At 36.2% G+C, this 288358-nt stretch overlaps 14 protein-coding genes, 3 long non-coding RNA genes, 2 other non-coding genes and 1 pseudogene across 44 annotated transcripts in view; 9 read left to right on the forward strand and 11 right to left on the reverse strand.

The window, feature by feature from the left end:
* Nucleotides 1–3775: 3775 nt before the first annotated feature.
* Nucleotides 3776–7244, forward strand: LOC132096038 (CMRF35-like molecule 1). The gene is made up of 8 exons (XM_059501157.1): nucleotides 3776–3934; nucleotides 4315–4635; nucleotides 4760–5077; nucleotides 5235–5262; nucleotides 5430–5599; nucleotides 5815–5858; nucleotides 6349–6429; nucleotides 6606–7244. Exons 1-8 carry the CDS (start codon nucleotides 3889–3891, stop codon nucleotides 6657–6659), a joined length of 1062 nt encoding a protein of 353 aa, XP_059357140.1. The 5' UTR covers nucleotides 3776–3888; the 3' UTR covers nucleotides 6660–7244.
* Nucleotides 7245–9354: 2110 nt separating this feature from the next.
* Nucleotides 9355–16056, reverse strand: LOC132096048 (leucine-rich repeat-containing protein 24-like). The gene is made up of 4 exons (XM_059501162.1): nucleotides 15608–16056; nucleotides 12497–12775; nucleotides 11335–11503; nucleotides 9355–10975 (listed from the first exon to the last, which is right to left on the reverse strand). Exons 1-4 carry the CDS (start codon nucleotides 15764–15766, stop codon nucleotides 9810–9812), a joined length of 1773 nt encoding a protein of 590 aa, XP_059357145.1. The 5' UTR covers nucleotides 15767–16056; the 3' UTR covers nucleotides 9355–9809.
* A 15146-nt stretch (nucleotides 16057–31202) lies between these two features.
* Nucleotides 31203–34404, forward strand: LOC132096053 (protein THEM6-like). 3 transcript variants are annotated; one of them, XM_059501172.1, is made up of 4 exons: nucleotides 31319–31392; nucleotides 32747–33251; nucleotides 34172–34326; nucleotides 34371–34404. In XM_059501172.1, the coding sequence occupies exons 1-3, from the start codon at nucleotides 31346–31348 to the stop codon at nucleotides 34280–34282; spliced, it is 663 nt and encodes a 220-aa protein (XP_059357155.1). In that variant the 5' UTR covers nucleotides 31319–31345; the 3' UTR covers nucleotides 34283–34326; nucleotides 34371–34404. The 3 variants fall into 3 exon arrangements, with proteins under 3 accessions (XP_059357156.1, XP_059357155.1, XP_059357154.1); XM_059501173.1 differs by lacking the exon at nucleotides 31319–31392 and adding an exon at nucleotides 31203–31286 and having other exon boundaries at nucleotides 34172–34404; XM_059501171.1 differs by having other exon boundaries at nucleotides 31320–31392; nucleotides 34172–34404.
* A 144-nt stretch (nucleotides 34405–34548) lies between these two features.
* LOC132096052 (protein THEM6-like) lies at nucleotides 34549–38153 on the forward strand. Its single transcript, XM_059501170.1, has 3 exons — nucleotides 34549–35211; nucleotides 35604–36108; nucleotides 37338–38153. Exons 1-3 carry the CDS (start codon nucleotides 35126–35128, stop codon nucleotides 37443–37445), a joined length of 699 nt encoding a protein of 232 aa, XP_059357153.1. The 5' UTR covers nucleotides 34549–35125; the 3' UTR covers nucleotides 37446–38153.
* A 2066-nt stretch (nucleotides 38154–40219) lies between these two features.
* LOC132096050 (E3 ubiquitin/ISG15 ligase TRIM25-like) lies at nucleotides 40220–46869 on the forward strand. The gene is made up of 7 exons (XM_059501165.1): nucleotides 40220–40880; nucleotides 40972–41067; nucleotides 42319–42552; nucleotides 44656–44809; nucleotides 44895–44954; nucleotides 45870–45956; nucleotides 46281–46869. Exons 1-7 carry the CDS (start codon nucleotides 40284–40286, stop codon nucleotides 46334–46336), a joined length of 1284 nt encoding a protein of 427 aa, XP_059357148.1. The 5' UTR covers nucleotides 40220–40283; the 3' UTR covers nucleotides 46337–46869.
* A 2298-nt stretch (nucleotides 46870–49167) lies between these two features.
* LOC132096049 (tripartite motif-containing protein 16-like) lies at nucleotides 49168–53425 on the forward strand. Its single transcript, XM_059501164.1, has 7 exons — nucleotides 49168–49743; nucleotides 49828–49914; nucleotides 50509–50742; nucleotides 50953–51112; nucleotides 52226–52288; nucleotides 52404–52457; nucleotides 52679–53425. The coding sequence occupies exons 1-7, from the start codon at nucleotides 49168–49170 to the stop codon at nucleotides 53215–53217; spliced, it is 1713 nt and encodes a 570-aa protein (XP_059357147.1). The 3' UTR covers nucleotides 53218–53425.
* An 82-nt stretch (nucleotides 53426–53507) lies between these two features.
* LOC132096051 (elongation factor 1-delta-like) lies at nucleotides 53508–65300 on the reverse strand. 4 transcript variants are annotated; one of them, XM_059501166.1, is made up of 9 exons: nucleotides 65170–65300; nucleotides 60598–60718; nucleotides 60191–60262; nucleotides 56146–56211; nucleotides 55662–55749; nucleotides 55181–55281; nucleotides 54897–55097; nucleotides 54624–54818; nucleotides 53508–53636 (listed from the first exon to the last, which is right to left on the reverse strand). In XM_059501166.1, exons 2-9 carry the CDS (start codon nucleotides 60709–60711, stop codon nucleotides 53598–53600), a joined length of 876 nt encoding a protein of 291 aa, XP_059357149.1. In that variant the 5' UTR covers nucleotides 60712–60718; nucleotides 65170–65300; the 3' UTR covers nucleotides 53508–53597. The 4 variants fall into 4 exon arrangements, with proteins under 4 accessions (XP_059357149.1, XP_059357151.1, XP_059357150.1 ...); XM_059501168.1 differs by lacking the exon at nucleotides 60191–60262; XM_059501167.1 differs by lacking the exon at nucleotides 56146–56211.
* Nucleotides 65301–68977: 3677 nt separating this feature from the next.
* trnal-uaa (transfer RNA leucine (anticodon UAA)) lies at nucleotides 68978–69060 on the reverse strand. Its single transcript has one exon. It is a non-coding gene; the product is annotated as a tRNA-Leu (tRNA).
* Nucleotides 69061–71281: 2221 nt separating this feature from the next.
* Nucleotides 71282–71364, reverse strand: trnal-uaa (transfer RNA leucine (anticodon UAA)). The gene has a single exon. It is a non-coding gene; the product is annotated as a tRNA-Leu (tRNA).
* Nucleotides 71365–72514: 1150 nt separating this feature from the next.
* On the forward strand, nucleotides 72515–86310 carry LOC132096055 (pituitary adenylate cyclase-activating polypeptide type I receptor-like). Its single transcript, XM_059501174.1, has 13 exons — nucleotides 72515–72843; nucleotides 73482–73590; nucleotides 77005–77112; nucleotides 79693–79793; nucleotides 80262–80359; nucleotides 80993–81125; nucleotides 81974–82127; nucleotides 82360–82420; nucleotides 83179–83248; nucleotides 83394–83485; nucleotides 84282–84411; nucleotides 84506–84547; nucleotides 85793–86310. Exons 1-13 carry the CDS (start codon nucleotides 72799–72801, stop codon nucleotides 85940–85942), a joined length of 1293 nt encoding a protein of 430 aa, XP_059357157.1. The 5' UTR covers nucleotides 72515–72798; the 3' UTR covers nucleotides 85943–86310.
* Nucleotides 86311–89511: 3201 nt separating this feature from the next.
* Nucleotides 89512–116094, reverse strand: LOC132096056 (pituitary adenylate cyclase-activating polypeptide type I receptor-like). 4 transcript variants are annotated; one of them, XM_059501177.1, is made up of 15 exons: nucleotides 115885–116094; nucleotides 113541–113644; nucleotides 110679–110784; nucleotides 103349–103456; nucleotides 102742–102842; nucleotides 101989–102086; nucleotides 101308–101440; nucleotides 99591–99744; nucleotides 99299–99359; nucleotides 97928–97997; nucleotides 97697–97788; nucleotides 96337–96420; nucleotides 95197–95326; nucleotides 92404–92445; nucleotides 89512–91908 (listed from the first exon to the last, which is right to left on the reverse strand). In XM_059501177.1, the coding sequence occupies exons 2-15, from the start codon at nucleotides 113637–113639 to the stop codon at nucleotides 91705–91707; spliced, it is 1482 nt and encodes a 493-aa protein (XP_059357160.1). In that variant the 5' UTR covers nucleotides 113640–113644; nucleotides 115885–116094; the 3' UTR covers nucleotides 89512–91704. The 4 variants fall into 4 exon arrangements, with proteins under 4 accessions (XP_059357160.1, XP_059357159.1, XP_059357162.1 ...); XM_059501176.1 differs by having other exon boundaries at nucleotides 89512–91921; XM_059501179.1 differs by lacking the exon at nucleotides 96337–96420 and having other exon boundaries at nucleotides 115885–116093.
* Nucleotides 116095–127628: 11534 nt separating this feature from the next.
* On the reverse strand, nucleotides 127629–141828 carry LOC132095724 (uncharacterized). Its single transcript, XR_009422487.1, has 3 exons — nucleotides 141671–141828; nucleotides 135635–135783; nucleotides 127629–127748 (listed from the first exon to the last, which is right to left on the reverse strand). It is a non-coding gene; the product is annotated as an uncharacterized LOC132095724 (long non-coding RNA).
* Nucleotides 130492–135219, reverse strand: LOC132096057 (uncharacterized). 11 transcript variants are annotated; one of them, XR_009422550.1, is made up of 7 exons: nucleotides 135047–135219; nucleotides 134362–134461; nucleotides 133872–134004; nucleotides 133620–133713; nucleotides 133429–133541; nucleotides 132393–133275; nucleotides 130492–132299 (listed from the first exon to the last, which is right to left on the reverse strand). It is a non-coding gene; the product is annotated as an uncharacterized LOC132096057 (long non-coding RNA). The 11 variants fall into 11 exon arrangements; XR_009422546.1 differs by having other exon boundaries at nucleotides 133620–133740; XR_009422551.1 differs by having other exon boundaries at nucleotides 133620–133743.
* Nucleotides 141829–145313: 3485 nt separating the features above from the next.
* LOC132096060 (FYVE and coiled-coil domain-containing protein 1-like) lies at nucleotides 145314–158666 on the reverse strand. 3 transcript variants are annotated; one of them, XM_059501181.1, is made up of 19 exons: nucleotides 158543–158630; nucleotides 158406–158466; nucleotides 157938–158034; nucleotides 157292–157398; nucleotides 156576–156701; nucleotides 155096–155202; nucleotides 154198–154341; nucleotides 153950–154043; nucleotides 151078–153198; nucleotides 150908–151000; nucleotides 150353–150471; nucleotides 150045–150212; nucleotides 149745–149888; nucleotides 148779–148963; nucleotides 148466–148592; nucleotides 148036–148131; nucleotides 147623–147833; nucleotides 146984–147093; nucleotides 145314–146893 (listed from the first exon to the last, which is right to left on the reverse strand). In XM_059501181.1, the coding sequence occupies exons 3-19, from the start codon at nucleotides 157987–157989 to the stop codon at nucleotides 146815–146817; spliced, it is 4083 nt and encodes a 1360-aa protein (XP_059357164.1). In that variant the 5' UTR covers nucleotides 157990–158034; nucleotides 158406–158466; nucleotides 158543–158630; the 3' UTR covers nucleotides 145314–146814. The 3 variants fall into 3 exon arrangements, with proteins under 3 accessions (XP_059357164.1, XP_059357165.1, XP_059357163.1); XM_059501182.1 differs by lacking the exon at nucleotides 158406–158466 and having other exon boundaries at nucleotides 153968–154043; nucleotides 158543–158666; XM_059501180.1 differs by lacking the exon at nucleotides 158406–158466 and having other exon boundaries at nucleotides 158543–158666.
* A 946-nt stretch (nucleotides 158667–159612) lies between these two features.
* On the forward strand, nucleotides 159613–160869 carry xcr1b.1 (chemokine (C motif) receptor 1b, duplicate 1). The gene has a single exon (XM_059502631.1). It carries the CDS (start codon nucleotides 159613–159615, stop codon nucleotides 160681–160683), a length of 1071 nt encoding a protein of 356 aa, XP_059358614.1. The 3' UTR covers nucleotides 160684–160869.
* An 11288-nt stretch (nucleotides 160870–172157) lies between these two features.
* Nucleotides 172158–176689, forward strand: LOC132095725 (chemokine XC receptor 1-like). 3 transcript variants are annotated; one of them, XR_009422488.1, is made up of 5 exons: nucleotides 172158–172287; nucleotides 172933–172980; nucleotides 173154–174176; nucleotides 175540–176238; nucleotides 176284–176689. XR_009422488.1 is itself a non-coding variant. In XM_059500835.1 (4 exons), the coding sequence occupies exons 3-4, from the start codon at nucleotides 173154–173156 to the stop codon at nucleotides 175546–175548; spliced, it is 1032 nt and encodes a 343-aa protein (XP_059356818.1). In that variant the 5' UTR covers nucleotides 172158–172287; nucleotides 172933–172980; the 3' UTR covers nucleotides 175549–176689. The 3 variants fall into 3 exon arrangements, 2 of the variants coding, with proteins under 2 accessions (XP_059356818.1, XP_059356817.1); XM_059500835.1 differs by having other exon boundaries at nucleotides 175540–176689; XM_059500834.1 differs by lacking the exons at nucleotides 175540–176238; nucleotides 176284–176689 and having other exon boundaries at nucleotides 173154–174285.
* Nucleotides 176690–187291: 10602 nt separating this feature from the next.
* On the forward strand, nucleotides 187292–188885 carry LOC132095726 (chemokine XC receptor 1-like; annotated as a pseudogene).
* A 16341-nt stretch (nucleotides 188886–205226) lies between these two features.
* On the reverse strand, nucleotides 205227–208653 carry LOC132096061 (neurogenic differentiation factor 6-B-like). 2 transcript variants are annotated; one of them, XM_059501185.1, is made up of 2 exons: nucleotides 207989–208653; nucleotides 205227–206852 (listed from the first exon to the last, which is right to left on the reverse strand). In XM_059501185.1, the coding sequence occupies exon 2, from the start codon at nucleotides 206845–206847 to the stop codon at nucleotides 205903–205905; it is 945 nt and encodes a 314-aa protein (XP_059357168.1). In that variant the 5' UTR covers nucleotides 206848–206852; nucleotides 207989–208653; the 3' UTR covers nucleotides 205227–205902. The 2 variants fall into 2 exon arrangements, with proteins under 2 accessions (XP_059357168.1, XP_059357166.1); XM_059501183.1 differs by having other exon boundaries at nucleotides 205227–206855; nucleotides 207989–208643.
* Nucleotides 208654–243555: 34902 nt separating this feature from the next.
* Nucleotides 243556–244400, reverse strand: LOC132096062 (uncharacterized). The gene is made up of 2 exons (XR_009422552.1): nucleotides 243832–244400; nucleotides 243556–243771 (listed from the first exon to the last, which is right to left on the reverse strand). It is a non-coding gene; the product is annotated as an uncharacterized LOC132096062 (long non-coding RNA).
* Nucleotides 244401–244966: 566 nt separating this feature from the next.
* The window catches only part of LOC132096063 (dual specificity calcium/calmodulin-dependent 3',5'-cyclic nucleotide phosphodiesterase 1C-like), a 70974-nt gene continuing 27582 nt past the window's right edge, over nucleotides 244967–288358 (reverse strand). For 2 of the 3 annotated variants that reach the window (XM_059501186.1, XM_059501187.1), the window contains exons 4-18: nucleotides 262385–262498; nucleotides 260805–260987; nucleotides 259583–259649; nucleotides 258351–258467; nucleotides 258130–258270; nucleotides 255918–256018; nucleotides 254820–254948; nucleotides 254165–254266; nucleotides 253046–253166; nucleotides 250026–250107; nucleotides 248893–249007; nucleotides 248086–248252; nucleotides 247194–247403; nucleotides 246561–246617; nucleotides 244967–246164 (exon numbers count right to left, since the gene is read on the reverse strand). In XM_059501186.1, the coding sequence (XP_059357169.1) occupies nucleotides 246148–246164; nucleotides 246561–246617; nucleotides 247194–247403; nucleotides 248086–248252; nucleotides 248893–249007; nucleotides 250026–250107; nucleotides 253046–253166; nucleotides 254165–254266; nucleotides 254820–254948; nucleotides 255918–256018; nucleotides 258130–258270; nucleotides 258351–258467; nucleotides 259583–259649; nucleotides 260805–260987; nucleotides 262385–262498 (1723 nt within the window). In that variant the 3' untranslated portion in view covers nucleotides 244967–246147. Of the gene's footprint in view, nucleotides 246165–246560; nucleotides 246618–247193; nucleotides 247404–248085; nucleotides 248253–248892; nucleotides 249008–250025; nucleotides 250108–253045; nucleotides 253167–254164; nucleotides 254267–254819; nucleotides 254949–255917; nucleotides 256019–258129; nucleotides 258271–258350; nucleotides 258468–259582; nucleotides 259650–260804; nucleotides 260988–262384; nucleotides 262499–276059; nucleotides 276087–279493; nucleotides 279769–288358 lie in introns of those variants that run through there. The other variant, XM_059501188.1, reaches the window with a different exon arrangement.

The following is a 288358-nucleotide window of genomic DNA, read 5'->3' on the forward strand; positions in this document are numbered from 1 at the left end:
ATTTGAATGTTCAAGTGTTGCTTCTGTTCTTGTGTGTTTTTATGGATGTGGTTCAACTGTGAAGATTCTTTTATTATTAGCTCAGAAGTTTCTCACAATCTTTACAGGAAACTGTGCAGCCACAGCGCTATCAAACTAATTGTGTATGTATGTTTTTATGTACTTGAATAAATATAAGAGAACATTTTTGAGAAAATATAAGAGATATGTTATAAATATATAAATATATGGGTATTTTTATTGGATATATATTGGATATAATGTTTTGATATTTCACTGCTATTAATTAATTGTTTTATGAAATCCTTTCATATTTGAAAAAACATGGACAGTTTAAATTGTCTGATCATCAGTTATTTTATTAATCACCCCCATGAACCCCTTACCTGGGTTGGAAAAATGATTGAATACAACAAAAAAACTAACTTTTACAGTTACGTATAACATAGTTTGTGTGTGTTGATCATTTTCACTCTTCTAGAATGTAACATTCTGTTCAGTGTTTGTGGCTTCACTCTTCTGGAAAAAAGGGGCTAAAACCATGTAGTGTGAGGTTGCTCACTGCAAACTGGCTACTTTGCTCACTTGATAATGTTTTTGTGGTTTAACGTGATAATTCTGCTCTTCCTGTGAAAGAGGAAACACAGAAACTTCAAGAAGTGACCAGCTCCTCTCATGCACATGCACTCAGCTATAGACATGTTTTATAGACAATGAAGATTTATATGTCATTTTCTTAAAGTTGTTTTACCTGTACAGAAGCCTACCAATAGTGGCTAAGTCTCAAAATAAGGTGGACAATCTTAATTCTGCTCTCAAGAATTATTTGGATGTTTCATGTTCTGTGAGCCTCCTGAAAAGTTGATGAATACAGTTAAAGATGCTCTGAATCCAGTAAAAGCTGTTAATGTTTGTATAGTTTAATAAAGGAAAACATACACGCTAAATAAGAAAAGTTATTTTAGTATAAAATGTGATTTTAATCTATAGTCGGTTGTTCATTAGACTGAATAAGTCCCATAAATTATGTTGCAAATGAAAAAACTGAGTGCCAGGCATAGAGTTAACAAAGCTTTGGCAGTTTGAAACTTTATTAAATTGTGATGGCAAATATGCTTTCCAACTAATGAAAAAAGTATATCTCTCACACACGTGTCCTGTAACAGAGCAATAATCCTGGTGGTCAGTTTCCACATTTTCCCATTCAGGAATGTTTTTTTTTATTGCTTTAATTTGTCAAAAACTTTAAGCAGCCTGGCTGATGTTGTCACAAATCCGGTCTACGAACTTCAGTTCACTCACCACCAGAGGTCAGCCGCTCACCACATGGACTCTCACACTACACAGACTCTTACACTATACCCTCTTAAGTCACAGAGTATTGTTGTTCTCCTAGTGTTAACTGCTTTACTGAGCCATTCTGTGTTTCTGTTTAGTCATATTTCCCCATTGCCTGATTCAGTTTCGCCCTGTTACTGATATAGGCTACTGATACATGATACAGAAAAATCTTATCAACCACAAGCAAGGAATTCTACTATTAAACGGGATCAAATTACTCTTTTTTTAAAGGAAATTCTGTACCTCTTGCATGCCTTTATAACATTACAATTCAATTTTAAAACAACTATATGTGAGTAAACGGTCTTATCATGGACATTTTAGTTCAGGACTACAAAACAGTGACTGATATGGAATCTGTACACGAGCCCTGTGTGCTACTCAAATACACCTCCAACACGATGGAGGAGCATCCTCCTCAGCGGCTTGATGAGACACCTGTTGGGGCCGCTTATGCTGAGATTAATGGAGGGAGAAAAGAGCCAGAGAAAGATGAAGAAGAGTTTCTGGAAGAGGTCTGCTCTTCGTTTGTGTGTGCAAAATATAACCTGCAGCTCAGGCTGAGAAGAACCAGAGTGAGACGGGATCATGTTGCAGATTTACCGATGGTACATCACACAATCACAGATGTTATGATGAAGTATTGACTAATGGTTGGATGTTTTCAGGAGTAATAAGCAATTTCATATAATAGATGTTTACATATACTCCACAAGACAACAAATTAACTGAACTTGATTTGATGACCCCATTCAAAAATGCCCCATTCAAAAGTTTACATACCCTTGAATCTTAATATGTGTCATTTCCTGGATGATGCACAACTGTTTTTATATTTTGTGATGGTTGTTCATGAGTCCCTTGTTTGTCCTTTTTTTGTCCTTGTTTGTCCTGTTTGTTTTTCTTTAGGAAAGATCTTCAGCTCCTGCACATGTTTTGGTTTTCCAGCATCTTCTGCATATTCAAACCATCAATTGATCATTCAGGTAACAACAAAATACTAAGAATCAAATTGAATTTTTTTTTTTACTCTTTTACAAATTCAACTATTACTTTCTCTTGTGGACTAATATGTAAGTGTCTTTTTTTGTGAAATATCTTTTTCAGGTCAGTACGAAATAAACATGCATTTCGTATGATTATTTTGGTAAAATAATTAACATTTTGCATATTAGGCTGCTGCAGAAGTCATTTCCATCTCTTCTGAACCTGCTATGGCTCTATGCTCAGGTCAAACATCTCCTGCCATCTCTTCAAAATGATTACAATTTTAAAACAGAGATGAGATATTTAAAAACTATATATTAAACAAAGGCCAAAGCCCGCTGAGCAGCAGAAACTCATCAGATATGGCATGGGTTTTTTTTTTCAGTCTTGTTGTACATGTGTATACCATGTTTTGTGAAGATCAGGCTTTGCATTTGCAAGATTAGTCATTATGGGTCACACTCAAAATACTCTGGTGCAATGGATTTCTGCAGAATTCAGTCTCTGTAGAGTCTCTGTCTCCATCATCTGGTGATGTTTGGGACCTACAGCTCTCTACTGGGCTGATGATGTAGGTTGAGCTAATAAGTTGGAGCAGGTGTTTCAGGTTAATTAGAAACTATAAAAAGCCTCTGATTCCTGTGAGGGAATCACAAGGGTGTGAAGAGTTGTTGTTGGTTTGTGCTGTGTGTGGTGCTTTTGAAGGAATGAACATAGCTTTGTTGAGAAAGTAGGATAATGTTTCTGTAAAACAAAAGTTGTAGGAAATGCTTCCCTTTGTTCTTTTGGGTTATATCATTTCATTCTCTTTCGAGAGTTCAAAGAGCCAATTTCTTGAGTTGTGTGTATTTTGGCTTTTCTTAAGCCTGAAAACTTAGATTTTGATGGGTCCCAAATTTCAGTATTTCATGATAAACTACCCTTTAAGAGTCAGTGTAATGACTGAACAAGCACATGCCCCCTATATGAACCGGAATAGTTAAAGGGTACTTTCTTTTGTGAATGTAGTCTGTTATGCTAATAACTGCTATTTGCATTTATTTTGCTTGTTGAATTGCTTTGGATTGGAACCTTGGACATTTTTTTATAGAGTTAATACAATAACAATACCTGTTAATACAATGCTCTGATAAATAAAATTATTCCTCATTTGGACACACTGAATGTTTTTTATTTGTAGCTCAAAACGTGTGTACAGTATATTCTGTCTAGTTCAGATTTGATGCATAAAACACATGAACATGGCATACAATATGACAATAACTGTCTTTTTTTATTATGAATGCTCACTAAGCTAATCAATCAGTTATGCCATTGTTTTGACATTTATGATACTTTGTATATTTTTGTGTATATTTAGACGCTCTTGTGTCAAACCATTACTGCAATAAGGATGTGATCTAGCAATGTGTGTGTGTGCGCAATATTTGTCTGTGAGGTCTCTGCTTACTTCATTTTTTATTACATTAGTGAATGCAGTAAAAGGAACTGCTTATTTCTCTCTGACAGGAAGAGAAATGTTCATTTCAGGTTCTGCCTTTTACTCACTCTGACGGTCACATGGCTTGTTCTCCATTTCTCTTTGGTGTTTTACTTTGCACCGCAGGTAAGATGCCCATTCTACACTCAAAACATGGCTTTAGCTTTGTTTATGTAAACTATCCTTTTTTGTTGTCATGGTTTCGTTGTGTGTGTAGTTTTTTAGGCTACACTGTGGGGGATAAAGTCCCCACAAGGATAGCAAAACCTGACATTTTTTACATTGTTGGGATCGGTTTTCGGTCCCCACAAGGGAAAGAAAATTAGAAAAATCTTAAGTGATGTTTATCTGAAAGTGTGACAATGCAAACAGGTTTTCTGTAAAGAGTAGGTTTAGGGTTAGGGTTGGTTTAGGGGGTCAAAAATATATTTTGGTCAGAATAAAAATAGAAGTCTATATGGAAAATCCCTGCAATTCATAGAAACAAATGTGTGTGTTACCTACAGGAACTTTGAGCATGAAGACATTAGATCATGTAACTCTGAAAGAAAATGGAAGCATTACAATCCCCTGTCTGTATGAAAATCAGTATAAACCAAACTTAAAATACTGGTGTAAAGGGTATTTTTGGAGTTCTTGCCAAGTTAAAGCTCATGCAAATGCTACAGGGAAATGGACAATAACCGATTATCCAGCCTACAATATTTTTACTGTGAAACTCAACAATCCAACGGCATCAGACTCTGGATCTTACTGGTGTGCTGTGGAGATCGGCACTCGTGCAAACCCAGATTACAGAAAATATTTGTATGTAACCGTTAAATCAGGTAAATAAGTTATTGTGGTGCATTAACATTATTTTCACATAGGTTTTAATTAACATTTAATTTCACTATATTGTTCTGTTTAATATAGAATATTTAACTCATGGTTTTTGCTGTCTGTGTTCAGCTCCTGATGTGTCTGTGGTGAGCAGCAGTGTATGTGGACATGAAGGTGGTAATATCAGTGTTCAGTGTCTCTACAGTTCTGGATATCAGAATAAAGTCAAACAGTGGTGCAGATATAAAGATCAGAGATGTTATACAGTGGGGAGGACTGACACATCCCAGAATTCATCAGTGCAGATCAGAGATGATGATGGGAGAAGATCTTTCACTGTGTTGATGACTGGACTGAGACGGACTGATTCTGGCTGGTACTTCTGCTCTGTAGGAAAACTGCAGGTTCCTGTTCAACTCCTTGTTCAGAGAGACAATGAAAATAAAAGTATGTGTAAGTCTTACTTACTTACTTCCAGTCTTACTTTGACAAATCATTCCATTTACATGAGACTTAACGCAACTTAACGTGATCTTTATAATATTTATTATTATTATTTAAAAAAATTATATCATCTTTTACTTTTTTTGTCTTCTGATCTCAGCTGAAAGTGACGATGCTGGTCTATTTCCGTAAGTAAATCTTGAATTTATCAAGTCAGATAACCACGGGTATAAGTAGACATAATTTCATATTCAGTTAGGGGTGAAAATATTTTGCCGCATTAAAAAGCAACTTTTCTTAATTAGGTATATCTTCACATTTGAAACCCATTAAACTATTCCATTTTTAATAACAGCTCCATATGCAGGAACCAAACAGCAGGCAAAAATATGGAGGACAGCAACTTCTCCCCTGACGGCTCATCTGACCAGATGCACTGGACTTTTCTCCTCCTCATTACTGCTGTGCCTCTGCTTCTGTTACTCATGCTGGTTTTAGTAATCTGGAGGCTTGTACAAAAACACAGTCAGTTCTTACACATATATATTAAATTCAAAGCATTATTCCACAACTGATGCTTAAAATCCAATTTCACAGGAGTTATTGCACTGTCGCATTACATTACCTCGGTGAAAACTCCCAATGAATATCACTTATTTTTCTCATTGGTATATTATTTTGAATAGAGGAACTTTTTTAGATTTCTTGTGGTTTTGTAATATGATTCTTCCTGTTTTAAGAAGGGGCTTTGATCCGAAAACGAGGACCAGACGTCTATTCTGTGGTATGTGTTTAGGCCTTAAAATGTCAACGTCAGACTAAAGATCATTCTCACCATGGAAGATCACGTTTTAGTTCAATGAGAATACAGACATTCACAATTATAAAGATAACAACACAGAGGAATCATTTTCAGAATGATAAAAATGTTAAAAACTAAACAGAATCTATTGGACTTTAAAGAGTGCTCACAATGTTGCCAAGTTGGCAGTTTTAGTGTGTAATTAAGGTTAATTTTAGACTGTTGCCGCAGGCTAAAGCTATCTCAAGGACAAATTTGTCGGAGGGAAAAAAATGTATTAAGCTAACTTTGGCCTAGTTTTGATTATCAATTGGGTGAAATTTTCCCCCGCAGACCTTGAGATTTTTAACGTTATTTTCCTTTGGTGTGGACGTTAGTTATCGTTCTTGGTGTTAATGGCCCTGTGCACTGTATAACACTCATTCCATCTAAATAATCTTTTGAAGTGTTTTTTTTTTCTCACCTTTAACAGGCAAAAAGTCCAATGACTGTCGCGTATGACACTGTGGTCTTCAAGAAAGCAGAAGATGGTGAACAAAACCAGGTCTCCATTGTAAGTATACTATTACATGGCTGATAATACACATAACGTATAGCATATATTTTCTTTTGCAAGAATATGATGTAATCTATTTAATGAAATTATCTTTGGAAATACATGATGTAGTGGCCCACTGATTTATTTAAATTAATCTCACTCTGTCTTGTGTTTTATTAAATCATTCTCAGAGCCATCCTCCTGAACGATATGAAGTGACCTACAGCACTCTGACTCTTCAATAACAGATGATCTCTGGTCATTCACATTATGAATATTACAATGTTAAGTAATGGCATCTTCTGTTAGGAAATTAAGTGTTGCATGCATGAAAGGTCAAGATTAAATCAGATTATTATAGGCAATCTGTAAAAGTTTCACTGTTGGTAGAGGTACATTTACTTCTGCTATTCTGCTTTTATTCTTAGTTGATGTAAGAAGCAAAACTGAAACATCTTTAACACGTCAGAAACTGACACAATGAGTTCTGGTCAGTTTATGATTAGTTACACAACTTCAGAGAACCCAGAAAACAATATGCTGATTTACTGGATTAGGCCTACTCAATATTTGTCTAAGCATAAAAAGCATTTTTTTTTTTATTGAGCTGCTATATATTTTAGCATTTTTATTGTTGTTTGTGTAAGGTTTAGTTGTAAAAAGTACTTCAAATGAATATTTTTAATGGATATACGATTAAAATGTAATAAATGTTAATACATAAAATGTCTACATGGATCTCATTCAAGGTGATATTACTGTGTGTGTGTGTGTGTGTGTGTTTCCAACTCAAAATGTCTACACTAAAATAACTAAAACAGAAATAAAAATGATACAGACATTTTAAACTTATGACACAAACAAACAAAATGGAAAAAAATTTAACTAAAATTAAAATGAAAACAAAAAAAAATGTACTCTCTCTGTCTCTCTCTCTCACTATCTATCTATCTATCTATCTATCTATCTATCTATCTATCTATCTATCTATCTATATTTTTTTTCTTTTTTTTTGTTGGACGGAAAATTTCAAATAAAGGCATAATTTATTCGGATAAAATAGGTTGATATTTGATAGACATTTCACAGAAATACACAAACTATTGTAATGTTCAGCAGAAGCTTAACACCTTGAGATGTTCTCACAAGCTGAAATGAATGCTTTATAATTATACAGTTTACCCTGATGTGTTCACTACTCAATAGTCCATGTAATGCTGGGGAAGAGAAAAAATACTCACTCGAAACAATTGTTATATGTGTTATATGAAAGAAACTGGTATACCTAATAACTTACAAAAGCTAGCTGTGAATGTAGAGTCCTGTTTGTTTATTCACAGTGTTATTCCACCAGAGGTCAAGAGGAGAGCAAACGAGCTTCAGATGGGAAATAGATGCGACTGCTTCAGTTGTATCCAGGCTAGTGAACAAACCTCCCACCCGCTTTTGGTTCTTGTTTACAGCAGATTTCATTTTCTTCTGCAGCCTGCCGTTCACAAATAAATCAGGACATCAGGAATGCATCAGAAAAGAAAGAATACTTGAAATATGTAGACAACATTTGCAAGAAGAAAGACATTAAGCTATTCACACTGCCTGACACATAACGCCGGACACAGGGACATCCCGACAAATGTACTTTGCTGTTGTCCTCAGTCTCTGTCCAAGAGGTCAAACCCTCAGCCTGGATCACGTCATTTCACAGTCACAAGACAAAAAAATATATCCGTTTTTGGTAATTTCATGTAACCTCTTCTATTAAAGGTAGGTAACTGCTCTCATTCCATAACCTTTGCTGCTAATGAAGGAATAGTTCATGCAAAAATGAAAAATGTATTCATTTATTCATCTTGTTTTTTAAAGAAAGTCTCATAGGGATCATCATGGCTGTATTTATTTTGTAAACAATACAGTAAAGACATAATATTGTGAATAAATATGCTATTTAAATATAATTTTAAATGTAATTTATTCATGTGATGCAAAGCTGAATTTTCAGCATCATTCTCCAGACTCCAGTGCCATATGATTCTTTAGAAATCATTCTAGTATGCTTATTTTCTGTCAATGAATTATTTAATTATTTATATAAATGATTAGTATTGAGAACAGCTGTGAAGTTTCATACTTTTGGGAAAAATGTGATAATTGTTTTTTTTTTCAGGATAGAAAATTTAATAGAACAGCATTTATCTGAAATGGAAATCTGTTGTAATATTATAAATGTCTTCACTGACCTCAATCTTTTCAATGCTAACCTACATCCAATGAATTATTTCACTGCACTACTCTTGGAAACACTTTTTTTTACTCTCCGTATCCTCACTTGCATTTTCTTCCTGATCTATTTTTGCAAGTTTTACTTTACAACTATCTTTTCTCTCTCTTCCCTTGCTCCCCTATCACTGTTGAAAATTGCAATTTAAAAAAGAAAATATATAAATTTCTTTAATTTTCCAAACCCATATGCTTTTACTTTTTCCTATGTGGAACACAAATGAAATCTAGTTAAATATGCAGAATGGAAAATGGAATATGTTTTTGAAAATAACCTTAAAATGTATCATAGTGCTTTCAAAGAAATCTCCATTTGTGATTCTACAGAACAAAACAATCATGCTAATAATGCAAATGGTAACAACTTTTGGATGAACTATTCCCTAAAAGCTGCTGTGTGCAATCCAAGAGTTGATTATAACTAGCCATTTATTGGTTAATTTCACCAAAGAGAGTAAACACTGATGTTTTCTCTGCTTGTTTGAGCCACACAATATACACGTTTAGAAATGAAGGTTCCCAAAGGTGTTTTTTGTTTCAATGCAACTGAAGAACCAGTTCTGGGTTCCCAGAATCAACCTTTCTGTGATTAGTTCTTAAAATAACAATTTTCTCTTTATGTGAAGAACATTTACTCTAAAGAACCTTTTTTATTTTATTTTTATTTTTGCTATAAATAACTTTTTGTGGAATGAAAATGTTCCATGATTGTTAAAGGTTCTTAATGGAACAATAGATGCCAATAAAGAACCTTTAATTTTTGCATTGCTCAAAAGGTTCTTTAGATAATTAAAATAATCTTCACACTAAGAACAAAAATATATTTTATAAAACTGTTCACTGACAGGTTCTTTAGGGCAACCAAAAATGGTTCTTCTTTAGTATCACTTTTATTTTAAAGAGTGTAGCAACACTGACTCAACCACTTCCTTCACCTTCAGACTTTTTGCAAAAATATTTTCGGTAGCACTGAAACTACACACCCTAGCTTTCAGATCTATTATTCCTTCAATGCTTTTCACACAAAAAAATAATACATTTGTGCTCTCAGAATGAAAGGAAATTCAGCAGGATAAGATCCGATGGCAAGAATCTTGAAGTCTGTCCAAGGATCCAGTTCAGCAGTGGATCTCATAAGCGATCTGCGTGTCAAACAGCAAGCTCTGGTTCATGAACAACCCTTCAGGATCAAGCGGAGGTCCTTCGCCTCCTTCTGCAGGAGCCCTGCGGGGTCCGATCCCTGCGGCCAGGCCAGGGGTCAGCATGCACTCACTGGCTTTTAGTGTTGACCCCTGTTGGCTGCAGGACGGCGGGGGAGGCAGCACCGGTCTCGCACGGTTTAACACATACATCTCGTGGCCACGTTCATCCCGGTACTCTTCAAGTTGAGCAAACGTGGTGGGACCGTCGGAGTAGTCGTTGACGTAGAGGATGCTTTCCTCTTTGCTGGCACCATATCCATCTTCCTCTTTCTGCCGTTGGCGGTGGCGACTGTAAATCATGCAGAGAAGCAACAACGCTGTCAATGCCAAAAGAGAGATTCCCACCGCGATGGCCGTCTGGGTCGCGGTTCCCAGTGCGTTGAAGTCCATGCTTTCAAGCTCATAAATCGGTTCCTGACTCACGTCCACCGAAGAAGGATGATAGTAAGACGAGGAATGCAGTCGAGGCCAGATTTCCGAGCGGGACAACGACGAAGACATATTCACCGACAGGTGAAAAGTCACCCGAGCCACTCCGCCGGGATTCCAGGCCTCGCATTCATAGCGTCCGGCATGCGCCACTGTGACGTTGCTGAGAAACAGCATTCCACTTCCCGTGTCGGGATCAAAGCTTTCCCGGTCACCTCCGTCGTCGGTTCCTCCTCGGACCGGCCCTCGACTCGCCGACCCTTCTTTTCCACCAGGCCTGGCCGTCACCAACCTCCCTACGGTCTTGGCATCTCCGTCCATCCCGACCTCCTGCACCAGACCTCTGGGAGACAGCTGGGCTTTTCCGTGGGACGCTTTCCTCCAGGTGACTTGTGGCTGCGGGTATCCGGATGCCTGGCAGGACACACGGAGACTCTCCCCCAAACGCACTGTCAGGTGGCTAGGCTCCAGTTGCACTATGGGTGGGATGCAAATGAGGCTGTTTGCAGGAACCTCGACCAGACTGAGATGGGAGAGACGCGGAGGTTCGGCGCACAGCATCCGACGCTCAGCTGAGCTTAATAGCCTCTGACCCTCTTCATTTATCCAGCCACGCAGCCAGTGCAGAGCGCAGTCACAACGCCACGGGTTATCTGTAAGAGCAAATGCAATATAAGCCTCTCAAAATACAGCATTATTAAATATTTATTCAAACAGAATCTCTGTGCAAAAATATTTAAGAAAAAGTAAAGCTGGTCTGACATCTAAATGCCATGCGGTACGTTTGCAGGCCATGAAACTCATTTAACACTGGACTGTTTTATAATGAAAGTTTGGATCTTGAATATTAATTATTTTACTTAACCTGGCAGAGCTACCAATGGAAGCATTTCTTAATTAATGTTTATGACAATCTCACATGTGCTTTTTTAAAATCTTACTGACCCCAAACTTGTGAATGGTAGTGTAATTTCCGATTTGTTTCTTGCATTGGCTAACGTGAACCTCTTACCTGTGACCCTCAGCACCTGCAGGCTGACGAGGGGTTTGAGTGAAGCAGGGCTCAGGGTTCTCAGGTTGTTCCTGCTCAGGTCCAGAAGAGCCAGAGATGACAGACCCACCAGAGCTTGATCTCCCAGCACCTCCACCACATTCTCCTGCAGATGCAGCTCCTGCAACCGCTGCAATCAGCAGTTTATCACAATGATCTCCCATTGTTTGAATGAAACGTTCTAGTTTACTTTGAACTCCACAGATCTTTGATAGTGTCAATTAGGGAAAAAAAGTATTATTTCTGTTAACAAATCGCATTTACCCCAAACGCAAAATAAAAATCCATGATAGAGTTTTGATGACTTTACAAAAGATTAAAAAATATCTAGAAATTGTTTATGTACGTTGGTCAGAAGAGAGAAAGAGTTTGCGAATTTGCAGTCACTCCCTTTAACTAACATAAAAAAATTATATATATATATATATATATATATATATATATATATATATATATATATATATATATATATATATATATATATATATATATATATATAATCAGATTCCAAGCCAAAACAAATATTTACCAAAATACACAGACATTATGTTAAAAAGGTTTGACTCCTAACCCTAGGGTTGTGTGTTCGAGTCTTGGGCTGGCAATCCCACGACTGAGGTGCCCTTGAGAAAGGTACCAAACCTCCATCTGCTCCCTGGGTGCTGCAGCATCAATTTCTTTCCACTACTGTGTGTGTGCTTTGGATGGGTTAAATGCAGAGCACGAATTCTGAGTATGGGTCACCATACTTGGCTGTATGTCACGTCACTTTCAAGTGTTTGACGTTAGAAATGGGCATTTGAAAATATGCTTTATCTTCGTTTTTCTGGTAGGTGGCACTAGTAGCACAGAAACTCCCTAGCCTACCTTAAAAAAAAATAGTAATTTTAGTCAATTACACGTCTTTCCCATGCAAAAATCACTTATTTCTCTTTACAGTTGCATTTTGGAAGTAACCTCTTTTATGTAACAAGCCAATAAATTTACAGTCTGACTCCTAGTTGAACCTTTATTGCCTATTTTAACTACTATTTTAGTCACATTAATGCCATATTAAATGTTACATTTAAAAAAAATCTTTTGAAATGTTAAGACATTTGAATGTCACAGAGTGTCACTCCACCTGCAGTCCCCTGAAGGTGTAGTCCTGGAGTCTGGTGATCTGGTTTCCTGCGAGGTAGAGGATGCGCAGGTGGTTCAGACCGCCGAACACGTCAGCTGTGATCAGGTGGATGCGGTTTCCATTAAGTGCCAGCTCCAGAAGCAGACCCAGGTTTCTGAAGGCCCCGGCCTCCAGCGTGGAGATGCTGTTGTTCTGCAGATAGAGGTAGTGCAGCTGGCCGAGGTCAGATAGATCCCACTGACGGATCTGTCCAATGGCATTGTCCTGCAGAAAGATGGTCTGGACAGGACAAAACATTAGTACATTAACACAGGTTTGTGACATGGTTCATTTTATGAACTAACATTAAAGAATTGTAATCAGAAAGAACTAGAGATAATCAGTTTAACCTGTATTTCTTACCGATAGTCACACTTTTCAGCTTTAAAATAGCTAGTCTAAATAAATAACACAATTCAGTTCACTGAGAACAAAATAATAATAATAGTAATTCAATATTATTATTGAATGTATACAATATATAATAAATCGATATAATTGGTAATTTATTTAATATTTACTAAATATATTGATATTTATATTTGTTGTGATCATTTAAATAACATTAATTATTGAATTAGTATTATTGTTGTTTAATTATTGTTGTACATAGTATAAATATTGTTAAAGGTGTTGTCCTTAATAATAATATAAATTATTAAGTACATAAATAATACATGGCACATAATACAGTGACAATTGAATTAATAATAATATTAAAACAACCAAAACAACAACAATAATAATAATAATAAAATAATTATTGTAAATATGATTAGTATTATTATTATTAATGCTGTTTTCATTAATAATCTAATTAATAATAAATTATATTAATAGTGGAATTATAATTATCATGCTTATTTATTAATGTTGTAGTCCAATGATCATTTAAATTACATTAACAATGGAATTAATTATAATGATAATGATTATTTTATTATTATTATTTTATTAGTAATAATAATAATATTCATACTCAAATTATTATTATATCAATAGTAAGATTATCAATATTGTACATATTATTATTATTATTATTATTATTAATGCTGTTGTCATTAATAGTAATATTAATACTAAATTATATTAATAGTAGAATCATTATAGTTATGTTTAACTGTATTCTAATAATAATTTAAATTATATTTATACTGGAATTATTATTATGTTTTATTGTTGTATTCTGATGATCATTTACTTCAAAATAAAACAATGAGTTGCTTAAAAAAAACTTTATGAGAATCTGCATCACTCTCATTTTATAGAAAGCTTCAGTGATTATAATGGCGGTCTGGTTTTGACGTGCCAAGTATAAAAGCAGCATCCGTCTCATTCATGTCAGCTTGTGTTTCTGTCCTAATCAGTGACAGCAGCGAGAGACTGCAGACAAAAAAAAAACGAACCCTTTTAGGCTGAAACAAAAAGAAAATGTTTCTTTCTTTATCCGTTCCTCTTCACTGTGTTCCAGATGAATGCAGAGTGAAAGAAGGTTTTCTTTAACATGAAACAGATCGATACAAAGCTTCGGAAGTGTTGCACAATTCTGAATTGACTATCCTTGAGCCTTAAACATGCAAACAAATCAATTAGCAGCATCAGAAGGGCATTCATTAATAGGCTTTTACAAGAGCAGAACAACTGAGTGGCCTGTCTTCACTCTTTTAACTGTATTAATGATGCAACATAATACACTGATTAATTTTCTAATTGATTTCTATCAAGCTATTGTCTGTGATCAAACACAGGCTGAGCCGAAGCAAATTTCTTGTGAAGCATAGGTTACACAGGTCAACTGAGCAATTTATGCGCGCCGGCTCATGAATATTCATGAGCTGCAGTAATGTTAGTGATGTGACTGGAGCAGATACAGAAACATGCAAATAGGGTCCAGAGAGTGATGCTGGCCACGATTTAGTGAATGATTCTGGAGTTATGATTCATGGTTTCAATGTCAGGTTTGCTGTATTGTGGGTCAAGGTGTAGATGCAAACAAAAGAAGATATAATATTTTATGATTTAGGGTGATCGGATGACCAGAATAAAAAATTGGAACAGGTTGGAAAGTATAGCGCAAGTGTTCCTTTCTCATAGTTATATAATTTTTTTCCCATATTGTTTTTAACATTTAGACAAATAAACAGTATGCAACAAAAGCACAGTAATAATCATTCAAAAAAAAAAAAACAATCATTCATGTAATTTAAAGATTGTTATTTTTTTCTGTTTTCAATTAGTTATTTTGATTGAAATTATTAAATTATGCTTTAGTTATTTTGATTCAAAATGAATAAATAATTTTACATGTCACCGGAAGTATAACGCTGACACAGAAGTATTTTTGAAAGTCTATGACGTTGGATGTACAAAGTTTTATTTAACATTTATAACAACAATAATCACCAAAAACACTAACAATAAATAAATAAATAAATCAATCAATTCTTATGATCTGAATATTTATCATTTATACTAAAATACTTATTTCAATTAAAATAACTGAAAATTATTAGTTATAAATTAACAATCACCATAGGAACTATTTCTGATGTTCTTTTGCATATTTTTCCATAATGTTTTGGACATTTATTATAACATTAAAACCAAAAACACAAAAATTATTCTTATTATTTGCATATAATTACTCATATACTTACATTAATGACTTATGATTAAAAATTTTAATTTAATTTTAATTTTATAAATGTGCATTGCAAAATATATTTAATAAATGGTTAGGTTATAAATTGATGCCTTTCACTCTTTAAAATAAAATTTTCCAAAAATGGGTTTTGCAACGATGCAAAGAAGAACCATTTTTTGCTTCCCCAGAGACTTAGTGCAAGATTCAGAAAGTTTTCATTTCAGTTTAATTTCTTCTTAAGAATGTTTTTTTTTTTTTGGCACCATAAAAAATCTTTTTATGGGATGAAGAGATTGGCATGAATGTTGAAGGTTCTTTTGGAACCACCAAAGCTAATGTAGAACCATTTCAAAGGACATGCTTGTCCCCAATACTGTATTTTGAGAACGACCCACCTATGAACATCCACATGCATTTGTGCGACTGACCTGTGTCCCGTGTGCAATGCCTTGTGGGAACTCTTTGAGCCCAGTGGATCCACATTCAACGGTCAAACTATAGCAGCGGCACCCAGATGGACAACCGCCCGAAGACATGCACAGCTGGGCCAACATGAGCAACACCACAGAGAGCTGAGGAGGATTCATCTCAGAAAGAACTGCGAAAACAGGAAAGAGGGAATGATAGAAAAGAGGCGGCAGAACTAGGGCAAAAGAGAGGAAAGAGAAAAGAAGAAAGAGAGAGACGGGTTGCAGTTAAATCAGTGGAATAATTGTCCAAAAGGGAAAGAGAGAGAGAGACAAAAAGACAGGGCTTGTTAAAGAGCGCATGCACGTGTGAGTTAATCGGATCCGTAACGCATGAGAATCCTGCTTAAGTGGATCGGAAAATTGAATCCTGCCGAGCAGAAAGGGAAGTAAGCGTAGAGTCAACATAAGGAGGGGGAAAAAAAGTCTGAAAGATGGATAGCACTCTCTCCTGCCTGCGGTTCCCTACAGAACAGTCTCTTAGGAAGAATCTGTGGTGGGCTTTGGTTAATTAAACATGAGGCTTGAGGTGCACATGCTCATGCCTCCAGGATCTCTCTTCTGTTTTGAGAGAATATGAAATACAACACCAAACACTGCCCGGCGAGCTCTACACGCTTCTCCTGGGAGAGCAGATCAAACCCTCAGCCTGCTCCACTCGCCTCATCCATCTCAAATCCCCAGCTCTTCATTAAGACATGGATTATAAGAGTTATGAACACAGACATGTGCATTTTGGCCCCCTGGTCCCAGAATTACAGCATACTGGATATACTTCAGGGCTGGACCGTATGATTGTATGAAGTGCTGGAAATGCGTTAGAAAGTCTACCTTGGTGTATATATTAATACATATTCATATTCTGTACCCAACACCTAAGATTTATTTAAAAATAATCTTATCTGTTAGTTTGTGTTTATAAAATTGCATTGCATGTTAAAACCTGGTTATTTAATAGTCTGTACACATGTACAGTTTATTTGTTGTGTTTATTTGATCAAAGTTAAAATTCTAAAATAGTGAAATATTATTTCTATTTAAAATAGCTATTTTTCTAGTTGAATATATTTTATGTTATATAAAGCAACAATTAATCATTAAATGAATAAAAACAATAAATAAATCAAATGCATAATAAAAAACTGCTTACAATGACATCTGAACATCAATTATACCCTGACTGACTGTGATTTTGTTGTTGTGTCACATTTTCACTGTGGACAGTTAAATTACTTGTTGCTAGAAACTTGTGGTGCCTGCTTAGAACTCAGTGAAACGTGTTTCAAACCTAATTTGTGTTTTATTAAACAGAACAACATGGAAAAACAAGACACAAAAATACTAAACCTCTCTGCACCTGCCAGCAATAGCATCATTTGTGCTTTTTCAGAAAAACAGCTCTTTCTTTCTTTGGCTGCTCTGTTCTAGATAAATTCAGAATGAAAGAGAGTTTGCCGAGAGCCAGAGCTTCATCCACACCTCAAGAAGGCTCACAAAATGGATCAATATAGAGTTCTGTGTGCGTTTAGCAGTTCTAGGTCATCTGTCTCACAGCTTAGAGCCTCACAGATGCCTCTGAAACATGGAAGTTACTGAAAAAGATCAGCACTGAAAGATTTAGAGGTCCAAAGCATGGGGATCAAAAGTGACATGAGGCGGATTTGAGATAAGAGTGCATCTAGAGCTCCTAAATAATGTTCAAAACATTAAATATGAAACGACATCTCATTTTTCAAAAAAAGACATAATAATGCACAAAGAAAGAAAGATTGTCTCTGCGGGGACAGATAACAATGAATTGTTTCGTTTGGCTTCGATGTTGATGTGATACATTTGGGCTGTTCTTCGCTTAAATGTGTCATTGAGTGATGAACCATGAGCAAATGTGAATATTTTATGCCTGTTGCTTAATTTAGAGAGTATTTGAGAGGACAGCGAGCTCGATTATTGCAACATGACCCACATAAGCTTTTTATCTGCTCAAAGCAGAAAGACATGATAAACATCAGTGGAGAAATGGCAGTCTATTCGAGTCCACTGTCCTGCACTCAAATGCTGTTCTCCTGACGCTGGGGAAAAGAGAAAAGAAATCACAATGGATAGAATAAAGGGGGGAAATGGGAAATTCTGAATGAGTTTTGGTTTCAGTGCCTTTCTTTTACTACGTGTTACGCCTCACAAACATCTGCAAGCCAAAGAAAGCAGTCGTGAAGTGTTGAAAAGGCGATGTTCTGTGAGATATGGCGCTCTCTTACATGTGCGTCTGGGTTCTGAAGTGATTCTGCCAGATGAGATCCCTTAAAAGCACCGGGAACGTCTACAGAATTTAATATTTAGAGGCTCCACTGTGCTTTATCATGAGACCGCGTGTTTGGAATTCACTGCATTTCACTCCAACAACTGCAGAGTGTGTTGAGAATGGAAAACGGAGGAATGATGAAAGAACTGAAGTTTCAGCAGATGTCATATCTCAGACGGATGGATAGACAGACTGACTTAGTGAAAAAAGATATTTAATGAGAATAAAATGTAGCCAGAGACTGCCTAGTCCACCTGAAATTGAATGAATCATTAAAAGTGGCAATTGTATACCACAGGTGGTTAGAGTATGAAAACATAACCAATTTGTGACATTGAAGAGGTCAAGGTTGGACTGTTGGGCCACAACATGTGGGAAAAAAGTGACTTTTCTCCAATGATGGACTGTTAATTTGGCTGTTATTTATTTATTTTTATTTATTTACCTTTTTTGGAATGCAACATAAATTATACTTTTAGTTGAGGATAAAATTTTTTAATAAAATAAGAAAGTAATCTAATAGAAAATAATATGTTTAGATGAATAAATAACCATTTATGTTGCTTGCCAATAAAAAATATTGGCAAGCAACATAAATCTTGCTTCTAGCTGAGGATTTCAAAATAAAGTGCAACAGAATAAAGAAAAATAAAATAATAAAATAAAATGTATGAATGAATGAATAAATAATTGATTTAATAAATACATAAAAATAAATACATACCTAAAATACAATTTTAATAAATAAAAAATAAAATTCACGAATGAATTAGTTGTTTATTATTATTATATTTACATAATTGCTTACACAAAAAGAAATACATAAGATAATAATTTAATAATAAATAAAATAAAATAAAAAACAAGACTTCTGACATTACTTGTGCTCATGTCATTGCAAACTTTATTTCTTCTGTGGAACACAAATGGAGAAATGTTGTCTTTCAAGCTTCAAAAAAGACAAAAAGCACCACAAAAGTATCATAAAAGTGGTCCAGATGACTTGTAATATTTCAAATGTAATATTTTGCAATATTTTACATTTACATTTAGTGATTTTGCAGAAGCTTTTATCCAAATCGACTTAAAAAGTCTTGGAAGAGGCCGCCTGCAGCCTCTGAGGCCACATGATTCATGATGCTTTGAGAAATGGACTAGAACTTATATCATTATTCATTGATAATCCTTCCCTCCAGTGAACTGTTAAACACAGCGAGCGGACCGTTGAGAACCCTGTCAGTCAGGCTGATGAGAAGGCCGACAGACAAAGAAATAGAGGCTAAACAGATGGTGCATCCACACATTCCCTTAAAAAACTATTCTAGAGAAAAAACATTTCTATAAAATCCATACTGTTTTGCAGCAAATTCAGTACATCAGTTTCTCAAACACCTACAAATAAAGAAAAAAAAAGAGCTTCATTCATCAGCGGACAGCTTGTGTCTTGATGATATACAGTACAAATGTCAGTTTGCTCCAGAGATATTTCTACTTTCATGAGCCTGGTTATAATTCTGTTCGCTCTGGATGAGCTATAAGGCCTGTACAGATCTGACAAGTTAATATTCTCTGGTTTATAGTTTGTAGTGATGCTGAATGGAGTAATGGCTGATTCTGTGAGCAGGCAGTGCTTTGTTTGCTCTTGTCTGAGAGCAGCGTGGAGGTTTTCATATCTACAGTGCTGTATGTAAGCGGCTGATTCGTGAAATGGCACTTCATTGAGGACTCTGGCCCTGAGCAAGAGCGTGTAGACAGACGACTGTCCTTGTGCTGGGAAAGCTGTACTTTAGATGTACTACAGTATGTGTTGCTCTGAATAGGAAAATGTGAGCTCAGTGAAGGACAACTGAATGTTAACTGTGGAGCTGTTATTTGTCTGTCCTACCTTTTCTAGAAAATCTAAGAATTAACGACAAAACCATGGTCAAATCATATTTTTGCCACAAAATCTAAAGGGGGGAAAAATTATAATAGAATATAGCAAATATAAAAATCAAGTATCATGGTTTATCAATACTATTTTATATACACTCATGTTCATAATTTCTATTTCAAAGAAATTATGTTCTTTTGTTCATCAAATAAACCCTGAAAAAATATGGTTTTCACAAAAACATGAAGCAGACCAACTGTTTTAAGAATTGACAGTAATATTTTAATATGTTTTTGAGCAGCAAATCAGTATATTAGAATGATTTCTGAAGGATCTTGTGACACTGAAGACTGGAGGAATGATGCTGAAAATACAGCTGTGCATCACAGGAATAAATTAGATTTTAACATAACTCAAAATAGAAAAAAATATATTTTTAAATTGTAAGAAAATTTCACACTATTACTGTTGTTTAAATTCTTTTGTACTTTCAAAAACATAAAAAATGTATTATTAAATTAAAAAGAAATTGCAGGAGAAAATTCTTCAGAATGTTCTAAATGAAACAATTGTAATGTTCCTAAAGTACCCATGAATATCTTCAAAAAGACATGGGTTAAACTCTTAGACACTACACTTTATCCCCATGAACACACAGCATGCTCTTGGGTTTTCAGTCACATATACAGTCTTGGTAATAAAATCTGACGACACGTCTAGATCTGAATGAGTTGTGATTGCAATGAATGAACTCCATACGCTTCACCTGTCAGCCTCGTATAACATCATATTCAGATGTAATGTGCTCCCAGGAGTGCTCTCTTTAATGGGCCAAGCTGGAGAGTTACGACTGACCCATATCATCTATACGAATCACAGCTATCGCGTCACCTGACACCAGCATTCATCAACTCTAATGTAAGAGCAGAACGCTGAGTCTAAATGAGAAGAGCTGAAGTGATCAGATTCAGCATGTCAAGAAGAGATAAGAGAGAGAAGGTGTGAGAGAGAGAGAGAGAGAGAGAAAGAGAGAACACACAGCGATGCCCTCCGGCCATGCCTCCCATGTTGTCATGGAAACAATAGCACAGGGTTTGGATTCTGAAGGCAAGGCCTGCAGGCAATATCACAACCGAGAGCAGCGTTAGGCACTCAGGAACAAGACTAATAAACAAAGGACGAGCCAGATCAACAGAGGGGAAAAAGTGAACAGGGAGAAAGTGAACAGGGAGAAAGAAAGAAAGAAAGAAAGAAAGAAAGAAAGAAATTCAGTGCTTGCCGTGGATTACCTTTCATCTGCCTAAAGTCAAATGTGCCATTAGCATCACTATATTGATATGATGATTTACATGATGTGGAAGATGCAAACATAATGAAAAAATATATATATCCAGAATAAACTGCCAAAATCAATATTTGGTTTTACTTAAAGAAATGACAGAATATATTACTGGGTAAATAGAATTTAGATAAAGTTGATTAGTATATTGTACTCCTCAAAGTAATAATTATAGTAATAATAAGTATTTAAATTAATGTGACTTACAAAAGAGGAACAAAAGCAATTATTAAAAAAGCCAACATATTCATAATACAATGGTAGGTTTATTAGACCAGATAATAATAATAATAATAATAATAATAATAATAATAATAATAATAATAATAATAATACAAACTAATAAAAATAATATAATATAAATAATATAAATTTGTTTTTTTTATCAATATATCAATATTTATTAGATTTCATCCAGGTTTTAATTTAACAAGTAAACCTTGGTGCAAAATTAAAATATAACTTTTTCATTTGATTATATTTAAAAAGACTAATAAAATTGTCTAATAAAATATATTCATCTAATTACCACCATTCTTGGTAATATATTTTTTTACTCGTATAACACATGAATCCTGAATAATGAAAACAACAAAAATTGCCATAGGCCACTGAAAAATATTAACATTTTATTATTATTTTATATTTTATTAAATATTTTTCTTTTTTAATTAATTGTTAGACTAATCAAATTGTTTTAATTTGAATAATTAGTCATGCTTTTTGATAAAATATTGTTAAAATTAAATTAAACCCATTTCAATTCAATTTCCATTTCAACCAGAAGATAAAAAGTCTTAGAAGGATGGATGTTAGCCATATCTACAGACCAACATATGTATGACCAGAAACCTTTTAAGACTTTTTTTGTGCCTTTCATCTTCTGCTAGGTTTGTAAGTGAAGTGCAAGAAAGAAAAAATAAATGTTTTCTAAAGAGAGAGAGAGTGTGTGTGTTGAAATGAGACGCTAAAGCATGTAAATTGTTATGCTCTGCGATGTCACTCGAGTGTTTTTCCTCTGTGATTGTGTGTTTTGGCAATCACAGCACACGAGGGCAGTAATCAGAGACTCAAACACACTTCCACCCCGTAGTCTTCTATCATTTCAATCAGAAGTGAACTAACACAGTCCCAGCAAGCCTCTAAACCTAACCTCATACTGTCTCCGAATCAATTCCAGGCCTATATGTATTTCTGGCGTGTCACCAATTTAGCTAGAGACTCTGAATTTTGTATGGTCCAAAGAATAGACACATCTGCTTGTTATTTAATCACAGTAGCGTGTCCAGATGCGGTTTGCTCAGATCGATAATTCTGGTCTCTAAGCACAGATCAATACGTGTGTGTGCGTGTTTGTCAGAGGAGTAACACTGTCCACTGATTTGAAAACTTTTTAAGATGCAAATCAATATGGGAACCTGAGAACGAATCTCATGAAAACAGGTCCAATTTTGCATTTCACCCCAAAGCCATGAGATTATTATTTTTTTTTTTTCAAAAGAGAAATAAGGCCCAATTTGGCATCGTGGCATTATTTTTATGAATATAAAACTAAGCACATTTTCTCTGAAATTCTCATTTCCATAATGCATCCAGATTTAGTTTTTTTGTGTATAATTACTATTATTCTTTATAATGATTCTCATTATATTCTCAAAACTGTAATACTGTATTTTTGTGCAGTACAAAACAAAACAGCTTTTTATAAAAGCATTAAATAAAAGACAGTGGAAAAATAACTGCATTATATTATTTTATCACTTTTTTGAATTACAGTTATTTGCATTACAGTATGTAAGAAAATAGAGTAATAACACTGTAATAGTACTTAAATTAGCTTTAATTTGTTGCTAAATATATCTAATATCTTCGAGCATGATGTGTCCAATTTAAATTCCCACACAAAGCTCATTGTTCTTTACACATGCTGGGAGTTGTAACATTACAGAATCCACACGTGTGCAGTGTCTCGCTGGATGATTTTATCGATCGCTGCTCGGTTATTCACTGCACGCTCATGCGAGTGTGACACTGTGCTCTTGTGCTTCTACGCTGGACTTTCAGCTTTCAGTCAGTACAGTCAGATAAGCCTAAAAAGAGTCCAGTGTCATCACCTGTAGCTCAAATTCCAGCTCTGTGAGCTCAATGCCATTCGCAGAGGTCGGAAGAATAAGGAAGAAGCTGCGTCTAAAATCCACATCCAATATGACTTTTAACCAATATTGCCTATATTCACAGCATCTTTTCAAAGCACCTGCTCAAAATACATTCATTGTTAAACTGGGGTCAACAAAAAAAGCTGATGCTGATACTGATCTATATACATTTTATAAAGTTTATATAACAGATAACAGATAGATAGATAGATAGATAGATAGATAGATAGATAGATAGATAGATAGATAGATAGATAGATAGATAGATAGATAGATAGATAGATAGATAGATAGATAGATAGATAGATAGATAGATAGATAGAACAAGTTGTATCTATCTAGACAAAGATTCCTGGCCAGGCAGATCAATCAGTCAATCTCTAATTGACACAGTTTATAATAATTTCACGTTTCCAGTTCCATGCCAGATTTCTGCCACATGGATTTCTTGTATGCTTGCCATATTCAGAGTCTGACAGTGGCGTCTGTTGTAAAACAACAGACATATTGCATTACATGCACTCAAACTGTTGTTGTCTCTGTGCTAGTGAGTTTTAAGTTTGCATCCATTGGCACTGTTATAAATCAACCAGCCTTCATTGAAACTGTTAGGCAGGAACATAAACTAAGAAAGTATGCATAGTTTAAAGGAATATGTTGCTCTTTGCTTCCTTATATCTTTGTGAAAATAGTAAAAAAAATATTCTTGCATGTGACATCAAATAAACAAGAGTTAGATCTTAAGAAATCAGATTGCATTTACCTCAGTACCAGATTACATATCAAACAAATGCTCTCTTTGTCTCCTTCTCCATGTGGATGGATATGCACTGCACTGAATGGCCTTAATGATGCTGATTTTACAGTATTGGCGTCAGAGTACAATGCTCAATATGAGAGACATATTAAAAGTCATGCATCAAAACAATAGGTGCACAAGTGCATTTCTCCTTCAGTTTGCTGCAGGTAGAAAGACACTGTTGTGTAAGCATGAGGGGAAACAGCAGTGCAAGTGTCGTGAATTCAATTAGACAAAGTGTTTTTAAAAGTCACAGGATGCATGAGTATATCTATGAGAATATAGATGCAGAGGGTCTTACCTCGGTGCGGTGCTGCGTGCGGTGCTGAAGACCTGCGCTCGTGGTCTTTATACGGACTGAATTCAGATGCACAGGAATGAAGTATCAATCCACGTCTGGACGGGGAACAAAGCGGCATTTGAGCTGCGATCCGACAGGCCACCGCTCCGTCCAGCCATCCTCACAAAGCAGCGATGCTGGAATATTCCTCTGTCACATCACATTCAAATCAATATCAAAAATACCAAATCAATATCAGCCGAGCGCGAAGCTCTTACCGATACGAATCTAACCAACCAAAATCACGCGTTGTATCCCTCTGAGATAGGTTAAGAAGCTTTCTCCAAATCTCTTCCTCCCTATGAGCTCAGCTGAGTCAACTCTCTCTCTCTCTCTCTCTCTCTCTCTCTCTCTCTCTCTCTCCCTCCCTCTCTATTGTTCACTCTGATTTGTAACGTAAGACTCGCATCTACTTAAAGCGTTAATTCAGCGTGTTTTCTTTCAACTAAGATCAGTGGCCTTGCACGCCATGAACTTGTAAACGTAATTGAAATATAAAAAAATAATAAAATGATGTTCTTTATTATGACTGCTGTAGAATATTTATATATCATACAGGCCAATATATTCATTAGTGGCAGTAGTATTAGATTCCGCTAAGAAAAACGAACTAACACTCGACCTACGTTACAACAGTAACAACAACAACAACAATAATAATGAACTACTGTTATTAATCTGCAGAACATTTTCAGTTTTAGTATACAGTTACGTTCTCTCAAAGTGCTTTGTGTTCTTTCGATGTTTTTTTTCTGTAAGACTTTAAACGTATTTAGTTCAACAGTCATTACTCACTGACACTTTTCCGGTCACATGATTTCAGCACCATGGACAGCGACAAACGATCCAAATACAGTCATCTACACCACATGAAAACATAAAATGCACTATATTACACTGGGGATAAATATATATAATACAAATAATAATTATTATTATATGAAAAATAATAATAAAAATAAATGAATAATATTATTAGCTGCGTTCACAATTTTACATTTAATTAAAATGATACTTGCTGTTTCTTTGTAACTATACAATTTATTAGCAATTTTCTTTCAGTGTAATAGGCCTATATCTAAGCAATATCACACAACAAATACATATTTAATTCTGATTAAGGTTCATATCACTGATCTATAATATAGAACATATATATAATATAGTCATATATAGATCAGTGGTTCATATATGTTTTATAAGTATTAATACACATTAATATGCATACTAGTTAACAAACAGTGAGTATATTATGATATATATATATTAAAAGGTATTTCAAAAGTACATGCCCAAGAACATAGTAATACCATGGTAAAATGCACTGGGAATACATCTGCTCTTCAGAGTTAGAGAGAAAATCTGAAATTGCATTAATACAACAGTTCAGGAAACATGAAGTTAATGAGTAGCTTACATTTTAGACATGGTATTGTATTTTTCTCCTTTATTCCTATTTTTGCTCTGCTAACAAAAACTAAAAAGCAGAATGACTGACAGCTTTAATGGCTCACTCATAAAGGCCTTCACTTAACAACTATAAAATATATAGTTCAATCAAAACAAATAACTTGGAATAGCTCTGTTTTTTGCCATTTTTTATTTACTCTATATGTTATAACAAATCCATTACTGCAAAAACCCTCAAAGAGAGGCTTCATTCTACATTAAAGCACTTCATGTAGGAAGCAGAGAGGAGCGGTACAGCATAATAACACAAACACACCATCCATTACTGTATTTACATGAAGAAAAAAAACACACTTAAATGTAGTAAGAAGCGGGGTGATCCGTTTGTTTTAACTGTCATTTTAGTGTATTGATGTGTGTGTTTATTCCATAGAGATAAAAACAGTGGATTGTGTCGAATAACTGATTTGTTCTTTGCTCCTGGGGTGACTCTCATCCCATAGCAGAGACGAATCGTGTGTCACCCTACTTTAATAATGCATCTCTCCCCGACTGATAATAACACAATTTATTTCAGGACCAAGCCTTGCTGTTAATGAACGTTTCAACAGAAACTGCATAACCCAACATCTCAATAATGCGTCCTCAGCTGCTGTACATCATCATAAAAATAAAGGCTTGGTGATGTCATTTCCCCTTTGTCTGAAATCCATAAAACTATGGCTCACAATGGAAGGCTGAGTTTCAGCAAACAGGAATGGCACTGTCGCCATGGAGATGTGATCCTGGGACGACATTAATATTGGTTTTCGAGAAAGAAGAGAAACTCTGCCTTTTCCTGTTTGTTTGTTTCCCTGCGTTGAGAATGTAGCTGGAGTCTCGCTTATCTGTGCACGTAATCCCAGTTGGGGCTCTTTTGATGGCTGTGTTATTGTTTATATATGGGTCGTATTAACCTCGGATGGAGCGGGGAGAGGGGGATCAAAGCGAGCTGACCCACATTCACATACGTTCAGATCCGTGTGCATTCGGGATGAAGATGCATGTATTGTAGTGTTTGTTTGCATTTACTGTGCGTGTAAATACCCTCAGGGCTGTGCTGGTCCATGTCGACCCAGATCAGAGTAATTACACATCAGAGACTCACGTCTGGAGTAGATGAGAGATTTGCTTCACCACGTACAAAATAAACACACATCGGTTTATAGCTTCATTTTTCTAGACAGATTGTACCAACCGCTGCTCCAAAACCAAGACGGCTGCTTATCTGAATTTTTTATTTTAAGACAACAAACACACACTCCCAAGACGAAATACTGCATTCCATACTAAATTGGACTTTTCAGTTGATTTATTTGACCTCTGACATCTGACAACAAAGGCATAATGTGAGTGGAAGATGAGTTTTGGAAATTGGAAATGCTAGAATTACCAAGGTAAAGAGAATGCAGCATAAGGCATGTATATTTAAGTTTGTTTTCGCTTTCATGTACTCAAACAGGATTCTCTTATGTTTACCAAGGCTGCATTTATTTATTAATGGTACAGTTTAAACCATAATATTCTGAAATATTATTACAAATTGAAATAAAACCTGTCTGTCTTGTGAAATGAGTGCTGTCAAACAATTAATCGTGATTAATTGTATCCAAAACAAAAGTTTTTGTGTATACTGTATATATTTATCATGTAAATATAAATACAAACACATGCATGTAAGTATTTAAGAAAAATATGTTTTGTTTATATATGAAATATGTAATAATATAAATATATAAATGTATGTAAATATTTTCAAAATATATACTGAATGTGTTTGTATTATATATATATAAATAATAAATGAAAACAGTACACACAAATATGTTATGTAAACAAAAACATTTATTTTAAATGTGAATCATGCTATATTAATCGTTTGACAGCACTATTTAAAATATAATGTATTCCTGTGATGCATCATTCCTCCAGTCTTCAGTGTCACATGATCCTTTAGAAATCATTCCAGTATACTGATTTTCTGCTTAAGAGATATTTCTTATTGTGCTTATTTTGCCCATTTTTTTTGTGTTGAAACTTTTTTTTTCTGTGATTACCATATTAAAAATATATTTTTTAAAGAAAGTAATGCTTTTATTCAGTTAGAAATAGACTTAAGGCATTTATAATGTTACAAAAGGTACCATATTTCTATGCATCAAGAAAATCTTGATGCTCAAGATGAATTTCTTACTGTTATTAATTTAGCAAATAGTTGTGTTGCTTTATTTTTGTGGAATCTGGTTTTGAGATTTTTTTTATAAATAGAAAGTTTAAAATAACAGAATTATTTTTGTTAAATAGAAAATATTTTGTAACATTATAAAAGTCATTACTGTCATTTTTATCAATGTTATGCATCCTTGCTGAATAAAGTATTCTTTAAAAAATTTATTGTTCTGACCTTTTGAATGGTAGTATAGATATACTCATATTTAATGCATATTTAATTCATATTTAATTTAGTACAATTTATCAATCCATTAAACGTAACTAAAAATGGACATTTTCATCCAATATTTGTGTCTGTGTTCCAAAGCAATTACTTATTAGGACTTTAGGATTTAGCATTCTGCCTTTTGTAAACAGCAAGGATTGGTCCGCTAGGCTTTAGAACAGAGCAGCTGTCTGTGAACTACAAAACACTCACTACACGAGCTGTGAGTGTGTAAGTGTGCATTTGAGATTGTGCATATGGTTTGTGTCCATAGGCAGAGTGGTTTGTAGGGATTATTTTAACACTGAATTGAGAAAGCGAACACGCTTTTACCCTGGAGAAAGAGGTGGGCCATGACTAAAACAGCTTTGAAGGATTACAGTATTGAAAAAGTGCTATTGTAGAAAGGAAACATGAGCAATGGTGTATAGACAGATGTTTTCTTTAACACTCATCTTTGGGGTTTTGGGGAGGAATTAAAACAAGGGCTTTAGAACAAACAGCAGAACAGCAATCACACATACACACACACACACACACACATTCAGACATCTGTCTCTGTTTTACTGTCTGTTCAAGGTTAACAGGTTAGACTGATTAAAGGAATAGTTTACCCAAAAACAAAAATTTGCAGAAATTGTATTCCCTCTCAGGCCATCCAAGATGTTAATGAGCTTGTTTCTTAATGGAAATCGGATTTGAAAAGATTTAACATTACATCACTTGCTCACCAATAGATCCTCTGCAGTGAATGGGTGCCATCAGAATGAGAGTCCAAACAGCTGATAAAAACATCACAATAATCTACAAGTAATCCACACCACTCCAGGCCATCAGTTAATGTCTTATAAAGTAAAAAGCTGCTTGTTTGTAAGACAACAAATCCACCATTAAGACGTTTTAACTTTAAACCATTGTTTTGAGTTAAAATATGACTTCATAATCCATAATATTCCTCCCTCCAGTCATCTGCATCAGGAAGAAACGAGATCAGCACAGATCAAGCACTGTTTACAAGAGAAAACAAATATGTTTGTGGATTTTGCTGTGATAGAGAATGGGGGATTTAATGGACAGATTGCTCTTGGATTCACTTTTTCACTGGAGGAAGCGTTATTATGGATTATGGACTCGTATTATGGCTATAAATGATGGTTTAAAGTTAAAACACCTTAATGATGGGTTTGTTTCTGACAAACATGCAGCTTTTCACTTCACAAGATGTGAACTGATGAGTCGGAGTGGTGTGGATTACTGTGATGTTTTTATCAGCTGTTTGGACTCTCATTTTGACGGCACCCATTCACAAATGATCACATTGGTGAGCAAGCAAAGTAATTCTACATTTCTCCAAATCTGTTCTGATGAAGAAACAAACACATCTTCAACTTGGATAACCCGAGGCTAAGTACATGTCACAAACATTTTCATTTTCATGTGGACCATTCATTTAATGTTGGGAGCTTTCATCTGCATGTCTTTGTGTAACTGTACAGTATTTCATCTATTTGTAATCAAATGAATGTCCTTCACCACTCACTCAACACACACACTCACAACCCATCAACACAGTCATCTGTAAATACTCCTTATTGCCTTTCAGCAGTGATCCCTCAATAGACTCATTACTATTTCAGAAACACATCTCACCACAATCGATACATTTCCATTAGTGTGATAGACGACTGTTTTTCAAATGTTCTCCTGTCTTAACAGAATCACAGGATGGCGTTTATGAGACGCAGAAGTGTCATGACTAATGCTTTACTCTTGATACGACGTCTGTCTTCCTGGAATTTCAGACCATTTAACTTCAGCTGATTATTCACATTCAGACACACTGTGGGGCTATTATTTTCACGTTAAAGCCTTGATGAATTCATGTGGTAATGCCGCATTTGAAAGGAGAACGGGGGAAGATGGCTACAGTGATTTTCCATCTCTTTCAGACGTTCTAAAAGCCTGTTCATCCCTCTCCGTCACTGGCTCAATCTCCTATAATTCATCATTCATATTGACTTACAGGACTTCTCAGAGGACACAAACTGCAGCCAAAGCCAGAGGCAATCCAGCAGATATAAATACCTGAATGAATAAAAAGACAGGGGAAGTTTAAACCATGCTAATTTTATGCATCCCACATGCTCCATTAATTAAATATGAATACACACAAACATCCTGCTACAGTTTGTGTATCAACATTCATTCACAACATGAATCCTGTGAGAATCTTCTCAAACAAATGCGAAACTGCTCATGCTAGCATTTCTAGATAGTGTAGATGTATCCACATTTAAGAAGCTCCTAATTATTGTCAGCATCAAAACAATATGGCTATATTAGCAACATCATAGACCTAAAGCTATAATAACAATATTATGCAGTATAAACACTTAGTACACACAGATATTTCTTTCTTTTAGAAGAATATAATATATGGAATTCTATATTTGCTAGAATGTACAGTATAAATAGCACAGGGAGAGGAATACTGCTTTCCACAACATAGAACTAACAATTGCTTATCTCTTTGATTCATTATATGCAAAGATTTCACACAAAATTATAATTAAACAATTCTTTCTGAGAATGAAAATGATTTATTATCTATTAATGATTATTAAAAATGACAATATATTATCTAAAATTATTTAAAATGTAAATTTTTTTAAATAATATATATGCAAAAAAATACAATATATACAATATAAATAAAATATATATTTCACTATACATATTATATATGTATATATATATATATATATATATATATATATATATATATATATATATATATATATATATATATATATATATATTACACAAATTATAATAAATGTATTAACGAATCGCATTGCATGACGTCATATTTAGGGGGCGTGTCATTGTGCGTTCAGCCGGACGTAAAGACGTGAAACAGCAACTGGTAGGTAACCCAGCGTGGACATGTAAGTACTGTTTGACACTTTCACGACTCTTAATTTAGTTCCGACGAGTAACTTAGTTCATGTACATTTTATCGTTCGTTGTAAATGCGAAACAGATTTCGCAAAGGTTTGCTTAGCTGTCACAACAGTTACTTTAAAAACAACAACAACAAGAACAACACCAACACCTGTAATAGAGACTGCTGTGAAGAAGTAGAAGTTCATTAAAACAAAATCAAACATCGTTTCAGTAATCGCTAAATATTTATCTTAACAGACCAACTATGTTTAATTGTTGAAGATTACATTTAAATTTGTTAACTAGATCAATCGTAAACTAAATGTAGGCTTGAATGAGTTATCTTCTTATTATTGTGGTTGTAGCTTATTTGTCATTTTACCAAAAATACATTACATAGTCTGGTTTCTGGTTCCGGAAACACGTTTAATTACGTTCATATATTTTAAAAAGAAGACAAAAATCACTGAGGTTACAACGTGTTCACAAACCAGCCTAACTAGTTCTACTTGAACGAGGCTTGTAGCAAAACCCTGAAAATCTCAGAACCTCAGAAATGACATCTGAGAGCAAATACTCTTACATGCAGTAACAATAAATATGCAGTTTATAATACTTTATAATTTCATTGTTCACTGTTGCTGATGTGGCATGTCATGTCAGTTGACCATGCATGTGTTTAATACACTGTTCCTGGCTCCTGCAGGTTTTAAGAAGGTAAATGTAAGACTTTTTACGACCAATTAAAGAATATTTAAGAAATAAATTGAAGGCTACACAGTGTGATCTCTAAATGTAGATGTCTCGTATTAGTAGTGGTTCACCCACAGTTTGAAAATATAGCTTCCAAACTGATCTGCAATACTTTAATGGTAGACTTTAGACTTGAATAGCTTTGCATCAAATCACTAAAATATGGAAATACTGTGATATATATATATATATATATATATATATATATATATATATATATATATATATATATATATATATATAAGATATATATAAGATTCTTATATACATTAACTCGAAGAGCAAAATGACATGTCGTGTTTCATGAGAAATTGATCAAAGGTGAGTTTGTGATTAAAACAAGAACAATCTGTTTATTTCAAAGGGAAGACAAGTTTTCAAACTGACAAATATTTGTTCTTGTTTAAAGCATGAACCCACATAAATTTGCTCAGAAAACAAGACTACATATGTTCAGTTTGCATCTCAAGTAAATGTATCTTGATTTAAGGATGTTTAGATATTTTTATTCGAAACCAAGACAAAAATACTGGTGATGGTATTAATTTTTTTGCAGAGCATGCAACATTTAGCCTAATGCCATGACTTTATGAATTTAATACTTTCTGCTGTGATTTTAAGAGCTTTTTAGGCATTTATTTGTGCAAGGGTGAATTAAGAACGTATATATCTATTATTCTGGCCACAATTTGACTTCTGTATATTGCAGGGAGGACGTGCTGCTGTGGATTGTGGGTGTGTTGTTACTCCTGTTCTGCAGTCTGGATGTGTGGTATTATTTACGGGTAGTGGTTGTGCTGGTCAGGGCCTGGTTCCTCTCACCCGTATTTGATATCACAGCTGAGCAGACTGCTAGTGGACGAGTGGTTCTCCATGACGTTGACCTTTGCCACATGAATAATGCCCGCTACCTGCGCGAGTGTGACTTTGCCCGTTTCTCTCTGTACTCCCGCAATGGGGTGTTCAAGGCTTTAAGAGCTCTAGGGGCCACTGTGGTCGTTGGGGCAACTACCATCCGCTATAGACGGCCGTTGTGTGTCGGTGAGGCGTTTGAGATTCACAGTCGAATCATTACCTGGGACGAGAAGTCATTTTACCTGGAGCAGAGGTTTGTGTCTTGTAAAGATGGGATGGTGTCGGCTGTCATGTTCTGCAAACAGAATGTCCTGTGCAGCAGTCCGGACAAGATCCTGCAACATTTGTGCAAGAGAAAGGTGAGCAGATAAGACTTTTACCTCTCTGGTGGTCTTCTGTGATTTTAGACTGATTTGTTTTTTTTTACTTCATTGGAATTATACAATCTTTTGACAGTTGTGGCAGTAGATATATAAACGCATGAAAAATTTGTCTGGACATGATTCAAAAAGGCTATAAAAGTCTGTTTTTAGTAATGCAGAATTGCATGATCGAAATTCACAATTCAGATCAAATTCAGAATTAAAATAATGTTCAGAACAGAATTTCAGAAAAAAAATGTATGACAACCTTTTTACTTTTTTTTTTTTTTTTTTCATTTGCAGCTGTTCACAATTCAGTTTTTTTTCTTCTCAGAATTGTGATAAAATGTCAGAATTGTGAGTTAAAAAGTTGCAATTACTTTTTTGTAGCCAAGAAGAGCTTCCATAAAAGTCTACGTCATCTTAAAAAAAAAAGGGAAAATACAGAGCAATTTTTTAGTGTTCAATCTACAAGTTAGACTCAGTGTAGTCTTTGATAATGACTAAATGTATATCCAAATGCTACTTTATAAAAGCAATTTATAATGTCTGAAAATATTTTATAAGCAAATATAAGCAAATAAAGAACACACCACCCTGTATAAACACTGTATTAGGAATGTTTTTCTAATATTTGTATTAAATACAAATAAATTATACATAGTTTGGAGGTGAATATAGTGTGTAGTACCATGAAATCCCCTACAAAAGCAAAGTATTAAAGAATAAATGATTCAGTAATAAAATTACTGATAGTACATTTATTTGGAAAAAGTTAAGCTTGTTGTCACTTTGGGAACAAGGAAAACCAGATGGTTGAAGAAAAAATGTTATAAATGTATATATTGTTCCAGTTGAATGTTAATTCACTTTTTCCCAAAACACTGAAGCCTGATGTTTATGAACTGATTTTGTAGGTTGAAGTGCCAGAATTTCCTGAAGACCTGCAACACTGGATCAGTTTCATCTCAGCCAGCAGTAAAGCCCTCCGGGGGGAATGTCAGCTTGATGATAAAAAGAGCAAATGACGGCTCACTGCCTTAAATTAACTCTCAAACACTAGTTTACACAAACACAAGAACATTATGATGCACATACATTAATGTCTCAGGTTTGACACTGCAATGCAAAATAAAACCGTGATCTAAAAGTCTGATTGAGGATGCATTATGTATTGTGCATACTGTAAGATTGAGAATATGTAGAAACAATTTCTCAAAGAGATTTGTATTATTGTGTATTACTGCCACCCACTGGACTGGAGTGTGAAGCATTAATAGAAAGGAAACAAAACAATAACAATGAAACAAATAACTATGTCACTTATGCAGTATGCATAATTTAAGTTTTGTTTTCTAATCCTATTATTCTGAGATAACTATTTCTCTTTATATTTTTGGCTGTCCTAATGCACAAATCAGAAGATTTTGGTTGATTGAAATGGATTAAATTATATATCTCAATTTCTGTAATAACTTCTACACAAAATAATATATTACTGCTTAAATGACATACTAAAAATGCCTTGGTGTACATTGAACTGGGAATTATTCCAACACATCCAAGTGGCAGCAAAAAGTACCTGTTAAAAAAATATATAACTAATTTATTGAATGCTTTAAAATCAATTAAAACAGTCACATAAAACCATAACAATGCATGGCAGTCCAGGGTCATTCAGTTCAGAGGAAGTGCCAAGTTCTTTAGCAAAGCCATTGTTCTTATTGCTTTTAAGTTTGAAGAGAATTCAAGAGATTCAAAAGACATTTTCATTTCAGGTTTGAATCTCAAAAAGGTTTGCATTTGGAAAATGTTTATAAATAAAATATAGTGTGATTGTGTTCACGCGTCACAGTCTGTCCGACTGACGTATGTCACGTGGCCTCGTCCAACCAATCAGAGCGCAGTTTCTGTGTCCGGAAGCGCGTGAAGCCGGTGTCGTGCGGATGTCAATCGAGTAAGTAACTATAATATCGTATTTGACAATATTATGATTATGAACACTGATAAACACACGTTTTTCATCAATTTGCACCTATTAAAACTCAAACCATTCTACTTAGGATAGGTTTCGTTGCACGACCTTGTCTATAAACTACATGTGCATCTGATATTTAATGAGTACGTTGATTTTTGATTCATTTCTGATATGAATGAATGATGTGAGGTACTTCTATAAGTTAGCTGTTTTTAAATATACGTAAAATTTAATATTTATTCTAAAAGATCCAATGATGTCTTGCGTGCAGTTTTTAGCAAGCTTGATACTTCCTTAGAAACCCATTTCTGCACGTGATCTGTATGAATTATCCATGATGTGAATAATTAATAATCTCCACTGTGCGACAGAATCATGCTGCTGTGGATTGTGTCCGGCTCTCTGCTCCTCTTCAGCAGTTTTGACGTCTGGTACTTCCTGAGAGCGACGTGGATGGTGATCAAGTCCTGGTTCCAAGGGCCGGTTCGAGACGTTCTGGAGGAGCAGGTGGTCCACGGACGGGTTTTCCTCCACGACCTGGACTTTATGTGTCACATGAATAACGCGCGCTATCTGCGCGAGTGTGACTTCGCGCGCTACGCGTACTGCACGCGGAACGGGCTCTTCCTGGCTGCGCGCGCTCTCGACGCCTCCATGCTGATCGGAGCCACGACCATTCGGTACCGACGCTCGCTGGGGTTCGGCGAGGCCTTCGAGCTGCGCACGCGGATCGTGGCGTGGGACGAGAAGTCCTTCTACCTGGAGCAGAGGTTCGTGTCCAAGACAGACGGGTTCGTGTCTGCTGTCATGCTGTGCAGGCAGAATGTCATTCGCGGAAATCCACAGAGGATCCTGGAGCACCTTTGCAAGAGGAAGGTATGGATTATATCGAGTGCATCATGTGGATGAAACTATTTTTTTTTTACTACTTTTAAAAGCCCCAAATGTGCTCATCCCTGTGCAAGAAAACCCCATCCAAAAATATAATAATGTAATGTTAAATATTTGTGCTTGTATATTTACTTATTTATTTGAAATGTGTGTTATTTTTATTTTAGATAAATGTTATTGCAATCTTATTTATTTATTATTATTTTTCACTTGTTACTTTTTGCATTTTTTGGACCGCCAAATATGCTCATTTTCATGCTTGGGGCCCCCATTCTAAAATTTAAAAGGCAGTTGTATATTTTCATGTGAAAGACCCAATATTATTTTGTTAAATTTGTGTAAAATATTACTTTAAAAATACTTAGCTGTAGTGCACAAGATTATGTTTTTTTTCTACTCTGTACTGTACTATTTATATATATATATATATATATATATATATATATATATTATTAAAGTCCTTTTTTTGGATCCTCAAATATATTTATCCTAAAATTGAAAAGACATTCATGTATAAAGACAAAATTTATACAGTGGAAATTTATATTATAAATATATGTAAAAATATAATTTTGACAGTATAATTTTTTTAATTATTATTATACATTATTACATTCATCTAATTAAAGTATGTATTATTATTGTTGATGTGCTATTAAATTAATTACTTAATTACTTTTACAACAGTTTTTTTGGACCCTCTGAAGACCCAATTAATACAATGAGAAATGTATGTGTGTAAAATATTATTTAAAAAAATAATTATATTACTATTTTTTTCTACTCAGTAGGTATTTTTACATTTTGAAAATATCTGTTAAGTATTTCTTTTTTAAATTTTAATTTAAAAAAATTGTCAATTTAATTTCTTTATAAAAATAATAATAAAAGTAGTAGTTGTTATTGTTAATAGTTATTCATTTTGAATTTTTTTTACATTGTTTTTCTCTAAACATTCAGGGAATGACCTAGTTTGAAAACCCCTGCATTCGAGCCCTAACAAACAGTAGCATGGTAATAATACTTTGCTTTTTGGATATATATCATGGTAATACCATGACACTCCTTGGTTTACCATGAACATGGTAATAATTTCAAGACACTTTTTTGATAATACCAAATTGTTAGATGTGTAATATGGTAATACCTTGTGTTTTTATATAGGGTATGTTTCTGTTGATCTTACATACAGTATGTGTGTCTCTGATCTGAAGGTGGACTGCCCTGAGATTTCAGAGGATCTTCAGCACTGGATCAGGTTCATCTCTGCCAGCAGTCAGGCTCTGAGAGCAGAGAGTGGACTGGACGACAAGACCAAATGATCATTTCAAAGACTCTTACCGTAAGCCTTGCTTCTGCATGTAAGTTTCCTGTGATGCTAACCTTGAAACCATAACTCTCTAATGTCCGTTTTAAAGTTTCAAAAAGGTTTTCTGGTCCAGAACCTGCGGCTGTTGGCAGCTCCAGTGTTTAGTCCACCACACCAGCCCTCCGCGTAGTTTATTTGTTTAAAAGTATTACAACGTCAGTATGGTACTTACAAAATCCATTCCAGAAGCTGTAAGAAATATGACTGACAAACCACTGAGCATGAATCTCTGTTGAGAAACAGAGCGCATGAACGAATGTTGAAAACTTAACTCCATTGACTTGAACGCTGGGGGCTTTTGAACGCTCCTATTACCAAATACACACATGAACGTAAGAAAAATCATGTACAAAAGATTTGCACTGAGTATTTTAATAGTATAAATGGTAGATGAGTTCTGAGAAATGTATTGTTTAATCATATCACATCATGGATTTGTTGTGCTGCTCAGATATGTTAATCTAGTTATTTATTCCAATTTAAAACTGAAACGGTTTATTACTGTTGTTATTTATGAAAAGGGAACATGTATTTATTAAAATATTTTTTTCTGAGATTTGCATAATTTCTTTGAGAAGAGTCTGTATGTAAAGTAATTTAAGCACCTGTAAGGAAATTTTGAAGACTTGCTTTATGAAATAAAGTCCTGCATTATAAATAATGTTTGTATGTTTCTGATTTATTAGAAGCATTTGTTTATAAACTGTGTTTATGTATCTGGATCATGTAAGAGCAGCACTACTGCCATCTAGTGTCAAAACACTGTCATGTCACGCTCTCAGACTGGACAGTTTAATAAAAAATGTACATGTATTGCCCAATGGAATTATGTTTGGTTTGTTTGTTTGTTTGTTTGTTTTTTTTAATCAATAAAAAAAATCAAACACTGAGGTCAAAAGAACGGCCTGCAGAGCTCAAAAACAGGTTTGCATCAAGCCATACATCTGGAGAAAAGTTCAGAAAAAGATTCTGCTTCACTGAAGGGTCAGAGAAGCATGCAATCTCTGTTGCCCTTAATGGAGGAAGTTTGAAACAACCAGGACTCTTCCTAGAGCTGGCCTCCTGGCCAAACGATTGCTGGAGAAGAGCTTTGGTGAGTGTGGTGACCAAGCTGATGGTCATTCTAGTTGAGCTCCGTGATCATATATGCAGATGGGAGAAATCTACAGAAGGACTTCCATCTCTGCAGCACCCCACCGATGTGTGCTTTATGGCAGTGTGGCCAGACTCAGTCCTCTCCTCAATGTAGAAACATGAAAACACACTTAGAATTTGCAAAAAAGCACCTAAAGGACCCTAAGACTATGAGAAACAAGACTCTCTGATCTGACCTCATTTCCAAACATCATATTTGAAGGAAACCAGCTCTGGCCATCACCTGCAGAGTACCATCCCGAAAGTAAAGTGTGCTGGTAGCAGCCTCTTGCTGTTGGGATGTTTTTCAGCAGCAAGGACTGACTGAGGGACTCGTGAGAGTAGAAGAAAATCTATATGGAATAAAATATATATAAACATTTATATTTAAATTAAATAATAAATGTTTATACTAAATTATTTTTATTTATATATATATATTTTTTTTTATTTATAAATGTATAAATATGTTATGTATAATTACATTTATATTAATATATAATTACATGAATATATATATATATATATAATTATTAATACATATAAAATATTTTTTATACGCAGTTATAAAAATTATATATAAATATAAATATTTATATATATATATTTAACATATATAATGCTAACTTATATATTCCATATTCAAATATATTAACGTGTATATATATATATATATATATATATATATATATATATATATATACAGTACAGACTAAAAGTTTGGACACACCTTCTCATTCAAAGAGTTTTCTTTATTTTCATGACTATGAAAATTGTAGATTCACACTGAAGGCATCAAAACTATGAATTACCACATGTGGAATTATAAATGGAATTATATACATAACAAAAAAGTGTGAAACAACTGAAAATATGTCATATTCTAGGTTCTTCAAAGTAGCCACCTTTTGCTTTGATTACTGCTTTGCACACTCTTGGCATTCTCTTGATGAGCTTCAAGAGGTAGTCACCTGAAATGGTCTTCCAACAGTCTTGAAGGAGTTCCCCGAGAGATGCTTAGCACTTGTTGGCCCTTTTGCCTTCTGTCTGCGTTCCAGCTCACCCCTAAACCATCTGGATTGGGTTCAGGTCCGGTGACTGTGGAGGCCAGGTCATCTGGCGCAGCAACCCATCACTCTCCTTCTTGGTCAAATAGCCCTTGATGCCTTCAGTGTGACTCTACAATTTTCATAGTCATGAAAATAAAGAAAACTCTTTGAATGAGAAGGTGTGTCCAAACTTTTGGTCTGTACTGTATGTATATATATATATAAATATATAAATTTTAATTGATTTGAAGTTACTTAGATAAAAATAGAAACTTATGTTTTTAAAATGTTTTTAAAATCTAAAATTATTTTTTTAATTTAAAATAAAAGTAATACATTATATAAAATTATTGATTTAATATTTATTTATGTGCTGATTTTGTGGTGACATATGACCTAGACTCATTTTCTGAACTGCACTAATTATTAACTGCACCGAGTGTAACTGCAGGCGGCAGCTCGGTGTTTTCTGACATGCTCAGTTGTTGCGCGCAGCAGCTGTTCAGCCCCTCCCCCTCCTGTCAGACTCACGTGACTCGCTTCCTGCATAAACAACGCTTGCCTGGTTTCATTCTGCCACTGGGTTGGACGGCAAGAATCCTTTTAAAATGGCGCAAGCTGGGGTTTTCCTGGAGCACGACCAGTTCAACTGTTCCATTTGTCTGGATGTCTTAAAGGACCCTGTGACTATCCCATGTGGACACAGTTATTGTAAAGGCTGCATTAAAGGCTACTGGGACCAGGACGACTATCTGGGGATCTATGGCTGTCCTCAGTGCAGGCAGAGCTTCGCTCCCAGACCCATGCTGGGCAGGAACACAATGCTGGCAGATGTGGTGGAGAAACTGAAGAAGACAGGGCTCAACCCTGGACTGACAGAGTCTGATCTGACCCAAGCCGAACCCGGGGAGGTGGAGTGTGATGTGTGCTCTGGGACAAAAAACAAAGCCTTTAAATCCTGCCTGGTGTGTCTGGCGTCTTACTGTGAGACCCACCTTCAGCCCCACTACGAGTCTCCTGCCTTTCAGAAACACAAGCTGGTTTCTCCTTCAAAGATGATTCAAGATCAGCTCTGCTCTCGCCATGAGAAGCTCCTGGAGGTGTTCTGCCGCACTGATCAGCAGTGCATTTGTTATCTTTGTTTAACTGATGAACACAAAGGACACGACACTGTTCTAGCTACAGCAGAGATGAATGAGAAAAAGGTGATGTGGTGGAGCATTTCTAGAGTGTGAGTGTTGTTTTGTGAGTCAGTAGAAATATGACATGTTATGTAACCTGTGTTTTTCTTCCCAGAATGCTCTGGCGGAGATGCAGAGGATTTCCCAGCAGAGGATTCAGGAGAGAGAGAAGGAGCTGGCCGACCTGAGAGAGGCGACACAGATGCTCACTGTGAGTCTCTGTGTGTGTGTGTGTGTGTGTGTGTGTGTGTGTGCGTGTGGGTGTGGGTGAGTCTCTCTGTGAGTCTGTGTGTGTGTGTTTCTCCTAACAGACTTCACTGAAGTTTTAAGGTCAATCAATATCAGATCTTGTAAAACTTTTATTCAATAATAGTTTATTTATCGGAGCAAAACCCACAGCTGCCTAGTTCCTTTTGTATATTAACATGCAATTTATTTATAATTTCTTTCTTATTTTTTTAACAAATTAAGACTTTTTTTTATCAAGGATGCATTAAATTGATCAGAAGTGACAGCAAAGAAATGTATGATGTTACAATAGATTTCTATTTCAAATAAACGCTGTTCTATTTAACTTTTAATTTATTAAAGATTCCTAAACAGAACTGCATCCTGGTTTCCACAAAAATGTAAATAATATATATATTTTTAATTTATTTGACTTTTTTTTTTTTTGAGCTGCAATTCAACATGTTAGAATTATTTCTGAAAATGAATGTGACAATGAAGACTGGAGGATAAAATATAATATAATAATAATAATAAAATAACAAAATAAAGAAAATACATTACATTTCAAAATGAAAGAAAAGTAATTTAAAATGGTAATAATATTTAATATATGTGTGTGTGTGTGTGTGTGTGTGTGTATATAAGTCTCTGTAGATAGGTAGTTTTTTATGTTAAATCTGTAAAAAAAAGCAATCAATCAAAAAGTGTAACAATTATATTTTTGATACAGATTTTTTTTTTTTTTTTTTACAGATTGTCAATAATTGAAATCATAGTATCTCAAATTAAATTGGGCTGTCTTCAAAAAGCCTTTAAAAATGCTGAATGTATTGCAATATTCATTTAAAACAATTTATATATATATTATATCATTTTTTTAATTTTTTTTTTTTCATACAAGTTGACCCTATCCAATTACAAATCTAGTAATATGTTTGAAATCCTGTGCAAGTATCATACAGATTAGTTCCAGCTTTGACCGTGACCCTGAGCAGCTCTCAGTTTTACAGCATGGTCTCAAGGCTGAGGCTGTGAAAAGGTTTCTTAATAACTTTTTTTGCACTTTAGTCTCAGTGAATGTTCCGCTTGGATTGAGTTCTGAAACTTTGAGCACGTCTACATTGTACATCAAACTCCTACTTCAAAAGAGCAATAAAAATCCTGTTTTCCACCACATGACCTCCTTAGAGCCGAAGTCACGCTTTATCATTCTGCTTTTGTCTCCTGTCAGCTCTCCGCACAGACGGCCCTCGAGGAGAGCGAGCGCATCTTCACAGAGCTGGTGTGCTCCATAGAGCGCCGGCGAGCTGAAGTGACGGAGCTGATCCGGGGTCAGGAGAGGGCGGCAGTGAGCCAAGCTGAAGCACTCCTTCAACAACTGGAGCAGGAGATAACAGAGCTGAAGAAAAGACACGCTGAACTAGGAGAGCTCTCGCAAACAGAGGACCATATCTCCTTCCTTCAGGTAACGCTGCTGTTTGTTCACAGATTGCTTTCTTATCCAAAGTCTCCGGGGTATCCTGAGGTTAAGTGCCTTGATCAAGGACACAGTGGTGATTAGTTTATGAAACACATTTTCTGTGGCTTGAACTTAATCAGTGTTTTGGTGAGCAGCCCAGATCTTTATCCCCTTTTTTATAGTTAGTTTTATAGTTAGTCTGCTCGGTTTCAATGTTAGAAGAATAGATCACCAAAAGTTGAAAACTGTCATTAATTCCTCACCTTCATGTTGTTTCAAACCTTATGACTCTATTTTTTTGATGAAACTCAAAAGTAGATCTTTGACCGAATTTCTGAACTGCCTTTTCCATATCTAGAAAACATATGGGCTTGTGAAATTCAAACAGGACAGTAAGGCACAATTTTTTGGTAACAGTTGAATTAAAAGTGAAAAGTGTCTAAATTGCAAGATGTAGCTCAAAATTGCGAAATATAAACTTATAAACAGTCAGAATTTATGTAAATGTATAATTCTGAATAAAGGCTAAGAATAAGAAATAATGTGAAAAACTGAATGCGAGAAATAAACTAGTAATTGTGAGAAATTGTCAGAATTTATGAATTTAAAAAGTTATAAATGTAACCCTATATTGTGAGATATAAACGATGAAGTCACAATTGTGTGAAAAAATATCTAAATTGCAAAATATTAACTTGTATTTGTGGGAAATAAAGACAGAAGTTTGTGTTATGAGAGAATTCCGAGATATTGCGAGGAATACATTGTAAAAATGAAAAACTGCAAGATGTTACCTCAAAATTGCATGTTATAAACTCAAAAAATAAATAAAAGTCTAAATTGTGTTTTTAACTCAAAATTGTAAGATATGAAATGAAAAAAATGAAATGAAAAATATGAAAAAAAAGGATTTTTCTTTCGTGCTGTCAAGCGATTAATCATGATTAACTGCATTAAAAAAATATTTGTTTACATAATATATGTGTGTATTTATTATGTATATATAAAGACACGTACATATTTAAGAAAATTGTTACGTATATCTTAAATATATTTATACATGATATCATTTATATTATATATAAATATATACATGTAAATAGTATGTAAATATTTTCAAAATAAATGCTGTATGTGTGTGTCTTTATTTATATATATATTTATATATATATATATATATATATATATATATATATATATAAATAAAGACACACACAGACAGCATTTTATATATATATACACAGTACACACACATATGTGACCCTGGAGCACAAAACCAGTCTGAAGATCATATCAATCATATCAAATATCAAAACTTAATTAGTAATAATCAAAAATTGTAACATATGAATTCATTTGGAAAACTTCAGAGGGGGAATTGTTTTTGCAACCTCAGATTCCAGATTTTTAAACTGTTGTGTATCGCCCGAATATTGTCTTATCATAATCCATACGTCAATGGGAAGCTTATTTATTCATGTGATGTATACATCTCAATATGTAAAAATGTAACCCTCATGACTGGTTTTGTGGTCCAGGGTCACAAATATTATATAAACAAAAAAAAATTATTTTGAAAAAAATATTGTAATCGTTTGACAGCACATTTGTTGATGGTGGAAACAATCTCTTTTGCACTTATACTTTCAAACTTCCAAATATTTGTTGAGTATTAAAAATTTTCCCTTTTGGGTGACCAGTTCCTTCAGATGTGACTCAAAATTGTGAGATATAACCTTGTAAATATAAGACATAAAGTTAGAATTGTGAATTATGAACTCGCAATTGTGAGAGCAGTCTGAATTGCAAGATTCAGCCACAAAAATTACTACATTTATACAAGGTATTAAATTTTTTCCTTCAGATGTGAGCGTATGCTAAAGAAAGGCTCTTAGCAGAACTTTCAATCTCCTGCTATGTTTTTTTTTTTTTCAAAACATCAAAGGACTCAAAGAGAGACATGGAATTGAGATTGCATCAGTGTCTGCTTTTGAGCTGAAACCAGTCTCAGGAATTGTATTTGGATTGTATTCCATTTTTGATTCATGTAAGTTTGAAGTCAGACCACTGCCCAAAGCTAACAGTTTTCATTCGATAACTCTGGTTCAGAACTGCAGGTCTCTGTGTGCTCAGCCTGTGCTTGCTGACTTGCCAAACATCACCTCTGACCCAAATTTTGGATCCATGATGGCGGCGCTGACAGAGTTCCAGGCTCTCCTCGACGACGTCTGCCAGGGAGGATTTGTCAATATCTCAGAGAAAGGTGAACAGACTTGCATTCTGAGACATTTCATTATTTTGTGAAATTACTTTGAGTACTTGATCTAACCCTCTGTTCTGGTCTGCAGTGAATCATGTTACTATTATTGAGAGCACCAAACCAAAGACAGATTCAGAGTCCATTACAGGTAAGAGTCGATAGAAATAAAAATGCATTAAATTATGACTTGCATATACAATATTTTCTAAAACCTAGTGAACTTCATTTTTGGGTTACCTGAAGAACCTTTTATTGATCAGTTCTTAAAAGAACCATTATTTTCTTAAAAATACAAAGATCCTTTTGGAATGTAAAGTTTCCATGGATGTTAAAGATTCTTAATGGAACCAAAAATGACAATAAAGCCGCTTTATTCTTAAGAGTGTAGGAAACAGAACTCACCCTTGATTTCAGTAGAATCTCACATTATCTTGTTGATAAGCTACTAATACATTTTTGAGACATTTAATGTTGAGAGCGCACTTACTGTACACTACCGGTCAAACATTTGGGGTCCGTTATTAGTTTATTTTTGGAAAAAAGTATTTTTTGCTCTCCAAGGCTGCATTTAGTTGATCAAAAATACAGTAAAAACTGCAGTTTTGTGAAATATTATTGTGATTTAAAAAAAAATTATATATTATTTTTTTAATAATTTTGTAACAATGTGGCTTTGCTCATTTATCAATTTAATGTATTATTTGTCGGATGAAATTATGAATTTACATTTTAAGTGCTTAAAAATATTTAATCAAAGTTGTCCTAAGACAAGAACACGTTTTAGGTTTTAGGACAACTTTGACTTAAAGGTTTTGACCCACTTCAAATGTAGACTAGTGTGTGCTTGTGTTTGTGTGTGTGTGTGTTTGTATATATATATATATATATATATATATATATATACTGTACATCTACAAAATTTTTTTTATAGTTTTGTAACTTATTTCAAAAAGTGAAAGTTCCATATATTCTGGATTCATTACAGGTAAAGTAAAACATTTCATGTTTTTACTACATGTGAGGAAGCTTGCAGTATTAACAGGCTGAATTGTTTGTTTCGTAGCTTCATCACCGCTCTTTGGTCAGCCTGTACAGAGCCCGTTTACCATGAGCGTCCCGACAATTACTGTGTTTCCATTCTCATCATTCGGTGAGTGTCAGGAAAAGCTTTTATTTCACACTTAACTAAAAGTTTGACTAAAAGTCAGGAAAAATATGGGTCAGTGTTCTGTGATATTTTTTTAATTTATTTTTGTTTTCAGTATTGATTTTTTTGCCAGATGTTTTACCTGTATTTTGAAATGCATTGTGTAGTGTAGTAATTGGAAAGAAATGTCTGTAAATATACAATAACATACTTGTAATTACTTGTAATATGTTGACAGGACATTTTTCTCTTACAGTGTAGAATGTTGACCATCTCTTTTTTTGCATACAGTAAATAATAGTTTTCTCTTGTTCTTTTTCTCTTTAGGATCCAGACCACAAGGTTCTCGTCAGAGACTGCAGTCACGTAGGAGGCGAAGGTAGCTTTAAGATCGTCCTGAGAAATGCCTGATTAGAATTCAGTCAAAAGGCCAAAGTCGGTTTGTGGTAGTGTTTTGGAACATGTACATTTTCATGGTTGAAAAAAAAAAAAGTAAAGCTACAGTATATTAAACGCTAACTCTTATTACTAAATAAGACAGAAATGTAAATGCAGATGCGTTTCAGTGTCTACCATCCAAGTCTCAATGGTATAAACTTTAAATTTATGTTAATCTGTATATCTTACAATTACAGATGTGTTTGGAGTGAAAGTTGCAATATTATGTGATCAAAACTTTTAAAATATTTGCCTGTTGATTAAGCTATGATTATAGTATTTTCTCAAGTATTAGTTAAACACATTATAGTGTTATACTTGTGTAAATGATTAGTGTTTTATTCACTGACGCTGTCTCTCTATTAACAGATGTTCATTTAATCTTTATACTGTATGTTTGAGATGTATTTGTGTGTATTAAACATTGTTTAATTGCAAGAATTTTTAAAATAAGGTTGTTCAATACTTATTTCTCATATCACGTGTCAATTCTCAAGCTTCTTTTAAACCATTTGATGGCTCTGGAATTTGACCGTGTTGCCAAACAAAAAAGAAAAAAGTCTAAATGACGTGTGCATTATTCAATGCACTTGACTTGAGTTTTCTTTTTTAATGTGTAATGACAAATGAACCCAGGACAATATCAATCATGGTTTTTAACATCTCTTTATTTTGAAAAATAATATTGGTAAACATAATTGTAAATAGGAGTTATGATTACAATATAAAAGATGAAATATGATTAAAAACTTATCCCATAATTATGACTCAATATCCTATATTTAGAGTTGCCATAATTATCATTTGTCATGATTTTGTATCATAATTTAGACTTTCTGATTTAAAGTGTAATTATGATTGAATATTTACAAAGGTCTTCATATAGACTTTATAATTATATATTTTTACATCTCGAAGCCTCTTTTTATTTCATGCCTTCTCGTAATTATGACTTAGTGGCTCATATTTTTGGCAAGTCATAATTATAACTTTTTATGTAATCATTTCAGCTTTTCTTCATAATGATCATTTAATAAAGCATCTTTGTATCAGAATTGGGTGCCTATACATTCTTAATTCTTTAAGGAAGTATAAAGAAGTGTTCCTGTAGCTCAAGTGGTAGAGCATTGTGCTATGAAGCGCAAGGTTGGGGGTTCAATTCCTTGGGAACGCATGATAGGTTAAAATTTATAGCCTGAATGCACTGTAAGTCACTTTGGATAAAAGCGTCTGCTAAATGCATTAATTTAATTGTAATTTTTTAATTTAATTTTTTTTATTTAATTTTAATTTTAAAGAAGAACTTCTTCAGAAACAGTTATCTAAACATCTGGAATTGCACAGATTTACGTATAATCCTCATGAAAGGCCAAATCAATCTGCACGAGAAAAAAAAAATGTTCTGCCTGTAATTCTGACTGGATTGTATAATCAGTCATGTGATATTTACAGTTGCTTTAGAATAAACAAAACCGCTTTGGTGTAAATACACCAGTGTAAAACATGATGACCATCTCTGTATAGATGTAAAATGTCCAAAACTCTCATTAACTTATAAATACGTAAAGCTTGAAGTTTGGGGGACAAATATATAATAATGAATATGGCCTTGATGCTTGAAATCTAGTTTTTTTTTTCACTCACTAATTTAAAGGTGGAAATTATAAAATCATTTATTTTTGCAATTAATTTTCTTACTAACACTTGCAATGCAAGTCAGTTGTGTATGTTTGGCTGAAGGCCTTCTTTCATAGACCAGCTCAGGTTAGCAATGAGAAATGATTACACAATTTCAAAAACGTTGTGTTTTGATGTGTAGAAGAAAAAACTAAGCGCTGTGAAGAAAACGACACGGAGTACAAGTTTATTAGAATCACTACACACAGAAAAGACAATTTAGAGCACCTTATATAGAGACCAAATAAATGCTTATGAGTTATGTCATATTTTTGACTTTCTACTGAATTATGACTCAACTTTTATTTGATCATTTAGCATCTCATAATCCTGAATAAGCTCACTGAATCCATCAGATCAGCTACTGAATCAACATGACTTACCAACTAATGCATCTTTTAATATAGAAATTTGTTTTTATTTGCTTTACAACCAAAAAGGAAAATATATTTCCTTCTATCTGTAGGTAAGATCTCACTTTAATGTAATTTTTCATGTTTAACCTTCATTTTTTTATAGCTTACACAAAGCCTCATGGCAGCGCAATAATATTGGTAAATGTAGCCAGTTTAATATAATGATAAGTAAAATAGCAAATAATAACTATAAAAGAAAACAAAGTAAGAAGTTTGAAAATTATAAAAAGAATACAATGTAACTGCATGGCACTTGCTTTGTGAACATGGGCAAAAATGGACACTTTTGCATTGTTTGCAGTCTAAAATGCCACATAAACTGACACATATGATTTTTTTTTTTCATAAAGTCTTATTAATATATAATTTGAAAGCACAGGCTTTCTTCATTCTTTCAGTGATTAATACTCACAATATGTTTCTCAGTATGATGGAGCAGATCATATATAATATAATTTAAAGCATGTAAAGCAAACTCATGCACCTGCAACATTATATTTGCATAAAAACAGAAGTGACCTCCTGTACTTGTTGGTTATTGGCTGCTCTGGGCGTTTCAGCATGAAACCTGATAAGCTTCTACTGTACCTGCATGTTCCCGCCCAGCTCATACACAAACACTTCTGTTTCGTTCTCTCTGTCCTGCCTTGGTGACCACCTTTTTTCTTAACACGAAGGAGAAAATGGCAGGAATGAATATCTCTGTGGATAAGGAGCAGTTTTGTTGCTCGGTGTGCTTGGAAGTGCTGTGGGAGCCGGTCACCATTCCCTGTGGACACAGTTATTGTATGGAGTGCATTAAAGGTTACTGGAGAAAATGCGAGTTGAAAGAGGAATACAGCTGCCCTCAGTGCAGACGCACCTTTAGTCCTAAACCTGTGCTCTGTAGAAACACCATGCTGGCTGATATTGTGGAGAAACTGAAGAGAACCGGCATTCAAGATGCTGGTAGGAGAGCAGCGGATATCGAATGTGATGTTTGCACCGGGAAGAAACATCAAGCTGTTAGGTTTTGTGTGAAATGTCAGACGTTTTACTGCGAGATGCACCTGAAACCTCACAATGAAAGGAATCGTGGCAGGATGCATCCACTTACTGAAGTTACAAAAGTACCGCAGAAGAGAATCTGTTCACGGCACAATAAATTGCGGGATGTGTACTGTCACACAGACCAACAATGCATTTGTAGTTTGTGCTTCAAAGACGGACACAAGGGGCACAGCGTGGTGACGGTGATGGAGGAGAGGAGGGAAATACAGGTAACAAAAATAGTAGAGAAATCAGTGAACTGCACGAAGTAGAGTTCAAAGATGGCAGAATTCTCACATGTGGTTTTCAAACAGAAACATCTTGAGGAAGTGTGGAAAAAGTCAAAACAGAGGTGTAAGGAACGAGAGAAAGAACTCCGAGATATTGTTAAATATGTCAAGGTAGGTCTACTGTCATTGTGTAAAAAATATCACAAAATAACAGGTCTCTTATTTTTGGGTGGGTGGAACACATCTATCTATGAGCTTTGCTTACTTTTTAGTCATAGACCCCAAAATTTAGCATTTTAATGTCTAGTTCAGAATGATACAAAATGTTGCTTTGTGAGAAAAAATAAATAAAATATGGTAATTGTATGTGGAAGAAATTTAACATTATGAAATATATTTTACTTACATTATACAGTATTTTACGTATAAGCTTATTTCCACATCCTAAAAAATGATGGACTGCCTTCATTCGTTGGATTGTAAATACATTTGTTCAGTTTTTTATCTAAATAATGCACTAATGTTTAAACATTTCTGAAAATGATCATGAAAAATTTAGCAATTTAGTTGGGCAACTTTGGGAAATGTCTCCTTCAACAGGCATCCAGGTGAGACACAGGGCCCAAGACCGATTTAAAGTATCCAGATTAAGTGCCCAAGCAAAATTGCTCAAAAAGTTGCCCCGTGCATCATCAGCCTAATAGTGTGACCCATAACTGAACAATGGCAGAAGGTTAAACAGTATCCTTTTCATCATTGCTTTAGCGCTCAGCACAAGCGGTTGAAGATAGCAGCGAAAAGATCTTCACCAGACTGCTGCGCTCCGTCGAAAGAAAGCATCTGGAGGTGAAAGAGCTGATCAGAAGTGAGGAGAGGATAGCTCTCGGTCAGACAGAGAAGCTTCTGGAACGACTGAATCAACAGATAGTTAAACACCGGAGAGGAGAGGCCGAGCTAGAAGCGCTCTCAAACACTGAGGATCATATCCATTTCCTGCAGGTGAAGTCCTGGGTCTGAAACATGAACTGAATGTTTATTTGTGCTGGAGGTTATGAAACTAAACCACAATGGGAACCAAAAGGCCATGGTATAGCATTCTCTTTGTTTAGGCTCTATAGGGGAATTTGGCCCAGCAAATATAAAGGTATGGGTTTGCTTACTTGCTGTTTGCTATCACGCTAGCTTTACCTGTCTGACTCACCTGTGCAGAACTATAAGACGCTCTGCACTCCTCCTGACCCTGGGGGGCGGCCCAGCATCGACGTCCATCCGTACTTCTCCTTGATGATCCTGAGAAAAGCTCTCGCAGAGCTGAGCGATAAAGTCAACGAGGTCTGTGACAGAGAATCGACAAAGATCACAGAATTAGGTGAGCATTGAAACTCAGATAGACAATGCAGCTGACTATGGCGGACTTAGTAGACTCTTAAATGATTAAAAGATATTGGCCTGGTTTCATAGACAGGGTTTAGCCTAAACCAGGATTAGGCCATAGTTCAATTAGGACATTTAAGTAATTTTTATAAACATGCCTTAGAAAAAAACATTACTGGTGTGCATCTTGAGACAAAACAAAGGCACTGATATATTTTAAGATCAATCAGTACAAGTTTCTTTCATTTGAAACAACTCAGACTTGCATTTTAGTCTAGGACTAGGCTTAAGCCTTGTCTGTGAAACCGGGGGCTAATGAACTGATATGAAAATTAGACATTCAAAATAGTTTTATAAATAATCCAAATTAACATTTTATAATTAAATCATTATTAATTAAATGTTCAAATGAATTAAAATCATAAAAACATCTAAATATATATATATATATATATATATATATATATATATATATATAATTTAATTTTGAAAAATAAAAATGAAGTTCATATTTTATTCTTTTTTTAATCAAAAAACATAGTTAAATATAACTAGATATAATAAATTACTTCCAATAATAAATACCATTCAAAACTGAAAGATAAATTAATTAGTAAATATAAAAAATAATAATAAAAATAATAACTTGAAGTCTGCTTATGGTGGTCTTGGTGTATCACAAAATCAAGGTAATTACATTTACAAAATTACACTAAATCGTTTCCTTCATTTTTATTTGACCTTGAATGTGATTTCACCAAGTACAACATGGAACAACATTCCAATCAACTAATCAGAAGTGAGGGATAACTTTTCAGGAAATCTCAGTTTTAGGCTTAAGATCAGGGTTAGGTGTTTCTATACCCTTGTTAATCAGCTATCATTTCACACTGGATAAATTATGGGTAGGATTATGTTTAGGGATAGGGATTGGGTTAAATGTATGTTTTTGGACAGTAATGTTGATCCAGGATCAAGAAAAGATGTTGATCCAGGAACATGTCTTACTTGGCAAAATCCTTCCTCAACACCTGCTTACTTAGAATGATATAAATATCAGAAGTTGATGCACAAACGGCTCTTGACAGCACATACCCTTTATTTGCAGTTGATGAAGGACACAATCAGTCAACTGAAATCTCCCTGAGCTGTCCGCTGAACACTGATACAGGTACGGACACTCACATCCCCCCCAGCAAGTGAGTCATCAGACCACATCAACTCAGCCATGTTTACCACAGTACATCAAAACTCTTCTGACATAGTTCACCACTGACCTCTTCCAGCCCATAGACATTTACACCAGACTGAGCCGAGGACCAGAGGAGATTTCTTACAATGTGAGTTCACAGGTCATTCTTGGATGAGACCAAGACTCTTATCATTTATGAATAGGAGTAAGTGTAATGTAATACATTAAAATAATAAGGTAAAACACACCAGATTGAAATATCACTCTGCAAAATGAGCCATTTTGTACAGCTAAAAATAAGTTGGAAGTGGATGACAGGGGAAGCTTGCCTTAAAGGGACTTCTTAGTAATGCATCCACTCTCTTTCAGACTGCTGTGATTTGAAATTAGACTCAAACACAGCCAACTGTTTCCTCCGCCTTTCTGGAGACCGTACAGAGGTCACGACTGACCACCAGCCACAGCCATACCCCGATCACCCAGAGCGCTTCATCAGCTGGGCTCAAGTCTTGTGCAAAGAAGGTCTTTCTGGACGTGGATATTGGGAGGTGGAGTGGAGAGGCGGTGGAGGAGTTTCTATTGGTGTTTCCTACAGAACTGGAGGAAATATGGACCAAAAACTGGGATGCAACTCAAAATCGTGGAGCTTGGATTTCTCAGATTCTCTTTGTTTGTACCAGCACAATAAGTTTAGTGTAGAAATACACACTCCAATGCCTCACAGAGTTGGCGTGTATCTCGATCACAGAGCTGGAACGCTGGCATTTTATTGCATTTCTCTGGCAGATGATACCATGATTTTGCTGCATCGAGAGCAAACTACATTCACTCAGCCTCTCTATCCTGGTTTCTGGGTCGGACTTGGATCTACTTTGAAACTCTGTCAAACTTTCAGCTTTTCAGCATAGTTATGCATTATGTGCTCTCATTTTGTTTCAATGGACAGTTCACCCAAAAATCAAAAGCATGTCATTCGCTCACCTTTTGTGTTTTTCTCTCATCACTTGTTAACGTAGAGGCTACACTGCCCATGCAACATCATGAAAAGTAGCACTCTGACCTCGATATATCTTTTTGTTGGAATGACCATTTTCATTTTTGGGTGAACTTACCATAAAAAAAGGGTGAATATAAAGAAAATTTGTAAAACCAGGACATGAATAAAGAGCATATAAACAAAGACAATCAATACAGCAAGTTGGTTCACGTGGCTGAACAGTTTATTGGTAACCGTGTGATATAAAAGCAGCAGTAACCCAGTGTGAGGTGGTTGTTTTAGCCGAGAGGTTCAGATCTTGTTGAAGGCAGCGATGTCGACACTCTGGACCTACAAAAAGAGGAATTCATGTAATATTGGTCAATAACATATTTAAATATTTTTCCTAACAGTTTATAATGTAATCAAAATTTCAATCAAAAAAAAAAAAAAGTCAAGACCTTGAACCGAACCATAAATAAAATTTAAATGTAAAAGTATATTGTGAATAAATGTAGACCAATGTTTTTTTTTTTTTTTGGTCATTGTGATCATTTCCATTATAATTCATTTAATATGAATTTACATAAGTTTTATTTTCATGACAATTAACTTAATTCCCCCACAATGTGTCCTCAATTATTTATTAAAGTTACTGTAGTACCGCAATGCAACAAATAAATACACACACTTGCATATTAATACACAATTAAAAAAAAAATCAGTATTTTACTGCAGCATAAAAACTATAATAAGAAACTATAAAATTAACTTTTATTTAAAAAATGCTATCCAATTGAATATTTATTAATATTAAAATTTGTATATTTGTTTAATTTATTTTCATGGCAACTGATCATTTGTCCTAATAATTTGTCCTCCGTTTTATAAAAATTTATGTTATGCAATAAATACATCTGTCAAGTGTTTATGGACTATAAAATAATTGTAGAATATATTTTACTGCAGTATATACAATAACTATATAAAAAAACAGTTTTTGCTTTTAAAATGAACCATATACCATATAATGCATAAATTTAGCCTATATTTAAGACCAATATTTTTTTTTCATGGTATATTATTTCTTTATTTTCTTGACAAATTTTATTTTTCCCCTCACACATTTAAGTTTAATTTAAGTTACTTTAATGTAATAACACATTTGCAAAGCAAACCATTATAAAATGATCAGTATTTTACTGCAATATATAAAACAATTAATGGATTAAAGTACCGTAAATTGCAAAAACAACTTATATTTCATTTTCTTTATACAACATACAGCTTTTCTTTTGATTTTGAGGTGAAACATTCTCCAATTCATCCTGCACTTACATAATCCTCAAATTTGGTGATCTCCTCTTCCAGAATGTCTGTTCCCACTTTATCATCTTCTACCACACAGCTGATCTGCAGCTTTTTGATGCCATAGCCGACAGGAACCAGCTTAGAGGCTCCCCACAGGAGGCCGTCCATCTGTATGGAGCGCACGCACTCCTCCAGCTTCGACATATCGGTCTCGTCGTCCCACTGATCAATGAAAAACCATATATTTGAAACTGATGAATTATACTTGACACTTTAAAGATTGTGTGTGCTGTCTCATACAGGTTTGACGTCCAGCAGGATGGAGGATTTGGCGATGAGGGCGGGTTTTTTGGCTTTCCTCTGGGCGTATTCCTTCACCCTCTCTGCTTTGATGCGCTCTGCCTCCTCATCTTCCTCATCACTGCCAAAGAGGTCAATGTCGTCATCGTCGTCGTCAGCACCATTGTGTTTCTCAACCTTGGGCTTCTGGACAGGAGCAGCCTTCAGATGAAACGATTATGAATGATAGCTGAATTTGTTCAGTGCACAAATATGAGTTCAAGAAGGCAGGATCTCACATCTACCTTTGTAACAGTAACAGTCTTTGAAGCAGGTGCTTGGCTCTTTTCCAGTACAGCCATTCTGGACTCCAGTTTGGACAGCACTGCTCTCAGATCATCCACCACTGGTAAAGCAACAGCTCTGTTAATCTCACAATGGTCACAAGCCGCTTCAACACAATCACTAACACAAATTGAAAATTCAGAAGATTAGTAGTTGCTGCATCAGTCCTCATTTGCATAAAGCTGAACGTTTCTCAGCTGTGCTGCATTTATGGACATGCCCACATTCTCTGTGGCTTTCATCGCTGACAACTGTCAACACACATTGAGAACGAATGACCTCCATCATCTCTTTGTCACTGCAAATCACTGTTGTTTGTGAACACCCCTAATGCAGCATCCAACAGACTTCACATCAGGAACTGGGAAATTGCTGTCTAGGTAGGCAAATCATTTGATTGTGGAACAGCCATCATGTCTGTCTGTGTCTTCTAATGCGTACCTTTGTGCAGATTCTTGTTGTCCAGTTCCAGACTCTTTAGACGAGAGACCAGCTCACTCTGATCCTCAGACTTGCTGGCATTCTGACTCTGCAAATCAGATGGAGGAGAACTGAACGTTAGTGAATTACATCTCAGGGAGCTGACTGCAAACACACCATGCAGGGCTGCGACTGCAGACATGCAAACATTTGTCAACCTCAAAAACCACAGAAAATCATAAGGAAGCATGATAGTATGATATTTTGAATAATGTGGTTTCCGTTTGAAACACTGAATTTGCATGCAGTTTACTTTGGTGAAGGCTAAAACTTTAAACCAATGCATGAAAACAGTCATGCATGATGTCCTTAAAACACCAGTCTCACAGAAAACAGGCAGTTTTGAAAGTGTCAGGCTGTAATGGCTGTCTGATCCACGCTGCTCCAGGCTCCATTCACATGCTTTTCACACAGACGTCAGGCTGAATCGCAGCACTGCACTTACGGTCTTCCTCTCCCGTGGTTTTTGTGTGCGAGTGTGCCCTTTACTACCATGTAGAGCGGTCTTCACCTGAAAGTTTTACATTTAACCACCACAACCAGAAAACAAATCAGAGAAAGACACAGAGATAAACTACTATGACATCAACAGAGTTTTGCTCTATTAAAATGCAAAGAAAGAAAGCGATCAGAGAGGAGATGCATGCATGCATTAAATGTTTTTATTGGCCCTCAGTTTTTTGCTTCACTTTAAATCGGTCCTTTAATGACCTTCATGTTAAAACAGCTCATTTAAAAGGACAAGATCACCCAAAAACGAAAATCTGCTTAAAATATACTCATCCTCAGGCCATGCAAGATGTAGAGGAGTTCGTTTCAACATCAGAACAGATTTGAAGAAATTTTGCATTACATCACTTTAACTGTAACATGTTGCTTCTGGTCTGTAATCCATAATAATGCTTCCTCCAGTGATAAAGTCCATCTCCTGTTGTCCTCTCACATAAAATCCACCCACGTGTTTTTAGGACTGTTTTAACTTGTAAACAGCGCTCGATTTGTGCATATATCTTTCCTGATTTAGACGAGATGATTATCACTGGAGAAAGCAATGTTATGGACTTTTATTTTAGCCAGAAGCAATAGTTTAAAGTTTAAAAATGTCTTGATATCCAACCCCAATTCAAGAGAAGTCGGGACATTTTGTAAAAATGCAATAAAATCAAAAATCTGTTATTTGTTCATTCTCTTTAACCTTTATTTGATTGACAAAGTACAACGTTTTCACTGACAAACATAAATGTGTTTTGTAAATATGAACAAACTTTGATTTTGATGGCTGCAACACATTCCAAAAAAGTTGGGACAGAGGCAAACTAAGTGAAAAGGTTATAGAATATACACTTTAAACTGTTTTGAAACCGTTTACAGTAAGCAGGTGAATTGGTAATAGGTCAGGGTATCATGTTTGGCTATACAAGGACAATCTCATTCTTTGCAAGCAAAACATCACTTTGTGCTAAATTTCATATGAGAATTGTCAAACAAATCAAAAATCCAATTATTTGCAATGCAAAATTGCAAATAATTTAGGTCTTTCACCAACTACCTCACGTAATATTGTGAAAAGATTTAGGAAATCCAGAGAAATCACAGTGCATGTAGAGCAAGGAAAGCTCAGTTGAATGTGCTTGACCTTTGAGCCCTCATATGGCATCGCATAAGAAATCATCATGCTGCAGTGTTAAATATAACCAAATGGGCTTAGGAGTACTTCAGAAAAGCAGTCTGGTGCTGCATCAAGAAATGCAACTTACTCTAGGAGAGAACTATACATCAATTCTATGCAGTGATGTTGCTGGGTTCTCTGGGCAAGAGCTCATCTCAGACAGCCAAAAAGTGTGCTGTGCTCAGATGAGTCCACATTTCTACTTGTTTCTGGGAAAAATGGATTTTGAGTTCTCCGTCTCAAAGACCAAAAGGACCATCCAGACTTTCATCAGTGATAGATGCAAAAGCAAACATCTGTCATGGCATATGAGTGCATCAGCACAAACAGCGTAGGTGACTTGCAAATGTATGAAGGTACCATAGACATGGAGGCATATATTGGAGAGCTACAGAGAAATATACTGCGGTCAAGATGAGGTCTTTCATGGGAAGTCCATGGTTATTAGATCAAGACAATGCCAGCTCTCATTCTGCTTGTGCTACAACAGCCTGGTTTCGTAGTCTCAGAGGGAATGTTTTAGACTGGCCTGCCTGCAGTCCAGATCTGACTTCTATTGAAAATGTATGACCAGTCTTGAAAGGGAGAATCAAACAATGACAATCACAGACTGCTGAGCATCTGAAGCCTTGTTTCAAGAGAGACTGGACAAAAATGTTGCTTGCAAAAACTTTAAATGGTGGTAATGTTGCAGCAATCAAAATTAAAATTTGTTCATATATAAAATAAAAAACATTTATGGTAGTCAGTGAAAACTTTGGAAATGTTTTCTTTGTACCTTTGTCAATTAAACAAAAGTTAAAGAGAATGAACAAAATCACAGATTCTTGATTTTATTGCATTTTTACAAAATGTCCTAACGAACAGGGGTTGTATTTTTTTCTTACAAACAGAGCTTTTGGCTTCACAAGATATTAATTGATGGTGGACTGGAGTGCATTACTTATGGATTATTGTGATGTTTTTATCAGCTGTTTGGACTCTCATTCTGACGGCACCCATTCACTGCAGAGAGATGTAATGCTAAATTTCTCCAAATCTGTTCCGATGAAGAAACTAATTCATCTACATCTTAGCAAATTGTCATTTTAGGGTGAGCTATTTCTTTAATAAAATGATACTCCCAAATATATTTTACAGTTTATCAAACTGTAAATATAAATTTGCAAGCACGCTTGCGGTGTGTAGACGTGAGCTCGGTTTGCTTGAACAGAACACAAAAGCGTTAACCACAAACACACACTAACATCCTGCACATGCACAGGCACAAACACAACCAAAGATGTCATGCTGGGAAGGAGATCTTTCTAGACCTACTTGCACGACAAGACAGTTTGCTACAGCCAAGTGCTTTTAGGTGCACACAATTGGACCATTTAAAATATTTGAGGTGAACTCTGATTCTTAATCAATGCATTTGAGTTTTCTGAAGTGTCTAGTAATCATATGCTTTGAAAAGAAAGGTGTCAAGTAACTTCTGACAGAAGAACCAAATACTGCAGCATCAGTGAGAAAAGACTGTGGTAGCTTCTCTCTGTTTTGGGAAATTTATGGAGCCTTTTTTTAAAAAAAAAAATCGGTGCACGTGATTTTACAAATTTTCTTCAAAAATGAACATGCCAAGTGGATAAACCTTAAAACAAATATAGATCTGGTGACAAGAAGTGTGTGCAAAATGAGTGCAGCAAATCAGAAGTTCTAATTAATCGGTCCGATGTCCCAAATTCTGAGCACAAAATAGTTAAAAAATTTAATAAATTCAGCAAAAAGCGAAACCTTTCAAATTCAATATTACACTTCTCAAATGTAAAGGTCCATTCAAAACTATTTTGCATCCAATCTGATTCAAACTTTTATCTTTCTGGCAAGTAAATTTTGATATTTAGGTGTTTTCATGAAAATAAAAACCAATCCACAAAATGAATTTGCTTACTAAATACAGCCCACTAACATTTATCGCAATTTCTTTGTTGAAACTATAAAATTAGAGAATATAGTGTATATTGCGATAATGATGAAAGGCAGTAAGAAAATGTTTAGTTTTGTTAAAAGACTGGACTTACTATAATTTTCTTTTTTTTTTATATTTTATAATTGTATTTATTTTTTTTATTCGCACAATGTCTTAACTGACATTGCTTGACTAGCTATATCGATAAATCAATATTTGAAATGATCAGAATCGACATCTAATGTAACTGTGAATTAAAAAATTAGTAAGACTGAAACAGTACTTGCTTGTAAAACTCAATCTTTGTTTTATTTGAAACTAAAAAAAAAAAACATTTTATCTAAGGGATCAATCTTTTTTTCTTTCTTTTTTTTTTTTAGAATAATTAAAAAAAATTAAATAATGTCATGTTTACATTTAAATTCAGAACTAAACAAACATTAATCTGCCAAATCAGCCACCACTCCAAATCCTTATACAGTTCATAAAGTGTGTACAAGGGTTAGTAATCTCCATGCACAGTTTATTAATCCAGAACTCCAGCTGATTTTTTTTCTCTCCCTGCCAGGGGCTGAGTGAGGGTTCTGTAAACATACTAAAATAGCACTGGGACATTTAGGGAGGGCGAGTGTTTGTACTGTAGCTTCAGTCTTGTGTGTGAGATCGGCAGCTGAACTAAAAACTGTTCTGTTAATTTCACCTCCAACTTGGTTAGAGCTTCATAAAGTGGAATCAAATCAGCCCTTCAAACTGGTCCCATGCAGGACGACAGTTATCGAGTAGTTAAATGCGCTTCACAAGAAGATTACAGTACCAATTCAGTATGCTCCAATAATGAGATTTCTTTCATATTTTGGGGGCAGTACTCACTCCGGCTAGGGATTGCTGGATATTCTGTCGGGCTTTAGCAATGTCCTGCAGGATGGAACTAGCATCTCTCTCCTGGAAGGGTATACCGGGGTAAAAAGGCCCATGTCAAACAAACCAGCAAGAGGCAGAGAGTAAGCAAGCAAGCAAGCAAACAAAAATACACAGGTGTGTACAGAAGCGCTGTCAGTGCAGACTATTCAGCATAGGAGCTTAAAGTAAAACCTGGAAAAGCAGATGATAGATGGACGTACAGCAGCTGAGTAAACAGGAATTCATGCCTCTCCATGAGAATTCTGTCACCCTCATTCATTGAGACAATTACCAGTTTGTGTGAAAACCCAAATGAAGAAATTTTAAACCCTCAAATTGTGCTTTGCTCTGACATCCGGGTCTGTAGAGGGCAGTACCTGAGATGTTTGCGGGATGCCGTTCTCGCCCTCGTAGAAGCGTTTCTCAGCCTCATCGTATCTGGACTTGTCGAACCAGATATTCTCCTGGGCGAGTCCCTGAAGTCCACTCATTGTGATGCTAAAAAAGAAAAATGAGACGTGAGAGTTTGTGTCAAAGAGCAAGCATTGAGCTTTAGAAAAATGCAGGGGGGGGGGGGTGGAATTTAAATGCCTTTCATTCATTTGTCATGTAATTCATTCAGAAGTGTGCATAAGCCTTACACAAACAAATATAAATCAAGCCAAACAAGCCAAGCACCATCCATATATATGAATGCATATGTCCTCCACTATATTGCCACACATTATGGTCATATAGTGGTTACAGAATTTTTTATTTTATATTAGTTCTCTTAATTTTGGATCCTTACAATTATAATTTCAGTACAGAAATCATTATTAGAGATGTTCCCACATTCAAGCTCTTTTTTTTTTGTACTCAAATATTGTTTTAGTTTACACAGGGTTCGATTTTTGGCACGGGACTGTGCATAATTGTACTGATTCCCACAGTTTCCACGCTTGTAACATGGGAAATTATTATGCTTGCAACAGATGATGGAATTTATCATTTGCACCTTACAATTTTAAACATTCAAGTGCTCAGTTCAGTACTCGTGCTCAGAGACGGATCTGAGAGCATGTGCCTTATTGTGCATAAACAGTTAAATACATACAAAAATGTCAAAATGCATGTCTTCGGTATTCATGTAAACAGTCAATTAATACTTAACACTCTCGGTATACAAGCTATTAAGTTAATGTAAACAGTTGAGAAACAAAACTTATGTGTAACATTATAGCCATGATGGCGGCTTGTATCACAGCAGATCAACATTGTTTGTTGCAGACAACTACTGATGTATAATGCTATGTAGTATAATAATTGACAAGACGCTTGTTCTTTGCTTAGTTTTATTTTATATAAGGTGTAACATTAAAATATTTTAAAGTGCACATAAAAACACAAAACTCAAGTACATACAGAGGAAGGGGCTCTAGCAGACCAATCACAGCGCTTGCAGTCTGCCTAGAATTAACATAGCACAAGTTTATACAAACATCTTATTCATTATACCGTACATTTCCATACATTCAGTCACTTCTTTAAGCAAGTGAAAGTAGTATTATCAGATGGCTAGTATTTTTACATCAGTGAGTAAAATCTATTGTGAGATGCACTGCATCTTGTATTCAAGCAAGTCAAAGACCTCTTGTTGTGAACAAACCCTTCATTACTTACTCGTTCTGATCTAACCATTTCATTCTTGCGGTGAACAGGCCTTCACTGTCAAGAGTCAGAAACAGTTATTCAGAACGATAAATTGAAAACTGCAGATGATCAATAGTAAACTCATATTCCCCATAAAAAAAAAACTACATGATGCAGGAAAAACTTAATTATTTTATGTTATATTATATTAGGTCTTGCATTCACATAGATTTTGTAGAACGGTTATTTGGATTGATTGTTAAAGTTCACTCAACCACTAAAACTCCTTTCATTTCTTTTTTGCTGACACGGTTTGGAGACAATGGGACAGATTTTGCGTGTTAAAGCCCTCGGATTAGATTTACACTGATCAGCATTCACCCAGCAGCCAAAGGTGACACAAACCAGGTTGAAGCTTTTGAAAGTTGAAAGATCTTTAATAAAAATCCACAAACAACTCAAAAAACACAACGTTCAATAAATGAGAATGTAGTTCCATAAAAAGTCAACTGTCCCATGTCCCTAAACTAGCTATACTTGTCCCTTTCCTGAGGGGTGTGTTCGGTCTAAGAGAAGACTTTTTGGGAGCTGCCGATCGGGTTCAGACGAGGAGCGCTGATGGGTTGAACCCCGCTGCTGTTGATGTGATGCATAGGAATGGGTGTATGTTTGGTTCTCCTCCTCCTGCAGTTCTCGTGCACCGTTGCATTTAGCCCTGAAGACCATGGTACAGTGAATTCAATCTTTTGAGGATGACAAAACCTGAGGTGTCCCAGTCCCTGCGCTCAACAAGGATTGATAAGAATCGTCGGCCTGCTCATATATGCCACGGTTGAACCAAACCTTCTCTAAACTAATGCCCTGAGAGATCAGACCGTGATGGAAACGACCTTCTTTTTCCGAACCCTGATTTTCAGAATGGAATGAACGAGTGCGTTTTCTCTTTCCGTCGTTTGAATTCAGCAGACTCCTTGTCTGTTTGTGTTTAGTTTCTTCTTTGCCCTGAGCCGCCGTCTGGCTCTCCATCCTCTAGCTCATTTACAGCATATAAGGGAAAACAAGCAAGCAGATGCTAAAGAATTAGTCTGAGCTGACGTTAGATGTCAGGTGGAAACAACCAAGCGCATCCAGAGGCCTTGCAGAACAGCCAGTCCATATCAGCAGAAAACAAAGAGTTTATGTGGGAGACAGTCTAACAGGAATTCATCAAGGGAACCAATAAAATTAGTGGAAGTATCAAATTTAGACTTTTGTATGTACAGTATTGTTAAAGATGAAAATTAGGGATGTAATGATGCCCTCTGAGCTGGTTGAAAATCAATGAAAATTTGACGATTCAAGTCGGTTGAGGTGTCAAATTAATTGCGATACAACTGGGTGTGCGGGTTTGTATGTATGTATCTCTGAGGGGAACTGACAGTCTTTAAAAATGTTCAGATGGTATTTTCATTCCATCTCTTCTCTGTATAATGCATATAAAAGTAGTGTTTATAAGCGCAGCGCTGCTTTGTTTACACTGGTAATAAGTACAACCTGCTGTCAGAGAGAGTGAGTGAATCTGCACTCTTTTTCAGCCTGTTTGCTGTTTTTGGTCATTCATATTAGTTTTAGGTTGTAAATGCTGCATGATGAGCATCTTTGTTTGAATCATGATTAGAATGCAGTGGTTGCTTCTAAAACCAGTATCATGAATCTTATTGCATTGTGAGTAATGCGAATTGTTACATTCCTACTAACAATTACAACATGAATGGTTAACCCTTTAATAAATCAAAAAATAAATAAAACCTTAAAAATCAGCCATGCAAGCAAGCAAACAGAATTAACTAACAATTCTCTTTCTGCCCATATCCAAGTAAACTAATCCTTTAAGGCTAAAAGTGATACAGCTGTGGCTACTGGGCATGCACATTTACGCATTTTCCGCAGATGTTGGGCAAGATGGCGTATAGCAGAAGTGTCACATAATATCCACATTCTGACTGGTCAGATCGCCTGTCAATAAAGCTCCCTGCGAACGGTCAATTCAAACTCAAACTAAATCCAAACTCCTAAACTACCACTAAGTATTCTTTAGTCTGAGATTCAATCACAAACACACCAAGAATTGCATTTCCAAACTCACCTGCTGAGTTTTTCAGAGAAAACAAGTGCTTATAGTGCTTTTCACCTTCCTTTTAACAATGAGCATTTAACTATTACTAGGAGGGCTGAGAAATGATAAAGTACTACAGTAACTTGTCTGACACCAGTGGCCCACAAAAGACAGCCAGATTGATTAAACATTGCAAATTAGCATGAGACCACAATCCTGTTGCACTGTTATTAAGTGGAAGATTTTGTATGTAATCTACTGCCAATTCACAAATTAAAGAACATAAAATGATCTATAAAATCTAACAAGACCAGCGCAAATTAGCAGGTATCGCAGCCCAGTCAGATGCAAAATGTGTAAAGACAGTTTTTGTTCTCAAATTCACATAAATTTAATACGAGTAGTGAACGACATTATTTAAATACTTCCCTCCATGACCAAATAATTTGCCAATAATAAGGTTGTTATGAAAATTAAGTGTACTTGGTTACACAGTGTCCAGTGCTGGCGACAAAAATGGTGTTTAAAACACCATTAAGTAATTAAAAAGTTTAACATTTCATTGTTTGCCATCCCCATCAAGTGGTCTTTAAATGCAAAGAATGAAACTAAATATTATTTAACTTTATTTTATATTCATGCAATGTCATTAAATATACACTGGTCTTTAAAACGTAGTGAAATTCATATCACCAAGAGAAGTAGATGCCCGTTTTATATATGCATATTAAAAAAGGGGAGGCACTGAGACTGAAACTGGTTTGTAGGAAACGAAGAGCAAATAAACCAGAGTTACACGTCTAATAACCCAGATTTAAACCAGCAGAGACCTGTAGGTCAGGATTAGATGACACATACAGATCCGTTACAAATGCATTATGTGATCCAACCTGTTTATACGCATGAAACAAACACTGAAACTTCATGCATGCTGTCACTGTCAACTCCACACGCTAAAGTTTTATAAACACATGAGACTCGTGAAACATTAGTTTTTATTCACGTCTAATTAACTGTATACGTGTGTGGTGTGTGTATGAAGTCTGATAAAGTACGTTAAATTAACGTTAGGTTAAAATTCTGCAGCGGATTCAACTCGGATGAGTTTCATATGCAGCCACGTGGCGCGACACTCAAAGCGGAACACTTCAACTTTAACTATAAAGGTGAAATATATTTACCACTAAGTTATAGTGTTAGTGAAAACTAAAGTTTCACTTACTTTTGAAGAGTTTGTTAAGTGAAAAGCGGTTCGCCGTACTCCCTAATACAGAAAGAGATTGAGGAAACCTGGTGACTCGCCCTAATAGCTGACGGAGGGGTTCTCCTTAAATGTCACTCTTCATATGACACGACGCGATGTAGGATATACAGGTTTAGCATTATAATATGTGTATACGTCACTAAAGTGTTGATTTTAATCTTATACAACAAGTACGAGTTGGTAAGTGGTATTAAAATGCAGGCTTTTGAATGTACGTCACCCCTCAGAACAGAGATGGTACATTCATATACTACGTTGCAAGGAAACATTCTGTCCTCGTGCCCGAGCTAACAGCTGCACATTAATGCGATTAATACAGATAGACTATTATAACCAACATTTTTTTTAGCATTATATTTTCTTTTCAGTCACCTTTATGTATTAAGTCTAATAAAGTACTTCAAAATTAAAATTATTTTCTCATTTTAAATGTCTTATACATATAGGCTACTTTTATATCAGAATCTCATTATTATTATTAGGCTATAGAAGGTTTCAACCGCAACAACATAAACAAACGTTACTTTGCATGCGCGCTTTTGTGGACCTAACTTAACTTCCGGTAGACTTCCAAATAGTAACAACTCAATAACAACAGCCCCTCTAGAGTAGATATTTTTTGATAAACAAACAAAATATGTTTGCCGCGTGGATCAGACTTAATGAAAATGCAAATTCATTCTTTGCCAGCAGGAGATGTTTTAAAGCATAGACATACATAAAGGGCGAGAAATAGAGGTTTCCCCAGTAACAGCTGTAAACAAAGCAGAGCTTGTACGCTCACACGCTGCTTTATCAGGCATATAACATGCAAGTCTTCCTTCAGAAATACAGCGATATAAAACACATGTGCTTTGTTTTGATATTTAAACATATAAATGTAAGGAATTATTATTATTAAACGTGCAGTACATTACTCATGTTTATTCAACGAAGCCTTTTTGAAAATCGATCAGTTTTAAAATTGTGGCGAGCCTCCAAAAATAAATAAATGTATGGGAAACACATCCCGCAGCACAACCACATGACCCCAACTTCAGTCTACTCATCACATTGACTTCGTTTGTAGAAGGCACCGCAGCCAGACCGATATACACAACACAGACCGGAAGTTAACTTAGGTCCAGGCGCGTGCGCCCGATGAAACCGTCTATAGTATTTTTGATGACTTGACAGAACTCAAGACTATATAATACAATACAGTCACGTTTTGCCAATCTGAAAACAGGATTCCAGATCAATAATATCTAATGATCTGTTGCGCAGTTTGTCCAAAAACAGATCTGCTGATAAATAATAATCTGCAGCGGCCGATAGGTATCTCACAATGACACAGAAACACTGTATTATTTGTCGTTAGGACACATATGCATTTAAAGTGATGTAAATACAAATGCAAGGGCCTATTAATTATGTACGGTGCCCGGGAGGTCACATGGTCGGTTCACCTAGTTTTTTTTTACAACATATTATCACGTTCCTATGAGTTATTATGTCGTGTCCACAAGATATTAATTAATGGGAATGTCATATTAACTTGTGGAAATATGATATTATTTCATGGCCACAATATCATTTTGAAGGGAACGACATCCTTAACAAATTCTTATGTTGAAGGAACTACATATTTTTCTTGTGGCCACGAGTTTAATGCGTAAACAAACCTGTGTGACAATAGCAACCCAGGATTATCAAAAATGGATAAAATATTTAAGGTTTAACATTTAAACATTTAAGGTTTAACATTAAAGGTGCCATAGAATGCATTTATACAATATTTCCAATTGTTCTCTGATGTCCCCAGAGTGTGTATGTGAAGTTTTATATCAAAATCCCCCACAAATAATTTTTTCATAGCTCGGTAAAATTGCAACTTTTAGGATATGAGCCAAAATGCGCAGTATTTGTCCCCCTAAGGTGAAAATGAGCTTGTGCTCCCACCTCCCTTTACAGAAGAGTGCGGAGCTTCAAGAGCTCATGCTCGTGGGCATACCGGTGTTACGGTTTAACTGGTGGTGACCGCGTTACTGACCTCACACATTGCTTCCAAATGCAAATGTTTTAACTACCACATTCCTATTCACAATCATTCTGGTAGCATTTGAAGGCAGCATTACAGAGAGCCAAGATGCTCTTTTGGAAAACAAAATATGATATGTGATGCTTTCTTTGTCAGGAGTCTGTACGTTTGCGCACAAAGCATTGATATCAATCCCTCTTTCAATAGCAATCTTTGCACAACTCCAAGTGCTGAACTGACCCTCGTTTGTGAGGCAGTCTGGCGTTAAATGTTAGCACAAATGCATAGGACTTTTCTGTTTTTTTGTTGTTGTTGTTTTCTTTTTTGGGGGGGATATTTCCTTCAAAAATTACATTTAACCACCGTGTCCTCAGCGGCCTATGGAGACTCCTGTGTTCATTGGTGCATCCCAAAACACAACACTTTTAATTGCTCTTTGGCGCTAACATTGTACCTCCAGCAGCTACAGCAAGAGAACAGTAATGGCGGACTGCTGCTTTACACTCAGGGCTGTGTATATGCTAATAGGGCAGAGACCGTCATGGGCTGGTTTTTCTCCGATTATAACGTCATAGTAGTGAAAAAATCTGGAACCACTAGTGTGGAGAGACTGTTTATGATGTATTGGGATTATAAAACAATGAGTGGGTGGATTTATTTTGTGAATTTTGTGCAAATCTGCATTGTATTTTATATTGTAATTTATTGTCTTGTAACCTATGATTGCACGTTCTATACAGGACTCCCTTGTAAAAGAGACTGTGTCTCAATGGGACTTTTCCTGTTTAAATAAAGGTTATATATATATATATATATATATATATATATATATATATATATTAACCATTATAGGCTAGTTGTGTTCACACATTGCGGCCACACAACTATGTTCAAACATCAAAACATTCTGTGGCACCTTAAAACATTTAATTTAATATTTGTATATTATTATTATTATCATTACATTAACTTATTTATGATATATTTTTGTATATATATATATATATATATATATATATATATATATATATATATATATATATGCTTATTTCCCCTTTCAATTTGTGTATCCCTTTACCTAGTTAACGTTTTATGTCAATAAAGCTTTGACTTTACGATTGTATTTATGCTCATGTGTGATGATAAATGAGCTTGTTGTGTTTTCATTTACAAATTAAACTATGAGAATGATTAATTCCTCAATTAAACATCATACTATTATAATTATAGTCTATTAATTAGCCAAAATAAAATAAATATATGTTAAATTTAAACTGCATTCCAGCAAAAATTCCAGGCAGTATAATCAAAGCTTTATTGGCATGTCGAGCATTTTCAGTAGGCTATTATTTACAAAAGTATTCAGAACGTTAAGTAAAGAGATTGAAAATTAAGGGACCAAATTAATATAAACAAATTTTAAAATATAACCAATAATATAGGCTAATAATAATAATAACAATATACAAATATTACGGGAAAAAGACACTTAATGGACTTTCAAGATTGTAGGTTTGTTTAAGCATTAAACTGATGGCCATGAGATAAATATGTCCTTCCATCAACATAAGAAGTCGTGAGAGAAATGAAGCCACAACATAAGGATGTTGCTATAACAAAGTTATCTCCTGGCCACAACATATTATGTTCCCAAGAATTATTATGTCGTGGCCATGACATAATTATGTGTACCAGACATGTCACCTCATGGGCACCATATTTATGGGTTTCGTAAAGATTTGTGTTTACCAGGAGTGGGGTTCGAACCCACGAGGACATGTGTCCATTGGAGCTTAAGTCCAACGCCTTAACCACTCGGCCATCCTGGTCTCCTGTTTGCAGCACTGCACCCAGGAGGGTGGTTCTTGCTCAACGAGTCCGTGGTCAGTAGATTAAAATTTACTAACAATTTCAAATCCTTTTTATCCAAAAATATATTAGCAGTAATATTGTCTGATTAAAGTAGTGGACATTTTTCCCCTGTCCTCAGTATCCCTGTTTATACTTTAGTTGTGCAAATGTAAAAGCTAATTAGACTTATAAACTTTAAAAATTGAGTGTTATCATAAACAGTCAGACACATTAGAATCATGTTACTGATACATACATACAGTCTACATGGAATAAGCTTCCACTTCCACAAAAAAAGTTGTTTTAATAATTAGAAATGCATCTCGGTTTAAATGTTCTCTCATAAGCTACTTTGTTGTTGATTTGTTGTTTATCTACTTTGTTGTGTGTGTTGTGAGAGAAATCCATTGGTTTGCTCACTGGAGTTGTGGTTCTGTTTTGGAACAATTTAATGTTAAAATGGCTATAGAATTTTGGCTATAGAAAAATCTGAATGTATAGGCATTTCTTTGACAAATTAATAAATTTATAAATAGTCACTAAATACAGGAATAGTCCTTCTGGACAAATGTTGGGTCAAGTGTCTTGCTGAATGCAACAGTAGGTAAAGTACCACCATTATACACAAATATTGATATACCATAATTCTACCAGTTGTATTTTGAGATTTCTTTTAATCCCACATTATGAAGTATTTAGTTTGGTTATTAATTTTCAATGACGTCTCATCTTTGAATTTACTCAAACATTTTTAGATCTTTTTCAATCTCTCAGATTAGAGCACAATAAACCTTCTTCCAGGAGTGGAGTTTGAAACCACATTGACATTTTGTCTATTGAATTTTAAAAAACAAACCATTAACCACTGAAAACAAAATGGAAACGGCAAAATGACCTGAGGAAAAAATGACACTCAAATCTTCCTCTTATTACTTCCTAATGATCTGACGATAGCTGCTCGCATCTCAGCTTGTCTAGCAGACAATGGATGAAGGACCATCACCTTCAACTCAACCTTGCCAAGACAGAACTGCAGAACTGCATCGTTTCATCACAATTTAACGATCCAGTTTATCACATCAACCATTACTCCTTCAAAAACAGCCAGAAACCTTGGAGTTATGATTGATGATCAGCTGACTTTCTCAGACCACATTGCTAAAACTGTCCAGTCCTGCAGATTTGCTTTATTCAACATCAAGAAGACCAGGCCCTTTCTTTCAGAACATGCTGCACAACTCCTTTTCAAGCTCTTGTTCTGTCCAGACATCCTGCCATCCCTAGGAAGCACAAAATAAATTTTACAGACTTTTAAATTAACCGTTCCCTCGTGATGGAATTACCTGTCTTAGCCATCTTCAAGGATCCGCTAAAAACACATCTCTTTATCTTTATTTGACCCTCTAACTCTAGCACTCACTATTCTAATTATTTTTTCTTTATATAAATAATAATAATAAAAACATCTTGCCCCTCTTATAATTGCACTCTATTTATTTACCAACTGCTTGTTTTCTTAAGAAAAAAAAAACAACAAAACTAGCTTCTTTAATCTTCTTTGGTTTTCTTTTTATTCATTATACAATTAACAAAAGCAAAAAAGTCCTCTAATACTAGCTTGGTCAATTATTTTTCTATTCTGTCTGTTTTCTTTTTATTTATTATATTATTTAAAAAACCTTGCTATGTGTACTCCATTAAGCTAACTAAGACTTGTTATAGCACTTACATAGCATTTCTCTTTTGGTTGCTTCCATTGTCCTCCTTTGTAAGTGACTTTGGATAAAAGAGTCTGCTAAATGGCTAAATGTAAATGTAGAACAGTGTTGCTGTTTGGAGTGGAGTCGTGTGCTTCTTTAAGCACATCTTCACCTTGTAAAACATACTGTTCACATTCTGGATCAAAAGTCTGAGGCTAAATCTCACATTAACCCTGTTTTAAAATGCCTGAATCTTGTACTAGGAGTGGGGATCAAACCCACAAGGACATTTGTCCATTATATCTTAAGTCCAGTGCCTTAATCACTCAGTCAGCCTGGTTTGAATGGTGAGAAAATCAGAGTGTCATGACACAAGGGTTCTTCTAGTGGTCCTTTAATAACATCTTCACTTTGTGGAACTTGTTGATTACATTCTGTTTCAACTCGAATCTCAAGCTAAACCTCACACTAACCCGTGTCTTAAAATGGCCAAAGCTTCTACCAGGAGTGGGGCTTGAACCCACGAGGACATTTGTCCATTGGATCTTAAGTCCAACGCCTTAACCACTCGGCCATCCTGGTCTGTAACAGAAGGTTATATGGTCCTTATCCTGGCTCCATAGGGATGCTGATATAGCCATCTTTCAATTGGAAAAACAATTCACCATAAAGTTTCATGAACTGTGCCACAAACTAGCTTATTGATGTGAGCATATCAGAGTGGAGTTAGACAAGGGTTCTAGTGCTCCTTTAACACCATCTTCACCTTGTTGAACCTGTTGATTACATTCTGGATCAATTAACTCCTGTTTTAAATGGCCTAAAGCTTCTACTAGGAGTGGGGTTTAAAGCCATGAGGACATTTGTCCAGTGGATCTTAAGTCCAGCGCCTTAGAGAGCGTTAGAGAGCATGTTTCCAAAGTGTTAAAGTCAGCATCTTGAGGTATTCTATCACCAAAGGGTAAAAACTAATCAAGATAATGACAATTTATAAAGTTTTCTATATACGATAAAATGAACCACTTCATCTAAAATGTCAGAAATTGAGATAATTTTTTTTGACAAAGCCTACCATAGTGAATGAAAACAATTTTAAATGAAAGTAGGAAATATTAAAATCAGTGTAATATCATACATTAAACAAAAAAATTATTATACAGTATATGACAAATGTGGGTTAAAAGTTTTTATTTTTAATTTTTATATATATTCATTTATTCATTCATTCATTTCTTTGCTCGTTTGTTCATTCATTCATTCATTCATTCATTCATTTATTCATTTAAAGGATTAAGTTTTCTATTAGCTGATTCTCTTTAAGCACTGTTCTTTAACCTTTACCATGGATTCCTACTGGGGATGGGTGGAAACATTACACAACATATCATTATATCATTGCTATCATTATACAAATTCAGGTAACATTTATAAGTCTTTTTATGAACCTTTGCTTTCATTTGAACCCAGTTGTGTAATCTTACTGTCTGCTCCACCACCAGAGATCTTCAACAAGGAATGAAAACTGTGCCAACCAATCCTCATCTTCCATACAAAATCCCTAGAAATGGCTCAGTGTTTCTACCAATGCTATGTTCAATTATTCACATTTACCAGGCGACATTTCATCTCCCATGAAACATCTGCCTCTTTTTAACAACCCTAAAAAGAGGTTTTATGTTAAATAATGTGCATCAAGGTTTTGTCTATAAAATCAAAAGTAACTTACCTCGACAGAAATCCACACATCTCTGAAATGAGCATTCAGCATTTCTCCAGATGCATTTCACAAGCAGCTGCTCATATGTTCAGCTGTGAAATTGGGTTACATGTTAAAGTCAATCCGACTGCGCGCGCTTCACGACCCTGTGCTGATGACGCGCATCATCGAAGAGAGAGCAATATAGCGAATGTGACTTCAGTCTGTCGAGTGTGAATTCAAGAAGGGCAGATCACTCTGATTGAGGAGTTACAGGGATATTCTGTGTTCTTGGGTCTTTACACGCTCTTGGCTTTAATATGACTGTTCTACACCTGTGTTTATTCGCGACTGTTTGGAGAGCCGTAAGTAGGCTTTTAATGTTAAACATTTTCTACGTATTTAATTTGTACAAGTGACCATTATGTAAAAGTAATTATAATTGATTTCTGACATAACAAACAGATATTGTACCGTAGTTTTTAATGTCTTGCTCAGTTTTCTGCAAACGGTTTCTGAGTTGAGCGCATCTGTAAGAACATATTTTAGACACTTGGGGTAATATATTCGTGAATGCGTTTCTTTAAAAAATTCTAAAGGAATTATGTTGATTTTTTTATATTTTTTTTATCATGAAGTTAAACGTAGAAATTTAGAATTTAGAATTTAGAATTTATTTTCCACTAGAGATACATTTAAAAAAGAAAACTGTAACAACCGTTTGATTCCTATTTTAGCCCAATACACTTAATTTGAACTGACTTATTTCATATTATAATAGAACATTCTTTTAGTTTTTTTTCTGCCTAAAATTGTAGACAAGTGTGGCTTTATTTTAAGTCATATTGGGCAATAAATAGTAGCATGACTTGTTTAAAATCACTCTACAATTGTAGATTACTTTAAAAATATCAGTGTCACCTGCGAATGTAAACAACTTTTAATCTAGTCTGTACATTATGCTGATTAATGTGCATATGGATTAATATTTTTCCTTCATCAGGTGCAAGCTATCCATCCGGACTGTGATATTATCTCCCAGTTTATACAAGACCAAGAGATCTGCATCCAGACTAGGAAGAGAGAGATCAAGAATCAGTCCCAACAAACAGGTTGTGACAATATTATTACATTATTACACACACACACACACACACACACACACACACACACACACACACACACACACACACACACACACACACACACACACACACACACACACACACACACACATATGGTTCTCATGGCTGGACAGGTGGGGAGTTGAATGTGTTCATGCTCAGCCTGGCCTTAACTAAAGATGATTATGTGTGTTTGCCATGCGGAAATCTTAACCATGTTACTTTAATTAAATATAGTCAAGGACAGGAAGGAAATGGTCTTTTGAGCAGACCAGCATTTACCCACATTAAAGCTGTGGTTCTCAAATGGTTTTGTTAGAAACAGATTTATAAGTGAATTCTTCTCCATTTTCCTAGCCATGAGGTTAGTTCCATTATATTATTTAAAAATTTATTTTCACCCCAGAATGAAAATTAGCTTAAAATGTACTAACCCTCAGGCTATCCAAGATGTAGATGAGTTTGTTTCTTCATGGAAACAGATTTTAGAGAAATGTAGCATTACATAACCTCCTCACCAATGGATCCTCTGCAGTGAATGGGTGCCGTCAGAATGAGAGTCCAAACAGAGTCCATCAATTAATGTCCTGTGATGTGGAAAGCTGCATATTTGTAAGAAATAAATCCATCATTAAGGCATTTTAACTTTAAACCGTCTCTTCTGGTCAAAATATGAGTCCATAATCCATAATAACAATTCCTCCAGTGTAAACGTCTTTACCCCATTGTCTTCTCACGTCAAACCTCACCCACATATTTGTTTAGAACATTTTGGAACTGTCTTCATTGTAAACAGTAGCCAGAAGAGGGTGAGAAAATTGTAAGCAAATTTACACTGTTCCTCTTATAGAGAGCAATTCTTTCATGTCATGTTACTAGATTATTACTACTTATAAAGTATTTTCCTTTATAATGTATAACTGTTGAATAACTGCCAGTCTGGGAATAGCTAAGCACTGTGGGAAATATCACTGCAAACGCTCTCTAGGGCAATCAAGCATACTTTCTGACTTGCACAGTTATTATTAATCTGAAATGACTTTTGATTGCGGTTCTGATTGCATTCCTCTCTGAGACTTGTTTAAGTTCCATGAATAGAATTGTGCTGAATGAGATTTGTACAGCCAGACGGTTCAACGGGACAGATGATAATAATGTTACGTGGCAGCTTGAACCTTCGGAGGTCTGTGTTCCTACAACTTGACAATGTGTGAGTGGGAAAGGAGGTTGTGTGAAATGGTGTGCTTGCCTTTTTTTGCAGTATGTGTTCAAATATGCTTTATTTGAGCTTTCCTATTAAGTCTTTTCCTATTTAAGATCAAATTTTGCAGTATTGTTATGCAAGTTAAGGATTCCATGCTGGTTTATAGGATATTTTCTCTGTTTGAATTCAAGCAAAAATCAGGAGAACAGGAAAGCTTCACTGCAGGATGTATAATAAAAAATAAAACAGTGATTTGAAAAATTACAACTTAATCAAATTTATTACATAATTTGCCAATTAGTTAATCAATCACATATGTACATGTTGTACATTAACATTAGCAGGAAAATCACCAAATAAATGTTTAGGGGCTATTCACACGCAACAATTTCTTGTATTCGGTCTGAAGCATTATTAAATAACTGATCCATGTACACAGACTGTCTGTCTGACCGACTGTGACCTGCAGAATTTGAAAGGACATGTTTTCCTCTCAGCAGTGACATACAGGAACAAAGCTGTCTAGGTCTAAAAGGTAATATGCAGTTCTTTCTTAAAACATAAAGCTTACAAACAGGGTTTTCCAGCCAGATGAGTCACAATAGAACATTTATAAGATTTTATAATGATATTGTCACGATCATTAGCTGGAGTGCCCACAAACTTCAGTAGAGGGCACTCCACTCAGTACCATTCCACCCATCACCACCTGATGTCACCATATCATCACTTGGACACTAGCACCTCTCAAACTGTTGTACCACACCCGAACTACATCTCCCATGAGTCTCTGCATCACAATCATCTTGCCATACCTGCACCTCATTCAGCAGCCAGTTTCCTTGCCACACCTGCACCTCATTTACACACACATATAAGCACCACAATCACTCTCACTCACTGCGAAGTCTTGTTTAGCCAGTCTGACATTTCCGAGCGTTTTTTTTTCTTGTGTTTGTTCCTTCTGTACCTGACCTTTGGATTGTTTATATCGACTCTGATTCTCTGTTGCCTGCCCCGACATCTGCTTGTTTCTGTTATCGATTCTGGTTATCCCTAACATACCTGACGCCGTTACTGATCATTGCCTCTCTGACCATTCTCATAATTAAAGTTCTGCATATGGATCCGAACGTCTCTGACTCGTTGTTACAGATATAGCCACTAGGGATTCATTTAATCTATTTTAACAAATAGCAGTGACCAAATAAATCAATCAATACGAAGTATAACAAAAAATGTTTAATAAATAAAAATAATAAAATTGTATTATAATAATAATAAATCAAATTGTGTTTACAATTTTAAAGCAAGCAAACAAACAAATAAATATATTAGGCTTTAAGGTTTGGCTGTTTAGCATGAGCCCAGTTGCACCTGCTGGTAGAATATGTAATCACATTGTGGATTTAAAGAGCATCCTTACTGACTTTTTAAAAGTAAACTTTTTTTGGAGGGTCTAAAAATGTGAAATAGACATACATGAGGATTCACACTGAACCTCAGATAAAAATGGCCTCATTAATTTCAGAAAAGATCTTCTAAATACTATACATCACCATTCATATCTGCATTTTTTTTTTAATCTGCTCGGAACGTGCAACTGCACAAACCGTATTCATGAGTAAATTTGCAACTCAGGCATGCCCTGAATTTCTTTTTTTACCTTATTTCCCCCTCAAAGTATTGTCATACTCCCAAACTGAGTATACAAAATTAATGATGCTATAAATAACTGGAGACATCTAGGTCATTCTGCAGCAGAGGTCTTGAGTGTCTTAAAGACGCTGTTATAGTATAACCTTTCCTTGCTTGTCTTTATTGTTCCAGATTCACATAATTTTAATAGACTGGAATTTGTATTACATTAATGCATGTACATATTGACTAATATTGCTTCGTGACATTTCAAAAGTAGTTGCATGACTAGCTCTTGAATATTTAGTGACATCATAAGGGCAAAGATAGTTGTAGATTAGATTTTGTAGATAGATTTTGTGCTGGAGACTATATGTGCTGGGATTAATGTGTTACATGGACAAGCAGTGGAATGCTAACGATTTTCTGCACAGCATGACAAAAGACACTTGGATAAACTGTAAATGACCCCCTGTCCAGTAGATAATATCCATATGAACCAGTGCAGAGCATATATTGTTGACAGTTTCATGACGGCTCATCTGTGGTTCCTGTCTCAGGATGTTGGACAGATTGGGACGGGATCCGCTGCTGGGGAACAGCCAAAACTGGACAACTCATTAATGTGTCCTGTTCAGATGTCTTTCAGCACATCTCCAACACTCAAGGTCAGACCTATCTATCTATCTATCTATCTATCTATCTATCTATCTATCTATCTATCTATCTATCTATCTATCTATCTATCTATCTATCTATCTATCTATCTATCTATCTATCTATCTATCTGTCTATCTGTCTGTCTGTCTGTCTGTCCGTCCGTCCGGCCGTCCGTCCGTCCGTCCGTCCGTCCGTCCGTCCGTCCGTCCGTCTGTCTGTCTGACTAACTGTCTGTCGGTCTGTCAGTCTGTCTGTCTGTCTGTCTGTCTGACTAACTGTCTGTTTATCTGTCTGTCTATATCTAACCATATATCCATCCACCCATTCATCACTATATCCACCTGTACTTGCATCAATCCATATATCCATCATCATTCATCCATCCATCCATCTACATATAGCCACCCATTCATCCTTCCACGTATCCATCCATCCATCATCCACTTATACATCCTTATATTCATCCATCCATATATTCTGCACCCCCCCCCCCTCCCTGATTTTTTTAAAGCCTCATTATCATTGCTGTCATTCTTTAGTACATGGCTGCTGTGATGGAGCTTCAGGCTCATGTCTGGTGAAAGGTTTTCTCAAACAGCAGCAGATAAGTTGTTTCTGGAGGGCTGGTGCGCAGTAACCGTGGCTGAAAGCTGTCACACTTCTAGTTTATAGGGGTTGTAATATTGTGTGGGTCAGTAGTCTTTACAGTCACAGAGCTGTGATAGTGACGTTCTGCTGAATGTTTGAATATGCAGACAGAAAGTCACAGAGCCTTGGAGACATTTGGGATTCAGCTTGCACTGAGATGACCTGTGCATATGTATGCATTCAAGAATGGATTTTTGCAGTAGGCAAAATTTTGTTAATTAAATTTGCTAATGCATCACAATTTTGAGCTTTTTCCACAGCTTAATTTCATGGCATGCAACCAATTTAAATTCATGAAGTGTAAATTTATTTAATCCATTTCCATTGGGAATACATGAATAATTGTCAGTGACCATAACTGCATATATGGAAATACAAAGCACAGAGATTTAGTGCTTTACTAAATTAAAAGTTAACTTTTTCTTTTTGCATGTCAGAAAAAAGCAAATGTTTGTAAAAAAAAAAAAAAGCCAAAAATCTGAAATGACCAGAGTTTGAACCCAGCACGGTCTATTACATTTTCATTCTGTGTTGAAGGCATAAAATGAAATATAACGGTATAGATTCAGTAGCGGTGTTGCGGAGGCACTGAGAAGCCATGAAGGAAATAAGACCAATCTTTGGATTTGAAAATCAATTTAGAAATCAAGTTAAGATTGCAGTTAATGTTAAAATATCTACGCAGTACCTTAGACTGACTTTTCATTTGTTTCTTTCCTGCTTCTCATTCCTGCTTCCTTTAATGGCACTCTCTGTTACATTAAAAACATCTTTGTGTTTTGTGTTTTTAGAAATATGATTGTCTCCCCGGAAACAAAAAGGGAAAGTGTTTTTATAATCCATACAGTTTCATCAAAATTGTCTTACAAAAATAAATTGAAACACCTGTGACTGCCTCTAAAAACTAAACACCAGACAGTAACCTAAAATGTTGGATTAATCTAAACTCACTGGTTTAAAATGTTAAATCCTGATTTTAAATCCTTTGAAAGTGCTTACAGGTCACAATGCTCAGATGTCAGCAGACGCTTACTGCTCCAATAGAGTATATGCATTGATGTCACTTTCCCGCCAGAACAGGCCTCCAAATGACATATTTAATTTTGATGAGGGATGCACACATACAATATATAACAATTGTCCAAATCAAAATTAACACATTGTGAAAAGCTTGATTGATTTATGAATTGATATTTAATTCACTATGAAAATCTATATTAAATCTATAATGTTTATAAGAGCATTCCAAAATGCATACATATGTATCTTGTATATATAATATAAAAGATATATATGTATGCACTGTGTGTGTATTTGACATATTTATAGACATTTCAAAAAATAAGAATGGCAAAAACAAAATGACTGAAAATTCAATTAAAAGTAATTTTAAATAAATCTATATATGAGCCTTATAAGCTGACCCATATGACCCATAAGCTTTATTTACTTTATTTGTTGAAAGTCATTTAGTCAGAGTTGTAGCTGTTGGTCAGACTCTCTCACACTGCTGCTGAGGTTAAAGCAGGTGACTTCCGCACTTATGAAGGCTGAAGAGGGACACCTGTTCTGTTCTGCCACAGGAAATGCATCCAGAAGCAGGTTTTGTCCCAGCTCTAGTGCTCATGTTTTCCCTTAAGCATTCTCCAGGCGACTGTGGGTATTTTTGGAAGTGTTATGAAGTGGGAATTGTGCTTACTTCTCTCTGAAATTAGGACTGATCAGCAGGAGTCTGCAACAACTGACAAACTTGAGACATATTTGGCACTCAAGCGTATGAGAGATTTTAATGACTGCTCATTATGTGATCAGGACAAATGCCCTTTTTTTTATTGATTTTTAAATGCAGTAGGGTTTGGTGAAATTTTTGAAAACTCTTCAGGGACAAATGTTGAAGTTTTGTCATCTTAAAACCATATACTTTGCTGTTTATTCTGCAGGTTTTATATACAGAAACTGCTCGTCTAAAGGCTGGAGTGACCCATATCCACCGTACGAGGAAGCATGTGCATTCGAAGATGACTCAGAATCTGGGACTGTGGTACAGTAAATCATTTCCCATAATACATACATATTGGACATATGAATGCCCATATTATAATAAATATTACTTGTGCAGAAAGGCTCAGTTTGATGAATGGCTTCCAGTGTATGTAGTGTAGTGTGTACTTGGGCCTCCCGTGATGTCCACTAGTGGTCACTGTTTTGTTTCTGCGTCATGCTTTGCCTTTAAACTGTTCTTCTTTCTGATTAAATCAAGAAACGCTGTTCAGGATTAAAAATCTAAGCAGGTCTGAAATAAAAAAGAAGAATCAAATAATATATTTTTAAGTTTTTTTTTTTTTTTGGCTTTTAAGAACTGGAAGAGTTTTACTAAAGTCAGTTTTAATCCAAAGATATTAGATATTGATATATAAAGAAATATAAATCTGTTGAAACGGTTAAGCTTGAAATACTGTTTGTTAGGGATGTTAACTACTTTTCTCTCAGACTTTTTTTTGTTTTTCAGTCAACTTACTTGTCAACCTTGAAACAGCTGTACACTGCTGGATATGCAACATCACTTATATCACTTATCACTGCCGTTATCATATTCACATGCTTCAGGTAAAGCTCTGTCACACTTATATATTACACTGGCCTGCATCATATTCGCTGAATTAAATCCATATGATTTTATAGCATTTTTGTATTCGACAACCATTTTTAAGATCTTGTATTATCCCTTAATCAGTAGAAAAACTGCCAAAACATGATTCCTCTTGCTTTGAGCCAGTTGGCACTATTCGTTTAATTCTCAGCTGATTTTAGCTTGTGTGATATTATTTTATGCCTAAACCTGATGTCAAATGTTAATGCCAAATGTTTGTGTTATTATATGTGAAAATGTATTTGAACATATTTTTCTGATCCTCTGCAGATTGTAAGTTAAATTATATTTTTTTGAATACTTTTTTTTGTTGTTTTGTCATTTTGACATTTGGTCTCTTTTGATATTTTATTAAGGGCATTAAAGCTGATACATATTTATAATTTGAAAAATCCGAATTCTTATTTTTCTTATAATAGTCCAAAATGCACAGCTGTGTGATAATGATTTTAAAATGCAATTATGATACACAAAATGCACAACAAAGAGCATCAGAAAGGGTGAATGAAAATATCTGCATATTCAGTAGGCAATCTACAGTATAAGAATATATTATGTTTATAAATACTCATGATGCTCTGTCATTACAGGAAGTTCCACTGCACCAGAAACTACATACACATCAATCTTTTTGTTTCCTTCATCTTGCGGGCAAGCGCAGTCTTCATCAAAGATGCCGTTCTGTTCTCAGATGAAACTCAGGATCACTGTTTAATGTCCACGGTGAGTGAGAGCGTCTGTATACAGAATTTACAGAATTTGTAAGTTGTCTTGGATAAAAGCATCTGCTAAATAATTGCATATGTAAGTGTCTTTACACTGTGAAGGACGAAACTAATTATCCAGAAAAGAAACCTACCAAAAGGGTTAGTTCACCCAAAAAAGAAAATTCTGTCATAAATTACTCACCCTCATGTCGTTCCAAACCCGTAAGACCTTCGTTCATCTTCAGAACACAAATGAAGATATTTTTGATGAAATCTGAGAGCTTTCTGACCCTCCATAGACAGCAATACAACTGCAATGTTCCCAGCTCCATAAAAGCATATCAAGGACATCTGTGGCTAAACTTAAATTTTGCGAAGCTACAAGAAATTCTTTTTGTGTTCAAAGAAAACAAAAATAACATAATTTATTTAACAATTATTCTCCCCAAATTATGGAGAGTATCACGACACTTGTGCATGCTTTCCCCAGAAAGAAATGAACATAATCAGCGTAGTTTACGTTCCGCATTCGCTCGTTTTCTCCTGAACATAAACAACACTGAATATGTTCTGGGAAAAGCATGCACATGCATCGTGGTACTCTCCGAAAATGGCGGAATTATTTTATAAGAGTCAATTAAAAAATAGAAAAAGTAATAAAATAGAAAAAAAATAAAATAAAAAATAAAAAATAATAATAATAATTACTAAAACATTAACCAAAAATGATTGAAAACACAAAATATAGAAATTCAAAGAAATTCTAAATGTATATAAAAAAACACAAAAATAACTGCTTCTGATGCAGGTTATGGATGAGCTCTTATTCTGTATCTGTATCAGTGTGTGTTTTGTTTTGCACAGGTGGCGTGCAAAACTGCTGTAACGTTCTTCCAGTTCTGCATCCTCACTAATTACTTCTGGCTGCTGGTGGAAGGCTTGTACCTGCAGACGATCCTCGCTCTCACCTTCGTCTCGCAGAGGAAGTACTTCTGGTGGTACATTCTAATAGGATGGGGTTGGTACATCCTGAAAAACTGATTTCAAGAGAAAGGCTGTGTGTCAACAGATTAAAAGATGAACATTGGCAGTCTGCCAAGATTTGAGTACAAGAGCAGCTCAGCATACAGATATCAGCATTTGTGTCACATTATTAAAATCTCTTCTAAAAAATGTATTACATATCTAAGGGTTGGTTTTCTGTGCATTTAGAGAAAGTGAGCATGCATTGTCTTTTTTTTTTTTTGTAGGTGTCCCATCAGTCGTGCTGATCGTGTGGGTGTTGACCAGACAATTCTATGATAACAGAGGGTATGTCACATCTTCAACATTAAAATGATCTTGAAACCGAACAAAACTGATCCTATTTCCTTTCTCAATGCATATTCTTTTTGTATGTATTGTAAATGGATCACATGACATTTTATTTTATTTATTTTCCAGTATATAGTCTGGCTTGACATATCAGCATTATTTAATCATCTACAAATTATTATAGTTTTTATGAATATTTGATATAATTGATATTTTTTATTCTAATTTTGTGTTTTTGTCATGACTCAGGTCTGTTTGTTTTTTATGCCTTTATAGTTTTTATAATTGTTTGTTTTAGTTATTTTAGTACATAAAGTCGAACTAAATGAAAATGAGATATGTTGATTTTATTTCTTTAATGGTTTTATTTTTTTTTAATAGTTCATTTATTTATTTTTAATTTCAGTGTTAGTTTTAGTTATTTTAGTACATCAAGATTTGTTTTAGTAAAAGAATTGTTTTAGTATTGTTTTAGTAAATCTTTGTTGTGTTTTTGTCATTTTTGTTAGTTTTTTTTAATATAGTTTTAATTTTTTTTATTTCAGGTTTAGCCTGTTATTTCAGTTGAATGAACATAAAAAGTAGCTAAATAAAAATAAATGTAAGTTATATTTTAGTTAAAGTTTATTTTATTTCAAGTACTACATTTCTATATGGTTTAAGTTGTCTGGCAAATGCAATTTAATGTTATTACAATCAATAATTTTATTTATTTATTTATTTATTTATTTTACATAATTGTCTCAAATTTGCAGATGTTGGGATGACACAGATAATATGAACATCTGGTGGATCATTAAAGGGCCGATCACAGTATCCCTGCTTGTGAGTTATGATGCTATTGCATGTCATATTTTGAGATGATAAAGTTTAATTACATTTATCAGCAGAAGTTCATCAGAAAACTTACATGAGACTTCCCCTGCTCTTCTGTTAGTAAACAGTCTCTATCTGTCTGTCTGTCTGTCAGGCTAATATCATCATCTTCCTAAATGTGATTCGGATCTTGGTTCAGAAATTAAAAAGTCCTGGAGTTGGAGGCAATGACACAGGTCACTTCATGTGAGTCTAATATTAATGTGAAAGAAGTGCTGAAAATGAACCTTTGCCAGCTCTGTTAATGCTGCAAAAAACTGTCACTACAGAAAGTGCTGAAGTTATGACAGTCAAAGATAAAACCCATATTTTGGGGTTGTAAGGTGATTTCCTGGCCCAAGTTAAAAGAATTGTAGTGCAAATGTAATCGTTATTTGCTACATATTGAAAGCTTATTCCAAACGCTACATACAACACAGGGCAGTTTTGACGAACAGTTTATGTAAGTTATGATAGTTCCAGATGAAACGTGGTTAGTGTAGAATCAGACAGATGGCATGTGTTAATGTTAGTGAAATTCATATATCTTCTGTTCATTAGGATACAGCTATATGTGCTGCCAGGTCGCACTTCATGCATGCATAATATTTATTTTGACAGTTCACGCTAAGGTGCGTTTCTATTTTAGGTTCTGTTGTGTCTTAATACCTGTATCTCCTTATAATGTGAGGTATATGCAAAGACGAAGAGAAATTGCATTTAGCCCATTATCCAGAGGCTTATTCGTTTCTGAAAGCACAGATCTGTCTTGCAAATTTGATTCTGTGCCATTTAACTTTATATTGGCTCCGGGCTTGACCTTGAAATTTGAGGGATTTTTGCATTAAAATGAAATAATCTTTTTTTATGCATGTTACAAATTACATACTCATCTGAAATCCATGAAATAAATCACTAGGATGATACAGATCTAGCCGTGCTCTGAATTGTTTGTGTGAAGGCATGAATTCTGATTCATGAACAATTTTTGATAATCACACAGGAGACTGGCCAAATCCACCTTGTTTCTGATTCCTCTGTTTGGGATGCACTACACTCTGTTTGTGTTCCTGCCAGAAAACACAGGGGAAATAGTCCGGTTTTACATTGAACTCGGTCTGGGCTCTTTCCAGGTACACATGATTTCATTTCTTTATGTAGAAATGATCTGCTTAGTGTCAGTTTACAGATTCTGTAATGAGGAAATTTCTTTTTTTTTTTCTCCAGGGCTTTGTGGTGGCACTCCTATACTGTTTTCTCAATGGAGATGTAAGTATTCTCACAATAAAAACATTCAACATGATATTGACAGTTACAACTAAAGTTTAACAGTTTTTCCTAAAGAAAATGTGCAAAACTACAAACACCATGATACTGGATGGATGCAAGGGCAAGTGTTTTACTATTTGTGGTTGCATACTATGGGTCAAATAAAGCACTCTTGAGCAAATCAAAAGCAATTGTAAAAAAAAACACTAGGCATCATCTAAAGGAAAAAATGCATTGTTGTTAGCTAGATGATGTTATAAATTATATGCTAAGCAACAGAAAGCCAATCACGTAGCCTACCTCATATTCACCATAGATAAGTATAATACATACATATATGATATTCACGAGTTTTAAATAGTGAGCTATGGAAACGCAATAAACAGTATTTCTAGCATTTGAGCAGAAAAATGTCAGATGATGGTAAAAAACATGCAAAGAAAAGACTTTAATTCTTACCTTTATATATTTAGTTTGAAAAGTCAAGTCAGGAAAAAACTTGAACAATGCTACAGCTGTTAGCTAAACAGTCCACGTGCTGCATTCGTCCAATCTTTGGCACTGACACCACAAATAAACAAACAAGAACGTTAACCCGGAGTTTAGGAATGTTTGGCATCAAATGTCACTTTATAAATATCCAGGATTAGTTTTTTTAAAGGGTTACTCCAGCCCAAAATGAATACTTTGTCATTAATAACTCACCCTCAGGTCGTTCCAAACCCGTGAGACCTCATCTTCAAAACACAAATTAAGATATTTTTGATGCATTCTGAGAGCTCTCTGACCCTCACATAGACAGCAATGTAAGTAACATGAACATCCAGAAATGTAAGGACATCAGATAAGGCAGGGTTTTTACCAAGAAAATTGTTTAGCATTAATTATTTCAAGTGTGTAAAGCCCTTGTGTGTTCTAAAATCAGCTCAAAAACATGTTTGATGTCTTCTGACTAGATGAATATAGTCTGAAGCTAAAAAAATCACAGTCTGTGTCAATCATAGCCTACACTACACTATTTCTTGTGAAACTGGTTACCGCTGTCTCCTCTAACTTTAATTGGGGAAATCTGGGGAAAAGGTTGTGTAATCAGGCATAAGAATGAGCAAAACTTTCACTGTGGCTCTTTCAAACAGTTGCATCTTTTGACTTTTCTACCTTAGGGATACTGTGCATGTTTTTCTGAGAGTATCATAGTCAGTATAACCATTTGTTATGAATGTATTGTCACTCTTTCTCTTTCAGGTACAGGCAGAGTTGAAGCACAGGTTATGGACGTGGCAGACCCAGACTCATCTGAGCCCCAGTAAAAAGCGTCAGGTCACTGTTACTCAGATCATGATGCATGACTCCAGTCATTCACAGACTGCTGTCTGCAACGGCACGTCTGTGTAAACACACCTGGATGATGCAGAAAACTTGCAGAAGATTTCAGGAACTTCACATCCGGCTCTGGAGTGTGGAAGACGATCAGAAAAAAGGAAAAGGGCCATTGTACGGCATTATCAAGGTCATGTCACAAATACCTCAGAGTTATGGATGTGGCAGATGTCATTTGAGTTCAGTTAGCATGTGCAGATTTGCAGGTTGCAGAACTACAAGCAGATTGTGACACAGCCAGTGTAAGCGAGTGGAGGTTTGATTAAAGGACAGATTTGATTAAGGCCCATGCAGTAGTAAATGCTTCATTAACAGTCTGGTTGTATATTAGATTTGTGGTATGCAAAAGATATGAAATATTAAAACCTTTTTTTACATCCTCATTCCATCCAAGTGCTGAGTTATTTGCCGTAAACTGCAAAGTAACATGATTGATGTTCATCAGTTTGAAGACTTTTAATTTGAAAGTGATTAATTTGTTATTGCTGATGGTGCTGAGGATGCATCATAAATACACAGGATACAGCTTTGAATTTTCTTATGCCTTTGCTTTTTATAGCTGCTTTTAACTTTTACATTTTTGAACGACTTTGAACATTGATAGAAACTGATTAATATTGCTTCTCAGCAGCATGTCGATGTATTTAAGTGGTACTATGGGATATGAGCTCATTCATTAGATTGAGTTTCATGGTACAGTATGTACACTGTATGGGGTCACTTTGGGATAGTAAGATTCTTCATGTTTTTAAAGGAAGCTTCATATTCTAACCAAGGTTGCATTTATTAAATATAAAGTGCAGTGTAAACCATAAATATTACAGTTTAAAATAAGCATTTTTATGTGGATATATTTTAAAATGTAATAAATCCTGTGATGCAAAGCTTTCAGCATTATTATTCAGATTTCATTCAGATATATGCTGATTTGCTGCTCAAGAGACATTAATTATTATCAGTTGAAAATGTTTCAGGATCGATGAATAGAAAGTTCAAAAGAAAAGCATTTGTTTGAAATAGAAATATTTTGTAACATTACAAATGTCACATTTGATCAGTTTAAGGCAGTGGTCTCCAACATGGTGCCCGCGGGCACCTGGTAGCCCCCGTGGAGTCTCTGAGTCGCCCGCAGAGCACGTTCTATAAATAGCCTGAATTGTAATATTTCTTTTTTTTATGATAATGGCATAAAATGAGAAAATAACTATTGGTGACATTTCATATACCATTAAAACATAATAAAATAATTCAATAATTTAAAATATTTAGAATCTGCACGTCTCTCTATCTCTCTCTCTCTTTCTGCGTCTCGTGCGCGCACCTCTCTCTCTCTCTCTGCGCGCGCGCACCTCTCTGTCTCTCTCTCTCGCTCTGCGTCTCGTGCGCGCACCTCTCTTGTTCTCTCTGCGTATCGCGCGGCAGAGGACTCAGCGTTTTAATTTAGTTAAACAGATATTATGTTGCTTTTCTAATTTTACATGCAAGTATGTAAACTATATCATTCAGTCTCTATTTCATATTTATGCCGTTGTTCTTTCTCCCTTTCCCCCCGTCATTTTGTCTATATCGCGAATATAAGACGACCCCCTATTTTTTAGGACAAAAAAGCCTATTTTTAGGACAAAAAAACGTGTCTTATATTCGGGTATATACGGTAATTATATATTCAATAGTCATAATATTTAACAATATTACTGTTTGTTGTTGTATTTTTCAAAACTTGAAACTTTGTGTGTGTATGTGCCTATATCAAACAAATAGCCCTCAAGACTATTATATCCCTTCAGGGAGCCCTCACTCACAAAAAGGTTGGAGACCCCTGGTTTAAGGCATCCTTGCTGAATAAACGTATTCATTTTTTTCAAAAAATAAAAAAATTAAAAAAATATTACTGACTCAAAACTTTTGAATAATAGAGTATGTATGCAGATATTACAGCTGAATACAAATAACTGGAGCAATCAGACTGTAAAATGTATGTACAATAAAATGCACTGACTTTTCAACTGTTGTACCAGTTATGTTGTAATGTTACACTAAGAACATGTATATCTGCTGTACTAATTAAATTATTTTAACTTTGCACTTTTTAGAGATGCCGATAGTTCATTGTTATGTCTCTCTTGACACAGTTGTTTGTTATTAAATATTTATTAGATCAAATTACAGCTACTTTTAATATGTAATATTAAACCTCTCTCACTCAAAGACGACACACACACACATAGAAAGAACTACATAAAACAGAAACGTGTTTTGTTTGTCAAGAAATGGAATTCAGACACGTACAAAAATGTTCACAGGTCAAACATGGACATCATTTCTATACATCAAAGCAGAAGAAACAGCAGGCAGCTTTACAGAGCAGCTGAATGTACGATACAGGTGTTGTCTGGGTGTTACATTCAGACTGAAATGAGTTAGTCCACAAGATCAAGACATCTCAAAGACACAATGAAACATGTCAGACCTACACGAGAGACACATCAAATCTCCCACTTATCTCCTCGTTCCTCAAATATACAGTGCTCAAATAGGCTATACAATCAAATAAAAAGCATTACCTATGGGCAGGCAGATGTGTTACAAGCACAAGAAAACACGTCTGTAACAGCTTTGAGACATGGTCGTTACCTTCTGAGCTCACTCAGAATGACGGCTGGTGTCAAGAACATAGAAAGCAGCAAAAACTGTCTCCTTTTTGTCTTTTTTTCATGCAGATATATCTAGAAAGAGCCACAGAGGGAGCTCGGCCCCTCATATACCCAAACACATATGAAGCTGTAAAGTCACATGATCCAAGCAACATCTGGAGCTCTCTGTTAGGATTTCACAATTTATTTCTACAGACAAGTTCACTATCACTGAGAGCTTGTTCAAGATCATAAATATTTACAGGTTGAAAAATAAAGACGATAAGAAAAAAGAGAAAGCTCAAACAAAAAACACAATTTTTTTTGTCATCAATGGTGAGAATTTAAGTGTTAAATTCCCGCCCCACCTAGCAGATTCACAAAAATAATGACTCTCCTGGTTTGCCATTGGCCAAAAAAACTAAACCAAAAAAAAAAAAACACTCCAAACTCACGCAATTGTTTGAGCTAATGTTGCAGTTCACGATGCTCAAAGCAAAAAAAGCTTTTAGCATAAAAGAGCCACAGTGTTTATATATATATATATATATATATATTTTTAGAAATATCCAGCTACAAATTATTTTATAGTTTTGCTGTCAATGATTAATCGCGATTAATTGCATCCAAAATATAAGTTTTCATTTGTATAATGTGTGTGTTCTGTGTATAATAATTATGTATATATATTATAAATACACACATACAGTATATATTTTGAAAACATCTCTTTATGTCTATATTTATAAATAAATAATATAACATATTTTTCTGAAATATATACATGCATGAGTATATATATATATACACAAAATAAATATACACAGCACACACATATATTACACAAGCAAAAACTTTTATTTCGGATGCAATTTATTGTTTGACAGCACTATTTTATAGTCATCTCTGCATATTAAGCACAGAACCAGTATTTCACATCAGAAATATCTGTTAAAGAAAAACGCACTGCATCTCAACTAATTGCGTGAGGGGGCAGGGCTATGTTTAATCCGGCCAATGAAAGATGAGGAGCATTCGAAACCTTCTGTCATTATTTTTGCATTTTCATTTGCTGATGACGATAGTGGCACACAAATTACACACTTCAACTTCAAAACAACAACCAAAGGAAAAACGTATACATCTTCCCCACATTTTTTTAAAAGATCTGTGCGATCTACACAACCATCACTTTACTGTACATTTCAATAATCACCTCGACTCTGCCATGTGATTCACCAACAACTATGAGCTGCAACAAAAGCATGTTGCATTTCAAAATAAAGAGAGAGTGCTGGTACATCCATCATTTACTGGCACATGTGCATCTTTAACTTATATAAACACTCATGGCAGAGAATAATACTGTATAAACAACACTTTTAGCAGAGACTCTTGCCACTTTGCACACTGATGTAAAATGTGAGTGATGATAACTAATTATGATTGTCATTCAGTGGTGATGCAGTAAATTTGGTTGGATTCATAGATTGACATCAGATATTGTACTTGTAAAGGGTTGGGGGTTACCTGTCTCTCAAGTATTAAAAGCATTCTCTCAAAAATGAATCAAAACCTGTCATCATTTACTCTTCTTCATGCCATTTCAAAACTAGCATACTTTACTTGTTACCATGCAACATATATTGATCACCAGCTGTCAAGCTCTTAATGTGAATACAACAACATAAAAGTCATTCATATGATATTTTATGGTACTAAAATGATGCTTTTAGTCATTTTGGGGCTTACCATTCTTTACTTTATCAGTCTAAGAGTACAAACATAAAAAAAAAAAAAAAATCAGGTTTGGAATGACATGAAGGCGAGTACATTACGACAGAATCAACCTTTTTGGTTGAAATATCTTTTAACACTTTCACATCTCACTCAAATGTCTCATTTCTCTCACAGTTCAAATGTCAGCCCTAAAAGCATTTATAATGCACCTGACAGAAACGTAATGACATTGATCTACGCATCTCAAAGCTCTAGAAATGTCTATACTGTATGCACTCTAATACGGCGTAAAAAATTATATATTCCTACTATGAAGAAATTTAAGATTTTAAAAGCAAACCTGAACACTGAATCTGTTAATCTGCACTTTTAAATGACTAATAATTAAATCAACACTGCTTGGCACTAGTTGCTTAGAGTAGATTCATCAAAGCTATTTTTGTGACCATCAGGCACTTCAGAACAGGGAATTGTTTGCAGAACTATTTTTTGACAATCCTTGATTTGCTGATATTGGCTCTGTAGTTACAAACCATTCGCATGACAATAAGATAACACTGGCCAAAAGCTAAATCACAAAACCATAACAACATTTACATATAATCTAAATTCATGAGTCATTCATAAGTCGTTAAATTGTTGACATACTCTGTACTTACGGCTGATTGTAAAAAAATATGTTTTACAATCTCTCGGTGGAGAACATTTAATTAATAAATACACAGCATCTGAACGAGCAACACCAAGTCTGTACATTTCTTTTATAGTGTACTTCTGATAAACACAGTAGCTTGCAGATAAACCAATACTGAAATATTCATGTTTTGGCACTTTATATTATTATATTTGATCATAACACTGAAATGTAACCCGTCTCTCTCTCTGATATCTGATTTACAGTTAAACTAGAAAGCAATGTGCTGTTGGATGGATTGATGTTTCTCTGACTACATTCTAACCACAAATGTTCACATTCTCTATGGCTCAAAATGCGATATGAAAATTCACCCTAATTTCCGCCGCAATCGTATTTTGGCATTGCGGTGTGAATCATACAGCCCCTGTTCTGCATTATGATTGATTAAAAATAACATTATTTTATGCTTGTATTGTTATGTACTTATTAGATTAATTTGAAAGCCTTCAAAAAGTTGCGTTATGGTCAAAGAACTTCCTAACCTGAATTAAAACTTTTAAGCTTTAAATAGTTTTGGCACTTTAAATATTTCCCTGGACGAATTGTTGGGTGACACATTCCGGAACTTGTTTGGAATCTTTAAATTCTATCCAGCGATTTAATGAATTATTACTTGTTCTTAACTAATTGTGATTGGTCGGCCCTACTGCAGGTGAAGAGGGTGAGTTGGAGGGCGGGGCTTATGGACGGACTGGCCAATCAGGCGCTCAGGTGGGCAGGTTGAGGTTGACCGTCTCGGCCAGAGGGCTGGACATGCGTATCTGTGAGCTGCTCTTGCTGAGGATGGACAGCTGCGTCCCCCCGTTCACCCCACTGCTCGCTAGCGAAGGGTGACGCTGCTGCTTCAGGTCCACAGCAAAGTACCTGTTCACCGTCCAACTCCTCCATTTCCTCTTTATCTCCGACTGCACCTTTAGGGAGAAACTTGAAAAGGTCATTTTTTAATGTACTCAGCTGTAAAGGTGCACGCGTTCTCCACAAGTCCATCGTCTCTAACATGCTTTGCACCATGTCCAAGCCAGACGTGAAATGATTGTGGACTGCACAATATAATAGCCAATCATAACATATATTTAATGTTTGGACCAATGAGATTTCATGGTCAACGGGGCTACTTATAGCAATGCAACACAAAATATGTTTTGTTGCAATGTGCGGTTGCCTCATTTCTGTGTGAATTTTTGTTGTAATGTGGAAGAAACTGACTGTTTATCACTTAATCACATCACATCTGGTCAGGACATGGTAGTGTCTTGGCAGTAACTAAAAATTTAGATTTTTTTTATGTAGCACATTGGATAAATTATTGCGGTAACGTAATGTTTTTAGAGCAAACCCACACATATATGAAATTAATATCAAAGCTGACTGCATGCTTTTGAGAATATCAAAACAAAAGCTCCTACCTCTCCATTCAGAAAGCAGTACAACACGGCAACCACAAAGCCCTGTGAAGAGTTAAAGTGAGTATGTGGTGAAGAGCATATCATTTAAAGTACTTTACACTTCAAATGAAATCAATACTGTAACTCAGCAAGGATGCATTCATTAGAATCAGTAAAGTCATTTATAAAGATACAATTGATTTCTTTAGATTCCTCAAAGAATCCTAAAAATGTATAATAGTTTCCACATAAATAGCTGTTTTTAACACTGATAATAATAAGAAATTTTAATAAACAGCATATTTTGAAGTATCATGTGACCCTGAATATTGGAGTAATGGTCGCTGAAAATTCAGCTTTGCATTACAGGAATAAGTTGAATTTTAAAATATATTCAAATACGAACTAGCTATTTTAAAACCTCAATAATATTACTGTTTTACTGTATTTTTTTTTTTTTTTGAGCAGAAGAGATCTATTAATTTAATCTAGCTCCAAAACCTAGTGAACTGAAAAAAATAATAATAATTTAACATCCATCCCATCCATCCATCTTCTACCGCTTATCCGGGGCCGGGTCGCGGGGGCAGCAGTCTAAGCAGAGAACCCCAGACTTCCCTCTCCCTAGACACTTCCTCCAGCTCTTCTGGGGGGACACCGAGGCGTTCCCAGGCCAGCCGGGAGACATAGTCTCTCCAGCGTGTCCTAGGTCTCCCCCGGGGTCTCCTCCCAGTGGGATGTGCCCGGAACACCTTCCCGGGAAGGCGTCCAGGACGCATCCGGAACAGATGCCCGAGCCACCTCAGCTGACCCCTCTCGATGTGGAGGAGCAGCGGCTCTACTCTGAGCTCCTCCCGGGTGACTGAGCTTCTCACCCTATCTCTAAGGGATCGCCCAGCCACCCTGCGGAGAAAGCACATTTCGCCCGCCTGTATCCGGGATCTTGTCCTTTCGGTCATGACCCAAAGCTCATGACCATAGGTGAGGGTAGGAACGTAGATTGACCGGTAAATCGAGAGCTTCGCCTTGCGGCTCAGCTCTTTCTTCACCACGACAGACCGGTACATCGACCGCATTACTGCAGAAGCTGCACCGATCCGTCTGTCAATCTCCCGTTCCATCCTTCCCTCACTCGTGAACAAGACCCCAAGATACTTAAACTCCTCCACTTGAGGCAGGAACTCTCCACCAACCTGAAGTGGGCAAGCCACCCTTTTCCGACTGAGGACCATGGCCTCGGATTTGGAGGTGCTGATTCTCATCCCAGCCGCTTCACACTCGGCTGCAAACCGTCCCAGTGCATGCTGAAGGTCCTGGCTTGATGAGGCCAACACGACAACATCATCCGCAAAGAGCAGAGACGAAATCGTGTTGTCACCAAACCTGACCCCCTCCGGCCCCTGGCTGCGCCTAGAAATTCTGTCCATAAAAATCATGAACAGAACCGGCGACAAAGGGCAGCCCTGCCGGAGTCCAACACGCACCGGGAACAAGTCTGACTTACAGCTGGCAATACGAACCAAGCTCCTGCTCCGTTCGTACAGGGACCGGATAGCCCTTAGCAAAGGGCCCCGGACCCCATACTCCCGGAGAACCCTCCACAGGCCGCCGCGAGGGACACAGTCGAATGCCTTCTCCAAATCCACAAAGCACATGTGGACTGGTTGGGCATACTCCCATGAACCCTCCAGCACCCTGTAGAGGGTATAGAGCTGGTCCAGTGTTCCACGGCCTGGACGAAAACCACACTGTTCCTCCTGAATCCGAGGTTCTACTATCGGCCGGATTCTCCTCTCCAGTACCCTGGCATAGACTTTACCAGGGAGGCTGAGAAGTGTGATCCCCCTGTAGTTGGAACACACCCTCCGGTCCCCCTTCTTAAAAAGAGGGACCACCACCCCGGTCTGCCATCCCAGAGGCACCGTCCCCGACTGCCACGCGATGCTGCAGAGGCGTGTCAGCCAAGACAGCCCCACAACATCCAGAGACTTGAGGTACTCAGGGCGGATCTCATCCACCCCCGGTGCCTTGCCACCGAGGAGTTTCTTGACTACCTCGGTGACTTCAGCTTGGGTTATGGACGAGTCCACATCTGAGCCCTCAGCCTCTGCTTCCTCAATGGAAGACGTGACACCGGGATTGAGGAGATCCTCGAAGTATTCCTTCCACCGTCCAACGACAAAATAATTTAACAAAATTATTTTAATATGAAGCAATTGTTTTGTATGAATATTTTACAGGTGTTTTACCTGTATTTTGACATACTTATTGCATTGCATAATGTTTTATGGGTTGAAAGTAAATTTAACAGTAAATATACTGGTCATTTTTCTTTTTCTTACAGTGTGCCTCGCTGTCTACATAGACTACCATCCAAGGCAGCATATTACAAAAAATATAACACTGTAAGTAAAAACTGAATGAGCAGCAATTCACAAAAGTTGAGTGAAACTAGAGTTGACATAAACATAAATATGTCATACACATACTGATACTAATACTGGTTGTATATTTTAATACAAAACTGGATACTGGATCTTAAGTACCGAATAAAATATGCTTTCTTTTGATTCTATCTGCCATTTTTAACTTTACACTAAGATTTCTGCAAGTTGTCTAATCCACAAAAGCTTATATTCTGGCAGCATTTAATATTGATGCCCTATGTTTGGAACAGCCCTTGTGTTGGGATCGCACCTACTGTATGATGCCATTTCTGGCAGCTCACTGGTTAGGAACAGAGAAATAGTGTTCACGGAGGAGTTTTTATAATACAGTGCTAAAGTTGCTACTAAAAAAGCTGATGCTCAGCACCTGGAAGGAGCCCAGGCCCAGCTCAAAGACCAGTCGCTCCCGCTTGCTGAAATCCTCTGGGGAGAAGGCAAAAACAGTGTAGTGGATTCCGAACAGAGGGATGAGGAGCAGGGTGGAGCGCGCCAGACGCCTGTCAACACAAAGCACACAGAGCAGCGCTTCAGACGGCTGATTACATCTCTCAACATGTTACTGTAATGCACTGCAGATCAGAGCCCTCCACAACAATCCTGCTCCACAGGAAAGAAGACCTCTTTGATTCATCCATTATTTCTTCTAGACAGCAGAAGAGCAAATAGAGACCTCAGATGCTTCTCCTGAGCTAAACATCACAATAATCGCACATGTTTCTCTTCTCTAGTCTTCAGAAGAGATTTCAACGATGTCTGGTTGTGCATTACCGAAATAACAAAGTCTACAATTAAAGTCTAGCCTAAGATATGAAATAATAGTCAGAGATATCTATTTTTTAAATGGAACAGTTTATTAAAACTGTAAAGATAATACAAAAAAAAAAAATCATGATTACCGGTCATGTGATAGTTCACCACGTTTTGATTCCAAAATCTGGCTCCAAAGAAATTAAAAAATCTGGATCCAAAACAATTTCTAAAATGTATTATTATTATTATTATTTATTATTATTTTTTTAGGTTTTGTAAAATATTCTAGTAAATAGTGAAAAGTTTTGTGAAATAAAAAAAATATTAAATTAAATGTTATCATCCTTTGAAAACCTAGATCGTTCAACTAATACTGCCAAGCCCTGTTTTGGTCTCAGCAGGGCCCTTGGCCAAGACCAAGACTAACTGCCCGGCCACCTAAACCAGATTGGACCAGCCTGAACAACCATTTCCAAAACAAAGAGGTAACTGTAAACTGGATTTTCCAGCAGTTAAAACGTATTATATTCAGTTCCCAGAGAATGCAACTGATAGAAATAAGAATATGAAATGAGTTCTGTAAATCACTTTGGATGAACGTGTGTGCACGTAATAACACTACAAACCACAGGCAAGACCACAAAAACTGTGCAATGAATATTCACAGCCTTTTTTTCTCAATGGACAAATAAAAATGAAAAATGCACATTTGTTGGCCAACAGACGCAGATGCACACACACACACACACACACTTACAGCGTGATGGTAGAAAGCTCTGAAATCCTGCACGAATGCTGGGCGGCCTGTGCGGGCTCACTGAAGCATTTCTGTGCACAGCTGCTAAACACGACAAAGACAACAAACACTCTTTAGGACAGAACACACACACACACACACACCCACACCGATTCACTCACGAAACTAACCACAAACAACAAACCCCAACACTGAGAGACCTCAAGGACCACTAATAGCTCAAGCACATTCTTTGCATGATACTGTTTTACATGCAAACACATTAAATAAGAACTGAAGCCTTCAAGCTTAAAAAAGGATGCAAAAACTGTCCATATACGTCTTGTGCTCTCGATTATTTATGCTATTTAGACTGCTTGTCCAGAAAAATGAAAAAAAAAAAAAACTTTTTTTTTTTGTATGGCCACAGGAACAAACATGTTGCCTTGATCAACACAGCAATGATTCCATCACTCCTGGAATCTGCACACAACAGATTTACTGATCACAACCACTCTAACAACAATTACAAATACAAAGATCTGTATTAATAACACATTCCATTGTTAGATCCCAATAATAGTGTTACAAATGTTGATGGAAATTCCAAAACGATTCCTGTATGCATACAAAACGAATGCTTCCATTTATCCCAGTTAACAGATTTTTAGTTACCAGGAACAGAAAACCTTATGGTTAAATAATAAAACAAAACCTAAAAACAACCATTAGAGAACAATCTAGATAGTCACAAAAATCCTCCCAGCAACATTAGATTTTGATTACACTTACAGAGAATGTTTCTATGTTGTTACTCTTTAGTTCTCCAAAATAATAGACCTCAGATGATGCTAACCCTGAAATAACATACAGAACTAGCGAATATTGCCACAAGTGTAATTGCATCATATAATAATTGCTGTTAATAGTGTTCATTGTGGTTGACTACATCTTGTATTCATTTTTTCAGAACATTTCTGTCATATGCACATAAGCTGACAGTCACCACTGATAAGATGCATAACTACTAAGTATTGTAGAAACATAATTTTCTATAAAGTTGCTTTGCAATGATTTGTATCGTAAAAAGCGCTATACAAATAAACTTGAATTGAATGTTTCATATAGGTTATATGTAGGTTGTCAGTATTGAACTGGCAGTATTGAACTTGATATAAAACCTATAGGTTCCTTATTTGGTTCCTAAAAATAACCAAACGGGAACCATAAGCTAAAGTTAGGTGAACATTCTGTTTGCTTGGATACTATCTAGACTTTCATTTTATTTCAGCCACCATCATGTGATGCATCGTATCGACTAATCAGACACAAGACAACAGCAGCACTCTGTTTCCATGGTGACTGAGACTAGCACACTCACAGGTAGATGCTGGACTCGTTCCCGCCGATGTCTGGAGACTGCAGCTTCTGCACCAAGATTATGATGATTCCAATGAAGAGGACAAAATTAATCTGAAAGGAAATCCATGCGTTTATTATAGTATGGAATATTCCTGTGCTCAATTCACATACAGTACATAAATACAGTAATTTATATGTTTCATTCATCAACCTTTTAGCTCTAAAAAAATAATAAAATATATTATCTTACCATGATTGATGCCACAACGGGTCCCTTTATCACCCACCAGAGGGCAGTATTATCATTCATGTCCCAGCAACTGCAGAAAAACAATTGATTAACTGTAAGAATCTGTATTGCTCTTGGTAGGCAAGGTCACGTGATTTAGCAGCTACGAGTACAGAATGATAAACTGCATGCTTTTGAAAGAAATTAGCATTCAGTGTGTGCCAGATGCCCTACTTCATTTCCCTTAATGCCTGATTTATCAAATATAATGCAATATAATGCAATATATTATATAATATATTATATATATATATATTTGTGCTTTATTTGATACATTAGGCTTGTATGGCACATGCAATATAATATGGTGAGAATATAGAGCTCATATTCAAGGAGGAAAAACACCTCTGTTTTATTCAGAGGCTCAAAATGGGCAAAGATATGTAATTTGGTGCAGGTGCTGATATTTATTTAGCCAAATAGTAAAAGTAAGATGAAATTCTGATAGCTACTTACATAAAATGCATGTAAATATTAGTTGTCTCTATATTTCCCAATAATATGTCTTAGTAATATTATATTTAAATATTTATTTGTATGATTAAAACTCTGTCGTTTTTATTGTGGGGCAAAATATATAATGCAATACAATACAATGATGATTGAGAGATCATATTTGATACTCACATTTTATCAAAAAAAATTTTTAATATGATGCATGGAAAATCAAGTTAAAGTTACTCTTGTTCATCTTGAAAAATAACTGACAATATAAAATGTCTACGTTTACCTAAATATTTCACAGCAAAAATACATGTGAACCACAGCATGAAAGTGGACGTTTTTACAATGATACTAAAAGGCCTTTTATAAAAAAAATTAAAAAACAAATTCTAAATGATCAATCAGATGGCAGAAAGCATGTAGTAGTTTGTGTACATTAAGTTTTTTTTATAACAAAGTTTGATCACGTTGCTAATTTAGAAGCTTTAGATATGTGCATATGAAATATGCTATAGTTTAATAGATGCATTTGGTTTTATTGTGCGTATCACAATAGTGATTAAATTTAATTAGATATGTATGAGTTCATGTTGACCACATTTAACTTGTTACTATTTATGTAAACTCCAAAAAGATATTTTGACACAAAACTGGATTAAACCATAATGTATTTCTGAGATGATAACCAGATGGCAAACGAAATGAATGTAGTGAGGTTATGTAACAAAGCAGTGTTTTCTTATTTAAAAAAAATAAAAAATAAAAATAGCATGTAGTGCTTTCCAAACATAGTCTCATTCTAGTGACACTAAAGTTCAGTGCCAGCATTTGCGTATCAAAGCAACAAATACAGTGTATCAGTTTTTGTTCATGCAGCATTGCACGTACCCAGAATCATCAAAATGAAGGCGCAGAACGGCCCATATGGTCACACAAATGGTGGGCGTTCCTGAAAGCACGAGAGGAAGAGGAAATTTGTCAAACCACAAAGCTGTTCTCCAATGCATTTAGACCATCAATATGAATACATTACATATGCCAGCACAACAAATCACATCATAAAGAGCCAGCGGCCAGTTAATACACAAACACCACACTCCATTTCCCTCCATATCTGTAACTGAGACACATAATCAATCATAAACAATGAAATTTTCTGTGATGCATCACTGTGACATACCCCAGCCGATGATGGTGTACCAGTAGAAGTAGCGTCTTTCAGGAAAGAAGGTTTCCACCAGAAGCGTGAAGAGATAAAGACCTTCGATGAAGAGCCAGAAGTAGTTTGACATCACACAGTAATGGAAGAAGACCATCACTGCCTTACAGCCCACCTGAACACAGAGAAACACATTCAGATTTACTTAAAATCCAGTGGATCCCATTAGAAATCCATTTTACTTTCACTCTTTAAAAAAAACCTAACATCCTTGGTACCTTTCTATTCCACAAAAGGTTCTTTGCAGTAAAAAAAAAAAAAAAAATCTCTCTCTCTCTCTATATATATATATATATATTTTTTTTTTATTTAATTTTTTTTTTTAATTATTAAAATGTTCTTCACACTAAGAAAAAAATGCTTTCGCTGTTCACTGAAGGGTTCTTAGAGAATCAAAAACGGTTCTTCTTATCACTTATTTTGGAACCTTTATTTTTAAATTTACATTTACATAAAATGTTTTTGTCATTTAGCAGACGTTTCATCTAAAGCCACGTACAAATGAGGACATTGGAAGCAATCAAAATCAACTAAAGAGCAATGCTATGCAATGCTGTAACAAGTCTCAGTTAGCTGTTTTTTTATTCATTTCCATTCATAATTTCTTGCCCGCCGTGTGTCAGAACACCCTAAAGTCTTTAACCATGTTCATCAATTATCCTCTGATCCAATTCAGTGCTAAGTGATGTCATTAACATGGCCTCTGATTGGCTAGGGGAAAGAGCTCAGAGCCCTCATCCAGGTGTATAATGAGAGTGTGCATGCTTTTATAAGCTATTCATATGCTAATACGGAAATAATGGAATATTTCCAGAGCAGCTTCATGATAATTACAGCTGTTTGTCAGGCACAGACGGGGGAAACAGAACGTGTTGCTGTTGAACGTGGGCCGAAGGCTTGAACATAAATGGATGGAGTTATTATTAGTCTTTGGATTTCACATGCAAATAGCATCCAGCCAAACTCCAACCCTACTGACAGTTTCCGTTTATCTGTGATTCACTGTGAAAGCAAAGCTTACAGAAAATCTTTAAACCACACACACAAAAAACTATTAACAGTTTAAAACCAAATAGTTTTATATGCTGATGGCACCATAAAATGTAAAACTGTTATAAATTATTAGAAATAATTAATTTGTATTTATTTATTTTTTTGTATATTTAGTATCTAGTGGTACAATGTATATATATATATATATATATATATATATATATATATATATATATATATATATATATATATGAAGCTTTAATCCAAAACTAAATATGTGCATTAAATTTAAATTAAAAATTAAAAATTAAAATTAAAATTTTTAAATTAAATTTAATTAAATTTAATTAAAATTAAAATTAAAATTAAAATGTATGCATTTAGCAGATGCTTTTATCCAAAGCGACTTACAGTGCATTCAAGCTATCAATTTTTACCTATCATGCATTCCCGGGGAACTGAACCCCCAACATTGCGCTTGACAGTGCTCTACCAATTGAGCTACAGGAACACACACACATATATATATATATATATATATATCAGTATGTAATATGTAGTAATACTCACCCATAACTAATCATTTTATAAATATAGTATAATAATAATAATATCAATATTTCTAATTTACAATCTAACAAATTATATATATATATATATATATATATTGTATTGCATTACTCACAGTATGAACGAAGCAGTGGTCGCTGTCCTCCTCAGCATACAGGACCCCGTCTTTAATGAACACAGAGATGGCTCTCAGTATGAAGGACACAAACAGGTTCATGTGGATGAAGTTCCTGGTGCAGTGAAGCTTCCTGTTGACAGACGGTCAAAGGCAGGATTACAGTGTTGTTAGGGGATTGAAATTCTAAAGTGTTTGGGTGGGCAGCTGAGGGTCTGTATCAATGTGCAAACACTCATCATTGCTTCTTTGAAGCCCTCTGCATCTTATCATAATGTACATCATACAAAGGTTCTTCAGAACACTCTATTTGCTTTTTAGGTACTGTAAAGCACCACTACACGGATGCTTTTCTAAAGAACTAAAGAAAACAAAGTACTCTAAAGCTTTTCCATTTGCATCAGGCTGTAAGATCCTTTTTCACTGTGATCAGGAAACTGTACTTTAAAAAGTTAAGAGGCCAAACTCACATCTGGGTGATAACACACACCAAAAAAAAAAAAAAGAAGAAACAAAATCAATTATATTTTGCATGAAATGAAGTCGCAGTTTTGTACAACAGTTAATATTTCTAGTAAAATACTCTTTCCTAACATAATCAAATCACTACCAATAAGGTAGCAAAAATAACACGGTAATATATCATGTTCTTCGAGTTTCATCAGTATATGTTAAACTGACCGGAAGCGGCAGAGAATGACCATAGCTGTGGTCAGAGACACCAGAGACGTGCTGTAGCCCACCGTATAGAGAGCTTTCACAGACGCATAGTACATGTCCTTGGGAAGGGAAGAGAAAACTGCATTAGTCATGGTTAGCAGCAGTTTAGCAGTTTTTTTTTTTTTTGTTTTTGTTTTTTTTGTTTGTGCAATAATTTAAATATTTTTTTCAGAGAAAAAAAAAGACTTTTTATCTCTCAATCCCAATTTTGCAGTTCTGATTACTTATCTTGTGATTCTGAGAACTACAAGACATAAACTCACAATTGCAAGAAAAAAGTCAGAATTGGGCAAATCGAGATTTAATCTGGTTTCTGCAAGAAATACATTTTCTTTATCTTTATCTTAATTATGTCTTTATCTCACAGTTCTGACTTCTCAAAACTTTGTCTCAAAAATGCAGGTTATTAACTTCACACTGATAAAAAAAATACTTTTATATCTTGCGTTTATATCTTGCAATTCTGGCAACTTTCCAATCTCACAAATCCAACTTCTTAAGAATTGCGAGATAGAGAATTTGAGTTATTAACTTGTAATTATAATGATGATTCACTATTGTGAGATATAAACTTGCAATTCTGAGAAGTCAGAAACTGCAAAAAAAATTTTTTAAATAAATAAAAGTCTATGTGTAATTATGTCAGAATTATGAGATAAAGCTTCTCCATTGCCTTTTTATTTCAGTTTTTCTTGGAGGAGATGATATACTCACAGGTTTGGTTGTGTTTTCACCAATCATACAGGCATCAACATAGTGTGGATACGGTTCAGACCAACCGAACTCTGTACAGTTTCTGCTGATCTTGCCAGGCCCTGAAAATCAGCCAGGCAACAAGCAGAACAATCATAAATCATGCATGTTTCCTGCTTTAAACATACTGAAAATAACTGCTGCAATATGCTGCTGTCAGCAGAACCACAAGAACAGAAGAGTACATACATCACATGTACATTTACAATGACTGATGATCTCATGGAAAGCCTAAAGCTTAGTGTTTCTTTGAGACCTCAGGCTGATCTTATGCCTGCTTCAGCAGCGTCACTGTTAAACTAAACCACAAATAGAACCAAAACCTTCAGAAGATTCACTTGAAAACACATTTTTATTACACAGTAACTCTTGTTTATGTTTATATTTTTATTTTATATTATTTCGTTTTCTCACCATACCGAGCTCGCTAAAAATAAAGTTCCATGGTAAAACCATGCTTTTTGGAGATTTGTACATAAAGATTCTACTGTATGTTTATATATGAGTTATTTCTAAAGGATCATGTGACACACAATGCATTAAAATGTCAGCGTGCAATGTCTCTCACCTTCCTCTGGACTCATGAAATCGAAGAGCTCGGGACAGTTGACCTCCACGACCTTGCCGACACTGGTCGCCTCCCAGCAGGTCAGATTGTCCCACTCCCACGGACACTCTGAAAACAACACCGCCAAACTCACATTAGAGCGCCTCACATCTCACAGCAGCTAGTTAGGTTTGTCTTGCTGGGACTATCACAGAGATTTGAGACCTGTTTGTTTCAGAGAGTTACTATGCTGTTATTTGAACTTCCTTAGAGTCCCAAGTAAATAGCATGGCATAGAATAATAATTCAAGACCATATATAATAGATATCAAAATATCATGGTATTGCTAACTGAAACAGCATCTGTACCACAACGTAACTTCATACAATGGAACAGCACTGATAATATCCTCTTTTGCATATAAAACAAAACTCATGAAGCCAAATTACATCTGGACTCGTGACACTCGTATAATAGATGTCAATTATACTAAAGTCTTTCTTTGATTAGCCTCTGAGAGGACGCCAAGGTGAGCGTAACTATGAGCAGCAGGGGGCGTCAGCAGCGGTTCCTGCCCGAGGACTTCCACGTGATCAATAGGTGATATGGATCAAGATCCATCACTTTCACCATTGCATTTGACTCCTCGTCTCCCTCAGCTCATTACAGAAATGATTCCGGAATTAATCACAGAAGAGACTGGCTGGATACCAGCAAAAGATGAATAAAAGAATGTGGAGATACCTGATAGTGTCTGAACATCAACAACAGATTTTGGAGTTTTAAACATGATAAATTCATTTATTCTTCTGTAAACGGTTTAGTTTTACCTATAATAAAAATTTAAAAAAATGAAACAATTCTTTTTCAACTGTAGACAGCAAATGGAAATTTCAGAGTTCTTAAAGAAATATGATTGTTTTCAACTATACTTAGAGATCTCTAACTAAAGTCAGGGATCTGACCACATTAAAAACAAATAAATAAATACTACACAGATTCAATAAATAATTCTGTAAATAAATCAAAGTGAACACTGTAAATAAATAATATTAAGTCTCAAATTCGAATATATGCAAACTAACTAAAAAATACTAAATTAATTAATAAATAAAAAAATATAGGAGTCTCATTATGAACAATATAAACACGAGTGAAATAAAAAGTAACAAAAAACATGAAAAATAAATATTACCCAGATTCTATAAATTCTATAAATAAACGAGTTCCAGTTTTAACAATATAAATACAAACTAAATAAATAATGAATAAATGAATGAATGTAAGTCAAACTCTAAATTAAATAAATACTATTCAGTCTCAATATGAACACTATAAATATAAAATGAATAAATAAATACACTCTAGCTCGATTCAATAAATAAATTCTCCATGTGAACACTATAAATACAATTACATAAAATTAATAATTAAATAAATAAATACTACCCAGATTCTATAAATAAATTATGTAGGATACAATCAAGTTTCAGTGAGAACACTATGAATACAGACAAAATGATTGGCTGAATATTCCATAAACGAATACTATTCAATATTAATATTGTTGGAGAGAACGATGGAGATGTGGATCAGAGAAACAATCTTGAATAAATCCAAAACACTCAGAATGACTGTGACACACAAACATGACATTAGTAGACCTGACAAAGACAGACAGCACAGATTGGGACTTAAATACACGGGGTAATGAGACTAATTACAAGACACACCTGGATCACATGAACACAATCAAACACAAGAGATAATGGGTCACGGAGCACAGGAGGAGGAAAAACACAACAAAACAGCTCCATATTCCTGACAAATATCAACACTGCAAATTCAGACTAAATAAAAACTAACGAATGATTATTAAAACAATAAAAACTAACAAACACTAATAAACAACTAAAATAATATTGTTGCATCTCAGTATTGTCACTATAAATACAAACTAACTAAAAAAAATATAAAACCTAAATAAAAAGCAAACAAACACATGATTGATTGGCTATCCAGATTCATTTTTCTCTGACTCAGATATTTGTTTCATTTGAAACATATTAATGAAGCAACATTTCAGCAGTCATTTTCCTCTGCGAACTCTCCAAGGAAAAATAACATTTATCCGCAGCTCCTTTCACAGAATTGATCAGTGAAACAATAACATGATTCATGAACTTAGGTGTTTTGCTAACTCACAGGAACGAATGAAGTCATAGTTACTTTGGCCGAGAGCCTGATTAACTAGACGCTGTACATTTAGTTTGATTAAAGTCTCTAGAGCGACGCTCGGTCTCTCCATCTGCAGTCTGTCTGCTCTTTCTAGCTCCAGTGATGATGTGAAGTGAAGGTGGAGAGCAGTGGTTTTTGTCTGTCTGGTGGCACACGTTCTTTCTCACACATCTCAAATCGGTCCGGACACAAAGCCAATTATCTGAAAGGCCAAACGAGAGCTCTCTAAACCAGAGAGAGAAATAGCGATTTTAACCAGATGCAGATAAAAGTGTTCATACTGACACAAACACTGACTCTCTGATTCATTTCTAGCAGCAAACAGCTTCAGATGAACACATGTGCTCAGACTGACTCACTGCTGTAAAGGTCATTGCTGGATCGTAATCAGATTTACTGGTGAGATATTGCCGATTGGACTCACAGACTAATCAAAGTGTGACATCACTGATGCATCATGAGCCCTGAGGACATGCGGCTGCTCGAGCATATAAACATCATTACAGCTTCATTCATACTAAACAACATTTTAAACCAGACACACAAGTGTAGAATACGCTATGTTAGAATACAACACACTAAAAACAGAATGCAAAGAATTCAGTGTGCAAAAATTATGTTATATTAATGTTTTTACTGTTAACTAAGACTAATACAAATGACTTTTCATTGGGAAAAGACTGAAATAAATAAACATATCAGTATTAGATAAAAAACAGGAAAAACAGTAATATTGTAAATTATTATAAAAATGTAAAAACTGTTTGCATAATATATGTGCGTGTTCTGTGTATATTTATTATGTATATATAAATACATATACATACAGTATATATTTAGAAAATATTTGCATGTATTTAAATGTCTTTATTTATATTCATATAATTTCTATTATAAATAAATATATTTAATATATAAACAGCCTATTTTTATGAAATATATACATGCATGTGTGTATATTTATATATATATAATAAATATATACAATAAACACACACACACACACACACACACACACACACACACACACACACACACACACATATATATATATATATATATATATATATATATATATACTCCTAATTTAAAATATTAATAATATTACAATAATATAAGAACATAATAACTAATAATATATTATAATAAAATATTATAATAGTATGACAAAAAATATAAAAGTTGATAAATAATACTAAAATAACAGTCAAATTACATTGCATGTTCAATTCAAGAAGTGTATCATCAAGATGTTATCATCTTTTGAAAAAAAAAAAGAATAATTTAATGAATATATTTATTTAGCTTTTTTAACCAAATTCTGTGTAAAATAACTGACCTTTTGGCAGACCAATCAAATAATTAATCAAGATGAAAATAATAATATAAAAAAAAAACTCCAGTTGATACTGCTTTCTTATTTTTACAGACAGCACTAGTGACGCAAAAATGCAGTAATTATTCATATCTGTGTTATTTTGCTTACGTTCATGTTCTACATGACACTAGTAGCACTCTCGCTCACTTTCTCTTTTGTCTCAGTTTCTCTCCCACACACTTTTGCTTTTTCTGTCTGCATCTGTCAATCTCTTTCTCAAACCCTTCTTGCAAACGTGGCTGTTTTATTTCCGGCTGAATGATTTTCTGTCTGCGCAGCGATGAGCCTGCTGTGCTTTAAGGAACAGGAGAGGACGAGGATCAATGAAGATGTAAACAGACTGAACACAGAGGTCATTCCTCCACAATACTCCCAGTTCAAAAACACAGAGACACTAAAAGACGCAAAAAGGTCACTTCATTACATGCACAAAAATATCAAACCAAGCAGCATTTCTCTAAAGAAAAACAGCACAAGCACACAATTCAAACAAAATATATCACAAAAGATGTTTGTTGTATAATCAAATGCAAGATCAAATGCATTTAAAGGTATAAATTACAGGTATCTGTGCTCAGAATGACACTGAGTTCACTAAATCCTTATTTTGCAGTTACTGTATAAACTCCTTCCCCACCAGTGATAGCTTACAGTTTAACAAGGGTTTCAGTTACTGGCGTTTTAATGGTTTGCACATATCTTGAAACTGACGCTTAATTCTCTGCTGGTAAGCATGTTGCTCTGTCCTTTGCGGTTGAGGGTACTATTGTCATCTAATTAGCTTAACCGCCCCCAGAGGATGCTGATTGGACGGCTCAAATTTGCCAAGAATTGAATGGCTTTGAAGCAAGGCTGAAAGACGAGATGTCTGAACACACATAGTCAAACACTTTACCTTCTTCTCATCAAGTTACTTAAAATGATGTTTCCTTCATACCTTACAGTGCATTTTCAATTGCTAAGAAAAACATTTATATTATTTATTACTTGTTTTTAGGTTTAATTTATTCCTGTGATGCAAAGCTGTATTTTCAGCATCATTCCTTCAGTCTTCAGTGTCACGTGATCCTTCAGAAATCATTCTAATATGCTGATTTAACAAGAAACATTTCTTCTTATTATTATAAATGCTGAAAACAGTTCAAAAGTTTTAATGACATTAAAATATTTTCCATTTCCAGGATTCTTTGCTGAACAGTATGTTCAAAAGAACAGCATTTATACGGAATAGAGCATCATAGATATTTTGTAACATCATAAATGCCTACTGTGTATATATATATATATATATATATATATATATATATATATATATATATATAAAACACAATTTAAGGCATCCTTGCTAAATAAAAGTGTTAATTTACAAACCTTTGACAGGTAGCGTACATTTAAACCTGCACATAGTCTGGCTCAGATATTTGGCCATTTTTGTACACCTTGAAAAGACTAAAGAACCATACAAATCTAATTTCTAAATCAAACTGAAACCAAACTAAAGGACTGCCTTTTGAAATAAGCTTCTATTCTGCTGACTGCTCTGAAAAGAATAGCAATGACAACCTACAGCACATCTGGTTTTAGATCGTGGTTGGTAATTGAAAAGCACGCAGGTTTTGGCACTGAAGTAATTCCACATGTAAAACTTTTACTGTTCAGTGCATTCGCCCCCAAGTGTCTTTCTTGCAACTCAAGCTGTTTTACACCTTCTAATCTGTTATTTTCTGCTCCAAACAGTCAGAACTATCTGGAGTGTCCTTGAGGCTGCAAACACATGAGTCAGAGTCGAAGTGCTTTCTCTCCATCTTCCTCTTGGCCCATTTATCCACATCCCGCTGGATGAGTCCTCCAGCTCTCACAGAAATAACTTCTCTTCTCTGTAATTGCTGACAGGTGTCACAGCCCTGCTTCCTGTTTACCACAATACCTGAATACCTCTATAGGGGACGGATGACACATTTAGTACACGCCGAGCAAAATGAATCCAATGAACACAAGTTCTAGTTCATTTAGTATGTTGAGGCTCTTGGAGAGATGGAGAATCATGAGTCATTCTTTCAGAAGAAGGACTGGGAGTGAGATGGGAAGACAGAATGGAAAACACGCTAGATTTAATGTTGCATTGTAACAGTTCCAAATCACTTCTATTAATTGAACTGTTCAATTCAATAAATCAGTAAAAAAAAAATATTGATGGTTGCTGACATCCCCATCTGGCATATTACATGCTCTTACACAATCAAATAAAGCCACATGGATGCACAGATAGCACAAATTACCGTTTTTCTCATGAGTTTTAATAATACAGAGTGTTTGTTGTCACGTATCCCACTTCAGTTTAAGAAAATATAATGTGACTTAAATATATTTTAGTTTCACAATTGTTCAAAAGTTTGGGGTTGGGGTTCAAATTAGTAAATAAATTACTACTCAGCAAGGATGCACTAAATCAAAATTGACATTAAAGGCATTTATAATGTTTAAAAAAAATTCTGTTCATCACTAAATCATGAAGAAAAATGCATCACAATTTCCACAAAAATATTAAACATTTTAAGCACTGATAATAAATAAGAAATCTTTCTTGAGCAGCAAATCAGCATATTAAAATGATTTCTAAAGGATCACGTGACACTAAAAACTGGAGTCATTTTTGTATGTATATATAACAAATTTTCATTTTAATGATTTAAAAAAATATTCACATTGAAAACCATTATTTTTAATTGTAACAATATTTCCCTTTTTCTGCTGTTTTTACTGCATTTGCTAATAAATGCAGCCTTGGTCTTCTTTCAATTACAATATCTTATTGATCCCAAACTTTAGAACAGATGCATCTGAAAATGTAATTTAATTAAAATACTGTCACGCTCAAAACTAATCTGTTTAGCTGTGCATTTACTGAATGAGCACTGTGCAATGTCTGAACTGATTGCACTATATTTTATGTATAATCATTTTCTATTCTAAACTGTTTTAAATTCATTTGAAACCCTTTAAATCAATTTTAATTCATTTTCAATGTTTTTAAATTCATTGTTTTATTGTTATATATATATATAAATAAACCTGCCTTGCCTTGCCTTACAGTGAGATACATGCAAGAAGAAAGCGAAGTTAGATGCAAACTTTAATATATAATATGAATATTTAAGAGGTCCACAATAGGGCAAACACAAGACGGAAAGGAAGGATGAACACGTAGACCAGACAACGAACAGAGAACTGAACACAACTTAAATAAGAGGGCCGATGAGGGTAATTAATGACACACACCTGAACCAAATGACAATAAAGTATCACACAGGACACACAGAGCACATGGGAAAGAAAACACAACAAAACAGGTCCTTGATTGGGTGATATATTGTAATCAGCTATTAAAGTAACTTATGCTTTGATCTTACTATCAGCTCACTCATCAGTTCACGGTTCATTATGAATCAGACATGTGCAAAAGAGGCGTCTCTCACGGTCTGATGCAGTCGGATATTTTAAATTACTCTTAAAAATGGAAAACTTCAACTGTTATCATTTCCTGTTCATCTTTCACACTGTAATTGGAAGATCAAACGCAATGGTTTATATAAGAGAATTCCATACTAGATGTACACTTCACATTTTGCCACATTTGGTCATCTGGATATTCCATGCTCTGTATGCATATTATACTGTATATACTGTACATACTGTAAATGTGTTAGATGTGTAATAAATGTGTAAGTTCTTACCAAACTTTTCATCATCTATAGGGTCATGCAGGGCAATTAGCTCCAAGCATCTCTCCTCCTCACGTTTGATGACGCAGTTGGAGATCTCTGAATGTATGGGCCATGTCTGAATCAACAAACAGATAAAACACATAAATAAATCAGAACAAAAAAAGAGCAGGACGAATAATAAACAGCAACAAACAGGATACAGTCGCTCCACAAAACCACCAAAATGTTTCCAATAACAACTTGCCTGCATATAAACAAGACGAAAAATCGACCTGCAAAATCTGTGCTGGGCCCCGTCTATTTATCCCTCTGGGGATAAATAAAAAAACTTTCACAGACTTTATGTTTTATAGAAGTTGTGTTAGTGCTGTCTCTGACATCTATAGGGTTTGGACCATTGCAGTAAAAATCCAGCTAAAACCGGTTGTCCTAAAAAATACCCTGAGGCTACCCAAAGATGTAGATGAATTACTCTAGATGAGAACAGATTTAGAGAAATGTAGCATTACATCACTCGCTCACTAACGAATCCTCTGGAGTGAATGGGTGCCGTCAGAATGAGAGTCCGAACAGCTGATAAAAACATCACAATAATCCAAAGCACTCATGTCCATCAGTTAACATCTTGTGAAGTGTAAAGCTGTGTGTTTGTTAGAAACAAATCTTTCTGTAAGAGACGCATAACTTTAAAAGTATCCTGTATCCATAATTTTGCTTTCTCCAGTGAAAAAGTAATCTTGTCTGAATCAAAAGAGAAATATACATAGCTCAATCACCATTTACAAGTGAAAAAAAAAAACACTTCTAACAATATATTGGTGATGGACTTTTTCACTGGTTGAACGGTTATTATGCATTATGGACTTATATTTTAACACAAAGCAATGATTTTAAATTAAAACGTCGTAATGGTGGATTTGTTTCTTACAAACGTAGAGCTTTTTTCTTCACAAGATGTTAATAGATGGACTGGAGTAGTGGATTATTGTGATGTTTTTATCAGCTGGACTGTCATTCTGACGGCACCCATTCACTGCAGAGTGAATCCATTGGTGATCAAGTGATGTAGTGCTACATTTCTCTAAAACTGTTCTGATTAAGAAACAAAACCCATCTGGATGGCCCAAGGGGTTAGTAAAGTTTCAGCATATTTAAATTTTTGGGTAAAATACTCTTTGAGTTGCATAAAAATGTGTGTAGCAGAGGTTTCTAGAACATTTCTGTTGCCAAATTCTTTTAACATGGAGAGATATTAACAACAAATGCGGTGTCTATGCAAATGCTAAACAATTTTTTTTGTTTACACAATTGACGGGGATCAATTTAGATCTATAATAAAGTACCAAATAATGACACTACGTCATCTACTGTCCATTGATCCTAATGAAAAGCACTTGAGCAGCCAGCTGTTGCTATGGTTACCTCCTCCAGCAACTTACTGAAAATACACACTTGGACTAACTTGTAATCTAATGTTTGTGTTTACTGAAATGTGAACGTTCTTAAATCTTGTATGTAAAATGAATCATGTAATATTTCAGATATATACACTTGATCTCCTTTCCAAACCTTTCGTTTTGCCCTCCTTTGGGGCATTCAGGCACAAATAATTTAATAAATGATGGCTCGCTTTTTGTTGCTTCTGACCACACAGTGCCATCTGGATTCTGAATTCTACTGTGTTTACAGACTCAAGATTACTAGATTTTAATTTGACTCAATCTTTATTTTTACTCAGTTTATGAATAAACACATGCATGTAAAATACCACACTTTAGCCTTCAAACTTTTGAAAAAATACACATGCACAACCATTTTTTCTTAGTATTCCACTATAAAGTCTTTTTTGTGCAACCAGCCATATACTCTGTATATTAATAATTGCTTAATTTGTGTCCGTAACTTTAGGAGAAACTTCTGAGACAAAGTTGATATTCAGGCCTCTGAGCAATATTTTTCAATGGACTTCTTATACAAATTCTCCACCATTCAAATGGCTTCTCTTTTCATTCTGATTAAAGATAAGATGCTCTTGTTTGTTACCTCACTGTAGGGAAATTACCAAGAACTAACAATACAACAGTTATCACAAAACCTCAGGATGTGTTTTTCTTCTTTTAAAAGTCAAACTTATATGCTTTGAAACTGGCACTAAAACAGAACAGTTTTTTGTTTTTTCAGCTTGTTCAACTAGTTCTTTTTAATGCTACTTCCTGTTTCTGAGGTGTCCTGAGTGTCTTTTAATGCATTGTTATGTGATAACTAGCATTAATGAAGATTCATAAATACTATAACAAATTCTTGTTAGGTAATGCTATGCATTAATTAACTAAGGTTAAGTTATTATAAAGTGCTACCAAAAATCCCTAAGTAAACTATAGTAAATGCTGCTTTGGGAACTAAGTAAAATAAGTTTAATTAGCAAAAATAAATTAAACCTAAATAGTAATAGTGTAAACAATAGCTGATAAAACTAACAAAGCACATTTCTAAAAATGAAACTAAAATTTAATTGAAAACTGAAAGTATAAAAATAAAAGCTAATTCAAAACATTAATACAAACTATGAAAGTATATAAATATTACTATTGCTATGGGTGTTTTGAATGTTTGCTAGGACATTGGTAGCTTTTCTGGATGGTTGCTAAAAAGTCTTTGATCTCTAAATATGCCTATTTTATCATTTACTGAGCAAAACCATGATACCCAATGTTTAATAATGAGGGTTAGCTAATACTTTAAACAGACAACTGTAATAGTGATTTTTGCCTTATCAAACTTCAATAATGGTCACATGTGTAAAATATAATAATCTAAATGTGTATTAATACAAGCCCAAAGTACAAAAATCCATCCCCTCTCTGCTCGTACCATGCTGATAATGAGGAAGAGGACGAGGAAGGTCTCTCTTGTTGCGTGTCTATGCATTCTGCTCACGATTGTTCCCAGAGATCTCACACACAACCTCATAAAGCCTAAAAGAGAAAGAACATTGTTTTAAAACACACACACAGACACACACACACACACAGAGAGATACAGAGCTGCTTTAGTACTACTGACCACATCATAATATACTGCAGCACAGTGGCTGATGCTCAGTCTGGACCCACAAAAACACAGAATCACCCTTACATTCTTTATTATATACATCCCCATCCAAAATAATCAAATCTCTGATCGCTGAAGTGCGCAGAGCCGGTGCGGAGGGAGGGGCGAGTGGGCAGGGGTTTACAGGAAATGTGTGTCGGCCAGATTTACTGATCCACAGCGAATCTAAGGAGGTATAAAATCCCTTAAGATGAGACCTGTGTGAGGAGAGCGAATGGTCTACAAGCCCCCGCTGTATTACTCATCTTTATTAACTCCCCAAAAAAAGGAATAAATGGATGAATCATAAGGAATGAAACACACACATAGACAAAAAAGAGCAGTGATTCAATTACATGCAACTGCAGAACTCCTAACTTGCATGATCAGAAAAACTGAAAAATCTGATTCAGATATTACAGTTTTCCTCCAAATGAACGTGTGAGGATTTGGTATGTGAATGCTTTGCAGCTCTCAAGTCTAGAAATGCCCATTTCAGTACAAAATGTACATCTAAATGTTTCTTCATGCACATTCTCTCTCTTCTCCGTGTTATTTTTGTAACCCTTGTGGGATACAAATGAACAGGCACTTCAAGGAGAGAAAGACAGTTGAGTGTCAATCAAACAGAAGGTTTCTTTTGGATGCAAAACACACACTGTGGCTCTGATAACCATCATAATGCGAAGCACAGGGCTGTGTTTCTGAACTGGCTCTGTGCTCTTGAAGGCACAACAGCATCTGGTTATAATAATAACAGTCATTTAACATTGCATGTTCTTGTGTATTTTTATACCGCTAATGCTATTGTAATCTACTGTATTGCTACATTAATTCCATTAACGGTGATGCATCTTTTCCACAACAAAAAAAGCAACACAAACAGAAAAGCATCACATTTTCAGCACCTAATGAATTATAATGACTGAATATGGTTCACAATGTCAAAACATTACAAGGTCAAAAGTGTGTAAGGCTTCTGAATAAAATGGAGGTCATTGCAATACATGCACTTTTTTAAAATCGGATTCATTTTGAGGCAGTAATTTGAATGGGAATATACAGTGGTTTGTTTTGCATGAATGTGAAGGCAGCATTAACGTGTGCTGTGACTCACTGCATGCCTTTGTATTCACTGCAGAAATCTGGATTGATTTACTGATGATGTGCGAGGCGTTAGAGAGACACCAGACCTAATGCACGAGAGAAACCATCAGAATTGCCTGATTAATGGCTTTACACAGGTGCTTTTCTGGCTCAAGACAAACAAGTTTGCTTCATGAGGTGCATATTAGTGTACTGGATTATATTTCACCCTAACAGAAAAAAAATGCATAATGTTACTGGCTTTATATAGCCTTTATTTTGTCTGTACATTTCAACCCATTTTCTCTCTAATTTTCTTTGTTAAGTCTCACATTGTTTAACTTTTCAGGTTTGGCTATAATTCTCATTATTCTTAATGATGGCTCTCATTAGATTCTCATTATTGTAACAGAGTAATGAAATCTTCCTGTCTGGTCAGTTTTTATTTGATTTTTATTATTAAAATCAGTAGACTTTTAAAGGTAGTGCAACAAACAACAGCCTTGATACATTAATAATATAAGGCTACTGGTTAAGTAATATAGAATTATAGATTCATATAGAATTTTCTGCATTACAGTCAGTATAATTTCGTATTATTTTCTTTACATTTTGGGGTGAAATGTGACATATTCTAGAAAAGCTTCATGAGATTCATCCATTTACAGTTTATATGAAAAACAGCACATGCTTAACGAGGATTTGCGACACACATGCTTTGAATGCATTCAAATGCATCCCTTTAAAGTGATAATGTGGATGAATCGGTATACATTATAACCCGCAAATCATCTTTAAATTCCTGAACTGAACGTATATCCGACAAAGCATAAGCATAATCTCCGCGGTCTCTAAATATTCACTCATTTCATATGAATAATTAATCCGTCCATAGAAACGCGTGAAGCGAATGCGAAACACGCCGTTCACTAACTACCGTGTATTATTGTGAACGGAGGTCGCCTGCATTCAGCGCATCGCTCAGACTGCGATCAATAACGACTGAAGAAACGCCAAGAAAGAAGAAGCGCAAACTCACCATTACAGAAAAACTCGCGATATAATCACTCTTCTTCGTTGAAACGTCTGCAAATGGACTGTTCGATTCGTGCACCTGCGATTTCAACTTTGTCATCCGCGTCTCACGTCGACAGACCGGAGTAATGAAGGTCTGTAGAGCACTGGAGGAGCGTTGAGAGAGAAGAGCGGTGATTCCCTCACTGCTGCTAACAATCACCTGCACTGAGAGACACCAGCATCACTGAACATCACAGCACGGCATTCACATTATTAAGCCATCACACGCAATCATTCAACGCTTAAGACTGAATATTTTCAATAAATGACATTATGCATTCAATGCTTTTTTTTATGTTTTTGGATTTCTTTGATTTGTGAGATTGTGGTTTATAATCTATTACCTAGTAATCAATCCTACCATTATTCTTCACAAATAAGGCTCTCCAACACCAAACATCATAAACAAACCATCACTCACCATTATTTACCCTCATTGCACCAAAAATGAACCGTATTCAAAAAATGTCTCCAATTTGTAGTATGCATTCAATGCATTTTTTTTCTTTCTTTATTTTGTTTGCTTCTAACTGCGGTTTATAATCTATTAATAAGTGAACAATCCTACCATTATTCATCACTATCATTGCTCTCCAACACTGAACATCAAATGCATAAATAAACCATCACTCACCATTATTTAGCATCGTTCATCAACAGTGAACATGCCACAATATTACACCAGTTGGCATTATGCTCTCAATTAATATTTTTATTTTTTATTAAAGGGGTTGTCGGATTTTATATGCACTTTTACAAGTTGTTTGAATTAAAATGTGTGTTGGCAGTGTATGCACACAACCACCCTAATGATAAAAATCCACCCAGTGTTTTTTCTTAATCTCATTAAATAATTTCCCCTTTCTCAAATCGAGCTTATCTCCGATGCCTGTCTTTTTGAAGTCACACAGACAGGCCCCTCCCACGATAGTTTGATTGACAGAAGCGTTTCAGCACAGACTGGACTGTCTTACCTTAAACCCGCCCTGAGTTTGCTGTCATCAGTCTGCCATTGTTTCACCACCGGAGCAGATGTACAAGAATAGCTCCTAAACGATTGAAGTGTTCTGTTGTTGGATGTAATAATGAACATAGCAGTCTTCATTTACTCCTGGCATCTGAGCTGCTGAAGACGTTATGCTTTACGTTTGTTTTTGAAAGGAATGTGCCCGGATCTACATAAATGCATATATGTCCGTGCAAATCATTCGTGATCCAACTTCACCAACATAAGTGAGTATAAGGTTTTCTTTTAATGAATCTTTGCAAATCACCTAATAATATGCTAATTTAAAAATAATTAGCTTATAATTTCAACACAGGAGAGACTTTTTGTTGTTTCCAAACAAAAGGAAACATATCGGCCGTAAAGAGTTGAAATATATCGACATATCTGCAAAAATCCAATATCATGGATCCCTAATTTACCAGCATTCACCATCACTGAACCATCTATAACCAGCAATTAACATTATTCACTATTACTCACCATCGTTAACCATCATTGAACATCACTTGCCAAAAGTAACTACAACATAATTCACTCTCATCCAAGTCAATGAACTATCACTCACCATTATTTATCACTGAAGATCACTCACCATTACACACAATCATTCACACCTGCAAACAGTACAGTTAACGTGTACATATTGTTAGTTTGCACAGAGTAAATCTGACTAGAATAGTCTCTACATATGCTTTACTACCAACAAAAGAGCCTACTGTCTGTACATAATATGACAATTACAGATTGTTGCAGTGAAGTTTTTGTATACTATATATTCATGTGAGGTCTAGTTATAGGCAATCTTGAAAGAAACATTCTTTTGAAAGTGGCTGATGTATGAGCTGGAATTTGTTCCACCACTGAAGCCAAGAATTAAGAGGCTGTACAATCTGGACAAGCAGGAATCCATCATGTGGAGAGAAGCGGAGCGGATCACAGCGGTCCGGCTGGGCTTTACAGTCTCTGATCGGTCATAAGAGAGAGTTGTCTTCTTTAAGTTCTGTCTAGCTGTGCTGGAGTCAGAGATTCTCTCAGTCACTCTCTAACTGTGGCAAAACATTCAGCACACACTAATCTAATTGCATTTTTTTATTTTTATTTTTAAGAAATACATTTTGCACTAAACTGATCAAAAGTCACTTTAAGGACATTTATAATGTTATTAAGGTTTCTATTTTAAATAAATTATGTTCTTTTGAACTTTCTATTCAATAAAAATACTGAAAACACAACTGTTTCCAACATTAACATTAATGCTCAAGAAACATTCTTGAAGGAATGTTACTTAGCAGCATAGCAGCATATTAGAACTACTGTATATATATATTTTTTTATCAAATTAATGCAACCAAGCTTGGTGAGCATTAAAAACTTCTTTTAAAAACATAAATGTTTTTTTAAATGTTAGTGTATATAAGAGTGTGAAACATGCAGGAAAGAAAAATGACAACTATTGAAACTGTTCATTCTAGACAGCAACTATATTCATTTGAAACAAATCTACCTTTGTTAAAATCTCCAGCTTCTCCGATTTTTGTCTTGTAATCAGCCTAATAACAAAAGCCAACTGCTCTCACCCCAGCCGCATTACCTATGCAATGAAACACAATGCTAGAGATGACAGTGCATTCGGAGCTCACGGCAGGAGCATCACCCCACAACCCAGTGTCCTGCTGCGATCTGTTCTCCATCGTTTATACTGTCTGAAATGAGGTGAGGAGGAGCGAACTAACTCATGACAACTGAAGAAAGGTTATGCACATGATAACAGAGAAAATATGCTGCTTAACATGAGGAGTGCTGTGTTTATGGTTCAATGCAGGGCCGGCCCTGACCAATTTGCTGCCCTAGGCAAGATTTTACCTGGCGCCCCATGCATCACAGCCCATTTCACCCTATCATTGTGTTCATGATTTAGCATATATATATATATATATATATATATATATATATATATATATATATATATATATATATATATATATATATATATATATATATATGTACACACACACACACACACACACACACACATTACAGCAGAACTGTTTCCAACACTCATAATAAATCATCATATTAGAATGATTTCTAAAGGATCATGTGATAGACCGGATGTCACATGTGTCACTGAAGAATGGAGTAATGATGCTGAAAATTCAGCTTTGCATCACAGAAATAAATTATAATTTAAAGTATAATAAATTGAAAACAAATTATTTTAAATTGTAATAATATATCACAATATTACATTTTTTTCTGTATTTTTGATCAAATAAATGCAGGCTTGATGAGCAGAAGAAACTTCTTTCAAAAACATTAAAAATAGTAATGTTTCCAAACTTTTGGCCTGTAACGTTACTGTATCCCCCCAAAACTGCACAACTGTAGAGTAAAACAATAATAAAAAATTTATAATAAAAAATGCGTCTTAAAACTGACATGATTGTACAAAATCACAGTCTGGGGACTCAGAACTCAGAACAACTGCTAACATTAAGTTTAAGGTAAAAATAACTGCCATGAAATTATAGTATCTTACTCCTATGCAATAAATTGTTCATTCACTACATCTCTTTACCTCTGTCTTTATCCTCTTCTCTTCTTTTTGGCACTGTATCTATCGCAGACTATGCTCATTTATAATGTGTCATGTAAATTAGGCCTTCCGTCACAATCAGGAAACTTTCACCGTGTCTAGAACTGGCGCGAGCTGCCAGGCCCGTTTCTACGAGCTGTGTGTTAACAAAAGCAGTGCTGTCTACATTGGATGCGGCGTCGGGCACGCTACACAACAAATTACCAACAACTGATCGTGCGCGCGATCTGTTACTGACGCACTTCAAGCACTCGATGGGCGGGGGAAGATTGAAGAGCCCACTTTTTTTTTTGCTTTATTTGGTAGTATTTCGAATTAATGGTTTTTAAATAGTAGCCTATTATAAAAAAAAAATATGTAAAAAAAAAAAATTCACTCATTCTGGCGCCCCTATGGATGAGTGGCGCCCTTAGCGGGCCGGCCCTGGTTCAATGCAGCACGGCATGAGTATATTTGGCATTTTTCATGAGTAGAATACAAAATAGGGTCTGGAACTCCTAAAAAGTTCAATATTTTTAATTCCACCAAATGGGGAAAAGAAGGTTCATAATCATATCATTGTTCATCAATAAATGAAATGAAGTTTATTAAATACAGATTTGTGATTTTATTATTTCAGTCATCATTAAATATATATATATATATATATATATATATATATATATATATATATATATATATATATGTATGTATATACACACATACACTCACAGGCCACTTTATAAGGAACACCTGTTCAATTGTTTGGTGACACAAATTGCTAATCAGCCAGCCAATCAAATGGCAGCAACTCAATGCATTTAGGGGGATTTAATTGACTTTGAACGTGGAATGGTTGGTGGTCTGAGCATTTCAAAAACTGCTGATGTACTAGGATTATCACGAACAACAGTCTCTAGGGTTCATCTCTAGAGTTGTGTGGAAGAAAATGCCTTGTTGATGTCAGGTCAGAGGAGAATGGGCAGACTGGTTAGAGATGATAGAGAGGCAACAGTAACTCAAATAACTCGTTACAACCAGAATACCATCTCTGAACGCACAACACGCCGAACCCCTGAAACAGATGAGCTACAGCAGCAAAAGACCACACTGCTGCTCCTGTCAGCTAAGAACAGGAAACAGAGGCTACAATTCACACAGGCTTACCGAATTTGGACAATAGAAGATTGGAAAAATGTTGCCGGGTCTGATGAGTCTTGATTTCTGCTGCGACATTCAGATGCTGGGGTCAGAATTTGGCGTGAAGAACATGAAAGCATGGATCCATCCTGCCATGTCTCAATGGTTCAGGCTGATGGTGGTGGTGTAATGGTGTGGGGGGATATTTTCTTTGCACACTTTGGGCCCCTTAGTTCCAACTGAGCATCGTTTAAATGCCACGGTCTACCAGAGCATTGTTTCTGACCATGTCCATCCCTTTATGACTACCCTGTACCCATCTTCTGATGGCTACTTCCAGTAGGATAATGCACCATGTCACAAAGCTCAAATCATCTCAGACTGGTTTCTTGAACATGACAGTGAGTTCACTTTACTCAAATGGCCTCCACAGTCACTAGATCTCAACCCAATAGAGCAGCTTTGGGATGTGGTGGAACAGGAGATTCGCACCATGGATGTGCAGCCGACAAATCTGTAGCAACTACGTAATGCTATCATGTCAATATTGACCAAAATCTCTGAGTAATGTTTCCAACACCTTGTTGAATCTATGCCATGAAGAATTAAAGGGTTAGTTCACCCAAATATTAAAATTATGTAATTGATAACTTACCCTCATGTCGTTCCAAACCCATGAGACCTCCGTTCATCTTCAGAACACAGTTTAAGATATTTTAGATTTAGTCCGAGAGCTCTCAGTCCCTCCATTGAAACTGTGTGTACGGTCTACTGTCCATGTCCAGACAGGTAATAAAAACATCATCAAAGTAGTCCATGTGACATCAGAGGGTCAGTTAGAATTTTTTGAAGCATCTAAAATACATTTTGGTCCAAAAATAGCAAAAACTACGACTTTATTCAGCATTGTCTTCTTTTCCGGGTCTGCGCGTTCACTGCAGTGTAGTGATAGGGAGTGTCAGCCACATTAAAAAAGTTAACAGCTTAAGACATTTGTGGATTAATGCGTATTGGAGACGAGAACCGTTTCAAACGATTCAGTTCGATTTGGTGAACTGGTTCAAGAAGATCCGGTTACATCGAGTGATTTGTTCTCGAACTGGATATCACAAACTGCTTTGTTTTGAACTCTCTCACAAAAGACACGGAAGAGAAGACAATGATGAATAAAGTCGTATTTATTTTTTACTATTTATGACTTTAAAATATATTAAAGATATATAGTATACCGTACACACAGCTTCAATGGAGGGACTGAGAGCTCTCGGACTAAATCTAAAATATCTTAAACTGTGTTCCAAAGATAAACGGAGGTCTTACTGGTTTGGAACAACATAAGTTATTAATGACATCATTTTCATTTTTGGGTGAACAATCCCTTTAAGGCAGTTCTGAAGGCAAAATGGGGTCCAACCCGGTACTAGCAAGGTGTAACTAATAAAGTGGCCAGTGAGTGTGTATACACACACACACACACACACACACACATACATACACACACACACACACACACACACAAATTTGTAATAAATAAATAAATAAAAATAAATAAATTAAAAAACATTAAAATAAAAATATTCATATACGCATTATGATTCACAACATTAAAATATAAAGATATATAGATTGATAAAAGATATTGATATATAAATATTTGTTACTTTTTAATATTTCTCATATACAAAATATTATATACACACACATAACTTTACTATATGACATTAAAATATATGTTTGCCTTTTTTTAAAAAATGGATACAAATAAAAATATTCATATATAGAATATGAATATTTTTACTATTTATGACTTTAAAATATATTAAAGATATATAGATAGATAAAAGATATTTATTTATATATATATATATATATATATATATATATATATATATATAAATGTTACTTTTTAAATATCTAAATTAAAATTATTATTATATTACTTTAAGGTGGAGCAAGTCAACACCACCACTTTGGTATGTGTTTAAAATGCTTTTCCATGCTAGGTTAATTCTTTCAACATATCTAATGGTTCTCACCACAAATAAATAAATAGTAAAAAAAAAAAAAAAACACTGGAATTTGGTGTTTAATGATTACAAAAAGTGGCACCAAAGAGTAGCATATTCCTGGAAAGCACTATTTCTATATATGAATGTTCTCAACAGATGGGAAAACATCTCAAATCAATAGTTGGTAAACCGTTTCCATGGCAAAAAGGAGGAAAAACACAAAACACTCCATTTCCAGTCGCACATCAGCAGGCTGAGAGAGGCGTGTCCTCATTAAAGACCTTACCAGAATCAGATGTCCTTCACAGCATCAAAAACAGCACTCTTATTATTGAGAAGAATGCATCAGAATTCTAAATGAAAGGTTTTTTTTGTTTTTAAGCTTCATTTCCCTGTATTGTTCCACGGCCTCTTTGCTGCTTTCTCACAGCCCAGCAGACATCTCAAACAGAGCGGGTGCCTCATTCAGGGCCCTGAGCGCTGCTATCGCCATGGAGATTTGGTGGTGACGCAGAGCTGATAGATACTTGAAGGGTTGAGCGCTGAACTCCTGCAGCCCCCCGTGAAGAGCGCGCCGTGGGGAGGCGAACGGAAGGACTTGATAACGGCCATCAGCATCCACTCTCATCAAGAGGAGGAGAGCACGCGTGAAATGATGCCAGTCGCAAAAGAGTTCACTGCAATGAAGTCTGTCAATGTATCCCAGAAACACAATACAGGTTAATCTTTAAGAGTGAAAAGTTAAACACCCGTTTGGTATCGAGTTACAGTTTGGGAGTTTTGTGCAATAAATGTACACGTTTATTCAGCAAGGAAGCATAAAATGTTCAAAAGTCACATTTACAATGTTACAAAAGATCTCTATTTGAAATAAATGCTTTACTTTTTAACTTTCTATTCATGAAGGTATTATTAAAAATGTATCATGGTTTCAAGCAGCACTGTTTTCAACATTGATAATAATAAGACATGTTTCTAGAGCAGCAAACCAGCATATTAGAATGATTTTTTTAAGGACCATGTGACACTGAAGACTGGAGTAATGATGCTGAAAATTCCAAACAAATCACAAAAACATATTCAAATAGAAGACAGTTATTTTAAACTAATAATATTTCACAATTTTACTATATTTTTGATCAAATAAATGCAGCCTTGGTAAGCCCTTGGTGTGACTTCTTTCAAATCTCAATGACTCCAAACTCAGTGTAACTTAACTTAAAATACATAGAATAGCTTGGAAGCTACATTTAAACTATGTAACAGATCTAGTGTCAAGATATTGTTTTTCTTAAATATGTGGTTACTTAAGACTGAAATCTACCAAACGCGAGTCCAACACATTGCAAGTGTGCAGTTATACAGACTAGTGTATGTTCTTCTGTTCAGTTTTTTGTGTCATTATACCAAATACATTCAGGTAATTAATTAGCTCCAAAAAAATCCTGTTAGTATTTAACTAATTTGTTTACTAATTTGAACTAACTTACCTAGCAAGTTTCTCTTCAAACTGTTGCTCTTATCTGACAGCAGCTGATCAGAAAAAGAAAATAATTTGAGACAATTAGCTTAAAATTCCCACATTAATGCTGAGATTGCAATGAAATGCAGAAAGCTTTCAAAACATTTGTGCTTATATACTTGTATAGAGCCTTTTGGCCTTAACATCTGTTTTACAGGCAGCATTATAGGCATCCGAGGCACACTCACAGCCAGACATTAAATAGATGCAAATATAAGCAGTTCAATCTAATTTTATTTTACTCAGTATTTGTCTGTTATGTGTTTGTTTGATCCAGACTGTGCAACTTTGGATTCAACTTATGATAATTAGTGAAGCATTTTGTGTATAGGACAAGATACCTTTGAATAACATTCAGTTCACTTTGGTAGTTGTAGTCGGCGAGGCTGTACACTAGATTTTGGCACAGAGCCTGACAAACGTCAGAGCAAAGCCTCCCTCGTGTCCAGGCTGCGAATCTTTTTGCAATTCAGACTCACAGCAATTTGTCTGTTTCATTTTGTTCCATTTGTCTTTGACAAGCCTGTTCCACAGCCGCCTGGCAGCGTGAGCCGAATGACATGCAGTAGAATAACTTTGAGAAAAGCTTTTCACATACAATTATAGCACGACTGAAACAAGTGACACACACATGCACATGATTGACAAGTGAAATTGTGTTTCAAGTTGTTTCAAAATATATTGTCAGCAGGGTGTGCGCTTCAATTTTTTATGCATTTAAGAAATGAAAAATGAAGGAGAGAGACTAAATACATGGCAAACTGAAAAGAAAGAAAGAATAAAAAAGTACGCACACACACACACATGTGTGGCATGGTGGCATGCAATGCTGCATATTCAAATCACTGTATACCGTATTCTGTGTGTCAAACTGAAAACAAAAGTGATTTTGTTTCACTTATTTTTCAACCACTCTCAACTAAAGTCCTGTCATATACAGACATTTTCCACCATGCAATCAATTCCTGATTAATGTCTCCACATTTATAACTAACTGGGAAAAATTCCCTCGTTTCTTATTATTTCCCCTTGTTCCTTATTTCTGGGAAATGTCACATTACTTCAGTAAAATGGACTGTGAATGCAGGTTTATCTTTGCTTTAAACATTTGGTGCACATGTCCAGTCTTTCAGGATGAAAATACTTTCGTCAGAAAAAAAAAAGCCAAGATGTTTTGTGTGGGAAGAGCATTTCAATTGCATCCAGCTGAGATGATTGTGAGGCTCTAAATCTCTGAATACAGACTTAACCATATCATTCCATAAAGCAATAGTTACACAATGTCTGGATGTTTTCTGTAAAACGTTCTTAAAATGCAATGGTCCCCAGGTAATACTGTACCCCAAATATACCAGACAGTTAAATAGTTGTTCTCATGTGAACAACCACTAACAAAAAAGCCCAAAACTAAAACAGCTGGTGGTGATGTCCCATGTCACTGTGGTTTGGCAGGGTTCCACAGAAATGTCTCTTTGAGGCTAATCAAGGTCAGGTTTTCAGGTTACCGTCTGGATCTAAGTTTTAGTCACATTTGGCTCAGCATTCATGTCTATCAAAAGCCTGAATTCATTTGGGAGTGACTGAGTCCATTATCACAACAAATATGAAAGTCCATATTATTAACGATCCTTCAGAAATCATTCTAATATCATTCTAATATGCTGATTTGTTGCTCAAGAAACAGTTCTGATTATTATCAATGTTGAAAACAGTGTTGCTTAAAGGAATAGTTTGTGCAAAAATTTTGATCAAATGTACACATCCTCAGGCCAATTAAGATTTAGATGAGTTTGTTTCTTCATCAAAACAGATTTGGTGAAATGTAGCATTTCATCACTTGCTCACCAATGGATCAACTGCAGTGAATGGGTGCCATCAGAATGAGAGTCCAAAAAGCTGATAAAAAACATCACAATAATCCACAAGCAATCTACAATATTGGGAAGTCGTGGCCTAATGGTTAGAGAGTCGGACTTGCAATCAAAGGGTTGTGAGTTTGAGTCTCGGGCCGGCAGGAATTGTAGGTGGGGGGAGTGCATGTACAGTGCTTCAATACCACGACTTAGGTGCCCTTGAGCAAGGCACCGAACCCCCAACTGCTCCCCGGGCGCCGCAGCATAAATGGCTGCCCACTGCTCCGGGTGTGTGTTCATGGTGTGTGTGTGCACTTTGGATGGGTTAAAAGCAGAGCACGAATTCTGAGTATGGGTCACCATACTTGGCTGTATGTCACATCACTTTCAATTAACATCTTGTGAAGTGGAAAGCTGCATGCTAGTAAGCAACAAATCCAAAATTAAAATGTGTTTAACCTTAAACCGTTGCTTCCAGCTAAAATACAAGTCCATAATCCATAAAATTGCTTCCTCCAGAGAAAAAGTAATCTCTTATGAATCAGGAGAAAAATATGCACAAAGCACCACTTACAAGCACAAAACAGTTGTAAACAAATGTGTTGGCTGATTTTGATGTGAGAGGACAACTGAGATGGTTTATTTTACTAGAGGAAGCATTATTGTGGATTACAGAACCATATTTTGTCCAAAGACACAGTATGACGTTAAAATGCCATTAACTGATGGATTGGAGTGGTGTGGATTACTTGTAGAAAATTGTGATGTTTTTATCAGCTTTTTGGACTCTCATTCTGATGGCACCCATTCACTGCAGAGGATCCATTGGTGAGAAAGTGATGGAATGCTACAGTACATTTTTCCAAATCTGTTCTAATGGAGAAACAAACTCATCTACATCTTGAGGGTGAATACATTTAGCTATTGCGGTCATGTTATTAAAGCACAAAAACACTTGAGGCAATGCATTACACTGATTTTACCATGGTTAAACAGATTTTAAACACTCTGCTTCATGTCACAATCACTATACGCTCTCAAACGGCTTATTGCTTTAACAGGCTCCATATGTACAAATGTTTTTCATATTGTTTCTTCAATATTTATTCATTTGTATGTTTACACGGTTACCACCTTATATACGCTTACTAAACCATGCAGCAAGTCTTGCGGTTGTCATGGTTACGCCGCACTCAAACGCATGAGTCACATGATAAGCTCAACACAGCACATGTACGTTTCATGGTTATGATTGTGAGAAACACTCCAAAAAAACAGAGTGATGTACAGTGTTGCCGGGAAGAGTTTGGATTGAAGTGGGCGTTCTGCGTGTATCTTGTCATTTCCTGGTGATGCTGAGCATGAGAGAGAGAGAGAGAGAGAGAAAGAAAGAGGGGGAGGTGAGACAGAGAGAGAAAACTGCTCAATTGGAAAAATGCATTGACGATGCATTGCACAATAAAATTGGAAAGACTGTTTTGTTGTGTAAACCAGCTTGTAACTATACAGATGAAGAGGGTAATAGTCTCTCTACAGCCTGTCAGCAGCAAAATGCATGTCACCCTGCAGAGACTGTCCTCTCAGACAATTATGTATTATTAATGTACAGTGCCATTCCAGCTCCTTCCAGGGTATGACCTGTCACCTGACTGAAACATCAGGTCTCCCTCCATTTAATCCCACATTTCCCTGAAGTCATGCAAACTGGATCCATTCTGCTGAAATAATAGAACAAAATCACCAGTTAAATAATATTGATAAAAATGTAGAAGGGGCAGAATATATTGATATTTTAGGTGTTGTAACTGGTCTCTATTTTTATTGTATTTTTTATTGTATTTTCTTATATTAATACAGTAGAAGCTCCTAATGTACACCTCGCTACTGTTCTGTGGCTATTTCAATCTGTAGGATCTTTTCCTGTATTGTGAATCCTTCTGCTGCTGCTGTTTGAAGTTAGAGACAAAGTTATTACAAACACATATGCATTCTAGCCTCATTCCGTCAGCCAATATTGTCATCAAACTTAGATGTTTGTCATTTTAGAGAAACCATCTGTTTCCAGTGTGCAGGCGAGGAAGGAACAAGAAGCCGCAATCTACAGAAGAATTTAGATTTATGTGGGTTTTCACATCCAACCGTCAACACTTCACTGCTCTTCAGATTTCACCAAAACAAGCTTTACCTGCCCTCTGTGTCTCGGCAACAGATCACCAAAGTCTCATGGTTACAATTTCCATGGTAACTATGACCAGGTCATCTATTCATCAGATGAAAACCCAAAGAGCTTCATGCAGATCAGAGCAAACCTGAGATTCTCCAGCACAGACAGATCATGAGCTGAGTTTCCAACACAACACCTGCGCACACACACACACACACACACACACACACACACACACACACACACACACACACACACACACACACACACACACACCTGTAGTTTGAAGAAACCAAGCCCTTCTTATATGAATATTATATACAACATTAATACATTAATATATTCAATATAAGCAATTAATATAAACATATTTATATTTATAAAACGAGATACTGTTATTATATATTTTGTCAATTTTACATTTTCATTATGGAAACATTACATACACACACATATACATATTTGGAAAGTGTCAAAATATTCTATTTTAAAATTATATGATAATTATAATTTACAGGTTGAAAAATGAAACTTTTATAATATTTTGTTACTTGTCAAATAAAAATCTCATGCATGCATTTTTTTATTTTACACATTTTTCTTTAATTATTATCATACATCAACAGAAAGAATACAAGTTAATTTATAATTATGAGAATTTAAGAATAAATAAAAATACATTTAACATGTTTTCGAGCTGTTGAAAAGTGTTTAAAACATTGTTTTCACAACAATATAATAATTTAATCATTATAATGTGTAAAAAGAAACATATAATTATAAAAGTATTATATTCTGTTATAATAACATAACAGAAAAATATTATTAAACTTAAAATGCCATCTTTAGTTAAAATATTAATAGTTATTAGAACTAAACTTTTACGACACTCACAAAGTAAAATGTGTTTCGTAATAGCCATAAGTATAAGCAACAGTGATAGTGATCTTTCCACAGCAAAAAAAACAAAAAACAAAACCCAACCAAGAAAAACAAAAAGTTAAAAGTAGTCTGCCGCAGTAAAGCATGAACATGATGTTCCTGAGCTCCTAACAGAAAGCTGTGAGTGACATGTCAAACAAAAGTGAGATTTCACTGAAAACCAGCAGAGGAGACGCACTGTTCCAGTTCCTCTATATAAACTCTGTTGACCTGTACGGTCAGATTCAGACGTACAGTAATGATGAGTGGCAGAGAGTCTTCATCCTTCCGTGAGGGTGAGATCTGGAAGGACCCTTCACACCAGAAAAGTGTAAAGAGATTCAACGACCCTTCATCCAAAACACACCTGTCTGCGTGAGAACATGTCTCTGTCCTGTCAGATTCCCAGCCGAATCCTAGCAGTGGTTTACAGACAACTTGCTCAGGAAAAGGTGCTATTAACATCTATGGAAGCCACATAATAATGTACATGTGATATATATTAAAAGCAATTGCAACATTTTATCTCCCAATTCAGATTTAGTTTCTTATAATTTTCAGAAAAAGCGAATTTGCAGAGAGAGAGAGAGGGGGGATGAGATCGGGAAAGGTCTGAGAGCAGGGACTTGAACACAGGACGTCCGAAAGCACAGTGGCGCTATGCTGACGCGTTGCCCACGAGGCTATCAGCACCGACAACAACGTTTACACCTTGCAATTTTGATGTTTTCTAAATATAGAGTTTACATCTAAAAAAAATCTGTTTTTTAATTCCACCACAAAATAAAAAATATTTTTTTTTTCTCACAGTTGCATTGTTTATCTAACTATTTGTTTCTCACGATTCTGAGAAAAGAATCAGAATTGTGAAATGTAAACAGAGTTATGAGACAAACTCAGAATTGTGACTTTTCTTGAAATTCTGAGATTACAGCTCACAAATCAGTATATTATATATATACAATTTTGAAAAAAAAATCTTGCTATTCTGGAAATAAGTCCTAATTGCAGCACATAAACTTAGAATTATTTTCTTGCAATTCCAATTTTACAGCTTACATCTTTCTTTTACTAGTTTAATTAATAGTTTGCATCAGAGCCATATAGATAGAGAGTTACGACAAAGGAATTTCGAAATGTCTGGTTGTCACGTGATTCATGTAGACTTCAGATAGTTCCAGGAAGTTCGTTTGCGGCCATTCAAACTGATAGAGAAAAGTGACAGAACTGCGATTTCTGGTAATTAGGAGTCAATAAATGCATTTTATCCTATATATTTATACAAAACACACCGACATATGTATGTAGCATGATTATGTACTTACAGCGATGTTTTTAAAATATCAAATCAGGTCATTTCTGAGGATTAGTTACCGTTATTTTAAAAACTCATTTCAGGCTAACGTTAAGTTGTATAAACACGGGTTGCTGTTGCCTTTTTATGTTACACATTATTCTTTTTTTCACTGATCTCATGTTAACTAATGTCATATTGATGACTTTATGACTTTCAGATAGTACAGAGACAGGCTGGTGACAGGTGATTTTCAGCTCACACCGCACAATGGGTGAATTAACTATAAGCAGCAGTAATTAGCATGTTAAGTAAATGTAAAATGAAGCTTATTGTTTACAATTCATACAATTACATATAGTAATATAATTGTGTATTATAGATATTATTTATCTAATGTATAATTCTTACAATACTTATTCATATACACAATATATTCAGGTTTAAAACAACTTAAGCATACTCATATATAAACATGTACACTGCCATTCAAAAGTAATGATGCTGAAAATTTAGCTTGGCATCACAGGAGTAAATTACATTTTAAAATAGAAAACAGTTATTTTAAATTGTAATTATATATTATGAGATTACTTTTTCTTTGTATTTTTATTCAAATAAATGCAATTAACTATTTAAAGGAATTCATGAATACATTCCTAATAAATTTAATAGCATGCCAAGCATTTTGTATGTGTCCTTTCTTTCATGTTGTCCTTGCATAGTCTCCAACATGGTTTGCTGTGCTGCATGGGGATACTCAGTCAGAGAAAGGTGTGCGAATGTATGGCTTCCCCGCTGACATGGAGAGGAGAAAAAAATGGTTGGCTCAAGTCAGCAGGAGCAATCTAAATCTAAATAAAAATTACAACAACAAAAAAATTTGTGAGGTAATTATACTTAAATTTATTTGCACTTTTTACATGGAAAATTATTTACTGGAAATAAGGAACAAGCAAAGCCTTGCAAAACCCAGGGAGATGAGACTTGGTGAGACATTGGAGGGAGTCATTAGTGTTACCTATAACTGTGCATTTAACCACCATGTGATATGTACAGTATATGTGGGTAGACAAAAAAAAAAAAGTTTTGTGTGGAAACTAAACTCAAGTTACTCTGCAGGCACATTTTGAGGCAAACCAATTTGTCATGACCAAAAAATTCAAGAGTAGGCTGAGACCAGATGCTATTCCCACAATCTTTGTGCATCGTCCTGTGGTCAAAAAGAGGAGTGCCCCTGCTCCACGATGCACCCTTAGACCTGTAGACATACAGCAAATCAATGTTGATCACAGCTATAGTATTACAGGTGATATATATATATATAATAAGTACAAACTCATACTAGTTGAAGTAATATTTCTAATTTTGAAGTGATGTGATATTTTCAATATTTAAAATTAGCAATACAATGTATTCTGCCTCTATCAGTTTCAAAGGTTGAGGAAAAAAAGAATGAGGACACTCAGAGAAGGGAAAGTGACAGTGAAGAAATAGAGGACATTGCTAGAGAGGACAGACAGGGACAGGTGACACTACTCAGTCAGCATGCAGCAAGTCAGTCAGCATTCCAGTGAACCATCAGTCAGTTACCTGGGTCTATTAAAAAAATTGAAGAGACAAGAAAAAATATCAAAAAATGCAAAGGCAGCACTAAGAAAAATAATGAATGAAAATGCAGCTCTCAAAAAAAGAATTAAAATTAGGGACAACATTTTAAAGAAATTTTTGTAAAAAGACCAAATTATGGCATTAGGAAGACGAACCACAAAAGGTATGAAATGGAGCAATGAAACAATTAAGAAGGCATTGAAAATTCGCTTTGCAGCCGGTCCAACTGGTTACAAGACCCTACAGGAATTGCAAATTCCCTTGCCAGCGATCAGAACCCTGCAAAGAATGATGGAATGTATCAAATTTGAGCCTGGTATATTGACAGAGGTATTTGATTTTTTAAAACTGAAAGTAGATGGGTTGGCAGACCTTGAAAGGGAGTGTGTGCTGTCCTTGGATGAAATGGCAATCACTCCAAGTGTTGAGCTGCACATGCTGACAGGCAAACTCTATGGTGATGTCACTTTGCCAGGTCACACAGGAGTAGCAACACATGCTTGTGTGTTTATGTTGGCTGGAAACACAACTCGCTGGAAACAAGTAGTGGGATATCATTACAGTGGCAATTCTACCAATGGATCAGAATACAAGCCAATAATTACAGAATTAATAGAGAGGGCAGCATCCATAGGGCTACATGTGCTTGCTGTCACCACCGATATGGGTAGCCCTAACCAGGCCATGTGGAAATCCTTTGGGGTCGACCACACCAAAACATCTGTGCCGCATCCAACGACACCGAATAGGTGTCTCCATTTCATGCCTGATGTCCCACATCTGGTGAAAAATCTAAAAAGTGCCCTTGTCCGTGGACAGGTGTTAACAATTCCAAAGAATGTGGTTAACAAAGAGAACCTACCTTCCAATGAGGTTTCAGTGGTCCCTATTAAGGACTTATTGTCCTTTCAAGAAGGGATGGCATTAAAAGTAGCTCCCCATCTATCAGCTGCAGCCATTGAGCCAAGCCACTTTGAAAAAATGAAGGTTGGTCCTGCTCTTAATGTATTTAGTAAGGCAACAAGTGCTGGACTGAAGTATATGGTGCAGCAAGAAAACCGCCCTCTCTCCTACCTGACTACAGCGTGGTTCCTGGAGCAAGTGGATCATTGCTTTGATCTTATGTCATCTCGCCATCCAATTACAACACTGAGCAGGGTCAAGATAGAGGAGTATGAAAAGGCCATAATCTTCCTACAGGATATCATCCATCTATTCTATGGGATGAAGATTGGTCATAAGGGAGTTTGGAAGTCTGTTCAAAAAGGGGTGATAATGGCAACCAAATCAGTTTTGGGCATACAGGAAGAGATGCTGACACAAGGACACAGGTTTGTGTTAACTTCAAGGTTCACACAAGACTGTCTTGAAAATACATTCAGCTGTGTGAGGTCTAAAAATCCCATACCAACTCCAGTGGAATTCCATCATGCACTGAGAATCATATCAGTAGGGCAGTTCCTCACCACCATCACGTCTGGGAGCTACCAGGACGATGACAGTAGCTTTTTGGCAGACTTCCTGGAAACAGTGAAACAAAACGTCACTCCATCAGTCAGAGTGGAACAGCTGATGGTGGAGAACAAAACAGCACCTGACCTCACAAAAACAGAGAAATGTATTCTCTTCCATCTCGCAGGCTACATTGTCCACAAATTAATCAGATTTGCCAGCATCTGTGGAAAATGCAAAACTGCAACACGGCAAACTGATGACAATCCTGCTGGAAATAACAGTATCTTACTAAACTTAAAAGAATTCAAGGCAGGTGCTCTTTGTCGTCCCTCCCAAGAAGCCTATGACTTCACCCAACAAATTGAGAAACTATTTAGGTCCAAGAGTAGTTCCTACCTCATGGAGCTCCCCAATGCAGTGGATGTGTTGGAGAAAGAAGCTCAGTCACTCTCCAGCAGGCTTCCATCATGCTGTGGAGTAGAAGGAAAAATCTCCAAAAGATTTATACGGCTGAGGTTGAGGATTGAGGCTAAAAAAAATACGAAATGACAGAAAAAAACAACACTTAAACGATGGACATCTTGGAAGCAAGAGCCAATCTAAAAAGAGGAAAAGGACCAACAGTAGCTAAGCTTCAACAACCAGCAAACAGCTCCTCCACCTTCCAGCACCCAGCCAACACTAATCCTCCACCTACCAGTCCAGCACCCAGCCAACATCACTGACCCACAGCCTATAACATCATTGGTCCTCACTGCAGTATGATTCCTTAAATTATTATTCATAATATGTATTTCATGTTTAGTTTAGTATGATTCCTTAAATAAAACAGCAGTACAATACACATTTAGCACACGACTTTACTACTGGTTTATTTGAAACATACCTTTTGTTTTCATTCTCACCATGGTCCCCTCAGTACTCCTGACCTGCATCATTACTGATGCTCCATCACAGAACAGTCCTGTGGTGAAGAACCATTAATCCTTCACCTACCAGCACCCACAGTATGTTACATTTATACACTAACAAGTTTAAGTATATAATACAGTAATAAAATACATGTTAAGTATGATTACTTCTATAATACAGTAGTATTATATAATATAGACAGGTAATAGTCAATTGAATCACAATGCCTGATAACACTCCACCCATGTTTTTGCAAACTCAATTCACTCTAAATTTATATCAATAGGGTGCATTTTATTATTAAGAAATGTAATTATTTAATACGTGTAATAAGGAACAAACTTTATAACCTAATTTTTACCACTTTCACTCGACGCTGTCACAATATGAACATGTACTATATGAATATGAACTAATATGTAACGTTAGCTAACTTTCCCCACCCTGCAAAAAAATGTTTAGGCTCATTTTCTCATTTTACAATTAATAGGGTGTCCGTTACTAACTTTATTCACCTCCAATCCTAGCCTAATCTGTTAGTTATCTGATAACATCCCTTAAATCTACTCATTTAATGATTAATAATCTACTAGAAGGTTTTAATTTACAAGTTACTGTTATTTAGATGTACTCATAATATACAATGTTATTATTTAAACGTCTTACCTATTAAAAGTGCGTCGCAAACGGTTTGTTCTGCTGCATCTCTACGGCGCGGCATCGGTTTACTGCTACTTCCGGGAACTATTGAGAGGCTCCACAAGCCGCCATTGCTGTAAAAAAAGCGTTCCATTGGAGTCAATGGAGTTGTCACAACTCTCTCTCTATATGGCTCTGGTTTGCATCTAGCAGTTTTTTCTCTGAATGCTGACTTTACATCTAGCAAGTCTGCTTTATGTTTCCAATATAAAAGGGTTATTGTGACTTTTTCTCACAATGTACTGGCAACGATCCAAGAACACCATGATGTACAGGTAAAGAATGTAGTTATATATATATAATATGTAATGGAATATTAAATGGAATATAAATACATATAAAATGGAATATGACCGAAGAGGCAGAAATAGCATGAAAACATAAAATGATTTGCATTTTAATGATACTTTGTTAATTATAGACTCAGAAGTATTTGTAATTAGAAATTTCATTAAATCAAAATGGCTGTATCCAATTTCTTATAATCTCTGGTTACCGTGAGATCTGTTTCCAAAAGACCTGTGTATCACTTTAAATTAGCTACTTACCAATATGACCCACTTTACATGGTTTCAATCAGGACGGCAAGATTCAACCAGCTCTTTCCTATTCCATTCTTCCACACATCAAGAAGGAGACCCTACGAGAAAGTCAGCACAGCCACCTCCACATTTCTCTGAGACGCGTTCTTAAATACCTGCGTTCACAATTAAACAAAAAAAAAACAAGCATGTACTGTATTATCTGATGCATAATTCAAAGCATATTGAAAGTGGTGACAGAGTTCAGAGAAAGAAAACGGCTTTCCTCTTAAGTCAGTATGTCTGACAAATGAAATGATTATACTGTACATGTGCCGCGTCTGCAAGGTTTAAATCCCACTAATTAGCTGGGTTAATGTCTACGGTAATTTCTCAATTAGATATTTTAACTCTACTGAGAGCAGGTGGAGAGTGCTGCACCTGTTCACAATAATTGAATGTAGGAGTGCAGAAGAGAGATGTCAAAGTTAGACTCATTAGACTGTTCAGAATGGAATACTAGTGCTCACTAGATTCTGTGCACTATATAGTGGTAAAAATGACTATTTATATGATCAAAAATGCAGTCAGAATAGTAATATTGTAAAACATAATCATTTAAAAGAACTGTTTTCTATTTGAATATATTTAAAAATGTAATTCATTCCTGTGATACAAAGCTGAATTTTCAGCATCATCATTGTGTCACATGATCATTCAGAAATCATTCTAATGTGCTGATTGCTGCTCAAGAAACATTTATTATTATTATCAATTTTAATTATTATTGAAAAAAGTTGTGCTGCTATATATTTTTGTGTAAACTGTGATGCATTTATTTGAAATGGAAACCTTTTGTAACTAATTAAAAAGTGTTTACATTTACTTCTTCACCAATTCAGTTTGCTAAATAAACATTATTTATACACTAATTATACCGAAAAAAACAACAGCAACATATAAAATCAGGTAAATGCATTAAACAGTGTTTTGTAATTGAGTGAAGCCATAAATAATTTAAGCAAAAAGTCCAGATTACTAAGATTTCTCTGCATGTAAGGACTTTTGGTGGCATTCTGGTGGCAGAGAAAAATAAATAAGAATAACTTATTGAAATGATTTCAGATTTAAGGTTTTCTTGCATAATCAGTTTTTTATTACTTTAAGAAATTACTGGTTTTGAAATTCAGCGGTATCTTTATGTGTTTGTAAACGATGAGACTGTTAATAATTCTTTAAACAGAAAAAAAAAGATTTAGTCAAGAACATTGCACTAATTAAAAAAAATGTGCAATATGCAAACAGGAATAAAACACTGTAGTAGACCACTGAGTAGTATGCATACAGTAAATCTGCAATCTGTCCACGGTATACAGTAAATACTGCAAAAACAGAAAAATGTAGTTTATGCTATGCTATATTGTTATTCTGAACATGCCCACACAAACACACACTAATGGTAACAATGCAGAGGTAAACAAGACAGTGTTTTAGAAATTGATATGTCTTGTGCTAACTCTTAATCATGAGATACATCAAGCAGTGAACTCTATAATGTTCTTCTAATCAAGTGTTCAAAGATCAGCTGTTTCCTTTTAAAAATGACATTCAATTAGCTGTTCAACGTAGGCTGTTGATCACTATTAGCTTCATGATTGCCACTAAATTGAAGGCAGTGATGTATATTTGGATGTGCGGTTGTGTACGTAAGGAGGATGTGGACAGGTACGCTGAGCACAGCAGCAGCAGCAGCAGCAGCAGCAGCAGCAGCTCTGTTGAAGCATGCTTTCGCTGGCTGATTCTCGGCTGTCTAATGGAAGTCAATGACTCGCATTAGAAAGGTTCCAGAACAGACGGAGTATCCATGGAAACCTGCGCTGGAGAGCATGTCCGTCCCAGTGCCTGCAGCGATATATTGTAATTACAGAGCCATTTATTCTGCACTCGGGGGAAAAAAAAGCCCTCAGTGATGGTCGTAATCACGGCCGTCTGAAGGATCCGCATGTAAGTACAGCAGCCTACGCATGACCTGATTAAAATTCCAACTAAATCAAGTCCTTCTGGCCTGTGAGAACATCTTGTCTGTGAAGTGACACATGATATCATGTGTGCCGTCACATCGATGTGTCAAAATAACTCGCTACATGGCAGTACATGTGGTAGGCTGCAACCTCTGTGTCTAAGCAAATCTAATTTATCACTTTGTCACTGACCATGAACACTCACAGTCTTTTATGTGATATTATGATATTTTATGTGTCCAACATCTTTTAATGTAACCGAATGCATCATACTGATCAATGTTAATAGTCAATTGTAACAATATAATATAAATAGATTTTAAACTATTTTCTGAGCAATTGCAACACTCTATAAAATGCTTGGTTCAGCCTGTTGGGTCATTTTATGGGTTGATGTCAGTCAGCTAAATGCGTCAGTCAGTCTTTTCGCATGATCTGATTCGATATAATACTGAATATAATTTAATTTAAAGGGGTCATCGGATGGCCATTTTCCACAAGTTGATTCTTTAGGGTCTTACTGAAACGTCTATAACATACTTTGTTTAAAATTTCTCAATGGTAGTGTAAAACAACACACTTTCTACCTTTTCAAAATCAGCTCTGCATACAGCAACCCGTTTAGTTGCATGTCTCTTTAAATGCTAATGAGCTCTGCTGACCCCGCCCCTCTCACCCGTTAAGTGACGAGCAGTTCTCACGAGACTGTTTACTTTAGCTACATTGAGCTGCAGAACTTGCTAACTAGCACGTTAACCTCTAATCTCAGTACTTTTTGTTTATGGGCAGGTTATGGAGTCAGTCACGGTATCCTTCAGCTATGAGTGAAATGTGAGGCGTCGATCTGAGGTTCGCAGTTTCCCCGGGGAACAGGGTGTTCTGGTTGCCAGGATGTTGTCATTTTGTTGCTAAAGTGTTCTCAGTCAGTTTTAACACATTGCTATGCAGTTATAGAGTGTTTGTGGTTGCAAGGCTGTTGTCATACAGTTGCTACTCAAATACACTATGTATGATGTACTAAACTGAACTGAGTAAACTTAAACAACCATGCCCAAATAACCTGAATCAAACAAGCTCATCCCAACTAAAGTATCTGAGTAAGGTATGAAGTTAGCCATTAAATGGTTGTTACATCCATGACATGCCCCAAGTAGTTGTTTTCTTTTATTAAATCAACTTTAATTATTGTTAGCAGGTCCTCAACCCCAGCACATGCTCTAGAGGATGGTAAACCCCCGAAACACTAACATACCAGAAAATCTTTTAAATACAAACATAAAAGAGCATTAAACATTAATAGGTATCCCCATTGTATCATCTTGAGAAAAGATGCATAAAATAACATTTTATTTAAACATTTACTATCCAGACCGGTGCAATGCATGATGGGAAGTGGAAATCCGGTTCATAAATTATATAATGATACTTTAACAAAAATTATGTATCTTAACTCGATTTAAATAAACTGAACAAGCACTAAATGCTATTTTGATCTACTTAAAGGTTCAATAGGAGATCTTGGAAAATGCTAACATTAGCCTGATAGCACTGAAAGTGAACGTCCCACCCTCCCTGCAATGGCTGTCCAAAGCCACACCCCCTGAATGCATTTATGCTCACAGACCAGAATACCAGAGACAACATTACTACAATAGGCTACATCGGCGGTTCCCAATTCCAGCCCATGTTCTGAAGTGAAGTAAACCCCTGCTCAGGGAGTAGGGAGCAATAAACATGGTGTAGGGATCATATCGATCGGAACACAGTTCATTCACGTAGCTCACTTGTAACGAGTCGGTCATCTGAATCGGGTGTGTTAACTAAGTGAGACCTGCAAAATATGTGCACGAGCACTGGAACTGGGAACCACTGGGCTACATCATGTATCATTCACAAGCAAGAAAACTTTAAAAGTATACTACAATACCAGAAAGGAAGACCGGTTTGTTGTTGTTTGTCTGCCATTTACGCTCTGTCTGCACAGTAAACCTGAATGCGCTGATGACGTATCCTGTCTGCGAGAGCATGTTGCACAGAGGTACACAGATACATACGTTGACAGGCAGGTAAGAAAGCTATGTAAAATGTTCAGATCGAGTGTTTTGATTGGACATACATTTCTTGGTCCTACCACTTCCACAAAATATATAAATACAGATAAAAACATTTAGAACAATTAACTTAATGATTGTTATCGGGATGCGAAGAGACTTTCAACCAGCATAACAAAAAATCTTTCTGAAAACAATCACCTATTGCACCTTTAATTGAGACATGCTCTTTCAAACCGAAAACATTTAATTGAACCAAAGCATAACTTTTGTTTCAAGTCAGTTTACCACAATGCAACGGTGTTTAAATGAGAAATCTAATATAATGGTGTTGAATTTAAATTAAAGTGAACAGTATCGTAAAATTGTAAAACGGTGTCCTGAGAGGGTTTTAAAACATTGCTATGCTGTGGCAAGGGTGTTTCTGGTTGCCAGGGTGTTGTCATATGGTTGCTAGTAAAGTAAAATACAGTAGTAAAGTAAAAAAAACAAGTTTTTACCCGTTTAATGTGTAATTCATAGTAACAGCACACCTCTCTTCAACAAGCTGCATGATGAGATGAACTGCTGTTAATGCTTATGGCTGCTTTTGGGTTTATTCAAAGCAAGCACCAATAACTGTTATTAGCAATATTATTTCACTATTCATATTTTCTTGATCATTATGTTGGCTGCCTGTTACCGCATCGCAGATGGACAGACAGGGCTGTCTGTCAAACTCTGCTCATATTTAGACATTTTATTGAGAGGTTTTGAGCTACAGCACGTTGTCATGGAAACAACAGATAAAAAGGCTATCAATTGAAAAGCTAAATGAGCCGAGAATGAAAGAAAAAAAAGGGAAAAGGAGAAGTGGAAAAAATGAATGAATCAATCAATTAATGAATATTTTCTAAAATTTCAACAGGAGACAATCAAATATAAATCTTATTTAACTAGGACTTGCAAAACTGATGATTTTGGACATCCAAGTCCTTCAAACCAGTGAAAAAACAAAAACATTTCTCCTGAGGTCTGTTAACTGAGCCATCATTAGAGCAGAAATTTGACATAAGATCTCAGAGACATCTATTTAAACTTCAGAAGTCTTGGGAAGAAACATGATGGATCGCAGAAATGAGCCATGACAAAAAAACATGACCACAAAACCACTCTGGAAACATTCCGTGCCGTTAGCATATAAACATCTCTATTTCCTATAGGGGTTAATTGAGGAGAGGTTCGCTAGTAATTCTCTAAATGAGATCATACATATTTTCACCTAACAGTAAATAAAACGGTTAAAAAAATATTTAAGACTTATAGTGTTCAGTGTTCACACCAAAAGAGAAAGCGAATACTTGCTCCGCATTACACGCTCCACATTACTTGCAGGATGTTTTTGCATCACTCACGCAAATAAGAATATAAAAGCAATTAAAACTTCTAATACAACCGGATGTGTCAGTTGCTATGTCACAGCTAAAAATATCTTACACACTTACTTACAGTGTTGCTATGTGGCCGGTAGTCGGGTGTTGTGGTTGCCAGGATGTTGTCATGTAGTTACTAAGGTCATCTGAGTGGGTTTCAACCACTGATCTATATCTATAGAGTATGTTTATATATATATGTGTGTGTTCGCTATTATAGATCAGTGGTTTCAACACATTTCACAGTCAGTAAAACAGCTGAAAACATCTTGCAGACTTACACTGAAGGAGGGAATGAAGTCATATCTAAAGAACAGAATTTAAAAGTTGACTCTTTTGATTTGGACCAGAAACGCCCCTAACAACCTGCTTAAAATCACCTTATCAACTACATAGCCTCAACTTTAACCTCAATTTTATATATATATATATATATATATATATATATATATATATATACTGGACTTTTAAAGTAAGAGATAAAAATAAGGTGAGAGGAAAACAGAAAATATGGAGGAAGAGAGAAGTGAAATTAGATGAGACGCAGAGAGCTGAAATGAACAAGGTCTCGGTTGCTACCTGACAGCCGGAAGTTGGTGATGAACGGCCTCTAGCAGGGATTCAGATGAAAAATCGGAGAGGGCTCTCACGGCCTCTGAGGACAACTACAGACACTGCTCTGATGAAATTGTGTTTGACACCAACAAATACTAGGAGAAACGGGACACAAACACATCTGTTAGTCTTCAGCTCTCTCTCACACATAGAAATTAGTCTACTTTAATATTGATTAGCAACACTGGCATATTAGCAGGAGAGAATTTGAATAAGTGTACTCACGGTGCTCAGGAGAATAAAAGTGTTCTGCGGTTTTTCATTATGCTAATAAAGGGTCCTACTGTTTTATGAATAATGCCTGTTGCTCATCACCTGTCCTGTTGCAGAGGTTATTAAGAAGACTGTTTGTAGTGTCTGAAGGAAATCATGGCACATCACACTGGCTTTAACGATATAGCATACTAGATTTTTAACACTTTTTTCCTTTTTCTTTTTGAAGAAGAAAATTAGCTATTTTTTGTATCCCATTTTTAATGACTAAACAGTATAGCTGAATGAAGCTGAGGGTGAATTTAATGTAATATAGCTGTCAAAAAAAAGCATAAAGATAATTATGATACAGAATATAATATATATAGGGCCTATATTATCTGGATACTTACAGACTGTTCTGTTTTCTCAACAGTCAGTTCAGACATAAACTGTCAATGTATGCTCTTTCAAGTCATGCTTCGGCAGTGAATGCATTGCATTTATGAATGCAATTTCAAGAATGAGATATGATAAATCAAATCAGTGCCGTTCAAGGCTGTGATTTTTGACAGTAATGGTTGTAATGTTTGAGTCTGAGACTGCCACCTAGTGCTCATAAGCACACACACATCACATCAACGACAGTCTGACTAAATAAAACCTTTACAAATGTCCTTCGCTGAAAACACCCTGATAAATTACACATTAAACATATGTTATGCATTTTGCGTCTTTTTCATGCGTCGCAGGAACTACACAGGAAGCAATTTTCAAGAAATATTCCTGGCTCAAAACACGTTCCAGGCATAAAATATTATATAGGCAATCGGTTTTGCTTGAGCTGAACTTGTATTAAACAACAAACGATAATCATCAACAAGTAAGATATATAATATAACAAGTAAGATATATAATATATATATTATATTATATTTCAGAGCCAGTGTGGACACACATGAGGAGAGCAAGCAAAGATTTATAGCATCCTGAGCCTGAAATGGACACCACTTCAATCAGCCAACGAGTGCGCAAGAATCCAGTCTACTTGCTTAAGAAGCTGATCACATGCAACAAAATGCAGCGTAGTGGGATGTGACAACCTAGCATAATATGCACACATCTGCAATGATGTCTGATAAAGACTGCTTCATCTGGAAAGCATGCTCTGTTCAGACATATTTCAGATGTAAATTTTAAATACATTCTGAATCATAAACATCTTGAAGTCATCTTCTAAACCTCTATTTGACATTTGATAGGAAACGTCCTAAAGACATATTTCAGATAAGCAAACACCCTAAAATACGTCTTGCAGATGTAAATGCAGACGTCATATAGACAGTAGGCTGTTCCACATTAAATGCATTCATACATAGTAGTAGGCTATGTTATAAAGTGTAGTGCAGTAGCCTATGTTAGTTTTCCATTCCAAGACAGGAAACTCTGGATGGATACTTAAAGTACACACCCACACACACAAAAACCTTAAAGTAGGCTACAAAAAGATGTGCCCAAAACAATAGTTAGGTCATTCATGAATCATTCTGAATTCATTTAATTCATTGTATTGTGTAAAACAGTCAGCCTATACTAATGTTTAACAATTTTAGTAAATGTTTAGTATGTCATGGTTGTCAATGCATGCATAAAGCAAATTTGCATGCTATCCCAATCTGCACTTGACTGATCTTATAGTTTGAAATAGCCTACAGTCAGATTTGTTAAAACGATCAAATAAAGTTTAATGCCAAATGCTTTTATAAAAGTTTACATTTTAACCAGATCTGTGAAAAGAATGATGGAAAAAACTAGGGCTGGTAATTGACACAAATTTCATGATTTGATTCTTATCTCTATGCAGTTTGATAACAGTTAATTCTGTTTAATGTGTAATAAAACAGAATTTGAAAGTGGAGATTTTTTTTTATATCAAAAGTAACAAAGTGTATGCTTCGAAGGATGTGTGCTAAAAATAACGTGAAGTCTTGTTTACACATCAACTAAAAACAGCATAGAGTAAAAGATTGATTTGGTGGGATTTAAGAATCAATATCGGTTTATCAAAATGAGAATCTCTTAAAAGCGAGAAATGTATATTTTAAACCGAGCTCTAAAAACATAAACAATGTCACAATATCAATGCTGAATCAATTTGCTAAATTGAAAATCAAGTTCCAGAGTGATTTACTTTTGAATAAATGTTGAAATGCCAGCTGGGAAATGCAGTATACATACTAAAGTTAATACTGCAGAAACAGTGTGAGTAGTATGGCAGTAATCTTTTGTGAACACAGCCACTGATTCACATTACTTGTTGAAAAACCAATATGCATTTTTTAAAGGTCATTTCTTAAATCAATCACATCTGTTTCCCTGGATCCTGCAGGCTGGTGTGTGTATATGTGTGTGAGCTACGACTTGATATTCAACTCACATTTTTCTAAACCCCCCTCCCCCAGCTCTCTCTCTCTCTCCCAGTATGTGTGTAAATCTCTGATCATTGCAGGCCGGTCACAGGATGTGATCTGATTTACAATGGGTTCATTAACCTTGGGAAACGGTCTGGACTCTGCAGCACAAACACACTGTGTTCAGATGGACTTCGCGGTGATCTCAACGGTGCTCGCCCTCTGCAGCGCAGCCGTAAACACAGGCAATCGGCATCTGAGCATGACAGGATGCAGCCCTGGCAGCTAGGGAATAATCAATATCCTTAGTAGACACATGCAAAGAACTTACACATATTCCAGGAGCAGATGGCAATGCCACAAGTGTGTTATTTTACTACGATTAAGGGGTGCTGGTGGTCTGTGGTCTTCACTGTTGTTAGAGCATTGTTAATGTGAACTAAAATTACATTATTTTTGTAATAATTTTAAATAAATCTCACAGAAAAGAAAATATAAGTATTAGATGAAATGCATAAAAAACAAATATGACAAATGTGGAATTATTGGCATCAGGGTTGTTACAAATAACTAAGACCACATTTAACTTAAAGTATCATTAAGAAAACTTGAAACAAATTACAAATGTAAATTACGTAAATATATTGCATAACAAAAAAAAAAAGTTGAAAAAAACTACAAAATTACTAAGTAATTGACTCCAATTAAATTTAAAAATGAAAAATAATTTACAAATAAAATGTAAAAATAATTAAAACTAATATTGAAGTACTAAAATTACAAAAAAAGAAAAAGAAATAGATCTAGAACATGCTATGTTATACAAATATTAAAAATGTGTGTATTAATGTGTGTGTGTGTGTTTGGCTGACTGAAAGATAGAGCTAAACTAGTTTCTATTCTATTCTTGTATCAGCTGTGGTAAGTTGAATTTAAACAAATAAATATCAATTGTAGGCCTAAGGAAAAAACATTAACAGATATACAGTAAACTGGGTCAAAAGTAGAGTCACGCCACCAAGTAGTTTTAATTCAGCTCCATTTCAAACTAGCTGTAATATAACATTACTGTTATATCACAACCCTTTACAGTAACTGCAGATAAAAAATGACTGCTACAGTACTTTAATCAAGTGCTGTCATCAGCGCCAGAAACACATTCAGAAAGTGCAAAAGTGAAGAATCAATGCTTATTATTCAAATTAAGCCATTACAAAAAGTGCAATTTACATTTTCCACCTTCTTCAGGCTGAAGTTATCGGTTATTGCACCGGCAATCTTATTTATGCAAAAAACACAGTCACTGAGTTATTGCTCATAAATTTTTTCCTGGCGTCAGCTGAATAAAAATGCATTTTTGTGTTGAAAATAAACAAAGACGGCCAGGAAATAGAGTTTCCTCTTATTACTGTGTACTCGTCCCTTCAGAATACAGATTATATGTCTGCAGAGAAGTCATAGTTGACATACGAAGCATTGAAAAAGTTCTACGATGCCCGTATTATGAGAGATACACTAAGCAATCTCATAAGAAAATAGATTAGTTTCCTATCTTTAGATTATTTATAATTATTATCTATGTCAGTTTAAAATTCCTGATTTTCTGCATTGGTTAGACTTATATGGATATTATTTAGATAAAAATGTTAAAGAAACAGACTGATCCCTGTATTGCTAGTAACCTGTTGAAGTATAAGCATTTCCTTCATATCTATATGACTAATTCAATAAAAGATACTAATAAAGCTCTTCTGTAGTGCATAATGTTATAAAAACCATCATCTATCTACTGACCACAGCAAATTTCAGGGGGCTTTCCTTCACTGACTTTTTTTTTTTTTTTTTTTTTGACCGTCCATTCCCTTGATAAGTATGCCAGAGATATTGTACCATTCTGGCTTTTAGAGTTTGCCAAGAGTGTATTAAAGTCATTCATAAAAGGTTATGAAGAAAGAGAAATCATTCATAAGAGGAATGAGGCTTTTGAATTATACACCGAGTGAATCTCACAATATGTCCAGGTCATATTTCACCCCAAAATCAAATGAACAAAAATAAGAAACTATTATTTAGCATAAAGAAAATTAAGCTTGGGAGCATTAAGATGTATGTATTTATTTATTTATTTAGACATTAATTTTCTTGACAATTCTGACATTTCTCCCTTAAATTTTCATTAATGTAATGGATCTGGATATTTCGTTTGATTTTTAGATACTTGTAACAATGTTATTGTATATATATAGTAACAAGTACAGTTTAGTGACAAAAATGCCTTTTTGTTTTATTCATGGAGAAAATAATGTCTTCAAATGTATTTTATTTCATCATAAAGTACAATTTCTCATTTCTTTCATTTGACTGTGAGATTTAGACATGTTTTGTGAGTTTCACCTTGTAAATCATAGAAAGCAGCATTACAAGTTGGGCTTGATAAACAGCCATATTCCTGGACAAATCCGTCCCGTGACCTGGTAGAGACACAAGTGTGCGTGATTCTATTTCCTATGAAGAACAATCACTTCCATTGCAAACCTCTGGCTTCTCTAAACTCAGTCTGTACTGGACCTTCTTTGAGAGGAACCTGCCAACAGGAAGACAACAAAACATGAACAGAGTTTAAGAAAGAACAACAGAAGGTCTGCTGGAGGAATGAACTGATCTCAGGACGAACCTTGAGAAGGAGTTGTCGAAGATAAGTGTGTATTCTCCAGGGTTCCTGACCTTCAGTTGACCCTGAATTGTTTCTTTATGAGAGTTACATCTTGTCAGAGGGATCAGAACCTGAAAGCAAAAAAAATAAAAACGGTTTGAGGATCCATTCATATTACACTAAGGCTGTTCCGACATCATCACCATCTTCTTATCAACGCTTTGATAGATTATACAGAAAAAGTTTTTTTGATCAATTTTTTTTAGCATCCTTATCATCAATTTCGATCCTTCAGAAATCATTCTAATATGCTTATCTGCTGCTCAAGAAACTTCTGATTATTATCAGTGTTTAAACAGTTTCAGCATTCTTTTATAACATAGAAATTTAGAAAGTCTGAAATAGATAGTTCAAAAGAACAACATTTATTTGAAACTGAAATATTTTACAACATTATTGTAGAATCAGTTTAGTGTCCAAGCAGATATAAATTGGCTGGACAGCAGCAATATGAGATAAGCTGGCACTTTGGCAGAGTTCATTTCCAAGCACTTTAACAGCGGGGTTCAGTTGGCACATGGAGCAATAAACTGAGAAATGCTGAAGAATTAATGGCAAAGGCTCGAAGCATGATAGTGCTGTATGTCATGCGTATGTTACCTTGGCCTGTTCTGGAGGTGTATCTAGGTTCTCTCTGTACACCACGCTGAAGGCGATGCTCTTGGGTTCAGAGGAGAAGACCCAGCTGATCGTAAGGCCTGGATGCGTAGCGGTTATGAGAATCACACTGTAACAGCTGGACCTGACGAAGAGTTCTCTAGACTTATCGCCAAACTGAACCACATCCTCCACACTGAATGGCACAGACAGCCTGTGAAACAAAACACAATGCTGAATAAATGAATATTGCTATTCTAGATTTATTTTATTTTATTGCTACAATAATATTAATAATAACAAACCATCCTCTAATAAAATAATAACAGCAATTATTATTATTATAAAATATAAATATCTTTGCAAAAATCACAAAGAAATCAGGACCCGTCATGAGTGCTGTGTGTCTGACTCACGTCATCTCTCCAGATTTTAACAGACAGATCTCAGCATCCTGAACGGAGCCAATCAGCTCGTCTGAATCTTCAGTGCTGGTGATGTCACTTCTGCTTCTGCAGACATATATGCACTTACTTATCATTTCCTGTACTATATTTAACCACAGACTGAAGATGAGTGCACATCATAGTAAATGAAACTGAAACAAAGCCAAAATGTTTCTATATTATGTTTAGCAGTACATTAAGACACACTGGCAGGCACCATGTGTTCATGTCAGATTTGCTCTGATGAACGAAAATAAATCCAATAATGAAACGGAGTTCAGCTCAGCAGGAGCAAATTTAATTTTACTTGTTACTTCAGCACAAATTCAGCATATTGTGTTTCATGCAGAGAATCTGGGCTAACAAGACAGGTGTGTATGAGTCTGTGTGTCGGTCTCACAGCTGTTGTGTCTCTGAGGGCTGCAAAGCGGTGTAGTATAAAGAATCGCTGTCATGGACACAGTTTACTTCCTCTTCTGTGATGATGGCATAAGCGGTGTCATCAGGTCGAGGGGATTTCAATGCCCCTGTGAGGACAACATTCACATTACACAACGAATTACAACCAACTATCTGAAGAAAGATCAGATAATATTTAACCAATATGCATTTTCATTTGACAAATTTACAATCAATTCACAGTCCATATTAAATCAAATAAAACCCCTTTACAGTTGCGAAACATTTTTAGTATGCCTTCTGTAACATCTTACCTGGTGTGCTGGTTCGCGTGGGGCTTGATATTGGGCTGTGGGCTGAACGTAAAGGACTGCCCATGTCCCTGTGTCCAGAACCGCGCTGATTAAAGCAGTCCTTACAACAGCGCATGTTGCTGCCGCCCTGGTGGACACCTGCATCATTAACAAGGCAGTAGTAACAGAATGGGCGCCCACAGAACCTGTTCAAAAAACAGAGAAAATACGAATATACACTAACCTTTAAAAGTCTAGGAGGAGTAAAAGCATCTGGAATTCAATAAATGATTTAAATTTCAAATTAATGCTATTATTTTTAAACTGTTTGTTCATCAAAGAAACCTGAAAAACAAAATGTATATCAGTTTCCACAAAATTATTAAGCAGCACAACTGTTTTCAACATTGATAATAACAAGAAAGGTTTCTTGAGCACCAAATTACACATTGAAATTATTTCTGAAGGATCTTGTGACACTAAAGGCAGAAAATTCAGTTTTGCATCACAGAAAATAAAGTACACTGCAAATAGAAAATGGTTATTTTACATTGTAATAATATTTATCATTAATATTTTTATTTACAAATAAATGCAGCCTTAGACATCTTTCAAAATAATTGTAAAAATCTAAAGTGCAGTGTTGTGTAGCTAAATTTATTTTTTAATATTATGACAATTATGCTTTTATGTGTGTGGGTGAGTGAGACAGTAACTGTAACATGTATCACCACAAAAATCAGATTACACCCTTATGATGGCATTGTCCATTTACCTTAAACTGTAAATTAAACATATGTAAATTTAATATATATAGATTTAATATATATAGATTCACAACCTTTCTCAGCTTGGACAAAATGACCTGTCACTGGCAATTTCAAGGGTAAAACATGTCTAAATACTAGCTAAATACTAATAGCTACTGAATGCAAGAAGAATGTCACTGGCCAAAAATGCCATTTCCCCTAAAGTTTTACCCCTGACCTGCAGCTATGTTTGCGCAGCATCCAGGTGAAGTTGTTGCGGCAGCTCAGACAGTGTGTGACGTCTCTGTCTGTCTGTTCCTCAGCCCTCTGTTTCTGTTCAAACTCCAGTGCATCAGACTTCTTCCATAAAGCATCTTTATCCCTACAGGAGGTGCCAGAGTTTTATGAACAACAGCTTGCAACAATTCAGCAGATACAGTAAAGGAATTTTCAAATGCATTTCCTTTGGTTGTAGGGAACATACTGTATATTCTGATGTGTTTGAAACCATGGTAGGTAACTACTGTATGTTAGTCACCTTATGAGCTGAATGAGCCTCTCTTCAAGATTCTTTTTGGTACGATAAAGGTCATCTATCTCAGCAGACATCTTCAGTTCAATGGCTTGCTTCTCCATCACGCTTCTGCTTAAGTTTACACCTAGTTCATTACAGGACTGCTGAGTAAGAGCCAGTTCCTCCTCAGCTCTGACAAAAAAACAAGAATCAGGCCATCAGACATTCAAAACAACTAGTATTTAGTGAAAACCCTCCTACATGTTAATTACATTTTTTGTTTACAATTTAAATGTATGGACTAGCTAAAAAGCAGTAGAGAAACTTCTTACCTTGTTAAGTTCACTCTGAGGCTTTTCATCTGTTCCTCTTTCTGATTAATTATATTTTCGGATTCACTGAAGAGGGCATTTTTTTTTCCGATCATCTGACTGTAATCACTGTTTGCAGACTTTTAAACAAAAACACAAGGATGAACAAATGTGTTGATTTTCCTGAATCAAAAAGTCTTCTGATCTAAATAATCTTTAGACAACTCAACATTTACTTTTACATTTACAAAGTCTAACATTCTTAATATGTAAAAACAAAAATGTCAATAGCATTATGATTTGAGATACTAAAAATGCAGAGCAACATGTCTGAATGTCTCAAAGACATCCATCTAGAGAAAATTTACTTACAAAGACAATAAAAAAGCAGTGCAGTGGAATGAAAAAGAATGTTCCACATAAATGGACCTTAAAACTAGATTGTTTAACAGTTGGCAAAATAATATCAAACTATTCAGTGCATTAATAATTTGTTTATCATTCATCTTAGGTATTGAAATGGCAAGTAATGTGCATTGGCCTCAACAGCCATCTATGGTAATAAGATCAAGATACCTCAAGCTCCAAAACTTTGGACTCAAGACTTGAGACTTTCTCTACTTCATTCTCCAGCCTCTTCTTCAGTACATCTAGTTCTTCATTCAGACCCTTCAAAGAGACATCCATAAGAACCCTGATCAAAACAGAACAAAACCAACACCTATGAGAATTTTTGCTTCAATTACCTGCACTTGATTTTGATGGTGCGCAGCTTCATCGTTCAACTGGGACCTTAGTGTGTCCACTTCCCTTTGTCGTATCTCTTGGATGCTTTTGGCTTCTTCTTCCATCTGTTCAAGTCTCTCCTGCAACTTCTGCATGGCTTCCGGGAGTCCTTCAGTCTGCTTTATCTGCTCTTGGAGTCTTGCATTATCTTTTCTCAAGGCCTCAATTGAATCACTTAGATTTTCCACTTCTTCCTTCGCCTCCATCTGTAGCTCTTGAAGTTTGGTAGAAAGCTCTTCCCATCGCAACTGAGACTCCTCGTTCTGTCCCTTCAGCATGCAAACATGAACCCCAAGCTCTGCTGTCTCAGTGTTGGCCCTGTATAATGCATCGCGAGCCTCTCCATTCTCAAGCGCAAGCATGCTATTCTGAGTCTTCAATGTGTGAAGCTCTTCCCTCACGGCAGTCAGGTTTGTTTGGATTTCCGCCCGCACATGGGCCTCCATATCCCTTTCCTTTACCAGAGTGTCCTCTCTTTCTCTGCAATGCAGCATTTCCTCTACATGCCTACGGTTTAGCTCTTCCACCTGGGACTTTAGTTGCTCCACCTGAGCCCGGAGATCTTCTCTGGAGGCTTCCGTCACTTCCTGCAGAGCCTGGATCTTTATTTTCTCCTCTGAGCTCAACAATAGCTGTGCCCGGAGCTCCATGACCTCTTCCTGGAGTCTGGAAACCTCCTTCATGTTGAGCTCAAGCTGGGCCTCAGCCAAAGCCAACCTAGAAGTGGATTCTCCATGGTCAGTTCTTGAGGATTCATTAGCCTCCCGAAGGAGACTAGAAGTAGCAATTTTGTTCTCCTGGGGGACTGTAGCTCTCTCATTTAGTTCTTCCAGGCTTAATATACTATTCTCTCCAAGTTGTTCGATTTTGGTTTCCTCGCTGTTCATCTGGCCATTCTGTATGCACTCCTCAAGATTTTGGCTCTCCACTGTCAATCCAGCTGACACTAATTTGGTTCTCAATTGCTTCTCAGAGGCTTGTATGGTAACCAGTTCTCTCTCAAGAGAGTTCTTGGCTTGCGCCAGCTCCTTGCTGCTCTCCTCATTTCTCTTCACCGTTTGGATCAGCTTGGCATTGATCTCCATTAAACTTGTGCATTGGTTCTTGTACTCTTCCAGTTTCTTGGCTTGCATTTGGAAGCTCTGACTTTCTGAAGTCAACCGCTGGTTGAGATTCTCCAGTTGCTGGATCTTTTGGGCAGTGGTGGACAACTCAGTCACCTTTGCATTTAGTTGTTCTTCAAGCACACTTTTAAGTTGTAAGTCCTCTTCTATCCTTTTGTGGTGCTCCTTTAGTTGACCGTCCTTGGTCTCCAGTGCTCTCTGCATGTCCTGCAGCTGAGTCCGTAGGTTCCCTGTTTCCCGCTCCTTCAGAGAAAGAGCTCCTTGAAGGTGGTTGATGGTCATCTGCAGCTCATCAGCCTGCTGCATTGCGGTAGTTCGTTCTTTGTCGGCAGACAATCTACAAGTGTTCAGTTTGTTTTCCATCTCCTTTAGTTTCGCTTCCTGAAGCTTCAGCTCCTGGGCAAGTTGCTCAGCTAGTCTCGCCCGATCTTCGCTTTCTCGTTTAAACTCAATCCTCTCTTCTTCTGCCTCCTTTAGCTTGGTCAGGAGCTCTTGGATCTTCCAGGCCGAGTCACAGTAGTTGGCGGCCTGCTGTCCTTTTTCGCTCAGAGCTCCGTCAAGTTTTGCTAGCAACTCCATGTTTCTGTTCTCCGCAATGCTCAGTTTGGCTTCTAGGTTGCGTTCTGATGTCCGTAGAGCCTCCAGTCCCTGTGTGGTGGTATGGAGACGATCTGCACACTCTTTAACAGTTTTCACCACCTCCTGATCTTCTTTTTTCTCTTGGTTAGGACCTTGAGCCAAGAGTTGCTCCTGCAGGTCTTTGACCACGGCCTTCAGATCAGCTGCTTCACTGGTGAGTTGCCTGATCTTCTCTTGGAGCTCTCGTTGTTTCAACTCTGATTGGTCGAGCTCAATGCGCAGGTCCTCAGAAGCACTACAGGACAACTCACCTAATTCCCCAAGATCACCCAGAAGACTAGAGCCAAAATCTTGGCCTGGAAGAAACTCTTGAGCTTGCTGCATGAAGGAAATTAATCAACAGTGACTATGTGACTGCTTTGCTTTAGGTAAACAAATATAAACCAGAAAAAAAATGCATTCACTCACATTGGTCTATTTGTCAATATTGACATACCAAAATACCGTTATTGTGGTATTAAATCGAAAACTAGATTTGTGGTACAAACACAGTTAAAATCAATTAAAAATAAACAGCATTCAGAATGGCAGAAAGTTTATGTAATGTGATTTACCTAATAAAATCACTTTTTAAAAGTACAGAGTTCATACCATAGTAGTCAAGGCACTTTTTACAATAAGTGCCTTTTCTTTCCTTTTCTTACTGACAGACACAAGTGCTAAATCTTTCCCTTTCTCATACTGTAGTCATGTATGCCTACATTGTAACTATATTCTTATAAAGTGGAAAATGAATGTTTTATATATATATATATATATATATATATATATATATATATATATATATATATATATATATATATATATATAATATTCAAAATATTAATATATAGTTACTATAATATAATATAAGTAATAATGAAATAACAATGATCTATAGTGGAGTTTTGGTTACTTTTTAGGGGTAACCAAAACTGAAAAAATACTTTTTAAAGCTAGAAAAAGAAACAGATTAAATTTGTGTATATTACATATTAGGTACAAAACCACAGATAATGAGGATATGAACAGAGGAGATTATTTTAATGAGGTTTCTAATGTCTTAAGTATTTCTAATGTGTTAACAAACCTGTGAGTAAGTGCTAACCAGACTGTTGACACTAGAGCAGCGACTGGGTGGTTTCCACGCATGGGCGGGTGAGATAGCTGATCCCAGAGTCTTTCTGTATGCGTGAAATGCACATAAAAAACTTATTAAATTAATTCATAATGTAGGCAATCTGCAAAATATAACTGCTTAAATGTCTCACAGTCTAAATGTGTTGCAATAGGAACTTTACTACTGTAACATGCATGGGTTGAATTCTCATGAAATACCTTGCAAAAGTGGGCCAGTCAGAGTCAAGGTCGTGACCTCGGGATGCTACATCAAACTGGACCTCATTGAGTTCATACAGGTGGTTGATGATATCAGTGTTCAGATGGGACTTTAGGAAGGGACTGCGTTCATAATACCACTCACTGTGAATGACAAACAAAAATCATTACCACTTGTAAACAAGAATTGAGTTCTCAGAATACTTTTTTCTCAGAGATGTTATATCCTGTGCATTTCTAAATTTAAATTTAGCTTTGCTTTTGTAACATAAAAACACTGGACTCTGGATAACTGTGTTTTAAGTACTATAATAAAAATTGCTGACATTACATGCATGCATGCTACTTTAAGACAAGAAGTTCCTTGTTATAGAGAAGTGAAAGTGGAGGGAGGAAGTGACATTAATACGTGCATGAGTTCATCAATACTTTCAGGTATGTTAAATAAAGCGCACATTTGCATTACATTTCTATATTCAAATTTCTATTTTGTGTCATGTGCAAAAACTAAATAAACACCAATTACTATTACAATTAATTATTTTACATTTATTGCATACAAATTTGGTGAAATCTTAACCTTCTAAAGTTGGCTAGCAGAGCATGCAACTCTTTTCCATGCTTGTGCTTTGTTTTCGTGTGACATATTGACCACACTTTAAAGCCATATGTAGTTGCACTTTCCACCAAATTGGTCTGATGGTTTAGTAACTTCGTTTTTGTCATTTTTATTATTATTATTATTTTGCTTTTTAAATATTTATTCTTTACTACCTCATATGTTTTTTTTTATATATACATGTCAAATCATACACATACACAAGCTACACATTTGGAGCAATGCATCAGTCTTCCTGTACAAGTTCTCACTTGTAGATGTCTTTGTTGAATATATTACCATGTGGTTTTGTAGTTCATAAGACATTGCTGAAGCGTGTCTGCCAGCCTTTGGTGCACCAGACAGTAGCGAATGAAAGCCCGTCCTTTTCCTAATGATGTCTTCAGCTAAATCACACAAAGTAAACAAAAAGGCCTTGTATTTAATATGGATTATATGCATGTTTTGAAATGAGACCCGAGCATGAAATATGTTATGGTTAACTTTGTTTAAATTACAAACGTTTCTGTTCACAATACTAGCTTCTCATTTTGTTGACGACAATCTGAAAAACACATAATATTCTTATGATAATGGAATGAGATGACAGTGTGCTCAAATAATGAATAAAGAAAAGATTCTGATTATGTTCTATTGGCTCACTATGAAGGTGAAGCTGAGTGCACTGCATCATGGGATACAGTATTCAGTGCAGTGTGATTGGGTTTTATGCATTTATGACATTTCTGTATTCCATGTACACACTAAATTTGAATAGTACACAGTGAATGCTGAAAAAAATATATATGAGATGTATGGTAATATGGCACTCTAAACACAAACACCGTCTGTCAGTGGGTCAACAGATGGAGGATTACACTGGGTGATGACCAAAGACCATAAGGACACCAGATGGAAACATTACACTACAGCCGACACTGGATTTCTGGATTTGTTGCGGATTCGAGACTCACAAAAAGCTGCGTTTCAGTAACAAATGAATTCTGAAGACTTTTTTGCATGCATTAGTGAAAGTTGTTCTTGAAACGAGAAAAAAAAAGGTTGCCCTAATAATAACTAAATTATAATCTGAGTAATACAAGTTAATGTCTTGAACTGATTATGTCGGGAACAGTACACAAAGAGAATTATCACCTTTAATCTATATAGGCGAGTCTGAAAAATATCTGAATGATGTGTGATTGCTACTGTAAGTGGTTTTTAGGGTGTTCCAGGTGGTTTCTTACTGGCTAAGATCAAAACAGCTCTCTCAAGTCTTTCCTTCAATGTAAATCTATGTGAAAAATCAAGTATGCTCAATTACAAAAGTAAAATTTGATACTTAAAGTTTAATACTTAAGCTTAATAGTTTATTTAATACTTAAGCCCAAAAAAGTTTCACATTTTAGCTTAGTGGTTCGTCTCCCACAGTATGAGAAATGGTAATAGTTATTCACGTCTTAGCAAATAGCACTAAACATCACCTGCCTTGGTACAGGAATAACATGCCTGTCTTTATAACATACAGTTATCTTCGTCAGGGTTTCTACTGCTAGTCGAATGCCTATAACACATGACCAACCTGAGGCGAGTGTCACTGCTTCCTGCTTCATACCCTTCAGAGAGGTGCAGATAAAAAAAAACGGATGTAAAACAAACCCCTCAGAAAACCAGCAACATGAAAGTGCAAAAGAGAAGTGAGAAGGTAGGCTGGAGCCAAACACGCACTGGCTGAAGAGATGAGTTTATAGAAGAGTTTTGGGCTCATGCAGTGGATTACCTCGGGGATTGATTTGACAAAGCGAATGCCGTCATTAGCTCCTTTAATCTTGGCCAAGCAGTCACAGAAGTAGTCCCAGTAGTCTTTCCTGCTGCCCAGAAATGTGGTCCTCTCTTTCTGATCAAACTGGACACAAGGGTCAACAGGTTAATCTCAAAGCAGTCACTCTAACCATGATGTCTGGTTAAATATGAATGCAGAGATCCCCATTCATCCAGGTCACCATCATTTTTATGGTAAATAATGAGTAACTAGTTTACTACAGGATATTCTACTTTTTGTAAAGAATATATATATATATATAGTTCAACAAGAAACTTTTTCCACATATTTCTTTCACTGATTGTGGGACAAAAAAATCTGCAGAATACTACGAAATAAAAAAGGAATCAAAGCTATGCAATAATAATGACAAACGCACATATCAAAATTACTAAAACTTAAATTAAAATTAAAATAAAAAAATGAAAATATAAAAAAAGTTTATTCAAAATATTAATCAATAATAAAACAGTATATACCTAATACTAAAATAAAGTCCAATTAAATATCATATTAAGATGAAATTAATATGTATTTAAGCAACTATTAAAAAAAGTATAATGAAATTATGTTCCCACACTGTCCTAGATATAAAATAACTTTGAGAAAGAGTTTCTGATGAACAAAGAAAATGCTAATATTAAATGTAAATGACCTCAAAGACTGTGCCGTACCTGCAGAAGGTACTCCAGCTTATAGCAGAACTTGTGAAGGCTGGAGCTGTCATCTGTGATGGGTTCGCCAGTATCACAATGTTCTTTGCTCAACTCAGAAACTGCATCTGCACAAATATATCTGAATCTGAGCTCCTGCAGGGTGTTTAAATGGCGTTTGGAGTAGTGCAATATAAATCATATGGAGTTATTTGTAGAATCTCCTAAAATGGACTTGACGTATTTATTTTATAGGAAACTGCATTAAAAGAGTTGAGTATAATCAGTTTCCAAATTTCAAAAACATTTTAGGATCTCCATGATTTATGAAGGTCTGGAAATTACAAGGTGATATGTCTACATAGGTTTTCTATGACTGTGAGACCTTGAGTAATTAAATGCATGTCACAATTATAAGAAACATTAATACTGAATAATCATCAGCAGTGTAACTAAAACTACACATGGGAATACATACTTGCTGAATACCTAGATATGACTATATTTCATGTCCTGTGATAACAGAGAATTAAGAATATGTGGGGAGATTTTGCAGTGTCTCTAGAATAAGCTAAAAAAAAGTTATTGGCCAATCACAGTGTCAAGAGACTCAGTGCACATGACTGCTCACACATGCAACACATTCACACTGAGTGTGTGATTTTACCATGCAGATCTCTGATGATTCTCTGCAGCTGATTTTCTCCCACTGTACTCATGGTAGGCTACGTTAGTGTGGATGATTCATAAAGTCAACATTATGCCTGTAAAGGCAAAGGGGAAAAACATGGTTGCACTAAAAGAATAAAGACAACAATAAAACAGCAAACTGTAAAACATTAAACAGTTTATGATGGTATAGGATGCAATGTGATAAAAAAAATCCCATATTTCTAACAATTTAATTCTAAACGTTTTGTATCATAAAATAAAACTCATTATTTAACTGGAGTTTTGTGTGTCTGCAGGTGCACTAGAGTTTTAGTTTTGTTTTTAAACGTAAGGAAATGCAGACACACAATTCCCAGTTCCCTACTAAAATATTGTGAACACCTTGATCACAGACTAAAATTATAAATGCCTTTTGTTTTATTGAAATATTAGAATGAGACTAGGTAACGTTAGACAGACGCGCCTGCTAAACTTTTCAACTTCAGCGTTCAGCGTTTAATCACATTTCTGCCACAACCATCAACCTATCATCAGTATAGACAAATGTTTATTTGATAAACATATGTAAACAGTGATATACAGATGTAAATAAAGACATACTTAATACAGAAAGCTGATCTTCCTCATCGATTATTTACAGTAGATACAACCCTGCTGCCATTACAGGGGGCGGTACTAAGATTGACGGACAGCAAGCTAATCCAATCAGAGTCGAAAACGAAATCGCAGATTCTTCGAAGCTCATCATGTTTGGTTGCGGAAAACGCAGTAAATAAACAAGTAGTGTACTGTAATGATCAGTAATGAGAGCATCACCACTGACATAAACACATTTCAGGTGTTAACATATGCTTAGTGCTACTGTTTAACAAGAAAAACAAATCAAAACAAAACCAATAACCATCAACATGTAGTTTTAGGATTTGCTTCTGAAGAGTCTTTTTATAAAGCAGGTGCTTTTTTTAAAAAAGAGAGAGATGATAGTAACAGGGCTGAAGCATAGAGAATTACTTTTATTAGAATAATTTATTATTATTATTATTATTATTATTATTAATATTATTATTAATATTATTATTATTATTATTTTATTATTATTATTTTTATTTTTTGCTTTCTTGATTCAAGTCCTTTTCTGACTAAGTGCAAGGCCTCATGACATTTTTCTAAATTATTTTATGGTAGTTTATAAAGGAACAGAAAATAGGATCCTATTGGTTTTGTTTTTGAGGATGGGGGATCTGAGCATTATTTATTGGTGGGTTGTACTCTTTACTGATACTTTAGGAACAATAACCTAGAAAGTTTCATTACAGTAACATTTTCTCTGGAGAATTTCATGAAGGTAAGTGAGAACTCGGCATGATTATAAATTCCACTGAGATAAATATTCTTCTAGAATATAGTATAAGATATATTATATTTTCATTAATGTCACGCTCTCAATATTTTTGAAGTGCACAAAATATGTACAATCATTGATTATTTCTGATTATTTATATTTAATGCTTAATATTTAAGTTATTAAGATCAGATAGATAGATAGATTTAATACAGTGTGTTACTTGCTGTTTTTCTTTGTTTTATTGTTGTTGTTTTTTAATCTAATGTTACATTTTCTGAGTAAAGTTTGTCTCCAATTTGTTTTCAGTGTACATTTATGCATCAAGATGAAAGTCCAACCAACCACTGAAAATCAGCATGAAGAATATTATTATGACAATATAACCAATGAACCCTATGGCATCTGTATCAAGAAAAATGCCATCCAGTTTGCAACAGCCCTCACTCCAATCATTTTCTTCATCATCGTTCTGTTCAGCTGTGTGGGAAACACTCTGGTCGTCTGGGTCCTTGTGAAGTATGAAAATCTGAAGTCCCTCACCAACACATTTCTGTTAAATCTGGCTCTCTCTGATCTGATTTTCACCTTTGGCCTGCCCTTCTGGGCCTACTACTACATGTATGGCTGGACTCTTGGAGATCCTGCTTGCAAAGCAGTTAACTTTGTGTTCTACACTGGATATTACAGCAGCATCATCTTCCTGACGGTTTTGACCATCCACCGCTACATGGCCGTGGTTCATCCCATGTCGGTGGTCATGTCTAGGAAGAGCCTGCACTGCTATGTGCCAGCAATTCTCATCTGGATCATCAGTCTTTGTGCTGCTATCCCACAAGCCAGGTTCAACTCAGTTGTGTACAATGCTGCTGATGAATTCATGGATGCTCAAAACAACAGCACCACTGCAGTTCTGCTCTGTGATTTTGCTGGTGAAATTAATTGGAAATTGTCAAGTACATACATGCAAAATTCCTTTTTCATTATTGCTTTTGTGATCTTTGCTTTTTGCTACACTGTGATCTTGGGACGGCTGCTTCGACCAACATCTCACACTCGTAGAAAGACGGTGCAGCTCATCCTCTTCATTGTGGTGTTTTTCTTCTTGGGATGGGGGCCGTACAACGTGGCCATATTTCTGGACTCTCTGATTTCATGGAATATCTCTCCTTTTAATGATTGTAAAATGAGTGAATCTATAGACTATTTGATGTATGTCTCTAGGATGGTGGCTTTCTCACACTGCTGCCTGAACCCTGTGTTTTATGTTTTTATGGGGATAAAATTCAGAAACCACTTGAAGAAAATGTTATTTACTTACTGTAAGAACAACACAGAAACCCAGAATCGACACAGCAGGCTTATTTACTCCAATGGTGAAGAAATATCTATGTATTAGGTCTCTACACTTAACACACACACACACACACACACACACACACACACACACACAGACACACACATAAAAACCCTAGGTTGTAACATTGCATGCACTGATTTTTGTTTAAAAAAAAATGAATGCAGTGTTAAAGTGTCTGTACGATAAACCGATCACTGAAATTCCATGTAAAAAGCACTAAAAATCTGTGATGCAAGAGGTTGTTATATTCATTTACTGTTAAATTGATTTGCATTGTATATTTGCTTTCTTGTTGAACAAATAAATTGGTGTGTACATTGGTATATACAGTACAGTAGTCAACATGTTAGCTATTTACTGCATTTGTTACGTTTGAACAATATAATGACAATATAACAATATAATTTAGATAAACAGCTAACAAAAAAAGACAGAGAGAGATTTAAAAATAAATGAATTTGTAAATAAAACAAATATTATTGGAGAATGTTTAACTATATGTATACACACACACACACACACACACACACAAACACACTGTCTGGATAGCTATCCTTATAGGGACTCTCAGTTGGTGTAATGGTTCTGTACAAACCATATTTTCTATCGCCCTACATCAACCCTACAGAGCGATTCCCATTGACGAATGAATCATTCTTTTGAGTCAATTCTGTTCAAAGGCTTGATCAATCCAGTTGGCTAACCAGTGAATTGGTTTGTGAATCAGTTTGTATGATTCGTTCAGTATCCTGCCGCGTGCACTGAGCGTTTGAAACGGTTCACTTCACTCAGATCTGTAACGTTTAAGAACAGAAAGAGCGTTGAAGACGTGGCTGGATCTGCACTGAATTGAAAGCAAATCTGCAAAGGCTATTATTTGCTTGCGATGAAGATCTGTATTGGATGAACATCACGTGCGCTGTCTACTGTTTAACAGGTATAACTTGGGCTACACTCGATTACAGTACACGATAGCTCTATGACATTAATTTGTTGTACGTGTAACTTATAACAGAGGGGAACCAAGTTGAATGCAGCTTCCAAAAGACAAAAAAATAGCCGATTAATATTTTCTATATTTGATATAATCACACCGGCGTGAGAACTCAGCGAGTCATATCATTAGCTGCTACATTTAGATCTGCGTTCGCTGGCTGGCGCTGAGCCAGAGACAGACGCGTTTTTACAGCAGTGCGCATTATAACCAATCACACAAGATTCTGTTGAGCTTATTAAAGCATTGGCCAATCAGAGGTGTTCCGATGAGTCATCGCTGAAATGCCGGTGCTTCCTTCACTCGCTCACTGACGGAATACCTCTTTCTGGCGAATTCTCTCTTCAGAAACAACAAAGTGCAGATGTGTGTAAGAATCTGCCTAAATAAGATATTGATTTCACAGTGTTAACAGATTCAGTGATTTTAGACTGATTGATAGACTGTCAGCGAAAATGATCTTTGATAATGTAAATGTTATTTGCCCTCTTTCTGAACAATGAAGATTAGTTGCAGTTTTTATATCACATTGACTTTCAATGTTAAATTCACATTTAATATAAAGTAAGTCGTATTAAAAATATGTTATGGCATGACACCTATATTACTTAATTAAACAGACAGGTTTTTATAATAAATTACATAATTAGGCTACTTTGACCATCGCATATTATCATTATTAACAATTTATGAAAAGTGAGAATCGAGATATTTCATTATATAGTTCATGCTTCTGGGAATGTTTCTAATAAAAATGTAAAATAATAATAATAATAATGCTTAATAATAATTTGCCAATATGCTATGGCTGCTGTGTGTCACATGACGACCCCCCCCCACGCCTAGACACAATTAATAATGATATTTCCACAATATTTACGCTTGCAGAAATATACATTTGTTTACATTTTGCAGAACAGATGAAAGAAGATCCATCAATGTGCATTTGGTTTGTTATGTTCAGATGTTCTGTAACTTAACGGTCATTTGAGGAGTTTTCTCTCTTCTCTGTGTCAGAGGTTATTTATACATATATAATACATACTTATATAATTTATTTCGTGATGCAAATCTGAATTTTCATCAACTGTTACTCCAGTTTTCAGAGTTCTGATCCTTCAAAATATAAATCTAATATATTGATTTATTACCAGTGCTGGAAACAGTTTTGCTGCTTAATATTTTTTTGGAACCTGTGAGATTTTGTTTAGGATTATTTGATGAATAGAAAGATAAAAAGAACATCTTTGATAGTAAATCAACATATTGGAATGATTTCTGAAGGATTATGTGACATTGAAGACTGGAGTAAAGGCTGATGAAATATATACATTTATACACACACACATACATTACATACATTTTATCTATATATCTAAATAAAAATAGGCTCAGTATATATGACCCAAAGTAACTAGTAACTAACTACTTGAGTAGATTTTTTATCCGATACTTTTTTACTCTTACTCAAGTAACTATTCAAGACTAGTACTTTTACTTTTACTTGAGTAAATATTTCTATAAGTATTTTTACTTTTACTTGAGTACAGTTTTTGGGTACTCTACCCACCTCTGCCCTACTCCTAAAGTTACTTCTTACAGGAAACCTTTAAGCAATTTTGCTTTCTCAAAAAAGTCATTTATAAGCTTTTTTATTCATGGGAACCTCAATTTAGGTCCCCGCCAAGATACGAGTCCCCATAAGTCTGTATTCAGGTTTAAGTCCCTACCAGGATTCAGTTCTGTGAAAAGGTTTTTGCCCCCTTCCAGATTTGTTTAGGTTTTTTTTTTTGCATATTTATCACACTTAAGAGATTTAGATCATCAAACTAATTTTAATACTACACAAAGAAAATGCAAGTTAATACAAAATGTAGTTTTTAAATGATGATTTCATCACATATTAAAGGAAAAAAGCTGTTCAAACCTACGTGAAAAATTAATTGCCCCCTCCTGTTAAATCATGAAAGAACTGTGGTCGATAGATCTGGGCCATGTCAACAACTTTTGGCATCGGACAATGTCTACAGCTAGGACATCGGTGGGGGGGTGTGGGGTGGGGTTGGGAGTTAGTGGGTGTGCGTGAATCCTTATAAGCAGAGGTGGGTAGAGTACCCAAAAACTGTACTCAAGTAAAAGTAAAAATACTTATAGAAATATTTACTCAAATAAAAGTAAAAGTACTAGTCTGAATAGTTACTTGAGTAAGAGTAAAAAAGTATCGGATAAAAAATCTACTCAAGTAGTTAGTTACTACTTACTTTGGGTCATATATACTGAGCCTATTTTTATTTAGATATATAGATAAAATGTATGTAATGTATGTGTGTGTGTATAAATATATATATTTCATCAGCCTTTACTCCAGTCTTCAATGTCACATAATCCTTCAGAAATCATTCCAATATGTTGATTTACTACCAATGATGTTCTTTTTATCTTTCTATTCATCAAATAATCTTAAACAAAATCTCACAGGTTCCAAAAAAAATTAAGCAGCAAAACTGTTTCCAGCACTGGCAATAAATCAATATATTAGATTTATATTTTGAAGGATCAGAACTCTGAAAACTGGAGTAACAGTTGATGAAAATTCTGATTTGCATCACGAAATAAATTATATAAGTATGTATTATATATGTATAAATAACCTCTGACACAGAGAAGAGAGAAAACTCCTCAAATGACCGTTAAGTTACAGAACATCTGAACATATCGAACCAAATGCACATTGATGGATCTTCTTTCATCTGTTCTGCAAAATGTAAACAAATGTATATTTCTGCAAGCGTAAATATTGTGGAAATATCATTATTAATTGTGTCTAGGCATTGGGGGGGGGGGTCGTCATGTGACACACAGCAGCCACAGCATATTGGCAAATTATTATTAAGCATTATTATTATTATTATTTTACATTTTTATTAGAAACATTCCCAGAAGCATGAACTATATAATGAAATATCTCGATTCTCACTTTTCATAAATTGTTAATAATGATAATATGCGATGGTCAAAGTAGCCTAATTATGTAATTTATTATAAAAACCTGTCTGTTTAATTAAGTAATATAGGTGTCATGCCATAACATATTTTTAATACGACTTACTTTATATTAAATGTGAATTTAACATTGAAAGTCAATGTGATATAAAAACTGCAACTAATCTTCATTGTTCAGAAAGAGGGCAAATAACATTTACATTATCAAAGATCATTTTCGCTGACAGTCTATCAATCAGTCTAAAATCACTGAATCTGTTAACACTGTGAAATCAATATCTTATTTAGGCAGATTCTTACACACATCTGCACTTTGTTGTTTCTGAAGAGAGAATTCGCCAGAAAGAGGTATTCCGTCAGTGAGCGAGTGAAGGAAGCACCGGCATTTCAGCGATGACTCATCGGAACACCTCTGATTGGCCAATGCTTTAATAAGCTCAACAGAATCTTGTGTGATTGGTTATAATGCGCACTGCTGTAAAAACGCGTCTGTCTCTGGCTCAGCGCCAGCCAGCGAACGCTGATCTAAATGTAGCAGCTAATGATATGACTCGCTGAGTTGTCACGCCGGTGCGATTGTATCAAATATAGAAAATATTAATCGGCTTTTTTTGGTCTTTTGGAAGCTGCATTCAACTTGGTTCCCCTCTGTTATAAGTTACACGTACAACAAATTAATGTCATAGTGGTATCGTGTACTGTAATCGAGTGTAGCCCAAGTTATACCTGTTAAACAGTAGACAGCGCACGTGATGTTCATCCAATACAGATCTTCATTGCAAGCAAATAATAGCCTTTGCAGATTTGCTTTCAATTCAGTGCAGATCCAGCCACGTCTTCAACGCTCTTTCTGTTCTTAAACGTTACAGATCTGAGTGAAGTGAACCGTTTCAAACGCTCAGCGCACGCGGCAGGATACTGAACGAATCATACAAACTGATTCACAAACCAATTCACTGGTTAGCCAACTGGATTGATCAAGCCTTTGAACAGAATTGACTCAAAAGAATGATTCATTCGTCAATGGGAATCGCTCATTGTCCAAAGAGAAGTAGACGTCGCGTTTGGATCAAACTAAAGCATTTATAACATTTATTGCATTAAGATAAAGTAACGAGAGGAGCGTGGCCCACAGTAACGAAGTAAAAGTACAGATTTTTCCCCAAAACATTACTCAAGTAAGAGTCAATGTCAATGTCAATGTCACCTTTATTTATATAGCGCTTTAAACAAAATACATTGCGTCAAAGCAACTGAACAACATTCATTAGGAAAACAGTGTCAATAATGCAAAAATGATAGTTAAAGGCAGTTCATCATTGGATTCAGTTATGTCATCTCTGTTCAGTTAAATAGTGTCTGTGCATTTATTTGCAATCAAGTCAACGATATCGCTGTAGATGAAGTGTCCCCAACTAAGCAAGCCAGAGGCGACAGCGGGAAGGAACCGAAACTCCATCGGTGACAGAATGGAGAAAAAAACCTTGGGAGAAACCAGGCTCAGTTGGGGGGCCAGTTCTCCTCTGACCAGACGAAACCAGTAGTTCAATTCCAGGCTGCAGCAAAGTCAGATTGTGCAGAAGAATCATCTGTTTCCTGTGGTCTTGTCCTGGTGCTCCTCTGAGACAAGGTCTTTACAGGGGATCTGTATCTGGGGCTCTAGTTGTCCTGGTCTCCGCTGTCTTTCAGGGATGTAGAGGTCCTTTCTAGGTGCTGATCCAGCATCTGGTCTGGATACGTACTGGATCCGGGTGACTGCAGTGACCCTCTGATCTGGACACAGACTGGATCTGGTGGCCACGGTGACCTCGGAACAAAAGAGAAACAGACAAATATTAGCGTAGATGCCATTCTTCTAATGATGTAGCAAGTACATAGGGTGTTATGGGAAGTGTTTCCGGTTCCGGTTTACCTAATTAATGCAGCCTAAAAATCCTTTAACGGATTTGGATAATAAAAGCATATTAGTATGTTATGTGTATGCCAGGTTAAAGAGATGGGTCTTTAATCTAGATTTAAACTGCAAGAGTGTGTCTGCCTCCCGAACAATGTTAGGTAGGTTACTCCAGAGTTTGGGCGCCAAATAGGAAAAGGATCTGCCGCCTGGAGTTGATTTTGATATTCTAGGTATTATCAAATTGCCTGAGTTTTGAGAACGTAGCGGATGTAGAGGATTATAATGTAAAAGGAGCTCATTCAAATACTGAGGTGCTAAACCATTCAGGGCTTTATAAGTAATAAGCAATATTTTAAAATCTATGCGATGCTTGATAGGGAGCCAGTGCAGTGTTGACAGGACCGGGCTAATATGGTCATACTTCCTGGTTCTAGTAAGAACTCTTGCTGCTGCATTTTGGACTAGCTGTAGTTTGTTTACTAAGCGTGCAGAACAACCACCCAATAAAGCATTACAATAATCTAACCTTGAGGTCATAAATGCATGGATTAACATTTCTGCATTTGACATTGAGAGCATAGGCCGTAATTTAGATATATTTTTGAGATGGAAAAATGCAGTTTTACAAATGCTAGAAACGTGGCTTTCTAAGGAAAGATTGCGATCAAGTAGCACACCTAGGTTCCTAACTGATGACAAAGAATTGACAGAGCAACCATCAGGTCTTAGACAGTGTTCTAGGTTATTACAAGCAGAGTTTTTAGGTCCTATAATTAACACCTCTGTTTTTTCAGAATTTAGCAGTAAGAAATTACTCGTCATCCAGTTTTTTATATCGACTATGCAATCCATTAGTTTTTCAAATTGGTGTGTTTCACCGGGCTGCGAAGAAATATAGAGCTGAGTATCATCAGCATAACAGTGAAAGCTAACACCATGTTTCCTGATGATATCTCCCAAGGGTAACATATAAAGCGTGAAGAGTAGCGGCCCTAGTACTGAGCCTTGAGGTACTCCATACTGCACTTGTGATCGATAGGATACATCTTCATTCACTGCTACGAACTGATGGCGGTCATATAAGTACGATTTAAACCATGCTAATGCACTTCCACTGATGCCAACAAAGTATTCAAGTCTATGCAAAAGAATGTTGTGGTCAATTGTGTCAAACGCAGCACTAAGATCCAATAAAACTAATAGAGAGATACACCCACGATCAGATGATAAGAGCAGATCATTTGTAACTCTAAGAAGAGCAGTCTCAGTACTATGATACGGTCTAAATCCTGACTGGAAATCCTCACATATACCATTTTTCTCTAAGAAGGAATATAATTGTGTGGATACCACCTTTTCTAGTATCTTGGACAGAAAAGGGAGATTCGAGATTGGTCTATAATTAACTAGTTCTTTGGGGTCAAGTTGTGGTTTTTTGATGAGAGGCTTAATAACAGCCAGTTTGAAGGTTTTGGGGACATGTCCTAATGACAATGAGAAATTAATAATAGTCAGAAGAGGATCTATGACTTCTGGAAGCACCTCTTTCAGGAGCTTAGATGGTATAGGGTCTAACATACATGTTGTTGGTTTAGATGATTTAACAAGTTTATACAATTCTTCCTCTCCTATGGTAGAGAATGAGTGGAACTGTTCCTCAGGGGGTCTATAGTGCACTGTCTGATGTGATACTGTAGCTGACGGCTGAATGGTTGCAATTTTATCTCTAATAGTATCGATTTTAGAAGTAAAGTAGTTCATAAACTCCATTACTGCTGTGGTGTTGGGAAATGTCAACACTTGTTGAGGCTTTATTTTTCGTTAATTTAGCCACTGTATTGAATAAATACCTGGGGTTATGTTTGTTTTCTTCTAAAAGAGAAGAAAAGTAATCGGATCTAGCAGTTTTTAATGCTTTTCTGTAGGATATGTTACTTTCCCGCCAAGCAATACGAAATACCTCTAGTTTTGTTTTCCTCCAGCTGCGCTCCATTTTTCGGGCTGCTCTCTTTAGGGTGCGAGTATGCTCATTATACCATGGTGTCAAACTGTTTTCCTTAACCTTCCTTAAGCGTAAAGGAGCAACTTTATTTAAAGTGCTAGAAAAGAGAGAGTCCATAGTTTCTGTTACATCATCAAGTTGTTCTGAGGTTTTGGATATGCTAAGGAATTTGGATACATCAGGAAGATAACTTAAAAAGCAGTCTTTTGTGTTAGAAGTGATGGTTCTTCCATACTTGTAACAAGAAGTAGAATTTACAATTTTGGCTATATGAATTTTGCAAAGAACTAAATAATGATCTGAGATATCATCACTTGGCTGAATAATTTCAACACCATCAACATCAATTCCATGTGACAGTATTAAATCTAGAGTATGATTTCGACAATGAGTAGGTCCTGAAACGTGTTGTCTAACACCAATAGAGTTCAGAATGTCTATAAATGCTGATCCCAATGCATCGTTTTCATTATCAACATGGATATTAAAATCACCAACTATTAAAACTTAATCTGCAGCCAGAACTAACTCAGATGCAAAATCACCAAACTCTTTAATAAAGTCTGTATGGTGCCCTGGTGGCCTGTATACAGTAGCCAGTACAAACATAACAGGGGATTTATCATTAACATTTGTTTCTTTGGATAATGTTATATGAAGTACCATTACTTCAAACGAGTTATACTTGTAGCCTGCCCTCTGAGAAATCCTGAAAACGTTGTTATAAATTGAAGCAACACCTCCCCCTTTGCCTTTTAGACGCGGCTCATGTTTATAACAGTAATCTTGGGGGGTGGACTCATTTAAAATAATGTAATCATCAGGTTTTAGCAAGGTTTCTGTCAAACAGAGTACATCTATATTATGATCAGTGATCATATTATTTACAAAAAGTGTTTTCGTAGAAAGGGATCTGATATTCAATAAGCCAAGCTTTATCATTTGTTTATCCATATTGCTTCTGTTTTTTATTTGTTGAACCTCAATTAAATTGTTAATCTTAACTTGGTTTGGATGTTTTTTGTTCGGGGAACAGACACAGTCTCTATAGTGTGATATCTAGGTGAAAAAGTCTCTATGTGCTGAGAATTAACTGACCTCTGTGACGGGAGGCAGCTAGCAGACGGTCGGTTTAGCCAGTCTGTCTGCTTCCTGACCTGGGCCCCAGTTAGTCAAGTATAAACACTAAGACTATTTGCCATATTTCTAGAGAGAAGAGTGGCGCCACCCCAGGAGGGATGAAGACCATCTCTTTTAAACAGGTCAGGTCTGCCCCAAAAGCCCGTCCAATTGTCTATGAAACCTATGTTATTCTGTGGGCACCACTTAGACATCCAGCCATTGAGTGATGACAATCTGCTATGCATCTCATCACCACGGTAAGCAGGGAGGGGACCAGAGCATATTACAGTGTCTGACATCGTGCTTGCAAGTTCACACACCTCTTTAATGTTATTTTTAGTGATCTCCGACTGGCGAAGTCCAACATCATTAGCGCCGGCATGAATAACAATCTTACTGTATTTACGTTTAGCATTAGCCAGCACTTTTAAATTTGCCAAGATGTCAGGCGCTCTGGCTCCCGGTAAACATTTGACTATGGTGGCTGGTGTCTCTATATTCACGTTCCGTACAATAGAATCACCAAAAACTAGAGCACTTTCATCAGGTTTCTCAGTGGGTGCATCACTGAGTGGGGAGAACCTGTTTAATGTTTTGATCGGAACAGAAGAGCGGTGTTTTGACCCACGACTACGCTGCCTCACCGTCACCCAGTTGCCCTGCTGCTGGGGCTCTGTTTCCGGAACCGAACAATGTACAGGAATCCCTGAGCTAGACGCATCCAAAGCCGTATCTAGAGCCCTAACATTTTTACTATCCTCAATTAAAGTTTGGATGCGTGTCTCTAATTCTGAAATCTTCTCTGTCAGCCTAACTATTTCCCTGCATTTATCACATGTGAATCCCTCATCAGCGACAGAGATAGATAAACTGTACATGTGGCAAGAGGTGCAAGAAACAATGATAGGAGAAGCCATTACTCACCGTGCTTGATGAAAATTCTTACTGCGGTTGTTTGATGAACTTGTGAAAAACTGGAGCGAGGGAGAGGAGAAAAGAAAAACCTAAAAAAAGAGTAAAAGTATCCATCTTTAAATGTACTCCAAAAAGTATTAGTTACCCCAAACATTTACTCAAGTAAAAGTAACGAAGTAAATGTAGCTCGTTACTACCCACATCTGCTTATAAGGGAGAACAACTAATGATTCCTAACACCGTGTCTACACCAGATGCGAGCGGCATGGCGCAACAAAATACTATAAAACCACTAATCTATTATAGTGCTGTCTAAACTGGATGCGGCGTGTGTTGGCGTGACACCACAAATCTCTGACAGTCAACTGCTGCCACGTTCTGTATATGAAAGAAATTTCAAATGATTTTCAATGGTGGCTTTGTCATGTCTAGTGTAGACAGTCTTTAGTTGATACAGCGCGGCGCCACATGACAACTTTCACGTCGATGTAGACACTGTGTAAAAAGAGATGACTTAGGACAATGATGAATGATTGGCAGATCCTCAGTACCACTGGCAGACATATAATCTTGTAAAATGTGTGGTAATTACTGCCACTCCATAGTATAAACAGAGTTACAGATACGTGCGATCGCGAATCTCGAAAGTGAGAGTGAAACTAAAAAGAGATCGTGCATGGCATCGTCTATCGGCCAAACCCTAGTGATCAACAATATTATTTTAGAAAACTGAGTTAAATTTCATTAGCCACACCCAAGCCTGATTACTGCCAGACCTGTTGAATCAGGAAATCACTTAAATAGACCCTGTCTGACAAAGTGAAGCATGCTTATAGAGCAACACATTATGCCGCGATATAAAGAAATTCAAGGAAGCTGACGTCTCAGCTTCTCCTTTCTAAGCCTTTTCCTCTCAACTTTGTTCAGTCTTTGAAAAAAGATCCAACGCTGTCACCTTTTAAAGTAGGCCTACATATTATTACCTGAGTTGTTCATATCAGTATCTTTTGAAAGGGTATGTACAACCACCATAATGAACATGGTGAAAACTAAAAACGTATCAGGTAAGAAACATCTGTCAAGATGTGCTGTCACTGGTGAGGACTAACCTAATAATTCTACCTGATCTTAAAATTATGCCCATATAGTTTTGTTTTGCAAGTAAATCAATCTAATGACAAATGCCTGTGTTGTTTGCTGTGGTCTTAATGCTCTCACTGAGGATTCTTCAGGTATTTCTTGCAAGCAACTTTGATTAACAAAACATCTCTTCATCAGTGCATTTCACATTATGTGCTACTAGAATTAAAAATTTTTCCAATAATTTTTTCTTTAACAACAAAAGTAATAAATATAATGTTTTTGGTTTGTATTGAAGTTCATAAACTGATTTGTTTACAGACTTGGCTAACTGAATTCTTTTAAAACGTGTGCATGAACTGTTTCCCTGATGAAGGTTTCTGAGAAGTGCTTCTGTCGTTTCTTTGACCAACTTTGTTCACAAAAGATACAAATAAAACATTTTACCCAGTCAGTTTCTTGGACTTGCAGGGGTGGTCTATGGTTCATTTCACTGCAGTTTTGACACATTAGCAGTCATATGTGGTCAGCTGATTCATTGTGGTCCTCTGGTATGTGTTTCGATCTTATTAGTCTTACAACATAAGATGGTCCAGGAAAGAATAAAAGACGGCAGTGAAGTTTGTTGAGGTGACTTATTTTACCTTCATTTCTATGCTTTAATATGGAAATAGTGCAGTGTTGTTAATAAATTATTTGTGTTTTCATGTGCAGACTAATAATCCAATGTCTTAATGTGTTTATCTGTGGCATTAGCAGCAGCAAACAAAATCACAAAATAATGGCCGATATGATACAGCAAGATAATGTAATGCTTTAGTGAATCAAACACATAATTGTCAAATGTAGATGATTAAGTTCTTCGTATGAAAATGTGATAAATGTTGTCAAAAAACAATTTTGTAAACACGAATGAAATGAATACATTTATGTGCATAGTATATACTTTTAGAACAATATAAAGACCTGTTATACGAGTGCACTAACTGTATCCTGCCTCTTAAAAGCCTGTGAAGAGTCATTAAAAGGCAGGAATTGTTTAAAATTTAGATTTGACTGAAATGGAAAAAGAAGCAATGCAATTGCATTTCCCCCGTAAATATTAATTGAGAATAAATATAAACACATAAAGGCAACTGGCCAAAGGTTTTTGAACTTCTCAGAAACCACATGCTGCAATGCCCAGCCACATTAAATTTATTCATTGTGAAACTGCAAGCCTTAGCAAAAGGAAATGACAACACTAACAGAAGTGTGATTTCTTTTGTCACTTAGACTATTTTCCTTAAGCAGTTCTACAACACGGTCAACCGTGACCTTAAGGTAAGCATTCCATGTTATTTCATTCTTGCTATATGCTGTACTCTATTCTGTATAGTATACTGTGCTTTATACTTTACTGAAGATGCAAAATGCAATAGTTGTTATTTTCTACATCATGCAAATATCAGAAATTGCATTAGAAAGTACTTTAAAATGCAATTTTTTTATGCTAGATGGAGTTCAACTCAAATAGCACCTATGATAATGACTCATATGAAGAGTTAATCCCAATGTGTGAGGTTGATGACTATGAAAAAACGACTGGTGTGTGCTACGCCACGATCTTCTGCCTCAGCATCCTTGGTAATGGCTTCCTCGTGTGTGCGCTCACCTGCTACGAAGACCTGAACAGGGCAACCAACCTTTTCATGTTCTGTTTGGCTCTTTTTGACCTTCTGTTCACACTCACATTGCCTTTCTGGTGCGTGGAGCTTCTTAATCACTGGGTTTTTGGAGATGTTGTCTGTAAGATCATGACCGGGGCCTATTTTGTAGGCATCTATGGAAGCCTCATCCTTCTCACCGCCATGACCCTCGACCGTTTTGTTGTGGTTGTGGTCAGAAGTTACTGGTTAACACGAAGTAGAAGGCTCAACTGTTCAAAGGCCGCCTGCATTGGTGCATGGATCTTAAGTTTGATTGCTTGTCTGAGAGATTCAATAGCCGCAAAGGCACAAGATGTACATATCTACAAATACTCATGTCAAAGTCCCAATACAGTTGATGACAAAGTCGGATATTACGCTCAGCTCATTCTGCTGTTTCTTGTACCGTTTGCCATCATTGTTTTCTGTTACACCAAAATCATTTTGACCCTCATGTCAACATCGACCAGGCAGAAATACAAAACTGTGATACTGGTGCTGTGCATTGTTATCGCTTTCTTCATATGCTGGGGGCCCTATCATATCATCATTGTGTTGATGTCCATCTATAACTTTGATTCCTGTGAACATTATCAGCTGCATATTGCATTTATCGTCTGCAGGATTCTGGCATTTTCCCACTGCTGCATAAACCCGGCGCTGTATATTGTCAGAGGGAAGTACAGAAATCTCTTGTCAAGTTTATTGTTCTGCTCGCCTGAACTCAGGCAGTCGGGGCTCTACAGAGGACCAACGGATCCCAGCGACTCCAGGATTCATCCATACATGAATGAAGGAGCTCGAGAAAATTGTGAAGTGCAACAAACAAATGTCAGCGAGCTGAACACACTGAAAATACTGTAAAAATTAAGACCGTAAACATGATGAATTTATTAAGGCCTAGAAAAACATTTTAGTTAGCACAGTCAGTTATATTAAAATTATATTGAGGATGTTTTATATATATATCACAAATATTTTTAATTTTTAAATTCATGTAACAACAAAAAAGGTGTGTGTGTGTACTATATATATAGAAATATATATATATATATATATATATATATATATATATATATATATATAAATGTATATAAATGTATATATGTGACTGTGTGACTGTATAAATTGTGTGTGTGTATATATATATATATATATGTATACTGTATATACACACACACGAACACACATGCATGTGTCTTTATATGTGTATTTTATTTAGACAAATTCAAGCAAAACTTCAGCTTTCCTGATTATTTCTGCATTCTGTATTATTAGTTTAAGAATTTATATTGGAAAATTGTATTTCTATTTTGTTTAATGATTTTAAGATGAATGTATCTGTTAAACAAAAATGTGTGTTAACATGTTTGATGTAAATTAAGTGGACTGGACATTTATGTGACTGAAAGAAGATACTGTACATGCAGAACATGTCTGATTCTTCAGTGTCTCTAGGGGAGACAACACTGATAATTTAAGGAACAAACCACCACATCAACCAAGGTATTTCTTATATTGCATATTTCTTTCCTTCTCTCTTTGTTTGTGGTATGCATGCATGCATTTCTCATTTCTGATCATTCCAACAACAACAACAAAAAAGGAATAGGTTTGCAATTTTCTGTGTTCACTTTCTGTTCCTCACACAAAACCATTGCATGTCTACAGAAGATTTGGGTTTTTGTCATAGTGGTCAGTTTATGGTGTTTTAGTTTATTATAATTAATCGTTGCATGGGAAAGAGTTGGGTAAAAATTATTTAAAATGTATAATTTAGTGTTACATAAATTATGCATGAATACAGTGAATAAATACACTCTTAAAAGTAAAAGTTCTTTATTGGCATTGAAGAACCTTTCATATCTATGGAAACTTTCCATTGTACAAAAGGTTCTTTACTGTGGAAAAATGTTCTTTAGATTATTAAAATCTTCTTCAAGCTCAAAATAAATATATAATGGTTCTTTTAAGCTCTGTTCACTAAATATTTTTTTTGGGAACCAAAAATGGTTCTTCAATTGCTTCACTACAAAAACAATTTTTTGGAACCTTTATTTTATTTACATTTATTTATTTATTTATTTATTTTACTTTTGAATTTCAAAAGTAGACTTGACTAGTGCTTAATTGTGTTCCTAATATGATGTTTATGCATAATTCTTGACATTATTCAATCTGTGTGTTTCTACAGACGATATAATGCATGGAGATACTACGCAAGAGGTCTTCAATATCAGTTATGATTATGACTTCAACCACACATATGAGGAATATTATCCTTTGGTGACATTAGAGGAAGAGAATCTTTCACTTAGGATAATCAGTGCCATTTGCTGCAGTCTCATCATCTGCATCAGTCTACCCGGAAACAGCTTTTTGCTTTGGGTGGTCTTAAAGAAAGTGGGTTTGAGCAGCTCTGCTCATTGTTTACTCCTCCATCTGACAGTGTCCAACCTCATTTTCTCCTTCACATTGATTCCCTGGACAATCAATCATATTTGGGGATGGATATTTGGATATCTGGCATGTAAGCTGTTCACCTGGAGTATCTTTTTGGGCCTGTACAGCTACATGATGTTCCTCACAGTCATGACAGTCCATCGATACGTCGTGGTGGTCTATCCGGTGTTCGCTTCATCTGTAGGGAATCGCAGAATTTACATGCACATCTCGTCTGCTGTGGCTTGGTTGATCTCTGTGGCCTTCAGTCTGCCTGAAATGATCTTCTCTGGGACTGTGGATGGACCTGATGGTGTATATTGTGTTCCCACCAATAACTCAGTGTTTGTGGAGGTGTATGAATATTTTACTCAAATGAATCTCTTTTTTTCCTGCTCCCATTCCTGGTTATTGTGTTTTGCTACATTCGGATGGGTTTTTCCATCCTTCAGTGTCGCATCTGAAGCAGAAACAATGCCGTATGCACCATCCTAAGCATCGCAGTGGGATTCTTCATCTGCTGGGCACTGTATAACATCTTCCTCTTGTCCTTGAGGTCTCTAGGTGTTTTTGTGTTTAGGAAGAGTGTTTTGGAGACCATCTACTGCTCCACTCACATTCTAGCGTATTCCCACTGCTGTCTGAATCCACTTGTCCACATCTTTGGAGGAAAGAAGTTCAGGAAGTACCTGCCATGGAGCAGAGGATTCTGTCGGCTCTCGAGGTTCAGCGTGTAAATGTTTAGAAACCCAAGCAGATTCTCTGGTCAGTTTCATCACTGATCATGTCAAAGGTCATGATGTCATTTTGTTGCAGCTCCAAAGTGAGTCACATGACGTTTACAGTGCAGATGATTGGCTCAAAAAAGTTATTGAGATGAATAACAGATTGATAGCAGAGGTTTTATTCATCAAGCAACAAAAGGCATGCATCAAATTCTTAGAAATGCGATCTAAATAGCATTCATGTTGGTTTTATATATATATATATATATATATATATATATAATTTTTTTCTTATATTTTTATTGTTTACTTTTATTTCATTCTTTCATAGCTATATTTATGTATATTTTTTATTTTTGTGTTTTATTCTTTAATAATTGCACTGTCCATGGAGCGGACCTGACTCACTTTTCACTGCTGGTTATATATATATATATATATATATATATATATATATATATATATATATATATATATATATATATATATATATACACATTATAATAGTTTATTGGTGTAACTATCAAGTAAAAAAAATATACATTTGCCTGAAAACATGAATACTTGGACACCTTAATAATCATTTGCAAAAATATATTTTTTAAAAAAAAAGTTTTTTTTGTGTGTGTAGTTATTCCATTTGACATTAAACAGTTTGAATTTACCTCAGATGTCATAAATGTTAAAGTAGGCTATCTATTAATATATTTATTTTTTTTTGAGAGAGAGAGAGAGAGAGAGAGAGAGAGAGAGAGAGACCATAAGCAAAAACAAAAGAATGAATTTTGATTCGGATTGTAAAAGAATAAAGACAAATTTAAGACAGCTTGCAATTCAGATTTACGTCTTCATTATTGTGAGGAGCTTAAAACATATAAAAATACACTCAGAAAGAAGAAAGAACAGTACATCCAAAATCAGCTCTAAACTATTGAAGATTCTGTCCAATCAAACAGTTTCTGGGACAACTGGAATCACCTAAACAATAAGAAACATGAACAAATTACAATACAAGACGGAGACACCTGGAAAAATCACTTTGAGCAACTCTATAGCAAATTAGACATGAATATAAAACAAACACAAATATATGAAAAATTAAACCATATAGAAAACATTATTGGCAAACACCAAAACCCACTAGACTACCCAATCACAGAAGAAGAGCTGATGGATAAAATACAGGCTCTGCCAACAAAAAAGGCAAGAGGACCAGACGGCATCCTTAACGAGATGCTGAAAAATATAAGCCCCAAATTCAAATTGGCCATCATGAAACTGTTCAACTTGGTTCTGAGTGTTGGCCATTTCCCTGACACCTGGAATAGAGGACTCATAACGCCCATATTCAAGAGTGGAGACACATCAGACCCCAACAATTACAGAGGCATCTGTGTGAGCAGCAATCTGGGGAAGATGTTCTGCAGCATCATCAACACGAGACTCGTCCACTTCCTCTCAGAGCACAGTGTCCTGAGCAAAAGCCAGATTGGATTCCTACCAAATTTTAGAACATCAGACCATATATTCACCCTGCATACCCTGATCGATAAATACATCAACCAAAACAAAACCAAAATTTTCGCTTGCTTTGTAGACTTCCAGAAGGCCTTTGATTCGATTTGGCATGAAGGCCTTCTTTCTAAACTTCTAGAATCAGGTATTGGGGGCAAAACATATAGCATTATAAAAACGATGTACTCAAACAATCAATGTGCAATTAAAATTGGCCATAAACGAACCGAGTTCTTCACTCAAGGGCGGGGTGTGAGACAGGGCTGCCCAATATCACCGACCCTCTTCAACATCTACATTAATGAATTGGCGAAACTCCTGGAAGAATCGGCAGCTCCTGGCCTCACACTTCACGACTCCTCTATAAAGCTCCTGCTGTATGCGGATGATCTGGTCCTGCTGTCTCCAACAGAAGAGGGTCTACAGCAGAACCTGGACATCCTGCATCAGTTCTGTCAGACCTGGGCCCTGACCGTCAACCCAACCAAAACTAAAATAATAACATTTCAGAAAAGACCCAGATGTCAGGGAAAGGGACAAAACTTCACCCTTGGTATGACCAAACTTGATCATGTCTCAAGCTACACATACCTCGGGCTGAAGATAAGTGCAAACGGAAACCTAAATTTGGCCGTGAATGAACTGAAAGAGAAAGCAAGAAGGGCCTTCTATGCCATCAAAAAATCTATCCAAATTGAAATACCAATCAGAATCTGGCTCAAAATATTCCAATCAGTCATAGAACCAATTGCATTATATGGCAGTGAAGTTTGGGGTCCTCTCCTAAATCACCAATTCGACAAATGGGACAAAAATCCGATAGAAACCCTGCATGCCGAGTTCTGTAAGAGTATCCTGAGAGTACAGAGGAACACGGCGAACAACGCATGCAGGGCAGAATTAGGCCAATACCCTCTCCTGATACATGTGGAGAAACGAGCCATCAAATTCTGGAAACATCTAAAAATGAGTGACCCCAACTCTTATCATTATAAAGCCCTTCAGAACCATGAGATGAGCCCTGAGAAGAGCCCACTCATTCAGCTGGTCCTTAGGCTCCACACACAGACGAACACCACTAACACTAACCAGCCTCAGGACACTGACACCCTCATCCACACAATCCGGCCCAACCACATCATAAAAGCTCAAAGAGAGCATTACCTGACCTATTGGACTCAAACAACACAAAAACAGAGTAAACTAGAATGCTATTTGGCCCTAAACAGAGACTACACAACTGCAGAATACCTGAGTGCAGTGAAGGACTGCACACTCAGAAGAAGAATGACGAGGTACAGACTGAGCAACCACAGCCTGACTGTGGAGACGGGCAGATACCGGCAGAGCTGGCTGCCCCGAGAGAGACGCCTCTGCCCGCACTGTGCCCAGGGGGAGGTGGAGACAGAGCAACACTTCCTCACCAGCTGTCCCAACTATGAGGACATTAGAGGGACTTTCTACATACAATTTGAAAAACTTTGCCCTAACTTTCTAAAATTGAACCACAAAACACAATTCCAACACCTATTAGGTGAAAAAAGAGAATGTATGACACTAGCGGCAAGATACATCGATGCCTGTCACAAAAAGAGAGAGTTGACGACCAATCAGTGATGCGCTCACACACACACACACACTCACACACACTCACACGCTCGTACACAAAACAAACACACAAACACTTACACACTAAATTCTAAGTTGTTCACAGATTTTTGAAATGTTCATAAACTGTTTGACTATTTTTTTTTTTTTTTTTTTTTTAATTGAATTATTATTATTATTTTCTGTACTAAATGTTCAAAATCATTTTATATGTTGTTTTCATGCTTTGGCAATACGAATGTATTTTTGTCATGCCAATAAAGCTTTATTGAATTGAATTGAATTGAATTGAGAGAGAGAGAGAGAGAGAGAGAGAGAGAGAGAGAGAGAGCATTTTTATTATTATAAAAGATTTTATGGCAAATGTCTTCAGTTTTTTATTTTGAGAATTTAATATATGTATTTGTTTCATTTAGGATAGTTACACCTGCATAATTTGCCTTTGAACATATCGAGCCAGCAAACAATCAGATTACTTTGATTGAACTGCAACATGTGTACTGAAGTAGCCTAAATTGTTGGTGTGAACATATTTAATGTATTTTTAAAAGTGTTTTTACAAAAGTGTCACATCACTGAATGGCATTACAGTTTTGCAATGTAACGTTTGTGTGCTTGAAGTTGTTGTCTTCTGATAAGTCTGGACTAGTTAGAGCTGTAATGTAGGCAAATGCGTCATGAAAATTCCTGAAAGAGGAACAGAGACCAAAAAAGCAGATGAAAAACCAAATGCCATAGCAGAATGCTGAGAAGTAATTTTCCACTGTGGAGTAAAAAAAAATAAGAAATAAAAAGAGGAAATGTTAGTACGCCTCAGTCTTGGGTGGTTATTCCTTCAGTGTCCAGTAGGTGGCAACCGTAGTCAACAAGTGAGACATCTGTCAGCTTCATAACGCTTCGAATTGCACTCTTCAAATGTCATTTTTATTAAAAAGGTATTTTATCCAAGACAATCTGGACTCATAAGACATTAATTCAATTGCGTTCTTTTTTTTCGGATTTTTAATTTAGCAAATATATTAGAGGAACTGGACAAAATGAAAACTACCATAAAACAATCTGCTAGATTCTGGTCTGTTTTTCATACAAAGTTATACAATAAAAATCTTTCCTTTTAAATCCCGCAAAGTCGTCATTTGCTATAATTGTTTAAAATTAGAGCAAATTTTTGTACCACAAAATAAAAGAAGTCCCTTACCAAAAAGTAGTACTTCAAGTTTATTTTATTAAGTATACTTAAGTAAAGTTCAAGTAGGCCTACTATATATTTTAAAGTATACTTTATGTAGCAAGTATATAAATATCAGTGTTCTAGTATTATACTGTACATGTAAGTGTACTGTTTCAATGCTCCTTGGGACTAAATTGGCCCACTTTCTAGTATATAAAAGTATACTTTTAAATCATTACATGGATAGTATCTGTTTATTATTTTAGAGTGAGTTTCTTTGGCTTTATTAGGAATTACATATTTATGTATATCGGACCACAAATTCTTAAAAACAAGGGAGTGGTAATCCTGTTTCCACTTCACCATTGCCTTAGGTGAAGAACTTTTTTCTTTGGTTAAAATTCTTCTGATATATAAATTATTAAATTTTTTATCTGTAATGGAAAGGCCCCCAACAGTCAGACTAGGAAGAGAACCAATTACAGGATTATACATCTTTTCATTTTTTATAAGATAAAGTAGTTTCGGGGAGATACAATGAATGAGTTTAAAATATTCTTTAGAAGATACATTTGTCCCAAGATAATTAACAAATTCATTATAATTATATATGTCACCAAATTGATTTATCAAATCTGTAACAAAAATTAAACCTTTGTTAAACCAATCGTTCCAAAAAATGGTTTTGTTTTTGAATAATATATACTGGTTATTCCAAATAACACAGGAATGGGGAGAGAAATTGTGTTTGTAAACTAATTTCCATGCATTCAAAGCTTGTTTGTGAAAGTTGGACAACTTAATCGGGAGTTTATTACATTTAAAATCACAAGCAAGTAGAAAATTAAGACTACCACATTCTTTGAAGATTAAATTGGGAATAAAAAACCATGGAAGGTTACTTTCACAAAGACAGTGTTTAATCCAATTAATTTTAAATATATTATTGATAGTGTCAAAGTCTAAAGCATTTAGTCCTCCTTTTGATACACTTGTGATTATGGTTTTCCTTTTAATATATTCTGTTTTGCCTCTCCAAATAAATTTAAATAAGATTTTATCAACTGCGGCACAGGTTTTAGAATCTACATAAAGAGATAATGCTGGATATACAATTCTGGAGATCCCTTCAGCCTTTGAAATCTATACACGACCTTGAATAGATAAATTTCTTTGGAGCCAACAGTTAAAGATATTTCTTGTTTTTTGTAATCTTTGCGAAAAATTCTCTGTTAGTCTCTCTGTATCTGATTTACTAATTACAATACCCAAGTATCTAACTAATTGTTTAAACTGTATTCCAGATATACTTGAGTCTTCTATTTGGTGTACAGCCATAATCTCCCTCTTAGACTGATTCACAGATAGACCTGAGGCATCAGAGAACAATTTGAGTGCTTCCAGAATAACAGGGACCTGATCTTTGTTTTTCAAAAATAAACAAGTGTCATCAGCAAGTTGACTAATAGTTAAATTGAAGTCTCCTATCTCAATACCTTTGATTTGGGAACAATGCAGAGTGTAAAGATTCAAAGTTTCGGCTACTAATAAAAATAAAAATGGGGAAATAGGGCATCCCTGTCTAATGCCTCTTTGGATAACAAAACGAGAAGACGTACCACCGGATAAAGAAACATTACTTGAGATATTATTATAGAATGTGTGCATCATATTTGTAAAAGTTGGGCCAAAAACCAAAATGATTAAGAGCTTGATACATGAAATTGTGCTCTACTGTATCGAAAGCTTTACAAAAATCTAAAACAAAATAAGAGCTTCCTCATTTACCAAATCTGAATAATCTAAAAGGTCTAATACCAGTCTAATATTGTTTGAAATATTTCTTCCCTTCATAAATCCAGACTGTGTAACAGATATGATTTCCTCCAAGCATGGTTTTAACCTATTGGCATATAGAGATGCTAACAATTTGTAATCCGAGTTAAGCAGTGTGATTGGGCGCCAGTTATCTAAATGCAAAACGTCTTTATTTGGTTTTGGAATTAGTGTAATTACTCCCTGTTTCATAGATTCAGTAAGTTCTCCATTTGCTGCACACTCATTGAACACATTCAAAATAAACTCTCTAATTTCTCTCTAATTTCAAAAACATCTATAGAACTCAAACGGTAAACCATCGGGTCCTGGACTTTTGTTAAAATGTGTTTTTTTAATGATATCATTCTTTCAATGTCATCTCCTCTTCACAAAGGTTTTTACTGTTTATATTTATACTAGGAGTGAAAGGTTGTATCTTACTAAAAAATAAATCACTTGAATCAGGATTAAAAGATGATGTATATAATTTTTGGTAAAAAATGAAACAAATTTTGAAATTATTTTGTCATCTGATATAAGAGTGTTATCAATATACAAAGAGGACATTTTTTTAAGTTCGGCTCGTTTTTTTTCCAAATTGAAAAAGTATGCAGAGTTTTTTTCTCCAGCTTCTAGCCATTTGGCCCTAGATCTAATGAAGGCCCCTTTAGCCTTTTCTATATAAAAGGAGTCTAGTTTTTCTCGTAATAGGTATAAACTTTCTTTCTCTGCATCATTTGGATTGGCAAGACAAGTAGCTATGATCAGCTGTTCCTTCATCTTGGCTGAGCTTTCAACATTGTTATGGGAAAGGATGAAGCTGAATGTTTAGCCTAGTTATTGTCACATGACCCTCGCGACAGCGTTGCTTCCATTATGAGCGTGCATACCGCGCGCCTACATTGGAAATAACGAACTTGCGCGCGCAAAAGACGAGATATGTGAACGGCCCCTAATGATCCGCTAGCAGGCCGTCAAAAAAACGCATTCCAGGGGCGGCGCTAGGGCTGGGCTAAGGGGGCTTAAGCCCCGAATATTTTGTTACCTTGTCTTTCTCATAGAGCAAAACAATTAATCAGAAAAACAAATGTGAATAAGACTACAGCTGCCGCGATTACCTAATCATGAGAAGTGCATATTACAGTTTTATATATATATATACATACAGTACAGACCAAAAGTTTGGACACACCTTCTCATTCAAAGAGTTTTCTTTATTTTCATGACTATGAAAATTGTAGAGTCACACTGAAGGCATCAAGGGCTATTTGACCAAGAAGGAGAGTGATGGGGTGCTGCGCCAGATGACCTGGCCTCCACAGTCACCGGACCTGAACCCAATCGAGATGGTTTAGGGGTGAGCTGGAACGCAGACAGAAGGCAAAAGGGCCAACAAGTGCTAAGCATCTCTCGGGGAACTCCTTCAAGACTGTTGGAAGACCATTTCAGGTGACTACCTCTTGAAGCTCATCAAGAGAATGCCAAGAGTGTGCAAAGCAGTAATCAAAGCAAAAGGTGGCTATAAGAACCTAGAATATGACATATTTTTTTTTAGTTGTTTCACACTTTTTTGTTATGTATATAATTCCATATATAATTCCACATGTGTTAATTCATAGTTTTGATGCCTTCAGTGTGAATCTACAATTTTCATAGTCATGAAAATAAAGGAAACTCTTTGAATGAGAAGGTGTGTCCAAACTTTCAGTCTGTACTGTACATAACAAAAAAGTGTGAAACAACTGAAAAAAACGTCATATTCATATTCTATACTTTGAGAGTGTGTGTGTGTGTGTGTGTGTGAGAGAGAGAGAGAGAGAGAGAGGAGAAATGTAACAAAGTTTAATGTTGTATTTAAACTGTGTTTGAGAGAGAGAGAGAGAGAGAGAGGTGTTCAGAGAGGAGTCTGTTGGATGTTTAGCTGTTATTTGTTTTATGGACTCAATGTTGAAAATGTAAAACCTTTCAAACACTGTTGGCAGAAGTGAAAAATAAATAATTTTATGAAGTTACAATTTTGTTTGATTCCATGATGTATTTTACTGAACATGAGTATTTACAATGCAAATCCAAATTATTTTAATTTACTGACAGTTACTTATATCTTGTCTTTTAACTTTATTAAGATCAGATTCTGCAGGTAAAATAACAATATTAAGGTGACTTGACTTGGACTTGACTTGACTTACTACAGGACTTGACTTGACATAGCTTGTGACTTGACTTGACTTGCCCAAGAAAAAAATACTTGGGACTTACTTGAGACTTGAAGGTTAAGACTTGGGACTTCCTTGAGACTTGCACATGTGTGACTTGGTCCCATCTCTGGGTTCTGCTATTGCAGCCAGTCTCTGTCATTTTTGAAAAGGATCTGTGTCTCTGTGCTTTCAGCAGCAGGAATATATTTAACTCTGTGTGTGCGTGTGAGTGTCTGTCTGTGTGTGTGTGTGTGTGTGTGTGTGTGTGTGTGTGTGTGTGTGTGTGTGTTGACTGATGAAGGGATGGGTCCTGCCCTCCCCTCTCTTTCTCTCTCTCTCTCTAGCTGACAACTCAAAATAAAAAAAAATAAAACAAAGTTAAATCCTAAATATTTTTTTCTTTTCAGTTGAGCTGATCTGTCTATGAGAGAAACTAGTTGTCTTTGCCAGCTGTATGTTCATTTCTCTGGGGCTTTAATAGTGACCATAGCTTATATACCACTGACCAAAATTCCTTACAAGGTACAGAAACATGTTGGTTTGTTTAAAATAGAATGTATACTTCATGCTTACATCAGTTGATATATTTATACATACATACATTGGTGGAAAGAACAAACCATCCTAGGCATCAGTGGATGTACACATGTTCCTGCATGTACACATTCTGGTATGGTCAAAATTGGCTCTTCTCCCTGTGTCTGGCATATGATCTTAACATGTTCATGCAGACTTTAACTCATGCAGTAAATATAACTTCACAAATCACTAAAACTTCACAAATACTTATAAATAATATTAAAATAATACATTTTTGGTATGTAATTGTAAATTAGACCCTTTATTTCTATTATGTTCGTCGTAATCCAAAACTCTTTGTATTTATACGGAATGTTGTGGAAACGCAACAAAAACGCAAAAACAACATATTTAATTTATATTAAAAGTTTATTCATCTGAATGTCTACTTCCGCATTCTAATCCTGCTCACAGCGTCATAATTCTCTATACCATTTTGGGCCGTATAGGTAAGTAATAATAATTTACTTACTGTAAATAATAATTTACTTACTTAACTGATACAAACTTAACATGTAGCCAATGCAGAGACTGGGGTAATATGATTATATTTTCTTGACTTTAACTACTTGAATTTATTTAATACATGAGTTTCACAATGAGTTCAATTACTGAAATAAATGAATGTTTCCTCTACATTCTAATTTATTGAGAAGCAACTGTACACTTTTCTAAAGTCAATAGCATTTGAGGAGAATGACTTGCAGTCATAGAAACAACTAACTGTACATCTAAATGTCAAATTCCTGTGAAATTGTTTTGATGTTAATAACTAGTTTTAATGTCAGAAATAATTTCACCACCACCTACACATCTAATATCCTCTCTGACTTTCCAGGTTCCTTTTACAAAAATTATCCATGGTTTAACAAGAAAAACACCAAAAAGCATTGTTCTTGTAGCCATGGTAATATATATATATATATATATATATATATTGGTTTATAAAAACAGTCCTAAGCCATCAATAGCCTTTAAAATGACTTAAAATGCATTATATATTAAAAAAATGGCAATAATGATTGGTTAATAACACTGTTAAAATACATTATGTAGGCTAATACAAAATGAACAATATTAATGCTGTATCTATTATCAAGTTATTACAAATGTCTGCAAAGGGAGCCAAGGGGTAATTCCTGCTGTTACACTTACAGGAGAATCAAATCCTTGTGTACGCTATTGGCCAAACATTTAATTAAAATATTCACTTAATCTTTCATTTTTGGCCACCTTTTTGTAATAAATGACACAGCCCCTATCATTTATTCAACAATAAAAAAAAAACATATGGACATCCCAATCCTTTCAAAAATAAACTACTAACAATTACTAAATTTTCTTTTGCATGGTTTATGAATTCTTGAGACTATAAAATAAATCAGAGTCATAATAAAGTCATAGCCATAGGTAAATGTTGATAGCTACAATTTTAATTTGTAAATAATACAATTTATTTAATTTTTACAAGTTTATTAAAGTTCTATTTTGACCCCTATAGTAGGTGTTTGTTGTTGTTGTTGTTGTTGTTGTTTTAATTATATTTGTGAAAGGGGGGCACAACAATACAGTCATGCTCAGGGCACCCATTTGGCCAGCAGCGGCCCTGGTGTGTATAGTATATACTTTTAGAACAATATAAAGACCTGTTATACGATTGCATTAACTGTATCTTGCATCTAAAAAGCCTGTGAAGAGTCATTAAAAGTCTGTACTTGTTTAAAGTCTGTTTAAAATTCAGATTTGACTGATATGGAAAAAGAAGCAATGCAATTGCATTTTCCCCGGTGAAATTTATTGAGAATAAATATAAACACATAAAGGCAACTTTTTGAACTTCTCAGAAACCACATGCTGCAATGCCCAGTCACATTAAGTTTATTCATTGTGAAACTGCAAGCCTTAGCAAAAGGAAATGACAACACTAACAGAAGTGTGATTTCTTTTGTCACTTAGACTATTTTCCTTAAGCAGTTCTACAACACGGTCAACCGTGACCTTAAGGTAAGCATTCCATGTTATTTCATTCTTGCTATATGCTGTACTCTATTCTGTATAGTATACTGTGCTTTATACTTTACTGAAGATGCAAAATGCAATAGTTGTTATTTTCTACATCATGCAAATATCAGAAATTGCATTAGAAAGTACTTTAAAATACTATTTTTTTTATGCTAGATGGAGTTCAACTCAAACAGCACCTATGATGATTACTTATATGTGTATGATTATGAAGAAGTGTTAAAATCAATGTGTGAGGTTGATGACTATGAAAAAACGACTGGTGTGTGCTACGCCACGATCTTCTGCCTCAGCATCCTTGGTAATGGCTTCCTCGTGTTTGCGCTCACCTGCTACGAAGACCTGAACAGGGCAACCAACCTTTTCATGTTCTGTTTGGCTCTTTTTGACCTTCTGTTCACACTCACATTGCCTTTCTGGTGCGTGGAGCTTCTTAATCACTGGGTTTTTGGAGATGTTGTCTGTAAGATCATGACCGGGGCCTTTTTTGTAGGCATCTATGGAAGCCTCATCCTTCTCACCGCCATGACCCTCGACCGTTTTGTTGTGGTTGTGGTCAGAAGTCAATGGTTAACACGGAGTCGAAGGCTCAACTGTTCAAAGGCCGCCTGCATTGGTGCATGGATCTTAAGTTTGATTGCTTGTCTGAGAGATTCAATAGCCGCAAAGGCACAAGATGTACATATCTACAAATACTCATGTCAAAGTCCCAATACAGTTGATGACAAAGTCGGATATTACGCTCAGCTCATTCTGCTGTTTCTTGTACCGTTTGCCATCATTGTTTTCTGTTACGCTAAAATCATTTCGACCCTCATGTCAACATCGACCAGGCAGAAATACAAAACTGTGATACTGGTGCTGTGCATTGTTATCGCTTTCTTCATATGCTGGGGGCCCTATCATATAATCATTGTGTTGATGTCCATCTATAACTTTGATTCCTGTGAACATTATCAGCTGCATATTGCATTTATCGTCTGCAGGATTCTGGCGTTTTCCCACTGCTGCATAAACCCGGCGCTGTATATTGTCAGAGGGAAGTACAGAAATCTCTTGTCAAGTTTATTGTTCTGCTCGCCTGAACTCAGGCAGTCGGGGCTCTACAGAGGACCAAGTGGATCCCAGCGACTTCAGGAATCATCCATACATGAATGAACACTGAATGGCATGCATTACAGTTTTGCATTGTAATATTTGTGTGCTTGAGGATGTTGTCTTCGGAGAAGTCTGGACTAGTTAGAGCTGTAATGTAGGCAAATGTGTCATGAAAATTCCTGAAAGAGAAACAGAGACCAAAAAAGCAGATGAAAAACCAAATGTGATAGCAAAATGCTGAGAAGTGATTTTCTACTGTGCAGTAAAAGAAATAAGAAATAAAAAGAGGAAATGTCAGTACGCCTCAGTCTTGGATGGTAACTCCGTCAGTGTCCAGTAGGTGGCAACCGTAGTCAACAAGTGAGACATCACATCTGTCAGCCCCGTTTGGACTCATAAGACATTAATCCTTTGTGTTCTTTTTTTCCTGATATTTAATTTAGCCAAAAATATTAGAAGTTAAAATATTTGGAAGTTTTTCATTCAAAGTTATACAATAAAAATCTTGCCTTAAAAATCCTGCTTAGTCGTCATTTACTATAATTGTATAAAATCAGAGCAGTTTGTGCACCACAAAATAAAGGAAGTCATAGAGCAGTTTTACATGTTTTACATTGAAACTGAACGCTAGCTTAATTTTGGTTAAAATTGGTTGAAGTTAATGTTGTATTTTTGTTTAACAGATATTTTCATGTTTTTAAAGCAATAATTAGTGAACTCCCTATTAAAAACCACTGGAATCATTTCAGTTCTCTGTGTTAGTTTTGATTATCTTCCAGTAAACTGTTGTCCAGCCCAGATCACCAGTAGATGACCAGCAGATGATTGACAGCTCCGATATTCTCCAGATATACACTCTTATAAATAAAGGGGGAACAATTCTTAATTCAACTCCTTTTGTTGTTGTTGTTGTGAAAAACAAGACACCGACTCAGTTCTTGAACTTTTAAATCAAGACAAATATGTGTTTGAGGATTTTGTGTCAGAACATTATATTTATAATTGTAAATAAATATATTAAAGTACCCAAAAACTATGAATTATTCTGCACTTTTAATAACATAATGATTAATGTTTCAGAGTACATCTACAATAATGTACACTATACTGTTCAAATGTTTGGGGTCAGTAAGATTTATGTATCTATTTTTTTTTTTTTTTTCAGTTTTTTAATTAATTAATACTTGTATTCAGTAGGGACTTATTTATTACATCAAAACACTTTTATTTCAACTATCTGCCTATCTATTAATCAAAGACTTATAGCTCCTAAATATTAAGCAGCACAACAGTTTTCAGCATCGTTTATACAGCAAATCAGTATATTAGAATGGTTTCTAAAGGATCATGTGACACTGAAGACTCAAAACTTACATAATTTGGCTTTGCATCATAGAAAGAAATTACATTACACAATATATGCACATAGGAAACAGGTATTTTAAATTCAAAAAAATATTTTACAGTTTTTACTTTATCTTTGATCAAATAAATGCAGCCTTGGTGAGCAGAAGAAACTTCTTTCAAAAACATTATAAAATCTTACCGACCACAAACCTCTGGAGAATAGTGTATCATTTTTCTTTGCAAGTCCCTCCATAAGAAAAGATGTGGATGTTGTCATAATCTGACATGTCTGCTTTGACATTTCAGCAGTGTTAAAATGACAGGCTGTTTATAGCACTATCATGCCTCGCTAAATGTCCTCGATCGTGCTGTTTCTCCCACATCAAACATAAACATGGACAACATTTCAGCAGAGACATTGTGACTAAAGTCTTGCTCATAATAGAAATCACTGCATGAGATAAGAAAAATAACATTATTTCCTTCAAAGACTTTTGAAATCTGCTCAGCTTTGAACAGAAACAGTTCATCGTTGGAAAAGTTGAGAACAGATAAACCTGTTCACTGCATCTGTTTACAAGTTTCTTGAAAGACGTGGTCTTTTACCATACTGTACCTCTTTTGCAAATGTGTGCTCAGATTATAGCCAGGAGACAAACAGATGTTGTTTTCTGCTCAATAGAGTCTCATTAGTCCTTCCTGTTCTTACCTGCTTTCCTCCCGTCTTTATTTAACGTACTGTGATTTTTTTCCTTTTATTTTGCTGCCTTTTAATGTCCTTGTTTTCTGAAAGTCTGTAACAAATTCCAGGTAGGGGAAAAATCATGTCACATTAAATTTGTAATATTAAGGTTTGGTTGTGATGTTGTTTTTCCCATTTTTGTTGTTTTATGATTTAATACCATACCATTGCATGCAATTTAATGGCATTGTCCCAGTGTGACAACTTACCCCATATAGTGTGACAAGATGTTACATTATTAGATTTGATGAGATGTTCATTGAAGTAAAAAGAGTGATTAGCTTTCTTATTTCAGTTTTAAAAATTCTTAGTCTGATAATATGCATAATTATAACGTATTTAGAGATAGATAGATAGATAGATAGATAGATAGATAGATAGATAGATAGATAGATAGATAGATAGATAGATAGATAGATAGATAGATAGATAGATACTATTTTATTTATATTAACTAAATATAATAATTATTTCTTTAAAAAATTTTAAATAGCTAAATTTTTATTGATTTTAAACTGTATTTGCAGATACAGAGTGCTTTTTGTATATGAGGTGCATATGCGCATGCAAACCTCAGAGGACGTCTGGGTTAACTGAGAGCAGACTGGAGTGAAACCCAGTGTTCAATTCATCCTTGATCAACCCAAAAACATGATTCACACTGCACAGCTCCTCTTCAGGGTCAGAGATGACAATTGTGATATACAATCTTAAACTACATTCATGTGTTCTTAAAGCAGTCCATTCATTCTCAGCCTCCCGTCCTGCTGAGTTTTGCACACCTGTGCTGTTCTGCACAACAGCAGCATCTCTTTATTTACATGATACTAATTTAACTCCTGGAACAGAGAATTAGAAGCTCATCTTACTAAAACACAACTCTTCTCTTCTAAATATCAAAGGAATTATTCTCTGTTCACTCAAAGGTCTTGCTTATGAAACAATGCATTTTAATAACCAAGTGTGGCATCGATTGGAGCTGATAGACATCTGTTCTCTGAAGGATTTTTATACTAATCTCTTCCTCATTATAACCAGACCGTCTAATTTATTAGTGCTTGCTAAGGCGTACTTAGAGTTAGGGATTTGAACAAACCCCTAAGCACCATTTGTGCTGCAGACAAAATAAATAAATGCCACAACTCAAATGCTTTTAGTTTTCTAAATATCCAGACTTTAGATTTTTGAGTAGCAGACGTATAACATATCATTTGTTCACCAATGGATCCTCTGCAGTAAATGGGTGCCGTCAGAATGAGAGTCCAAACAGCTGATAAAAACATCACAGTAATCCACAAGAACAACTGTGTTTTGGTGAGAAACAAATCCATTATTAAGGACTTCTAATTTCAAACTGTCTCTTCTGGTCAGAATTCTATAATCCATAATAATGCTTCCTCCAGTGAAGAAGCCAAGCCCTTGTTGTCCTCTAACGTAAAAATACACCCACACTTTTGTTTAGAATAATTTTGTTGCTTATAAGCAGTGCTTTATCTGTGCACATTTCGCTCCTGATTCAGATTAGATGACATTTTCATGTGAGGAAGCAATATTACAGGTACACTGTAAACATAGAGTACCCGTTTTTTATTATATTTTATTATATATTTGTGAATTATTATTCTTATTAAAAATGGCTGTGATTTTAATGGTTAAAGACTGTAAAATGCTACTGTAAAAACCTATTAATTGGTTAACCTAAGCTTCCCTACACACGGTGAAAAACTGCATTGGACATTACATGTAATTTTACAGTAGTATACCACTTTTGGAAGTGGAAAAGAATGTATAAATTCTAATGAATAACCGTAAATTGACATTCCTAGAATTCCCTGCCTTACATTTCATATTGAATGCTTTTTTGTTGAAATAACTGTTTCTTCATATTATTATTATTTCTTTATCAATTAGGGTTGTACAGTATATTACATCTAATCTTGTTAAATTAATTTTTATTGCGTTATTTTAGTTTCATTGCCATGATAGTGTTTAGTGTTTGTGTGAATGACACTGTGCACCTTCTTTATATGTTCTATATGTATGTATCATGTATTCGCATTTATATATGTATTTAAAAATATCATCACCACCTGCTTTTGATGGTTATCAGTATATTAAAAATGTACAAAACAGATGTATGTACTACAATAGGCTGGTATTTTAACATTATAGCAGTTACTGAAATAACAGTATTTGAATGTAAATTTAAGTTAAATCCATAAAACCTAAATGTTATACCGTTTTTTTTATGGTAAAATTCTGGCAACCACAGCTACCACTTTTTTACCGTAGATTTAACTTTTTTTTTTTTTTTTTTTTTTTACAGTGTAGAAGATTTTAGCCAGAAGCAATGGATTTGAAGTTAAAAATCACAAGATATTCACTGATATCTGGACTGTCATTCTGTCTGCACCCATTCACTGCAGAGGATCTATTGGTGAGCAAGTGATTTAATGCTAAATCTCTCCTAATCTGTTCAGATAAAGAAACAAACTAATGTACATCTGGAATTGCCGGAGGGGAGTAAGTATTCAGCAAATTTTCATTTTTGAGTGAACTATTGCTTTAAGATACGTAAAGCAAGCACTTCATGCTCTTGTCTACTAGTTACAAAACCTAAGCTTTCTGTTCTAGCTCATGTTTTAAAATAACACTAGACATCCAGTGACCTCACAGACATAAGCTACCAGCGACTTTTGCTTAAACACATGCATACACATACAGTATGTGTAACCTCTGCTGACCTCGACGGTTTCGCACACCGTTCTCCCACTTGGAGCCAAACTTTTGGAGAAATAAATAAATAATTAAATAGAGTGGACAAAGTGATTTTAAACTGCACTGTGCATGACTAATGGTAGAAACATGTTAAAATCATCGCAAAAATGTCCTTGGGAAGACAAATGAATTTTCCACAGAATAATTAACTTAATTAACAAATTTGCATGCATATTCATCAGGGCCATTGAAGTCTTTTCAGTTTGATGAACGCGACTGTGCAATAACAGCCTCATTTACATTCTGTCTTCCATTGCCATTTCTGTGGATTACAGCGGCGCAGGCCTCCATGTTTGCGCATATATCTCACACAGCATTGTCACAAAGACTCAAGAATTGATTGGCTGTGCAGGTACATGTAGGATCCGTGTCGGTTCTGTTCAAGTCCCCCCTCTCTGTCCTTCATGATAGCTGTGGATGGGTACCTCCCTCACCCCCTCTTTCTCTCTCTCTCTCTCTCTCTCTCTCTCTCTCTCTCTGGTGGGCATGTCTTGGCATGGCTCCCACCTCGTAACTCTCCAGGGTTGCCCGGCTGTTCAGCATTCCCTGCTGTCTCTGCAGGGCAATCTTTAAAGGCAGTAAGGTGTGACGATACCGAATGGCAGGTTGGCAGCGGTGCCCGAGGATATCGGAGCTCTCTGAGCCGTGCATGGATCGACTGCCGCCATTGCGATCATCACACTACCTATATATTAACGTTGGAGGGTACGAGTGTGGAGGGACACTCTTTTGTGCAAATGTGATTTGAGTTTTATGCATGTAAAACCATATGCCATTGCTTCCATTAGCCTATAAGTTAGTTTGCAATGCACAAAGAGGCCATTAAAATGCATAAATAACGAAGCCAGGTTCACATTACTCTGACAAAAACCCTGGACAGCATCAGCAAGACATCAGGTGAATAAGACTAATAGATATCACCATACTTTTCCGGGTGACTAATCACAGGGCATTAAGACAGTTGTTTTGTATTAAGTTTTCTGAAATGTTATGTTTAAATATGCAGATCAGTCATCTTCTAATTAAATATGTACTAATTTGCATACATTTCCAAAACAGAAATGTGAACACTGGATAAAGCCAGGTTCAAAATTATTGACATATTAAAAGTTTGTATAGAAGGAATTTCTCTATATTATATACAGTAAATCAGAAATAGTTTACTAGACAGTATACTGTCAATTTATTGGGATTTAGGAATAAAATGATATATAAGTGAGGTGGATAAACTGATAAACTTTAGTGTATGTAAATTTTACTTAAGTGGAGATTTTCTGGCTCAGTGCATGAGAAAAAAAACATTTTGAGGAAAATTACCTTTAAATATATGAAACACAAGGTGAAAAGATGCTTTTTTTGTTTTGAGGTTTAACTTATTTTACTTGTAGTGCAGTATTTCTGAAAAATGGTTATCAGTCGCAAAATGCTACAAAAGAAACAAACAGAAGCACCACAGTCAAACGTGTCCATCTAGAGCAAGTTTACATAAAAAAATGCATTATACAAAAAATGCGTTTACATTAAAAAATAAAATAATCAACTGACCCCGATTACTGTAGTGCCTCAGTTCAAGCGGCATGTGAATTGAGTATCTTTTCATATTTACTTACAGCACAATAAAACATCAGGGTGTATTATATTTCAAGACATTAATACACACCATTTTTCAAGTTTGTGTCCACCGACGTTAATCTACTCTCATGTATGATTGATTTGTCAGACAAAATAGTGGATTTTGTGTTTTGATTGGTCATATCAATCAAGCACCCTGCAAAGGGTCAATTGAAATATATGCAAAAATTAGTTTTGTGTGAACAGGGTGTATATTCATTAATAAAATGTGGTTTGATCATGTGTTTTTTTAGATTTTGAGCTTGATCAGAGTTGTACCCAGGCCTTCTCCAAAGTTTGAGACATCATATGTCCAGAGCACAAATTGTTTGGGAAAAAGTTATTTTTTGAATTACAGCAGGATTTTGTTCACCAAGTAATTTGAACTAAGTGATTAATGCTAATAATTGCATGTTTATGTTTTTCTCTGGGGGACTAGAGAAAGTTTTTTTGAGAAAGTAAAGATTTAATTAATTCCAGCACAAAAGAATAGGTTTATCTCACCACGAAATCAGGATTAGAAAACAAAGAAATTAATGAATAAATAAATAGAAAAAAAAATGAAACAAATGCACAATTTCACACCATCCCCTCCCACACAAGGAATTACACTTAGATCCAATATGTTTTGGCGCCCTGGAAATGTATCTGGCTTAATTAGCACCTTGTTATTTTAAGCAAGATTGACAAGAGAAAATCTGTTTTATAAAACAGATCTGTGAAAATGTCTTACTCACTCATGTATGTGCTCATATGTTGCTGTTGTCTTTTTTTCTTGCTGAAGAATAAAATGTATTCATGTATTTTATAGTGTGAGTATGCAGACCAAATTGTTTTCATGTATTGGTGCTTTTGTTTGCTGTTAAGTGGCTCTTTAGAGGAGTGTGTTTTTCTCTAACACACAAATTACATGTCAGCAAATTCAATAAAATTAGAAATAGTATAATTAAGCAATAAGTTGTGAGAGGTTTTATCTTTTCTTAATATGCTACCAGACATTTTTCTTTGTTTTTGCACATTGATTATAAAAAAATAAAAAAAATTCTAGGTGCAGCTTCTTGTGTTTAAAAAAAAATCAACAGTTTCTGGAAGTTCATCATCTTAAAAACAATGCTCATGATGTGAGATGCTGAAAAAAACGCGAGATGTGTTGCAAACAATGATCAAATATATCTGTCTAGCACGTGTTTACATGGAAAAACGGATGCAAAAATAGGTCCCGTTTGAACGGACCCTTACTTTATGAAAGATCTTTGCGTTAAAGGCTGTGAGTTTCACAGGGCTCTTACGGCTCCAGAGAGTGTGTGACAGCCGGGAGGTGCAGCGCTGGCGTTTGATGGCACTATTGATGGGAAAGTTGTGAGGAAAGTCACAGAGCCACAGAGGAATTTGATTACCTTCATCCATTATCCGCACAGTGAGCGACGGAGAAACTCGCCATCTGTCATCCGTTTCATTAGCATCGTCAACACCTGCCCTGCCTGTTTACCACTTCCCTCTCTCTCTCTCTCTCTCTCTCTCTCTCTCTCTCTCTCTCTCTCTCTCTCATACAGATTTTTTTCAAACAAGCTTTTAATGAAATAATAAATGTTTTTCTTTGCTCTTGTAAATATAGTCTTATCCTGTTTAGGTGAACATATGTGCTTCATATATGAGATCCGCTTCACAAGATCGTCCAGAGAAGTTTACAGAGAGAAGGAAGATTTCTTGATATCAATCAGACATTTCTATCTATCTATCTAACTATCTATCTATCTATCTATCTATCTATCTATCTATCTATCTATCTATCTATCTATCTATCTATCTATCTATCTATCTATCTATCTATCTATCTATCTATCTATCTATCTATCTATCTATCCTGAAAAACTAATCAGTTGTAGAAACAATTTTGACTCAGAAATTGCTGGTAAATCTATCCATCTATTGTTCTGTCAGTCTATCCAAAACCAAGCTGTCAACCAGCAGCTAATGACAAACAAACATGACAGATTGCAGACTACCACACCTTGGCGTTTCAAAAGTAAGGTAACAAAAAAGTGGAGGGAAGAAACAGTCCTTCTGGTTACCGAGGCATTCTGAATTCCTCCTCCAGCCCTCTCTCCAAAATCCCCAGGTGCTGCTGCGGGCCCCATTAGCGCCTGAGTCCCTGCTTCCAGCAGGCCATGCGTGTCCCCGATGACACTTTGTTGGATGGAAACCAAGTTTTTCCCCCTCTGCAGTCAGAGGGGGACACTCACTTCTGTCCAATTGCAGGACAGGGATTGACGGGGGTGGAGTCCTGGAGAACAGGGCCGTCCCAGTGGACAGGTGGAACAGAGGAACATTATGAGCTGAACAACACTAGGACAGGAGGACAGAGGGTGAAACATGATTGTCAAAAAATCAGTGTACTGTTTATTAGGCCACATGTGTGCTTAAAGCAATCGTGCATGCAAAAAGAATAATTTTGTCCTTTACTCACCCTCATGTCATTTCAAACCCAAATAACTAAAATGAAATTAATCATAAATGCACTTTGTGCCCACATTTTTTTTATTATTATTATTAACTAAACCCATAAAAAACATTTTGATTACTAAAACAAAGTAAACATTAATTGAAATTAATGAAAACAACAACAACAACAAAAATCTGCCTAGGCAAAATTTCTCATTTTCTTTTAAAGTTGAAGTAACTTAATAAACTAAAAACTAAAATGTAATACAAACTGCATGCACATATTTAAAACAAACATTGAAATGACAAAAACACAGGATAAACTGACTGAAAATGTAACATTAAATTGAAAATATTAACATAAACTATAACACTAAATCAATGTTACTAAAATACCACTGCTTTGTACTGCTATTTTTTCACTTACATTTATGTACTAATGCATACATTTCAAGTTTTGTCATTTGCTTTTCAGTATTTCGCCTTAGAGTGATTTACATTCCTCATTTGTAAGTCTTTTTGAATGTAATGCACTAAGTGAATAAATGTGGCTGGTGTATAACAGCCCAACAATGCATTATTGTTGAATGTGTTTGAAATGTAAACATCCCATTTGCTTGTAAAGACCCAATAGTGCAGAATAAATTTGCATACTAGATGAGCATCAAAAGATGCCCAGTATGAAGCATGTCACAAAGCTCCGCCTTCATTCTAATTACCTGGCTTGTTTCATAAAAAATGTGTCAATGTTGTTTTGAAGCCATGCCACACTGCATCTTGCGATATTATATGTAGAAATAACATGTAATGCAAGACTGGTATGATGATTTGAGTAAGTATCATGCGATACAAAATAGCAAATGTCTTTGAATGAGTCGTTTCAACAGTTCATAGTTCAGCGATCAGCAGTGTTAACACACCATTATACATCTGCTGTTGAAGCTACAGGAGCTCTGGGCCAAGAACACCTCCACCTTGAAAAATTACTCACAGGCTTCGGGCCAAATGCCCCAGACTTCATTAATTTGCCCTGCCGTTGTGTTGTTTACTCTGAGCCCATGAAATTAATGCATGGATTGTTTTCAAGGTTTTTGACTGCCCTATGTAACCGGCACATTAGGATTTTTACTGCTATACGGTAGTGTCACAATTAAATTTTGACAAGAACGAAAATGATGTGAAAAATAGAAATACAGTGCATTCAATGGATTCTACTGTTTAAAACATTGTATGTTTAAAAACATACTCATTGTTCAGCTGACTTTCAAAAAACATTCAGTAAACAAAAACTCCATAAAACAGTTTTGAAATGTGTGAACTGGTGAAAATGAAAAACCTGAGGACTCATGAGATGAATTAATCATCCCCATAAGTTTTAACCTATGCAGTCTGGGTCGGAAAGAGACTTAATAATAATAATAACCTACTCTTTATTACCTTTGTTACAACATTCAGTGTAATAACCATCATGACAGAAATTCACACATTTATAAACTTTAAGAAGTAAAAAGCTACAAATTGAGACCAGAAACGCAATACCTGTAAGAGTAAATAATAATTATAATAATGATGATGATAATAATGAATATGCACCCGTTTGTAAGGATGCTTGTAAATTAATTTCTCTATCCAATGCTGTCACGTCATGTGACGAAAAGAGAAACAAACGATAGGTTAAAGCCTTTTATACAGTCTTTTTTTATTTATTAAACAATACAAATATTAAAACATTAAGGCAGTACACTTCAAATCATAACGACAAAAATGTACACACAGATTTGTTGCCTGGGTAACTCCTTTAATACAGTCTGTGGTCAAAGCTTATGGGTCTGTCACTTGATGAACGAAAACTCGAAAAACCAGAAGACCCATGAGTCTAATCTAATCAATTCTCTTTCTGGCTCAAGACTGCATAGATTAAAGTTTCTGGGGCTGTCACATGATGAAAGAACGACCCAAACCCGAAGACTTGAGGTGAACTAATCATAAACTGAAGACCCAATTAACAATTAATTAATCTTTTCTGTTTCTTATAGCATTATAGTTTTGTATTGTTTGTAGTGTGATCAATGTTTGCGTAAGTACAAGTACTTTCACTCTCAAATGTTAGGGAAGTAACACGTAACATTTTAATTATATTTTGATAAAAATGAACAAAAGGAACAAAATGACTCGAAAAAAGAAAATGACTCGAGTCGGTAAAATGATCCGAACTTCCCATCACTATTATGAAGATTGTGCTGGCTTTCTCCGGTCCACTGTCAATCCCACAATTCACCTGCGAATGTGATTCTCAGCCCACAAAGAAATAAATTGCAAATGCTCGCTCTTCTCCGATCACTCTCTGTGAGAGGAAACGTTAGCATATGTTTACATGACAATGACAGTACTAAAAACGGAAAAGGTTTTCTTTAGCATTTTGGGGAAATTCCGTGTACACAGTAATCAACATGAATCCACAAAAACATAAAAAATGCTGTATTATGAATGTCAGGCCAGTAGTTGGCGATGTCATTTTGTACGAAACACACATAATATGCATGATGTCACCATTTTCACTCTTTCGTAGTTAACACGATAACACCATCATTTTCAAAAACTAAATAACACATTAAAATGATAAGTAAAGACACCAATTTGCAATTTCAAGCAACAAAACTAGAAACAGGCTGTTTTGTACAGCCCAAAATAGATGAAAGTTGACAGCAAAAGCCAGACCCATAAAATTTACAAATGGCCGGAAACTGACAAATCTCCCCGGAAGGGCATGGTCTCAAAATTAAAGATGAATGACACAACAAAACACCTGCAGTTGTTACTCTTACTTCATTACATAAATAATAAACAGTCACTTTTGACGAAATTCATAATAAACTGAACAGTATTAATACTATGGTATACTGTATGTTGTTAAGGGTTTTGGTAGTTTGCCTGTTCAGTGACGCAGTTGTAGCCATTCATGCTTTATTGTAAATAAAAATCGTCCAATCAAGAACCAGAACTATACATTATTTCCTTAAGCAAAATATTTTTTTTCCTTAAAATAGGCTATTAAATTTATTGTAGCCTAAGTGGTCCTGGTCATGCAAAACTCATGCCATTTGGGTTTAATCTTAACAGTTAATGAACAAAAATGATTGCGATGCTAGCAGAAACTTCACACTCGAGCAATTCAGATTTTATTTTCCAATAAACTCCACAGCCTGATTTATTTTAGATTTTGGTATCAGTCGTGAACAGCAGGTGTGTTTGGGTAATGGCAGTTGGATCGTTTCCCATTTGCTCACAGACAAACAGCATAGACAGACATGGACACACAAAAAGCCGCTCAGTTTAATGTTCATTTAATATAGGCTTATTTCCTGTGATTGGACTTCAAAATCACTTTTATTTCAAATAGCTGACGGCAGGAAGAGGAAAACACATTATGAACTGCTGCACTGTCCCTCTCAGACTTCCAGGTCTGTTAAAGCCTTTCACACAGTCACTTTTTGTTCTGAATTCTGATATGCAGTGGAATGTGACTTTGGACAAAATGTCAGCAGAATATGAAGTTCTTCGAGATGAACTCTTTAATAGCTTTGAGCCCTTCAGCAAGATCCACGCTATTATAAATGATCTGTCATCACTTTTTACTAATGGAAGTTAAATATGTCTCTTATTAGTCTTTCTGGGGCGCCAATAAACTTATGATTTATATAAATGACGGGAACTCATACATGTTTAATCAATGACTGTATCATGTTCATTCCAATGAAACTGAAACGTCATACAATATCTGGATATCTGAAAAGTTCAAAGTTGTAGAAAAATGCTATCACACTTTTTACTCAAATACAAACAGGTAGTTTACTATGATGCAGGGCTATTATAAATATGAAAGTTTATTTTATTCAAAAATTGTATTTAAAAAAATCTCACTATATACATGATCCTATAAATTTAAAACATAAAAGTGTTAAATATTAATATACTATTAATAGATTCTTTATATTTATGTATTTCATGTGTGTGTTTGTGTGCATACAGTACATACAATTTTAATTAAACATACAGAAAATAAAATGATTATATACAATCTTGTCAGAATGTATGCCAGTGTTATTTTATCTATTTAAAAATATAATAAAATATATAATATTCTATAAATGTCTTTGTAGTAATACATATATGTATATATTTTAATTTAAATTAAATTTAAAATTTAAAATTTTAATAAAATACTGAAAATAAAATGATGTATTGTGAGATTTTATCTATTAGATACAAGCAAAAATATATAATATTATTTAAGATATTATATAAATATAATTATATTTTTGTAATTTTATATTTATATAAATATTATATAAATATAAAATGTATATTTTATTTTTAAATATTAATTAAAAAAAAAAAATGAAGCATTCTGGCAACAGCATATACGGGCACCTGAATGATCCTTTGAAAACCCACAGCAGGAAAATCTGTGAAGGCACTGTATGATGAGATGACACATAGTACAGTAATTACAGCATTTGTTTTGGAATGACTGTTTACCCTCAATGCGCATGCCATTTAAAACATTACTATCCCGCATTTCTGTTATGTAATTTTAGTTCTTCTTTCTCACACCCGGATCATAATTGCTGTCTTTCTCTCCTCTTCAGACCTCTGACTGCTGAGTTCATGAGTGTTTCCCCATGCCCAGGCCTCGTGCCAATCCAATGCCAATCTGACATGCAAATGAGCTCCTGGCTTCTGCTGTGGTGTCATTTTATGGCAGCCCTGCACCCATCACTCCCAGAATGCACTGCTTCCCACACCGCCTCTGCTCCTTAAAGTATCTAATTAAAACAGCAGATCCCTCGGTCTCACCCCTCCCCTCCACAGTCTCTCACACCATTCCACAAGAGAAATGATTATTAGGAATTTAATAGGGAGAGTTTTGTGTCCCAGGCCATCTGTGTCCCGGAGAAGGCTGGAAATTTAGGGAGGGTTGACGATGTGACTAGAGCTGTCCTTTTCCCCCTCTCTCTCTTCCTCTCTCTCTTTAGAAATTATTATTCACTTCTGCAGCCAAAGTTTAAGGTGGTAAATCACCATTGTGGGGGCAGAGCATTTTTCACTTTTAATCACCCAGATTATTTCTAACAGGCTATTTATTTTAGGCAATGCCAGACTCAGAGGGATTGTGCCCTTTAACCATTCAAGACACTGTTTGTCCATTTAAATAATTGCTATTTATCAGGACTGGAATTCTGTAACTCTTAATTTCATTGTATTCAATAAATTAATGAAGCAAATAAACAATTTAAATTTCATCCTCACTGATCAAATTTTCCAAGACTTATGAACTGAATTCGGAAGAGATGAATTCTGTAAATGCCATGGAATGATAAAAATAAATACATAAATTAATTAGTTACTTTTAATTAATAATAATAAGATGAATAATAAAACACATTTTATGCAAAAAGAAAAAAATATTTACTAAAGTCTATATTTTATATTTAGTAAATATAATATCTATCTCTAATTGATTAATTGATTGATTCATTTAGTTTTAGTAAGTTGATTGTCTGTGTTTATGTACATGCATATATGCATGCATTATGAATAGCATTTTAATATGGGTTGCTTGGACTCATAAAGAACAGATATGAATGTGAAAACGTTGGCCATATAAAAGCCAGACTGACACCCCGGCTCTGCCACCCACACAGAAACTGCCATATGCTGCTCTATACTTTACCTCTATAGACTCCACTAGAGAAAGAGAGAGAAAGAGGGCACAATCGTGGTTAACCTCTCAGTCTAAGGAGAGTGAATGCATGCCAACCATTCAGACCTTCACCCCCAAGACTGTTTGCCTGCAGACCTCTCTCTCTCTCTCTCTCTCTCTCTCTCTCTCTCACACACACACACACACACACATCCTGTCAGGGAGCAGCTGTCAGAGGCTGACTGAAGGAGAGGATGAGTGTGAGAGGAAGCATGGTGTTTTTGGCCTGGAGGTTTCCAGCTCCAGAGATTCACATGTCAAACACAGAGACACATTTTCACACTCACAGCAACAGAGAAGGGCAAGATGATGTCATAGAGGAGCAAAAACCGGCATGGATTTCATTTACCGCCACTGCTAATTTATTTATGCATTTTATTTTGCTTTCTTTATGAATTTTATGTTACATCCAAATTAACAAACAATGTTTAAATTAGCTATACAGTTACTGTGATCTGCGCTATTTCCATATATATATATATATATATATATATATTGTTACCTGGTTGAATACAAATATTTTTCCTTTCCAAATATAATTCTTGCCTACACCGGCATGTTATAATTTTAATGTATGTAAATTTCAACCTGTAGGCTATAAAGAAACTTTTGAAGACTAAATCTCTGTGACAAATACAACGGACAGATCTAGACAGACATGTATCTGCTATCAGCGGCTCAGATTTAGAGGAATGAACGGTGTTTATATTTTTGTATTTCTTTGTTTATGTGAAGAAAAAATATATATATGAAAGTTCTATATTATCTATTAAATATTTGAATCTTCTGACACGTATAAATACCGATTTGTGTGGCGTTAACTGACAGCAGGTCAAACTATGAAAGTCAGTTCTGTCTGACCTCAACTATTCGTTTGACTCTTAAAAAATCGCTTTAATCGTTTATCGCTGTTGTTATTATTATTATTATTATTAAGAAGAAGAAAGAAGAGGAAGAAGAAAAATACTATGAGGAAGAAAAATAATGCGAAGAAGAAAATCAGAAGTCTTGTTCCTTGATCGAATTTCGTCTTTTCAAAGATACACAAACTTGGAACAGTCTATATATAATAATAATAATAAAAAACTTGCAATAAGTGATAAATTAATACTCCAAAAAAAAAAAGTTATATAAATCATAAATCAATGCATTCCAACTGTCTTCTCCGAGACGTGTTATCAGACATCTGAATGTAGCCTGCCTTGTTGATCTGAAAAAAATCAACAACTATAAACTGTAGCTATAAATTCGTTACATTTTTATTTAATAATAATAATTGTAAAAATTATTACAGTTCTTTTTTTAGATAACATACATTAATAATAATCTCGTAAATGGTCATAATGTATTCAACATGTTCAGGCTAAAACCCCAATGGAGCACTAATATCCAAAAATAAATAAAGTCAAATCCAAACAATTGCTACTTTAATATTTATTATTTCAAGTTTTTTGCTTTTTCCTTAACTCTCACAAAATCATGTCGAACAATATAAGTGTATTTATATCAATCAGACTGTCAGGTGTCAGACTCTTTTGTATCAGTTCTTGGAGAATTTTAAGGACGTTTTTTATTGCTGATATAAAGTTCATGATTTACCGAAAGTGTGCGGTCACGGTAATATTTAGAATAAGCCATTTTAAAGACAGAGGTTTGTGGGTTTTTTTTTATTACCTCAGTCATCATATACGAATCTGACAACTTACATAATATATTTCATATTTCAAGACAGCAGCAGGTAGCATTTTTTTACTGAACTGTTGCTTTTGTACGTTAATGTCTAGTATTTTCAAATATTAATCATATTAATTTTCATCTTTCATCTCACGTCCTCAAGAAAGAGCATGAATAAAGTTGATCACATTCAAGATTTATTTCGACAAGTTGATCGAAGTGAGCTCCTCAAGTTCACATCTTTCACAAGACCGACGCTCCTCAGAGAATAAACTAAATAAACAGCGGAAAAAACATTTTACATAGCAAAATCACAATAGTTTCCTTAATTGCTGACATCACGCGGAACCAGTCTGAATGTTGAGTATAGAGTTGAAAGACACACAAGTCTAACGAATAGGAAAATTCACACAGTAAAGTTATTTACAAGGTAATATGTTGCATAGTTCCATTATTGCTATTTTGAGTTTGTGTTTCATGTAACACACCACTAAATCCATTTGCACAGGATATGAGACAAGTATTGTTGTTTGAAAAGCCTTAGAATGTAATATCCATCTTCTTTTTATTAATGGATTGTAACAGAGCAACCAGAGCCCGCCTCAATGCAAGAGCAACATACACTTCAAAATTAAGGTGCTTCACGATGCCATAACCTTTTTTTGTCTAAATGATTCAATAAGGAACATCTGAAGAGCCTTTCTGTTTCACAAAATGTTGACGAAAATAAAATGACGAAATAAGGTTCTTCAGATTATAACAGGTAAGAAAGAGATGGTCTTTAAAATAGCCTTTGACTGAATGGTTTTTGTGGAAATAAAAATGGTTCTTCTATTGCATCGCTGTGAAGAACCATGTAGCCTACCTTTATTATTAAGAGTCTATGATGTCTGAAATAAATAGAACTGTTTTTGTTTTTTAGTTTTTTTATATCGTGTATCCAAATCAAACGAAAACCATCAGCAACAAGCACTAATTAATTAACAGATTCGTGTAACTGGCATCCAACCCCTATGCTCGCTTTTAATTATGGAAACCCGTGTTTAATTCGTCCTGGCTCTGGAACGATTGGCTGCGGGGATGTAAGTCGTAAGGAAAATGGCTGTCTGGGGAAACGCGGTACATGGAGCCCCGACCGGGAACGTTACAGTATCTCATCCCATAGTGGCAGTTCTTACTGTACTCGACCTGGTCCTCGTGCTTTTTAAGAGAGAAAATCCCGTTGTAATTAATCGGGGGACTCATTTGGCCGTCGAAATGAGGGCTGCTGCTCTCTGGAGAGGTGCTGTCGTAGTAGGACTCATAGGACGCGTAATAGTTGTACGGTCGGAACGGCTTGACGCCGTCGCGGGGCCCGGAGCTGAGGCCAGGGGGCGTGGCCATCTCTGCGTTAGGATAAGTGTACAGAGAATCGTACTGAGGCCTGCCAGAGAACGACACGTCCCCGTTGTGATCCGTGAGGAAATTTCTGGCGTTCAGCTGCAGGCAACCAGCAACCAAGTTAGTTGTCGGCTGTGACAAGCCCTTACACAGGGTCTGCACGAACGCCAGCAGGTCGGGTCTCTTTCCCGCGTTCAGAGTCTCAGACAGAGCCCATATGTAATTCTTGGCCAGCCTCAGCGTCTCGATCTTGGAGAGTTTTTGCGTCTTGGAGTAGCACGGCACGACTTTACGCAGGCTCTCCAGCGCGTCGTTGAGTCCGTGCATGCGGCTGCGCTCGCGCGCGTTCGCTTCTTGCCGGCGCAGTTTGACGCGGTCGTTGTGACCGTCGGAGAATTTCTTTTTACGCGGACCTTTCTTCTTCGGGACACCGTTCTCGTCATCCTCTCTCTCCTCCTCTTCTCTGTCCGTCTTGTCGTCCTCTGTCTCCTTGAGCTCGGCGCTGTTGAGTGTCTCCTGACGGGTGAAGGTGGCACCAAACTGAGAATCGCGCATCATGTCTGGGTCTTCAAATGGCACGGTTAGCATCGTCCCTGCTTGAGGACAAAATTAACAACGAAATAAAGCAGACAAGACGTCAATTGCCATGGGTTACGTAAAAAAAAAACATCAAAACATAAAAAAAATAGTGGTTTTGAATTTATGACTAAAGACAGTCTGTGATTAGCATTACTTGAAGATACTTTAACGTTTTACACTAAATATTAGGCTAACTAATGTGACATTTTAAGCTGCTGTTGTTTTTATCTTAAGAAATTCATAACACTAAAACGAGACTATGTTAGTATGTACAAATGTTTCAAAATAAGTTTCAGACTTTATATTTATCTATTACAGATTTACTCCTAAAATGTATAAGTTGCAAATAAAAAGAGTGCCATTTTTAAACAATGTGTATTATGTAAATGCACTGTATTTTGTGCATTATTGTGGTAATCAAACTAAACGATCATCACAAAAAACATGCATTTAAACATTGTAACTTAACATGTAGACATTTTCGTTCAAAACCGATATAATAAAGATAGCACGTGCAGAAAAACTGTAAAAACACACCAGAACGTGTTTGTCTTTGAAATCTAGGCCTATGGGCTGTTTATTTTTAATCGTTGATGGCTTCTATAATACACATACATTGAAAAATGTTACAATACCCCTTCTGGTCTCATATGATGTTTCTAGTTTTTTTTTAAAATCATAGCCTATACATAAATCTTATGTGGATGTTACACATCAAATCAAACGATAACCTGCTGATTCAGATGACACATATTGGTTTGAACATCCATTAACATGATCACATATCAAATACGTGAAACAGTATCAGACTCAAACTCAAAATTAGTTAAATTCATTTTACACAACGCATTACATTTTGTATTGTCATCTCAGGAGGGTGGTGGTCATGTAGCTATATTGATTTCATGTAGCTTATTTATAATTGGTTAAACTGGCCGATGCTGCTCCTTACACAGACTAACAACAATTACAAAATAGAAATTACAAAATAGCAACGACGAACTCAAGACCATGCCATAGTAGTCCTACATTGTTTGCACGGCAGAAAAGACTGGAGCCATGCGCGTGACTGTTTATAACAATAAACACAACAACAACACATGCATGCCCAAACTGATTCTTTAAAACAGACTGGCTTTCCATGGCTCACCTGTTTCTGTCAGTGTTCAGCTCGCATGTTCGGATTCCTCGCGACGCGCAGAGCTGCCTCCCATGTGCTTGATGTGAAGCTGTAAAAATTCCTTTAATCTCCCTCTCCCTCTCTCTCTTTCACAGAGAAATGACACCCATGCCAGGCACCAGCGCTGGTACCCATGCCATCTGCCACTGACGTTTTGTTGGTCACGTGACGCGCTCTCTGGGGACCTTCATTCGGCTCTCATCATCTGGTGTGCGCGGTAATGGGCACCGGGAGGCTCTCATTTACCGTCAAAAAACTCCGAGTTAAGAAGAAAAGAGAGAGATTAATGCCAGTTCTGCTGCGGCAATAGCAGTGTAGAGACGACTAAATGATTTAGACTTTAAAGCTATTTGATTATAGGGCGACGGGTGCTGCAGGCAAGAGCAAATAAGTTCACCAATGCGTGTTATAGAGTCGTCTGATGGATAATAAATGCTCAGATATTACATAAAATCTCTGCACTCCTACATATGAATAACAGCCTGCATGCATATATGTGTCGAGGAGCATCCAGTCGGTAAACAGAGAAAAGAATGAATTCTGTCATGATGTAATGTCTCGCATGTATTCAGTCACTCTCACTTAACAGTGAAGGTAATTCTGATATTTAGATATTTCAAGGAGAACGGGGCTAGTGGATACACTGGCACTGCAGGAACGTTTTGAGTTTAAATTTCAATCAGGTTCATTTATGTGAATACATTTTTTTGCCATATTTATTGAGTGAAGAAATAAACACAATCAAACTACACTGAGAGATAAGAATCATGTGATGAAGGCAGGTTAATATGAAATGATCAATTATGTTCTCAGTATGTGTTTCACCCATATTACCTGTGGCTTTTTTAATGTATTGATTTGTCTATTATGATTTATTGACACCATGCACCACTATTGTCCAATACACTTCTTGCAGCCTTTTTTTTTTTTTGAACTTCAAATAAAACAACTTCCTAAGATATTACTCACCGAAAGTTGCCCTGGTTTCCACTATTCTGTGGTACTGAATGATTATGATACATTTACCATAGTATTTACTCCATGGTATTTACTCCATGGAGTACCAAGCACACATCACATTTTTTTAAAACAGGTAAACTTCCCCACCATGGTAGTACCGTGGTTATGCTGGTGTTAGATGTTGTAGTGTTAAGTGCTACTGTAGTTTAGGCCCACAGTGTATGACAACTATGAATCTCTGTAGTGCAGTCTTGCGAGAAGACTGTTAGAAGTGCAGCTGTGTTTAGTTTACGCTTCATCGTCCCTAAATCATATAGCAGACAAACTACTACTTTTCCAGTAAGTATTTCTCTGTGCAGCAGAGGGTAGACCCCAAAATGCAAACATTTGGACGCACACACACACACACACACACACACACACGTTCATTCACACTCTGCCCCCCAAAACGCCTCAGCTGGCATTCTGCACGTTCTGGTCCAGTTCACACCAGCATCTGATGAGTCAAACTCCTCATTTCAGACTAATCACTTGACTGCACTAATTGCAAATGCAAATAAGCAAATTTAAATTAATTAATTACTCCACTAATTAGTTCTCTGGTCTTTTCAGGTAATAAATCATTGTATAGTTGAAAGAAAGAGATGGAGAGGGGAAGGGGAAATGCATTTATCTGCCACCTAATACTCTTATAGTGATTCACACACACTCAACATGAGTCCAGTTACACACCGTGGTAAAAGTAGGGAAGAATTACAACGGGAATAACTTTCAGATATGTCTTCTGACAATTTGAATCAAATAAGACTAATTTTAATAACAAAAACCCAGCTAACAAAAATATTTTCTTAGAACATTTTGCTAACATTCTCATTATGTCATGAAAACGTTACTTCTACATGTTCTCTAAATGTTCAAAACACCCTGTTGTACATTTAAATTTTTCTTGGCCATGTGAAAGGTGAGGAAACATTAGATTTTTTTACATTTTGTACTATGGGAATGTTACTTTTGAATGTTCTCTAAAGATTCCGAAACAAGTAACATTTAAAAAAGTATTAGGTGAACATCCAACTAAAACATCAAATAAATAAATCCAATAACAATTTTAACTTTGCATAAATGTTCTATTAACCTTCAAAGAAACTTGCCAAAACGTTCTGAGAACATTCCCTGTTAGCTGGAAAAATATGATAGTGCCATGATTTTTGGATGACACCATGGGCATACCATGGTACACTACTGTTCAAGGGTATGGGGTCAAGTAAGTCTTTTTTATAAAGAATAATGCAAGGACCCATTCAGTTGATCAAAAATGACAATAAAGACATTTATACTAGAAAATATTTCAATTTCAAATAAATGGCTTAAACCTTCAATACATCAAAGGATTCTAAAACAAGTTATCATAGTTTCCACAAAAATTCAAAGCAGCACAACTGTTCCCAACACTGATAATGATTAGAAATGTTTCTTGAGCAGCAAGCCCGACTGATTTCTGGATCATGTGACACTGAAGACTGGAGTAATGATGCTGAAAATTCAGCTTTGCATCACAGGAATAAATATTTTAATAGAAAACATTATATTTTGAATTGTAATAATATTTCACAATATTGAAGTTTTTACTGTATTTTTAATCAAATAAATGCAGATTTGGTGAGAAGAAGAGACTTCTTTCAAACATTAACCCCCCAAACTTTTAAACTATAGTGTATGAGAGTACAATGGTATTGCATCTGATTCAATCACAGTACCACCCAGTATTTTTCCTCATGTTTTTAGCAGCTATATCATAGTGTGCCGTGAGGCGGATGGCAAACCTGGATGATGCTTTGCTATTCTTCCACCTGTAAATGAGGCTTTTTGTTGCCACAGAGATGACAGCTCGTGCTCGTCAGCTGTTTTAATTATCACATTATCAGCGTTTAAAGGCAGTGTGATGAGCCGAGTTGCTAATGAAGGTGCTGGAACTCTCACAACGAGATGGAGATGAGACAAACCGCCTGCCAGAATCACAGGTGACACTCTGACTGCTGGTCCGATCCGAAGCTGCCACTGCCACAGACAATCTGCAGGCGGAAAAAGGAGAATGTGTCAGAGAAAGACGCGCATGCCGTACCTTTCCTTGAGTAAACCTCTTAAAAATAGACACTTTTCTCCCTGCAGATGTTTCTTGCAGTGGCATTAACTAACACCTACACTACTGACAGGCGCACCCTCGCCTCACTTCTCATAATAACACCTTTACCGTGTTGCAAAATGCAAAAAGCACCCTGATTTCCAACACACTCACACACTAACGATCAATCAGAATGACGTTTAACAGAGATTCACATCATAACAGGTGCATCTGCTGGATTTCAGTCTCCTGTTCAAGGTGTTTTAAGATCTTCCTTCCTTCATCTACTTATCAAGAGACATCACTAAGAAAGAACATTTATGGGATTTTTAAATCTTATTTAATTCACATCCTCATGCTGTGTTTGTATTCATTGGAATTCCTTATTTTACTCCTGGCACCGACTCTGAGCCACTCCAGGTGTACTTTAAAGAGGTATACTTATTCTATTTAGGTGTAATATTTCACACTTGTGTTATTTATTCCCATGTTGTTGTTCCAAAACTAATATGTGACCCTGGGCCACAAAACCAGTCATAAGGGTCCATTGATTTATACATAATGAAAATGAATAAATAAGCTTTCCATTGATGTATGGTTTATTAGGATCGGACAATATTTGGCTGAGATACAACTATTTGAAAATCTGCAATCTGAGGGTGCAAAAAAATCTAAATACTGAGAAAAACACTGTCACATTTCTGTATCAGTTATTGTACAGTATTTAATATAGTACTTATTAATATTTTGAGTTCGTTTTTCATATATTTCATGTTTAACACATTTTTGTGTTTTAGTAATTTTAGTATCTTCAATTCTACTAAACATATTAAAGTTAGTTGCAAGGCAATATTAAAAATCTTTACACTTTTTAAATGTAAGTTTTACAAATGTTTTGGAAAAAGTGTAATTTTATCTATTTTGTGCTGTTATAGTATTTATGCATATTTTGAATTAGTATATATATTTTTTTGTTTTTAATGTTAAGGTAATTTTTTATGTGATTTTGCCATTTATTATTATTATTATTATTTAGATTTCTACTTCGCTTTAATGAATTTATGTTTTTTTTTTTTTTTTTTTTTTTTTTGCAATTTTAGTATTTCAGCTAAAAATATTTTACTTCAATTACTTGCTAAAGCAACATTTAAAAATGTTAACCCTTATATTTATATTTTATTTACAATGTATTTTAATCAATGAAAAACATTTAAAATAGTTTTAGTTTTAATTAACAATAATAAACGCTGGTTGAAAAACAGAATAGAAAAAATGCTGAATGTTTCAAACAGGTTTCCTAGATTCCAATGACACACATTGTTATTCAAATATCAGATTTAGATTTACTTTTTTTTTTCAATTAACAAAACAAAAAGTTAAAATTTGTTTTAGTTTCAGCTAACTATAACATTGGAAAATGGTATTGCATAAATCATGACTGTTTTCAAACAGGTATCCCAGATTCCCATGATTCTCTTTTATGGTTTATAAGTTCTTTAGTTCCCGACTGACTTTGGAACATTGTTCAACAATTATCCTTTAGCATTTATTTATATGTTCATGTTGCCATTTTAATTTTAGTAAAAAATAAATAAATTTTTAAGCGATTTTGTCATTTTATTTATTTTAAATATAAAATTTTTGAAATAATTATTTTTAGTTCAGGTTTAGTTTTAGTTATTTTACAATAAATTAAAATTAAATGAAAATAACAAATGTTGCCTTAGATTAAATAAAAAAGTGGGTAAAATAAGTAAGTTCTATATTTTATTTTATTTTATTTTATTTTAGCAAATGTTTTGTATGTAGAATAATCTTACAGTTTTTAAGTGTAGGTGAAGTGGTGATAGAATCAGATTGACACACACACACACACACACAGTGATGAGCAGGTTGGCTGGCCACTGTTATTCTTCCGTGATTAGAGGACTTTGGGTCTCAGAACCATCATCTACAGCTGTGCTGTTTCTACCAATTACATGGCCCATATGCCAGCAGCCCACTCTGCCCAGGTGGAACCTCAGATGGAGAGAAAGGTGTGAGCCGAATATAGCGATGGTCACACACAGACAAACACACACAGTTGCGTGGAGGTGTCTTATTTCATGATAGACACGCACACACGCTTAAGGTGTTAAATATAGAAAAGTTGATCTTTTATGTGTGTCATTCAATTAAGCAAAAGTTTCTCCTAGTGAGAAGATTTAGTGGGGCCTAAAAACATGAAAACACAGATGGAGAAGACCAGCACTAATTAACATGAAATCAGAAATCATAAATTATTTATTTGTTATTAAAATGTACAATGTAAATATATCAGAGAGGTGCAAGGGATTCATATGTTCTGCTGTAGGGTGAATATCGCATGTTAACAAGAGCTAAAGAATCAGAAAAACAGGAGAAATATGGCATCGGTGTTTGAGATAAAGGAGAAACAGCTGCTTCTTAAATTTTTTGAAGTCAAATATATCTACATAACATCTATCTTTTATTAACATTAAAGATGTTTTTTACATGACAGATATATCACTACACCTATATATATTACCTGCAGATTTTCATGTGTTTACAAATATGGTTCTGTGATATCATATCATCAATCATTTATTATGTCCAGTTTATGATCTCTCAACACAATTTCATCAAATCGAATCTCAAAATAATCCTCCAGAGTCCATGTATTTTATTAATTTGATTTCAAATAAAAATAAGGGTATATATTAAGTATTTGACATGTGGTTTTAATTAATTAATTGTTAATGTTATTTATATTTATTAATTTAGAATACAATACAATACAATAGAACAATGCATTTTTATTTTAACTAGAAGAAAATAGATTACATGAAAATATTTCAGTAACTTTATAGAATAATGTATTTTAATTTTTATTAAGAATAAAAATAAAAGCATACTTCAAATATTTGACGTGGTTTTAATTTCCTGAATTTTATTTATTAATTAATACATTCCATCTATTTTATTTTTTTTATATATAAATGAAAATACAATACAATCTGCTCAATATGTTTATTACTTTAGAAGAAAAAACTAAATGAAAATATTAGTTTTATATTTTATAACAGTTTTATACATGATAAAATAATAATATTAACAACAATATTATTAAACTACTATGATTATTAAAAGTATTTTTAAATAAAAAACTGTTAGTGTAAAACTGTTATGAAACTTATTAAATAATTGTTATTATTATTTTAATTACAGAATGAAAATATGTAGTTTTTAATATGCAATATGATAATAAATATTATTAACAATAATAATACTGCTCATTATTATTGAGATATTTTAGATGTTATTTTCTATATTATTGTGTAATATTTATAATTTATTCTAGTTTTTAAAACATCACCAATCATTAAATATTAAATATATGTAATTATTCTTATTGAATTTTACAATTAATCTTATTTTTTTATTAGCAATGTATTTTTATTTTCCTAGCACACAAGCATTGTGCTATCAGTATAGTGTGCCAGTGATGACTGTATAACATTTGGTTGGGTTAAATGTTCTGCTCTCTGCCTGCTGAGAACTCTGGGCTGCTCTTCCTGCTCTCAGCAGCTCAATAATCAGACCCTTCTTATCAGGTCGTGTGTACTGGCAGCCTCAGCTTCTCTCTCTGACTCACTGCCAGCAAATGATGGCACCAGAGCCGCTTTGGAACAGGAAATGCTGGTTCATCAGTGGCTGGCTGACATCAGCTGTCAATCATACCACAGCATCTGCACTTTAGTTTGCTGAATATACTCATGATGAGAACAAATCTCTTTAGGCTGTGCTTCATTTGACAGGGACTCATTCATTTTGACTCTTTGTGTTTGCATACTCATCTCTGTATGTGTACTAGTTCTATTTATTATTTAAGCAATTGTCAAATGTTCAAAACAAATCAATTCATTTAAAGGAATGTTGTGGGTTCTTTTCAAATACAACATAAGTCTGTGGGGCTAGACATTGCACTAGAATACATAAAAAATACGTACTGTTTCAGAAGTCTGGATGCAATATTTAAACATTAAAATTAGGCTATGATGAAATCGCTTATATCCAGTGTTACTTTTTCAAAAAAGTTAACGCAGTTACTTTGTTTTCCTATTTATTGACTGACAAGTCTCCTGTCCCCATATTGGGAGAAACCGAAAGTGAAAACTGACTTAGTTTTCATCAAAATGGATTAAAACAGTGAAATGCAAACTCAGAATATGATGCAAACCTGCAATAATTAAATATGTTAAATAACACAAATGTATCTAATCCCATTTTTTTAACTAATGTCTTTGCTGCTGACCTTTAAATTACTTTAGATAGACACAATTGTCTTTCATTGTTTATTTTTTTATTGCTGAAGAGTGTTGAATCTTCTTCTCCTGTGTTCTACTGTACAGATGCAAATTTATTTTTCCTTCAGCCTGAGGTTTATTCATGACACTTTTTGGTGTGAAAGGGCTTTTACATTTGCTATAAATTAAACTTCTTATTAAAAACAATCAAGCCCTGCTCATATCTAAAAAGTAATGCGAAAGTAACGCAAAAGTAATGTAACTTATTACTTTCCATAAAAAGTAACTAAGTAAGGTAATTAGAAACTTTTTTAGGGAGTAACGCAATATTGTAAGGCATTACTTTTAAAAGTAACTTTCCCCAACACTGCTTATATCTTGTTTGTACAATTTTGAATGCAAACTACTTGAAATAATAGTGAAAAGAGCCAGTTAGAAATTGAAAATAGAAATTCTGAAATTACAAAAGTTTATCCACCTAAAACATTATTTACAGAGAGATTTAATGGGATACACAAAAATGTATATTTTTTAAGAATGTTATTATATTGAGGAAAAAACATGTGAGTAAATTAAACTTTTGTTTCCCCCGTGACATTTCTGTATGGATATATTAGAGTATATGTATGTACCTATAACCGTTTTTATTCATATTTAGATTTTTTTTTATATTTTGTTTTCTTTTTAATTTTTTGTAATTTTGTTATATTTTTAATGTCCATAGGTTTTATAATTTTTTTTAATAAAATTTAGTTTTTTAATGTCTATAGTTTTTATGAATTTGTATTCCATTTTATATTCAATTTAAGTAATGAAAATGTTATTTATGTTTTTATTTAACTAGTCTAGCTTTATAATACAACATTGTACATTATGAATAATACTTGTACAAAAGGCTAAGATTTAATGATGCTGGTGCCCTCTGCTGGACATTTAATCTGTTACACTTTAGGATATACATATTATTTCTGAATCACCTGACTATCATTCTTGTAATTTCATTGGTTTAGATCGGGAGAAATGAATGTCAGTCAAAATGTGTTCTTGCCCAGACATGTAACTTTGTGCTAAATCTCAGGCAGTTTTGTAGAGATCTCCGATTCTTTCTAATTCATTTTGTTCATACTGTGTGCGTACATCTTAAAAGTAAGTAGTTATATACTCTTTCATGTATATATTTGTAGATTTAGTTGCTGCAATGTTATATTGCAATTCTAAAAGTTTGTTTATTCCTTTGAGGTAATCAATGCCCACATAAGCTCGATCGCACATTCATTTTAGCATAAAAAGTGCTGAATTAGACTTTAAATGTTACTTCTTAAATATTATGTAATGTAATATTATGTGAGTTTATTTGAAGTGAATATGTGCATAAACCTGAGGTAAATTTACAGCTGCTGGACTTTATCTTTATGCTATTGCATTACTTTATTTTGTTCAGTAATGTTTCTGCCTCATTGTATCTACTGTATATTCATTATTGTTATTATTGTTCATTTATAGAACCACACCCATACTGATGTATGAAGCAAAAGACAAAAGTAAAGAACTTTATTGTGGACATGGACCAAGTGATTTATTGTTCTGCCTATACAATCTGTAGCGGTTGTCACCTAGTATAAGATCCGCACCTAAACAACTTTCATACAAAATTTGGTCCTTCGAGCCGGATCTAAGCAGCTACTACAGCTTCACCATGTCCAGAATAGAAAGACAGGCTACCTCAGATTTACCAGCAATTCGACCACGTCGACAAGTCATTTCACCAAGATACTTAGATGACTTCTATGTTGATTACACAATGCCATGTCAGCTACTTCATTCTGATGAACAGCCTGCAAATGGTGCAACTGGACCTGAACCAGGTAAAAAGCCTGCCTTTAAAGAGTTCCCATGTACTGAAAGCGGACCAGAACCAACGAAAAGTATGAGCACTGGATCAAATGAAAGAAGCTCATTTGTGGAGACATATCAGGGTTTGCCGCAGCCACTGCCACAGCCAAAGCCCCGTACTCGGACTTCTCCAAGGCGAATAATTGATGCAGATCATAAAGTTCTCTCCTCAAGTCCATATACAGCAGCTACTGAGGACAGGCCAGTTCTGTTTAGAGATCAAGACGATCTTCCTCAGCCCATGAGGGCACTGCCTGTAGAACCACGAAGAGACCCCTTGCATTCTCATTCAGTCAGTCACAAAGAGATTGATTATCTCACTGACAACCTAGGAGAACTGAGGCTACCAGACTCTGCAAATCTGATAACTTCAAGTCATCCTTTCTCTCCTTATGAACCAGCTCAAGCCCAGCACAATCAGGAAGATGCTACATATCCTCATCTTGGTATTAGGCATGTAGACAGACAACGTGGTTATTACAACATAGGCCACAGAGGCCATAACTATCTGTCCACTGACCAAAGAGCACAGCAAATCTCCCTCAGCTGTTCAGTTTATGCCTCATGACTACAGCCAAGAGACAGCAGTTACTTATGGGACTTATAAAGATCATAGTCTGAATAGCAGACCCGTCAGCTATTTCCCTTCCACCGAACCACATGGTTATCAACCTCATCATGGTTATTCAGTTACAAGTCCAGTCTACCCAGATGAGAGACTTATGCCAAGGGATACATTAGCTCACCATGCACGCTATGAGAGACACTCAGACTGCTATGGTCGATCAGCTCCTACTCCTGCAGACAAATCAAGATTCTTGACCCCACAACAGTACGCAGATTATGCTCAGTCTGAAACATATCATCCATACCACCCAGTGTGTCCTCCTTCTCCAACTTATCCTAATGTAGAGCCCACCTACAGAGGTCCCATTCCCACTATTCCTAATTTTAGCAGTGAGGATCCCAGAGAGTTTGCACAACTCAAAATTGCACTGGAGAATTTGCTACCTGTTGAGGCTACAGAACGTTTTAAGTACCAAATACTCGTTGATCATCTGAAACAGGAGAATGCTTTGCTCATTGCAGACTCATATGTCAACAGCAGGTACCCATACACCAACACTATGAGGTCTCTAACTGCACTTTATGGTCAACCACATCAACTTGCACTACAAAGAATTGCAGAATTGATGGATGGCCCAAAAATCAGGAGTGGCGACATTAAATCCTTTAGAATGTTTGCCCTCAAAGTGCATGCATTAGTTGGAATGCTGGACCAACTTGGAGCTAAAGTTTGGACAGAACTCAAATGTGGGTCTCATGTTTCACGTCTTCTTGCCAAACTGCCTCATGATCTTAAAGCAAATTTCAGAAGGTTTGTTAACCCCATTCAAATCCCAGTTCCAACACTGATAGAACTTAGCGACTGGCTTGAATACGAGCTCAGAATACAAGAGGATGAGACACAGTATGCTAGTAATGTAAGCAGAGTCTACTCTCAGCCACAGAGAGACCAGCAAAGGAACTTCAAACCAGTTCAACGATTTGCTACTGTCTTACATGGTGGCGAGCAGAGTAAACCGGCAAGTGCTATAGCAGTCAAGAAGGAGAAACCAACAAAGTACTGCCCCTTTTGCAACACTGTGCAGCATTACTTCAACCAGTGCGCTAATTTCAAACTGCTAAATCAAGATCAAGTGGAGTCCTGGCTGAAGTCAAATCAGAAGTGCTTTAAGTGTGGCCGTGATCACCAGATCTCACAATGTAATCTTAAAGCCAAATGCAAAAAATGTGGAAAGAGACATTTAGAAATATTGCATGACTTCAATGCCAAAGTTAAACATGAAACACAAGCTTCAGCAGAAAACAGTTGTCTTGTGAACTCAGAAGTAGAGACTTTGTATCTGGACAGATCAACTGCAAACAGTAAAGTTCTTTTGAAGGTCAGCCGAGTGATCTTGAGAAATGGTGAGAAGGAACTTGACACATACGCCATACTGGATGACGGTTCAGAGAGGACAATGTAACTGTATGAAGCAGCACAGCAACTTGATCTTCAAGGACTACCTGAAGATATAGCCCTCCGTACTGTGAGACAAGACATACGGATCGTTCATGGGGCGGCTGTTTCATTCTCAGTAGCCTCTGTATTTCAGCCAAACAAATCCTTTACCATTGAAAGTGCTTTCACAGCCAAAGAACTGAACCTCGCAAAACATACTTACCCTGTTAAGTTGTTACAAAAGAAATACAGACATCTACAAGGTCTGGCTATTCCCCAACTGCAGCAGGCTCAACCACTCTTACTCATTGGCTCAGATTACCCACATTTAATCACAGCCACAGAGCCAGTACGTCTCGGACCTCCTGGTGGTCCTGCCGCTGTGAAAACCAGACTTGGGTGGACTCTGCAGGGCCCCTCAAAATTCCTTTCCAGTCAGCTCTCACCACAGCAGTGTTTATTAACCTCCACTTTGTCACCAGAAGCTGAACTGTTCAACAATGTACAGAAATTGTGGCAAATGGACACACTTCCGTACAGGAGTGAGAAACTGATCACAAGATCAAGGCAAGACACAGAAGCAGTGCAAATTCTAGAGGAGAAAACAATAAGGCTGGCAGTCAGAGGCATTCAAAGGTATGCAACACCCCTCCTCTGGAAAAGAAATGTTCCACCTTTACAATCAACTAAAGAAGCAGTAACAGCTCACTTAAGAAGCACAGAAAAACGCCTTTTGCAGAACACAGATCTTGCATCAGTGTACATTAATGAAGTGCAAAAACTTGAAAATACTGGTTACATCTCGAAACTGACACCAGAGGAGGAAGAGAAAAGCCATCAAACATGGTATATACCACATCACATTGTTCAACACAATGAAAAACACAGAATTGTCTTCAACTGCTCATTTAAGCACAAAGGAACAAGCTTAAATGACCACCTCCTGTCTGGCCCTACACTTGGACCAACCCTCTTAGGAGTACTTCTGCGCTTCAGAGAAAATGCTGTCGCTATTAGCAGCGATATAAAAGGAATGTTCCACCAGGTGGGTCTGCTGAATGAAAACAAACCCTTTCTCCGTTTTCTTTGGAGAAACTTGGAACAGGGAAGAGCGCCCACTGTTTATGAGTGGCAGGTATTGCCTTTTGGAACAGTCTGTAGCCCCTGTTGCGCAACATTTGCTTTGCAGAAACATGTGTATGACCACAGGAAACCAGACGAGGATGTGCATGCCTAAGTAGAGCACAACTTTTATGTTGACAACTGGCTGCAAAGTTTTCCATCAGCTGATGAAGCACAGACTCTTGTAACCAAGATGCAGAAACTCCTTTCAGAGGGTGGCTTTGAATTGAGACAGTATGCCACCAACACTCCATCAGTAATCGCTAATTTCCCGGATGAGCTGAAATCTGCAAACGGTCACCTTTGGTTCACTCAAAGTGGAGCAGACCCACAGGAAATGACTCTGGGCCTACGCTGGCAGTGCTCTTCGGATGTTCTTGGTTACAGATACAAAAACAGGGAAATTCTGTACCAACATTGAGGAACATCTACAAAACCCTTGCAAGCCAATAGGACCCATTAGGCTTTTTAATTCCATTCACAACAAGAGCCAAAATTATCATTCAACGTTTATGGGACAAGAAACGTGAATGGGATGACCCAGATCTTCCCAAAGATTTACTTCAGGCCTGGTTGACCTGGCAAAGTGAGCTGTCACAATTACCACACGTCACATTCCCAAGATGTTACACCAAACCAAATACTGATCTATCAGTTAGCAGTCGCACTCTTCATGTATTCTGTGATGCATCGGAACGTGCTTACGGATCAGTTGCATATATCAGTACAAGTGATAAACATGGTGAAACTCAGGTTTCATTTGTTGCTGCGAGATCGAGAGTCGCACCCAAACGACAACAATCTATACCGCGACTCGAACTCTGTGCTGCCCTGACTGGCGCTCAGCTAGCTGCCACTCTGAGAAAAGAACTGACCATCAAAATTGATCAAGAATTATACTGGACTGACTCCACAACTGTATTGACTTGGCTTCAGTCGGACTGTCGGAACGCGGGTGGCTGAGATACAGGATCTTACAGACCCAAAATTCTGGTGCTATATCAATTCAGAGCTGAACCCAGCTGATGACATTACCAGAGGCCTCACTCTCTCTAAACTTACAACACAAAGCCGCTGGAATCAAGGTCCACAGTTCTTAACTCAGCCAGTTAGTATTTGGCCCAAACAGCCACTTGAGGCTGTAGGTGATGATATTCAAGAACACCGCAGTTCTACTTTCTGTGGAGCGCTATCCTCCAGCCAAACTGATATTCCAGATATCTCTCAATACAATTCACTTCAAGATCTGATTAAGGCTACTGCTATTTACCTTCATGGGGCGGCAGACGAAAGTGAACTCTCTGCTGATGACTACACACAAGCTGAACAGGAACTTCTGAGACGTGCTCAAGTTGAAAGCTTCCCAGAAGAAACAGCCCAACTTCAGTTAGGTAAACCTGTATCTCAATCTAGTCGTCTTCTTACTCTAGCCCCAGAATATGATCACAAAGCCAGATTAGTCAGAGTAGGTGGACGCCTCCGCAGATGTAAGCACTTGGACGCAAACACTCTCCACCCCATTGTATTAGATCCTGCTCACCCTCTTGTAAAGCTTCTGATTCAACATTACGACAACCTCCTGTCACATTCAGGACCCGAGCGTGTGTTCGCAGAACTGAGACGGAAATATTGGATCATAAGAGGCAGAGAGGCAGTTAAAAAACACCAACGCAGCTGCTTTGAATGTAAGAAATGGCGAGGGAAGCCAGAAATCCCCATGATGGCAGATCTTCCCCAGTCTAATCTTAGACTGTTTTGTCCAGCTTTCTATTCGACAGGCATTGATTGCTTTGGTCCATTCCAGGTTAAGTTTGGACGAAGATGTGAAAAACGTTGGGGAATACTGTACAAGTGCCTTACTACCAAAGCTGTTCATATTGAACTTCTATCAAACATTGACACAGACTCCTTTCTTATGTCGTTAAGAAGGTTCATAGCTCGCAGAGGGAAACCATATGAAGTGCTATCTGACCACGATACAAACTTCAAGGGAGGTAGCACAGAACTCCAGAATGCCTTCAGTAGACTTAACCCAGCCTTGGAAGAAAATCTGGCTTCTCAACAGATACATTTCCGTCTAAACCCACCAAATGCACCGCATTTTGGAGGATCATGGGAGAGAGAGGTTAGGTCTATCAAGACTGCACTGCGCACCTCCCTTGGTTCTCAATCCGTGCCAGAGGAAGTACTGATCACTGTACTTGTGGAAGTGGAGGGCATATTAAACTCCAGGCCATTGGGATATGTTTCCTCAGATATAGCAGATATAGACCCTGTGACACCTAATTCCCTCCTTATGGGACGTCCAACCTCTGCATTACCACAAGTTGTCTACCCGGAATCAGAAATGCTCAGTCGTAGGAGATGGCGTCACAGCCAGATTCTAATTGAAAACTTCCGGAAATGTTTAATACGGCATTACCTCCCAGACATGCAACGAAGACAAAAATGGCAAAGAGAATCAGAAAACCTTCAAACTGGTGAAGTCGTGATGATTGTGGACCAACAAGCACCAAGAGCCCTGTGGCAAATAGGTACAGTAGCCAAAGTCATTCCCGGACAGGATGGACGTGTTCGTACAGCTGTAGTGAATGTCAAAGACAAAAGTTACACAAGACCTGTGGCTCGTCTGATTAAACTGCCTGCCCTACCTGATGACACCAACAAAGATTAATGAGCCTTTTCTTTATTTACAAATTTGTTAAACAAATTTGGGGGCGGCTGTACAAAAGGCTAAGATTTAATGATGCTGGTGCCCTCTGCTGGACATTTAATCTGTTACACTTTAGGATATACATATTATTTCTGAATCACCTGACTATCATTCTTGTAATTTCATTGGTTTAGATCGGGAGAAATGAATGTCAGTCAAAATGTGTTCTTGCCCAGACATGTAACTTTGTGCTAAATCTCAGGCAGTTTTGTAGAGATCTCCGTGCTGATCGGGTCCGATTTCTAGTTCATTTTGTTCATACTGTGTGCGTACATCTTAAAAGTAAGTAGTTATATACTCTTTCATGTATATATTTGTAGATTTAGTTGCTGCTATGTTATATTGCAATTCTAAAAGTTTGTTTATTCCTTTGAGGTAATCAATGCCCACATAAGCTCGATCGCACATTCATTTTAGCATAGCAAAAAAAAGTGAAGATGTGCATAAACCTGAGGTAAATGTACAGCTGCTGGACTTGTACAAATATGTCCTTATCTTTATGCTATTGCATTACTTTATTTTGTTCAGTAATGTTTCTGCCTCATTGTATCTACTGTATATTCATTAGTGGTGCTTGCCGGAGGCAAGGCATCACTATTACTATTCTCCATACTTATTATTATTTAGTGGTGCTTGCCGGAGGCAAGGCATCACTATTACTATTCGCCTTGACAAAACTTTGGCACGCTACTCCTCCCGCATTTTTTGTCGCAGACCCATGAATGAGATGTCAAAACGTGCGGCTTATTGAGGAGAGGTGTGCTATGACTTTTCTAAGCAATCGGACTTACGGTAATCGTACAGCGGGCGAAGAAAATGTGCAAAAATATTCCATTGACTTAACATTGGAAAAACTATCTGACATCATATCTTTGGATCAGAAAGTCATAGAGGCTTGGCAGAGGGCTCTTTTGACTCGGCCTATCAAGCAGTCCATAAGTAGTGACATAACAACTTCATAGCCACGCCCTAGCAACCACTTTTAGCACCCTAGCAACTGTTTAACAACATATAAAAGCTATTTGTCAGCAAAATAACTATATAGAAACACTAGATCTGGCTTTTTGGATTCAGGCTGGCAAATAGTCTTTAAATATCACCCCATAAACTATATAGCCACATCATAGCAACCATGTAGAGTACCCTAGCAACCATATAGGAATATAAAGAGCATATATCTTGGATCCACAACATCACACAGGCTTCATGTGTGGCTACCGGGAGCAGAGTTTTGCCACTGCAAGCACCACTCACATTTTCTTCAGGAAATGTACATTCTAGTTAGTGGTGCTTGCCGGAGGCAAGGCATCACTATTACTATTCTCCATACTTATTAGTGGTGCTTGCCGGAGGCAAGGCATCACTATTACTATTCTCCATACTTATTAGTGGTGCTTGCCGGAGGCAAGGCATCACTATTACTATTCGCCTTGACAAAACTTTGGCGCGCTACTCCTCCCGCATTTTTTGTCACAGACCCATGAATGAGATGTCAAAATGTGCGGCTTATTGAGGAGAGGTGTGCTATGACTTTTCTAAGCAATCGGAAGTACAATATTCGTACAGCGGACGAAGAAAATGTGTAAAAATATCCCATAGACTTAACATTGGAAAAATTATCTGACATCATATCTTTGGATCAGGAAGGCATAGAGGCTTGGGAGTGGGCTCTTTTGACTCGGCCTATCAATCAGTCCATATGTAGTGACATAACTACTTCATAGCCACGCCCTAGCAACCACTTTTAGCACCCTAGCAACTGTTAAACTATATTTAAAAGCTGTATCTCAGCAAAATAACTAAATAGAAACACTAGATCTGGCTTTTTGGATTCAGGCTGGCAAATAGTCTTTAAATATCACCCCATAAACTATATAGCCACTCCATAGCAACCATATAGTGCACCCTAGAAACCATATAGCAATATAAAGAACTTATATCACTGCTCCAAAACATCACACAGGCATCATGGGTGGCTACAGGGCGCAGAGTTTTGCCACTGCAAGCACCACTCACATTTTCTTCAGGAAATGTACATTCTAGTTATTATTAGTGGTGCTTGCCGGAGGCAAGGCATCACTATTACTATTCTCCATACTTATTATTATTATTAGTGGTGCTTGCCGGAGGCAAGGCATCACTATTACTATTCTCCATACTTATTATTATTATTCTTATTATTCTTTTTCTTCCGTACAAAACTTCGGCGCGTAACTCGTCCCGCAGTTTTTGTCACAGACCTACAAAAGTGGCGTCAAATCGTGCGGCCTAATCGGGAATGGTGTGCTATGACATTTATAAGCGATCGGGTGTACGATGTTCGTACAGCGGGCGAAAAATCAGCCGAAAAAATCGCATAGACAATGCATTACGGAAAATTTTGACGGATCGTAGCTTCGAGAGAAAATTTCGCAGAAACATGTGAATCACCACATTTGAAGAGGCTATCAGGCTGTGCGAGATCATACCTCGCAGTGGGGTATAAGTTGTACCCCTGGGGCGCTAGAGCCTCCCAAAGTTGCCCCATAGACATACTACGGTGAGGGATCGCCCATGAAACAATGTGTTTTTCCTACTATGGGAAATTACATAGGGATTTTGTATTGAACATAACTCAGGATCACAGTGTCATAGAGACAAGGGGGTGGGCTCATTTGAATCAGGCAACCAATCAGTCTCTCAGGATCACTTTGAATCTATCAAGCCACGCCCTAGCAACCATAGAGAGCGCCATAGCAACAAGCTCCATAGACTTCCATTGAAAAAGATCAAATGAATAACTTTGGATAGAAGTGTCATAGAAACATCAGGGTGGGCTCGTTTGACTCGGGGCAGCAAATGGCCAATCACGAATCACCTTCAACACTTCATAGCCACGCCCTAGCAACCATTTGGAGCACCCTAGCGACCCAAATTATAGAGAGATATCTTCAAATCTGAATATCATAAAGGCATGGGGGTTGGTTTATATCATTCATATAGGCTAGCACACTTTGGAGTATAATCATTGGCAGCTGTTAGGCCACTACCTAGCAACCAACCAGAGTACCCTAGCAACCGTTTTGCAAGATCTATATCTCCACATCAGTACATCGTGGAGGCATGGGGGTTGGTTTATATTGGCAAGCAGCCTTTGGAGTATCATCATTGGCAGCTGCCAAGCCACTCCCTAGCAACTAAATGGAGTACCCTAGCAACCGTTTTGCATGACCAATATCTCTGCATCAGAACATCGTACAGACATGGCGGTTGTTTTTTTTGACTCATGGTACCAAACTGGACTTCCAACATGCTAGTCATGCTAGCAGTGATTAGCTACATGCTAATAGTGATTAGCTAAGTGCTCAAATGGGCTAAGGACTCTATAACAACTACATAGTGACCATCTGTGACAACTACCATCAACCTAGTAACATCATAGCAACCACCCAGAATACCATAGCAACTGCCTAGCAACCAGCCAAAACTCCCTAGCAACTGCCTAGCAACACCTTAGCAACCAACCCAAGTACCTTAGCAACTGCCTAGCAACCACCCAGGTTACCATAGCAACCACCCGAGTTACCATAGCAACCGCCCTAGCAACCATCATTTGGACCCTAGCAACCACCCGGGGTACCCTAGCAACCACATAGCAACACCTTAGCAACCGCCCCAATTACCCTAGCAACCACCCTGGGTACCTTAGCAACGGGCCTAGCAACCATCATGGGGACCCTAGCAACCGCCCTAGCAACCACCCCGGGTACCCTAGCAACCATATAGCAACACCCTAGCAACCACCCCGATTACCATAGCAACCACCCAGGGTACCCTAGCAACGTCCCTAGCAATCATGATGGGGACCCTAGCAACCGCCCTAGCAACCACCCCGGGTACCCTAGCAACCACATAGCAACACCCTAGCAACCGCCCCGATTACCCTAGCAACCACCCTGGGTACCCTAGCAACGGCCCTAGCAACCATCATGGGGACCCTAGCAACCGCCCTAGCAACCACCCCGAGTACCCTAGCAACCACATAGCAACACCCTTGCAACCGCCCCAATTACCCTAGCAACCACCCTGGGTACCCTAGCAACGGCCCTAGCAACCATCATGGGGACCATAGCAACTGCCCTAGCAACCACCCCGGGTACCCTAGCAACCACATAGCAACACCCTAGCAACCATACCGATTACCCTAGCAACCAACCTGGGTAACCTAGCAACGGCCCTAGCAACCATCATGGGGACCCTAGCAACAGCCCTAGCAACCACCCAGGGTACCCTGGCAACCACATAACAACACCCTAGCAACCTCCCTGATTACCATATAAACCACCCTGAGAACCCTAGCAATGGCCTTAGCAACCGTCCTAAGTACACTAGCAACCACCATAGCAACCACCCAGATTACCCTAGCAACCACACTGGGTACCCTAGCAACCACCCTAGCAACCTCATTGCAACACCCTAGCAACAGAGGGGCGAGTTTTGCCACTGCAAGCACCACTCACATTTTCTTCAGGAAATGTACATTCTAGTTCTTATTATTCTTCTTCCGCCAAAATTTCGGCGCGTAACTAGTCCCGCATATTTGGTCACAGACCCGCAAAAGAGGCGTCAAATCGTGCGGCCTATTCGGGAATGGTGTGCTATGACTTTTATAAGCGATCGGGCGTACGATGTTCGTACACCGGGCGAAATATCGGCCGAAAAATCGCATAGACAACGCATTACGGCCAACTTTGACGGATCGTAGCTCCGAGAGAGAATTTCGCAGAAACACGTGAATCACCACATTTGGAGAGGCTATCAGGCTGTGCGAGAGCATACCTCGCAGAGGGGTACAAGTTGTACCCCTGGGGCGCTAGAGACCCCCAAAGTTGCCCCATAGACATACTATGGTGCGAGATCGCCCATGAAACACTGTGTTTTTCCTACTATGGGAAATTACATAGGGATTTTGTATTGAACATAACTCTGCATCACAGTGTCATAGAGACAAGCGGGTGGGCTCATTTCAATCAGGCAACCAATCAGACTCTCAGGATCATTATGAAGCTATCAAGCCACGCCCTAGCAACCATAGAGAGCACCATAGCAACAAGATCCATAGACTTCCATTGAAAAAGATCAAATGAATAACTTTGGATAGAAGTGTCATAGAAATATGAGGGTGGGCTCGTTTGACTCGGGGCAGCAAATGGCCAATCACGAATCACCTTCAGCACTTCATAGCCACGCCCTAGCAACCATTTGGAGCTCCCTAGCGACCCAAAGCATAGAGAGATATCTTCAAATCTGAATATCATAAAGGCATGGGGGTTGGTTTATATCATCTATACTACCAAGCAGACTTCGGAGTATCATCATTGGCAGCTGCCAGGCCACTCCCTAGCAACCAAACACAGTACCCTAGCAACCGTTTTGCAAGATCTATATCTCCACATCAGTACATCGTAGAGGCATGGGGGTTGGTTTATATTGGCAAGCAGCCTTTGGAGTATCATCATTGGCAGCTGCCAAGCCACTCCCTAGCAACTAAATGGAGTACCCTAGCAACCGTTTTGCATGACCAATATCTCTGCATCAGAACATCGTACAGACATGGCGGTTGGTTTTTTTGACTCATGCTAGCACACTGGACTTCCAACATGCTAGTCATGCTAGTAGTGATTAGCTAAATGCTAATAGTGATTAGCTAAGTGCTCAAATGGGCTAAGAACTCTATAAAAACTACATAGTGACCATCTGTGACAACTACCAACCACCTAGTAACATCATAGCAACCACCCCGGTTACCATAGCAACTGCCTAGCAACCAGCCAAAACACCCTAGCAACCGCCTAGCAACACCTTAGCAACCACCCAAAGTACCTTAGCAACTGCCTAGCAACACCCTAGCAACCACCCAGGTTACCATAGCAACGGCCCTAGCAACCATCATGGGGACCCTAGCAACTGCCTAGCAACCACCCCGGGTACCCTAGCAACCACATAGCAACACCCTAGCAACCGCGCCGATTACCCTAGCAACCACCCTGGGTACCCTAGCAACGGCCCTAGCAACCATCATGGGGACCCTAGCAACCGCCCTAGCAACCACCCCGAGTACCCTAGCAACCACATAGCAACACCCTAGCAACCGCCCCAATTACCCTAGCAACCACCCTGGGTACCCTAGCAACGGCCCTAACAACCATCATGGGGACCATAGCAACTGCCCTAGCAACCACCCCGGGTACCCTAGCAACCACATAGCAACACCCTAGCAACCATACCGATTACCCTAGCAACCAACCTGGGTAACCTAGCAACGGCCCTAGCAACCATCATGGGGACCCTAGCAACCGCCCTAGCAACCACCCCGAGTACCCTAGCAACCACATAGCAACACCCTAGCAACCGCCCCAATTACCCTAGCAACCACCCTGGGTACCCTAGCAACGGTCCTAGCAACCATCATGGGGACCATAGCAACTGCCCAAGCAACCACCCCGGGTACCCTAGCAACCACATAGCAACACCCTAGCAACCGTCCCGATTACCCTAGCAACCAACCTGGGTAACCTAGCAACGGCCCTAGCAACCATCATGGGGACCCTAACAACCGCCCTAGCAACCACCCAGGGTACCCTAGCAACCACATAACAACACCCTAGCAACCATACCGATTACCCTAGCAACCAACCTGGGTAACCTAGCAATGGCCTTAGCAACCGTCCTGAGTACACTAGCAACCACCATAGCAACCACCCAGATTACCCTAGCAACCACACTGGGTACCCTAGCAACCACCCTAGCAACGTCATTGCAACACCCTAGCAACAGAGGGGTGAGTTTTGCCACTGCAAGCACCACTCACATTTTCTTCAGGAAATGTACATTCTAGTTAGTGGTGCTTGCCGGAGGCAAGGCATCACTATTACTATTCGCCTTGACAAAACTTTGGCGCGCTACTCCTCCCGCATTTTTTGTCACAGACCCATGAATGAGATGTCAAAACGTGCGGCTTATTGAGGAGAGGTGTGCTATGACTTTTCTAAGCAATCTGACATACGATATTCGTACAGCGGACGAAGAAAATGTGTAAAAATATCCCATAGACTTAACATTGGAAAAATTATCTTACCTTATTTCTTTGGATCAGAAAGACATAGAGGCTTGGGAGTGGGCTCATTTGACTCGGCCTATCAAGCAGTCCATATGTAGTGACCTAACAACTTAGTATCCATGCCCTAGCAACCACTTTTAGCACCCTAGCAACTGTTTAGCTACATTTAAAAGCTATATATCAGCAAAATAACAATACAGAAACACTGACTCTGGCTTTTTGGGTTCAGGCTGGCCAATAGTCTTTAATAAATAACACCCCATAAACTATATAGCCACACCATAGCAACCACATAGAGCACCCTAGCAACAATATAGCAATATAAAGTACTTATATCACGGCTCCACAACATCACACAGGCATCATGGGTGGCTACAGGGCGCCGAGTTTTGCCACTGCAAGCACCACTCACATTTTCTTCAGGAAATGTACATTCTAGTTAGTGGTGCTTGCCGGAGGCAAGGCATCACTATTATTATCTCACATACTTATTATTATTATTATTCTTCCGTACACTTTTCGGTTCGTAACTAGTCCCAGAGTTTTGGTCACAGACCAACGAAACAGGCGTCAAATCGTGCGGCCTAATCGGGAATAGTGTGCTATGACTTTTATAAGCGATCGGGTGTACGATGTTCGTACAGCGGGCGAAATAACGGCCGAAAAATCGCATAGACAATGCATTACGGCCAACTTTGACGGATCGTAGCTCCGAGCGAGAATTTCGCAGAAACATGTGAATCACCACATTTGGAGAGGCTATCAGGCTGTGCGAGAACATACCTCGCAGAGGGGTACAAGTTGTACCCCTGGGGTGCTAGAGACCCCCAAAGTTGCCCCATAGACATACTATGGTGAGGGATCGCCCATGAAACAGTGTGTTTTTCCTACTATGGGAAATTACACAGGGATTTTGTATTGAACATAACTCAGGATCACAGTGTCATAGAGACAAGGGGGTGGGCTCATTTGAATCAGGCAACCAATCAGTTTCTCAGGATCATTATGAAGCTATCAAGCCACGCCCTAGCAACCATATAGAGCACCATAGCAACAAGCTCCATTGACTTCTATTGAAAAACATTAAATTAATAACTTTGGAAAGAAGTGTCATAGAAACATGAGGGTGGGCTTGTTTGACTCGGGGCAGCAAACAGCCAATCACGAGTCACCTTCAATACATTATAGCCACGCCCTAGCAACCATTAAGAGTACCCTAGCAACCCAAAGCAGGAAGGGATATCTTCCAATCTGAATGTCAAAAAGGCATGGGGGTTGGTTTATATCATTCATACTGACAAGCAGTCTTTGGAGTATCATCCAGGCCCCTCCCTAGCAACCAAACAGCGTACCCTAGCAACCATTTTTCAAGATCTATATCTCTGCATCAGAACATCATACAGACGTGGAGGTTGGATTATATTGGCAAGCAGCCTTTGGAGTATCATCATTGGCAGCTGCCGGGCCACTCCATAGCAACCAAATAGAGTAGCCTAGCAACCAACTAGTAGGTCTTATATCTTTTTAACAGAAAATCGTATCGACATGGCGGTTGGCTCTTTTGACTCATGCTAGAAAACAGAAAATCCAGTGTGCTAGTCATGCTAGCAGTTAATAGCTACATGCTAATAGTGATTAGCTAAGTGCTTAAATGGGCTAAGAACTATATAATAACTACATAGTTACCAACTGTGACAACTACCAACCACCTAGTAACATCATAACAACCACCCGGGTTACCATAGCAACCACCTAGCAACCACCAAGAGCACCCTATCAACACCTTAGCAACCACCAAAATTATCCTAGCAACTGCCTAGCAACCGCCTAGCAACCACCCAGGTTACCCTAGCAACCACATAGCAACACCCTAGCAACCACCCTGATTACCCTAGCAACGACCCTGGGTACCTTAGCAACGGCCCTAGCAACCATCATGGGGACCCTACCAACCGCCCTAGCAACCACCCCGGGTACCCTAGCAACCACATAGCAACACCCTAGCAACCACCCCGATTACCTTAGCAACCACCCTGGGTACCCTAGCAACCACATAGCAACACCCTAGCAACCGCCCCAATTACCCTAGCAACCACCCTGGGTACCTTAGAAACGGCCCTAGCAACCATCATGGGGACCCTAGCAAACGCCCTAGCAACCACCCCGGGTACCCTAGCAACCACACAGCAACACCCTAGCAACCACCCCGATTACCCTAGCAACCACCCTGGGTACCCTAGCAACGGCCCTAGTAACCACACCCTAGCAACAGGGCGCCGAGTTTTGCCACTGCAAGCACCACTCACATTTTCTTCAGGAAATGTACATTCTAGTGTTACTATTACTATTCGCCTTGACAAAACTTTGGCGCGCTACTCCTCCTGCATTTCTTGTCACAGACCCATGAATGAGATGTCAAAACGTGCGGCTTATTGAGGAGAGGTGTGCTATGACTTTTCAAAGCAATCGGACTTACGGTAATCGTACAGCGGGCGAAGAAAATGTGCAAAAATATTCCATTGACTTAACATTGGAAAAACTATCTGACATCATATCTTTGGATCAGAAAGTCATAGAGGCTTGGCAGAGGGCTCTTTTGACTCGGCCTATCAAGCAGTCCATAAGTAGTGACATAACAACTTCATAGCCACGCCCTAGCAACCACTTTTAGCACCCTAGCAACTGTTTAACAACATATAAAAGCTATTTGTCAGCAAAATAACTATATAGAAACACTTGATCTGGCTTTTTGGATTCAGGCTGGCAAATAGTCTTTAAATATCACCCCATAAACTATATAGCCACATCATAGCAACCATGTAGAGTACCCTAGCAACCATATAGGAATATAAAGAGCATATATCTTGGATCCACAACATCACACAGGCTTCATGTGTGGCTACCGGGAGCAGAGTTTTGCCACTGCAAGCACCACTCACATTTTCTTCAGGAAATGTACATTCTAGTTAGTGGTGCTTGCCGGAGGCAAGGCATCACTATTACTATTCGCCTTGACAAAACTTTGGCGCGCTACTCCTCCCGCATTTTTTGTCACAGACCCATGAATGAGATGTCAAAACGTGCGGCTTATTGAGGAGAGGTGTGCTATGACTTTTCTAAGCAATCGGACTTACGGTAATCGTACAGCGGGCGAAGAAAATGTGTAAAAATATCCCTTAGACTTAACATTGGAAAAACTATCTGACATAATATCTTTGGCTCATGAAGGCATAAATGCTTAAGAGTGGGCTCTTTTGACTCGGCCTATCAAGCAGTCCATATGTAGTGACAAAACAACTTCAATGCCACGCCCTAGCAACCACTTTTAGCAACCTAGCAACTGTTTAACAATATTTAAAAGCTGTTTCTCAGCAATATAACAATATAGAAACACTGGATCTGGCTTTTTGGATTCAGGCTGGCAAATAGTCTTTAAATATCACTCCATAAACTATATAGCCACTCCATAGCAACCATATAGAGCACCCTAGCAACCATATAGCAATATAAAGAACTTATATCACGGCTCCTGAACATCGCACAGGCATCATGGGTGGCTACAGGGCGCCGAGTTTTGCCACTGCAAGCACCACTCACATTTTCTTCAGGAAATGTACATTCTAGTTAGTGGTGCTTGCCGGAGGCAAGGCATCACTATTACTATTCGCCTTGACAAAACTTTGGCGCGCTACTCCTCCCGCATTTTTTGTCGCAGACCCATGAATGAGATGTCAAAACGTGCGGCTTATTGAGGAGAGGTGTGCTATGACTTTTCAAAGCAATCGGACTTACGGTAATCGTACAGCGGGCGAAGAAAATGTGCAAAATTATTCCATTGACTTAACATTGGAAAAACTATCTGACATCATATCTTTGGATCAGAAAGTCATAGAGGCTTGGCAGAGGGCTCTTTTGACTCGGCCTATCAAGCAGTCCATAAGTAGTGACATAACAACTTCATAGCCACGCCCTAGCAACCACTTTTAGCACCCTAGCAACTGTTTAACAACATATAAAAGTTATTTATCAGCAAAATAACTATATAGAAACACTAGATCTGGCTTTTTGGATTCAGGCTGGCAAATAGTCTTTAAATATCACCCCATAAACTATATAGCCACATCATAGCAACCATGTAGAGTACCCTAGCAACCATATAGGAATATAAAGAGCATATATCTTGGATCCACAACATCACACAGGCTTCATGTGTGGCTACCGGGAGCAGAGTTTTGCCACTGCAAGCACCACTCACATTTTCTTCAGGAAATGTACATTCTAGTTAGTGGTGCTTGCCGGAGGCAAGGCATCACTATTACTATTCTCCATACTTATTATTATTATTCTTATTATTCTTTTTCTTCCGTACAAAACTTCGGCGCGTAACTCGTCCCGCAGTTTTTGTCACAGACCTACAAAAGTGGCGTCAAATCGTGCGGCCTAATCGGGAATGGTGTGCTATGACTTTTATAAGCGATCGGGTGTACGATGTTCGTACAGCGGGCGAAAAATCAGCCGAAAAAATCGCATAGACAATGCATTACGGAAAATTTTGACGGATCGTAGCTTCGAGAGAAAATTTCGCAGAAACATGTGAATCACCACATTTGAAGAGGCTATCAGGCTGTGCGAGATCATACCTCGCAGTGGGGTATAAGTTGTACCCCTGGGGCGCTAGAGCCTCCCAAAGTTGCCCCATAGACATACTACGGTGAGGGATCGCCCATGAAACAATGTGTTTTTCCTACTATGGGAAATTACATAGGGATTTTGTATTGAACATAACTCAGGATCACAGTGTCATAGAGACAAGGGGGTGGGCTCATTTGAATCAGGCAACCAATCAGTCTCTCAGGATCACTTTGAATCTATCAAGCCACGCCCTAGCAACCATAGAGAGCGCCATAGCAACAAGCTCCATAGACTTCCATTGAAAAAGATCAAATGAATAACTTTGGATAGAAGTGTCATAGAAACATCAGGGTGGGCTCGTTTGACTCGGGGCAGCAAATGGCCAATCACGAATCACCTTCAACACTTCATAGCCACGCCCTAGCAACCATTTGGAGCACCCTAGCGACCCAAATTATAGAGAGATATCTTCAAATCTGAATATCATAAAGGCATGGGGGTTGGTTTATATCATTCATATAGGCTAGCACACTTTGGAGTATAATCATTGGCAGCTGTTAGGCCACTACCTAGCAACCAACCAGAGTACCCTAGCAACCGTTTTGCAAGATCTATATCTCCACATCAGTACATCGTGGAGGCATGGGGGTTGGTTTATATTGGCAAGCAGCCTTTGGAGTATCATCATTGGCAGCTGCCAAGCCACTCCCTAGCAACTAAATGGAGTACCCTAGCAACCGTTTTGCATGACCAATATCTCTGCATCAGAACATCGTACAGACATGGCGGTTGTTTTTTTTGACTCATGGTACCAAACTGGACTTCCAACATGCTAGTCATGCTAGCAGTGATTAGCTACATGCTAATAGTGATTAGCTAAGTGCTCAAATGGGCTAAGGACTCTATAACAACTACATAGTGACCATCTGTGACAACTACCATCAACCTAGTAACATCATAGCAACCACCCAGAATACCATAGCAACTGCCTAGCAACCAGCCAAAACTCCCTAGCAACTGCCTAGCAACACCTTAGCAACCAACCCAAGTACCTTAGCAACTGCCTAGCAACCACCCAGGTTACCATAGCAACCACCCGAGTTACCATAGCAACCGCCCTAGCAACCATCATTTGGACCCTAGCAACCACCCGGGGTACCCTAGCAACCACATAGCAACACCTTAGCAACCGCCCCAATTACCCTAGCAACCACCCTGGGTACCTTAGCAACGGGCCTAGCAACCATCATGGGGACCCTAGCAACCGCCCTAGCAACCACCCCGGGTACCCTAGCAACCATATAGCAACACCCTAGCAACCACCCCGATTACCATAGCAACCACCCAGGGTACCCTAGCAACGTCCCTAGCAATCATGATGGGGACCCTAGCAACCGCCCTAGCAACCACCCCGGGTACCCTAGCAACCACATAGCAACACCCTAGCAACCGCCCCGATTACCCTAGCAACCACCCTGGGTACCCTAGCAACGGCCCTAGCAACCATCATGGGGACCCTAGCAACCGCCCTAGCAACCACCCCGAGTACCCTAGCAACCACATAGCAACACCCTTGCAACCGCCCCAATTACCCTAGCAACCACCCTGGGTACCCTAGCAACGGCCCTAGCAACCATCATGGGGACCATAGCAACTGCCCTAGCAACCACCCCGGGTACCCTAGCAACCACATAGCAACACCCTAGCAACCATACCGATTACCCTAGCAACCAACCTGGGTAACCTAGCAACGGCCCTAGCAACCATCATGGGGACCCTAGCAACAGCCCTAGCAACCACCCAGGGTACCCTGGCAACCACATAACAACACCCTAGCAACCTCCCTGATTACCATATAAACCACCCTGAGAACCCTAGCAATGGCCTTAGCAACCGTCCTAAGTACACTAGCAACCACCATAGCAACCACCCAGATTACCCTAGCAACCACACTGGGTACCCTAGCAACCACCCTAGCAACCTCATTGCAACACCCTAGCAACAGAGGGGCGAGTTTTGCCACTGCAAGCACCACTCACATTTTCTTCAGGAAATGTACATTCTAGTTAGTGGTGCTTGCCGGAGGCAAGGCATCACTATTACTATTCGCCTTGACAAAATTTTGGCGCGCTACTCCTCCCGCATTTTTTGTCACAGACCCATGAATGAGATGTCAAAACGTGCGGCTTATTGTGGAGAGGTGTGCTATGACTTTTCTAAGCAATCAGATGTACGATATTCGTACAGCGGACGAAGAAAATGTGTAAAAATATCCCATAGACTTAACATTGGAAAAACTATCTGACATAATATCTTTGGCTCAGGAAGATATAAATGCTTAAGAGTGGGCACTTTTGACTCGGCCTATCAAGCAGTCCATATGTAGTGACAAAACAACTTCAATGCCACGCCCTAGCAACCACTTTTAGCAACCTAGCAACTGTTTAACAATATTTAAAAGCTGTATCTCAGCAATATAACAATATAGAAACACTGGCTCTGGCTTTTTGGATTCAGGCTGGCAAATAGTCTTTAAATATCACCCCATAAACTATATAGCCACATCATAGCAACCATATAGAGTACCCTAGCAACCATATAGGAATATAAAGAACATATATCTTGGATCCACAACATCACACAGGCGTCATGGGTGGCTACAGGGCGCAGAGTTTTGCCACTGCAAGCACCACTCACATTTTCTTCAGGAAATGTACATTCTAGTGTTACTATTACTATTCGCCTTGACAAAACTTTGGCGCGCTACTCCTCCCGCATTTTTTGACGCAGACCCATGAATGAGATGTCAAAACGTGCGGCTTATTGTGGAGAGGTGTGCTATTACTTTTCTAAGCAATCGGATGTACGATATTCGTACAGCGGACGAAGAAAATGTGTAAAAATATCCCATAGACTTAACATTGGAAAAACTATCTGACATAATATCTTTGGCTCAAGAAGGCATAAAGTCTTAAGAGTGGGCTCTTTTGACTTAGCCTATCAAGCAGTCCATATGTAGTGACAAAACAACTTCAATGCCACGCCCTAGCAACCACTTTTAGCAACCTAGCAACTGTTTAACAATATTTAAAAGCTGTATCTCAGCAATATAACAATATAGAAACACTGGATCTGGCTTTTTGGATTCAAGCTGGCAAATAGTCTTTAAATATCACCCCATAAACTATATAGCCACACCATAGCAACCATATAGAGCACTCTAGCAACAATATAGCAATATAAAGAACTTATATCACGGCTCCACAACATCACACAGGCATCATGGGTGGCTACAGGGCGCAGAGTTTTGCCACTGCAAGCACCACTCACATTTTCTTCAGGAAATGTACATTCTAGTTATTCTTATTATTCTTTTTCTTCCGTACAAAACTTCGGCGCGTAACTCGTCCCGCAGTTTTTGTCACAGACCTACAAAAGTGGCGTCAAATCGTGCGGCCTAATCGGGAATGGTGTGCTATGACTTTTATAAGCGATCGGGTGTACGATGTTCGTACAGCGGGCGAAAAATCAGCCGAAAAAATCGGATAGACAATGCATTACGGAAAATTTTGACGGATAGTAGCTCCGAGAGAGAATTTCGCAGAAACACGTGAATCACCACATTTGAAGAGGCTATCAGGCTGTGCGAGATCATACCTCGCAGTGGGGTATAAGTTGTACCCCTGGGGCGCTAGAGCCCCCCAAAGTTGCCCCATAGACATACTATGGTGAGGGATCGCCCATGAAACACTGTGTTTTTCCTACTATGGGAAATTACATAGGGATTTTGTATTGAACATAACTCAGGATCACAGTGTCATAGAGACAAGGGGGTGGGCTCATTTGAATCAGGCAACCAATCAGTCTCTCAGGATCACTTTGAATCTATCAAGCCACGCCCTAGCAACCATAGAGAGCGCCATAGCAACAAGCTCCATAGACTTCCATTGAAAAAGATAAAATGAATAACTTTGGATAGAAGTGTCATAGAAACATGAGGGTGGGCTCGTTTGACTTGGGGCAGCAAATGGCCAATCACGAATCACCTTCAACACTTCATAGCCACGCCCTAGCAACCATTTGGAGCACCCTAGCGACCCAAATTATAGAGAGATATCTTCAAATCTGAATATCATAAAGGCATGGGGGTTGGTTTATATCATTCATATAGGCTAGCAGACTTTGGAGTATAATCATTGGCAGCTGTTAGGCCACTACCTAGCAACCAACCAGAGTACCCTAGCAACCATTTTTCAAGACCTATATCTCTGCATCAGAACATTGTACAGACATGGGAGTTGGTTTATATTGGCAAGCAGCCTTTGGAGTATCATCATTGGCAGCTGCCAAGCCACTCCCTAGCAACCAAATGGATTACCCTAGCAACCGAATTGCATGACCTATATCTCTGCATCAGAACATCGTACAGACATGGCGGTTGGATTTTTTCACTCATGGTACCAAACTGGACTTCCAACATGCTAGTCATGCTAGCAGTGATTAGCTACATGCTAATAGTGATTAGCTAAGTGCTCAAATGGGCTAAGGACTCTATAACAACTACATAGTGACCATCTGTGACAACTACCATCAACCTAGTAACATCATAGCAACCACCCAGGATACCATAGCAACTGCCTAGCAACCAGCCAAAACTCCCTAGCAACTGCCTAGCAACACCTTAGCAACCAACCCAAGTACCTTAGCAACTGCCTAGCAACCACCCAGGTTACCATAGCAACCACCCGAGTTACCATAGCAACCGCCCTAGCAACCATCATTTGGACCCTAGCAACCACCCGGGGTACCCTAGCAACCACATAGCAACACCTTAGCAACCGCCCCAATTACCCTAGCAACCACCCTGGGTACCTTAGCAACGGCCCTAGCAACCATCATGGGGACCCTAGCAACCGCCCTAGCAACCACCCCGGGTACCCTAGCAACCACATAGCAACACCCTAGCAACCACCCCGATTACCATAGCAACCACCCAGGGTACCCTAGCAACGGCCCTAGCAACCATCATGGGGACCCTAGCAACCGCCCTAGCAACCACCCCGGGTACCCTAGCAACCACATAGCAACACCCTAGCAACCGCGCCGATTACCCTAGCAACCACCCTGGGTACCCTAGCAACGGCCCTAGCAACCATCATGGGGACCCTAGCAACCGCCCTAGCAACCACCCCGAGTACCCTAGCAACCACATAGCAACACCCTAGCAACCACCCTGATTACCCTAGCAACCACCCTGGGTACCCTAGCAATGGCCATAGCAACCACACCTTAGCAACCGGGGGCGAGTTTTGCCACTGCAAGCACCACTCACATTTTCTTCAGGAAATGTACATTCTAGTTATTGTTATTATTGTTCATTTATAGAACCACACCCATACTGATGTATGAAGCAAAAGACAAAAGTAAAGAACTTTATTGTGGACATGGACCAAGTGATTTATTGTTCTGCCTATACAATCTGTAGCGGTTGTCACCTAGTATAAGATCCGCACCTAAACAACTTTCATACAATACTGATTCTGTGACAAATTGCTTATGTTCCTTTACTTTAAGTGATTTTGGATAAAAGCATCTGCTAAATGCATGTGTAAATACTAAAGTAAAAAAAACAAAAAACAAAAGAAAGACAAAGTGGTTGTCTGTGGTAATTGACAGCAGGCTGCAGATGCACTTGCTCTTGTTTTGAAGTAAATTACCTTGAAGTAAATAAAATCTTTCCAGTTTCACAACAAGTATTTGCATTCATTATTAATTTCACTGATAAATGTGATTTAATGCAAGAAAAAAATACCACAAATCACTCGAACCTTCCATATATCCTGTTGCTACGATGACTACTTCTTAATTACAATATTCCTCTTCGAAAAGCCACTTTCAATGCGCTGACCTTCAGGAAACAAGAGAGACTGGAAAACACTGAAGGGCTAAACTAAGACCTCACTTTCTGCTCAGCAAAAGCTGTTAATTCTTCATTAAGAGAATGTCGTTTTGTTACTGTGTATGTGTGTATGAATGTGATTCATATATGTATCACTGTAACATCTATGAATTTAAAATGATAAACAAGACTTACTGTACATAACTATATTATGTATGAGTGTCACATACATCATTTACTATCCAAAATATTCATAATATAGAGGTAGATGGGGACTCTTAAACACACAACATGCAATCATCTGCTTTAAGTGCTGATGATCATTTTCACTTTAACATGTTTGCTGTGTGAAAATTGAATATGGTGTAAGCGAGGTGTTATGCTGCTATGTCGGGTTTTTGTTAGTGCTGTTTTTAATCTGTTAAAGTTTTGTTCTGCCAGGCCCCAAATTGCTACAACACCTGTCATAAACTCCATATATATATATGATGGACTAGTCTTAAACTAAAACTAAAGAACACAATAACTTCCTAAGAATTTTGTCTTACATTTCTGTTGACTGATACTGTACAATGAGCACAGGAGTGTAAGGAACCAGGTAAACAAAAAGAAGACAAACGCTACGACTATTTGCGTTGCAGTGTGTTCAAGATTGCTTCAATTAATTAAAATAATATGATGTCAGATACATGTTTGCCATTTCAAGGAGACATGTTTCTGTAGGCTACTAAATCCACCGGAAGTGAATGACACCGGAAGCCTATAGTTACAAAAGGCCAAATTACAGCTATCCACTTTAATTACGACTGTTATATTCAATATTTCAATAATATAACAAATACTTGTATGCATTTGCAATATCAAGCAGATTGTGTTTGTACTGCTAAAAAGACCTGAAGCAAATGACAAGGAAAGCCTGCCACATTTAAATTGCAATTGGCCATGTCCACTCTAAAATATAAATATTTGAATTCAAAGAAAGTTCAAATGGATACAATATGTGATTTTTTATTTTTATTTTTTAAATATTTTGAAATATATTTTTTAAATATGAGTTTCAAAATCACTCTAATGGTGCAGTGGCGTCTAATAAGATGAACAGGGTCTTTTTTGTTCACAAACGTCTGTTCTAGGAGTTTGTAAGTTTGATGAGCGGGTATGAAATTCCTCCAAAAAGATGGATTACTTTATGGCAGCCACAAATGCATGTGTACAATTATCTTCTGTAGTTACAACAGTGGTTTTCATTCACTTAACTAGAGGGGGACTCCAAGTTGCAAAAATACACAAAACTTCATTATTCATTTATATAGATGGATGTTATTTTTGCATTATTATTGTCTTATTTTTATTATTCTTAATACCATTAACTATTTAATATATAATTGTTTATTATTTTAGAATATTATCGAATATTCAAATTATTATTCTTAATTTGCTAGATTAAACAACTAAAGAGTGACATTCGTATGAGCGGCCCTCACTTATATCCTTCATTGCCTTAGATACATATATATAGTGGCATTTATGTTTGAAAAACAGAAGAAGAAAACTACTAAAATCAGGGTCAAAACCTATCAAAACGCCAGCTGATTAATAGTCACTTAACAAAAATTATTTGAAAAAAGAAAATCTAATGCAAAGAAATGTCTTACTGTCTGAATACTATCTGTGGTCTTCATGCTACTTTCTTTCATTTAACAGGGCCACCTAGTGGTAGATATTCTTTCAGGACTGTTAATAATAATAATACTAGTTAAAAGGATCCCTTTTCCCATCATCATTTACTCACCAAATTGTCCCGAACCTGTGTGGGTTCCTTTCTTCTGAGGAATACAAAACTATAAGCTGACGCTGATCTTTCTCATAAATTGAGAGTATAATCTATCAGTGTATACTGCGCGCGTATAAGCGTTACCTTCTTTAGAGAAAATCTCCATCCAGTCTATGGTTCGCTCATAAGAACAGTGACACATAGTGGCAGAACCTTAAGAAAATTAAGATTCCTCATCATTTGCTCAACCTCGAGCCTCCTCATATGACTTATGACACTCATATGTTTATTCTGTTGAACGCAAAATGAGAAGTTTAGTAGAAAGTGCATGCTGCTCTTGTCCATAAAAACAGTTCGAGCCAACAAGGACCTAAACACACTATAAAATCATCATAATGTAGTCTATATGCACTACATTTAGTCTTCTGAATCGATACAATATATTTGCAACAGGTACATATGCACACACATCTTGCTTTTTGCATTAAAAAATATTAGGTCTAAATTTAAGACATATGATTTTGAATTGCATATACAATATCCATGAACTAATAAACTAAATGTGATGCATAATTGTGAGTTGCACATAAATCAAACAGTTGAGATTACTGTTACTAATAAACTGAATGTGTTTTAAAGATTTATTTAGTTATCATCACTAAATCCAATTTTAACTTCACACAGCGAATAGATTTATGCAGATGCTATTCTAAATATAAAATAGATGCAAATAGTTAATAATAAACAATGCCCGAAATCTAACCTGTTTCTTATCCCATTTCATTTATGTATGACTGACAAATATGCATCACATTAACTGTCTGATCCAAATGGATGGAAATGTAATACATAATTCAAATATATAAACCTTAAATTTAGGTGTGTTGCACAAAAGGAAGTCAAATGGGTTTGTAAATTAAAAAAAATGGTAACTAAATAGGATTTATGGAAGAGCTATTCCTGTTTCTTCTCAAAGTACACACACACTTTAGACACAAAAACAGCAGCACGTTTGTTCTGAGCCCTTTAAGTTGATGTTTATTGTGAATCATGCGTGAGCAGAAACAGAGCATTTTCTCTTTCTCTGCGTCCTGCACAAAGACAGACATCATGGGGACGGCTAGACACTAAAGATCACAGTGTCAACTTTTACAAACTGAACATGATCAGATCACACACACACACACACACACACACACACATGCTGTAGCATCATCTCAGCACATGCTGTCACATTCATCTGCCACATGATCTCTGGTAATAGTCTGAATCTACAGGAAGCTTTACTGTAAACCACAAGAAGGCTAACTAAATCATGTGACCCATATAATCAAATTACAGTTTGCTTCATTTCAGAAGATATGCATATCTATTACTTACTCGCATTTTGTCAGGGTAAACAATGCTATTAATTTTGAAAGGGGGAATATATTTTTTTTTACATTAATAACTCTGGTAAATAATATACATAAATGCAACACATAATTTTACAGATTTTGTACAAATAAAATACAATGCAGAAGCTCAACTTTACTAACATTACATCCTCAGAAGACGAAACACATCGTCGCTGTGAATGCATACGTTTATCCAGTCACACATCCCATCTCAGACTCACTCATTCAGAGAAACCACAGAAGAAACAAAAAGAAGAAAAGAACCCAGTTAAATGTTTCAGTTAACAGACTAGTTCCTGAATGCTGAATATAAAACTGATTGAACCTTGGGAAAGCTGTCAAGAACATATATACAGGTCACATTTAACCCTGAAATCAAAATAAATCAGAAGCTATACTTTGGATTATGAAGCATATTTTATGACATGAAACCACATTTTCCAATTGACAAAAAAATAAAATTATTATTATTATTATTATTGTTGGAATTACGAGAATGTGAAAAATAATTACATATTATTAAGATTAGAAATGTGTGTGTGTGTCTGTGTGTGTGTGTGTGTGTTTGGTACAGTACACTTCCATTTAAAAGTTTGAGTTGATTTTATTTTATTTTTTTAAGAAATTAAACTTTTATTCAGCATAAATGCATTAAATTGCTCATGTGACAGTAAAGACATTAATGTTACAAAGATTGTGATCTCAAATAAATATGATTTGACTGATTTCTGAAGGATCATGTGACACTGCAGACTGAAGTAATGATGCTGAAAATTAAGCTGCGCATCACAGGAATAAATTAATTAATAAAAAAACCCCACTAAAATAGAAAACTAAAATATTTCACAATATTACTGTTTTTACTGCATTTTTCATCACACAAATGCAGCAAGAAACTTATATTATATAACAAATATTGTACTGACCCAGAACCTTTGAACAGTGTGTGTTTTGTTTTTTTGTTTTTTGTAATTTATGCTCATTTATCTAATGCAATCATTGTATTTCAGCATTTTTAACAATCTATTCCACATTCTTTATACTCCTAAAAACTGGGTTCTTTTCGTCATGCAAAAATGTCATTTCCTATTTGATTATGTTTGATTTCAAGGTGATACATGACCTGGACATGTTCTCTTTAGGTTTCTTGAGATGACCTGCTCAAAGGACAGAGAAAAGCTTGTCACAAACCTCCAGGAAACCAGTACAAATGACATACGGCGTAATATCCAGGTATTGCGGAGCGAACACAGTGATAAGGCTGACTTACACACTACTATATGGGCAGTTATAAGACTTACATCATCTACAGTGACTGCTAGTTTGTGTGTTCCTGTAGAAGACATTCCTTTTTCAGAAAGACTACATGAAGAAAGGCATCCGAAGGTAAGCGAGAAGGAAAAAATCTTAGGTTGAATCAGGCATTTTCTACTCCACAGCCGCACACAAGCAAAAGGAAATACTGCCAACTTTGTACGGCTTCGTAAGTTATAAAAGCTCTGATCTAAATGCAGACAGTAATTTACAATAGTAATACATATACTTATTCAAGGTTTGATATATGCAACCTCTATTAGCAGATGAGGTGAACAAACGTGTGTCGGAGGCAGATATTACATCAGAGCATGTTTGCTGAAATGCATCAGTGTATGTCAGGAAGAGCGCATTTAAAACAGCTGAACACAACATCGCTGTTGTCAAAAGCCGAATATTGTTCACAGGTGCAACTGCTGCTAAGATTAGTTATTTACAGTTTATATATGCATGTACATTTAGATATAAATCACAGTTTCAGCTTTACACACAAACACCAAGCAATCCGTCTGCAAGGCTGCTCAAATGCGGAGAAACATAGAAAGTATTTGAAATGGAGATTTTAATAAGAATCCTTGCGTTAAGCTGCTGCAGGGTTTTCTAAGTGGATGCAATCATTGGACTTTAAAAGTTTGGTAAGGAAATCTGGTTCTGTAAATAAAACAGACCAGACAAAAGCAGCTGTCGTCTGTTTTGTCCTTCCTCATTCAGAGAGATCAGTCTTAAGAAAGTCTGGAGATTTGGAGGGGATAGAGGCCGAATAAATAGTGATGTAAGCATTAACCGTGTCCTCTAGAGGGCGCCATGGACCTTCAGAACTGAGCAGTGTCCTGATGGCAAGTTCACCGCTCTGTGTCTGACATCGGACCTCGAGACACCACTGGGAGTCACTCTAGGCATTTGCACTTTCTGTTAAAAGCAGATTGAAGACATTTAGATCAGCAGAAGATAGCATCAGACATGATGAAAATGCTATAAAAACAGAAATTATTGTGCAATATTATTACAATTTAAAATAACGCTTTTATATATATGTTTAATATAAAATTGAAAAAAAAAACAGCATTTACTTGAAATAAAAATCTTTACTGTCACTTTAATGCATCTTTGCAGACCCCAAGCTTATTTTTGTAAAATGTTTTTCCATCTTTCTTTAAAAAATCCACTTGTTTTTATATTTTTTTTATTTGATGCATTAACATTCAGACATGAATTGTCTAATATATTGTTAGTGTCACTGCAAGTAGTTACAGTATGTAATAAAGCAACAGAAGTCTCTCTTACAGAATAAAGGTGTGTGTTTACCATCGAGTCTTCCCTTGTCTTCATCTGCTGGTGATTCTGCCTCTTCAGACACTTCTCCTGTTTACAGACATCAGATTATTAGAGACATCATCACACACACTGTAGCACTACAATAAAACATTTTCAGAATGGCATACTACAATACTACTTTGACTACTAAAAAAAAAAAAAAAAAAAAAACTCAAACACGCCAACATTTAATGCCGTTACGGCTTCCCGAGTTCGAGTCCCGGCTTGCCGACCTTCCTGTCTACCGACTGTCCTATCAAAATAAAGGTAATATATATATATATATATATATATATATATATATATATATATATATATATATATATATATACGGACAAGTTCTGTACACAATTATGCATATTCTCAGGATACACTGAATAACCACATGCACTAATTGACCTTCTATTTCTAAAGTGACTTTTTTTTAAACAAATCTATCTCTAGATAGATAGATAGATAGATAAAAGTATGTGATTATTGAGTACTGAATATATAATGCACACTATTAATTAAGCAGTTTGCTTATTACTCTAATTATCCACCAGAGGGCAGTCAATACTAAAAGTTACACCTGAGCAACATTAACTGAGCTGATGGTAACAATTATACCATTGAACACAATACCATTCTGTAATTTCTGATGTGCCTCTTCATTATTTGATTCATCATTGGGACTTTCTTCTGGGGGTCCATTTACCCCCCCTGGCTCCGGGTCGTCCTCTCCCCCCTTGTCTTTCTTTGGTCCCGACATCTCTGGGTCTTTTTTGTGCTCCTGGGTTTCTGCTGTTGCCTCCTGCTGTTCCTCCTGCTCTCGTTTGGCCTTCTCCTCCGTCTCTGATAGCAGACACAGCAGGAGGTGCATTATTGCTTACTCAGAATGCATAAAATGTACAAAACTTTGGATGTACTGTTTTGGATGTACTTTGGATGTACTGATGTACTGTACAGTACTATTTTAGCAGTTTAAGTCATCAAACTACGAAATAATTCCCATACTTCAATTTGTGCTTCTCATCTCAACACTTTCACTCCCCAATTCACAAGGTGCATCCTAGGATTTTTAAACACTATTCAAGGAGTTTACATGCATCATGGACACTTACTGATTAGTTTTCCTATCTAATCCAACTCCATCCATTCAAACAATTAATTTTTTTTATTTATTAAAATGTTAGTCATGTATAGAAATGCATGCATAGGCAAAATTTATACATTTGTCAATCTCAAGCAGATGCTTTTACACCTAAAAGATTGTTCAGATCAATAAGAAACAAATTCACATTTACAGTTTTCATTTATACTTTTTGAAAGCCTCTTCTGCTCACCAAGGCTGCATTTATTTAATCAAATTTTTTTTTTTCCTTTTTTTTTAAGTAAGATTGTATTACAATTTAAAATAACTATTTTCAACTTAAATATATTTAAAAATTTTCAGCATCATTAATCCAGTCTTTGGTGTCACATGATCCTTCAGAAATCATTCTGATTTGCGGCTCAATGAACATTCTGTTCACACCTTTAGCTGCCTGTGTCTTCCATCGGTCTCTGTTCAGAGAAACCTCCTCGTTCCAGATGCTCTTGAAGTTCTTCAGGTCCACAGTGAGCAGCGAGCAGCTATGAGATCCACTGCCATCAGGACCAGAGCTGTTCACACTGCTCCGCTTCGCATCTCCCGCAATAATACTGTTTGTGATAATGGGGACACAAATCACATTACAAATTCATCGGCAGCAATCACATCACATCCACTACGCTTCCGTAACATCTTCACATCTACATAAATTTCATTTAATACTATCCATACGGTTCTGTTGTTTTCCTGCTCTGCTGCTTTGTCCTTCCCATGAACCTTTGATCTGTTTTAGTTCACTTCATATTCTAAATGGAAGGGATATAATTCAGCACTTTGTATGCAGAAGATGTTATTTGCTACGAAAAGAGAGAAGGTGCTCTAATGCTCAGTCAGCAGCAGCAATTAAACTCCTATTTAGAAAATCCAAAGAAACTTGTGAGCTAAAAGAGTATTACTCTGAATTCTGTCTGAACTGATGGATCACTTTTTACCGAATTACAAGGCTAAGAAACAGCAGTGCATTTATTCACATTCACTCTTTGTCTCTAAACGATGGAAATGAGGTATCTGAGCTTGTATTTGCAGTCATGACCGCATTAGCATTATTGAATTGGGATTCCATACAAAGACAAGCTTTGCCACGAGGCATTATTAGAGTGGCCTGAGCTCTAATTTGTCAGTCTTAATGTCCATTCATTATCTCTATTCCTGTACTGGAGAAGCAAAAAAACACAAGATGGACTTCCAGACCTGCGCAAACCTGCCAGGCCTGAACTTGTGGCCTCTTCGATGAGTGGTGTGACGATCTTCTCAGTCATGTCCGTCAGAACCGTAAACGTAGGAACAACGATGAAGTCAATGAAACCTGAGGGAAATTATAAAAAAAGGCTTATTTTTTGCACTGAGCTTGATTTTAAAGAAGCTATTTGAATAAATTATCCCCAAATGTATGATCTTCAAGAAAGCTATGTGTTTCAACTATTGCAAACTTAAAGCTGAAATCTCTCTTTTTTTTCTGTTTCGAATAGTTTACCCAAAAATTAGCTGAGGATTAATTCAGCCATGTTTCTTCAAGGGAACATATTTGGAGAAAATTAGCTTTCCATCACTTGTTCATCAATGGATCCTCTGCAGTGAATAGGTGCCATCAGAATGAGAGTCCAAACATCTGATAAAAACATCACAGTAATCCACAAATAATCCCACCACTCAAATCCAGTCTAACAATTAACATCTTTTGAAGTAAAAAGCTGTGAAAAAACAAATACATCAATAAGAGGTTTTTAACTTCAAAGAGTTGCTAAAATACAAGCCCTATATCCATAATATTGATTCCTCCAGTTAAAAAATTGTTTTATGTGAATCAGGAGAGAAATCTTCACAGATCAAGAAACAAACAAACAAACAAAAAACGTCCAAAGCAGGACATTTACACTAGAGAAAGCATTATTAAGAATGAGGGACTCATATTTAGGCTGAAAGCGATGGTTTAAAGTTAGAACATCTTAATGATGGATTTGTTTCTCACAAACATGAAGCTTTTTTACTTTACAAGATGTTAATTGGTGGACTGGAGTTGTGTGGATTACTGTGATGTTTTTATCAGCTGTTTGGACTCTCATTCTGACGGCACCCATTCACTGCAGAGGATCCACTGGTGAACAAGTGATATAACGCTAAATTCCTCCAAATCTGTTCCCATGAAGAAACAAACATATCTATATCTTGGATGGCCTGGGTTAAGTAAATTTTCAGCAAATTTTCATTTTGAGGTGACCTGTTCTTTTAATATGAGTACTACAATTTAGCGCAATTCATAACTACGCAATTGCAATATTGCAATTTAAATTTCTCCATACGTAGAGTGTGTTTTTGTCACGCACCGATCTGGGACTGAGCCACCATAGTGGATTTACGGTCGCACAAAGGTGAGAAAGGTAGACCAAGCTCTGCCTCCTTATCGCCCTGCAAACACAAACACATCATGCAGCTGCATTGTTTTAACAATACATTAAACAGAATCATCAGCAGACAATTTTTTTAATATATTGCACAATTATTAATATAGGTTTACTGCCACAGCTAAATGTTTATGAAATGACATAACTAATGGACAGTTGCTGCACTGGATCTGGTTTAAAAAGATTTGTTTCGCATAAGAAATATTCACAAACATTTCTTGAAGGCAGACTAAAATAAACCGTCATGCTTTTATGTTGGGCCTGTCATGATTGATCTGCCTCCTGGAGTGTTCAGCTGCTGAAACAATACAATCAATCAATCAAAGCATATTTATGTAGCCCACTCTATGGAGAATAGAGCTATGAATGTGCTTTATAACAGTCACTTTAGTAACAGATAAATAGACACATGACGGGTAAGAACAGGAGGTAATACAGAGAAAGCAATTCCCTTCCTTTGTTCACTAAACAAAGCTACAGAAACAGGAAGAGCCCATTAGTGCATTGGGCCTGTGTTGACAATCGATAACATTCAACCAAAAAAATATCAATACATGCATACCTACATTTTATATATTTATATTTATATATATGGATTCTCTGGAGTGAATGGGTGCTGTCAGAATGAGAGTTCAAACCGCTGATAAAAACATCACAGTAATCCACAAGTAAGATGCCTGTTTGTAATACACTAATCCATTATTAAGGCACTTTAAAATATCACTTTTTGTTTCAGTTCATAATCCACAATAATACTTCCTCCAGTAAAACGTTTATCACCTTGTTGTCCTCTCACATCAAAAGCAAACATCATATTTGTTTAGAAATGTTTTTTTGCTTGTAAATGGTACTTGATCTGTACGTACATATTTCTTTCCTGATCCAGACAAGATTACTTTTTTCACTGGAGGAAGCAATATTATGGATAGAGGGCTCATATTTCAGCTGGAAGCAACAGTTTGAAGTTAAAAAAAACCCTTAATGATGGATGTATTTGTTGCTTACAAACATGCAGCTTTTCACTTCACAAGACACTTATTGATGGACTGGAGTGTTGTTGATTACTTGTGGATTATTTAGATTTTTTTATCAGCTGTTTGGACTCTCATTCTGACGGCACCCATTCACTGCAGAGGATCCATTGGTAAACAAGTGATGGAAAGCTACATTTATTCAAATCTGTTCCCATAAAAAAAACGTATCTACATCTTTTTTGAAAATACAATTTAAAGTATAGCTGCAAGCAGCGATTACCGGGATTCAAGCACTTAAGGTATTTTAAGCACATAAGGAAAAAGAGATATTATTTAGCAAGTCTGTAACCTCCTAAATAATTTTTTAAAAATGCATTTGTGTCGAATCCAGATGATTTATCACAGAAATATGACGTTTTTATATTGTTTATGATTGTTATAGCACCAGCAGTGGTCCAATCTCCCTGAAACTTTGCATGCTTGTTTTGAGTTTTTGTTGAGGCTTTGTAGGTTTTAGGGTATATTTGGATAGGACCCTTTTCTAAAGGACCCCATTATAGCTTCCCAAAGGGTACATTTTAATTATTAACGTAGAGAGTCCAGAGTATTGCACTGGGGTAGTTTTTCCAATTTTCCAAGTTTCTTCAAAAATCGCGTGTATGTGCAAAAAAACACGCAATGTACAATCATTTACGAACTCAAAAAATGTGATACCACCCCCCCCCAGCGGCTGATTTCTTTCAAATTCCTCCCAGACCTTTGGGGCCGTGAGTTGAATAGGCCTTTTTCCTGTGACCTCAGCTTGAGCTCTTAAATAAGTGTTCTAAGTTTGGCGAAGATATCTCATTCCGTTTAGGAGTTACAGGCATTTTACTAAAAGTGGCCCTGTCCCCTACGAACATTTTGGCATCCCTTTGTGACGATGAGAGAATCTTTCTCTAGAGAATCTTTCTGAAATGGTTTGGTTCTGATCGGGTGTAAAATCTAGGACTAGTTTGCAAAAGTAGGTTTAGCAAAAAATGCAAAATACCCCAAAATTTTGCGTTTGTCCAGCAGGAGCCAAGCATTCCAAAGATATAAGACACTTGAGCCTGCGACTTACGGTTGAGGAATTATGAGTGACTTCATACTTTTGAACGCTGTAGCGCCCCTGTCAGGCCGATTGGAATGAGCCTCGGTCACATTGTAGGTAGTCTCAGCCTCAGACGTCACGCCCATGGAACATAGGCTAAACGTCTGATGCATATGGCACACAAAACACGACATATGGCACACGTCGTGTTTACAACGCTTGAGTATGTGTGAGAATGGTGTGAGTGTTACCATTCCTCCATGTTTCAAGTCTCTACGACTTATGGCTTGTTCTGCACGATCAGTTTTACGTGGAAATCGATCATCCGTGACCATTCTAACAAAACTACACTCTTGAACCCCTAATTAAGTATATTTTGCTTACTCCTTTGGGAAATAGTTTTTTCTTGTTATAAGCATAAATTGGTGAGGTTTCATACAAATGCACAACAAAATGTGAACAATCAAGATATGTGAAATGAGTAATAATACAGAATACATGCATATGTGACATTGCTGTGATATTTAAAAGTAGAACAAAGTGCTATTCACACTGATAAGTCACATAATCGTGCCAAAGCATAATTCTGGGACCTGCATTCGATAGGGCTGTGAAAGCCAGTTATTTTCAGAGGTTTATGATCAGGTGTAAACAAGCTTGAATGACACGCTTCTTCACATGCTCTCGTTTCTGCAGCCTGTGATAATCCTGGCGCAAGCTTACGTGTGATTGGATAAAAGGGCAATCAGAAGAGAACAGGAAGAGAGAGGATTAAAATACATAGAAGAAGATGAGATTTTTCTTATTGTCTTACTTTCTTTTTTCAGAATGAGAGTTTTTCTTATTTTCTTACAGTAAAAAACTCGTCGAACAAAAGGAACAAAAATGCGTCGAACCTGTCGGAAAAACTCCTCTAGCAGTGACGTAGTCCAGCGATGGTGTAGATCCCAGTTCTTGGCTGGATGACTGATGTCAGCCGTGTGTAACAGCAGAGACAGAGCCTTGGGTTTGTCAATTCTGAGGAAAACACACACCAGTCTTACTGATAAATACCTGTTTGCTCTAACACATGACAATGAAACTAAAACAGAGAGCTAATATAATATAATTTAATATAATATAACATTATATAATCTGATTTTATTTACTAAAGTTATTTATTTATGGGGATAGCAGTGTTTATTACTACAATTTAAGACAGCTCAAAAACCAGCATCATTTATTTGAATAAGTTTTATCTCACAATAGACATTCAAATTAAACAGACAAATGTATAAAATAAACAAAATAAAATGCAGTTTATTATAGTCAGTAGATAAGGATAAAAATTTCCAATGAATCAAAGAAAAAAAATATACATAAATTCAAACAAATATGTTCTTTGATTTATTGGAAATATAATTATATTTTAATTTAGAAAATTATATTTTGTCTCCATCAGTATTTGTTTCTAGATTTCCAGCAAAAAATACAAATAAATAAAAGAAAATAAAAATCAATAAACCATTTAGAAGCAAATCTGTGTAAGAAATTGTGAATAAGAGGAAATTAAATTTGAAGCTTCAAGACATTTATATATTTAAAAAAATAAATTAAGACCAATAGGTGATAAATATGTGTTTTTCTGACACATGACAATAAAATGAACTTTTGTGTCATTTCTCTGCATTAAAAACCACAGTAATCTTTTCAGGAGATTAAAAAAACATCTAATTGTGCTCAGATTTTGCAGTCAAGTCTGCAATCAAAAGACAGGATCTCAATATGAACTCCTCAATAAAATAATTTCTAAGCTGGATTCATTTTATTTTATTGTATGTATCATTTGTCTATTTTTATTTCTCCACAGGAACAGTAAAAGAAACACCTTGACAAACATCTATCTCCATCACGTCTCTCCAGCTATGAAAGAGCAAACTCTCAACAATAACATCTTGCTCTGGGGAGACACAGATGAGGCAGGAGCAACAGACAACAGTGAAGCATGTCTGATGTTTGTTGTAAAGGTTTCTCACCCCTCGGGCAGCTGGAGGAAATTCTTCATGGCTTTGACCTGCTGGAAATGGCAGGACATGTCAGTGGCCAAAACCATCTCCACCACGAGCGCCCTCAGCTCTCTAAAAACACAAGCAGAATAGCAGATAGAATGGTAAAACACTTCACTATTTTCTGCAGGGTGTTTCTTCTTCTCTGAGAACTTATCTTATACACCAAATTAAACATCCAATTAAAGATTTTCTAACTTTTTGAAATCTATCTATCTATCTATCTATCTATCTATCTATCTATCTATCTATCTATCTATCTATCTATCTATCTATCTATCTATCTATCTATCTATCTATCTATCTATCTATCTATCTATCTATCTATCCATACACACACACACACACACATACATATATACACACACATATATATATATATATATATATATGCAAATAATGCATAAATAAATAAAGAAATAGCTTCCAAGACCATTATAAAATTATGCATTTCACTCATTAAAAAAAAATCCCTATATAAGAGTACCCAGTTACTAAGGCATTTCACAGTATTGTAATTGGAGAAAATGTATTGTCAGTTGGCATGTTTTTCTGTTCTCTGGAAACAAAAGAAGTGAAACAATGATGGAAATGATCAGGTGCTGGATGTGAAGTCCTGCTGTACCTCCAGTCATCTTTGGAGAGGTTGTACAGGATGTTCATCTCGTCGTCGTCCTGCAGCAGTCGGTACGCCGCGCTGACGTGATGGCTCTCCAGCACAGAGCGGTCGTTGTATAGAATAGCTGTGTCCGACCTGCAGGAATCAGTGTAAACTCACAGAATCTGGTCTAACAGTTGAGATGACAGTGTCCTGCAGTGTGACTCTTTTAGCTTGATTCTAATTATTGTATATTTATGTATTGTGCTGTTTTAAATTCATATTAACCTGGAGAACACGTGAATTGCAAAGGGCTTTGTAAGTGTGTTGCTAGGTGTTTGCTTACTGGAGAAAAGAAGTGTAAGTCTATGATATTATTTAGTTTCTCTTATATTGTGTAATCAAATATTGTAAGGCAAAGTAGCAAAATGCTAATTCGATTTTTTTTATGTCTGAATATACAGTACTATTAATCAAAATTTGGGGTCAGAAATATTATTTATTATTTTTTACTGATTTGCTCATTTCTAAAGAAATTAATATTTTTATGCAGAAAGGACATATAAAATTTAGCAAAAAAAATATGAAAATACAAAAAAAAAAGGCAAAAAAGACATTTATATGATATAAAAGATTTCAGTTTCAAATATAATTAAAAATATGTATCATGCTTTCCCCAAAAATATTGAAAAAGTATACACTGATAATAATAAGAAATGTTTCTTGGCAGCAAATCAGTATATTAGAATGATTTCTGAAGGATCATGTGACACTGAGGAATGATGCCGAAAATTCAGTTTTGACCACAGGAATAAAAGACAATTTAAATCATATTCAAACAGAAAATGACTATTTTAAATTGTAATAATATTTCACGGTATTCCAGTTTTTTTACTGCACTTTTGATCAAATAAATGCAGCCTTGGGAAGTACTGTATAAGAGACTTCCTTAAAAAAATCCTTACTGAGTCTAAACTGAATAGTAGTGCAGACAAACTAACCCACAGACCAATGTTTTATTCCCATTCTTCTCATTTGTCCCAGGTCATGTTTAATAGTAGTTGGCTTCAGCCGGTTGAGGTGTTGTGTGTTTGTCAGTGCAGGAGTCTGATGGATGACTGTTACCTGGTCTGGATGTGGAAGTTGTTTGTGGTCCCGGTGTGTTCGTAGTCATGAATGGCAGCAGCGAAAAGCATTGCAAAAATCTCCAACTCTGTCAGCCAGTGCTGGAGAGGGAAAACAATGTCCCATGAGAAATCCTTAACATCTAAATGAAGTTAAATCGAGAGCAATTGAAGCCTTGATGAAATCTCCAATTTCTAAACTGTTAATCCCATGTGTATTTCTTCCAAAGTTTCCAAAAATATCTCAATAATGTTTGTGCTCAGATTTGCCAAGATACTAGAATAAATATAGACTAGATATAAATAGAATAGATACAAGATACAGAGTAGATCTCAATATGAACTCATATTTCAATATAAACCCCAAATATTTCTACCAACACATTCTTAATGAAAAAGGAAAAGATATCAAAAATATCTCAAAATGTGTTCAGATTTGCCAAGACACCAAAGTTAACAATAAGAACATTTCTACCACATTCAGCTCTAAACTCTTACTTTAGGACAACTATTGACTCATGTCGAATAAAATTTAAACATGAATGAGCAGTCAATTATGTATTTATTTCGGAGCAATAAAAGGAAATAATTAATCAAATCAAATAAATTAAAATCAATAAAAATATTATGTGGTTTCAAATGAAAATGCATCTCTATACCCTTACTTTATCTTTGTCTATTTGTATTTTAGAAGAAACAGAAGAAAGAATTTTAGTGGAAAAGCATGAGACAAAGTTGATTTTTAAATTAAACATGAGTGAGAACTCAATGAAATCTTTATTTGAGAGCAATGAAAAAAAACAGTAGCAGTGGAATAATGAACAAATGTTGACAGACATGCTCTGAAGGACGCTTGCTGCATTCCCACAGGACTTCATCTGAATATTTAATCACCTATTAGAAATTAGACACCATCTCACCTCATCTGTCTTGAGTCTAGCGTGCAGAACAAACACTGAAGTGCAATGTGATGAAAGAAGCGGCTCTCTGAGAAAACAGTAATTGTGTGATGGCTAGTCAGACGGAAGATAAAGCGATTTGGGTCAATGGCATGTTAAGACTCTTATATGAGTAAACAGTGAGAGTTTCTCTTCAGGAACTGCTGCTTCATGATTGTCCTGATGATTGTTCATTAAAAAGCTTAAGGTGTGTGTGTGTGTATGTGTGTGTGTGTGTGTGTGTGTGTGTGTGTGTGTTTGTCAGCAGAATTAATGATTATGCCGCTGGGTTTCTGTGCAGTTACTCTTGAGTTGGTGCCCACAGGCATCGACATATTGTCACAGTAACATTATCAAGATGATTAACACCGTATCTGCATGGAACAACGTAACATTAGATCATTATAATCAAGCAGCCAGTCTATGCAGCATGAGCTCGGTGTGAAGCGTTGATAATGAAAGATAGTGATTGAGTGTTGTTATATTTTATATTTCCTGTTATAACACAATTCTTCCATTGTGAAGTTAAACTAGAACTATTAAAACAGTTGGCAATTAAAAAAATATTAGATTTATTAAAAAATCTGAATGTTGCCTTAGAAATTAACTGAAATAAGGCTGAAGTTCTAAAATTACTTAATAGGTTGAAGTAAAAACAAAATAGTATAACTACAGCTAAATGAATGATATAATATAAACTATAAACTCTACAGAAATACACAAAAACAAACCAACAAAAATAACAAAAGTGCAAAAATTTATTACAACTTAAACTAAAATTAAAATGAAAACTGTATGAATAAGAACTAATTGAAAATACTAAAAAGACAGCATATAAATAATATTTAAAAAATAAAACTGTAAAAAAAACTACATATAAATAATAAGTATATTTTGAATTTATTACTATTACTATAATAAATGAATGCATATATTTAATTTGATATATAAATATAAAAAAATATTAGAATATGATATGTACAAAGTATTTTTGGCAAATGTGTAGCATGAATGAATATAGCATTAACATTATTTGGTATTTAGGAAATTACACTTTCTTAAATTGTATATTTATATTTTACATATTTAACTGCCTTATTTTATGTATGTATGTGTGTGTGTGTGTGTGTGTGTGTGTGTAATGAAGAAACAATTAGAATGTGCACAAAAGATCTTAGAAGGGAGTATAATTATTATTATATTAGACCTCCTGACCTATTTCCCTGCAGCTGTGGGGCTCTGATGTGATCTCTCTGTGTCTGTGTTTCATCTTACCACCATCCCCGTCTTGAGGAGCAGGTAGTGCACGGTCTGAGTGACGTCGGCTGCGTGTATCAGGTTGTGGTAAGGGTTTTTATGTTTGTTGTATCCCACCTCCAAAGCCTCCACAAATGAGACCAGCGCTGAGACGGGGATCTGTCAGAGATACAGAGTTAACAACTCTAAAAAAAGAGCATCACGGCCCTCAACTCTCACTTCCACCAGAGCTGTCTCACCTTGAAGCGGCTGATGAGGTCGTATCGGGTGAGGAGCTCATAAAAGATGAATTTGAGAGCGTGGTCACCGCTTGACTCATTCAGAGCAAATACATCAAAAGACCACTTATCCGCATTCTGAGAAGAAGAAAGACCCAGAAACAAACTCAGAGACAGCACACAGATGTGGAGTGAACTATTCCTTTAAGAGTAAATCATATTTTGGGCACTTTTATGTCCCTATAACTTTTCTTTGTTGTTATATTAAAACAAGCACTGTATTATGACTTCATTTATATTTTATGTTTGTTTTGTATCATTCTACCCTTGTCTCAGGCTGAACTTTCAGTCTTGAAAATAGATTGTCATCTATTACTGTATGAACATGACAGTAAAACATTTCTGTATATATATAAAGTTGATCAAAACTTGATCCGATTTTTATCATATTATTATAATAGAATGATATAAATGTATATACAATACAAAAATAAATCAAGTACATAATATACAATAATTACTAAATAAATATAAAAGGAATACAATTAAATAATTGTATTCATATTTTTATCAATATTGTTTATTAATTTTTATAATTGAATCACTATTAAAATAATCAATCATTAGTCATTTGATTACATTGTAATAATAATGAATTAATAAATAAAAATATTGTAATATAAATATTAATTATGTATTATATTACAAAAATATAACATTTTAAAATAGCTACTACAATTATTATGACAAAATTTGAACAATGAATTAATCAATGAATGGATTTTTGTATATAATTAGCAATTCAGCTGTAATGTTGTCAAATTAAATAAAAGAAGTGTGAAAACATTATTTGATTGCGTGTATTTAGGATATATCTGTAGCTAGCTATGAAATTACCCTTAGCAAAAGAAAGGAGTCAACCATTTTTCATTTTTCATTTAATTCCACCACAGAATGCTATTAATACACACTACATCATCTGAGATATGGTGGAAATGTTCTTGACTTTCAGGGGAAAATGATGAAAATGAAAATCTTCTGTCTCTTGTTAGCGAACAAATAAAAAGTACATGAAAAACTCAAAGAGAAAAAGTAGTCCACATGGCCAAAAATAGCCAGAGTTGAAGAAACATTTGCTTCGGTTTTTGATTTTTTTTGTGTGAAACTTTGAGAGCAAAACCACGAGAAAGAAGCTGAAAGATAAAGCACTGTCTGTTTCTAAGAATGCAAGTGTGTGTGTGTGTGTGTTTTACCTTAAGCACAGCTATGACAGATGGAGGGTAACTCAGTCCCATCATGTTAGAGGTTCTCCGGTACATTCTGTTAGAACGAGATGAAAACATCAAGTGAAAGCAGCAGCACAGACCACAGGCTCTACAAACACAATGCCCTCATCTTCACCTACAAAACCCCAACACATCAAACATAGAGGACAACCTGCACTTTCTTTAAGGAAATGCTTTGTCAAAGCAATTTGTTTGTGCAGTGTTGCTTGAAATGCATTAGAATTTAATGAAATGATGCTAACGGGTGAGAGAGAGAACTGTGGCAAAGTGACTGTAGTTATTCAGACTTGTCAAGAGGATGATGTATATGCATACGCTGACTCACTCTGAGCTCAACACAAAGATTTATAATCATTTCACTGAAGACTTTAATCCTGCCTGGCAAGAAGGAAAAAAAACTGAGGAAATAGATTGATTCATGAGCAATGGAAGATTTTGGCTTGTGTTCTCAGGATAGAAGTAAAAAAAAAAAAAAAAAAAAATTGTGTTGTGATTTATTTTCCAGTGTTGAATAATTTACTAAAAATAAAATTATGAATATTTTATTATTATATATATATAACTATCAAAATCAGTTTTGGTCATTGAAATAAAGTTGAAATAGAATAAATATTAGATTTACAAAAAAGAAAAATATTTAAATGTTGCCTACCTGAAATAAATAAAAAGTTTAGGATCAAGTACTAAAACCACCAAAACTATAACAATTTTCAGTATACAGATCATTATATCTATAATTATTAATATTTTTTATATAATTAAGAAATTATTAATATTTAATTTGATAGATAAACAAATTATATATATAACAATTTAATAACTAAAACTTTGGTGCAAAAGCAAACTCACAAATCAAAACAAAAGCACAAATCAAAAAATTACTTGAACTACTTAAAAAGGAAAAATAAAAATATAAAATTAAAAAGCTAATTATAAATTAAAAATCGACATCAATATCTTAATAAATATTATAATAGTATATAAATAACATTAATATAACACTGTTATATGTTCTTTGATCCTTTGAAATGAATGAGTTTGACATTAAGACATCACATGAAAAAAGCATAGAAATTTTAAAGGTTTAATAGCCTGTTTAAATTGTAAGGGTAAAGGAAAAGGAAAACTAAATTAAATTTTGACATGAAAAAAAAGAGTTTTTAGCATACTGCTTTGTGTTTAACCCCACCTCTCCACGAATATCCCAGCCTGCACTGCGTGTACGATGCTGCGAAATCGTGGCTTCTCTTCGGTCCTTCGAAGCATCAGGCCCATCTGCCGTGTGAAGGTGGAGGCCAGCCAATCACGGACCTCTGACGGCACAGAATCTGATTGGATATCACTGAGCTCATCCTCGGAATCGACCAATCGCCTTAGAGAAAGAAAGAGAGGGAGGGAGGGAAGGAAAGACACGTTATACATGTCATCTCCACTTACTCTTAAAATATCAGCTGTGACAGGTAATTGTTGTGCATATAAGGAGGATAAATGACTATTTTTACTTATTCTAAACTGTGATTGATGCTCGAGCCAAGACCTACTGGTTTAGGACTAATCCATCCCTCATCTGCATAATTATGATAATTCCAAGTGTGTTGTAACTTGTAAATAAGGAAAAGAAAATATTTGCTTTGAAATGGCACTGGATTCACATTTAACGCATTTACACTTCTAAAACCATCTTCGCAGTAACTGTGCCATAAACATCTGTGTATCCAGGCATTAGCTGTTATGACGGATTTAAGTTCACAACATCACAGAGCGAACATGAATCTGATCAGACTGGACCGGTGGTCTGTGTGGTTTGGCATGTGAGCGGGTTTGTTGTAATCCCGCGCCGCAATGACGTTCAAGTTACATAATTCCATAAGCTTTTATCATTTCTGCCATCTAGATGTTCACAGCTGTTATTCTTCACTCTGCTCGTCAAAATAAAAAGATATTAGAAGCACTGGAGCGCTGTGATCGAGCACTGCATCGTCCTGCAGTGATATTAAATACTGTCATTGAGCGGGAATGAAACAGCACTGATAAGGATGGAGTTTTTTGGCTCGTTTCATACCGTTTCTGGAAAATGTTTCGCTACACTGCACTTAAAATGGCTTCAATAAATATAGATGTGCATAAAATAAAGTTTTAATTAAAACCAACATAAATCAGCAGTAAAGCAAATACATACATACATATATATATATACATATATATAAATTATATATATATATATATATATATATATATATATATATATATATATATATATATATATATATATATATATATATATATAAAAATTTTTGCATTTAAATAAGACAAAATATGCTCTCAAGAAAATAATGCCCCAATGCAAAATAAATCTTAATATTCCTTAATAGGCTTCAATTTAATTTTATATATTTTTTTGTTTTTTTTTACGTCACATTAAACCAGATAACTGCCTGAAAATCCTCACAATGGTAAAAAACTATGGTATAATATCACAGTTAATATCACAGACTATCATATTCATATACCATTGCACTTGTATGACACTTCAAAGGTGCTGTTAAAAAAAAAAAAAAAAAGACCATGATATTTTATGTTAAAAATATTTATATCCTTCATAAATGTACAACGGAGTCCAAGCAGTTACTTTGCAACTGATGGCTTTCATGAAACAGCAAGAGAAAACCAATAAGTTTGGAATGGTATAGCTGTGTTACATTTTTTTTTTTTATTTTGGCAACAGGGAGTGGGAAAGTAAAATAACAGTGTAAAACCCACACAGTTTACCTTGTTTCCTCGATATAGACCGATTCCAAAACAGTGGCAGCATATTCAAGGTTTTTCTTCAGGTCCACGAGAGACGCCTCTCCTCTCTCCAACTGTTTTACCAAGCATCGTAATCTACAAAACAAGCACATGCACATACATTCATTCTATAACACAACTGAATGGCTGCTCATTTTACAAAGCAATTATCTGAGAGCACAAGCCAGCATCAGCGTGACAAATTCAGCTCTCGATTCTGCAAAACAATGATCAATATTACATTTCCCTCTCTGAAAACATAAAAACCAAAACCTGAAATGCAGAAACAAGAAACTATTTCTAGGGGTGCACCGATCACGATCGGCCGATCATTAATGCGCATCTCGTCAGTAAAGCCGGTTCTCTAATCAGCGGTAAATTCCATCAGGTGCGTGATTTCACATAGAGCAGCTGTTACTACGCAGAGCCATTGTTAACTGAGAAGATGCGCAAATCCACGTTCATTTTCAGCGTTTATTTGCACATCTTCTCAGTTAACAACGGCTCTGTGTAGTAACAGCTGCTCTATGTTAAATCACGCACCTGATGGCGTTTGGTTCTGCGACGCCGCCCTGCTTCTTCACCCCTCAACTTGGTAGAAGAACACATTGTAAAATGTATTGTGAAAAAACGATGAAAACAAGATGGGAATAGTAAATAAAATTTTATTGGACATACAAGAATGAATGAAACGTTAACAGTTGTGGTGTGCGTAACTAGGCAACCACGTTGTCGTTCACATTGCATGACGTCACCGAAGTATGTCCCAGAACGTGCATACTCTTTTGCTACACACTCAAAAGTATGTACTTTTTCCTCACAAAAAAAGTACATACTTTTAGGTCGTAGAATAAGTAGGCGAATTGGGACTCAGCATGGGTAACAGAAGGAAAGGACTCCATGCAGACAACAGGAAAAGACTGGTTAATAAAAGGAGGCTAATGACTAATAAGTGAAGGCACCTGGTGCAATTAACAGGAGTGCAATTATTGTGATGAAGGGACAAGGCTTTGTGGGAATTGTAGTGCCTACGGTGAGGTGCCTAAGGGGAAGTGAGACCACTAGTGGACACCCAGGGAAACAGAGACCAGACAGCGTGACATTACCCCCTCCTCCACGGAGCAGCTACCAGAGCAGGAACACAGAGACCAGGAGGGTGGTGGAGCGGCGGAGGACCAGGGGGAGGGACGGAGGGCCAGGTAAAATGGGGAAACAGAGACAAGAGGACCAGGTAAAATGGGGAAACAGAGACAAGAAGTGCAAACACAAAAACAAGGAGCCCAGGAGGGAGGTGGACCGGCGGAGGATCAGGGGGAGGGACGGAGGGCCAGGTCCATGGATGGAAACAGACAGAAGAGGAGCAAAAACAAAAACAAAACACAAGTCCAGGAAGGACATAACATTCAGTCCCCAGGGCCGAACCGACAGGGCAGGAATCCAGAGAGGAGGAAGGTGGAATTGGAGCCCTGCGGTCGAGACAGAAGCCCACCAGGGTGGCGCAGAAGACCTCCACATCCGTGCGGTCGAGACAGAAGCCCACCAGGGTGGCGCAGAGGACCACCGCATCAATGCGGTCGAGACAGAAGCCCACCAAGGCGCCGCAGAAGACCACCACATCCGTGCGGTCGCGACAGAAGCCCACCAGGGCGGCGCAGAAGACCACCACAGTGGGATCGATGACACAGGAGAGCAAGTCTGGTTAAGCAAGTCTGAAACAGAGAACATGAACAAGTTAAGGGTGGCCTCCATGGCCACGACAGGATCAGTCGAGCGCTCAGAGAGTTCGGCTGAGACGTGACAAGGCTCTGGAAGTTCAGCATAGGTGAGGAGAGACTCTGGGAGTTCAGCTGAGATGAGGAGAGAATCTGGTAGTTCAGCAGAGCCGTGGAGAGACTCTGGTAATTCCATGCTGTTTAGACTGGATTCAAGAAGATCAATGGTGACTTGCCTTTGCCCATGAAGAACAATGGTGACTGGACTTTGCCCATGAAGATCAATGGTGACTTGCCTTTGCCCATGAATATCACCGGTGACTTGACTTGACTCTGGAGGGTCAACAGGAACCTGACTCGACTCTGGAGGGTCAATGGGAACCTGACTCAACTCTGGAAGGTCAACGGGAACCTGACTTGACTCAGGAGGGTCAACCGTGGCTGTCATCCTGTGCAGAGGCGCTGGACAAGCAGCCATCTTGTGCCATGACTCTGGACCGGAGGCCATCTTGGGCCGTGGAAAACCCAAACCCCAGCGGCCCTGTTCATCCCGACACCTGAACTCAAATCACACTCTTATACCTCAGTCAAACACAACATGACTAGTAATGCGAGATAAAACACTAACATTTCAGTTGTGTCAGATCAGAAGACTACTTTTTTGTAGTGCTATGTTTCAAAGGTTCCTCAATTAGTTTGAGACCTTACATCTTTCTTAGCTCTTTTTCTGCCAAGCCTCTATTGTGACGATTGGAGACCCAGTGAAACATAGGGAACGAGAGATCCAATTGCAGTAGGGTTTATTAGGGTAATCCAAAGAGAAGTAAACAAGCCAGGGTCAAAACCAGAAATTTATCCAAACAAACAAACAAAGAAGGAACAGGAAAGGGAATAGGAATGGGCACGGGAACAGGAACAGGAACTCGGAAGACGAGAAGACTGGGTAACGGAAGGAAAGGACTCCATGCAGACAACAGGAAAAGACTGGTTAATAAAGGGAGGCTAATGACTAATAAGTGAAGGCACCTGGTGCATTTAACAGGAGTGCAATTATTTTGATGAAGGGACAAGGCTTTGTGGGAATTGTAGTGCCTACGGTGAGGTGCCTAAGGGAAAGTGAGACCACTAGTGGACATCCAGGGAAACAGAGACCAGACAGCGTGACATCTATTTGCTCTTAATTTAACCTCATTGCAATCTAGGAAACAAGTTGAAACTATTTAAAATTAAAACAATCAATTTTATTTTAGTATCATTGATTTAGTATTGCAGTACTTGGTAATATGTTTTGTTTAATATTTGTTTATATTTCGTTTTCACTTTAATATGAGTTAGAAATTTAGTAATTTTGTTGTTTTTAAGTAGTTTTAAATAAAATAAATAAAATAAAAATCTGAATTGTTGGTCAGGCAAATACATTTTTTCAATATTTAGTTTTCACTTTAATTTTAGTGAAAGTTTAAGTAATTATTTAAACATTTTTTATTTATTTATTTATTTAAATATTTGTATATAGTATTTACTCATTTTATTTATTAGTTTTATTAAAAATATATTTTTAATTTTCATACATTAAGTTAAACTACATAAACTACCTTGACTATTTTGGCAACTAGTAAAGTAAGTTTAATGTTTTTGTGTGTGTGTGTGTGTGTGTTTTATTTTATTTTATTTTATTTCAGTAACGTTTATTTTTATTTTGAGTAATAAAAATGTTTTATGGTTTAAGTCTTAGTTAACAATAATTACCCTACAAGAGATCTTACTCTATTTGTCTAGGGAGTTTATTCCACACAGTCAGTTATTTTCTGCATGCAAACTGTTCTAGAAAGTAAATATAACAGGCTTGTGTTTGAGATCCATCAGAAGCATGGCAACAATAGCCGTTCTTAACGCTCTGCACACAAAGCTGGTTTCAGCCGGGATTGACAGATGTCTCAAGACATGCGGGTGGAACATGACGTTTGATTGGATGATAACAGCTGCCCATGTCAGCAGCTGCCAATCAAGTTCAGCAAAGCAAAATCATTTCATGACAAATTTCAGCCGATTATTTTTTGCCACAGGAGAATATCTGCGGCCTCACCTCAGTGCATGCTTCAAATACTGTACGGAGAAAATCCTGAGCATTCGCAAGATGTTTATTCACCTTTACGATATCAGACCTGCTGGAACAAAGTCTGCTTTCTTCAAGCTTCTCTTACACAAAAATGCTTTGCCAGATAACCTAAAATGTGATTAAGGTGGTAACATCTAAACAAACAGATAATATTCCAATCATTATTATCTTATATAATTAAATCAGGTTAAACACATCAGATTACACTTTTACAAACTGTAAGAAACAGCTCAAAACAAACACAATGCTACTTTTTTGCTCTAGCTTATGTACTACTCAACTACTTTTGGCTCTTGGACACTATATAAAAAAAAAACCTTGTTGCAATTAGCTATCACAACTTAAAATTAAGCATTAGTGGAGAGCATTTTAATAATCTAAAGAACCTTTTTTCTTACATGAAGAACCTTTTATTGAATGGAAAGGTTCCTTGAATGTTAAAGGTTCTTTACGCAACCATTGAAGAGTATTTAAAAATCTTGATTTTTAAGAGTCTGTTGTAGCGGTAATGAAAAAAAACTATTATTTTATGAGGAGGCATTCTCATATGAATTCACGCAATGTGAATCATACAAAAAAGCATAAAAGCCCAAACTGTCACTGTGGATTGTGCGAATAAGCTACCAATTCGCCAGATAGCAAAATACTCTCAACTTGCCATGAGATTGTGTTGTTGAAACCACAGATGTTTTCATGCTAAAGTCTATTGGGATGCTCAACACGACTCAAGTTGGCTGCCAAGAGCTAACATCCTTGAGCATTTATGAGCATGAGAGTTATTATATTAAACATCAACCCTATTCATCCATCATATGAGCCTTTATAGCTGTGGAAAAGTGATTTCTGCCAGAGAGAGGAGAGCGGTAGAGCCCATAGTGTGGCTTCCATTTTGAACGTTTATTGATCCAACGGGCTATAAATTCACTCCCCCAAGCAAAGCCACCATTCACACTGACTGCTCATGAGATATTCATGCAGAACTGCTCAATCGCTTCGAGGCCATGTTTTCATGGCTAATGAATCTCCGATTGAATTTGCATCATTGTGAGAAATTCACAGATGCTTCAGATTTGGGCTCTGGTGAACAATGAGAGTTTTGAAGAAATTTCAAAAGATATTGTCAACCATTTGTTCATGTCGAGAGTTCATCTGTAAGATATTGCATGTGCACACAGAGACGAGTATGCCTTAATGCCAATGCAATGGGTTGGTTCAAATCCCCAGCCCTAGGTGCTAGGTCTATACAAGCAATAATACTAACATCAAGCAGCACTAGCTAGAACAAAGGGGACAGCTAAACTCAGATTTCGGTTTGATTCAAACCGCATGCATTATGAGACCCGCTTCAAGCTTCGTTTAATCCCTGGTCTGTTATTTTTCTTCCAGGAAACAGTTTGAAATCCAGATAAGATGTGATGGCCAAACAATCCAACAGCTTATTAGAGCGCTGATCTCTGAGCGGGGCAACGGAGGGCAGAGCCACAGCACCACACCGAGATTAAAAACACACAGACGCACACACTAATGCTCATTTCTATTCAGATGTGTGCACAGTGTGGAAATCACATGCACTGTAAAAGAAACATTGGTGTAGGATTTGCTTTGAAACCATTTTCACAAGTAATTAGAGAGAAAAGGCAAGTAACATTGAATTAAACATGAAATAGAAAGTTAAATGAGCATTGTTTCATGACGCCAATCTTTCGTCTGGGACAGCCGAAAATCATCCAGTGTGTCTTGGGGTTAAAACACCTAAATGTCTGCTTCAAGCTACCATTCATTGGATATGATCAAATTTCAAACCCTTGCAACCATTGTTTCTTGAAAAATATTAAGACCTTTTACCATTCAAAGGTTTATGAGATATTCTAAAAACACTACTTTGAAACAACAACACACTAAGTCAGTCTCTCAGCGGCAGCCAATCAGTGGGTTAAGGGTCAGACTGGGCAGGGAATCAATTAATGACGAACGATCTGAAATAATGATGAAACACTGTGTTGCCGGGGTCTGGAGAAATGTCAGCGCATTGTTTTACTCTGTAATTAGACGGTTAATGAGAGCCTTGATGAACAGCATGCTCTCCATTTCCATGGGTAAAAGGCCTGAAGAACAAGGACGGACAGAAAGACTCTGGGAGTAAATAGAGGAAATATTTGTTTCATAATCACAGAAAAATGTAGCTACAAAACAAGCGACCGAATTGTAAACGGCTGTGATCAAACACGCTGCTGTTAGAAGAAGAGAGCTGTGATGTAGAAGCTGGTTTTAAATGAACAGGAACGGAGAATTAAGTACTCCTCTGGTTCGCTCTGTGCTCTACCAAAGCATTTAAAGTGATAAATGAGGATCCTAATGGGGGACTGGTGCACTATTCCAATCCATAGTGAGCTAAATAGTCTGCCACCTATACAGCATACTAACTGAAATCAAACACATTGATTTGAAGCATTCTTTATGAGATCAGCAAAATGCATAGTAAAAAATACAAGAAATGAATTTATTATATTTATAGTCAACATTTGTCTCAATTAGATCATGTATAGATCAATTCACTTGCTAAAGCACACAGCCCTTGAGGCAGACAGTCTCTGATATGCCTCCAGTGAATAAAATAAGATGACCATACGTCCTCTTTGCTTCTTTCCCCCGAACATGAGTAAAAATATGACCTAAAATGTCTTTGTTTTGCTATTGTCAGTCTCTCTACACCCCTCATGCATGGTTTGTATATGTATTTTGCACTGCTTGTTGATCTCACCTTCTTGTGCTTTAGGATTGGTCGATTATGTACAAAGCCTGCATGCTATTGGTCAAACCACTTTTCAGTCTTTACCATCAGCAAGTTTGAAAACTATAGGAAAACATGAGTAAAAAAACAAAGCCAAATACCAGACATTTTAGGCAATTTATAAATCCTGGCCAGAGAAAAAGAGGCTGATAGTCTTCCTACAAAAGCACAGTCACTTATTCTCAAACACACAGGCACAAAATGAAGAGGAAAAGAAGTTGTAAGAGCTTTTGTACAAAATCTACATCCAGTATTCCTCTCTTGTGTATCCACACAAATTGGAAGTAAATGACACAAGCACATCCCATAAACAAACATAAACACTGGATCTGGATTAAATAGACAAGCACAGTTAATGAGGGATGCAGATGGCATGCTGGAGACACTATAGGAAGAAAAGATTGCAGAAGACTCTTGAGTGTAACTACAATGTATCTGTATCTATGAAGTATTTTGTTTAAAACCGTGTGCCATGTGACCATTAACCAGCATTTAGAGAACCATGAACATGCAAATGAATTATTAAATGGGTGAAATTAACTGAAAATCAGAAAAAGAGGTATAAAGACCGTTTTCAATCTTGTGGAGCTTATTTTGTAGAGGTTTAGAGTTGGATTGTTAAGTATGAATTGATTTTGAACGCAGTGCATTAAGGGACAGATCAACAGATTTAGCACATGTTTAATTTGAGGTTACCAAACTTGCTTGGATTTTTGCTAATCCATAATAGTTAAACTGCACTGTGACTAAATACATTTTCGGGGATAGATGAGGACCGGCACTCGGGGGAAATAAAGATTTCTAATCTCCTTATTTTCAGAGAAAAAAGGTCAGTTAGTCACACTGTTGCCCAATGTAATCCAATAAAAGCAATCCGATTTCTGAAAGGCCACTAAATCTACATATTACTCCATCAGATGAAAACATCATGGGTTTCTTTGGCAGACTGACCTGGTGCGCGCGCGCACACACACACACACACACACAACAAACAATCATCAGCTACTGTTTATGGACACAATGGCTCTGTTCCAATCCCTAGTGAGCAGTATTTTAACGATGCATGTTGAATTAAAAGACATGCATTCATTACAGTTGAATATAATACACAAACAATAAAAATATACATATATAATTTATAGGTATATAATATAATATACTTCACAGTGTAATTTATTCCTTCTTATTATTACTGATGTTGAAAACAGATTTTTGCTGCTTACTTTTTTTGTGGAGATTTTGTAAAGCGATACCATTCAAGTTTGGCAAAAGAAAAAGAAATGAATACCTTGATTCAGCAAGGACACATTCAGTTTCACATCACAAAAGATTTATATTTCAAATAAACACTGCTCTTTTAAACTTTCTATTCCTCAGAAAATCCTAAAATAAAAATGTTTCATGGTTTCTACAAAAACTTTAAGCAGGAAAAACAGCAGTATTAACATTGATAATAATAAGAACCACATGACTGAGCAACAAATCAGCATATAAAAATTATTTCTGAAGCATCATGTGACACATAAAGACTGGAGCAATGATCCTGATAATTCAGCTGCGCATCACAGGAATGAATTTCACATTTTAAATTGAAATAATATTTCAAATATTACCATATTTTAGATCAAACAAATGCAGCCTTGATGATCATATGAGACTTAAATATTCCATCTTAATGGAATAGTTTATGTATGTTTATATGCAGACTATACTGTATTGCTCACTTACATTTACATTTACATTTAACTTATACTTCAAGATCCAGGTTTCTGGAGGAGTTTCTGATTCCCGCAGTCCACTTCACACAAAATGACAAGTTCATTTTTGCCTGTGTTCTCCTCACATTTTACCTTCTAGTTGCTATTCATCTTCATCAAATGTGAGTGGTGCTCATCTGTGCCAAACACGCCACCACAGTGTGAGGGTGATGTGGGTGGTTGCCAGGGTTTTGCTGCGGTTGTTAAGGTGGTTGTTTACTTGCCCGAGTCAAAAAGCCCACCCCCAAATCTCTATTCTGGTCTACTCAATGCACGTCCAAGTAGAAAAGTAGCAGCTCACCTCTCTTCAACATATCGTATGAGTAATAAATCATGATCTGTAAAATAAATTTGGGGGACTAATTACACGGCTTATAGTTTAGCAAGCACGAGCAATTCAAATAGTGACAGTAACTCCCTTAGCATGCAAGATAAATAGCAAATTATGTCAGAGTAAATTAGCTTGGTCATATTCTCTGTATTGGAGTATAAAATATTCATAAGTCAACAAGCCAAAGTTAATAAGCAAGCTATGTTGAAACACTGCATGAGAAGACAATGCATAAAAATAATATTACTTGTGCTCTTTGTTCAGATTAAAGTCTCCTGCATACAAATAAATACTAAGATGTGTCCTTAATTCAGTTGTATTTATTAACCGTACAGAGCCATTCTTGACCAGACACTAATATGGATATACTAATGTTTTAAACACAGACTAGATTTACTGCTTTAACGTTCCCTTTCAATATAATACTTCAAACCGTGGCTAATTGCATGAAGGTCTGTTCTGAGCATTTCAGAGATTGGTTTCTCTGTGAAACACAGGCTGTCCAGCACTGATTAATATTCCATTAACAGCACAATTAATCCTGATTCATTAGGAGAAGAATAACAGACCAGCACTAATGCAGAAGTCCAGCAGTGAGTGAGGATGGCTTTAATATATCCTACAAGGGTCACAAACCCAGCTAAAGAATCATATTTTCACTTGTCAGTGTTGCCATTGACCTTTTTCTTCTGAAAAATGCACTTACTGCTTTTTTCAATAAAATAAAATTAATAATTGTAATTAATAAAGACTTGATTAACCTGTTTGTTCTTCCAACAAAGTTACTATATTACTTAAAAATATACCACATCATGCTGTATGGACTCCATAGTATTTACATTTATCAAATGAATCAGCGCCGGTTAGTCAGGTGTGTGAGCGTCGCCTTAACTTACATTCAATGTATATTTTCTGTAAAAGTTACAAATCTACCAGAATATTTCCATTATTCTCAAAGGCTTATCATGACAAGCAAAACAGATTTGTGAACCTCAAACTTCCCAAAGGAAGCACACACAAGAAAGCAGCGCAATAAATGTGATTTCCTTTAAATATTTATTTAATATTTGTTGTTGTGCACTAAATTTAGCTTTAACAGTTACCATAATCAATTGAAATCCTATATGTAACATGTGAGTAGGCCTAATCAATATATAAAATAAAATAAAAATAAAAATAAATTTATGTGTAATATGCTCAGAACAAAAGTGTGTGTTCTACTTTATGTTTGTGGTTTAGTTTTTTACTTATCATTTACATGCCTAATTGTGATTATATATAAATTGTGAATTGTGAAATGTAATTGTGAATATATAATTCTTTAATATATATATTGAAATTCTTGGGCTGTCAACTGATGAATCGTGATTAATCGCATACAAAATAAAACTATGTGTTTACAATTTATGTGTAGATTTATTATGTATATTTAAATACACACACATGCATGCATGCATTTAAGAAAAATATATATGCGTATTTATATATACATAATAAATATACACCGTAAACACATATTATGTATAGTTGTAAACACAAACTTAGATTTTGGATGCAATTAATTGAGATTAATAGTTTAACAGTAGTTAAACAATAGTTTGTTTGTTTTTTTGCATAAATGTATTGAATGGCTGACATTAATACATTTATAGGGTTTTTGTTCACTATACAAAATGTGTGGAGGTGAATATTATAGGCAAGACATGGAAGAACATGTTTATTTATTATAGATGAAATTAGAATGAATCAAACAAATAATCAACAGGTTAACTGATAATCAAAATAATTGTTAGTTGCAGCCCTATAAAATCATGGAAAAGAACAGCAAGAGCACTGTGTTCAGAATCAAGTCATACTGGTTTCAAATGTCATGAGGGTTAGTAAAAGATGACTAATGAATGTTGCATTTTTTGGGAAACCATTTCTTTAAAAATGTTCCACCATTAGCCACTGAAACACACACACACACACACACACACGCATTTGAAGACAAACATCAGCCAGAGTAAATAATTAATAGTTGGTCCAGAGCTGGCTCAATATCCATCCTGTTAGTAGGCTCTGTCAGACCGGGCCGGCCGAGCCCAAGCAGCTGATGGATTGGTGATGCCTGGCACCACGTCGCAGGAGGGCAGAGGTAATAAAGTGGCATGAAAGGTTCATTAACCTCAGGAGAGATACTCAGCGGTGAATAAAGCAATCATCTGTGTTCATCTGAGTGTTGACAGGATATGAAGTCTGCTGCAAAGTTGATGTGAGTGAGAGTTTAGGACTGCGCAGGCGTTTGATCAGACGATACGGAGGCCTGAAATTACTAGTGCAAGGAACTGCCTGGACTGCTGTTTATTTTGTTCACAGAGAGGAAAAATCCATTTACAACTGCCAAAACAAACCAACATGAAAGTCAATACTTTAAAGGGACCAGCCATTTTATGGAAGAAAGATTGTTTTTGCTCTTTTGAAATGATAAAAAATTCAAAAGTTCTTTGCACACATGCAGATCAGCTCAAAACAGCACCTGACAGGAAAAGAAGGGTGGAGTAGAGAGACATGAGAAAAGATGAAAGGGGCGGAGAAAGTGAAAGGAGTGGGAGGAGCATCAGAGGAATGTAATTAGCATGAATCTAAAAAAAATTATCATTATCAAGATTGGGTAGCTGTGGAAAGACATGAGGAATCATCAAACAGGGACATTTGACTGTCAGTGGACACAAGCACACTACTACTGTTTTCCTGCATGCAAATGTTATGTATACAAAAAATGATGTATATTAAACAAATCCCTCCTCAAGGAACAGTGTGTCCCACAATGCGATGCACTCAAAGTGAAATTAACCAAAAGCAATATCAATCACAATTTTTAAAGACACCAAAAAAATCTAAAGTAGAGTTTGTAGCTGTAAAAATTACTTGATTCTGACAATATTTCAATATTTCTCTTTCTGGAAAAAACGGACAAAAAAATGATTTTTAAAACACTAAATATTGAACTATAACAAATATTGTATTTAATTTTATTGATTTAATTCTCTTTACCTTAATATTCTCATGCACCAATCACTAATTAACTGTACATATTAAATGCCTATTTATATTTAAATGTTTTTACTTAATATCATTTATATATTATATACTTTATTATACTTTGAACAATAATTATAATTTAACGTATTTGAAAGAAGTGACTTATGCTTACCAAGGCTGCATTTATATGTTCAAAAATACAGTACAATTTGTAATATTGTGAAATATATCAATTTAAAATAACTTTTAAAATTTAATTTATTTACACAACTCTGCATTGATATCCTGCAATTTTGCATTTATATCTCGCAATGCAGAATTTAGCAAATCTATACATTTATATCTACGTAGCAATGCTGCATTTAAATCACAAATTTGAGTTTATATCACAATTCTGCACTTATATTTTTCAATTCTGTTTATATCTTGCGATTCTGCATTTATAACACAATTTTGCAGTTCTATCGCACCAATTTTTAAGTGTAAGTTACATTGATAATAACTGCTCAATTCATTTAGTATAAAATGAGTGAAAGACCTTCAAGTCTTCCTCCTGTGTGTCCGTGTGAATGCTCTCACACCCGTGTTTGTAACTGTCCTGTTGTGTCTGTAATGACAGAGTTTGCCATAATTACCCAGAAGACTCCCATTGAGCTGTCAATCAGAGAGGAGCTGCACAGGAAGTCATCCCTCCCTCTGTTAGCAGAGGAAAGTCTCCGCTGAGCAGTCCCCAATTAAACCCCCTCTCTCTCTAATATTAGACCCGGCTTCACCATCTCTCTCTCTCATTCACACTGTCTTACGCTAGGTTTCAGCATCGGCTCTCCTGACATCTTTCTTTCTCTGTTATTGTCTCTCCACCTCTTCTCACTCATAATTGCAGAGTGCTCAGCGCAGGCCGAAGTGCATTTGTCAAAGTTCTGCCTTTATTCTGAGTTTATATCTCGCAATTATATCCCATTATGTTTAATTTCACAATTCTGAATTTATATATTGCAAATCTGAGATTATATTTCAAAATTCTGCATTTAAATCACAAATTTGAGTTTATATCACAATTATATTTTGAGACAAACTCAAAATTCTGACTTTTCACTCAATTCTGCACTTACAGTATATATCTTGCTTTTCAGAGTTATGTATTCATTAAAAAAAAAAAAATCTGAATTGTGAGATTTTTTATCCCAAGGTGGAAACAAGCTTCTATATATGGGAATTTATCAGAAATCTGAAGAAATATATCCATGGCTTCTGTAAAAAAAAAAAATAAATAAATAAATAAATAACAGGAAGTCAAAACTGACCCGTTTCCTTGATCTAAAAAAAAAAGAGAAAAAAAAAACACCATAAGTAACTCTACTCCATCACAAGCTTACTAGAATCATGTGACATCACTTCTTATGGAAATGTATCAGAAACTATAACTAATTTCTGATATTAGCTACTCCTGGAAAACCCCAGCTCAAAAAAAACTCAACAGGAGGTCAAAATCATTCCATTTACTATACATGTTTCTGGTCACGCTACAGCATTTTTATACCAGCCCCTGCTGGAAAATCCAGTTTAAACCAACTTGAAGTCAACAGGAAGTCATAACAGACCCCATTTATTTTCTTAATGCATGTTTCTGGAACATTTTGTGGAATGGAAATGTTCCATGCATGGTAATAGCTCTTAATGGATCCATTCCAAAAAAACAACAGCAACAGCCTGACCATTAGAAAGGAGGTTGTCCACCTACACCAGTTTGGTCCAGCTACCTTCAGGTGGATTCAGCTAGATTTTTCCATGCTTGGGTGAATGTTACTGATTTTGGCTAACACATACAAGAAATACAAGTTTTAGAGAATCACATTTATTTCTGAAAGAGGTTTCACATGGATGGTGATGAGTTCAGCACTCCTCAGATCTTCACTGCCTTACCTCTGAGATGTTTTCTTGTACTTCCTCCTGTAACAAAACAAACACCATATTAATTAAACCTGCGTTCAGCTATTGTGCACAATATTGGGTTCATTTCATAAATAATACTAAACACACACACAGTATATTTAAACTGTTTCATCCTGTTTTAGATCAAATATTTATCATAGCTGTCATGTATTTATTTTAATTGTAGCATAAATATTAATATTAATAATAATAATTATTATTATGCATTTTATAAGTTATATTATTTTGTCACAAAATTTTTAGGTTGTTTTTTATGGCCCTGCAAGTTGCAAAACATTTTTACATCCACTTTGGAAAAATTACTTAAAGTGCTCCATGCAAACTCATGCCCTTTCTAAATAAAATAATTTAAATAAAATTACTTATAAAATAAAATACAAATTTAGTTAAAAGTTATTTACATATAACACACACAAAAACATTCCCTCTCTGAAAATAAAATAAAATTAAATTAAATTCTTATTGTATACCTGATTGATATCTAATCAAAATCCAGTAATTTTTATTTATTTTGTATTTGTTTATTTATTTTTTCTTTTTTTCTTTTTTTTTTCAAAAGGCATCAAGTCAACATTAAGTCAACTTTTCATACAGACTGTTTAAAGCACTGCTTTTTATGGTGTGTAGCTGACAGCTACAGATATATGTCTCTCCATAAAGCACATTAACAACACAAGGACGATGAAGCAATTAGTCAACGCACAGGAAAATTCAGAGTTGCCCAATCATTACTCATTCCTGCCATGAGCCATCATCACTGGTGCCTGAAATTACTCCTTAGAAAAGGAAACTCCTCACTGTCCCCTTTTTCTTTCTAAAGTCCCCAAACACAGTTATGAGTGTGGCTTCACACCACTGAAGTGTTGATTGCGCACAACCTCCCATGCAGAAAAATGTCCACGAATGCGAAGGCTTTCTGTGAGATTAAATGCTGATGCGGTCAGATTTACCCACTGCGGTAACCTTTAGCATCCACATATACAGCTGCCTCAACATGCCCAAACACAGCAAAACAGCTTAACGTCCTGTGAACTGACCTGACGTCCTGTGACGGGCAATAATCCAAACCCAGTGAAGGGACTAACACAATTTTGGCAAAAAGAGCTCTTGTTTTTGGCTCTATCTTAGAGAAAAACAAAGTTCTTAAAGGAATAGTTCACTCACAAATATTAAGATGTGTAATTACGTTGAACACATCAAATGTGTGCATGTGCATATTCAAACCTCATTTTGTGATGTCAGTGACATCAAAGGCACCTCTTTTATGGTGCTTTTTGGAGCCTGACAGCCACTGATTACCTTCTACTATCTTTATAAAGACACAAACAACTGAGATGTTCTGTCAAATTCTCAATATTCTCCTTTTACACTCCACAAAAGACATTAAACTACATGTATTTTAAAGTGAGTGTATATCTTTTCCTTTTTAGTGAACTATTCTGACTCTGACTTCTGCTGTACATTCAAGTGAAATATAACAATTAACAATAAACATAAGGGAGAGAGACTTGATTTCATTCATAAGGAACTGATTGAAATAAAAAAAAACATATGTAAGAATTAGGACAGATTTTCATGACAATTAAGAAATTTAAAAATAAACAAATCCTCAATGTGAAAAATATATAATTATATATTGTTTTATTAATTAATTCATAATTTTATATTTTATTCAAATACAGTACGTCTCAAAAATGCAGTTTTTTATTTTAATTATTTCATTGTTTATGTGAATTATTATTTTTATACTATCCATCATGATAGTAAATAATAAATAATAATGTCCACGATAGTAAATAGAATACATAAAAAAATACTTTCACCTTACTAAATTACTGGAGGTAATGCTCAAATTAGGAAATTGAAATACTTAGATCAATTTAAAGTCAACATAAATCCAATTTTACTTCTGTAATATGACTCTAATGTTTGTTTAAGTGAAATATGACATTTAAGAGGAAGATAAGATAGGAGGGACTTGATTTTATGCATTGAGAACTGATTGGATTATGAAAAGTCTGAGGGGAGGAGTTGAAAATGAAGGGTTCTTGTTGATGTCAACAGAAAATGAAAGTCATTTCAGAGGTGGAGCAAGTTATTATATTTGGATGAAAGATTATAAAGACAGACAATCTCTTAATTAGAATAACATGCACCAATGAATAATTTACAATTAGACCAATATAAACAAATATAACTATAAAACTAAAGGTCAGTTTAATCTGATGTTAACTTTAACAGACATAATGCCTACACAAAAGCACTTCAAAAGCAGCATTAACAGGACAACGTTACTATTCTACTGCCTGAAGGGAGAAAATATGAGAGAAGACAAACAGCCCGCCCCTCATTCATCTCTTTCTTGCTTTCATTCGCTTTTTCTTTCTCCTTCTCTCACTCGTCTTTTCTTCTTTACCCATAGTGAGGAAATTGCATTTCATTCACTGAGTTCTGGAACAATATAGAGACTTTCTCTCCAGCTGCCCAATAACAGCCAGAGAGAAAAACTGATTGACATCGAAGAAATGAGTTTGTCTGCAGATGATGGAGCTGTTTAATATAGATTTGAGAAGCATTTTAAACATATTAATAAAAAGTCGCCAGCTCTCAGTGAAATGACCTCACTGTAGCGTGAATAAAATCACTATAAAAACCTTTCTTTGGATCAATTACTGCAATTTAAAGAATAATATTTGTGAATATTTGTTTTCGGCAAATATTTTGCATTTGCAATTGCATTCTTAGGTGCATCCATCCAGAATAGTTAAGTCATATTTCACACAATCAAAAAAAAAAAAAACAAAGGAAAAGAAAAGAAAAATCAGAAAAAGAAAAAAATATTTAAGTATAAAGTCTTTTTGCATGGGGACCATGACAATTCATGACAATTGAGAAAATCCAAAAAGTAATACATTTTAATATTCTTTTCTTATTTTCTTCTTATTTTTTTTTTTTTTACTTTTTGGTAATTTCTCTGTTTGTTAATTCAAATCCAGAAAGTATCCATATACTGTAATAATAAAAAATATATAATATATTAATAATAGATATATAATAATAAAACATTATTTAATATGGTATAAAATGAATATCATGAATATAATTTTTTTCCATGATGATATTGTTGTACTGCCTCTAATTTATGTTGATTAAAGAACAAAAAATGTATTGCAAGTGACTTTCAGTAACGAGAATCAACAACTAAAAGCTTAATCGTCATTAAAAATGGTCCTAAAATAGGCTTTAGGCTTTATTCTGGTTATAACTTCTTATTTTTTCCCATATTTCTTTTAGGGTGAAAAGTGACATTCAGGATGTTTGTCAACCTCTTAGATGGACACACACACACACACACACACATACAGAGAAAACACAAGAAAGCCTGTTGAAAAGCTCATACTCACAGTCCCCGCAGTCGGAGCCAGATTTTCTCGATCTGGTCGGGTTGTAAGTACTTGAGCGAGGTGCTTTCAAACTCCTCGATCTCTCTTGTGGGAGACTCCATGACGCAAAGATGGGAACAAAAACCTAATCCCAGATCCGGAGCAGAGGAGTGACAGATTCCCCTTTTCAGATGAGCTGCGGTCGGGACGCTTCAGTCATCATAGCCCTGTTCTCTCCTCCTGTCCCTCGTGCTCCACTCCGGTCTGAGCACGGGAGCGTGTGACAGTACTGCGGTACGATCTCTCACTCACTCTCTCTCTCTCTCTCTCTCTCTCGATCAGAAATACAGCGCGGCTCAGATTAAGGCAGACTCCTGATTTCATGAGTGTTGGTGGGAGGGCTTCAGCGTGACTAAATCCTCCAGCAATGATGCCATGATCAATAATGACAAACTGGGTCTCTTCCCATAGGACAAATCACAAATGAAATCTCTTTAATATCTCAATGGTTTCTCCTAGACAGCAATGGGATTAAACAGAGCAAATGGAGGCTTTTGTTTGAGTCCCACAAGAAAAAGAAAAAAATAATAATAAAACCAGTGTTATTATAATTAACTAAAACTAAAACCATAAAAATGCATGTTTGTTATTTGAAATGAAATAAACATTACCTGTAATAAAATTTTAATTAAATTAGCTCCCTTTAGTTAAAGATTAAACAGAAGCCATTTGAATTAGGGGACAAACCTAATCACTTGTTAGCTCGCCAACTTTGATGTATGAGAGAGCTTAAATTCTTTCATTTACATTTCATTAGACGAAGTTTCTCATTTCTGGAATTATGTTAAAAGTAATATTCCTAATTTTGAATCTTACCAGTCCCCTGAACATCTTTATTTATGCATGACCTCTGACCTCAACATGAAGGGCATCGTTTCTAATTTTGTTGAATATTTTAATGGCTCTTCTACACAATATTTGAAGATGTCCTGGGAAATGGATCTAGACATAGATATCTCAGAGGACGCCTGGAACGAGGCTCTCCTAAACATTAGGCTCTTGCTCCATTAGCTCTCATTTTCAATTTATTCAGTACAAAGATGTGCACTGATTACACTATTCTCACACTAAGTTACATTCTATATATCCCTCTGTGTCTCTATTGTGTAGCAAATTTAAGCCCAATGAGGGCACCTTAGTTCATTTATTCTATTTTGCCCTAAAATACAGACATTTTGGTCTTTTACTCTGAGGTACTTAAGACTGACCTTCTCTTCGATCCCCTTGTTGCAATATTTGGCTGGGCTCCTTCTCTGGAGCCTTACAGTTGAAACCAAGTTCAGAGAGTTGAATATGGTATAACAGTAGCAAAGAAGACAATTCTGCTGCCATGAAACAAAAAAAGTGCCTAAATTTGTAATGTGGCTTACAGAGTTGTGTTATATACGGAAAAGATTAGATACGAATTAGCAGGTAAACCAGAAGACAGATTTGGAAGTCCTTTATTGATTACCTGGCTGTTGATCACTGATTCCTGAAGTTAACTCACTGGGCATAAATGATGACAAAAGCTTCATTTTTGGATGAACTATTCCTTTAAAGCAGGGTTCCTCAATAGGCGGCCGCGAGAGAAAAATGTTTGGCCTTGGCTAATTTCAAATAATGTGGCATGAAAAGTCAAACCCAGCATCAGAAAGCAACATCAGCTTACATTGTGTCTACACACCGTGACTGGACGCAAGCGGCGTGGTGCGTCACGAAACAAAATACAATAGAACTTATTAAGTAAGGAAATCTACACTGGATGCAGCACAGCACGACAAATCCCAGACAGAAAACTGCTGACTCCTTCTATTTACGACGTGCTGACACAATGTTCAAATGATGTGCAATGCTTTGTCTCGTCCAGAATAGATACGATGTGACAGCTAAAACAAGGCAAGTGTGAAGTAAAGAAAAGGGGACACCGAAAATAGATGATTCAGATGTGAATGGACTGTTTTAATGCAAGTTTGCTTTAGCCTGATTTATTTTCAAGATCTGAGGTATTGTTGCTTTCACTATGGCTATAAAGATCATGCAAAATAATCTACAAACTCACATTAGACACTTTTAACATTGAATAAAGCATATAATCATTACCTGAGATGATCAGGGTCATATTTTGCATGTTGTTACTGCCGAGACGTCGCAGGAAATAAAAAAAACATGTCTAAAATAGAATTCTGTGTCGCTTGTCACGTGTCGCAGGTGGTAAAGACAAAAAATACATGGAAAAGATACTTTTTATCGTGTCATATCACGTCTGGTTGGGACACACAGTGTTACAGATTGATACCCAGAAAATATCTAAGTATAAAAATATGACTGCTGACAGATCTAACAGCTGATTAGGGAATCAGTTTGGAGAGGAGCAGGAACAGTTGATTTGCATGGCAAACACTGAGATCCAGATTTTCTGTTTGTTCATTTGTTTTTAATATTCAGCAAGTTCTTCTCTATCTAAATGCAAAAATGTTCACAATTGTTTGAAAAAAAACAGACTACTGGTGGAAAAATCTGAATATGTATCTTGTGACCATCTTTTGATTATTTTAACAAAAGCAACAATAGCTGTACATCCCACACTATACAAGACGCTGCAATGGTCAAATATGTTCATTTATCATGTTCACTTGAAAATGATTAAGGAAAACAATTAGTAAACTATTAACAACCATGCAAACTGATGTGAAAACACCCCTGGGATATGAAATAACTGCTATGCAATAAAATGTTGTTGTATTAAGGGACGAGATGGGAAAAGGAGAAATTAAAAGGAGTTAAACACACAAACTGTGACTAGAGAGAAATAAAGAGGCCAATCAGTGTGCAGCTGAAGAGCGGAGTGAGATTCTACGCCTGTTAGATGAATGTGCGGCCCTACTGTCAGATCCACATTAACACTCTGAACGCTGCTCTGTTCTCTGCTTCCACTTACTAAATCAGCCAGTGATTGCTCACTCTTTCTTTCAGGACTCACAAATGATAAACAGATTTATCTTGAGGATCAGGAGACGTCTTAGAGAACAAATTGTTCTGAAATTGTAGAGTTTCAGAAGAGATCTCAACATCTCAAAATTGTGAAAAGAAAATAAATTAATATTTTCAATCAACGATGATGCATTAAATTAATCAGAAGATTTGTTTAAATGCTTTTCTTTTGAACTTATCAAAGAATCCTATCTATCTATCTATCTATCTATCTATCTATCTATCTATCTATATATATATATATATATATTTATATATTTATATCATGGTTTCCACACAAATATTAAGCAGACTGTTGACTGCTGTCAACATTGATAATAAAAAAAATTATATGTCTTGAAATGCAAATCAGCATTTTAGAATGATTTCTGAAGGATCATGTGACACTGAAGATTGGATATAATATATATAGGGTCATTCTGTAATTTAGTATACATTTTATGTCCAATGATGATACTTTTTTGAAACAATTTTGTAAAGAGATATAATTGTATCTATTGAGAGAATACATATAATCTCACACATATATTCTGTGCATCTTTTTCAGTTTGCTTGACATTGTCAGTTACCCTTAAATTGCTGTGTCTTTTTTTTAAAAATTGAATTCAAAATATTGAATGAAAAATGCTAAAGCCAACATTAAACAAACAAACAAACAAACAAACAAACATCTCTTTAAAAAAAAAGAGTTTCCTGTCAACTATGCTGGGTATTTTATGGTTTTCATTATTTTAATAAGTTTTTTTTTTTTTTGTGATCAAATGTTTATTGAAGGAAAAAGAACAACAAGATATTAAGCATTTTAAAATCATAAGCAACAGTCAACAGAAAATATGTATATATATCTATATATACACACATGCACAAAAACAAAGTATACACATACATTGAAATATACATAAAAAAACAAACAAACAAAAAAAACCAAAAAAAAAAACAAGGGGAATAACTCGATTTCAGGACCTTGAATTAATGAATACACAGAGTAAACCAACTTGAATTAAATCAGATAAAGAAAAGAGATCATCTCACCCAGGCTTTTAGTGATTCAGAAACAGTATACCAGTTACAGAGAGCCTTTTCATTCGCACCATTAACTCGAGCAGTAGACAATTCTAGAAGAGTCACGTCTAAAAATGTAAGAATCCAACATTTAACAGAAAGTGAATGAGGAGGCTTCCATCTCAATGCAATCATTTTTTTAGCAGCTGTGAGGCCAGCTAGTACAGTGCGCTTATGCTGGTTATTAAGGTTCAATATTGTTAGGTTATTCAGTAACAGGACAGGCACCGTTACAGGTATCGTTGCTGAAACCAGATCGGATAATCTGGATGCCACCTGAGTCCAAAATTGAGCAACAGGTGGACACTCCCACATCATATGTAAGAAAGTGCCTGGAACCTTCAGAACGCATTGGGTACAGGTTGGATCAGTTAATCTCTTCATTAAATGGAGTTTACGAGGTGTTAAATACGTTCTATGTACAAAGTTGAAATGTATCTGCTGGTGGTCAGGATTACGAGAGGCCTCCTTTATATTTACCCAAACATCCTCCCAATTAAATTCTGGATCCAAATTTGGGCAGTCACATCTCCACAGCCTATCTAAAGGCAATTTGGCATAAGAGGCCTCTAATATAAAGTTATATAATATGGACACCAAGCCCCTATTATTCCCTTGAGCAATAATCAACTTATACAATGGGTGTACAAGCAAAGGTTGCTGCCAAGGAACACCATATGCTTTGAGGGCCGATCTAAGCTGTAGATAAAAGAAAAATGAGGATGCTGGCAAATTGAATGAGTTTGCAATGTCTTGAAAAGAGCACAAACCAGAATCATTATAAATGTCTTTCAAATGACGAATACCACTCCTACTCCAATGTGAAGGAGGAATGGGTCTGCCTCCAATTGTCAATCCTTTATTACTAAATATGGGAGATTGTGTATGCCACTTGCAAGAGACCTTGCATCTAGATTCAACTAACCTCCAGGTTTGAATAAGATGGGAAACTATGGGACCAAAGCGCAGCCGACATTGCTTATTTGATAGATTCCATGGATGCACAATATGTTCTTCTATCTTGCGCCAAGAGACAGGAATATAAGGGTTAAACCATACAAGCAAAGGCCGAAGTACAAAAGACCAAAAATAGAACTTACAATCAGGCACTGCCAAACCCCCATCTACCCTCTTCCTTTGTAAAGTAGTCAGTTTTAAACGTGGTCTCTTTCTATTCCAGATGAATTGGGAGATATTACCATGGATTTTATTCCAGAAGTTGACAGCAGGGGAGAGGGGAATCATAGAACTAAAAAAATTCAATCGAGGCAAAATATTCATTTTTACAATAGAGATTCGAGCCTGCAGAGAGTTGGGCAGATTGATCCATCTGTCCAAATCTCTCTTGATGTCCTTGCCTACTTCTGAAAAATTGTGCGTCACAATGTGGTTCAAAGAGGGAAAAATTTGTATCCCAAGATACTTAAAATGCTGAACAACAGCGATAATGGAAGGGTACTGCAATATTTTAGCAGACTCATTTAAAGGTAAGAGGGCAGATTTAGACCAGTTAACCCTGAAACCAGATAAATGGCCAAACTCTTCACAAACAGACAGCAGGCTAGAAATAGACTGTACTGGATTTTCCATGAAAACCAGAACATCATCTGCATATAATGCTACATGATGCAAAGTATTGTGAATGGAAATAGGTTTTATCTCAGTAGATTGTCGAATCATCTGGGCAAGAGGTTCAAGGGAGAGGGCAAAAAGAGCTGGACTTAAAGGGCACCCTTGTCGTGAAGACCTAGTGATAGTAATTGGTGAGGAAAGTAATTGTCCTGTGAGTACTAATGCTGTGGGATTAGAGTAAAGAACCTTAATCATATGTATAAAACCCTTACCAAAACCCATATTTTCCATAACAGACCACAAGAAAGACCACTCCATCCTATCAAAGGCCTTCATTGCATCCAGGGACAACACTGCTGAAGGAACCTTAGCATCCACTGCCGCATCTATTATATGTAGAAGACGCCTGACGTTATCCACTGCCAGTTAATAAAATTTAATAAAACCTGTCTGATCACAATGGACTAGCAAGGGCATGTGATCCTGAATGCGCCGGGCAAGTACCTTTGCATAAATCTTTAAAATCGGAATTTAACAGACTTAATGGCCTATAGTTTACGCATTCTGAAGGATCCTTATCTTTCTTTAAAAGCAGAGATATTAGGGCAGTATTGACATCTCTAGAAAAGCTGCCTTTTTCAATTGAAGTCGTTATCATGTCTAGAAGCAAGGGACCTAATTTATTCCAGAACACAACATAAAACTCAGGTGGTATCCCATCTAAACCAGGTGATTTATTTCTTTGCATAGCAAGGGCAGCCTCGTTCAATTCTTTTAAAGAAATGTGGCTATCAAGTAGAGTGGAAGCATTTGTTGCTAGCCGTGGTAGATGTAACTTTTTAAGAAAATCACTGCATCTATTCTCTTCAGGCTGAGACTCGGATTTGTACAAATTGGAATAGAAGACACGAAACGTCTCGTTAATTTGTTTGGGTTCAGTTGTGATAATGCCGGCTGAGGATTTGATGGAGGAAATATCGGCAAAATGTTCATTTGACCTAATTTTCATAGCCAAAAGATGACTAGGTCTGGACCCATGGAAATAGTAACGCTGTCTAGTTCTATGGATTAAAAATTCTGAGCGTTGCTTCAGAATATTATTTATTTATTTCTTAACAAGGTCCCGTTCCACTGCTATCCGTGAAGAGTAATTGCTCTGTAAAGTGGAATCAAGTCTAACAAAGTCTGCTTCAAGAGCTTGCAATTTGGCAGATCTGGCTTTGCGAATATTGGAGCAGAACAGTGTAGCATTGCTTCGTATAAAACCTTTTATAGCCTCCCATAATATTCTGGGGTCATCAACGGAACCCACATTAAACTTCAAAAAATCCTCTAATTGAGATAGGAATTGTGTCTTATATTCATCATTCACCAATAAGGAAGTATTGAATCGCCACCTAGTGGCTCGCTTGGATAAACAGCCCAACGTAGCGCAGCACCATATTCCTTTGTGGTCCAAGAGGGCTATAGGCAATAACCCAGCATAATCAATTTTCTGGAAAAGTTTAGGAGATGAAAACAGAAAATCTATTCTTGAAAACGTTTTATGTCTGGAAGAGAAAAAAGTATAGTCTTTTGAAGAGGGATTGAGAGATCGCCATACATCTACAAGCCCCAAACTTTTAGCCCACGAATGTAAAGCGGCAGTAGCCAATTCCTGGTCTCTGGAAGCAGTCGAATTTGACCGATCAATATTGACATCCCAGACTGCATTCATATCTGCTCCTATTATGAATGAATAATCAGTCAGATCTAACATCGTTTGTGTTAATGTATCATAAAAGCAATTATCAAATGTATTTGGTGCATAGATAGATACAAGAGCAATCTTTATGTCATACAGTTCCACTTTCGCAATAGCTATTCTTCCTGCTTCATCCGCCCATAAGTCCAACACCTTAATTTTGAGATTACGCCTGCAAACAATAGATACCCCTTTGGTTTTTGTACTAGCCGTAGAGGAAGCAATAGTATGATAATATTTATTAGCGATACGACCAGAATCCTTATTTAGCAAATGAGTTTCTTGTAAAAGCGCGAGATTAATTTTCTTTAGCCGGAGCAAGGTTAAGACACTTTTCCGTTTATGTGGTGCATTCAGCCCATCGCAATTCCATACAAGAATAGATAATTCACCCATAATCATCATGTACAGTTCTCACAACAACCACTGGCAATCTAAATATAAATTGTATTTTGCCAGAAGCTACACTCACTGAAATTGCAATAAAGGTTTCCTCACCAAATATTGCTAAGCGACGTGAATATACCCCAAAATACAATATTAATACAAAATCCAATGAGTTTCCCCTATAACACAAATACATCAACAACAAAAACAGTGAGAGAAAATAGGACAAAACAAAATCAAAGACGTAAATAAGAATCACATACAGATCGTATTGATCCGTGACCATTTATGGGTACGGGGCAGCAAAGATAATTCAACCCAGAATTGTGTAACCATGAAAGAACCGTTGAAAATACCAAGATTTCTTGACCACATAATAGTGCAATAGTACAAAAATAGGCTAAGTGAAATACATCACTATACTACTGAGCTTGTAGGCCTACCGGGACTAACAACTGTGAACAAGTGAGCTTACACTTAAGTTGTAGGCCTACATTATTAGAAACATATGTACAATAAAACAAAACAAAAAAAAAACAAAAAAAAAAAAAGAGGGGGGGGGGGGTAGTTGATCGCAGGAATTGCGTGTGCAAAACAACTTAATCCACGGCCTATACATAAATTAGAAGGTCTAAGGATGAATATTCAAATAAATGAATACACAGAATTAAACTTGCGTTTAAGGCCACTTATGGAACTGCTTCAATATAATAAAAAAAAAAAAAAAAAAAAAAAAAATTCCAAACGGTCTACCCCATCGTTTCTGCAATTGTGTAACAGTGGCCCAAGAAGTAAGTTAAACAACAATACGGATCCCGACAAGACTCCAGCTTGAACAATCACTGGTCGCTCGATTCAGCATTTGTGCCTTCAGTTTCCACCGGGACATCGTCTGCATTCGAGGAAAGGGGAAGCACTGCCGGTAATGTGTGGATAAAATCCTCAGCATCTGTCGGAGACTGGAACGACTCTACTCGACCACCAACCTTAATCTTCAAAACGGCAGGGTAGAGAAGGAAGAATTCCACGCCTTTGGCTCTGGCTTTATCCATTGCTTGAGAGAAGGCTAGGCGGCGTTTAAGGGTGTA

Source organism: Carassius carassius, chromosome 20, assembly GCF_963082965.1.
Source record: "Carassius carassius chromosome 20, fCarCar2.1, whole genome shotgun sequence".
Lineage (NCBI taxonomy): Eukaryota > Metazoa > Chordata > Actinopteri > Cypriniformes > Cyprinidae > Carassius > Carassius carassius.

Excerpts from the sequence above, each read along its gene's own strand:
- LOC132096038 (XM_059501157.1), top strand. The coding sequence starts at position 3,889 with ATGGCTTGTTCTCCATTTCTCTTTGGTGTTTTACTTTGCACCGCAG. Across the intron at positions 3,935-4,314 it reads TGTTTTACTTTGCACCGCAG|GAACTTTGAGCATGAAGACA; the intron begins GTAAGATGCCCA and ends TGTTACCTACAG. Across the intron at positions 5,859-6,348 it reads GACCAGACGTCTATTCTGTG|GCAAAAAGTCCAATGACTGT; the intron begins GTATGTGTTTAG and ends CACCTTTAACAG.
- LOC132096048 (XM_059501162.1), bottom strand. The coding sequence starts at position 15,766 with ATGAATCCTCCTCAGCTCTCTGTGGTGTTGCTCATGTTGGCCCAGCTG. Across the intron at positions 12,776-15,607 it reads GCATTGCACACGGGACACAG|ACCATCTTTCTGCAGGACAA; the intron begins GTCAGTCGCACA and ends TGTCCTGTCCAG. Across the intron at positions 11,504-12,496 it reads ACACCTTCAGGGGACTGCAG|CGGTTGCAGGAGCTGCATCT; the intron begins GTGGAGTGACAC and ends TGCTGATTGCAG.
- LOC132096053 (XM_059501172.1), top strand. The coding sequence starts at position 31,346 with ATGTACATTTTATCGTTCGTTGTAAATGCGAAACAGATTTCGCAAAG. Across the intron at positions 31,393-32,746 it reads GCGAAACAGATTTCGCAAAG|GGAGGACGTGCTGCTGTGGA; the intron begins GTTTGCTTAGCT and ends TGTATATTGCAG. Across the intron at positions 33,252-34,171 it reads AACATTTGTGCAAGAGAAAG|GTTGAAGTGCCAGAATTTCC; the intron begins GTGAGCAGATAA and ends CTGATTTTGTAG.
- LOC132096052 (XM_059501170.1), top strand. The coding sequence starts at position 35,126 with ATGTCACGTGGCCTCGTCCAACCAATCAGAGCGCAGTTTCTGTGTCCG. Across the intron at positions 35,212-35,603 it reads GTCGTGCGGATGTCAATCGA|AATCATGCTGCTGTGGATTG; the intron begins GTAAGTAACTAT and ends ACTGTGCGACAG. Across the intron at positions 36,109-37,337 it reads AGCACCTTTGCAAGAGGAAG|GTGGACTGCCCTGAGATTTC; the intron begins GTATGGATTATA and ends TCTGATCTGAAG.
- LOC132096050 (XM_059501165.1), top strand. The coding sequence starts at position 40,284 with ATGGCGCAAGCTGGGGTTTTCCTGGAGCACGACCAGTTCAACTGTTCC. Across the intron at positions 40,881-40,971 it reads CAGAGATGAATGAGAAAAAG|AATGCTCTGGCGGAGATGCA; the intron begins GTGATGTGGTGG and ends TTTTCTTCCCAG. Across the intron at positions 44,955-45,869 it reads AGATTCAGAGTCCATTACAG|CTTCATCACCGCTCTTTGGT; the intron begins GTAAGAGTCGAT and ends TTTGTTTCGTAG.
- LOC132096049 (XM_059501164.1), top strand. The coding sequence starts at position 49,168 with ATGGCAGGAATGAATATCTCTGTGGATAAGGAGCAGTTTTGTTGCTCG. Across the intron at positions 49,915-50,508 it reads ATATTGTTAAATATGTCAAG|CGCTCAGCACAAGCGGTTGA; the intron begins GTAGGTCTACTG and ends TCATTGCTTTAG. Across the intron at positions 50,743-50,952 it reads ATCATATCCATTTCCTGCAG|AACTATAAGACGCTCTGCAC; the intron begins GTGAAGTCCTGG and ends TCACCTGTGCAG.
- LOC132096051 (XM_059501166.1), bottom strand. The coding sequence starts at position 60,711 with ATGAGTGGACTTCAGGGACTCGCCCAGGAGAATATCTGGTTCGACAAG. Across the intron at positions 60,263-60,597 it reads GCATCCCGCAAACATCTCAG|GAGAGAGATGCTAGTTCCAT; the intron begins GTACTGCCCTCT and ends ATACCCTTCCAG. Across the intron at positions 54,819-54,896 it reads TCCTGCTGGACGTCAAACCT|TGGGACGACGAGACCGATAT; the intron begins GTATGAGACAGC and ends TTCATTGATCAG.
- LOC132096055 (XM_059501174.1), top strand. The coding sequence starts at position 72,799 with ATGACTGTTCTACACCTGTGTTTATTCGCGACTGTTTGGAGAGCC. Across the intron at positions 72,844-73,481 it reads TCGCGACTGTTTGGAGAGCC|GTGCAAGCTATCCATCCGGA; the intron begins GTAAGTAGGCTT and ends TTCCTTCATCAG. Across the intron at positions 83,486-84,281 it reads AATGACACAGGTCACTTCAT|GAGACTGGCCAAATCCACCT; the intron begins GTGAGTCTAATA and ends ATAATCACACAG.
- LOC132096056 (XM_059501176.1), bottom strand. The coding sequence starts at position 113,639 with ATGAGGTTGTGTGTGAGATCTCTGGGAACAATCGTGAGCAGAATGCAT. Across the intron at positions 97,789-97,927 it reads CCGTTGTGGCATCAATCATG|ATTAATTTTGTCCTCTTCAT; the intron begins GTAAGATAATAT and ends ATTTCCTTTCAG. Across the intron at positions 96,421-97,696 it reads AACGAGTCCAGCATCTACCT|CAGCTGTGCACAGAAATGCT; the intron begins GTGAGTGTGCTA and ends TGTCGTGTTTAG.
- LOC132096060 (XM_059501180.1), bottom strand. The coding sequence starts at position 157,989 with ATGAGTACAGTGGGAGAAAATCAGCTGCAGAGAATCATCAGAGATCTG. Across the intron at positions 154,044-154,197 it reads GACTGGCCCACTTTTGCAAG|AAAGACTCTGGGATCAGCTA; the intron begins GTATTTCATGAG and ends TCACGCATACAG. Across the intron at positions 151,001-151,077 it reads ACCATCAAAATCAAGTGCAG|GGTCTGAATGAAGAACTAGA; the intron begins GTAATTGAAGCA and ends GTCTCTTTGAAG.
- xcr1b.1 (XM_059502631.1), top strand. The coding sequence starts at position 159,613 with ATGAAAGTCCAACCAACCACTGAAAATCAGCATGAAGAATATTATTAT.
- LOC132095725 (XM_059500834.1), top strand. The coding sequence starts at position 173,154 with ATGGAGTTCAACTCAAATAGCACCTATGATAATGACTCATATGAAGAG.
- LOC132096061 (XM_059501185.1), bottom strand. The coding sequence starts at position 206,847 with ATGCTAACCGTGCCATTTGAAGACCCAGACATGATGCGCGATTCTCAG.